Source organism: Phyllostomus discolor, chromosome 7 (assembly GCF_004126475.2).
Source record: "Phyllostomus discolor isolate MPI-MPIP mPhyDis1 chromosome 7, mPhyDis1.pri.v3, whole genome shotgun sequence".
In the NCBI taxonomy this organism is placed as follows: domain Eukaryota; kingdom Metazoa; phylum Chordata; class Mammalia; order Chiroptera; family Phyllostomidae; genus Phyllostomus; species Phyllostomus discolor.
In genome coordinates this window covers 8,532,034-8,793,389 of record NC_040909.2, presented here as the reverse complement: position 1 = coordinate 8,793,389, position 261,356 = coordinate 8,532,034, and the positions used below count along the sequence as shown (strand labels likewise).

The 261,356-nt window shown below is 54.9% G+C and overlaps 8 protein-coding genes and 2 long non-coding RNA genes across 24 annotated transcripts; 5 read left to right on the top strand and 5 right to left on the bottom strand.

Moving 5' to 3' along the window:
• The first annotated feature begins 46,808 nt into the window (after positions 1–46,808).
• VIPR1 (vasoactive intestinal peptide receptor 1) lies at positions 46,809–75,584 on the top strand. Its single transcript, XM_028518468.2, has 14 exons — positions 46,809–47,015; positions 57,515–57,623; positions 62,381–62,482; positions 65,242–65,348; positions 66,672–66,772; positions 67,206–67,338; positions 67,639–67,649; positions 69,589–69,731; positions 70,269–70,329; positions 70,537–70,606; positions 70,974–71,065; positions 73,166–73,295; positions 73,528–73,569; positions 74,201–75,584. The coding sequence occupies exons 1-14, from the start codon at positions 46,938–46,940 to the stop codon at positions 74,390–74,392; spliced, it is 1,371 nt and encodes a 456-aa protein (XP_028374269.2). The 5' UTR covers positions 46,809–46,937; the 3' UTR covers positions 74,393–75,584.
• Positions 75,585–88,820: 13,236 nt separating this feature from the next.
• Positions 88,821–111,891, bottom strand: SEC22C (SEC22 homolog C, vesicle trafficking protein). 3 transcript variants are annotated; one of them, XM_028518693.2, is made up of 7 exons: positions 111,425–111,576; positions 102,079–102,287; positions 98,791–98,954; positions 96,533–96,712; positions 94,224–94,342; positions 92,829–92,894; positions 88,821–90,779 (listed from the first exon to the last, which is right to left on the bottom strand). In XM_028518693.2, the coding sequence occupies exons 2-7, from the start codon at positions 102,258–102,260 to the stop codon at positions 90,579–90,581; spliced, it is 912 nt and encodes a 303-aa protein (XP_028374494.1). In that variant the 5' UTR covers positions 102,261–102,287; positions 111,425–111,576; the 3' UTR covers positions 88,821–90,578. The 3 variants fall into 3 exon arrangements, with proteins under 3 accessions (XP_028374494.1, XP_035886364.1, XP_035886365.1); XM_036030471.1 differs by lacking the exon at positions 111,425–111,576 and adding an exon at positions 111,758–111,891 and having other exon boundaries at positions 90,249–90,779; XM_036030472.1 differs by lacking the exon at positions 88,821–90,779 and adding an exon at positions 91,248–91,332.
• A 1,577-nt stretch (positions 111,892–113,468) lies between these two features.
• On the top strand, positions 113,469–116,061 carry SS18L2 (SS18 like 2). The gene is made up of 3 exons (XM_028518731.2): positions 113,469–113,645; positions 113,881–113,957; positions 115,769–116,061. The coding sequence occupies exons 1-3, from the start codon at positions 113,577–113,579 to the stop codon at positions 115,854–115,856; spliced, it is 234 nt and encodes a 77-aa protein (XP_028374532.1). The 5' UTR covers positions 113,469–113,576; the 3' UTR covers positions 115,857–116,061.
• An 8,674-nt stretch (positions 116,062–124,735) lies between these two features.
• Positions 124,736–169,870, top strand: NKTR (natural killer cell triggering receptor). Of its 8 annotated transcripts, none has more exons than XM_036030466.1 (17): positions 124,736–124,835; positions 125,174–125,254; positions 138,097–138,171; positions 139,715–139,822; positions 140,296–140,340; positions 142,071–142,158; positions 150,699–150,728; positions 151,254–151,399; positions 152,304–152,526; positions 152,974–153,129; positions 157,919–158,006; positions 158,508–158,653; positions 159,874–162,759; positions 165,600–165,695; positions 166,908–166,964; positions 167,448–167,552; positions 169,072–169,870. In XM_036030466.1, exons 2-17 carry the CDS (start codon positions 125,197–125,199, stop codon positions 169,157–169,159), a joined length of 4,395 nt encoding a protein of 1,464 aa, XP_035886359.1. In that variant the 5' UTR covers positions 124,736–124,835; positions 125,174–125,196; the 3' UTR covers positions 169,160–169,870. The 8 variants fall into 8 exon arrangements, with proteins under 8 accessions (XP_035886359.1, XP_028374062.1, XP_028374063.1 ...); XM_028518261.2 differs by lacking the exon at positions 124,736–124,835 and adding an exon at positions 124,846–124,989 and having other exon boundaries at positions 167,451–167,552; XM_028518262.2 differs by lacking the exon at positions 124,736–124,835 and adding an exon at positions 124,846–124,989.
• A 2,542-nt stretch (positions 169,871–172,412) lies between these two features.
• On the bottom strand, positions 172,413–189,264 carry LOC118501554. The gene is made up of 4 exons (XR_004904176.1): positions 189,139–189,264; positions 178,086–178,096; positions 174,456–174,460; positions 172,413–172,822 (listed from the first exon to the last, which is right to left on the bottom strand). It is a non-coding gene; the product is annotated as an uncharacterized LOC118501554 (long non-coding RNA).
• On the bottom strand, positions 175,303–176,358 carry LOC118501555. The gene is made up of 2 exons (XR_004904177.1): positions 176,201–176,358; positions 175,303–176,118 (listed from the first exon to the last, which is right to left on the bottom strand). It is a non-coding gene; the product is annotated as an uncharacterized LOC118501555 (long non-coding RNA).
• On the top strand, positions 175,861–189,360 carry ZBTB47 (zinc finger and BTB domain containing 47). Of its 2 annotated transcripts, none has more exons than XM_036030462.1 (6): positions 175,861–176,090; positions 180,325–181,878; positions 183,461–183,608; positions 184,783–184,898; positions 185,494–185,638; positions 185,937–189,360. In XM_036030462.1, the coding sequence occupies exons 2-6, from the start codon at positions 180,406–180,408 to the stop codon at positions 186,296–186,298; spliced, it is 2,244 nt and encodes a 747-aa protein (XP_035886355.1). In that variant the 5' UTR covers positions 175,861–176,090; positions 180,325–180,405; the 3' UTR covers positions 186,299–189,360. The 2 variants fall into 2 exon arrangements, with proteins under 2 accessions (XP_035886355.1, XP_028374637.1); XM_028518836.2 differs by lacking the exon at positions 175,861–176,090 and adding an exon at positions 176,535–176,881.
• Positions 189,361–198,104: 8,744 nt separating this feature from the next.
• KLHL40 (kelch like family member 40) lies at positions 198,105–204,367 on the top strand. The gene is made up of 6 exons (XM_028518829.2): positions 198,105–199,359; positions 200,616–200,776; positions 201,015–201,122; positions 201,295–201,480; positions 202,818–202,964; positions 203,813–204,367. Exons 1-6 carry the CDS (start codon positions 198,199–198,201, stop codon positions 203,922–203,924), a joined length of 1,875 nt encoding a protein of 624 aa, XP_028374630.1. The 5' UTR covers positions 198,105–198,198; the 3' UTR covers positions 203,925–204,367.
• Positions 204,368–204,556: 189 nt separating this feature from the next.
• On the bottom strand, positions 204,557–213,809 carry HHATL (hedgehog acyltransferase like). Of its 3 annotated transcripts, none has more exons than XM_028518714.2 (12): positions 213,524–213,809; positions 211,760–211,877; positions 211,308–211,375; positions 210,711–210,824; positions 210,384–210,578; positions 209,814–210,023; positions 209,254–209,425; positions 208,712–208,856; positions 208,567–208,602; positions 205,488–205,689; positions 204,992–205,133; positions 204,557–204,782 (listed from the first exon to the last, which is right to left on the bottom strand). In XM_028518714.2, the coding sequence occupies exons 2-12, from the start codon at positions 211,863–211,865 to the stop codon at positions 204,658–204,660; spliced, it is 1,515 nt and encodes a 504-aa protein (XP_028374515.1). In that variant the 5' UTR covers positions 211,866–211,877; positions 213,524–213,809; the 3' UTR covers positions 204,557–204,657. The 3 variants fall into 3 exon arrangements, with proteins under 3 accessions (XP_028374515.1, XP_035886356.1, XP_035886357.1); XM_036030463.1 differs by having other exon boundaries at positions 213,562–213,787; XM_036030464.1 differs by lacking the exon at positions 210,384–210,578 and having other exon boundaries at positions 213,524–213,788.
• Positions 213,810–219,237: 5,428 nt separating this feature from the next.
• CCDC13 (coiled-coil domain containing 13) lies at positions 219,238–258,349 on the bottom strand. 3 transcript variants are annotated; one of them, XM_028518828.2, is made up of 16 exons: positions 257,982–258,349; positions 249,610–249,836; positions 248,675–248,823; positions 244,815–244,957; positions 243,204–243,293; positions 239,341–239,457; positions 238,031–238,135; positions 235,756–235,917; positions 234,771–234,947; positions 233,279–233,485; positions 231,223–231,362; positions 230,696–230,779; positions 228,446–228,568; positions 221,554–221,708; positions 220,210–220,324; positions 219,238–219,658 (listed from the first exon to the last, which is right to left on the bottom strand). In XM_028518828.2, exons 2-16 carry the CDS (start codon positions 249,828–249,830, stop codon positions 219,499–219,501), a joined length of 2,148 nt encoding a protein of 715 aa, XP_028374629.1. In that variant the 5' UTR covers positions 249,831–249,836; positions 257,982–258,349; the 3' UTR covers positions 219,238–219,498. The 3 variants fall into 3 exon arrangements, with proteins under 3 accessions (XP_028374629.1, XP_035886354.1, XP_035886353.1); XM_036030461.1 differs by lacking the exons at positions 220,210–220,324; positions 257,982–258,349 and having other exon boundaries at positions 249,610–250,036; XM_036030460.1 differs by lacking the exons at positions 228,446–228,568; positions 257,982–258,349 and having other exon boundaries at positions 249,610–250,036.
• Positions 258,350–261,356: the final 3,007 nt, after the last annotated feature.

Below are 261,356 nucleotides of genomic sequence, written 5' to 3'. Positions count from 1 at the left end.
CCCTTCCTCTAGCTTCCAACCCAGCAAGAATGGGTCAAAACCCTCTCACACTTTGACTCTCTCCTGCTTCTTCTTCCATTGCCGTCTCTCGCTGACTCCCCTTCGGCCTCTTCTCCCACTTTTAAGGACTCATGAGATAAGATCGACTCCCCCTGGCAATCCAGGATGATCTCCCTGTCTCCAGGTCCCCAACCTTAATCACATCTGCCAAGTCCCTCTCGCCGTGTCAATAACATAGTCAGAGGTTCCCGGGGTGTGGCATGGACGTCTCTGTGGGTGCATTATTCTGCCTACCACAGCATTCTTCTGGGCCCCCCACAGAACTGCCTTCTACCGTGGGGCAGTCGGGGAAGCCCCTATTTGGCTCCTCTATGCACAGTGGGGTCACAGTCAAAGACATCTTCTCTTGGAGCCTAGGCGACCTCATCTGGGACCTCAGGGCATCAGAATGGATTGTCTTTAAGATCCTTTCTAGCTCCAGAAAGTTAAGAGATGTTGAGATGAATCAGGATAATGTTGGCCTTTTGAAAACACACAAGTCCTTCTGGCTGACTCAGTTATGACTGGTAATTAGCCGACTGAGAGAAAGCAATGAAGTGGAGGGGAAAAAATGCCAGGCCATAAAAACAAACTTGAATCCATAAACGGCCATTTGCACAACAGCCATTAGAGATGGCCTTTTCTCAGCGCTGAGTTACTGACTGAAGCACGAAGTTTTTTTTAGATCAATGAGGCAGCTCTCGACATACTAATATGGAAAGCCATGTATGAAATGGGGGTAAATTAGAAGAAGGAGGCTCCAATCAGTGTCTCTGTACGCTAACATTTCGCAAAACAGTAATAGGCATGTTTGCTTGTTAGGTCCTTGAAAACAATGGGCAGGAAATTTTTGACAATGCTTGAACTATTATTTCAAAACAAGAAAATAAATGACTTATTCGGACAATGAAACAAAATATCTTAAAAGGTTTTAGTGGCAAAGCAGAAAGCAGACTTGGAATAATCGCTCTCATCCCTGGAGTTTTACACACACACACACACACACACACACACCATCCAACAGTTTGGTTTGTTTTGTTTCTTCACCTGTAACATGGGGATAATAACAACACCTACCTCATAGGCTTGTTGGGCAAATTAAGTGAGATCAATGTAAGCAAAATGCTTAACACAGTGCTTGGCACACAATGCTCAATAAAAAATGCTTGTAACTTTGAAAAAAGAGGAAGAGAAGAAGAGGAAGGATGAGAGGAAGAGGAGAAACAGGAGAGGAAGAAGGAGGAAGAGGAGGAGGAGGGAGAGAAATAAATGAAGGGGAAGAAGGAGCAGAGAACAGAGGGAAGGGAGCAATGGCTTCCCTCGCCCTCTCCGGCCAGGGGTGGTCCAGCACACCGGTCCTTCTGACCCAGGTTGCTCAGGGAGACAACAGAGAAGAGGATGCTGCGAGGAGAGGAGGCCAAAGTCTCCCCCAGGCAGGACAATCTAGGTTTTGTCTCGAAGCTTTCATGATAAGTTGACTAACAGCCTGAATTATAAAGGCACAGCTTTTAACAAAGCCATAAAGAAGAGATGCTTAACCACCACCACACTGGCCTCCCAACCCCAACTCCAACCTTTCCCGGGAATAGCAGAAGACAGACTAGTGTCATCACTGGAACCACTAGCAGCTCGTCTTGCATTCCCCAGGCTTTGTGACTCAGGGAAAAACACGGCATTCACCTCCTTGGTCCCACGTCTTCCAGCAAAGCTGCTGGGATCTCTCCTCCCATAAGCAAAGAGCTCTTGAATATACATGAAGGCCACCTTCAGCTCCACAATGCAGACATGTGTGCCAAAGGGGGACCCTGCCAGCTTGGACTTTTCATAGGATCATTTGTCCACGATAATCCTACTGTTAACCATTGGTATTTAGCTAATTATTAATAAAAGAAAGGGGTGCAAAGGGACTTAGATATTAAGCTTGATAAAATGGGGAGCATGAGCCTGCTTACTTAGCCAAAACCCGAAGCTTCACGCTCCAGGGGATCACAGCGTTGCTCTGCCAAGGGGATTAACACTCCTCCCTTCCCGCACTCCGGTACCAGATTGTTGGGGAAGCACAGGGGGAGGTGCTTGACCAAATAGACCTGTCAATCTAACTAGAGGGTGGCCCTATCAGAACTCTGTGAAAACTTGAGAAATTCATTGGCCAATTTGAAAAAGTTTCTGGTCTTTTCCGAGCCCAGGATAATATAATCCCAGGGCAGGGGAGATTGTGTGCTCTCTCTCTGTCTCTTTCTTTTACCTGTGGCCTATACTCACACAGTACACTTGCCTGTTCTGCCCATGGCCGTGTGGTCTTAGCAGCCATGGTGCCCATGGCCATGGGGACCCCACCGCCAGGCTCCAGGAGGGAGCCCAGATACCACAGCACAGCAGTGGACTGCAGGTGGAAACATACATTAAACTAGCCAGATGTTGGACTAGACTTTAGTATGGGGCCTGAATTCTGGACGCTGGCTTTTGTTTTGGCTTTATTGTAGACACAGATGAATGTTTTCCAGGGCGAGACAAATGGAGATGGGAGATTAGGAAGTCATGAGGGGGACCCCCTTCGTTTTATGTCATCGATAAAATTTACCACAGAACCCCATCTTCCCATAGGAGTCTCAGGAAATTCTCTCTCTTGTGACACCACAAGTACTCTGCTTCCACTGAGAACACAACAAGGAGATGCTGTTGGCTGCTCCGAGTCCCAAGTCCCTCGTAGGAGCCAGGGACCCCAAACGGGGGCCTATCTCAGCCACTTCTGACTCAGAGAAGGGGAGCCAGCCCTGAACCCCTGAGTTTCATTGCTCTCAGTTGCCCCTCGGTTCACCCAGCCCTTGGCCCTAGCTGGACTCCTCCGGAGCCCTCCCCAGCAGCTGGGTCTCCACCTGCTCTGCAGACATGGCCAGACTGCATAGGCTGTAATGGCCTCTGTATCTGCGTCAATACCTGATCTCTGTCTGCGCGGTGTCTGCAAAAAAAAGTCCTGGACACGAGACAAGATGCTGACCAGCCAATCCCGCAGACACTCAGGCACATCCGGGTAGAAGTTCCCTTTGAAACGATCTACTTTTCCTGCATCCCAAATTGTTTCTGGCCAGGGAACCCCTGATGACAAGCAAACTCACGCAGGAGGCCTCACTGCTGGCTCACGTTCCTGGCTTCCTTTGCAAGTGGCCCATGGGGGCCATATCGGGGCTTAAGGATGAGGTGTCTGGTCCATCATGTTATTCATGCCTGAGCAAGACGGAAAAAGGACCGGGACCAGAACTCAGGGCTTCTGACGCCCACAGGAAGAGGGCTGAGCACAGATTTTTGTTCATCTGGCCAAAGTCCTCCCTAAAAGAACCCTGATAGAATGTCGGGCAAAGACCCCTGGGTTGCAAAGAAGGTGGGACCTGCTCCTGGCCTATGGGTGGTTGTAGGACCCGTTTCTGACCAGTAAGAGGGAAGGGGCAGGACACGAAGGGGGAGCAGGGGCTCCTGGGGGCGATATTCCCTGGGTCAGAGGCAAAGGACGGAGCCCCTGTTCTGCACCGCCTGCTTCCCCTTTGAGCTCAGCTGCAGGAGGCAGGATGTTTGGAGGTCGCTGCTGCCGTTTTTTGACATGAAGAGACCTAGAGAATGGCGCCGCTGTCCGCTCAGAGCCCGGCCTCGCTGATCCCTGAATCAATATCAGCAGCGGCCCCTGCCCCCAGACGTCTTAGGCGAGAAGCCCAAAGCTCCGCGGCGTGACTCGCCTTGGGTCACGGATTGCACTTGCTGCTGAGAGCCCCTCTCGTTGATTGGAGGAGGGGTTTGTGCGAACCCGCCGCACGTTTGTCGTCCGGCCCAAGCATGTTCAGCGGCAGTGCCGCTCGTCCAGCTGAAAAACACTCGGCTTCGTCTGAAGCGGCTTCTGGAAGAAAAGAGCCCCGCTCTGTGTGGTCCCCAGGAGCTCGGCGGAGGCAAAGCACACTCGCAGCCTTGAGACGGGGGCAGGGACCCAGCGGCGTTCCTTTATGAACCCTCTTCTTGTTCCCCGGGTCGGGACAAAGACTCCCTCGGCCTCCCACGGGGCATCAAACGGAAGGAGAAAGACAGCAGGCTGTGCCCACAGAAATGCTGAGCAGGGAGCAGGCAGGGGACCCGTCACGACCCACAAGTCCAGGCGTGATGGGAGGCACAACATGGTCCCAGGGTGGGGGCTTGTGAGCCCAAATCACCAAGGGGATGAGGAAAACCAACAGGTGGGGTCACCATCTGTCCCCATTTGTCTGGGACGGAGGGTTTTAAGGGCGCAGGACTTTCTGTGTTAAAACTAAGAGAGTTCTCTAAAAGTAGTTACTTTAATACGTGAGTTACACATGAGATGGGGCCACACCTCCTCACTCTCCCCTCCACCCCTCCACCCCTCCACCCCTCCACTCCTCCACCCCTCCACCCCTCCCCGAGGGAGAGAAGCAGCAGAGCCACCCTGGCTTGGGGTCCGGCAGATTCAGGACTGAGCCCCACGTCTGTCTGATCCCATCCTCTGCAGTCTGTGCTCTCTGCTGTTGTTTGTTCCAGGGACAGAGGCCCGAGTGAGGCCTGACACTGCCTTTCCAGCGGTGTGACCGAGGACAAGTTACTTCATTCTTCAAACCTCAGCTTCCCTGGCTACAGAACGGGCACAGACGCAGTGCCGACCTCGGCAGGCTGTGTGGAAAGGTCGAGCCCGTGGTAACACCTCCATGAGTATGGAGGACGAGGGGGAGGGGTCTCCAGGGGCGCAGGGGATGAGAAGGAGCAGGCGGACGGAGACTGGAGGCTGGGGTGTTCCCTGGGCTGCCCGTCAGAATCACCCAGGGAATCACGCCCCAACCAGAGGAACCCGAAATCGGAGCGTACACCCAGGCCTCAGCATCTCTGCGGCTCCCCGGGCGGCTCCGATGGGCAGCCAGGGTTGAGAGCCATTGGCCTAGCCCTTGCTTTTGTTTTTCCATTAGTTGGTTGGTAATATTTTCAATTAAACTTATTGAGGAGAGAAGACTGGTGAACAACATCATATAAATTTCAAAACAAGTTTTCAAAAAGCGAACATTATCATTCACTATCTGTATCATCTATTCATGCTCACCACCAAAATCCTACCCCATTCACCCTCCCCCCTTCCCCCTCTGGCGACCACCATTCTGTTATCTGTATCTGGGGTTTGTTTTTGCTTTTAGTTCACTTTCGGTCATTGTTTTATATCCCACGTGTGAGTAAAATCCTACAGCACGTGTGCTCTCCCTTTCGACTTATTCCACTGAACGTAATTCCACCGTGGATGGGTCTCGAGGGCATCCACCCCTTTGCATTTGGATGTGTGGACCTTGAAGGAACATCAGGGTCCCTGGGAGCTTGTGAGACACGCAGAATCTCAGGCCCCACCCCAGACCTGCTGAATCGGATTCTGCACTTGAACAGGATCCCTGGGATGGGGCGGGGGGGCGGGGGGGGGGGTTCATGTGTACGTTAACACCCGAGCACCCTGGGCTGGCCCGCGGGGGCCTACAGATGGGAAAAGATGTGAAATGCTAGGCAGGTTTTGAACCTGATTAAAATCCAGAGCGTGAGTTCGAGGGGAAATGAGGGCTGGCTGTTTACACCAATAACCTCATCTCCTGGCCAACGCAAAGGGCACGCGGGCGGCGAGGCTCTGTGTGTTTAAACCTGAGTGAGTCTGCGATTGTGGCCACTCAGGAAGTGGAGGATTCTGCCGGCAGCCTGGTGTTTGCTCATCCGCCACCGTATCAGCCAGGGGACTGACATTATCTGGTGTCAACAGGGCACACGCTGGGCCCCAGCCTGGAATTAGCAGACAAAGATCAGCCTGCGTGAGGCCCCGGCATCATCACAGGGAGATCATTCCCAAAGGCCTTTCCTCGGCCAGGATGAGCCACCCCATTTCCCAGCAAACGGGCCGCCGAGGCCGGCTGTATGGAGAGCAGGCCCTGGCTGGGGTCCTGGAAGGGGTGTGAGCTTGCCCTATGTGACAGGGCATGGGGCAACCTCTGTTGTGGCCCCAGACATAGGGTTTTCTTAGGAGGAAAAAAAGGGGGGTCTCTAGCTTCTAGAACCTGAAGGAATGATATAAACTAAATTCTAGTCGGTATTTACTACCTCTGGTAACCCCAGTGGGTTCACCATCATTGCAGAAAATGCAGCCAAAAGGCAGATGCTATGGCTCATAGTGAAACCATTCCAGCAGACAGTACAAATATGTACAAGTCTCAGTTTGTTTTTTTTTTTAAAAAGCATTCCAGCCCTGGCTGGTGTGGTTCAGTGGGTTGAGTGCTGGCTTTCGAACCAAAGGGTTGCTGGTTCAATTCCCAGTCGGGGTGCATGCCTGGGCTGCGGGCCAGGTCCCCAGTAGAGGGCGTGCAAGAGGCAACCACACATCGATGTTTCTCTCCCTTTCTTTCTCCCTCTCTTCCCCTCTCAAAAAACAAATAAATAATTTTTTTTAAAAAAAGCATTCCAGTCTGGTTCAATGCCCACCATTATTATCTCAGAATAGCCAACTCTTTAGATGGGCCCTTGGATAATCTAGCTAATCAAAATGGTGGGCTCTCTCCCTGAGAAGCAGACATAAACACAAAGGTGTCAGTACAACTTCAGGGAACGCACGGGCCCCCGAACCACTTCCCAGTGTCCTGGAATTCGGGTTTGCTTCCCATCATTCATTCACACTTCTCCTGATAATGCTATGGTTACTCTTTTTAGGACCTCCCCAGTCACTTCCAGCCCCTATGCTCACAGCTGGAGCTCATGACCCGGGCCTGAGCCAGGAAGTGCATCCGTTGCCCTGGCTACAGTGACCAGTGCAGGGATGGGCGCTGGAACCCTTTCGGGACCAGGAAGACTCAATGAAAATTAAAGACAAGCTCTTTGCCCTTCTTTCCCATTGACGTGAAACAGGGAGGCTGTGGGCACCGCAGTTACCCGTTTGGGACCACAGGGGCGAGTGTTTGTGAGGACAGACCCGGCCCAAAGTAAGTGGAGCCCAGATAGGAAGAGAGAAACCAGGTCCTGAACACAGCATTTGAGCCCCGAAGCGCTGCCACATCTGTCCCTGGGCAGGCCAGCCAATAAACCCTGCGAGCCAGGCTTAGCCCAGCGTGAGACGCAGGCGACAGAAAGGATTCTGATAGATAATCTTCATTAGCTCATGGATGGTGTGATGGTTCTTCGTGCAGCTACCAACCATGCAAACATGGCCACGGCACAGATGTTCTTTATGACCTCATGTCGACCTTCGAGTTTCAGTAAATCTCTTTATCACTACAGTTAATCTCAGTTTCTCCCAGATTCCTTTATAAATAAACCCCTTCCGATACACGGTTCCTTCACGTACGTGTACCAGTAACGTGTAGCGTGCACCACAGACTGACACATCGTGATGTTGTGTCATGTGATGTCGCAAGAAATGAATTCCATAAATCCGATTAAAGCAACCTAGCCTGAGGTCCAACTTTTGAGAAACAAATTAATGAGCATTAAAATATTCCATGCTATAGTTGTGATTAAAAGCAACCTTCATTAAGATTATTTTTAGGCCATAAGGATACACGTCATTTTTTCAGACCATAGAATGTTGACTTCTAGCGAGCCTGCCAGCTCCTCGGTGCAGGACGTAAATTCCCTGCAGCCCCAGGGACAGGGTCATGCCGTGCAATCGGTCTGGTCTTTGCAGCCAGGCCGACCGAGATCAAACCCTGCTCCTCTGCTTACTCATGCCCCCTCTGAGTCCCCATCTGCAAAAATGGGTGTATTAACCCCTGTCCTGCAAAGCTGCTGAGGGAGTTTGAGATTTGAACCCCCTCCCCTGCAGAAGTCAGGTTCCACCCCTTGTCATCCACAAAATACTAGGGCACCTACTTGTTTTGAAAATCAATCAAGGCCTGGCTGGTGTAGCTCAGTGGATTGAGCGCGGGCTGCGAACCAAGGTGTCACAGGTTGGATTCCCAGTCAGGGCCCATGCCTGGGTTGCAGACCATGGCCCCCAGCAACCGCACATTGATGTTTCTCTCTCTCTCTTTCTCCCTCCCTTCCCTCTCTAAAAATAAATAAATAAAATCTTTAAAAAAAGAAAATAATCAATGAATGAATGCATATTTTAAAAAGAAGAAAAAAAAAGAAAATCGATCAAGAATCAACTATGCATCATCCTGCTTCTCCCGTGCACACTGTAGCTCAGGGGAACAGAAAGTTGAGCGGAGAACTTGTAGGAGAAGTTTAGCTACTAAGTGAAGAAGAGCCTCACCATTTGCAACCCCTGATGAAGCCATGGATTGGGGCGTGGGTGGGTCATCAGCGGTCCTGTGTGGAGCCCTCCTGCTGAGTCACTGGCCCCTTTACCGCACCTGTGTCCCATCACCTGACCCCTGCATTCCTTTCCCCAGCCTCTTCCCTGCCCCGTTCCCGTCTATCAGCCTTTCCTACAGGAACATTTGGGTCTCACCCCAATCCTCCAGCAGGAGCCCCAACCCACAAACATCTGCTGCAGAGCGCAGAGTGCTCCAGCCCATGGCTTCTTCTCAGCCTTCGGGTCGGGGCAGGGTCAGGGTTCGCGCCGCTACTCCTCTCTTCGTGTGAAAACAGCAGTAACCCACCCCATTGCGCTGGGCTCCCCCAGCTTGGTCCACACCCGCTGGGCATCTCCTGCCCCAGGAGATTGTACTTGCGAGCTTCTGAGAGCTTCCAGACTGTGGTTCAGCCCTCTCCATGGCCCCCAGTGGCAGCTCAAGGGCTGCGTGTTGAAGACATGAACGGACAGTCACTGAACAGCGGGGATGGTAAGTAATGTTTTATCCAAAGCTCTGCGCCGTGCGCTCTGGGGTGCTCAGCGGGGTACCGTCAGCGATTTCCCCCAGCTCCCAGCCCGGGCAACATAAAGCGTTGCTGTCTCGATAGGGGAGACATCCTAGAGGAACGAGACACGTTCACGGGCTTCTCTTCGGAAACACAGGGCAGCCTCGAGGAGAACGGAGAACGCCAAGTGCAATGATACTGAGCTTCTCTTCCCTCGTAGGCAAGTATTATCAGATCAGATTACAGGAAAAACAAGAAGGTGGGGAAAGTAAAGATGAGCAAAACGACCAGGGAGCCCCAAGGGCAAGAACAAAGCGAGAACTGCTGCTTGTTGAAAACACAAGAGTTCAAACCTAGTGGGGAGGTGGGGGAGGGGGACAGAACTTTCACAGCAACTTTCAGTTTCCTCAAAAAAAAAAAGTGGATGTAGCAATTACAACAAGTCGGAGTGGGTTGAAATAACAGCCTTGACAGCTAGAACTAAAGTGGAAATAAGGAGGGAGGTGGAACAGAGAAAAGAAACCTTCTGAGTCCCAACGGATAAAATACAATGCATTTCATTCAAAAGAAGCGCGTATTTTCCAATCAGTTGGGAGGATTCTGAACTTGGCAAGGTGGGTCGGTGGGGGTTTTCAGCCTGTCCCCAACCATCCCAAACGCCCAGGTGGTGGGCTCCTCCAGGAGTCTGACGGGAGTCTGCTGTCCTGTGGAGCAAGCTAGACAGTCTCCTGATGGACGCTCAGCTGTCCTAGAAGCGGAATCTCCCTCCACCCCTGGGGGGCGGGGAGGGGGGCGGGGGGGGGGGGAGGTGCTGTTCTCCTCCCAGGCCCTTCACAGAACTCCTCCCCCTCACGACCACCCACTTGGGAGAGTGACTAAACCTTGATGCTGAAGCCCAGGCTCTTGCTGTTCGTTTCCAGCCCTCTGTTCGCTCTCCTGCATAGGAATCATGGGATGAGGACTAGGAGGCTGTGGGGAGTCCCTTGAAACCCATCTTCATTGGACACACAAACGCAGGTTCTGGGTCACAGGTCAGGAGCGGGGCCTGAAAGCCGGCGTTCTTTCTCAAGCTCCCGGGTGGCATCAATGCTGCTCCCTAGACCGCGCTTGGAGAGCGAGAACCTCGAACCTGACCGTCCGGTACCGTTAGCCCTCAGCCAGGTCCAGTACGATTCAAAACCCGTTTTCTAGCTGCACGTCCAGTGCCCTGCGACCACCGTCTCGCAAGGAGCGGAACAGAACCTTCTCATCCTCAGGAGCGCTCTACGGAGCAGCGCTGACAGGCCAGTGGCCCCCTCGGGGAGAAAGCCTTTCTCGTCCTTGCTGGTCCGAGGTACCCAGAGTTTCCCTCCGTGGAATCGAGGGTTCTCAGTTCCACAACAGGCTGCTGGCTGGGTTCAGCGGGTCCGACCTTCACACCCAGCGCATCTTTGCGCTTGGCTGCCCGCAACCTGCCTCCCCAGCTTTGGAGATACAAGGGCTCCCAGACACAACGTACCATTTAATTCTAAATAGCCACAAGCAGAAGATAAGCATCTCACGTAACACGGTCAGGGCCCAGGACTCATTTACTGCTCGAGGTGGTAGTGAGAGGCTCCGCCCCCACCATATTTGAATCACAGCTCAAAGAAAACCAAGAAATAAGGAGTTCTTATCGTAAAGACCTCTCTAGCCTTTCAAAGGGGGAAATAAAATCAGAACCACCCCTGGCTTGCACTTGACATTGGCAGTTTATAGGTGAACAGCTGTGTGGGTCCTCGTTTTATGTTCTTGTCTGTGGGGAGGGGAGATGAAGGGCTTCCCCTCTTTCTAGAAGGCACCCAGAAAACCATCAGTCTTGTCAGAGTGACACCTCGTATGGCCCTCATTCTTGAAAGCATGAAGTTCACCTGTTGGGGGCAGGAATCATGCACATTCAGGCAGCCAGACACGTCACTTTCTTCATCACTGAATGACTCTTTATAATTTCTTTTTTTAAAGATTTTATTTATTTATTTTTAGAGAGGGAAGGGAGGGAGAAAGAAAGAGAGAGAGAGAGAAACATCAATGTGCGGTTGCTGGGGGTCATGGCCTGCAACCCAGGCATGTGCCCTGACTGGGAATCGAACCTGCGATGCTTTGATTCGCAGCCCACGCTCAATCCACTGAGCTACGCCAACCAGGGCTTCATTATAATTTCTATGGTAAGTCCTATGTTGGATGCTAGGTGTGCCTTCCAGATCAGCCTTAGGAACGAAGAGAGTATTTCCCCAGTTGCTGGGAGTGTTGTCAGCAGACGGCCCTCAGCTGTCACCCCCTCTGGGGACTGGCCCAGCCAAAGGGAGCCACCTCACCCAAGGTCATGTGCCCCTTCCCTGTGGCGGCATCCAGTGCCCCATCAAGGCGGGGATGGACAGGCACAGCTCCCTGGCCCCAACTCAGAGCAACTCCGAAGGTCCACCCCAGCTGCTGAGCTGCCCGTGGACTTGGCTGAGGTCTCCAACGAGACCACATTGTAACCCCACATCTCCCTTTGCTGGGCCCTGCTTCCATCCCCTCCCCTCCCCAGGACACACCCTAATAAACATCCTGCAGGCTAATCTCCACCCAGAATCTTCGGCCTGGGGAGCTCAACCTGTGAAAGCCCGCCCCCCACCGCACTTTGCTGTCTTTGACCTGATTTCCAGAGGTCTTCAGGAACCCAAGGCAACAAGGCGAGAAAAGGGGAAGCGATGATAGAGTCTTCTGTTCACCTGTCTACACTTCACCCCTGAGGTGCCCAGCATCCCGTATGGTCCTCAGAGATCCTTCCATGCTCGTCACGGCTGAGTCCGCCCCAGTGGCCTTCCAGGCTCCTGGACACATGGGGACCACCCCTCAGCTCCCACACCGTGCTGGGACTCAGGCGACTCTGTCCGAAGCTCCATCTCTTTGTGCACACCACGCAGCCATCTCTTTAGAGTCCCGATAGTCCCCAAGCTCCACCCCAGAAGCGGTACCGATCTGCTCCCAGATCCTCCTAACTTATTTCGGGATCCCTCTGTCCTCACTGGGGAAGGGAGCAAGGCATGGAGCCCCTCGGTGGCCGATTACCGAGGGCTACAAAGTCTCTGACATTCCTCCCTTAAAAGGTAAGATTTATGTCCCCTGCTCCTGAATGTAGGTGGGCTTTACGACTGCTTTCAGAAATATGTCACGGCCAAAGCCACAACGGGGCTTTCTATCTATCGCTGGGCCCAGCCCTCAGCTAAGCTTTGTCCGTGTGACTGAGCTGGTGTTGTCTGTCCAGGGGATTTTAAAGGCTGGTGTCCATTTGTTTTTCATTTTAACAGGGGACTCAGGGTGGGTGGGCTTCTTACACGACAGCCCACAGCCCAGGCTCCTGCCCCTGGAAACATTCTTTAAGGAAGCCCTTCTTGGTACCCTCCTTACATCCTCCACCTGCGTTTCGTGGCCCCGGTGACCACATTCTCCCTGCCGCCCTCTGCTGGTCCCCATCTCAGGGGGCTGCTCCGGCTCACACCCGGGGACATGTCCACATAGGTGTTGCATCCCCTGCCCAGCACCGTGCCCAGCAAACCGTGGGGCACCGCTTGTCAGCAAAATGACCCCCAAATCGATGGACACAGCCATAGGCTTGGCAGCAGCACAGCTGTTTCACAGCGTTTTCATAAATAAAATATCCCCAGCGCGGCAAAAGATTAATCTAGAGATCGATGAAATGAAGGGTTCATAAAAATAGAAGTGCTGTGCTTGCAACCGTGTGGCCGGAACGCCTCCCCTTTCTGTGGAGACTAATTGCTCCCGATGGGCTGGCGGCAAATAATGGACAACGGAGGACGCCAGCATTATTTATAGAGATCCGGCTCCCGCGGCTCTGGTAAACTCCTCACGAAGTGTCCTGCAGAACCTCGACCCCGGGGGCAGGCCGCTCTGCTGCTGCTGCGGTCGCAACTGGAGATGTGTTTAAGGTTCTGCCTTGGGCTCGGTTTCGAAAATCAAGTGCCTGGTGTGTGTGTGTGTGTGTGTATGAAAGAGAGAGAGGGAGAGGGAAAGGGAGAGAGAGAGAAGAGGAGGGAGAGAGAGAGGGAGAGGGAGAGGGGAAAGCCATAAAGCTTGGGAAAAGAGGGGAACTGACTATCTGAAAATACATCTTACGAGAGACAGCAAGTCTCCGAGACGTGTCTTGCAAGTCCCCACTCACTGCCCTGCCTTCGGGAGAAAGCACGCTCTGTGAGCGGGCGCCACCGGGGACATTAACAATAGTGATCAAGGACGCGTCTTGCTTGGCCTCAGAGGCCTTGTCATTCATTCACTCACCGAGTGAACGCACGGGAGGGCTGCCCCGTGTCTGGCCATGCTCACGACCCAGGGGATCCAGCGGTGAGCAGGGCCGACAGCCATGCCCCTCTCCTGGGCCCCGCTCCCGGAGAGGGGAGAAATAATACAGGGACAGACAGTGCAAGCATGAGACAGGGACCGAAAGTGGCCTCCAGGCCGTCCCCTCAGGGTGCTCGCTTTCAGGCTCAGCAGGGTGGCCTTTGGCTGAGAAGTAGTTTGAACCCCAATCCTCAAAGCTCACAACCCACTCGGCTCACGTGAGCGAGGCTTCGACTCACTCCACGCGCAAGGCGCTCCGAGCTCCGTCTTGGGACAAACGTGGCGCCTCCGGCGTGGCCCTTCTTCCCAGGTCTGACGCTGATGACATGAATTAAAAGTAGGCCCGCTTCTTCCCTTCCAGCCAAATTGAATTTCCCATTATTTTCTGTGAAGGCTTTGCTTCGAAACAAATGCAATTCCAACGAGTCATCAAGCTTCGGCTGCCAGTGGGGGCTCGTGTCTTTCTGATTCAGTTTAGATCTTTCCCAAACGCCTTAATTAAATTTGGCTCTCCCGAAAATGTCAGTGGCTTTGATTCAGGAAGTGTGAATTCTCAGCAAGTTTGCCAAGGATGGGTTGCGTCTCTTTGTCACACTCTCTTTGGTGACTCAGGCCTGTGTCTTGCACGGATGGGGACTTTTTTAGCCTGGTGGCTGAGGCAGAACGCTTGCCAGAATTAAATCCCCATTTCCCTCTGTCTCGCAGGCTCACTGTGCTGCATAGCGGATGCCCTGCCTGGTCCCCTCTGTCCCCTGAACACATCTGCAGACACCAGGCTGGGCGAGTTCCAAGCTTACTCCGGAGCAGTGCTCAATGAATGATGAGGACTAGTGAACTTGGGGACATGGCAGCTGTATCTTCCAGAAGGTTCTGCCAAGCACTGCATTGTTTTCCAGTCTCTGCAGCCTCCTGTCGGTCCTGAGCACACGGCCGAGATGCGCCGGGATTCTCTGAGACGATGCATTTGGCATCGGCCGACACAACAGACGCAGCGACAGCCCCCTCTGGGAAGCACCCCAAGGAGCTGCACGCTGCCTTTTCTGGCAGGTGACAGGAAAGAGAATGTGAATGGACCAGGCACACCTGTCCCTTAATAACCTGACAGTTGTAACAACGAGCCCCCACCCTCCGTGGCCGTGGAAACAAAGAAGAGGGTTGGGACGGGAATGACAAGCAGACTGCGGGCAGGTGCCAACAGGACCCTGGGACCGAGGACAGGAGAGTTGAAACCTGGGCTGGGCTTTGAAATGTCAAAAGTCAACTTGGAGTTGTAGGAGGCTCAGGGCATGAAAGTGATAGGTAACCTAGAAGCTCTGAAGACCTGTGCTGGGTCAGAGCCCATTCCCGGCCCCGGAGGAGGAGTTCTGGGACAGACGGAGCGGGGGGGGGGGTGGACCCTGGAAGTCCCGTGGAAACTGGGCATTCTCCTCGGCCCGCCCACCCTCGGACCCTGCGGAGAGGTTATGAATGTGACGGGGCCCTCAGACAGGTGGGGGGGCCCCACATAAAATACAATAGTTGGGACATATTTATACTGAAAAAAAACACTGTTTACTGGACACTTAAATTTAACGAGGTGTCTGTATTCTTAGTTGCTAAATCTGGCAGCTCTACTTGTGTCTCACTTCCTGGGGGGACACCAGAAAGTCCCCTCCCTGGGGACACAATGGCAAGGAAGGCTGCAGGGCCCCGGGGCTGGGACAGCCCGGGCAGCATTGCCACCTCCCGACCAGGGCCAGCCCTGCCCCGCCAGCAGCAGCAGCAGGAAAAGGAAAACGGTTGCCCTGCCTCGGAGGCCGGAGCCCCTGGCTAAGGTCCCAGAAGTCACAGGAGAAGGTCACAGCTGCCACCTGCAGGGAATGTTCACCTCAGACAGCACGAGTGTGGACGGATGGTGTTACCAGACCAGGTTGCTCACACACACACACATGCACACACCCACGTGCACACAGTGCCTCCGCACAGAAACAACACGAGCTCACACTTACCGAGCACTTGCTAAGGAGCAGGGACTGCTCACAGAACTCTGTGCTTAAGACTTCCTAATGCCTTATGCTTCTCTTCGTCAGCATTTTCGATTCTCATGACCACCCCTGAGGTAGGTGCGTTTCTCTCCATTGTCCTGACGGGGGAACAGAGACAAAGAAGTTCGGGGAGTGTCCCAGAGTCACCTAGCTGGCGGCTGACAGAACTCAGGGGTGAGGCCAGCTGTTCGTTCCAGAACCCACACTCTTAACCTCCTTGCTCTAGAACCCATATTACTTAAGGTTGAGTAGAACAGGAAGTTACGGAAAATTCCAGTTAGCAGTGGCTGAAACACACAGAATTTTATTTTATCCTGTTTCAAGGGGAAACAAGTGCAGAAGTGGGCAGGCCAGGACTGGTGTGACAGGCCCCCAAAGCTCCTCCCAGACTTCCCCCCTGCCCTCACTAGGTGACTTTCAAACTTGTGGCCCAAGAAGGCTGCTGGAGCCTCAGCCATCACATCTGTGTTCCAAACAGGAGGAAGAAGAGAAAATGATAAAGCATGGGCTCCCTCCCTCCCACGCTCTTCCAGGAAGTCACACATACTACCTCTTCATTCCATGGCCTCCCCTTGTTGCAACAGGACCTGGATCAAGTAATCACCTGGCCGGCTGTCAACATCCCGGCTACCGTGAGGAATAAAAGGAGAAAATGACTGTGAGAAGCAATGGCAGGCTCTGTTACACTGTCTCTGAATTTTCAAAGCCCTGTGGCCCCATTGCGAACGGAGCCAGCACAGCAGCGAGTCTGGCTTCCCAAGGCGCCAGGAGAGCCCAGGAGGCTGGAGGCGGAGCCAGAGAAAATTCCCAGGCACTAGCCTCGCTCCCCTCCACCGCGCCCTGCAGCACCACTGACTTCCGGACCTGCAGGTCAGTCTTGCACTTCCCAGAGCTCCATGCACGTGGGATCGCAGAGCGAGAACCGGTTGTGTCTGGGTTCTCTCACCCGCATCCTGCCTGTGAGGCTCGTCCCGTCGTGCATGCGCATCAGCAGCTCGTTTCTCTCCCCGCTGCGCGGTGCTCCCTGACGTGAATAGACCACAGTTTGCTTTCCACTCACCTGAGCAGGGACATCTGGTCTGTCTCCAGTTTGGAGCTGTTCCTCATGAATAGAAGTCTCATGAATATTCATGAAGTGCACAGGCTTTTTGTGGACCTTGCCTTACATTGCTGTTGGTTAAATACACAAGCTCTGGCTGTTCGGTTCAGTTGGTTGGAGTGTTGTCCCAGGAACCAAAAGGTTGTGGGTTCAATCCCAGGGCAGGACACATGCCTCAATTACAGGTTTGATCCCCAGTCTGGGCGCATAAGGGAGGCAACTGATTGATGTTTCTCTCTCACATTGACGTTTGTCTCTCTCTCTTTCCCTTCCTCTGTAAAATCAATAAATAAGTTTTTAAAATGTTTAATTTAAACATACATATATACACATACAGAGAGGTTGACCTATCGGGCAGATAGCCTTGACTTAAAAGACAAAGAGACATTTAACTTTTTACCTTCCTGCTGAGGAATTTCCCAAGCGGCCAGGGCGTTTTAAACTGCCCCCAGCAACGTGTGAGTGTTCCAGGTACTCGTCCCTGGACAAGCACCACCTGGCGCACCACCTGGCGCATTCCCGGGAGGGGCCCCAGAGTGGCCGTCGTCCCCCCTGGACCTCCATCACCGCGTTTCACCCCTGGAGCTCCAGCCGGGGGAGCCAGGGCAGGCCTCCTTGTGCAGGGTCGGCCCAGGGAGGTTCCGGCGGAGGGACTCCGGAGCAAAGTCACCACGCAGGCCCTCCGATGGGAGGGTGGCCACGCCAGGACAGTCCCAGGACTATGAAGAGGCTCGGGGGTCCCCTGCCGTCCTCCACGTCAGCACTGGCCCGTCAGGAACGCAGGGGTCCATCAGGACGCACAGAACTAGTAGATGAGTTTCGGACGCTGGGGATGGACACCAAAGTGAATGCCGGACCCAGAAGAGAACCAGCAACACCTCCCTCGCACAATCGCCACGCGCTCTGAGAAGCCAGGATGTGGGGCCCCTCGGATCTCCGGTAGGAGGACCGTGCAGGGTGGTGGGGGCCGCTTCTCCCGGGTGTGAAAGACTCCCACAGCCGGGCCTCGGGTCCACGGGTCTCGAACGCCGGCACACTGACAAGGATTTCGGGTGACCCGGTCAAGAAGCACCTCCGCATGTCTTCGGGCTGTACCGTCTCCCCAGCCCGTGGTCTCTGCCACCAGCTGTGGCTAGCGGCAGGGATGTGGGAGCAGCTGCCCAGACGGCACAGCGCAGCCGTCAGGCAGGAGGGCCCTGAAGCCAGCTCGCCTGGGTTCGAATCCCAGCCCTGCTGGGGGGACGTCGACACATTACGGAACCGCCCTGTGGCTCAGTTTCCTCCTCCAAAACTATGAGGATAGCAATAGCATGCGCTTCACAGCGCTTTCTGGGGCGCGGTCAGTGTCTGGAGAGATCTCTGAGCACACCTGCGACATAGTAAGTTCTGGGAGATGGGGCTCGAGCTCTCAGGGAGGAAAGGAAGCACAAACCCAGCCCCTTCCCGCAGACCTGGGGCTCTAAGTGTCCAAGGAGCGATCCCCCTGTTATCTGGCTGCGTCCGAAGCTGGGACTCCGCTCCTTACACCCTCCCCCTTTCTTTCTCCCTTTTATTTCCATCGTCTAAACTGGAGGGAGGGTGTCCCGAGGCCTGCCCTTAGGAACAGGGTGCTACTGCCACCTGGTGGTGAGGCAGCCTCATGGCCCGTGGCTGGGGCTCCCACTGAAATCAACGGGAGGGAGACAGCCTCAGAGCAGAGGACCCACCTGACCCAACGGGATGCGACAGGGTCGCAAAGCCTCTCTGGAAACCTTGTCCCCAGAGCGCTCGGGGCTCAGGATTAGAACCTCTCCTATTAGAGAGGCACTCTGAGACACCTGCTCACCAGAATTTCTGTCTGTCATTCACACATCACGACTGCTGGTTGGTTGACAGATTAGCCAGCTATTGTGCAGGAGACAGAGCGTCAAGCAGATGAGACACAGGGCAGGTAATTGAGGTGGGGTAAGACACGATTCAGAAGGACCTGAAGCGTGGGCCTCGGCCCAGGAGGGCAGATGGGGTGGGAGCACTGCAGCCAGAGCCCCCTGTACCATTCTGTCCCTGTTGGTCCCCTCTTTGCCAGCTCCCCGACTTGGGTGGCAGGATGGGGGTGCGAATCCTCAGCGAGGAACACAAAGTGCTCTGTGCTCTGGATCCTGGGACGTGTCTGGCCACCTGTCCCCTGCCCCACCGCACACCTCGGACGGTTCCCCAGGACCGGTGGGTAGTAATTATCCCCCAGGCTGCTCCCCAGAAGCCTGCTTTCTGGGAAATGCCCTTCATCACTGGAGGGGAAAAAAAACCTCTTTTCTCTGCGACCCTTCTAGGTCCTTGGATGGGGCTGTGTAAAAAAAGACAGAATAACAAGAGAGAAAATGGAGAGAAGTCTACGAACCTGTGTCTCATCCATGGAGTGCATGGGAGCACCCAGAGGTAAGTAACTCGAAGGGGAGGTTAGAACTCAGGTTTGTAAACGGCCTTGGGCTAAAGGTAAAGGGGCGGGGGCTTGTGGGTGGGGAGGCCAGTTCCAGGAAGGTGACCAGGAAAAGGATGTTGACCAGGGCTGTCACACAGATTGAAGTCCTATCTTCCTCGTCAGTAAGAGTAGTGAAGAGTCCTCTCCCTGGTGCAGGAGAGAGACATCTCTGCAAATGGAAATTTCCTTTATAATAAAGATACGTTTCCATTGAGCTCGGGCTGCAAACCAAAGCATCGCAGGTTCGATTCCCAGTCAGGGTACATGCCTGGGTTGCAGGCCATGACCCCCAGCAACCGCACTTTGATGTTTCTCTCTCTTTCTCCCTCCCTTCCCTCTCTAAAAATAAGTAAATAAAATATTAAAATAATAATAATAATAATAATAAAGATACGTTTCCTTTACAAAAGGAAAACGTGGGCCCTGTTTCTAGAGCTTTTCCTGAATCTGCTGGTTCTCAGTGGCCTGTAGCTCAAAATAATCCGTATGCCAAAGAGGCATATTTTGGGGTGGCATGTTCTAGAAATCCTCAACTCCCTGGCACGAAGGCCCACGTGGTACGTACTCCACAAGTACCTTACGTGTTGCGCTCTGTGCAGGTGCCGTCTCCAGGGCACCCCTCCGTAGATTCCGTGAACGGTGCGTCTGGGGCTCGGGCCATGCACAGGGCGGACTGCCTGCCACTACCACTACTGTCCACACCAGTGCAATGGGCACAGCTGTCTTCGAGACCACGACCTGGCCTCCGAGCCGTAGCTGATTGGTCTGCTGTGGGCCCCAAAGTCAAATGGCCCCAATCAGAGAGCTCCCATTCTCCAAACATAACGTTGACAGGAGATGCCAAACCCAGTCGGTCTGGGACATCAAGAAAAGAGATGGAGGCGGCAACCCTACATAGTGTGCTCTGGAGCCCAGGCCAGACCCCCTTTACCAGGGCTGGCGACCTGTCCCCCGCTGCCGTGTCAGCCGTTAACGTTTCAAAGCTACCCCTTCTCTGAGAATCCCCTGCTGCCGTGGAGAGCCCGCCCCTCCTGCTCCTGACAGCCACAGAAACACAGAAGGCCTGGCTCAAGGTACAGGAACTCTGCAGCCGGTTTACATTCCAATGGGCCCACCCCAGTCCTGGACCAGACCACGCTCTGGCTCAGCCCTGCTCCTTCCCATCATGCACTTCTTGGTTTACAATGAGAGAATTCCTTTGGGTCTGTGTGGGAAACCCACTTGGCCAATAAAACTGAGAAATTTGAGCTTCATTGGGAAACTATGCATTGTTTACAGCACACTGGGCCCCAGTGTATCTAATGCTGATTTTATAGCAGCTCATTTGCAACTCTGCAAATCATAACTAACCGATAGCAATGCAAACTCATTCCGGCCCATAGATGTGTAAGTAAATTCTGTGCAGGGGAGGGATGCCCCACCCTCTATCGGAAAAGCTGGGTTTTGCATCCATTTGCACCTTCATTTCAATATTCTTAATCGACCTATGTAAAGGAGCCTATTTATTTGGGTTCTCCTTTGATCGAGTTGTGAAAATTTTACCCGTTTTCTCATTAATGAGCAAAATAAAATCTTCAACATGTGCTTTTTTTTTCTGTGTGACAGACATAACTTTTCCAGTTTTGGAAAATTGCCCTTTAGCAGAATATTGGGGTCTCCGGCTTTCATTCCCATGTTAACGGCGATGGGTTTCCCTCTCCCTGGCTCATGCATGGAGGACACGTCCTCAGTCCTGCTCACTATTGTACTACTCAGCCTCCAGAGCAGTCCCTGGCGTGCAGCCAGCGCTCAAACAGTTGTTTGTAACTAAATGAATAAACTTCAGCAACACCACGCAAAGCTTGTATTGTCTGCTCTGTTGTAAAGCTGAGGAACCTGAGGTGGGTGAGAGTGAGAATCCGAACGCTTTGGAGAACACCGTGTGACCTGGGCCTGGTTTTCCCGAACACTGCATGGATGTATCTGGATCTAACGCTGAATGAGAAGTCCCTGTCCTGGGGAACGGGGGACTCTGAGCTCGTTCGCCCGCGCACCGCTGAGAGCCACCAGAGTTGAGAGCGATGGGTGTTCTCCAGATTCTGCTCAAGCAATGGGGCAGTGCCTCCCAGACTGTTTTGCCAACTAGTTACTAAGTTACTTTGGAGAAGGGCGTCTGGGACGGAGCTGGTCTGCACAAACGGGGCAACTGCACAGTTTTCCGGTTTCACCAGGATGGAGTGTCCCGTTGTCCCTGGTCCTCTGTCTTCTAACTAAAACTCCAGGGACGTAATACGACAATCAAGCATAAGAAGACTCTGAGAGGTGGAAAGAACACAGACAGCCTACAGGCCTCTGGACTTGAACAATGACCTTGGTGGGTCCCCTGGGTTTCCTCCTTGCCTCCCACATAGCCTGGGCAGGGTATTCCAGAAGCTTCCAGCCCAGAATACGAACACACACAGACATAAACACTGCAAGAAAAGCCTGGCCTCTCTAGCCAAAGGGCTGAAAAGGGGGAGGTCCAATAGTAGAAAACTTGGCAATACTTGCCCTCCTCAGGCCAAATTCTAATGGAAAAAAAAAAAAAACCATACATACACCCTGCCCCTGGCAGTCAAGCAACTAAATAAAAGATCCAGCCCCCATTTAGGATAAGAATTCTCAGAAGCCCGGAATCGAGGAACTTTCTCTACTGCACAGAGAACACCTGCAGAAAGCCTAGAGCTGGCATCATGCTTCATGGCGAAGGACCGAAGGCTTTCCCGCTGAGGCCAGGAGCAAGGCGAGGGTGTCTGCTTGCTCCTCTGCCATTTAATAGAATGCCACGATGCCCAGCCACTGCAGCAAGGAGGGGAAAAGAGATAAATGCACACAGGTTGGAAAGGAAGAAATAAAACTGCCCCATGTCACATAATTATCTTTGCAGAAAATCCCAAGCACTCTGCCAAAAAGACGTCTTGAATAAGTGAATTAAGCAGGATCACAGGAGTGCAAGAGACAAACAAAAATCCATCGTATTTCTTTTTTATTTTTAATTTTTATTCTATTACAGTTGTCCCAGTTTTCCCCCCTTGTCCCCCTCCACCCAGCCCCCCTCCGCCACAGTCAGTCCCCACCCCATTGTCCGCGTCCATGGGTCCTTCATACGTGTCCTGTGTCTAGTCCCCTCCCCTTCTTTCCCTGTCAACCCCCTCCCCCCTCCCCTCTGGTCACTGTCAGTCTGTTCCGTGTTTCCATGCCCCTGGTTCTGTTTTACTTGTTAGTTTATTTTTGTTCATTAGATTCCTCTTATAGGTGAGGCCAATCGTATTTCTATATCCTGACAACAAACATGTAGAAACTGAAATTAAAATATGGCAGCAGTCATTCCAAAGAAAACAAAATACTTAAGTATAGCTCTAACAAGACATGGACAGAACATATCCTGAAAACTTTTAAACGCCAATAAAAGAAATGAATGAAGACCTAAATAAATGGAGAGACATACTATGTTCAGAAATAGAAAATCCAGCATAGTGAAGACAGGTTTAATATAGTCCCCATCAAAATTCCTAGCAAGCATCTCATAGACGCAGATGAGCTCATTCCAAAATTTGTATGGACAGGCACAGGACCTAGAATAGCTAAAATAATCTTGAAAAAGAAGAATACAGTGCGAGGCACCACACTTCCCATAGTCACAGCTGAATGCAGTAATTGGGACGGTGTGATCTGAGAGGCAGGTGGACCCATAGACCAAAGGAGCAGAACAGAGAATCCAGAAATAGACCCACACACGTACGTGTAACTGATTTTTGATGCAGGTGCAAAAGCCATGCAACAGAGAAAAGGAGCAGACCACTCTTGTCAGCAAATGAAGCTGGAGCAACTGGACAGCCACAGGCAGAAAAGGGACCGAAAGAAAACAAAATTCAAAGTGAATTAAAGACTGAAATGTTAGACTCGAAACCATACACGTTGGAGAAGAAAACATAGGCAGCAAAGTCTTGCAGCAGGGTATATCTCCCCAGGCCAGGGAAACAAAAGAAAAAATAAACAAATGGAACCACATCAAACGAAAAAGTTTTTGCACAACAAAGGACACCGTCAACAAAATAAAAGACGCCCCACAGAATGGAAGGACGTATTCTCCGATACATCGGATAAGCGGTTAATATCCAAAATTTATAAAGAATTTACCAAACTCAACACTCAAAAAACAAACAACCCAATAAAAAATGAGCAGAGAACCTGAATAGACACTTCTCCAAAGAGGACATACAGATGGCCAATAGACTTATGAAAAGATGCTCAACATCACTAGTCATCAGAGAAATGCAAACTAAAACCACAGTGAGAGACCATCTCACACCTGTCAGAAGGGCCATCCTCAGTAAATCAACAAACAACAAGCGCTGGTGACCATGTGGAGAAAGGGGAACACTTTTGCACTGTGGGTGGGAATGCAGACTGGTGCAGCCACTGTGGAAAGCAGCGTGGGAATACCTCCAAAAATTAAAAATGGATCTTCCTTTTAATCCAGTGACCCGCTTCTGGGAATATATCGAAAGGAACCCACAACATTAATTCAAAAGAACATAAGCAGCCCTGTGTTCACAGCAGCATTATTTACAATCACCAAGACGTGGAAGCAGCCCCAGTGTCCATCAGTAGATGAGTGGATAAAACAACTATGGGACATTTACACAATGGAATACTACTTGGCCATAAAAACGAAAACTTTACCCTTTGTGACAGCAGGGATGGACCTGGAGAACACTATGCTAAGTGAAATAAGCCGGTCAGAGAAAGACAAACACCACACGATTTCACCTGCATGTAGAATCTAATGAACACACTGAACTAACAAGCAAAATAGAGACCGACTCATAGACGGAGAGCAGATGACAGCTAAGGGGGCATAGAGGGTGGAGGGGTTGAGTAAAAAGGAAAATGGACTCATGGACCTGGACAACAGTGTGGTGATTGCTGCGGGGCGGGGGGGAGGGGGGAGTATAAGGGGACTAAATGGTCATGGGGAAAATACAGTAAAAAAATAAAGAGGAAAACATAGTCACAACACGAAATGCAGAGAAGCCAGATCACTCCGAGTTGCTGGCAGCGGGGGGAGGGGGTAAAAGGGTCGGCGACACTGGACAGCAGCATGGCGGCTTCCAGCCCTTCAACCACCGAAAGACCAGCAGCTGCCCATCTGCCTTCATTCACCCAGAGAAATGCGGCTCCACGCTCACAGAAGAGCCTGTGCACACACACCCCGACAGCGTCGGTCCTGCTTGCCCCGCTCCGGAAACAACCCTGATGCCCTTCGACGGGCGGACAGATCAGCAAATGGTGGGACGTAGTGCTTTCCAGTAGGCCACGGTAGTTTTTAAAAAGAATGAACTTTGACTCACCCAGCGATTTGGATGGCTCTCCAAGGAATTATTCTGAGTGGAAAAAGAAACTTCCCAAAGGTTCCACACCGAACGATTCCATTTATATAGCACTCTGGAAATGGCAAAGTTATAGAAATAGAGGACAGACTCGTGGTTGCCATGGAAAGGGATGGGGAACGGGACCGGGAGGGGGCGGGAGGCGGGTGCCGCTATGAAAGAGCAAGTTCAGAGCCTCTCACCGTGACGGAATTGCTCCGTATCCTGATCGTATCATTGTCAACACCCTGGGTGTGATGTGCTACACAGTGTTGCGACACGTGCCATTGGGAGGAACTGACTTAAGGCTACACGAAGCTCCCCCTTGTATCATGCCTCGCCACTGCACGTGACTCTATAATTATCTCTCAACAAAACACTCCATTAAAAATGTTTCCAAGTACCAAAATAATTGCTATGTAGATTCATCTTAATTTGCTTTAACTCGCAATTAAAAATAAGTCGCTTAACAATGCGTTTCTTAGCTTTCTTCCCCAGATAAAGCTCACATTCCCATCTGTACTCGAACAAAGGGTAAGTAGCTACTTTGGAGAAGAGTTCCCTGAGGCGGTGCTCGGTCCCGCCTGCTCTGCTCCTGTCCCCAGATGCACTGTGACCCCTCTGGCTTTGTCTGTGTCACAAGTCAGGGAGAGCTGAGGAAAAAGTAAGTGTCTCAGTGTCTTTGTTCACATCCGCCTGCTGTTATTCTCAAAAGTGACAATCAGTTAGGGTAGAGCACCTGAGAACTTTTTTGTTTTAACGTTGCTCCCTTCCACAAACACTGCTTACTTTCATCTGTCCCTTTAAAAAAAAATGTTCATCACGGCCGTTCAGAGCCGTTCCTTCCCAGTTCTAAGATCCAACTCAGGATCACCCCTTACTTTTGTCGGTCTGCGGCATCTGTTTCATCCCGTTTAATGTGGATCCGGCCACCTCTCTTTGTTTTTTGTGGCACTGACAATTTCAAGGGGGCAGGTGCACTGTTTTGTAGAATGTTTTCAGTTTGGATTTGTCTGGATACTTCCTCGTGGTTCGGGTGATTCATTTATTGGCAGGAGTGCTACACCAATGGCATGCCCCCGAATATCAGTCACACCAGGCGGCAAGCGGTGCCGCTTGTGCCATTGCTGGGGGTGTTAACTCGGATCACTCACTTAACTGGTGTCTGCTGGATTTTTCCACTCTGGGTTTACCTTTCTTTCCCTCTGTCATTCGTGGGGCTTTTAAAGAGTGTGTTTGGCAATCATGTCTCTGGATATTTGGAATATTCATGTTGTCAGTAGAAGGGCAAATATCTTCCTGCTTTTTTGCCTGTTGGAATGTCGGTCCCAACAGAGTGAGCCTTGCTGAGTGACCCCCTCCAGTTCTGGGAGTCGCCATCTGCGCTCTTGTGCATGGTCATCCTCTGAGCCCCGGGCAGCTGCTCCCACACAGGGCGGGACTCTGCCCAGCGCAAGGGCCGGAAGCACGAGCCTCTCCGGTGGTGAAATCCGTTTCACCCACCATGGGGCGACGGTTGCTTTTCCAAGGGAACTTCCAGCAGGGAGAGCTCACCTGTCACCTGGGCGCTCACTGCAGCCCCCACAGCTGCAGCGGTGGGGTGGGGTGGGGGGTGGGGGGCGGTGACAGCCCCAGGTAGAGAAAGAACTTTACATTTGGAATTAATTTGTGAGCGAAAACATTTCATAGGCTCACCAATAAAATATAACCAGTTTGCCGGTCCACACAAAAATCAGTCTTCAGTGTATCATTATTTGCAGCATTGCCGCTCACTCTCAGGAGCGTTGCAGTTTGCTGACATGGAGGAGCTAACCCTCTAAAACCCTTGCAGACAATGTAAGGCAAGAGCCGCACGACGGGAGATTTGGCAACGGGTTCTTGGATGGGAGACCGCAGGCGCCAGTGACAAAGGGGAAAGTCGACCAACTGGGCTTCATTGAAATGTTGAAAATTTGTGCATCAACAAATTTTCAACAAAGTAAAATTGTTGAAATTTTACTCTCCACAAAGTAAAAATACAACCCAAAGAATGGTAAAAAAAAATATATTTGCAAATCATATACTCAATAAGGGATTGATATCCAGGATATATAGAGAACGACTGAGAATCAATAGCAGCTAAACAAAAAGACAAACCACCCGATTCAAAAACAGGCGAAGGATTTAAGTGGACGTTTCTCTAAAGAGATGCACAAGCGGCCACCAAGCGCACAAAAAGATGCTCGCCGTCAGGGATCGCCAGGGAAACGCAAATCAGAACCACAGGAAGGTATCACCTCACACCCATCAGGGTGAGTACTATCAAAAATAAAATAAAATAAAATAAAATAAAATAAAATAAAATAAAATAAAATAAAATAAAATAAATGCTGGTGAAGATGTAAAGAAATTGGAAACCGTGTGCATGCTCAGTGGGAGGTAAAGCAGGCCCGCCGCTCTGCAACACAGCCTGGTGGCTGGGGTCTCAGAAAAGTGCCGTGGGACCCCGCAGCTACACGTCTGGGCACATGTGCCCACAAGCACCGGCAGCAGGGCCTGGGAGAGATGTTCGTCCCCCGTGTTCATCGCAGCGTGACCCACAGAAGCGACCCGAGTGCCCCTCCGTGGAAAACCGGACGAGCCGAGTGTGCTAGCTAGAGCCACACAATGGGACACTATACTGAGCCTTACAGAGAAAGGGCCCTCCCACACTCGCTAGGTCACGGTCGAACCTTAAAGACATTAAGCTGAGGGAGAGGCAGCCCGTCCCCCCTAGGCAGCCTCCCACTGGGGAAAACAAAGAGCCCATTGAGGAGCACCCGGGCCTGGGAAAGCGGCTGCTGGGGGGTGGGTTCCCCTTCATCCCTTCCGATGGGTCGTGGGCAGCAAGAAACAGCGCTTCACCCTGCGATGCACCTACGTCACCCCGGCATTTCATCGCCCGACTCCCTCTGGTTCCGGGGAAAGGCAGCGAAGTGGCCCTGGGTGTTGAGAGGGCGGTACTGGTCAGCACACCCCCACTTTGAGGCCAACAGGTGCTTTGTCTGCTGTGGTCCCCCTGGCACGCCCAGCACTCCGGGCCTCAGCCCCGAGGGAGGACAGGCTCAGGTCTGCCACACCTCCCCAGGGTGGGGGTTCCAGGTGAGGGGCCTGGCCGCCTCCATCCTCCAGGACGGCAAGATTTTGTGGGCTCTAAATTGCCCCGTAGTTTAAGCAACAGCTCTCCATTAACCAGAACATTCAATGACCCAGAACTCCAGCAGCCAGCAGGAAGAGCCTTCCTATGGGAGTCCAGGGCTTGTGAGTCTGTCCTTGGCCCCTATGCCTCCGGAGAGACCACCAGAAGTGAAAGAAGAACCCCAAATTCCAGCCCCACCTCATTCCCATAGTCAGGCACCTGTGGATGAGCTGGGTGTGGCTTGGGGGTCTTCCATGCCCTCTCCGGGTATCAGCTTTCTCATGGGCAGGCACACTATTTCTTGGGCTGTCCAGCTCCGATTCTAGAAGGTTTATCGTCTGTCGGTTCCCTGAGCATCTCCTGCTCTGTCCTCTGCCTTCACAGCTTGGGGACCAGGGGAGAGAGGGACCAGGTAGCTTCCTGTAATCTTTCCCACAATTGGACACCTTGCAACCTCCAGAAAGTAACTGTGCTCTTCAGGCCTGGGGCCACCTAGCTCTCTCAGGGCCATCCCACTTCCCCAGGGCCGGGCAAAAAGGCAAAGCACACAGACAGGGTCCAAGAACCAGGACCCCACAGAGCGGCAGTAAAGGCGGGTCTGTGGGAACAGCCAGCTTGCTTCCCCTTTCCCGGCCTCAACTTCCTTGTCAATATAATGGGCGCACACAGAGCCCAAGGTCTGGCCCGATCTCCCCTAACACCTATTCCCTTAATACCCGTCTCCCCTGGACACCGGCTCTGTCCACTCTACGTATTCTCATGCCACAGAGGAATCTGAGCCAGCTGTCCCCTTCGCATGGGAATTTGTGGAATCCCATCTGAAGGGTGAGGATCAAGCTGGACACAGCTGCCACCCTCAGGGCCTGGTCCAGCAGGAACCATGCACTCCTCTCCCTGAGCGAAGAGAAGGAGGTGGACCGAGCAGCCCCCAAATAACTAGCCATTCCCGGGTACACAGAGAGGCTTGGCTGAGTATGAAAAATAAGCCCCTGCTGTCAATTGCGACCTCCAGCCCTCCCCCCACCGCTGCCCGTGCCGTTGGCAACCATCTTATTTCCAGGAGCGAACCCAGAGCGTCAACAGTTTGGGACTCGCAGCTGCCTCTGGAAAGATCTGTGCTAGTTTCCGAAAGCCAATTGATCCGTTCTCATTGATCGACCTAAAAAAATAAATAAATAACCCAGTCCCTCTCTAACCCAGCCCCATGCCTCAGAGCTCTGTTCTCATTCTTGGCCTGAGACCAAGGTCTGGCTGCTGACCCAGACTCAGCCCTGACCTTGTGGAGGCCAGGACTTCAAAAGAAACCTGAACCCAGCAGGACAAGAGTGTTTACACACATGATGTGCAATTACAGCATTTCACACGGCCATGGAACACGTGTCAAGCATGTGAGCCAGCTTGCTTCCCCTTTCCCGGCCTCAACTTCCTTGTCAATATAATGGGCCACAGGTGGGGGCAGCTTCTTGGCAGGGAAGACACGATGGGCTGGACTGTCTGACCCGTTTTGGTGGCTGCGGAACCCGGCTCGGGGCCGGCGTGGAGCCGGTGCTCAGGAGACATCGGGAGGAAGGAGCAAGTTAGACCTGGAACTACAGGAGGAGAGCCTTCCAGACAGAAGGAGCAGAGCGAGCAGAGACAGAGAAGAGAGTCGGGGCCTATGGCAGAGAGGTGGCCCCCAAGGTCCCTGCCTCCGGGTGTTGACACCCATGTGAGCCCCACTCCTTGGGTGAGACCTGTGGCTTGCTTCTGACCAGGGGAGTATGGAAAAGGTGGTGATGGGATAGGTGCACTTGTGTACACATGGTTATGTGGCTGTTACACACACCAGCAGCACCTGTCTTGCTAGTCTCTTTCCCTTCTTGGTTTGGGGGTAGCAAGCAGGCACATTGGGGAACCAACCCCATGCGGCAAGGAGCCAGGCAGCTTCTAGGAGCTGAGGGCAGCCTCTAGCTAGCAGCCTGAAGGGCCCCCAGCCGTAAGCAAGAACATGAGGCCCTCAGTCCGACAACCACAAGGATCTTAACTCTGTCGATGTCAGGTTGTCCGCTACATGAACTTGGAAGCAGACCCTTCCCTACCAGAGCCTCAGATAAGACCGCAGCCTTACCTGACTCCTTAATGGTAGTTCCTTGAGACACTGAGGTAGAAGGCTCAGCCAAACCGTGCTTAGATTCCTGACCCACAGAAACTGTGAGATAACAAAGTTCATTGTTATAAGCTGCTAAGTGTGGGGTCATTTGTTATACAGTAATAAGTAACTAATAGAAGGCTATGCTGGGAAATCTTTGGGTCATTGAGATTGTTGAGAGTGGCTGTCAGGTGACAGAATGTTGAGCAACAGTGGGTGTGGGGTGGTGAAACAGGCAACGATGGGTACATTTTAGCATTTTTTTAAAGACTTTATTTATTCATTATTAGTGAGAGGGGGAGGGAGGAGAAGGAGGGGGGAGAAACATCAATGTGAGAAACACCAATCGGTCGCTTCTCGTCCACACCCCGTGGGACACCAAACACACAACCCAGGCTTGTGCCCTGACCGGGAATCAAACCAGGGACCTTCCAGTTGCAGGATGACACCCAACCCACTGAGCAAAATAGGTACTTTTTACCAAGCACTTACTACGTGCCAAACCCTAGGTTAGGTTCTTTATGTTTAACTCATGTAATCCTCACAAACCCCAGGATTTGGGGACTGTTCTCACCCCCGTTCTGCAGATGGCAAGACTGAGGTTCAGAGAGGTTCAGCACCTGGCCCGAAGTCACACAGCTACTGAGTGGCAGAGCTGGAACTCAAGCCAAGAAGCCGAACCGCGCTGCCGCCATTTAGAAGGGCTTTCCGAGCCTTCAGGAGCTTGCAAGCTGGGATGTCAGTCTGAGCACCCTCGGGTGACGGGAAGCCTTGACGGTGGGGGCCAGGGGAGCGGCACATCTATTGTGTGTAGGGTGGGGAGCCAGCCTACACACAACAGGCTGTGGGGAGCCCACGGTGGGGAGACTTGGAGGTGGGGGAGCTTGTGGAGAGAAGATGGAAGGGCCAGAGGGGACACCCATAGCCAGCCCCTGCGCATGAGCTGCGGGGCGGAGAGCCTGGGGCAGAGCGGAGATGCTGATGAAGAGCCACCTCCGCCAGTGAGCCGCCCTGGGGTCAGGGCTGGTTTAAGTGAACCCGTCCAGCCTCCGGGCCTTGCTGCCACCCGGCTTCTGCTCTGCAGTCCTGTAGCCGGTTCTGCCTCCTCCCAGGGTGCAGAGGGAGGTCGAGAGGTTGGCTGAGTCCCCGGTCCACAGCCCCAACCAGTCCCTCGCACGCTCTTCCCTGCTCCTCCAAAGGCTCCTGGGAAGGGCACTGCAGGCGGGTGGTTCTGCCCAGCACACAGGGGCCAGGCTGGTGTAGCCAAAGCCACAGGGCACAGACATCCCCGCCACACCGCAAAGTTCCATTGAGTTGTCCCTGCAGCTTCCACAGCCCCCGGTGGAAGTGAAAGAAAATCAGGCCTTGAGTGGGATCAGCCAGGCGTAGGGCGAACGCTGCAATTAGTTTTAATCTGACAATTTACAGGCCTCTAAGACTTGTAAGCCGCCAAGCCTCAAAGCCGCTGATCCCCTGCCAACGAATGAGGGCAGTGGCTTCTAGCTTGAGTGCCCGGCAGCTGGCACTTCTGGGTTGACCTGTTCCGAAGCCAAGATGTGCAGTGGTAGCTGGCCCGACTGTCCTGGTGGCCTCCCCAGGAGCTGGGGCCCAGCCACCCGCCTGCTCAGGTCTCTGCTCCTGTGCCCGGCCGTGCCTGCCTCCTTCCAGTGCAGGCCCACCTGCCCTCCAGCCACGGCCCCATTCTGCTTCCCGTGCCTCCTGCGGTGGGGGGTGGGGGGGCTCTGCTGTCCTCCACCACCCCGCAAATCCTGCCTGACTCTCACAGGCCAGCGTCCACAGGACACCTTCCCGAATCCCACCTGCGGTGCTTTCTCCCTTCTCTAAGGACCTCAGGGTGTGGTTGCCCTGACTTTGTATCTCATATACTAGTAGTATTATCCTCCCCTCCTTGGTGGAGCCGCCCACCGCGGGGGCTGAGTCTGGTTCGGCTTCACCTTGCCTGGAGGCCACGGGGGTCACGCTGTCCCGAGGCTGGAGTTCCCCTGCTGTCCCCAGGGTCTGAATGCGCACGCGCTGGCACTCCCCCGACCTCCTGGCTCCACGGCAACTAGCCCCGGCAGGGAGAGGTGCTCCAACCAGGGCCACGTGGCCCCAGATGCCGACAGATCTCCGTGAAAGCAGCCGGTAGAACGGGGCCTCTCAGCCCCGGGGGTCCACGGACCCCCAAGGGACCCATGAATAGAAATCAGAAGGTCCACGAAGCTGGGTGAGAGACAACGACACCTTTATTCCCATTAACCGGAGGTGTAGCATTTTCTTCTGCTGCGAAAGCAGGCAACGGTACACAGTGGTATCAGTGGAAGCTGCGACTCTGTCACCAATAGAAATCCTAGCTCCTTGCACCTCCCATTCCCATTGGTGCCAAGGTCTCGAAGTGTCATCTACGCTCAATCGCTACTTTAAAGTCCCGTAGTGAGTTATTCGTCCTGCCGTAGATCTGAACTGGATCCAGATACATGCTTCACTGTGACCAAATTTGTTTTTCATAGTGTGACAGCTGTTGTTTCCATTGACTTCCTTTGTCACTCTTTACATTTTTCTTATACATTTAAAAACATCATTCTAGGCAGAGTCCACAGGCTTCACCAGAAGGTCCATAGAAGTAAAAAGATCCAGACCTCTGCCAGGGAAAAGGAGAAGGGGTGGTCCCCAGTCAGGGGGGCCCTTTAGTGGCACCCAAATGCCCTTGCAGGTGGTCGCGGCTCCAGCCTGCAGGCCTGCCCTCCGCCTTCTTCTCACTTCCCTGCTGTTGGTCACACACACACACACACACACACACACACCCGTCCAAGACCTCCCCTCCCTCCCTGGCTCTCTCTGCCCTTCAGAGCACAGTTCCCACTGAGTCCCCTCTGGTCCACACCACCCAGAAGGGCCGAGACCAGCCTGCAGCCCCCACTCACTCTCACTCCCCACAACGGAATGCCAGTCCCCCCTCAACCACCCCAGAGACTCCCGGGCAGGGCCAGGTCCACCCCCCACCCCCCGTTCCAGGCAGAGGACAGGCGTGCCTACACGCCAAAGGGGAGATAAAGAATCTCAGATCTAGGCCCGCCCCCAGGCAGGAGAGCCAACGGCCAGTCCCGGTGGCCTCCCAGAGCGACAGCAGGTGTCACGGTCACTGGGGCTGCATCAGTGCCACTGTAGCCATCCAGGCACCTGCCCCCATCTTTCTGAGCCCTGTCCCATCCCAGGTCAGGAGACTCCTCAGGGCAGGAGCAGCTGGCAAGGGACGCGGGCCTGGGCAGGGTCCAGGGTAAGAAGGAAGTGAGAGAGGCTTGCATAGCTGAGGTTATTTTTACCCAGACCTGTGCAAACAGAGGTGTGGGCTGGTCTGGCCAGTTCTTTCCCTGCCCCGGTGCCTGGCCACGAAGTCTCTTGGACTGGGTTGGCAGCATCCACTGGGTTGGGAGCCAGAGGGAGGGATGGGCGGAGAAAGGGCCGGTGTGAGAGCTGCCCTCAGGTGCCCAGGAGACTCCCAGCCTTGAGGCCCCGGCTCCCCTCTAGAGACTCAGGGCCGGCCTGCAGGAGCCGCCACACGCTCTCCTCCCGCACCCCCCGCCCTCAGCAGGCAGTGTCCACCGGGGCTGGAGTCGGGGCCAGGGGTCAGGCTGGGGCCAGAAGTCAGGCTGGGCTGAAACCTGTGGTCAGAGGGAGGAATCACAGGACCTGGGGCCATGGGTCACTCTGGGCTGAGGCCCTGATGAGCACCAGAGGTTAGTCCGGATGGAGGCCATGATCAGGGTTGGGGTCAGGTGGGGGTCAGGGGTCAGTCTAGGGTAATGGGTAACCCCAGATGGAAGCCGTGGATCGTGGTTAGGGGTCAGCCCGTGGTCCAGGGTCAGACTCAGCCTAGAGTCAGAGGCAGGTCCAAGGGGGAAAGGCCTCCTGGAGGGGCCCCACCCCTCTGGCTTGTCCACCCCTCACCGGCACCCACACTGGGCCTGTCGTCCCTAGACGACACCCCCAGAAGCCTCCCCAAAGGGAACGACTGACATTGGTACAAGCCCTGAGGCAGGACAAAATCTCCCCGGAGAGCCACGGGGAGGAAGGCATCCCCGGCGGAAGGAACAGCGCAGGCAAAGGCACAGAGGCCGGAAGGGCCTGGTGTTCTGCAAGGCGGAGCCCAGGCTGGGGGTGGGGGGCGGGAAGAGCCTCCCAGGCCAGGCTAAGGAGAGGCCGGAAGGGGGTTCAGAGCCAGTGAGAGGGCAGCATTGGGAACCTGGGGGACAGAAGGAGGGAGGCATCTGCCCTGGGTTTTAGGAAGATTCGTTCATTCATTCATTCATTCATTCAGTATAAACAGAGAATTTAACTGGTGACAAGCACCGTTCTAGGGATCTGAGATACATTGGGAACAAAACACCTGAAAAGGCCTGCCCTCAAGGAGCTTCTGGTCTAGCAGCGGGAGAGAGATAAGAAATGCAATAAAGTAAATTAAAAGTATTCAAAGGACACGGTGCCTTAGAAGGTAGATGGGGGAGGAGGCGCAGGAGCTGGAGGGGAGGGAGCCGTTGGCAGTATTAAGAAGAGAGGGCAGTGTTGAGTAACGTTGAAGAGAGGGAGGTCAGGAGCCGTGGGAAGACCCTGGCAAGAGCCTTCCAAGCAGAGGGAGCGGCCAGTGCCAAGCCCTGAGAGCAATGGGGGGGTGGGGAATGGGTTCTCGGAATAGTGGGGGGGTCAGCCAGGGGAGAGGTGAAGGGGAGGGTTTGCTCAGGCACTCGGAGCTAAGGAGGCGCAGGATCTCACTTTCGATGTGTCTGCAATGTGTTTTAAAATAATTAGTCTTGGAGCAAGAGGTTTGATGATACCACAGGGAGGCAATCAGCAAACTCCAACAGTGGGAAGCTAGTGGAGAGGACCAACCCAGTTTCTTCAGAAGAGGAAAAAAAGAGGCCTGGGAAGAGAGGCAGAGGATCTTTTTATTTAATACATTTTATTGATTATGCTATTACAGTTGTCCCATTTTCCCCCCTTTTATTCCCCTCCACCCTGCACACCCTCTGCCACCCGCATTCCCCCGCTTTAGTTCATGTCCATGGGTCATACATATAGGTTCTTTGGCTTCTACATTTCCTATTCTGTTCTTACCCTCCCCCTGTCTATTTTCTACCTGCCATCTATGCTACTTATTCTCTGTACCTTTTCCCCCTCTCTCCCTCCCTGCACTGATAACCCTCCATGTGATCTCCATTCCCCTGATTCTGTTCCTGTTCTAGTTGTTGGCTTAGTTTGTTTTGTTTTTGTTTTTGCTTTAGATTCCACTGTTTGTAGTTGTGAGTTTGTTTTCATTTTACTGTTCATAGTTTTGATCTTCTTTTCCTCAAATAAGTCCCTGTAACATTTCATATGATAAGGGCTGGGTGATGATGAACTCCTTTAACTTGACCTTATCTGAGAAGCACTTTATCTGCCCTTCCATTCTAAATGATAGCTTTGCTGGATAGAGCAATCTGGGGTGTAGGTCCTTGCCTTTCATGACTTGGAATACTTCTTTCCAGCCCCTTCTTGCCTGTAAGGTTTCTTTTGGGAAATCAGCTGATAGTCTAATGGGAACTCCTTTGTAGGTTACTGTCTCCCTTTCTCTTAATGCTTTTAAGATTCTCTCCTTATCTTTAATTTTGGCTAATGTAATTATGATGTGCCTTGGTTTGTTCCTATGTGGGTCCAACTTCTTTGGGACTCTCTGAGCTTCCTAGATTTTCTGAAAGTCTATTTCCTTTGACAGATTGGGGAAGTTCTCCCTCATTATTTGTTCAAATAAGCTCTCAATTTCTTGCTCTTCCTCTTCTCCTTCTGGACTCCCTATAATTCAAATGTTGGAACATTTAAAGTTGTCCTGGAGGTTTCTAAGCCTCTCCTCATTTTTTTTTTTATTATTGTTTCTTCATTCTGTTCTGGTTGACTGTTTCTCTCTTCCTTCTGCTCTAAACCATTGATTAGAGTCCTGGTTTCCTTCCCGTCACTGTTGGTTCCCTCTACATTTCTATTTATTTCACTTTTCATAGCCTTCATTTTTTCCTATAATTTGTGACCATATTCAACCAGTTCTGTGAACATCCTGATTACCAGTGTTTTGAACTGTGCATCTGATAGTTTGGCTATCTCTTCATGGCTTAGTTGTATTTTTTTCTGAAGCTTTGATTTGTTCTTTCATTTGGGTCATTTTTTTTTGTCTCAGTGCACCTGTTACTTATAAGGGGCAGAGCCTTAGGTGTTCACCAGGGCGGGGCAACCCACCTCACTGCCTTGTGATGCTGTATGTGGGGGAGGGGTCCGAGAAGGAACAGTGCCACTTGCTATGCTCTCTGCCGGATTTCAGTCACTTCCTCCACTACCCACGATCAAATTGGGCCCTTCTGGTGCTGATTCCTGGGTGGGTGGGTTTGTGTACGTTCTAGGACCCAGTGGGTCTCTCCAATGAACTCTCCTGCGAGGCTGGGAGTTTCTCCCACTGCGTCAGCTCCCACAGGTGTTTTCAGTCAGAGGCTTTGAGGCTTTATTTCCCCTTGCCGGAACCCTGGGTTGGGGGAGGAGGGATCTTTATATTAAAGTATAATGTGTGAACCTTATTTAAACAAATGGTAAAAAAAATAAAAGCATTTATAAGGCAAAAATAAAAAATAAATAATGACTGAATATTTCATGCTATTAAGGAATTGGGGAGATATTTTTTAAAATTTTATTTATTTTTTAGAGAGGGAAGGGAGGGAGAAAGAGAGAGAGAGAGAAACATCAATGTGCAGTTGCTGGGGGCCATGGCCTGCAACCCAAGCATGTGCCCTGACTGGGAATCAAACCTGCGATGCTTTGGTTCACAGCCCACGCTCAATCCACTGACCTACACCAGCCAGGGCTTGGGGAGATATTTTAGGCATAAAAATTGTATTGTGTATTTACTGATAACAGTTTGTGGTTTGGGTTTTTTGTTTGTTTGTTTGTTGTAGTCCTTTAGAGATACATACTGATTTCTTTAGAGACAAAATGATAGATCTGTGATTTGATTTTAAAGAATCGCAGTGGGGTGGGGGCACAGAGGAAACACACTAAGTTATGGGTGCATGGGCATTCCTTCTATTATCTTATCCACTTTGTACAATATATTTTGAAGCTCTTCTTGATAAATTCAAAAACAACAATGGCATACAACCCGGCTGCTGAGATTGGAGAGTGGGGGTCCGGGAGCAGCCAGAGAGTGTGAGGAAGCTGCCCTGGGGGGTGGGGAGCAGGTGGGCTGCAAGGGAGGAGCTGGAGACCCCCTGAGACAGGAAGTGAGGGTCAGGGGGCGGCACAGGGATGAGCCTGCAGGAGAAGTGTTCCTTCTGCAAGACTCCCCCGAACTCCAGGATTTGGTTTCCTCCTCCTCCCTCCTCCTACCTTGCCTGTTTCTTTCCTCCCTCCCAACTTCCCTTCTCCCACCAATCCTGCCCACCCTCCCTTCCTTCCCCGTTCCTCCTCCTCCATCCATCTCTCCCTCCCTCCTCATCAGTTTTCCTCCCACCCCTCCTTGGAACGAGCATGGGCCTGGCCTGGAGCCCAGCCCTGCACAGGTGGTCCCACCCAGCTGCTTTTTCTCTGCAACTAGGTTGCCAGGCAGCTCAGCCTCACTCCTCTGGTTGCCACCTCCAGCCCCACCCCCAGCCTCCAGGGCCTGCTCTCTCCCGGCTGAGAACAGCACCCCGCCGCCCCCCACCACCCAGTTTCCTCCAAAGGGGAAGAAAGCATTGCAGGATCTACCTTCCCTCCTCCCAGCAGGCACTCCCTCAGCCTGAGGTAGTTCTGCCCCAGCTAGGGAGAGGTGGGGGTAGGGCGAGACCCAACCTGGCAAGGAGAGCGTGAGACAGTTTTTGCTGTTCTTCCCCCCGGAGATGATTCTTCTCTTGGGTGGGTGATCTCTCGCCATAGAGAACGGTGGAAACTGTGGAGGAAGCAGAAGTGACCCCAAGACACTGGGGCCACTTTGTCCAGGCTGTTTTTTTATTAAGTGCCAAGCCTAGGAGCTGACCCTGCAGGGGGAGGAGAAGGGGAGGATGTTCTTGGGATTCCCTGGGACAGCCTTCCTTGGGCCCTGCTGGACTCCCTCACTGCTCCCACCTCACGAAGGGGACCACAGTACACACCAAGGGGACCCCGATATGAGGCCCCCCAGCCCCACCAAGATTCTCAGGCCCCAATGCCTCCACACCACGCAGGCTGGGCCAGTGAGGGTCTTGGCACAAACTAATGTGAGCCGATGAACAAAGGAAGGATGCAGGAAGGGGATCCCTAACTCTCTCCCAGCACAACCACCTGGGAGCCCTGAAAAGGGTTGTGATTTCTGCCAATCTGCTGCAATGAGGGTGTCAAGTCAATATTAATTTTAATTCTGGAAAATAAAGACCAGCCACGTTTCTTGGAACTGAGAGTTTGTGGGCCAAGATTTCCGCCCAAGAGAAAGGAAAGGCTGGGGAGGGAACCAAGGGCTTCTGGTCCAGTGAGGCTGAGACTGGCTGCACCGGACCGCGGCTGGAGTGTGATGGCCCCTGTCCAGTGGTGGCGAGGCAGCCCACATCACAGCACGTGGGCTGCCCTCCGGGCCTGTGCCGCTGCCGTGTGGGCCTCACCCAGGCCCCTGAAATAGCCTGTCTCCACAGGGAAGGTGGACACTATCGCAGACTGATCAGAGGACAGAGACGGGGCTCCGACAGCAGTCACAGTGATGACATGACTGAGAAGCATTGAAGGAGTGTGGCCGGATGCCTGTGGGCACAATCAGCCCGGAAGGAGTGAGGGAGGCCTCTTTGATAGACATCTGTGGCTTAAAGAGGGGACAAAGGAGACACCAAAGAGTGGCTGTCCCCAGCTAGCCCAGGTCTCTTATTCTCCCTGCCCAGTCTTCAAGCCATAAGCCCAGCCCTGCATGCCACTCTTCCGTCTGGAAAACCACACAGTAGCTGCTATGAAGGCCCCGGACCAGACCTGAGGGACAGTGAAGCCATCTGGATGCTCTCAACCCTGCCCCCAAGAACCAGGGTGATGGCCGTGCCTGGAATTTCCCAGGGCCGGGCTGGGCTCCACCGTCTCTGTCCCCGGCAGCCCAGACTTAGGACCTGTCCCCTTCTAGAAACACCTGGTTTGTCCAGAGCAGCCTCCATATTACCAGCCAGGGTCCTCTCCTCCAGTCTCAACTCCCACCTGCCAGGTGAGACTCTGCAGACACACCTCCTGGGCCCTAGTGCCGCCCTCCGCTCCCCAGGCAATGGCTGGCAGGGCTCTGTCCGTGTCCCATCAGCTGACGACAGGCCTGCCCCAAGCCTTGGCCACCACCACAGCAGCCACGGTTCCTCTCGCTTGTCTCGATTTCTGCTTCTGTGTTTATGTATGATCATGAATTAAACATTAAACATTAACTTATGCACTCAATTCATTAAATTACTGATTTCTTAATATCCCTTAAATTATAAAATGTAGTTACAGTTTTCTTTCCTTGTGCTAACGCTGCCTTGTTTTAATCAGCATTATAACACCTCACAGAATATCTTGGGAGATGTTCCAGCTTCTTTGCTGGTTCTCAAGCAGTTTGATTACATAGGAATTGCCAGTTCCTTAAAGGTTGTAATTTTCTCCTATAAAACTATCTGGGCTTGGTACCTTTTTAGGGGTAAATATAATCATGTATATCTCTCTAGAAAAGCACCCATTTCACCCAGGCCTTCGAATATACGGCATAGAGACAGGGTGCCTTTAGTTTTTCACATTCTCTGCCCTTGGAACTCCGTCCCTTTCCTGCATTCCCACCTCTGTTCTTGGTCAGGCTCGCTAAACCGTGGCCTGTTTACTGCTGAAGGGGTACGTTTGTTTATTTCACTCATCAATTCAATATTTTTTTAAGATTTTATTATTTTTAGAGAGGGAAGGGAGGGAGATAGAGAGAGAGAAACATCAATGTGCGGTTGCTGGGGGTTATAGCCTGCAACCCAGGCATGTACCCTGGCTGGGAATCGAACCTGCGACACTTTGGTTCCCAGCCCGTGCTCAATCCACTGAGCTACACCAGCCAGCAATTCAATATTTTATTTCTATTTCATTACTCTCTGTTTTTACCTTTACTGACTCCTTCTTTCTTTAAACTTATTTTTGTTGTTTCTTCTCCAGGACATTGGGTTGTAAACTTATTTCATGAACCATCAGGTTTTGTTGTTCATAGTGTATGTAATTACAGCTCCCCATGTGTCACCTCGTTACTGTACTCTCTGTATCTCTCGGATTTTAGTACTCATTGTTGTTTGTGTCTAAATCATTTATCATTTCAATTGTGATGTCTTTAATACAACAGTTACTAGACAGGTGATTCCTGGTGATTTTGTTATTGTTGTTAATTGTGTATAGGTGAGAAGTACTTCCAAATATACGGGAGATAAGAATAAGAAAAGAAAACCCAAGCTATACCCATTCTATTCATCACCCCATCTGATTAGACCTGAACATAGTACCCTATTTGCTGTAGAGTTTTATATAGCAATAAAATATTCAGTGCAATTGAGGACCCCCTGGGTATCCCCCTGGGGTTGGTAGGATTCTGCAGTGGCCTCTGAGACTCCCGGCCCCCTGTGTGCACGCCCTGGATAACACCTCCCCTTGAGTGTGGGTGGGCCTGACCTAACCAGGCGAGCCCTTTGTAAAGAGGGTCTGTAGTTCAGAGACAGAAGTCAGAGACGTTCAGAGCTGTAGCAAATGCTCTTTGGCTAGCCTAGCAAAACAATCAAACACCTGCACTGTGAGCTGCCTGGGGAGAAGTTCATGTGGCTAGGACTTCAGGACAGCCTCTAGGAGCTGACTCCTCGGCCAACTGCCAGCAAAAAAAAAAAAAAAGAAAGAAAAAGAAAAAAAGAAAGAAAAGAAATAGAGAGCTCAGTCCTATAGCTGCAAAAAAAATTGAATCCTCCCAATAATTTCGATGGATTTGGAAGAGACCACAGCCCCCGCCAACACCTTGATTTCAGCAGCAGCCCAGCTAACCCGTGTCTGAACGTCTGACCTGCAGAAAGTGTGAGGTGGCCAGTGGGTGTTGCTGTGAGCGGCTAAGTTGTGCCGGTCTAAGTTCCACGGCAATAGGAAACTAGTACGCCCCCCTTATTCCACTTTCTTTGTCCCTGCAAAGGGAAAAACACGACTCGGGTGTTTATCCTCCCTAAACATTCCTTAGACGTGCCACATACTTCTGCAACCGTCAAAGGCACATAGTATTGTCTGCAGATTTTAAGTTCTGTATAAGTAACACTGTGCTGTACAAGTCATTCTGCAACCTGCTCTGGTTGCTCAACACCGTATTTTGAGATACCTACTGCTGCTGGGAGATGGAGCTGTAGCTCGTGTACTTTGATGGCTGAATACAATTCCTGAGGGAATGGTATTGACGGTAGATTGGAAAGTCCTCCTTTTTTCATGTATGTAGCTTGAGGCTTTATTATTAGATACATAGTTGCTTGGGGTTATTACATCTTCTTGATAGAGTCAATGTTCTAATAATGTTGTTGGAGGAAATCAGGCTCTTGCATGGGATTGTAAGGAAGCATTCCAAGGACCCGTGCACAGGAGGCTGTGGTGTGGCAAGGTGGTTCATCCATGTGGAGGGCTGGCTGGGTGCCCTCTGTCCCACCTCTGTCCGTCCCACCACGGGAAGAGTCCAAACGTGTCTTCAGCGAGGCCAAAACAAAAGCCAGCATCCAGAGTTTCTGCTTCGTACTAAAGCTTCATCCTTTGGAGCCCACGCGGTCTGCTATGGCCCCCGTAGCTGCTGAATCCACAAGGTCGCGTGCTCCCAGGTGAGCAGGAATGTGTGAAACCACAGGGCCAGTGCGGGTGAGAGAGAGAGAGAGAGAGAGAGACAGAGACAGAGAGAGAGACAGAGAGAGAGAGAGAGAGAGAGCGCGCATGAGCACTTCTTTGTCCCTGGGATTATATTAGCTTGGGTTTGGAATGAGTCTGATGCTTTTTCAAAATGATCAACCTCCCAAGTTTTTGTGGGCTTTTTGATGGGGCCACCCCCTAGTTAGACTGACAGGCCTCTGTGGTCAAGCACCTCCCCTTGCGCCCCCCAACAAGCCAGTGGCGGGAGCAGTGCTGTGATCCCCTGGGGTGGGAAGCTGCAGCTTCCAGGTGAAGCAAACAGGCTCACGCCCCCAGTGTATCAAGCTCAAGGTCTAGTTCCCCTTGCTCTCTTTCTTATTAATAACTAGCTCACTACCTACAGCAACACTATGAACTATTCCTCTTAAGCTTCCCACCTCAAACTGTCCTTCTTTTACACTGACCATAACGATTACTGTTCATACTTATTCCTGAAATCTGGTTTTGTTTCTCTTTATCATATCCTATATTTTTGTCTCTAATCTCCCCATACATACAATCTTTTATTAAATTCATGGTGTTTCCTTTTTCCTTCTTCTAGTGGTTAGAGAGTCGCAGAGAAACTCCCATTATTTTTTCAGTTGGTAGCCTTAACATTCCAACACAACACACTAAACTTCCACGACATTGATTATGTTACTTGAACTCCTTATCTTCCTGAGGACCCTCGTCCAAGGTCAGCTCCACACCGACGCACAGGAACCCAAGGCTGGGAGTCAGGGAGGCGAGCTTGCGGATTTGGATCCCCTGTGGAGTCCGTCTGAGCTCTCCCTGGGGTGGACAGTGTCCTGCCATCCCCAGGGCATCCACTGCCCCAGGAATGAACTCTGAGAGGTGGCCTGGTGCTGCCTGGGGTCCCTGGAACCCTCTCTGAGACTCAGCCTCTCTCTCCGGCCCTGGGTGCCCAGAAGCTGGCCCCTAACTCCACCTCCCCCAACACTCATCGGCCAAGCCCCGCTCTCAGACCCCAGCTGGGAGCAGATGTGCCTGTACTGACTCACGCCCACACACACAGACGCACACCCCCGCACACTCTCCTGCACACACACTGCAGCACGTGCTACACCGAGAGCCCGTGGCTGCTGCTGGAGCGTAAACGGGAGAGAGGCTCCTCCCAGACGCACTGCACCGTGACCCCCAAGCCTCGCTTTCCCTCTGGATTAGCCACAGGTAGGCATCGCCTGGGTCTCGCCTCAGGAAAGAGCTTGCCGCTCCACTGTGAAGGATGCAGCGAGCTGACAGCCTCCAGCGGGCGCCTTCAGGATCCGCCACAGCCTTGGAGGGAGCCGAGGCCCTGCCCTTCCCAGGCAGGGCGGCCCGGGCATCTGTGTGCCAACTTTGCTCAGGGCTCCCCGTCAGCTGGGCAGCTGGGTGGAGGCTCCGTCAGAGCCGCATCGGGTCTGAGGTTCTCCCTGCCTGACCCTGCTCTCTCCTCCTTCGCCATCCACAGGGTTCCCCGACAGGCAGTCAACCTCCACAATCCTAACTCCATTGTAGCATCTGCTCACAGGGGCAGGGGGGGTGGGGGGCCTGAACTGACACACCTCCCCCACCCCACCCTCCCTCCAGAGCGCTAAGCCCTGGCCTCAGGACCCAGGGAGGGCGTAGACCAGTTTGGAACCTGTCCTCGGCTTCCTCTCCCCTCCGTCAAGTCAGGACAGTTCTCCCTCCATCGCCTGCACGCCCACGAACTCTGTTTTCTCCCCAGGTGCACCACCAGAAGATGCCCACCCCCTCTGCCCTGTTCACCTGGCCCCAGGGCCCTGCCCCAGCAGTGCCAGAGTCCCCTGGGGGGTCAGCCCGTGACTGAGTCACCATGACGTCTCCGCTGCCCACCACGGGGCCGGGCAGGGTAGGTGAAGGCACGTGAGGAACGAAGGAGCGCTGCGAGCCGGTACAGAGCGAGGAAGGGCACTTGCCCTCTTTAAACACCTGCCTTCCGCCAGACCTTGGAGTTGAGCTCGGGTTCCGATGTGTCTCCTCACAGGAAGGACTGGCCCCCAAAAAGGGGGCAGCCTGGGGAAGTGGTGAGCAGTTCATCTCCCTGGAGCTGCCAGCCCCACTCGGTGGGTGAAGACCTGAAGGTGTGGGTCCCTTCACCACAGAGGCCCGGGGAGGCCAGAGTCTGTCTGCACCCACACAGCCACGTGGTGGCTCTGGAAGGGGTGACTCCGCACGCAGACCAGGTCCCTGCCTGGCCCCGGCCGTGCAGGCCAAGACCTGCACAGTGGCCCCCAGCTGCCCTTCCCAAGCCACGCCACGCCACGGCAGAACCCACCACCGAGTGCCCGAGCAGGGAGCCGTGAGCAGGGAGCGATGACTCAGAGAGGTGCGTGGAGGACCGGGGGTGGCCAGGGTGGCCCCCACTGCGGGGATGCGGCAGGCAGCCAGGCAGCCAGACAGGCTCCCAGTGAGTAACTACAGATCCGTTCCCGCCTTGCCTGTCGTGCCTGTCCCCAGGCACGGGGGATGGCAAGTGACTCTGCCTCTCTCTCTTTCTCTCCACCTCTGTACCCCAGTGATTCTGGAGCCTGACTCCGGAAGGAGGGTGGGGGTTGAGCCAGAGACTAAGGAAAGGTTCCAGGGACCCAGCAGGAGAGACCCCAGAACAGAATATCGGTGGGAGGAATCCATGCAAGAGGACACGGGGAAGAGAGAGCAGGGGGTGGCTGTGGCCCCCTCCGCAAGCCAGGGGGGACAGGGTGGGGGCATGTGGAACAGAGGTCCCAGTGCTGGGTAGCCTGCCTCCCCACCCCCTGCTTCCGATATCCCTCCGCCACCCAGCAGCCTCCCCTGCTCCTCCGACAGGTGAAAGACGGCTCGCCCTCATCAGATCCCTCGGGGCTCCTCGGAGTGGGCCATGGCTGACCCATCCCGGTGCCTCAGAACCCAGCACTGGGCATTCAGCAACAACTGGTTGAAACGTGATCCCTTGTAGCATCCGTTTTGTTTGCTTCTGCTGTTTTCTTTTTTCTCTAGCTTCTGGATTGTTTTGTGCTTTTTGATAGGTACGGAAGGGTGGGTCCCCCGGGAGAACAATTCTGACAGAACGGAGAAGTGATTTTCATCGCAAAGGATCTGCAAGGAAACCATTCTGCCCCCTCCCTTTCACCACTTCCTTCCGGGGAGCCCGGGGGCTGCAGGAGAGTCCAGAGGCCCTGCCAGTCCCTCTCGCTGCTGCCTGCGGCCTGCCCCAGCAGCCCTGAGCTGAGAGGGGGTTCCTTGTGGACCACCCTCCAGAAGAGGGGAGAGGCAGCCCATCCGCCGCCAGAAGCCTTAAGAATCCCCAGCCCTTCCCAGAAGGCCGTGTGCCAGATGGGGATCTGGCGCCCTGCTGTCCCCCAGTCCTCACCGCTCACCACCAAAGCACCCACAATCCCCGTCCTCAGAGCGTGCAGAACCTCAACAGCCCGGGGGGCACAAGCACTGACGGCCGGGTTTCCGCCTTCTGCAGCTGGCTAGGTTGTGTGCGTGCAGAGGAAGGGTGGGCAGGGTTTTCGAGTGCCCAAGCCCCTGGATTCCTCACTCATCTGGGACTCCCAGGACGCTGTGCCAGACTGGGGACGCCATGCCACTGTCCCGCTGGAGAACGGAGGCCTGGGAAGAGGTGCTGTTAGGGACACGTGGGGAAGCAAAGACCCCTGGCTTCCGAGCCTAACTAACCTGGTCCCCAGGAGTGGGGATGGCTGAGCACGTGGCTGGAGGTTTTTCAAACACTTCCTCCGGGGAGGGGTTGGGTCAAACCTCAGAATGGGCAGGGTGGAGGCACCTCCCAGTTTTCCCCTGTCCGGGGAAGGGCCTAAGCCAGGCTCCCTGATTCCATCTGGAAGGAGGTGGAAACTGGGATGGGGGTACCATAGCTCCCCAGGTCTTCCTCCAACAAGAGGTGCCCCCATCTTACCCACCTTCGTGCCCGGTGCACAGCAGGGTCTGCACAAAGAAGGAAGGAGGGAGGGAGGAAGGGTCGGAAGGAGGCATGGAGAGGGAGGAGGGAAGGAGGCAGGGAAAGGGGGGAGAGCAGAAAGCCCAAAATCGAGAAGGGCTGGGCCCTCATCCCTCCCCAGCTTTTCCCTGACTCCCTAACTCCATCCTGCCCCGCAAGGTCAGTGGCGGTAGTTTCCCGAGCGACGGGGAGCAAGCCTGGGTGGGTCCACAGGGAACCCCCACACACGTGCTGGTCAGCCAGTGCCTGGAGCTGAACCGCCTTCGAACAGCCGCAAATCCCTCTAAGCGCCCGGGCTGGGCGGCCCTCTCCACCTCTCCACTAACCCGGCCCTGCATGTGTCCATCATATTTACAATACACCTGTTCCCCCCACCCCCACCCCCCGCTACCGCCGTCGCCATCTCCAGCCTCGACTGCACCGTCTGGAGCCCTCAAAAAGAAGGCAAAGCAGTCCCCTGCGCTTGGTCCACAAAATGCGCTCTAGACACGAGGAATCGGAGCTCTGAGGCCGCGCGGTGGAGGCAGGGCCCCGTGTCACCCAGCGGCCGCCGCGCCGCCGAGTCTTGGAAACCAGGCACCAGAGGCAAGAGGCCCGGGTCCGCACCTTTCTCTGGACCTCAGTTTCCCGGGCTGTAAAATAGGTCAGGCCCGAGGAGGAGACGGTCTCTGGTTATAGATCCGTTGCGCAGAGTTGGGGCCAGCGGGCCGGGAGCCGACCTTCCCTCCCCACGTGGAGGCGCTGGAACTTAGGCCCAGTCTCGCTGAGGAGGTGGCCCCGCCGAACTGTGCTAGGGCGCGGACGCACTGTCTCCGCTGGAACGGGTCAGCGGGTGCGGAGTGCGCCCTTCCAGGACGCCCTGGGCCCCGGGAGGCACAGAGGAACCCAGAGTCGGGCCTCACTCGGCCCTTGCTGGCCCTCGCGGGGCCTGTCCGGCGCGAGGGATGAGTTGGGATGATTGGAAATGGAGCAAACCACGCGCCCACTTACTCCGAGTCCCTTGCAGCCCAGGACCCTACATGCAGGCCCAGCAGCCGGCAACCTGGGGGATAAGAGTCCTGTCCTGTATCGTGGTCCAGCCCGCCCGCACCAGCCCTCCGAGGCGCACAAGTGGGAAATGGGGAAACTGGCTCCAAGAGGTGGTAGTGAAGGTGGACAGGCAGAGCGCCCTGGGGCGGGGCTGGCGGGGGTTGGGGGGCGGCGAACCGGAGGGGATACCGCAGCCAGGCGCTGGGAAACCTCGTGAGCCAAACGGAGATGAATGAGGACTCTTAGGGCCCCGAGACTCCCGGGATGCAGTCGCGGAGGCGAAGGCCCGTCAATGTCCGGAGAGTCGGGACTGACGTATGGGTTAGGCGGAGGGAACCCAGGGACTCCCGACTCGCCGGGTGGCCCCAGCTCCGCCCACACCTGCGCTGAGGTCCCGCCTCTGCCGGTCCATTGGCTGGACCCGCCGCCCTTCAGACGAGCCCCCGGGTCCCGCCCCCAGCCCCGTTCGGCGTCTCTCATTGCTGGGGCCACCGCGGCAGCTCCTTCTGCCAAGCTTCCAGCCGTCGGCCGCGCGGCGCGCCGTCCGCCCGCGCACTACCGGCCTAGGGCCGCCCGGCACGGGCTCAGGGCGCACCATGCGCCCGCCCAGCCACCTGCGGGTCCGCTGGCTCTACTTGCTGGTCGGCGCCCTCGCCTGCGCCCTCCGCCCCGCGGTGAGTGCCTGCCCGGCCACCGGGAATCCCGGCAACTAGGAGTGGAGTGGGGGCGGCGGGAGACCGGCTGTCTGTGCGCACGCCTGTGGGAGAGGAATAAGGGCTCGGAAGACCGGGTCTCGCCTCTCCGCTCCGCCTCGTACCGGATCTAGACCCGAGGGGAGGGGTCTCGGTCGCGCCCGGTCTCTCCCGGCACAGTCTGGAGTCCGCTCCACGCGGCGATCTGGAACACCGGTGGCGGGGCGGGGGACGGTAGCTGCCAGCGGGCTCCACGCTTGCCTTCCGTGTGGTGGCTGCGGGAGTGCGTGGGGCTGGGAGGTCAGTCGGCGCAGGGTTAGGGCCTGGGGTTGATTGAAGTAGACGGTCTGGTAGACGGTGAGTGGGAGGCAGGCTGTGCGTGCGGGTCGTCGTTGTGTGCTGCGCCAGTTAAGAGGTGTTTGCGGGGCGCTGTGGTACATGGAGGAGTGACGTCTCAGCGGCAGATGCAGCACTGGGGACTTGGAGGATGAGGTGGGTGACAAGCAGACCCTTCCTATGCCCTCTCTCTGAGCAGAGGGGAAAGGTAGGGAGCGAAAGGTGGAAGGTGGGGGGCAGTAAGGGGGAGGGGGGTGTTTATCAGGAAGGGCCAGCCACGTGCACGGGGAAAGCTGACAAGGAGCAAACGGCCAACAAGCAGTGGCCTCCTCTCCCTCGCCCTCCTGCAGGGTGTGTGTGCGTGCCCCTGACCTGTGCCAGCGTGCCCTGAGTGTGGGTGTGCCTGCACGTGTCTGGGTAGCTGGCTCACCTGGTCTGCAAGGCAGATCCTAGTTGAAGCGGGAGACACATGGATCCCCTCCCTCTGGGATCAGGGAAGACCTCAAGACCCACTGAATCTACCCAGGAGTGAGGCCCAAAGACACTGGAGCCATCCCTGCCCCCTACCAGTCAGACCTGGACCGAGGTCGATTTTCTCCCCACCCCTGCCCCAGGACTTGAGGAGTGGGGGGTGGCAGCCCGTGCAGAGCCTAACAGCCAGGTGGGTCCCAGGCCTGGCACCAGCTCCAGGTTGGCTGGTGGGAGGGTGGGGTGTGTCCGTCTAGTCTCTTCCACCTCCCTCACGGTCGTCTCCACCAGGGGAGGAATCTCTGCTTGCATCTGCTGACGTCTCGCACACCCTGAGGGTGGGGCGCTCATTGCCTGTCTTGGGAGCAGACCTTATGACCATGGACAGAACTTTCCCCTCCTTCCATTGCGATCCCTGAGCCCCACCTCCTGAGCACTCAAAGCTCCACTAAGTTCAGGACTTGAGGCCACAGGTCGGGCACCGAGTACAGCCCCTCAGTATCACAGAGCCTCCAGCGTCACCAACAGCCCCCTGGCTCTTCCAACCCAGGTCTCCGACCACTGCAATTCTCCTTGGACGGGACAGGCATCTTGGGACCACCCTGGCACCCCGTTGCCCATCCCTAGGGGCTTCTCAGCCCAGGCGAAGAGTGCCGAGAAGGTCGCATCTGCCCCCGTCTCTTGAGACAGTCCAAGTCTGGCTCCTCCAATGCCTATCCTGCCCTGTCTCTCCACATGTTGTTCACTTTGTACACAACACCAGCTCCTCCTACAGGCAGCCTTCCCTGGTTGCTTCAGCCCACTCAGCCCTCTCCTCTCTGACCCCACCCTGCAGCCCTACTCACCTCCCAGCCTGGGCTCTTGTGATCATCTCATGGGATCAAAGGCTTAGGTCTCTCCCCACCCATGTGCCCTACAGCCCGGTGCAGGGCTGGACCCACAGTGGAAGGAGAAGGCACTCAGCCAGGACTGGGTGAGGGCAGGCTGCGGGGGGGGGGGGGGGGGGTCCCAGCTCCCTCTGCTTCTCCCCACTAGCCACTTGCTCCCACACGGAATGGACACCGGGCAATCCTGCTCCAGCTCCAGTCGGACCCGAGGTGTGGGGGTGAGGGGGGGGGGGAGCTGACGTTATCAGAGCCATAAAATGGCAGCTGCAAAGTTCAGTTTGAAGGCCCAAGGCCTTATCACTCCTGTTTATGGTGCCCTGACCTCAGCCTGGAAAGGGGAAATCTCTGAACAGGGAAGCAAAAAAAGGGAAGAAAATCTCGTGTCTCAGAAGAGGAAATCCACCCCGAGGCCACTGGTCAGGACCTTCACCCCCGACCTTCCCCTAAACCCCCTGGACAGACAGAAGGCACAGGGGCTCCTCACTGGTGGCAAGGCTGCTCTGGGCAATGCCCAGCCCAGTGGTGGGGGGGAGGGGTGTCACAGAGGAGGGGCAGACCAGGCCTTGCCCTAGGAAGATTCTCAGGCTGATAGGGAAGAGCAGGGCCAGTTGCCCAGGAAGAAGAGCCTGGGTGGATGTGGGGTGCAGCCTCCCAGAGCTAGGTCTCTGAGAGGAGCAGTCAGGGAGGGCTCCCTGGAGGTGGCAGGACAATGCTTTGAAGAGTTCCGCAAAATGGGCCAAACTTCCACTTGAACTCATAAAACAGCATCCATTGGCAGGACCAGTGGGCCTGACCTCAGATGGAGGAGGGAGCCCCCAGGTTCTCCCGGAGGTGGCATGGCCCAGGGGTTGGGGGAGGCTTGGCCCCTCTAACCCCTCTGTGAGGCAGGTGGCTGGCCACCGGTTCCTGAAGGCCTCGCCATACCGCGGGCATCCTGCCCCAGCCATCCGCTTCTTGGCTCTCCAGAGGCTGTTCACAGCTGCCCAGGCCCTCCCGGCCCCGCCATGGGCGTCAGGAAACCTGGGTGCAGCGCGGTCAGGCCTCCTTTTCAAGTGAAGTGACCGCCTCCGTGAGGCCTGCCCAGGGCTGGCGGAGTCTGTGCTGGAAGAGCCAGCTGCCGTTGGAGGGTTCCACCTTCCCACCCCGGTGGCCCGGGTCTCAGCCTTCCCTGACGCGTCTGCAGCTTCCATGAGGAGCCTGAGCCGGGGCCGGGAAACCTGGTCCTCACCCCACTCCGTGTCCATGGCCAGTGGGGCTTGAGAACTTGTGGAATCTCTGGAAGAGCCCCCAGGTCGCTCATCACAGAAGGGAGGGCGAGAACCCCTGGCCCAACATGCAGGAGAAAATGGGGAGAGGGGCCGGGCTGCAGGCCAGGCCCACCCCTGAGCGGGGCATGATCTTGCCGGTGAGCCTCACCACTCTGCAACGGATGTGGTCTTTCAGGCAGGACTCCTGTGAGACCTGAAGGGGACGGAAGCGCTGAGTGAACCATGTGACAGGTCCTTCCTCCCTCCCGATCCCCAGCTCAGGGAGCCCTGTGGATGCTTCTTCAGCCCTCTTTGCCACCACCTGCCCAGGGGTGCCCAGGGCGGGCTGGCACCCTAGAGACAGGAGCTGTACTCATGAGGTGGCCAGACAATTTTTTTGCAGGGGCGGGGGCCTGAGCTTCAGGCCCAGAGGGGTGATGGCTCTAGTCAGAGCTGACTGGGTGACAGCGATGGGCCTCCCCACACGTGAGCAGCCTCTGCGGTAACTTGACCTGGGTGGGCGGAGCCTGCGCCTGCCCCGCCCCTCACTGCGGCCCCTCTGGCTGCAGATGCAGGAGTGGGACTGGGGGAATAGACAAAATCCCATCCGTTTCTCCCTGTCCCTTTCTCAGCCTCCCAGGCTCCAGCCTCCCCAGTGTGACCTCCCAACACAAAGCAGCTGTCACTGCACCTGGCAAAATGTGCAGTATGTGGAAACCGTCACATATCTTAGACGCGCTTCCGGAAAAGAGAGTGGAACGCAGTCGGATCTCTCCGCCACGTTACAGGATTTATTTGGGAAATTTCAAACATGCCCAAAAAAGTAGAAAATAGTATAATGAATATGGAAATACCCATTCCTTTGGAGTGACATCAGAAACATGTCAGCATAGGAATTTCTGGCACCCCCTCCCTCCCGATTCCTAGTTTTGACAGTTATTAGCCTTTAAAATTTAATAGCTGCATCATTTGCTTTTTAGGGTTGAAATATTTTGAGATGCATTATAGACATCGTGACCTTTTACCCCAAATCATTTTAAGATGAATCTCTAAAACCAAAGGGCATTTTCCTATAGAACTATGAGGCCATCATCACAACGAACAACATTAACAGTGTTCCTGAATGCTCAGGTCTCCCCAGGAAGCACTGAGTCACGCCTCACAGGAGGAACGGTGACACTGTCAGGGGTTTGGGTCTCACCGCAAAGGGCTGCCCTACCTGTGTCCCGTGGGGGCTGCAGGGTGAGCTGCAGCTGTGGGTGCATGAGTCTCAAGCGGGGCTTCCCCGCCCGGCCCTCTTTTCTCTGCACCCCCCCTCTCGTGGCTTGTGATGTGATTCCGTATCTCTCAGGAAGTGCCTCTTAATCTCTCAAAAACAAGTTGTCCCTGCACAGCGGGTCCTCAGAGGAGGGCAAGAGGTCGCCCACCAACCCCTGCATCTTGAGGACCCACAGCCTGGTGGCTCCCCGTTCTGGTGCCCAGCCCTCGGCAGGTGTCCCCAGCGCCAACATCACCCGCGGACACCATGTTTGTAAGCTGAGTCCCCTTTCCCTAGGGCTACCCAAGAGGACTTTCAAGGGGCAGAGGATTTCAAACTGAGGCCCCACTGTCCCCTGCTTCGCTGGCCATCCCTCACCATAATCATCTGCAGAGAAACCCTGAGCAAACTCCACGGCCTTTCAGGGAAAGCCCTTAGATGGGACCAAGCTTAACCCTGAGCTGACCCCAGGCTTCGCTCGCCTTCTCTAGTAGCAGGAGCCCTTGTCCTGGTGCCACTCTGAGTGTGGATAGGTCTTTTTGCCCCAGCCCCACGCTGGCATGTCTGTGTCTCCTCCTCTTCCTCACCACGCCCCTCTGCACACTCACTGGTTCTCATTCCACTCTCCTACCAGCCAGGGCTCGGCCTTCCCCATGGGCAGGTGTAGGCGGCAAAATGTGGGTTTGCAGAGTGGGGAGGATTCGGACTCGGCAAAGGGATGTAAGAATACAGGACAGGGAAGAGAAATGACTACGGGGGGACAGGGGGCGGGGGTGAGGGGAACTCCCAGACTGGAGACCTCTGCTCTGGTGGGCACAGCTGCCACGTGTCAGTGGGTCGGACACTCCGACTGCCTGAGCCCATGCAGGGCGTTAAGGCCCTGGTTAGACTAGGGTCTGATGACGAAGGGGCAGCCTGGCATGGGGGCTGGGCTGGGACTTTGGCAATGACTGCTAACTTCTTAGTAGCCCCCTACTGTACTTTACATGGGACCCTTCACACGGCCCTAGAAGTAGGTGGTGCTGCCCTGGTGCCCAGTGGCAGATGACGTGGGGTAACCTGCCTGCGGTCACCCACCCGGGAAGTGGCAGGCAGTCAGTCGGGTGCCAGACCCTGTGGACTTAACGAGCGTCCGCCGTCTCGCTACGTAAGAGGAGCCGCCCTTCCAAAGCGGTGCTGGCATGCCTCGTGTGACTTTAAAGATTGTTCCTAATGAGTGAAGTGCACACATAGGAAGTGACGGCTCAGGGAATTGTCACACATGTGTGTACCTGTGCGGCCATCGCCCAGATCAAGCGCTGACAGTTCCTACGACCACCTGCCAAAGTCTCCCTTGTGCCCCTTCCCAAGAAGATGAGGTCTGATTTCAACCGCTTTGCATGACGTCTGGATTCCATCCTCTACCTCACCTTCCTGGGCCCCCACCACGCCCAGCCCACCCTCTCTCCTCCCGCTCCGTCTCTGGCCCCTGCGTCCTCCGCAGCAAACCTCCATCTCCTTACCAACCCAAACACAAAAGCCACAGTGAGTGGAGTAGTAGCCTGGGAAGCTGGCTCGAGGTCCTGTGTTCCAGTCTCCCTGGGTCCTCAGTTTCCCCCGAGACTCTTTGCTGCCTGTTACTTCCATCCGGGTGAGCTTAAATAAATCATGGGATAGGATACAGTAGTGGGGGAAAGGGGAAGGGACTCCTGAGCCCCGTAACCTCAACTTCCCAACCCCAGCCTCCCCAACCATCCCCAACAGGGAAAAGCCCTCTTTGGACCAACTCCGGAAGCACAGATCAACCACGGTGGCTCCCAGTGCTTGGTAATTTGCAGTCAGGAAGTTCTTTCTGCTGTCTCACCTAATCCAGCCTGCTGCATTTTCGACACTTCTGCGACCAGCTGCCCCTCAGAAGGACTCCCCTTACCCCGGCATGCTGCTTCTGTCTTCCCCGGCTCCTCCTGCCATGGTTCTCCAGCCCAAGGGCCTCTGGTTCCAGGCCAGTTGCCGTGGTCTCAGGCCGCCCTGGAAGGGACTGGGTACGGCCCACAGCGTGGGAGCTGGGCCCACCCTGTCTTTCTGAGCCCCTGGCATCTACGAGCTTCAACTCCCAACACCTTCAGCCTCTCCAGCCTGTGCCCCAAATCTCAGGAGCCCCACGTGGATGGGGAAGGCAGGACTTTCTTCCAAGCCCCTCACAATGGGGCTAGAGGGCGGGGGCTCAGCTTCGCTGATGGGACTAACAGACTTTGGTTAGTCCTGGACCCCAACCAGAGATTCAGACTTCCTGTCGGTCACCTCCCACATCCCGCCAACACCGTGGCAGGGGACACAGAGGACCAGGACTGAAGAGGTGCTGTGGACTCACTCACTCTTGCTGAGGTCCCTTTTGGGCTCAGGAACTCCTATCAGAGAGAAGGCACTGGGGACCCAGGATGTCCTGGAACTGTCAAGTCTCAAACCCAACGGCAAGGTCAGGCTGACTTTAAGCTCTCCTGGAGCTCAGCCCAGCACAGGAATTAGCGAGGGCTTGGGAGGAAGCCCTGCTTCCTCCTCCCCACACGGGACGTCGGGAGGCGAGCTGGGACACACAGGCACGGGTAGGATTAGGAAGGGCCTTGGATGGCGGTGTTGAAGTGTGGCCTTTGACTGCCAGGCCATGGGAACCATCAGAGGTCAGAGGCGGGAGAACGAGGATGGGGATACACGTTATGTAACGATCCCTTGGGCTGTAGGTGTCGGGGCTGAGAACGACTGTACCAGCTCAGGCAGCATCCGATGAGCCCTGGCCCTTATTTGTATCTCCCAGCTTGTCCCCTGGTGCCTCCGGGGCCCCTTCCTTGCTGCAGCCGCACCAGGCTTCTTGCAACCTTGAATGTATTAAGCATGTTCATACCTCCCTGCTACTATACACACGGCTCCTACTTTCTGGGATGTTCTTACTCTACCTCTAATTGTCCAGCTCCTGCACATCCTGAAAGGCCCTCCCATCTCTACTACCCATTCTCTATGAAGTCCACACCCCAGCTGTATCCTACCCTGGAAGCCTTCCATGGATCAGCAGGCTTGCCTGTATCCGGCTAGGAATTTTCCAGCTTGGTGTGTCTGGAGTCCAGAAGGATAATGAGGATGTTTAGAATAAGGAAATAAGTGGAAGAGGAAGTCCAAAGTTTGCCTGAATTCCTCAGTGATAAGGGCTAGAGGGAGCTGCCCTGGCCCCAAACCCCAAAGGGCAATGGTTGACCAGATGCCCCAAAACGAGGCGGTAGAGAAGGATTGACACAGCCCAGATGAGTGGTCAGAGATTTCGGCCCCTTCTGGGACTGGGCCTTTTCTGGGTGACCTCAGCCCTCTTTCGGTCTCTGTTTCCTCTCCCCTTCTCCAGATGTGGCCCAGCACTCAACGGCATTGTGGTGAGGTCAGGGCTCATCTCCCAGACCGCCCTCACTTTTTCCATAGACATCCCAGAACCCCAGGTCACTCCGGGGGCTCCTATGCCCCCCTCCAAGCTGCCCCCCAAGAAGGGCCCTGTGACTGTGCTGCTGGGGTGGGGCGAACGGAGACAGCTAGAGCAGCCAACCCGATACCCCCACCCCCTTTGCTGGAGGGCAGGGGTCGCCTGGAATCCTCTGACGCCCTCAGTGATTGGAAGAGAAACCGTTATTGGTCAAACTCTTTTGATGACAGGGACAGAAACCTCAACTGGCCTGAGTTGTAAAGAAAGGCATTGACTCACGTTGTTGGAAAAGGCCGGTTTCAGGCATGGCTGCCTTCAGGGGCTCAGACCACGTCAAGAAGACCCAAGGTTTTTCCTTCTCTCTCCTCAGACATCAGCTGTGTGGCCTTTGTCACTGTGTTCCACTTGGTGTGGCGCCACATTGTGTGGCGACAAGATGGTGGCAGTAGCTTCAGGCCCTGCATCCCTTGAGGTCTCCAGTTGGGTGGGAAAGAACAAATCCACTTGCCTAATTGCTTAATCCAAGAGTCCCAGGAATGAGCCTTCTCACTCTGAAGAGCCTGACATGGGCCCATGTGCCAGGCAACATGGACAGGAATACTCTCATGGGCTCACGTCTGGTCACGGGTTGACCCCCTAGAAGAGAGGTCTACAGAACCCGTGAACTAGGAGTGGGGAAGAAGGTGGTTTCCTAGACAGAGAGGAGGACATGGCACCAGAGGAGGGTGGAGGATGGTAGACGGCAGCAACAACAGATGCCCACTGCCATCCATGATGTGGGCGATAAGAGATGAGAACGGGCAGGAGAAGCAGGAGAGGCTGGGGAGGGACCAGGAGGCAGAATGGACCCCACTGATGGAGAACAATAGGGCTGAGCAGAGGGACTTTGGGGAGAAGCATGCTCTGAGCAGGCAAGTTGGTGGGACATACCCTGGGGTGGCCAGTCCCCATGTTCCTCTCCCAGAGGCCCCCTCCAGGATCCATCTGGCTGCCCCTCTCCCCATGCCTGAGCCGGCCACAGATCCCTTCAGGCGGGGCATCTGGAGTGTTTCAGTCTAGATAACCCTATGGGCAAAAGAGGAAGCACGTGACCCCAAAGAGGGACCACAGCTCATTTCCTTGAAGCCTCATATCCTTTCTTTTTAAACAGTTATGCAAATAACTACATGCTTTTCATAACAGATCCATGTTACTTTCAACATGCCAAGTTTTAAATGACATACCAGCTAATGTCTCTGCTCTAGTGGTCAGGTAAAGTTCATGGTCTGAGATGGGAGCCACGGTCACTGTGTGGCTTCCAGGCCCATGGCATGTGGGTGAGGAAGGTCTGGATGCTGGCAAGTTTGAAACACATCCTGGACAAGGAGGCTTTCCCCTGGACCTCAGCTCGGCCAGCTGTGGGGCTCAGCTGGGGAAGTTGGGGACCTCCATGCCAATGAAGCTCCACCAAAGCCTTCAGCAAGGGACGAGAGAGCCGTTGAGGTGGAAGGGACTCGGCTGTGTGGCCCTTGGACACTGAGTTGTCCAGCTGCAGCTTGGACCCCTCCCCCCCGCAGTAGTGGGGAGCTAGCTCCCTGGCACGTGGGCGCTTGTCCCTCAGTGGGGTCGACTCCCTTCGAGCCGTGGTCAAAGTCACACTCTTGGTGCCCACAGGCTAGACGGGGACCCCCTTAAAGGAAGGAAATACGGGGAAACCCCTCCAATCTATGTCTCCCCACAGCGCTGCTATAAGAACCCTCTGAGTCCGCAGGGCAGGTGTTTCGGGCCCATTTAGCCTGCAGGGAAACTGAGGCCCAAGGAGGTGAAGACCTTGTCCCAGGGCAGGGAGGACGAGTTGGAAGAGACGCTGAGAATCTCTGATTCTGGAGCAGTCTTGCTGGTCCTTCCCGTAGTCCCTGTTTGGGGCTGCGACCTTCTCTTCCCAGGAAGAGATGAGGAAACTGACAAGGAGTTGCCGGGGGCAACAGCCACATGAGACTCGCAGACGCTGCCAGCAGCCCAGCGGTTCCTCCGAGGAGGATTTCACCCACCCTTTGCCACCCAGCGGCCCCCAGTTTTCTGGCTGTTCCTGGGCATCCATCACCCCTACTCACGTGTCAGCTCCAGTGCCAGTGTCCCCCTGGCACGCAGGGCTGGTCCCAGCTAGGGGACGGGAGGGGAGGGGAGGAGCTTGAGTTTCCTCTTCTCTTCTCTCCGCTTCCCAGAGGCAGAGGATCCCGGCAGGATGGCGAGCCAACCTGGAAGGCCTTCTCTTAGCTCCCTAGCCCCTCGCCTTGCGTCTGATTCACTTGAATTATTCCAAAGCTAAGAAGGAGGCAGCTGAGGTCTGAGCAAAGAGGGCTAGTGTGCCCTTTCTTCCTAGCTGGTGACCCAGGGGACTGAGCACAGGCTCCCAGAATGGGGACAGGGGCTGCAAGACTCAGCCAAACCCCCGGATCCCTCCCAGGTCTGGCTCTAACTCCTGTAATGAGGTAGCACTCGCTGAGCCCCACCCGGACACAGGGACTGAGGCAGGGACAGAGGACTCCCAGCCCACCCGCCAAGCTGGACAATGGCAGAGTCCCGTGGGCCAGCTCTGGGCTCCGAGAGGAGTCCCTCCCACCTCCGTCCAGGTCGTGCTACATGCAAAGAGACAAAATTGTTATAGTCCCCACACTGTTGGGGGAGCCACCAAGAAGCCGTGACAGGGCCCTCAAAGCAGTCCATGCTGTGGGGACAATGAACACAGTTTGGGGCAGATGCAGGTCAGGGTCAGGCCTTGCTTGACCCACACTCCTGGAGCCTGTGCACAAGATGTGGGGCCACAGCCGAGGCTGATGCGTCCCCTCCCTGTCTCTGTCCCCCAGAGCGGCTGGGTGTCCAGGCCGCACTGGGAGTTGTGCGACTTCATTCAGATGATGGAGGCGGAGCACCAGCAGTGCCTGGAGGAGGCCGAGGCGGAGAATGACACAGCAGGTGAGCCCCCTCCATGCCCCCGGGGGGGAAGGGAGGCACCGCAGACCCCCACAGAGCCCTGCTCCCCCTCACCCGAGGGCCCGGGTCCAGGTCACATTCGTTGCACATGTGTTGGTGGGGGGAGCGCTGGGGAGCTGGGGAGCTGCCGGGTGGTGAGGAGAGGATGCTGGGAGAAGTCAGGGAGTCAAAGAGAAGCAAGGCACCAACAGGCCGCCGTGTTCCCAGCACCCGGCCCAGTCCTGGGGAGCTCGCAGCTGTTACCTGGGAGAGCATACAAATTGGGGTTCAGAAAAGTGAGTGCAGCCAACTGTGCCTTTGGGGGCCCCTACTCCTTTTCTCCAGGAAAAACGGGGATGATGCCCATGGCCACCAGCCTGCCCAGAACGGGAAGACCAGGGCACTGCAGGTGGGAGCCAGAGACATCGAGGACGGCTGGGTAGCTCATTGGGAGGAGCACTTCCGGGTCAGGTTCCTGGGCCTCCAGCTGAGACCGAGCTGAGACGGAGAGAACCTGGCCCCGGAATGCCATACTCCAGGACTAAACCACTGTACTCTTAGCATCTCGGCAGGAGAGCGGGGGACATTCCATGACAGTGCCTGACTGCCAGAGGGACCACATGGAAGGCCAAAGCCGTGTTGGCAGTCTAGAGCAAGAAGGGGAACCAAGCTAGCCTGCAGAGGTCTCGAATGCTCACCACAGGGCGGGGGTGGAAACTGAGGTCCTTCCTCCCAACCCTAGGCTTTGGCAGCATGACACCCAGAGGTGACACCATACCACAGGCCCCTAAACGTACACACTGACCTCCCCACCCCGGCCCACCCTCCTCGGGCCAGATGAACCATCGGTTCATTATCCTGCTGGTTAGACAAGTCAAGGTCAGACTCTGAGGCTGAGCCTGTGGGGCCCAGCCACTCCTCGATGGGAAGGGGGGTGTGCTCCAGCCTGGCGGGGTGAACAGTGGTGCCAGGGGCCCCCGCAGATCGGTGCTCCCCAGCTGCCCAGACCCAGCAGGACCATCAGACCAGATGACAGCACCCTCCCCTTTTCACCCTGCCCCCCCGGCCCTGGGTGCACCACACCCGGCCCGCAGCCCTGAGGTGGGAATGAGGAAGTACACAGGGTTCCTTTGAAAGGTGCCCACTGAGCTGGACTCACAGGGTGGGCAGGATTGGGAGATGCACGGAGGCTAGGGGGACAGGAGGCCCAGAGACAGACTGCCCCAGGGAATGGGGATGTGGGCATGGGGTCCGGGGCTCGCTGAGGGGGAGGGCTGGAGGCCGTGGGGTGGCTGGATGCTGCCCTGGGCCTCCCTCCCATGCCACCTCTCTGTGGCCCACCTTAAAGTTCCATGACCACCTTGCTCAGGAGCAGGGGACATCTTTAATGTCTCCCTGGCTCCCCAGGCCCCTGTCACCTCTGAGGCTGACAGTTATGTGACCCTCCCCTGTCCCTCCTCCCTGGCCCTGGTGCCCAGGCTTTCTGCCCCCTGCCCCCGAGGAGGGTGTGTGTGGCCTCGCCGATGGCCTTTGCCTCCCCCAGCTCTCAAGGAAGGCCGGCCTCCCGGGCCCCTGAGATGAAGGTCTGGGGGGGAGGGGCAGGGGGACCACCCACTGCCTGGGCACCTGCCAAGGAGGGGCGGCAGGCCCAGGCTGCAGCCGGGCCTCAGGGGCCCCAGCGGTGGGATCCGGGATCATGGACGCTCAGAGAAGCCCAGACCCCAGACCCCGCACATTCCTCCCAGGCCCCAGGGGCAGGCCGCCCTCGTGATCCTGATGAGGTCATGGCTGGCACAGGGTGCCTGTCAGGTGCCAACAAGCACCCTGTCACCAGGCAGCCGGCCTGGGATCCAGAGGAGGGCAGATATGGGTCAGTGGGCGGTGAGTCCGCCCATGACCTTGTGGGGCTCTGTGCGTGTTCCGGCAGGTTCCGGTGCGTGCTCCTGGCCCGAGTCTGTCCGGTTCTGCGGCTGCGCCTCTGGGGTCCGTAGCTCCGAGTCTGACTCCGGGTGTCTTTGTGTGTGTCTGTGTGGCCTGGACGCAGCCTGGTGTGCCGTGTCTCCGTGTTTTGGGTGCGTGTGCATGTGTCTCTGTGAGTTGTGTGTCTCTCTGTGCCTGCGTTTACGTGTGTCTGGTCTTTTCGAGTCCGCGGAAGCATGCGTGTGTGGGTGTTTGCATGTGCGCCTGTGGCTCTGGGTGCCTGGCGGTGCCGGTCAGTCAGCGGGTCCCCCTCTGTGCACACAGGTCTGTGTGTGACCCAGCACGGGTCCCCACTCTGCCTCGCCACCCCCCGCCCCAGGCCCCGGGTTGGGCTTTCTTTCCCGTTGAGGCGGTGGCCCTCAGTGGGTACACACAGCACAGCCAGCCTGGGCCCTGTGTCTCAGTGGGCCCGGGGACACATACGGTGGGACCTGAGGGCTCTCCGTGGGGTGGACACACAGAAAGCACTGCCAGGGCCCAGCCCAGGACAACAGGCCCTCCAGGTGCCCGGCCCTTGTGCCTGAGAGTTGTGTGTGTCGCCCTCTCCTCTGCTTCCAGACCCTGCTGCCTCCTGCAGGAAGCTTCCCGGGCCCCGTGCCCCCACCAGCCTCTCTTCCCTGGCTCCCCGCCCTGCCCACTGGTCTGTGTCCTGCACAGCTCGCAGCCCAACCTGCTGGGGCTGAGGCTCCTTGAGGCCAAGCATGACCTCCCCAAGGACAGATCCTGGTGTCCCTGTCCTCTGTGCTGCCTCTGGTGAAACCGAGCTCTGGGCCGGGCACCCAGCTCCAAATCTGTTCCCGCACCTGGAGCCCCAGAGAGCCAAAGTGTGGGGAGGAGCCTGACCCAGCTGCCAGCCTGCAAAACAGGGTGTGCCCAGCGCTGTCAGATAAAAACTCCCAGGGAATCAGCAGCGAGCGGTTCAAAACAGGAGCGTGTGCTGGAGACGAAGCACGTGAACGGGCAACACCACCACACGCCCCGGGGCTACACACCCAGTTGCCCTCTGCCTCAGTAACGCATCTGTAAACTGGGAGGGTTAACTCAGCGGCTCACTGAAAGAGGGTGGAACAGTGCCTCCCACTTCCAAAGGCTACGGAAGTGTCAGCTGATGTTATTAATGGGTTTGAACAGCCAGCAGGATTGACTGGCCTGAATGTCCCCTACGTGGCCTCCAGAGAGCCTGGCACAGGAATAAAGGAGGAGCTGGGAGCCAGTGAGGTGACAGTGGCCTCAGGACAGGGCGGGGCAGGGGTTCTGGGATCCCTAAGGAAAGCAGGCAGTGCTCTTGGCCGGCCCGGGGGGATCCAGGTGTCCTCAGCCCTCCATAGTAGGTACCACTGGGCTCCCGCGGGCCTGGACGGTGCCCCGCCCCGCTGCCGGCCCACTCGGGCACTCGGAGTTCCGAGGCTCTTCCTCAAGTGGGGACTTCCTTCCACCTTTTCTTCCCAGGCCCCCTGCTTGGGAACTGGTGAACCTTCGGACTTGGGCTGGGCTGGGCTTGGCCCAGCCTGCGTTGACTTTGGCTCAAGGGTTGGGTTTCCTGAGCAAATTCGTGGGACTGGCAGGGCTGCAAGGAGACAATTAAACCTCCCTTGGGGGAGGGGGTCCAGAGGAGTCCTAGTCCCCGAGAGGCACCCAGACCCTGAGCAGGCAAAACCATGGTGTTTGCATCTGCCTACGAAATCAGGCTCCTAGAGACCCCACTTCCCTCGCCAGCCAGGTCCTCGGACTGATAGAATGTGCTAGAGAACCCAGCCTGTGAGCAGGGTCTTCTCCAAACTCAACCCCAACTGACCACCACCCAACCCCACCACAGTCTCCAGTTCGGCCCCACTCAGGGCATCGTATTGCTTCGGGAGCTGTATGGAGACCCCTCAAGAACCACCTGAACCCCAGGATATCCAGCACCCCGTCGTCAACAAACCTCCGTTTTACAAACTATAATTTCCGATGCCTCCTTTACCATTACAAAATGAAATTCAGGGCACACATGAGCACTTTTGAAAAAAAAAAAAAACAATGTTCGAAGAAAGATCAAAGGGAAAGTCATGTATAATAAGAAGATACAATCTACATATCCGGGCCCGATCGCACTGAAAGATAAGAAGGCACGGTCTGAAGGTTGTGCCCATAAATGTAGGTTCGGGGAACGGGCGAGCCGTAGCGGTGGGCTGCTGTCAGCGGCTGCGTCGCTGGCTCAGGCGGCCTCGCTGCGGGGAACGCGATCTTCCAAAGCGCCGACCCACGCGCCAGGACCCAGTCTTCCCTCCCTCCACTCAGCGGTTGCGCGCCAGGAAAAACAGTGTGTGTTCAATGTGCCTGGAGTGCCGTGGGTTTGCGTGTGAAATGGAGTAAGAGTCCAGGCTGTGGTCATTGCCAAAGGATGTCACCAACACGAACGCCCCCCCCCCCCCCGCGCTCATTTGAAAGCCTCTCGGAAGCTCTGCATTTCCTCGCCATGCAGGGCCCTGCGGGCCCTGGGTCCTGCCCATCAAATCCAGGAGTGAGACAGCAATCCGCAAAATAGGAGTCCCCGCCCCCCACTACTGTTCAAAACACTCCCAGGGGGCGCTCTGTCCCTCACTGAGAAGCATGGAGTGTAGTCATGCCTCCTCTCCACTCCTTGTCAGGACAAGCTCATACAGCCTGGCAGGGCTGTCTGTGCCTCCCCCTCGACCACAGGCTCCTGGAGGTGGGAGCCTGGAGGAGGAGGAGGAAGAGAGGCTGGAGGCACCTGGTGGCCATGCTGACCCATGCACCCCCTGCCTTTCCCCCACCAGGCTGCAGCAAGATGTGGGACAACATCACCTGCTGGCCGGCCACCCCTCGGGGCCAGGTGGCCGTCTTGGCCTGCCCCTTCAGCTATGACTCCCCCCTTCAAGGTAAGAGCCCTGGGTTGGAGTGAAGGAGCTGGGTGGCACAAAAGGCACCAACTGGAGTGGGGTTGAGAAGGAAAGGGAACGTGTCAAAGGGACCAAAGCAATCCGGGGGGACTTCCTGGAAGAGGATGCTCTGGCATCAGGCCTTTGAAGGATTCGTGGAATTTGATTAACTATTTACATAAAGATAACCACATGGGAGGGGCTCACTGAATGTTTGCTTGGCAATTAATGACTGATTGATTGACAGGGACTTGATTAAATTATGGCTCTGTGTTCCCGTTGTCTCGGCCCGCTCCTGACTCAGTCTTTCACTGCCTGGAGCTGAGGCCCTCTCCAGCTCCATGGATCCACCACGTGGCCTTGCTTACCTACCTCTGCTGAAATGAATGCTCGTATATTGGCAGAAAAGAAACGGGGGAGCCTCTTGAAGAGATAATCAAAGAGGCTTACAACATAATGTGGTCTGCCATCCTTTCATTGACACACTGTCACGTGCTAAGTGACGGGCACTGGGCTAGACAAGCACGGGACAGTGAGGGGCGTCGAACGGCCCCACTGCCCGCCCACCGGCGGCTAGCATCCCAGCTGGAGAGACACTGGGCAAGAACACAGACACACACGTCCCAAGTGGTCAGCAGCGCTGGGAGGGGCCCGCGGGGTGGGGTGCAATGTCAGGCAGGTGTTCGGGGACGGGCGCTAGAGCCCTGGAGTCGGGAGAAAGAGCCACCATGCAAAGATCCCGTTGGGGGCAGCACGGGGAGGGAACCAGCACCGCGGGGGAGGGAAGCACTTAGGGAGGAGCTGGACCTAGAAAAGGACTCAGAGGGCGGGCAGAAAGACTCCTGGGCACCTCACCCTCCGGGTGACCTTTTCCTCTCTCTGGGCCTCAGTTTCCCTGTTTGTAGAGCAGTCATAGGAGGTAGGTCAAGTGTTTTTTGGAGGGAGGCAGGCCAGCTTGCCCCCCCCGCCCCAGTGTGGTAACCTCAGCAGTGTAGGGTAGACCCCACCCCGATGCCCTCCCTGAGGCATCTGGGAGCAGTCCCAGGCACACCCTATTCCAGGGTGGCACCCCCCCTAGCCCAGTGCTCTCCCAGGGGAGCCAAGCACGTGGGCAGGTAGGAGATGAGTTTCCAGGGCTGGCTCACAGGGCTCCCATGAGCAGAGCCTGGCAACCAGCCTTCTCCTGGATCCCAGGAAGTGCCTGCTGATTGTGTTCCTTCCTGCCACTCCGCTAATTGCATTCCTCCTGGGGGCTCTTCCTTCTGGCCCCGCTGAGAGCTCCTTCACTTGAGAACCTGGCCTGCGGTCCACCCTCTGACTAACCCCAGCCAGCGGGGGGTGGGGGGGGCCCCCCCGCACGGAGCCTTTGTGCAGAGGAGCAAAAGGTAGCCAGCCCTTCCTCGGTCTGAGTCAGCCTCTCTCCAGAACCCACCTAGTGGCCAGCTGCACCTGCAGTTACCAGCCAGCCCCTCCTCCATCGCCAGGGGCCCCCCAGCCGTGACCAGCCTGCACAGTTACAGCTGGCGGCCCCAGTCTCCCACAGGGATGGAGAGGAATAGCAGACAGGGTTAGGGGCTGAACATGTGAAGGAAATAGGGTACCTTTCCCTGGGCGACGAGAGGACAAGGTGCAAGCATCTGACCTTAAACTCCAAGGAGGCAAGCGGGTGAGCAAGGGACGTGCCGGGGTAGGGCTGAGGCCAACCCCAGCTCCTAGGCACGAAGACTGGGGAAGACACGTCCTCCCTGGAGGGGTTGGAAGGGACCTGGTTCTCCACTGAAAGCTGAAGGAGCCTTGTGGAAGGTAAAGACCGTGGAGGGTTAGAAAGAAGTCATTTACCTAGGCTGGGGACATATACCTGGGGTTGGGGGTGGGTTTGGTCCGGGTGAGGGATCACTCATAAAGTCACCAGAATGTTCCTGGGGGCCTAGGCCTTGACTGTGTGGTCTGCATGCCTTTAATCTGTGGTGGCTTTACCTGCAGACATTTGAAGGGACCTTTTTTAGGATGGCTATTTTGGTAGAGAAAACTCAGCAGTCTGTGTGAACCCAAGATCCCGCAGTGCTGTGGCCCTCACACTCGCACCTTTTTGCCTGGCCAGGCTCCCCTGCCGGGAACTCCCCGCCTCCCCATTTAGGAGGATTACAGATATGTGGCGGCGTTATGGCAGGGGGGGGGCGTCTCTCTACCCCCACCCACCCCCTGCCTCACCTTTGGTCCCCCTCCAGAAGCACAGCTGAGCCCCTCTGCGTGGGGGAGGAAACCCAGGCCAACCCCAGAGGAGGCGGCAAGCCTAGCGCCCCACCCCCCAGCTGCCCCAGCCAGAGGGCTGCTGCCTGGACCTGCAGGACAATGAAAGCATCTGCCACACCAACCTGCCCCCGTGGCCCCGTGACAAGGGTCAGGGATCATTCAGATAGCCAAGGATCCGGGCGTTCAGTCACAAGGATCAGAGTTTATGTTGCACGTAGGGGACAGGTTCAGGCACGACAGGGGCCATGGCAGGGCCCATGACTGTCCGCTCTGACTGTCGCCTGTGTCAGCGGGTGCCCTGGAATCCCAGAGGGGCTCCTCTGGGCCCTGGGTTCCCCTGGGGGGGGCCCTGGAGGTCTAGGTTGGGGCAGCCGGAGTCGGTCTGACATAGCAGAGGTCAGTAGGAGTCGGGCGGAGGGTAGAGGCAGCCGGGCCCCATGCCTACCCCAGGGACCCGCCCTGCTCCGGGCCTCAACCCGGCCCCTCTCTGCCCCTGCCCTCCACAGGCCGCAACGTGAGCCGCAGCTGCACCGACGAGGGCTGGGCACACCTGGAGCCCGGCCCCTACGACGTCGCCTGTGCCTTGGACGACAAGGAGTGGAGTTTGGACGAGGTGGGCCGATGTGCACCCCAGCGCCCAGCAGAGTGCCTCGGCCTGCCTGCGGGCTCCTTCCACTCTCTCCCGCCAAGGTTGGGGGCGGGGCGCCATCTGTGTGGAAGCCAGGATTTCTGGGGTCTTCCCTCCTCGCGCCCTCTCCCACTCCAGGCCTGAATTTCCGGGGACTCACCCCCTGGCTGCCCCTGACGTGAGTGTCCTTTCCTGAGGGTGGCTCATACCAGCAAAAGCTGAGCCTCCTCCCTTGGCCAGGCCACCCCATTGCCTGGCGGGAACCTGGCTCCAGCCCTGGCTGTGACAAGGCAGGCAGGCACCGCCTTCCCGGTCAGGTGCAGAGGGGAACCCGAGGGGCAGGTCCCGGAAGGAACCAGTCTCGGATGCCCAACAGTCAGTCGGGGACAGGGGCAGCATCGCCGGTCTCAGTCCCAGGACAGGGGTCTGCCCCAGAGCAGGTCGGGACGAGGGGCCAGGAGCCGGGCGGGGATGCTGATGGGGAGGCTGCAGTGGATTGGAGTCCTCCGCTAGGAGCCCCGGCTGCTCTGCTGCGGGAATGCACGGGTGTGTGTCTGTCTGTCTGTGGTGACATCTGTGTCACCCGCAGACACCTTCCCAGACAGGGCTTCCACTCCCCCCCGAGAGGGTGGACTGTCCTCAGGGATCCTCAAAGCAGGCAGGATCCCAGTCTCCTGCATCCCTCTTAACTTCTCGCCTCTCCTGGGGGCGGGGGTGGCCCTGTGACCGTCGCTCTGCGCTCTGCACGTGTCGCCCTGGGGAGGACGTCCGGAGAGCGCTGGCGAGAAGCCTTTGGGACCCTCTTGCCCCACCTCCCCTGAAAGGCCGACTGCCCCTCATCCTGCTGACCCAGCCCCCGAGACCCCCCGTGTGATGTGTCCCCACCCGCAGGGCCTTCTTCCCCTCCCCCACCCCTGTGTGTCCCCACGTGGGGATCCAAAGGGCGAGAGGTCCGGGTTCCCCAGGCTGCTGGGCACTGGGGGTGCCGGACGCGTGGCTGCAGCGTGCGTGGACAGGTGGACCCCGTGAGGGGTTCGCTCTTTGCCTCAGTGACTTTTCCTGTGAAGGAGGAGAGAGGGGGGTTGAATTCAGCCCCCACCCTGGGAGGCAGTCCTGTCCCCTCTGTGGAACCTGGGGAGTCAGGGGGTCGGGTCCTCAAGGGAGCCGCTCGGCTGCCCTTGGGAGCCCTGGACATCGGCCTCCTCCTCTGCCAAGGCAGGGGATGTGGGGCTCCACGCCCCTGCCAACGCCCCTAGGTGAGTTCACCCCCCACGCCCCCCAAGATCCTCACCTCGCTTCCTCCAACAGCAGCAGCTGTTCTACAGTTCCATAAAGACCGGCTACACCATCGGCCACAGCCTGTCCCTCGCCAGCCTGCTCATCGCCACCGCCATCTTGAGTCTGTTCAGGTGAGATCCGGCCCCGGCAACAAGCGCCAGAGCAAACCCAGCCGAGTCACTCGGCGCCTGAGCCCAGCCCGGCCCAGGTGTGCCTGCCCCTCCTCTGTCGTCCCCCAGGCAGCACACGGGCCTGCCCTGGACGCCCTGCCTGGCCAGCCCCACCTAGGGACGAGGCTAGGCTCACTGTCCCCCTGTCCCCCACAGGATGGCCTTGCACCCCAGCATAGGGTATCAAAGGGTGGGGCCTGTGCGCTGGACTGAGGCACCCGGAGGCCCAGCTACACACGGTGGTCGGGGAGGGAAGACCTCTGGGGCAGGGCCAGCACTCAGGGCCACATGCTCCCTCCACGCTACCCCTGCTCTGAGTACTGGACAGTGTTGGTTGGTGGGGGGGGGTGGTCTGAGGCCCCTTCAGCCCCCCCACTCTACCCGCCCCACCCAGGAAGCTCCACTGCACGCGGAACTACATCCACCTGCACCTCTTCCTGTCCTTCATCCTGAGGGCCGTCTCTGTCCTCGTCAAGGACCTGACCCTCTTCGACAGCGGCCACTCAGACAGCTGCCCTGTGGCCCCGGTGAGGACCTGCCAGGCACCCCGTCTCCCCTTCACCTCCTCTCACTGGAAAGGACCCTCCTCCTCCCCCCCTCCTTCTTCCTCTCTCTCTTTCCTTCTTCCTCTTTCTCTCTCCAAGGATGGCCAGCCCCTACCCCCACAACCCCACCTGGGAGCTCCTGGAATCCCACTCCGCTCCCCACAACAGGAGAGGGTGCTCAGCCGCCTGGGGGTTCGCCAACCTGCCCCTGCCGGGGAGAAACATCTCATGTTGGCAGGAAACGGGGCACTTCATAACCGGAGCCCGCAGTCCCCATCCCAGCTCGGTTGCAAGCTCCCCATGTGACCTTAGGAAACTCCTTGCCTCAGTTTCCCCATCTGGGCAAGGACTTCCAAGCTTGCTTTCCACCCTGCCCTCTGCCACCTGCACACCCAGGGCTCTGCTCAGCACGCCACCCTTTCCCCCCACTCCCTTGCCTTGTGGAGCCAGTTCAGATGCACGGCCCTCCTCCTCTGATCTCCCCCGCCATCAGTAAGTGCAGGGGCATCTTTGAGAACAGGAATCAAGAGAGCATCTAAGAATTCACTGCTGTCACTGAGGGGTCTGTCTCCAGGTGATTCTGAGCTCGGGACCCCCTCCCTGAGTGTCCTCCAGCCAGGATGGAGCTGGGGACCAGCCCCAGCTCCCACTCACTCCTGAACGTCAGGGGGGACCGCAGGGGCAGTGCCTGGTTTCCGGGGTCAGCAGCGCCTTCCCCCCAGAGAGTTCACCCATGATGGCGGAGTCTCAGGCATCGCACCGAGAGGAAAGGAAAGCCCAGGGGAGCCACGCTGGCTGTGCCCAGAGCTCCTCAGAGGATCTGGACACACGCAGGGTCAGCGCAGAGCCCGGGGAGCCGCGTGCAGCCTCCAGCAGGCTCGGCACGGGTCATTGCGAGACTGGCTTCCCAGTTCCATGAAGCTTTTCGAAGGCTGCGAGAAGCGCACAGAACCGTCCTGTTCAAAAGCCGAGTTATTGTTGCAAAGCAAGTGTGGGAGGCTGGGAGAAGCAGGCACGTCCGTCGCAGGAAGGACTGGCGTGAGGCCTGAAGAAGGGCTTCCCAGCCACTGGGAGAGGAAGGCAGCCTGCTCTCCGAGGATGTCTCGAAGCCAAGGGCGCAGGAAGGAAGGGTGGGACCCATGGTCTGGGAGTGCTAGAGGGCTTCCCAGAGGAGGTAGCTTTAAGCTCTGGCTCGCAGGTGTCTGGGCTTGATCTGAAATGGAAAACTGTTCCTAGGAGAGCACAGAAGACCTTCTAATCAACCCGGATTCCCCGATTGTCCTACTCCGGGGTCACCCATAACTCCTCCACTGCCCCCACCCACCTGCGGGCCTCATTCTTTCACCAGCCCCTCTGGCCCGCAGGAGGAACGGCCACCCCTCCCTTGTCCATTCTTCCCTCTTTTCTCCTTCCCTCCCCACTTCCCTCTTCTCGGTTCCCATCCCTCCTCAGCGCTTGCATCCGGACCCACTCCGCAGCCCGCAGCCCACACCCCTACACCTTCATTCACACTCTTGCAAACGCAAGCAAGGTGAATGAGTGGGGGGTGGGGTGGGGGGGTTGAGTGGTTGGGGAGGTAGGAAGAGGGATGGCTGAGTAAATAGTGCGTGGATGGCTAAGGAGGGCGGAAGGCTAGATGGATGAAGGAAGAAACACTGGATAGATGGTGGGCAGAGGGGTGGGTGGGTAGACAGGTGGATGGACGGATAGGCAGAGGGTGAGGTGTGTGAATTGGTAGTAGATATCTAGTACCTACTAGACACCTATTCACCTACCTATAGGTGGATAGGCAGGTGAATGGGGAGGCAGTCAGGTGAGTGTGTGGATGGGCGGGGGAGGGGGCGGGAAGATGAGTGGATGATGGACGGCATGTGGATGTGTACATGGGTGAGCTGGCAGCGGACGTCTGGTGGGTGAGCGGGTGAATAAATAGATAAACAGGGAGGAAGATGGATGGTTGGGTGCTTAGGTGGGCGGGCAATTACATAAATAAGAAGATGGTAAATTGATAGATGGATCGTGAAAACCACAAGCTTTTCCCAACGCATCAGATGATCTCAAATCAGGGATCATTGCAAAAGCACTGCGTGCATTTTTAGGGCATAACGAACAAAAAAATAACAAAGGTTAAGTTGGCTCTACGGCAGCTGTGTTTGTCGCCCCGGACAGAGGCGTGGGCAGGCGAGGACCCCTGCTAGCTGTCCGCTCCCTCCCCAGCAGGTGGGCTGCAAGGCGGGTCGTGGTCTTGTTCCAGTACTGTGTCATGGCCAACTACTTCTGGCTGCTGGTGGAGGGCCTCTACCTGTACACCCTGCTCGCGGTCTCCTTCTTCTCCGAGCGGAAGTACTTCTGGGGGTACATACTCATCGGCTGGGGTATGGTACTGGGGAGGGCCGCCAGGCTGGGGACAGAGGGAGCAAGGCCTGGGGCGGGGAGGGGGGCTCACCAGGGGGCGGGTGCCAGCCCAGGCCGCAGTCTTAGGTCTTGGTGGGCTGTAGGTCAGGCCTGCAATGCTCTAGCCAAGGGGCAATTAACATTCCCCAAATGTGTGTGTGTGGGGATGGGGGCAGTGAAGGCATCCTCGAGGCTGAACTGTGGGACCAGCAGGTTCTATGCATATCTTGCCACTTCCCCTACAGCCCTTGAAATACACAGAACCACTGCTGGCCTATAGAGTGCCTCTGCCAAAATTAGAAACAGACTCTCCCCTTAGGTGGGCACAGCCCCTCGGGCCACAGATTCAGCCCCTCCGTGGGGCACAGGGAACAACCTATGCCATCCCACAGGCCCGCCCTGGAAATCCACCCTGTGCTCTCTCCCTCCCTCTCTGCTTCTTCCTCCTTAACCCCTCCCTCTTGCCCCTCCCTGCCTCCCACGCCCTCTCCTCTGTCTCGCTCCTCTGGCCCTCACAGGGGTGCCCAGCGTATTCATCATGGCGTGGACCATCACCAAGATCCATTTTGAGGATTATGGGTGAGCTGTCACCCTGCCCCCTCCTCCTGGCTGCCATCGCTTGGGGCTGACTCCCTGGGTGGGCTGAGAGGGACTTGGGAGCAACAGAGTCGGGGCCCAAGGCTTCTAAAGGGGTTGGGGGCAGAGCGGGGGTCAACGGGGAGAGCTGCCGACCGTCTCTATAGCCGAGGTCCGCCTCTCTCCTCCTCCCCTCCCGCCTCTGCCCAGATGCTGGGACACCATCGACTCCTCGCTGCTGTGGTGGATCCTAAAGGCACCCATCCTCACATCCATCTTGGTAAGGCCTCCTCCCAGCACTCAGAGATGGGGAAACTGAGGCCCGGATTGGGTTGTCAGGTTGTGCGCAGGGAATTCACGTCTAGGTCAGAACTGAGATCTAGACTTTCCGGTGCCTAATGGGGGAGCATCCCTGTCCGTTCCCTGCCCCCAGTTCTTCCTCTCGAGTGGAGAAGCTGGCCTGGGAGGCCCTGGCCTCAGGATGGGAAGCAGAGTTCCCAGATAACTCTCCCAGAGGGGAAAAACTAGAAGACAGTGAAAATGGAGGGGTGGCAGGGGCCTAGGGGACAAGGCAGGCCATCAGCCCAGGGGGCTGGACACCCTGGCCTTCCCTCTCTTGCTGCTCAACCTTGCCCCCCCCCCACCAGGTAAACTTCATCATGTTTGTTCTCATCATCCGAATCCTGGTGCAGAAACTGCAGCCCCCAGACGTGAGGAAGAGTGAAAAAAGCCCCTACTCGTGAGTGTGCCCCCAGTGGCCTGGCTGTCCCGGTACCCCCATCCCTGATCCTCAAATCGTCCCGCGTGCCCTTGCCCACCGCCGCCCCATGGCCTGGCCAGTCCACGAGCGTCCCCTCCAGCAGCCCCACACGAGTCCCGCGTCTGCCTCTCCTGCAGTCACCTCTCCTAGCACGTGATCTGATCCAGGTACAAACCTGCGGCCACGCCAGGGAGCGCGAGAAGACAGTAGATAACCCGTGTCTTGTTCACACTGTGTGCCCAGGCCCTGGCATGTGCCTGGCACAGAAAAGGGACAATAAACGCAAGGGATGAATGCCCTGGGGAAGCCCCCAGCCCACCAACACGACCCCCGTATTCAGGGCTCAGCAGTCCCCAGGAAGAGTAACAGCACCTGCAGCTCACGTGCTAGGCATGTGCTGGGGTTTCCATCCACCATCCTCTCATTTCATCCCCACAGTCCCCTGAAATTGTCCTTATCTTACAGGGGAGGAAGCTGACACGCACTCCCTCCACTCAAGGGTTTGGGAGTATGTCACATGGCAGGGATGGGAGGGGACACAGTGTCCATGGGACAGCGGTCATGCTCCGGGCTTAGAAAGGTGTGAGGGTTCTTCCCCGTGCTTGGGAGGACTGGAGAAACAGGAAGGCTCTCTCGAGAACAATGGGCTCAGAGACAGAACAAAAGAAACTAGGAAAGCTGAGGGCGGTGAGCAGGAGTCTGCACGCCCACAGATGGGAGCAGGTTACCAGTGCGGCACAGACAAGACAAGCCGGGAATCCCACAAGGACCTTCTAGTCCTGGGATTCTAGAATGTTCTTCTTGGCTTGGGTTCTCTTGGGGGAGTTGTTTTAAGGTGCCTGGCTAAAATGCCAGGCGTTGCCGGAGTTAGGATGCTATTCTGGGATCCCGTGACCTCTCCGAGGAGACTAAGCCTGGCGCCCCTGGAGTGCCGGCATTCCCTCCCGCTGGGCGTGTAGGCGGGGCTTCTCTCCCAGTCTCCGCAGGGAAGGCCCTGCGGAGGTGTGCAGTGTGCCAAGGGGCAGGTAGCAGCTCGGGCCTGTGCCCTCTCGTCCTCTCCTTGGCCCGTGGGGCCTCGTTTTTCCCCTTCCACATTCAACTATTCAAAAGGGCTTGAATCTGAGGCAGAGGGAGCCAGCCGGTCATTGCCAGGTCCACGTGAGTGAGATGGCAACTGAACAGCTGTTGGTAGGTGGGGACGGGGGGAGGGGGAGACGGAGCTTCCCGAGGAGGGGCTGTCAGCTCCCACTCTCCACCTCCCCCAAGGGCTTCAATTTAAAGAAAACTTCCATCTGCCAGCCTCGGCGCGTGCGATAGGTTTGCAGCCAAGGAGGGGTGGGCGGTACTCCGGATCTTGGCGTGGCTGAGAACCAGGTCGAGGAAGGGATGAGAGAGGCAAGCAAGGCCAGTTTCCCTGCCCCAGTTTTCTGTGGGACCTCGGGCCGAGTTTCCGGGGACTGACTGGTAAGGCAGGAGACGGAAGCACAGAGGCCCCTCCTACTCACCAGGCCCCTCCCACTCATCAGGCCCCTCCCACTCATTAGGCCCCTTCTGTAGAGACTTGGTCGCTTCTGGATTCATCGTGCTTGATAGTGCCCAGAGCACTTCAGAGTTTGCAGTGGGTCCCCTTTCCGTGATGAGACCGCATAGAGTATGGGGAAACTGAGACCAGGCAAGGGGGAGCGGGATCACATGTGGCCTGAGAACATCTCCCCGTTGGCCGCCACAGAGCCGGAGACACCACGACTATGCATCATCCTCGAGGTTCAGCCCTGGCCCCTTTATGCGCTCCCTCCCAGAAGGCTGAGAGTAGAGGGCTTTCCTTCCCTCTCCTGCTTCCCTCCGGGCGGGGAGGGCTGGGCGGCATGAGGGCGTGGCCTCCGCAGGTGCGCAACAGGGATAGCTGCAGATGCACTCGACACGGGAGCCAAAAGTTCGTCCCCACACATCCTGGTCGTTGTCCCCATGTTCCGTGCTTCAGCCGCCCCCGCACCAGGCCCTATCGTGTCCACGTGTGTGGACACGCCCACCCACTGCCGCCCCCCCCCCCCCCCCCCCCCCCCCCCCCCCCGCCCCCAGGAGGCTGGCCAAGTCCACTCTCCTGCTGATCCCCCTGTTCGGAGTGCACTACACCATGTTCGCCTTCTTCCCCGACAACTTCAAGTCGGAAGTGAAACTGGTCTTCGAGCTCGTCGTGGGGTCTTTCCAGGTACGGATTGTTGGCTGAAGGCTGCGCTCTTCTCAGGGCTTTAAGGGAATTCAACCCGGGGCCTTGGCCTCCAGCCTCGGGATCGCGGTCATTGGACTGGAATGAGTATTGATGGAGCTCCTGCTGTGGACTCGGTAGCCCTGTGCTTAGCCGGGGGGACCCGGGGCTGGGGCCAGAGGTGGGGGCTCCTGCGGTGTGTCTGCCTCAACCGCCCCACCCCCTTCCTCCTCAGGGTTTCGTGGTGGCTGTCCTCTACTGCTTCCTCAATGGCGAGGTAAGCCCCTCCCGGACCCCGGGGCCCAGAGACTGATGGGATATGAGCAGAGTGAGGATCGGTTCCACCTTGCTGCTCCGCATGTGGTCCTCGGAGGAGGAAGTCAGTGGTGGCATCTGAGACCTAGTTAAGGATGTCGTTTTCTTGGCCCATGCCAGGCCTGCTGACTTAGAGTCTGCATTTTGAGTGACCCCCCACCCACCCTCCAGCAGACTGGTGTCCCCTGGGAATCTGGGAAGTGCCCGTTCAGTGGCTGTGTGCAGGGGGAGTGGGGACCAATGGGGCCAGCCAGTGAAGGCTGCGTGCCAGCGCAGCCCTGATTACGAAGCCCAGAACCCCGCTTGGATGAGCTCAGTGAGCTCCTGGGGGGCAGGGATCAGGAGAATGGGGGTGCAGCCACCCCAGGCAGCATGCCTCATTCTGCGATCTTCTCTGCCTCCCCCACCCCCCATGCTCCGAGGCCTTGATTTGACCCTGGCCCCTAGTATCCCAACTCTGCTCCCAGCCAAGGGAGCCTCCGGGTCTCTCAGTGTAGACTCCCCAAGAGCACAGGACTGGACCGCTAACTGGAAAACAGCCCAATCAGCAGTGGAAAAGCCTTTGTAGGTGTGACCACCCTCCCTTCTCCCAGGTGCAGGCAGAGCTCCGGCGGAAGTGGCGGCGCTGGAACCTACAGGGCATCTTGGGCTGGGGCCCCAAATACCAGTACCCCCCAGGAGGCAGCAGCGCGGCCACGTGCAGTACACAAGTCTCCTTGCTGACCCGCGTCAGCCCCAGCGCGCGCCGCTGCTCCAGCTTCCAGGCGGAGGACTCCCTAGTCTGACTGCCAGGCTCCCGGGGGCCCAGGGAGGCCCCACCCGCCCGCACCTACCCACCCGGGGTGGCACCCTGGGGACAGAGGCCTACCGGGGCGAAGCCAGCCCCAGCCCTGGGCTCAGAGGCTGCCCTGGCTCCCAGGTCACTGTCCAGAAGCCCCTGGAGAATGCTGCTCTTGCACCTGCGTTGGGAGACAACGGTGCTTAGACCTGGAGCCACTAAGTGAGCAAGAGCCCTGAGAGCCGTGGGGTGGAGCGCAGCCATCAGACTCCTCCCTCAAAAGCCCTCTCTGCCAATCAATGGCAAGAAATTTGCATACTCTTAAGGAACTCCACCCCTTCTCCTGACCTATGGAGAAAGGCAACCACCCACCCCCAAATAATACAGTGGGAACATGGTTGAGGAAGGTCTGGCCCTTGAATCGTGACGCAGCACCACCGCCTCAGCAGTGCCCGGAGTCCCAACCTTGCTGTCAAGTCCCTTCGGGTTGAGCATTGCCGTTGGGGCATCTCTCTGAAGATGCAGTCCCCTCCCCAGGGTCTTCCTAGCTGCCCCCCACTCCAGGTGAGTGAACCGCTCTGCCTGAGGCCAATGCTTCTGAAAAGGAGTTCTAGTTTGGGGAGCACAGCTCCCTTCAGAGTCCCTGCTGAAGTGGAGCGGTCCCAGGAAGTTCGGAACAATTCGAGGAGACTGCCACCAAAGCCACCCATGCGCTTGGCTGCCCACCCATGGTGCCCACTGTGGGAGCTAGGCTCAGAGACGCGCACTCGCAGGCCCTTCGGCGCCACGCCAGCCCAGCACGGCGGGAACTGCTGCCCCTCCTCCACAGAGCAGGAACCGGAGCCTCCCAGCCAGCAGTACCTGCTCTTGTCTCACAGCGGGGTTCGCACTCAACCCTGGCTGATGGGCAAGTGTGCGCACAGACTTTTTACTGCTGTTTTTATATCTTGTAACACGCTGGATCCCCTTGGTTATTTGTATCACCACTGGTTGTCACTACCCCCGGCCCTGCAGCCCCGTTCCCACCGACCCTCCCTGCAGTGTGGCCGGGGAGTCCTGTGGGCCATGCACCATCCAGCCAAGCGCCTGGTGGTCACGGCACCATGTGTCCGCCCTGCGCCCTGAGGTCAAGGCTTCCTGCCCACAGCCCAGCCAGAAGACACATGCTTGCGCAGCAATAAACGTTGTGTCGGATTGGCTTGGTTTGCCTGGTGGTTGATGTTCCCGCGTGGCCTACAGTGGGGACTAGCTTCCCACTTGTGACCATCCCCCCCCACTCGCAGGAGGGGTGCACTGAAGCCAGCCCTCTGGCTTTGGGCGGGAATGCATTCCAGGTGAGAAGGCAGAGTTCTAAGGGTGTCCACCTGACATCTCACTGAGGGTAGCTTCTTTCTTCTGGGTGTGAAAAAGTTACACCAGGTCCCCATTGTGTCCCCCCACCTAAATCCTGCTGACGAGAGACAGGGCTATTCTTCAGTCCATACGAAACAGCCAGCAGAGCCGCCCGAGGTCCCAGAAACGGCCACGTGTGAGCATGTCACAGGCCGCAGTCATTCCTACCGACAAGGAGCCCTTGGGCTGTGAGGGGACCATGTCGCCATTGCCAGGGTTCAGCCAAGAGGACGAGGACAGAGGACAGAACAAATGTCACCCGAATGAGTGAGCAGAGACAATACTGCTAACAGAAAGGGGTAGGCAGAGAGGCAGGAGGGACAAGTGGGTGACGTCAGCCAGCAAGAGGTGTCTCCAAAGCCATTGCCCAAGCTGACCTCCTTGGCTTCCACATCCTGCACACTTGCAAGGAGGTCGTCTTGCTGCAGGAGCAGAAGCGGGACGGCAGGCTGGTGACAAGAGGCCGGAATGGGCTGGCTGCAAGGCTCCTTCGAAGCCTTGGGCTGCGGCCCAGCGCCCTGCAGAGGCCCGAGCCAGGGGTCGCCAGGAGAACAGTGCCCATGAACCCTGAGCAGGGGCGGCCCCAGGCCTATGTGATCCGAGGTCCTGCATGCCCAGGGGTGACAACCCCTCTCCATGTAGAACCGCGCTGCACGCCTGCCCTGTGCACGTCATCAGCTGTAGGACAGAGAAGGAGGCAGTGCCCTGGCTTTGACTTAGGGGGTCACTGCCTGGCCTGCTGGAGAGAGAACGCGCAGCCCCCTCTCTCCCCTCCCCCTGCTAGGCCAACCAGTGAGGGGCAAGTTGGGGAGAGCTAGGGCATTTGGGACACCAGGAGCTCATTCCACTCTCCCCTGCGTGTCTTGAGCCTCGCCTCCCTCCCGGTCCAAGGCACGGGGGATGGGAGATGGGGAACAGTGGTGAGTCCATGTCCCCTCGCCCAGCTGAGGCATGTCGCTCAGCCTCTCTGGTTTCCTTTCTGTCCCTCCCCACTCAGGGACCCCTGAACCGGCTCCAGAAACCTTGCCCACCCTCCCCCTGCTGCTCAGTGAGGTCCAGAAGACCTAGCCCTCGTCTTTTGGTCCTGACTCCCTGTCAGACTTTCTCAAAGACAACGAGTAGGTCCCTGCCGCTCTCTGAGTAGGTCTCTCCACCTGCACAATAGGGGAGGGAACTGGATGGCTTAGCCTAGCTCCTGGCTAAGGCTTGCTTGGCCGATGAGGAGGAGGCTGCCCAGAGCCCTCTGCCACTTGCTCTGTCCTCTCTGGGCTCCTGGGAACCAGAGCAGCTGGAGGGGAACTCCAGGCACCTCGGGGCCAAAGGCGCACAGGAGATGGAGGGCGTGCTGAGAGGAAGGTCAGAGAACTGAGGGGTGAGCTCAGGCTGGTAGATGACAGGGAGGGGAAGGGGAGGGGAAGGGGAGGGGAAGGGGAGAAATGGGAGCAGCCAACAGGGCCCAGAAGCAAAGTATCCGCAGAGGAAAGGTCAGCACCCCACCTTCCAGATCAGGAATTGCTCGGGCTGCCCGAGGGCCGTAAAGATTCGGAGGGGCCCCCAGACTAAGCTGGACCCAGCCTATCCAGGGCTTGAAATCCCACCTTAGTGAGTCAGGGCTTTAGGGTGAGGAGAGAGCCCTGGGGAGAGGTGCAGAGTTATCAGCCAGGAAGATGGACAGCGAATGAAACACAGAGAAACCCAAGACAGGGGCAAACAATGGGGCATGCGTGGGGCCCCACCCTGAGAGGTGGCAGGTGTGAACCGTCCAGGAGTGGGCATTCAGGAATAGGGAGACGCTGAAACACCACCGTGGGCCAGCAGAGGCCCAGACAGCTATCCCAGCTGCCTGTGAAGTCAGTGGGCAGGGCTGGGGGGACCACAGAATGAATTTCACCTGCACCCCCTCTTCCCCCCAGCGCCAGCTGCCTCGCAGGGCAAGACCAGCTCATCTCTATCGCCACCTGGCGGGTACCTGAAGGGCTTCACCAAGGCTGGCCTCAGGGCCCCAAACGCTCTCCTCCGCCCCATTTCAGAGTGAGACAGAAGAGGGGGCAGGTGGTGAGGCCGCAGGACTGGTGGCCCCTGGGATTAAGGAGACTCAGAGCTGGGCCTTCAGGCCCAGGCCCGGGACCACTGTGGCACAGAGTGACCCCCGCCCCAGACCCGGCTGGGGCCCCAGGTAGAGCCAGGTCTCTGTGGTCGGTCATGGTTTAGGCCCTCGCCCTTGGCCAAGCCCTGACCCCAGTTCTTAAAGGCAAAGACCAGTTAACTCAGGTGGTCACTTCCTGGGAAGACAACGCCAAGGAGCCCTCCTGCAGCATCCAGGCGCAGAGGGCCACCATCGCCTTGGTGGCAGGGGCTGACACGTGGACAGCTCCCGCCACCCCAGAGCAGGGGCTGCCCAGGGCTGGGGTGCGTCCAGTCTGCCAGCACAGTGTCCTGGGAGCAGCGTCCAGGTGAGGCGACATCAGGGTGGTCTCTGGGTCCCAAGGGAGCTTACGGGTACCAGGGCCACCTGAATCCAGGTAAGCAGGTGCCGGGGGCCCTTTGCAGCAGGAACCCAGTGGAGGTGTCTCCCATGAGGCCAAGAGGATGAGGGTGGGCTTGGGGCAGGCTCCTCTGGCGGCTGAGAAGGGCCCCAGGTGGGGAGACCAAGCAGCCCTGTGGGGGAGGGGTGCACAGGGAGTCCATCCCCAGGCACCGCCATCTAGTGTGCTGGACCAGGATGTGATGAGGACAGTCAAGTGTCAGTCCCCCCATTCCCACCACTCACCCAGAGCCTGTTTGAATGAGCAATGACCCTGCCTCCCTCCCCGCTCCCCCCCGCCATGTGGGAACGGGAACTGCTCTTATCTCCCCGGGGGGAGAGGGCCAGAGACACAGCTGGCAGTCATTAAGCGCCCCGATCGGGCCAGGGATGGCCGAGATATTAATAGCCAGGAGTCAGCGGCCCTGGAAACACAGCCTCCCAGGAGCAGGGGCAGGAACCTCAGAAGGCCGTGGGGATGAGGAGGAGGGGCCACCCTGGCCACGCCCCCAACCCTGTGCAGGACAGGGTAACCCAGGTCCAGAGAGAAGGGAAGGGGCTTGCTGGAGATCCCCAGCAAGTCACTGGTGGCCCCTGGCCTTGACCCCAGTCCTCAGAACCCCAGAGCCCTGCTTCAGGAGGCGGACCATCACCAGGGGGAGTCGCTGGGTGTGCCCTGCCTGTGTGGACACACTAGTAGGACAGACCCAGGTGGGAACACTGATTCTTTAGTCTCTTTATTTTAAAAATCTGGATACTTTGTTAATTGTGTATTTTTGTATTTGTTTTGATTTTTTTAACACAATTTATCCTGATGGCCGAGTATGGGCCACCTCCCTAACTTTCACACCCAAGCCCCACCCCTAACTTTCACACCCAAGGCCCCCCTTGCTCAGCTGCACAGGGCCCGGCCCCCGGGCCCCAGCACATGGGCCCGCAGAGGACTCGGAAGCACTGGGAACTGGCCTCCCCGTGGCTCAGAGGGACGGGGTCTGGTGGGGGCGACGCCCACCTGAAGCAGGCAGCTCCAGGGTTAACTCAGCAGCTCAACAACGTCCCCAGAGACCCAGGCGTTTTCCCTGTGTCCACTCTGCCCTCTTCTGTACGTTGGTTCTCGTCCCCAGACTTCTCACCTTATGACTTCGAGGTGGCCATCGCTGCCCCCCGCCCCAAGCATCATGTCTCACAGAATCCCGTCCCCTGCAGGGAGGAGAACGTTTCCTGTGTGTCTCCTTTTATCGGGAGGACAGGCTGTATCCCGGGGGCCACCTTCTGCACACTCTCTTCAGGGGCCAGGGCCAGACGTGGGCACGTTCCCCAGCAAGACCGACCCGGATTCCAGAAGGGAAGCCCATCTGCTGCGGAAGAAGGCTGCTGAGTAGGCGACCAGCAGTCAGACCCCGGTCTTTTCTCGGGTGCCTTTTTGGGTGGCTGGGTGGGTGGCCTTTCCGATCCCCTCCCCCAGAGCCTGGGGGTGTGGTGCGTGGCAGAGGGGAAGACTCCGCACCCACCATGGGTCAGCACGGGAGGGAGAGAGGACACGCTAGGGACTCTGTGCAGAAGGAAGTTTCGAGTCGGGACCTGAGTGTGGGAGGATCTGGGGGGGTGGGAGGCAGGGCGCACGTCTGCACTTCGTGGTCTCACCCCCCCCCCCCCCGCCAGCCACCACCTGGCGGGGAGCTCGTGTCAGCGTCCCAGTGGCCCATCCACTGAGCTGGTGACAGGGACGTGGAAGGAGCACGGTGTCCACCGCTGCAAAAACCTGTGTGTGCCAGGCCCCACCCGCCGGCCGCCAGCCACGCTGCAGGAAGGAGGGCCCCCACCTCCCTGCGCCTCTCACCCCTGTCCTGAAGGATCTGGCTGAGCCAATGCTGTGCCCAGATCCCCAGCAGCAAGGGCATCTGGGAACGGCAGGCTTTGGTCTTCCAGCCCATGCAACACCGGGGGCTGCGGAGGGGGCCAGAGAGGGGTGCTGACCCCCGCAGACGGCTTCTAGCCCAGAGGCTCAGGTGGCCTGGTAACCTGAGTCCCCAGAAAGTGGAGCCCGAGTCAAGGGCCCTTGACCAGCAAACACGGATGGGGAACAGGACAGTGGGGATGGCCAAAATCAAGGAGGGTTACTGAGCTGGTCACTGCTGTGGCCAGGGGACCTCATGTCCACTGGGACCATCCGAGCTGAGGGCAGAATGCACCCCAGAATCGTCCTCCCGAGGGGCAGGAGCACCTTAACCGCTGGCTTCCACCATCCATGGCTCAAGGTCTGCCCAGGCCAGCGCCTCCTCTGCCGGGGCCTGGCATGTGCGTGAGCGGCAGGCCAGCTCCTCCAGGCATCCTGCTGCGGGGCCCCAGAGGAACTCCGGGGCCGACTGTGCAGTGCAGCTGGGGCGAGGGGTTGTCCGGTCACTCCCGGAGGAACTGGTCAAGGCAGGTCGATAGGATACAAGGCGGAGGGTCCAACACGGGTGGCTTCTGGGTGGCAGAGAAAAGGGGCCTCACACAAAGGTCCTGGGGCTACCCCTTGCCCCAGAGTTTCCATGGACACTTGCTGGCCCATAGCTGGAGTCTGCGGCTGGGGCACTTAGAGCCCGTCCTCATGGCTGAGGCTCCAGGGCCTGCCCTGGCTGCCCCAACCCCACGTTGGCTCACACTGGCCCCTCAGGCCCATCCAGTTTTGCCACGCCTCCACCCAGTCCTGCGTGCCAGCTGCCCTTGCCGTGGCCTTTGTGGCCGGCTCACCTCCTGCCGGCCCTGGCAGGGCCATGGCGGGCCCACCGGCTGCACCTCAGCCACCTTCCCCGTGCCCTGTGGGGCACAAAGGGCCCCTGGGTCCCTCCCAGGCTTCTGGGAGCTTGGGGAGGCTCAGGGGTGCCCGCTCAACCCTTCTGGCCATCAAATGGGTGCCTCCACCTCGTTTATCCGATGGGGCTGCCGAAGGGGCACAGGCTTCCGAGTGCAGAGTGGAACACACGCCCCTCTGTTTTCAACTTTCAGTGTTTCCCCTCAAGACTTCATCCCGGAGGGTGAGACCAGGACACAGGCCTGGAACGGCCATCCCCTTCTTTTTCCCACCACCCATCAGCTGGCGGTGGCCTGCCTTCCTCTGCCCGAGATGGCATTCACCCGCCCCCTACCCTTCCCCAGGGTCATCGTGGCGGAGTGGCTTCCGAGGAAGACCATTTCAAGGGCTAGGGGAAGAGAATTACATCCGTTTGATACTTTCCAAGTATTCCCATCATTACATCCATTCGGCAGAAAGTTACCGGGCACTTCACCGTGGGCCGGGTCCCAGGCACCGAGGACACAGCAGCGACCCAGGTGGGGGGCCCTGCCCTTGTGGAGGTGGCCCTGCCATGCAGGAGTCAGATAACCAGTGGGAAGTCACAGGAGCAGGCAGGCAGGATAAGGGGCCAGATGAAGGGGGTGGGCACAGGAGGCCTCCCCAAAGCGGGGACAGTGGAGCCGGGGCATGTCGTCCCCTCTTCCTGGGAATCAGAGGATTTCAAACCACATAGGTCGGAGCTGGGGCCCAGAGACCTGCAGGGCCAGCTCGGCACGTGCGGTCCCTGCCCCTGCAGCAGCCGCCTGTACAGCCCATGAGCAGAGCCGCAACCCACACTAGGGGCTGGGGGCTCGGGGTGTCCGAATCTCCCCCGGGAAGGGACTCCAGAGCTCGGGTGACTGCCTGCCTGGACATGGCAGCAGTGACCTGGGCCCACAGCCTCCATCTGGGTGTGGGGACCAAAGGGTCCCCCACCCCCCACCCCTGCTCAGTGTCCTCGGTGCCGAGTGATAGGGAACAGGCAGCTCTTGAAAAGACTAATATTTACTCTTCAAACGGGAGCTGGCACGGGCTGCTTCCTGCGCTGGCGTCGGGCCCGCCCCGTGGGGTGGACACACAGGGGGCCCTTGGCAAGACAGGCAGATGTCCCCACGGACAGCCGCATCCAGGACGAGACAATGTCTTCAAGATGGGGACCGCGTGTTCCGAGGGCCCAGCCCCCGCATGTCCGAGCTCTGTTTGCACACCTTCGGGGCAGGGGGCCAGCCGCCTCCGCGTCTTGCCGAACAGCCCTGTGGGAACGTCCACCCCAAAGCTGGCCCCGTGTCCCTGGCCCCTGCTCCGATCTCCGGGGCCTCGGAAAATGCGCCTGGACCAACCCCTCAGGGCAGCTGTAGTCCTGCTCCCCTGCCCCCTCCCGAAAACCCACCTCCGCCGGCTTCCACTCCCCAGGCTCACACTCCTGGTTCCGGGGCCAGAGCAGGCCTTTCTGGGGAGGGAGGGAGGGAGGCCTTGCGGCCAGAGCAGGCCTTTCTGGGGAGGGAGGGAGGGAGGCCTTGCGCCTCTGTCCCCCGGCAGCTGTGAGAGCCGTCAGCTCAGGGCCTCACATGGGAAAATGTCTCCGCCAGGAAACTGCTGGTCGGACAGCCTGCGTCTTGGAACGAGAGAGTCCCCTGTGACCAGGGGGAGCTCGCACCCACCTGCTCTCCCCTCCGGAGTCCCCTCCTCTCTGCTCTCCCCGCCCCATGGCCCCACCGGCTCCAGAAGCCCTCCCTGGCCATTACAGCCCCTGCCCCCCGCCTTGGCTGCGGTTCCCACCCCACCGGCCCGCTGCAGAAGCCCCGGAGGGACAGACACTCTGGTGGCATGGGAGAGTAGGGCCCCCCAACAGCAGGCCCTTCCGGCCTCATCAAGCCCAGCCAGGCCTGAGCACACCCAGGGCAGGCTCTCCAGGGGCAAAGCAGGCGCCTGGTTCTCCCGGGGCCTCAGGAGCTGGCCGCTGACCCTCTTTTATTATTATTATTTTTCAAAGATTTTATTTATTTATTTTTAGAGAGGGAAGGCAGGGATAGACAGATAGAGAGAGAGAGAGAGAGAGAAAGAGAGAGAGAGAAACATCAATGTACGGTTGCTGGGGGTCATGGCCTGCAACCCAGGCATGTACCCTGACTGGGAATCGAACCTGCGACACTTTGGTTTGTAGCCCGAGCTCAATCCTCTGAGCTATGCCAGCCAGGGCTATTATTATTTTTAATTCCTTATTACCTCCATACCTAACTCCCACGCTCCTGGCCCCTGGTAGGCAACCATTCAAATGCATTGAACATGTATCTCTTTAAATAGACGAGTACTCTTACAACATCTTTTACCATTTTGTGCGCATTTATTTCTAATCACACGAATGTCATTTCCCACTCAGTTCTACATTGAGAAGCTCCACCCACTCCACTGGGTTACCTCTAAATTTGCTATTTCCTCCTGCTGCATGGTGCACTGGGCTGACTGTCCGTGAGGGGCACGCGGGAGCTTCCTCCCAACACAAATGACGCCTCAGCAAACACCTGCCTTCATACATGGCCCCTCAGGGACCTGTGAGGAATGCCCCAGGGACGTAACTCCAGGGGCGAAGTCTCCACATCACGAGGCGTGCGCACACTCCATTTGGGGAGGTAGCCGCATCCGTCACCTGGAGCCGCCATCCCAAAGGACGGCAGACTGGGTGGCCAGAAACACAGAAATGTATTTCCGCACAGTTCTGGAGGCTGAAAGTCAGAGACCACGGTGTCGGCAGGGCCGGTTCCTTCTGAGGCCTCTCTGCGAGGCTCACAGGCGGCCACCTTCTCCACGCTTTGCCATGGGCATCTCTCCGTGTCCGTCACAATGTCTTTTTTTTTAAGATTTTTTAAAAAGATTTTATTTATTTATTTTTAGAGAGGGAGGGGAGGGAGAAAGAGAGAGAGAGAAACATCAATGTGCGGTTGCTGGGGGCTGTGGCCTGCAACCCAGGTATGTGGCGTGACTGGGAATTGAACCTGCGACATTTTGGTTCGCAGCCCGTGCTCAGTCTACTGAGCTACGCCAGCCAGGGCTTTAATCTCTTCTTATAAGAACAGCAGTCACACTGGGCTCGGGCCCACCCACTGGACCTCAACTTACCTTGACTGCCTTTTAAAGAGTCTGTCTCCAAATACAGCCCCACTCTAAGGGGGTAGGGGGAGTGAGGCCTTCAACATACAGGTGGGGGTGGCACATTCAGCCCCGAACAGTAAGTAGCCTGGCTCTTCAGATGGCTGCGCATGAAGTCGCCCGTCCCCATAGGCCCTCTGGCACTCGGTGCCACCCAGCTTCCTCATTTCTTTCCGAACTAACGGGCTTAAGGTGATACCTTCCTGTTATCCTACGTATTTCTTCGTATTTCTAATGATTTCGAGTATCTTTGTATGCGTGTTAGCTTTGGGGGTTTTCTCTCCTCCAGTGGTCTGCTCGTTTCTCTGTGGAGGGTGCTGTCTTTCTGGCTGCCTTACAGGAACTGCTCGTGTGTCAGTCCCTTGTGGGGAGTCACTGGAATTATCTTCTATTACTTAACGTCGCCCACGGAATCTTTATTTGGACGCGGTCGAATTCGTCAGTCACTCTGTTGTAAGGGCCACGCCTGTGACGTTTGCTCAGCAGGCCCTTGTGCTTCCCAGGTCCCACACTCTCCTTCGTGTTCTTCGACGAGCTTTTGTGGGTGGCACCTCGCACCTTGTCTGGTCCAGCAGTGTCCCAGGGCTGACACAGCAGGGCCAGGCAGCGCCCATGGCCAGGTGTGCAGGCGGGCCCCTTCCTCTCTGGGCCTCACTCCTCCACTGTCATGGCCACGGCTGTTTGGGAGCTAGCTGTCAGGCAGGACTTCTGCTACCTGGCCCCGTTGGGTAGGGGGTGGGTGGGGGGAAGCCCAAGACAAAGGAATTCCATCAGTTTGAACTGGCACCCAGCCCCCCGGCCCAGAAAGAGGGGCCCAGATCCCCTCTTACTCTTTGTGGGCGCTGCCCAGTGGCAGAGAGCCCCTCACTCCCAGCCCAGGGGAAGGCGCTCCAGGCCACACCACACCGGGCTCCCTGGCCTGGGCCTCAACTTCCCCGACCCCAGCAACGAAGGGGCTGAATACCAGATGGTATCTTAAGGACTCTGCCAACCGCCGCAGCCCAGAGCTCAGTCACTCAGATGTTTATTTTGGAAGTCTCTGCCCTCCTCCAGGAGATTTCGTGCAGGACAGATGGCGGAGAGAGGCTCGGGGCGTGCATTTGCCGATGTGTGTGCAGCACGATCAGGAGAGGCTGGTGCACTGGCTTCCTTTCTGGGAATTTGATCAGCTGCCGCGGCACCGACCTCTGCAAAAGGGCTCCCTGGTCCGGATGCTGTGGCGCTGGCAGCTGCGCCTCCTGGTGGCCGTCTCGGGATGGGGCTCCTGGGAGAAAACCCTTGTCATCCTCCAAGTGGACGGGAGCCCGGAGCCCTGAGCAGGGACAGCGCCTGCCCTGGGGCACCCAGGGGCACGGGGACAGGGCACAGGGATGGAGCCTGCAGGGAAGGCAGGCCTCCCAGCCGCCAGGGCAGCGTAGCAGCTGCTCTTTTGGTTTCTCCAAGGTCTTCCCTGGACCTGTGACTGCATTTCAGAGTCTGGGGCTTAGTGCCAAAGACCCCTGGAGCCCTCGCACGGGTCTAGGGCCCACTGCACAGGACGACCTGAATTCTACTCCCCACAGCACACTGCCCTCCACTGCGCCAGGCCCAGGACAGCGGACCCACCGCTCCGAGTGTTCCACACAGACACGAACACACAAGTTCATCAGCACCTTAGATTTATTTATTCTACCGCCTCTGAAGCCACCTTGCTTAACATCCATATACACAGTATATAAACGGCCACACAACATTCTTCGCACACATGAACATATAACTGTAGGCGTCACCGCTGTGTGGAAGTTTGTTCAGAGGGACCCATCGTTTCCTCAAAATAGATCTTCGCTGCGGCACGAAAACAGCAGGACGCATGGGTAACACGGACAGCGAGCATTCAAAAAGGGGTTCGGGAAGTGGTTGCGCTGGCTGAATCAGCCTCAATCTTTTATGCTCCTAGTAGAAAAGTCCATTAAACAAAACAGAACCCCGGGTGTCATATGAGTAGCTCCTTAACTACCAAAGCGAGCCCCGGATCACACAGGCACAGAGGTCAAGGAAGGTCCCCTGTACCCAGCACGGGTTCGAGGAGCGGAATGGATTTGGTAAACTCTCCCGACATACAAGGCGCTTGTGGGTGACAGCTCCGTCATCGGTACACACGACCAGATGTTTCCGCATCCGGCCGTTCCCAGATGGTACTGACAAGCCGGTTTCCACGGGTTCCCTGCCAATGACGTTGCCCCAGCAACGGAAGTCTGACATCACTGCCCCCAACGGGGAGAACCAGAACTCTCCTCCTTTGGGGACAGACCTTGAGGTGTGGTCCCCGGCTCCCTAGGACAGGCCGAGACCACAACCAGCAGAACCGGCCTCCCTGGACCCTGGGGGACTCAGTGCCAAGGGAACCGGGGGCTCTGTGCCTGGAAGGCAGGTCTGGGGGGCAGGTTCTGGGGGACAGAACGAGGCCATTCACACCGCAGCACCATAAAATGCCCGTTTTGGAAGGACCGGAAGACTCGGCCGGCCATGCTATGCTGCCAGAGGCAGGCAGAACCTCTGCGTAGCTGGTGCGTAGCTGGTGGACTCAAAGCCTTCCTCCCGCACACACCCAGTGGGTTCACCCGGCACTCCCCTTCACGAGCTGTCTGTCCTCAGGATGGCGTGACGGGGCGGCAGGCTGGTGTTGACACCGTTTCCCTGATGAGGACACTGGGGCCGACGGACCAGGCCTTGTCCACTGTGGTGCAGGGCTGGGCATCGGAGCCAAGCCAGACCCTCTGGCCGGCTGACCGGCCTGCTCCTTCCCCAGCCTCCTCTCTCGAGGGCACATCTGCTCTCTCTCCCTCCACCGCCAGCAACGCTCCCCATGCACAGGCGCAGCTTCCCCGCACCAGGGCGGGGCTCGTGCAGGAACGCTGGGCGGAAAGCACCAGAGCAGGGGCGCACACCGGACGCCGGTCCTCGGGCCTCGCCTGGGGAGCCGAGCAAGCAGCAGGCTCTCAGGGGGCCACTTGTCCTGCGTGTCACAACGCGTGGCTGACTCCTTCACAGCCCTGAATGGAGGGACTGCCTGCAGTCCCCACTTGCCAAGGGGCAGCTGCTAGCTGCTGTCTTCCAGCAGACAAGAGAGCCCCCAGCTCGGCTCCCCCACATCCCTGCCTCCCACACCCCCAAACAACCGGCCTGGCTGCCTGTCGTCTGACTGAGAAGCACTGCCCACCAGAGTGCTGCTCCCCTCCGAGACCCAACCCCGGGAGTGTGCTGAGGCTCCTTGGGGCTCACAGGGAGAGAGCTCGGCCCCCGGGCAAGCTGCCGCCTCTCTGGAGCTCCTGTACCCACCCGATCTATATAATTAAAGGTGGCTTTCCCGCCCCTGCAGGGCCCAGTGGCAGCCTCTGCGGCCAGGGCTGCAGCATGGGGGGCAGAGGCGGGGGAGACTTAGAGAATGGCGTCTAGGTGAAGAGCAGGGAGTTTAAGGTGAGGTCGACAGAAATGGGGATTACATGTTTTCACCTGAGCACTCCTCCAAACACCCTTTCCCCACCTCTCAGAGATCTTTCAACTGTTGGCCTCGATTCACAACACCTGTCAACAGCGTTCCCAGTCACGGAAGTGTGGGGGCGTGGGGAGCCAGACCAGGGGCGACAGCCACGCCCCTCCTGCCGCAGGCCGTGGGGCCTCTGGGACCGGAGGGACGACCACCCCACACATACCCGACTCTGTCCACCCAGGAGAAAGACACCCAGGCACGGTCCTCTGCACTGTTGGGCTGGCCTGGGGAGAAGGAGGCCAGACGCCCCGGGCTTCCTTCCAGGCCTGTGTGGGTGGAGGGTGGGGGGAAGCCCTGCTCCGGAGCACTGAGCCACGTTCCTGCCTGATCCCGTCCGTGGAGCACCACACACTCCAATGCTCTGGAACTTGGCACTTCTAGCCGAAGAAGGCACTTCTGAGGTTTTGTTTCCAACATTATTTCCTCTGTTCCCAGGTCTCGTCCTGTGAGGCAGGGTGGGCGGGCGGCACTGGACCACCGGGAAAACAGCGGCGCGGGCACAGCACTGAGTCGGCGGTGGAGTGAGAACAGCCAGGGCCACGTGCGGCCAGCTTCCTGGCATCAAGCATGACCCAGGGGGCCTCAGAACCCCAGGCCTGGACTGGGCAGACCCTGGGCCTGGGTTTCCCTCGGATGAAATCTCCAGACCTTCTTTACTGGTAGTTTCTTCCTCCAATGTACCGAGCCTAAACAGTGCTTATGCGGCTGCTATTCCGGACTGCTTGTCTGCTCTCTCTCCTTTAACTGGCAGGAGTAAGTCTCAGCGCCCAAGCAGAAGTCAACGGATGAAGCCCACATCCCCCCCAGACTGCAGATACTGGGGCCACTGGAGCAGGCAGCCTTGCCGGGAGGGGGTGCGCCGCGAGCACTGCCCGGACTGCCTGCTGCACGGGGGGCACAGCCCAGACGCCCACAGCAGCTAGGGTCTGGGCCACCGGGCAACACCGCCGGCACGCGGGCTGGAGGAGCAGGAAGCAAGTCATTCGTGTGCTGTCCCGACCAACTTTTACAGCTTTTTTTGTGTGTGTGCTTCTACCATAAAAGGACTTGTCTCGCCTCCCTGGCTTCCCACTCTGTTCCACCATCTCTTCAGAGTTACCTCCCAGAAGGCCTGAGGGTTTCCCTCGCAGGCTATGCAGAAGACCATGCAGACCCACACTCAGTGGAGGGACAGCTGTGGAGCTTCCGTCTGAGGGTGTTGCCAACAGGACTTTCATATCCAGATGTTTCATGTGGTTAAAAATAAAAAAAATCATAGGAAAATAAAATGACTCTGGCAACATTTCCCCAACAGTCACGCCAACTGGTCTTTCTTAAAGGGACAGCAAGGCAGCTCGGCCACCATGACCGCCGGCGGTAACCAAGTGCAACGGCACTCCCCGGAACAGCAGTCTTGCGCTCCCCGTGTGCTCAGTATCTTGTGCAATGGCCTCCAACCTTTAAACACCATCAAAACAGCACTCTTTCATTTACCGAGACGACACAGTTCAACTCGAAGCACTCCACGCCGCTGCGGCTGGGCCACTCAGATCCCAGACTTCCACCGAGCGCGAGCCGAGGGCAAGAACCCGGACCGGGCCCCAGATGGGACTGGACGCCTAAGGGGTCTGGTTCAGAGCCCCGTTCTGGACGACGACGGTCAATCGATATTTTGACGATGCGAGGAAGAAAAGTAACTTCTCAGAGCACGGGGTTGATTCTGTATTTATAAAGCCTTTAAAAAGTTAACACCTCCTTAACTCTTGTTGTTCACAAAAACTGAGGCCCTTGTTCTAATTCAGAGCACTGGGAAAAGGGCAGAGGGGTCACTCAGTTGGGAGGTCTTCTGGGGACAGGTGCACAGGGTCCAGCATGCCTCATCGCTGAACGGACGGGCACTTGGCTGCCACGTGCAAGGCTGAGGACGCCACCCTCTGCCACCTGCATCTGTAAACTGCCCCTGTGTGAGGCTGTGTGACTCACTATTCCAGTTTGTGACCCACTGCAAGGAGTCCCAAAATGCTCAATTCTGCTCATGCTTACAAGTTTACAATCCAGTAGTAAACTGGCTGCTCAATCAATTCGTAAAAGATTCAGTTATACCCTGTAAATAAATACAAAACATTTCCATACCCACACAGTCCCACCGCTATAAAAAGTCACATATAAATTACATAAATTGAGCTTCCTTAACCATTTTCTCAGCTTATGTCCATCCTTACCCTAGATGAAGACAAGTCAAGTTATACCTAAAATATATCGAACTATCCTAAAGGTATCATATTGGACCGAAGTTATCAAAAAGCTGTAAACAAAATTTTTCTTGCTGATATCCACGAACCATATTTTTAAGTTTTTAAGTCACCCTGGATCGACCCTCTGAAAAACAAACCAGGCAAACCACATTTCGACTGGTATGGATTTCCAAGGGGTTCCGCAGAGAGGACTGCCAATTACTAACGCTAGTATCGTTGAATCTAGTGGTTTATTGCATCATTCAGTTTAAAAGACCAAAATAATCCCATTCTGATCTTCCAATAACGCTCTCCGAATTGAGCCCCTGGCACCCATGGTCTGAGTAAGCGTGCCGGACCGGAGAGCCTGCGGGGGCTTGCGGCATGACGCCCGGCCTGGGCACCGCACGGCCTCACGCCTCCAGCCGCACCTGCAGGCAGATGCCCCAAGTCTCGCCGTCAGTCCGGTTTGGTCCAAATGAACGCCAAGGACGGAAACCTGAGGCCGAGCGGAGAAGCCGAGAGGGAAACCACAGACGACCCTCGTGTGAACGTCGAAGGGTCCCTGCCTCACACTCCACAGTCCAACTGCTTCTCCCGCAGCTGCCTCGTCAGTATCTGGTGTGACGACAGAAAAGCCACCCCTATGTGGAAGAGGATCTGCCAGACGTTCCGCAGCCCGTGCAGGTACACGTTGCCCAGGCAGATGAAGAGCAGCATCAGCGCCACCTTCGCCCTCCTGGCCGGGCTGTAGAACAGGTACAGATAGCACTGCAATGACAGCAGGAGGGAAGTCCCGTCAGGGGCGGCAGACCCGCCACAGGTCAGACCCAAGACGCGCTTGCACCAGCTTACTGCGCCCGGTGTGCTGCCATGAGGCTGGGGCTCTCCGGGTACGTTCCCGTTAACCCCTGGACGGAAGGGAAGGCTCGGAAGAGAGAGGAAGTGGGGAACAGATCTCACAGGAGGAGTTAGAGCACTGCACTCCTGAAGGAAGTCTAGGAAACAGACGGCAGTGCCCAGGCTGAGGTCTCTGCACTGCAGAGAGGGGAGAGAGGGGTGTAGGGGGCAGACAGCCAGTCCAGGACACCCCGGCAAGGCCCACTGGCCTCCGGGTAAGTCAGGGGTCAGGACAGGGGAGACGGCCAGAGGGAGGAGCCGAGCTCTCACTCCTTCGGCTTTTCCTGAGCGACAGTCACACAGGGGACTACGGTTCCTGGGTCGTCCCCCTGTGCACTCTTCCGAAGCACCGCTGAGACAGAGCAAGGGACGGCGACTGATGTTTCCTGTAGGGCTACCACATGGAAAAGAGGCCATTCTTGTTCTGCGAAAGCTGAAAGTAGCTTTTGGCTCTCTGCTTTTGCTTTTGTTTTTAGAAAAGTACATTCTCAAAAGAGAGCAACCTGACAGAGGCTCTGCGACACTGGGAGGGAGTGCGGTCCCCATCGAAAGAGCTAACAAGCAGGCACAAAGCTGACGAGATGCCGCCACCGGAGACTCCCGCTGGCAACACCCAAGGCCCCAGAGACAGGCTTCTAAAACGTGAGTGCATTTTCAATTTTGGGGTCAAAATGTCTTTTTTGCACAATCATCTAATTCTTAAAAACAGAATGTTTTAGGACGTATGTGTGAGAGGAAGTGCCTTAAGAACAAAAATGTTAATTAAAAAGAATTTTTTAAAAGCTTAAGCATGAAGAGGAAGAGCTAAAATCCTAGCCCAGTGGAGGACAAGGAAAGAGAGTTATAGTCAGGCTTTTCCTAGAATTCACTCTGCCTACAGGAGATTCTAAACTCCTTTTAACTCCACCCGTCACGTATGCAGCTCATCCCAAAACAACTAAATATTCGAAGCTCTCTGGTCCGTGTTATAACTTGTGTTTCATGTCCCGAGGACAGATCTGAGTCAGGTAGTGTTACCATTCCGAACGGGCCCTGACCAATGTAGTTCAGCGGGTTGGGCATCACCCTGCCTTGCGGGTTCGGTCCCCAGTTGGGGCGTGTGCAAGCGGCAACTGATCAGTGTTTCTCTCCCTCTCTTTCCCTCTCCCTTTCTCTGTCTCTAAGAATAAATAAAACAGAAAAAAATTTTTTTACCTAGCCCTGTGTTTTAAAAACACATACTCATACAAAGATATGAATTCTGCAGAAGAACATTTTTTTTTACCCTCACCCAAGGACAGTTTTCATCATGTTTAGAGAGAGAGAAAAGGAGGCAGAGGAGGAAGAGAGACAGAAAGAAAAAGAAACATCGCTGTGAGAGAGAGAAACATTGATTGGTTGCCTTGTTATACGTGTCCTGACTGGGAATCGAACCTGCAAACTGAGTACATGCCCTGACCAGGGATCAAACCCGCCAGCTTTCAGTCTGTGGGATAAGGCTCCAACCAACGGAGCCATGGCAGCCGGGGCTGCAGAAGGACATTCCTGTACTTGGATTGTCCACCAAAAAGCAAGAGGCAAGACCCAGCCTCATCTAGTCAGACCCAATCCAATCGCCACTGCTCTCTCATCCCTCCCTTTCTGGGGGCCAAGTCCAAATTCCTGGGTTCTGTCTGCCACTCCGAAAGGCCCTGGGGCCCAGAGCAGCTGGCTTTCCCTTGCCGAGCCCAGAGTTCCTTCTCTGTTAGACAAGAGGACTGGGCAGGACTGGGCAGGGTGGGCCTAGGGTCCTTCCACTGAGAGCCCGGCACTGTCCGTGATTTGACCCAAGGCCTTGGTGGAATGAAAACGGAACCTAGGAGACGTGTTGATGGTTTTCCTGCAGAAGAACTAAGTGAGGCCACGGGTTTACCCCACGCACCCAGATCCCGTTTCACCCACCTGGAAAATGCAGGCCACGAAAGGAATAAGGAAAGCCAGAATGTTTCCAATCTCCTCGTGAGCGACCTGCAACAAACAGGGACACAGAAGAGGAACATTTAGATGAGAGGAGCCACTGTGACGTGAAGCACGCTACTCCCCTCCCGGGCCAGTGCGGCCGACAGCACCAAGTCCTGGCCGGGAGAGACGCACGTCCCTGGTGAGGTCACGGAACAGGGGCTGACAGGCAGCTGCTCTCGGTGACCTGGATGCACCATGTGCCCTTCTGTCCCCACACGTCTGTGCTCAGCCCTTGGCCTGAAACACCCCCCAAAACCCTACCGCCTCTCAAAACCTTACTCATCTGTCAACACTCGGCTTTCCTTAATTCCTCCCATCCCCGGGTACGGCCAGCTCCTTAGCTGTGTCACCACACTCTGCTTCGTGTCCCCAAGGCAGGAGGGTTCTAGTGTGTGAGACATCGGTAACGAACAGGGTGTGAGTCATCACAGACAACAGGAGTGGAACCGCGCCACACGAGGGCAAGGACGGGGAGTGGTGACAGGCAGCTACCGCTCCTACCGCCCGGGCCGGCTGCCAGCCCCCCGACACCAATACCGCCACACTTTGGACTCGAGCCACCAGGGACGTGGGTGAGCACTACGGCTCTGCCTCTATTCATTTACTTTTGAGATTTTATTTTATTTATTTTATTTTAGAGACAGGAAGGGAGGGAGATAGAGAGGGAGAGAAACATCGATGTGTGGATGCCTCTCAAGCACCCCCTTCTGGGGACCTGGCCGGCAACCCAGGCACGTGCCCTGACTGGGGATCGAACCAGCGACCCTTTGGTTCGCAGGCTGGCACTCAAGCCACTGTATGGCTCTATCTTTAAAAGTAATCTATCTGTTAAGGTTCATGATGGTTCTACACTTTTTAAAAGTGTTTGAAACACATCAAAATTCACAACCAGTATTTCAAAAATGATGCCACAGAGAGGTGGTTTGAGAGGAGGAGGCCGGAAAGACAACTGCCTAGTAATGTTTTTGACAAGCACACACAGAATCGGCATCTGCGTGATATAAATCGGACCCTGAGACAACTTTTTACCAGGGACGAAGAGCCCAAACTTTTGCCCTGGGTGAACGACCCAGCTCCTGCAGTGACCCCTGGGGTCCCACGGGCTGCCGCGTGGCCAGGCTTCCTTGTCCCGAGCTGTCCGTCTCTCACCCATATCCCGGAGGCCCCCCTGACTTCTTAGAAAAGCAGACACAATAGAGCACGTTTCACATTTGCTCAACTTACTACAAAGAATAAAATTAGAAATGAAAATTGTATTTGAATGTTTAAACCTTCGTGCGTAATAGCCTTATGAATACCACGCCCCCCCCCTTTGAACCGCGAAGGGAAGGCTACCTGCAAAGAGTGTTCCGCCAGGTGGACGCCACGGACGAGGTTCAGAGCGGCGCACATGATGTTGAGGACGAGGGAGAGCACGCCCAGGGCCGTCACCGGCTCCATTCGGACATTCGGAGCTTCACAATGAAAAAAAAAAAAAAGGTGTCCAGTGAAAATGATTTCTATGTGAAAGAAACATAAACCAAGACATTAACTAGACCTGCGCTAATGACAGGTTTTGCTAAACGCGCGTATTAATTTAAAAACAGCTGCAGCTCCAGGGGGGAAAGGCAAGAAATGAAGGACAGGATGGATCTGGGAATCCGAGGTGAGTTCCTTCCAGAAAGAGGTCCTTCCTTCTCTGAGCAAGCACAGGTCTTCAAGTGTTTCATTTCCCTTCTGTTTAAAGCAGTGGTTCTCAGCCAGGGGCAATATAGCCCCTCCATGGCCATGTGGCACTGTCTCCAGACATGCTGGGTTGTCACACCTGGGGACAAGGCGTGACTGCCATCTGCTGGGTGAGAGGCCATGAATGCTTCTAAACATCCTACACTGCACAAGACAGCCCCCACAACAAAAAGTTATCCAGTGCAAAATGCTACTAGGCTCGAGAAATCCTGATTTAAAGCAATTGGTGGCTTCCTGTGTACATCAGTTGTCAATTTCCAAAAGCATTTCCGTCACACACACCAACCCTCGGCTTGTACAACACTCCCCTCTTTCTGTGACCAGGACGATACCCAGGGTCATCGTGCTTTCACAGTGACCCCAGCAAGCGGAATTTTAAGACTCCTGACTCAGCTGGGAAGAGGAGGGCAACAGTGATGATTTGAGCCGGAAGCTGCTTCTGGAGCCCTAAACGGAACAAGTGATCGTTCTCTCCTCCAAGGTCACTGCTGGAGCCGAGGCTGGCTCACAGAATCAAAGGGTGTCCCACCCATTCTTGCGCTCTGCTCTTTCTAAACCATCCTTTCTTGTCCTCACCTTTCACACACACACACGCACACAAACACGCACACACACACGTACATGCAAATATCCAGCCACCACCCCACTGGTGCCACTGTTCGTGTGTTAGAGTTTCCACTGAACAAGTTCAAGTTTCTGTTGGAAAGAACGTGCTACCCGTACAGACTCGAGCCTTGGGACAATGGGGCGAGTCAAACCAGAGGAAAATGTCCTAGGAAAGCAGGCAAGCTGCCACTTTCTGGACCTGCCCCTCTTGTCTGGGTGGTTAAACACAGAACACGCATACAAAGTTGCCCCGTCTTCAGATCTGGCAAAGGAGACGCACGGGGTCCAACCACCCAGCCCTGCCCTCCCGCAGAAGTCAGGTTCGCTCCCAACACAAACTACAACGTGCTGGCTGGCATGAGAGCCGATCCAGGAGTTTATTGGTTGAAACATTAAATTAAAACACAAAGTTAAGCCAAAAGCATGACCTATAGAATTTTTAACATTTAAGCAATCAGTTAGTATAAGAGTTCAAATAGTTAAATAGTTATAGTATACACCTCTTTCTTTCAGAGCAAAATTCAGCTCTACACCATTACAAAATTCTTACAATATAAATACCCACTTCAATTAAAATTGGGTTGATGGTCATTGTAAACCAGGAATGCCAACACCCATGCTTTGTCACACGCTGGGCTGGGCGGCCAATGCCAGATGAAGGCACAGAATGCCGGGGCACTGCGGTCACACTCAGGAACACCTCACTCTCCAGGTAAGGACTCAGCTGCCGGCTGGGGCCGAGGGATGTCCCCAGGCCTCACGGAGAGCCAGACGGTGACAGTGACAGCACCCGGAAGCCCTGGCTCTGGCCCCTACCCACACTCACCCCCATGGCTCTCCCCTCCCTCCCTCCATCAAGGAGGGCAGGGGCTCTCAGTGGAGACCTGCAGTGTTTCAGTAAGTGATGAGATAAGGGTTCATTGTCAAAGGAAAAGAGACAGATAGAAAACAGATAGGTAGATAAAGCCAGATGTACAAATCTGTGTAAGTGGCTTCCAGCAAAAGAGAAAGACTCTCCTTTATAACATATAACAAACCTCTAGACGTCCCCCTGCTTAAGAAACCAATCTGCCACATCACTCTTCTCCTGAATTTCATTATAAGAGTCACCTCCCCGCAGACCAACTCACTGTCATAATGGTCAAGTTTTTTATCGCAGCTGCCTGGAAACAACATCGGTCCATATTTCTCCCCACATATTTTATATCCCCCCCCCAAAAAAAACACCCTCCTAATAAATGAAACCAATGTCCCTTTGAGATACGTAACATCCACTCATCCTCATCGGCGTCAGAGAACAGCAGGCCCCTTACCAGGCTCCGAGTACACCCTCGCATGACCGTTCATCACCCCGTTGGCCGCGTCCATGTCCTCCAGGGTGAGGACCGCCGGCGGCTGCAGCTCCAGCTCCTCCTGGACCTTTTCTAAGCTGCTCTTCATCTGAGCGGGACTCACACAGTTAAAATGCCACTTCACTTTCTGAATGACGCTGTCTGCAAAGAGAGAGAGCAACCCAAGTGGGCATTTTATCCCAATGGATGTTATAAGACGGTAGGTACAAAATGAACTTGACACTTCCAAGCTAAGTCAGGAGTGTCAAGCTACATACATAAAGGTCAAATGGTGACTACACGTCGTTACTGGTCTTGCCAATCTGTCCGAGGCAGAGCAGGCACAACGCGGCGGGCCATCTACAGAGAAGGCAACAACCTGTCCCTGGACCTCAGTGACAAGGGAGTCAGGGGACAGCGACTCCATTCTCAGCTCAGCGGCCTGCGAGAGTATCATCCCAAGCAACTCACAGAATATTTCTAAGCTTAAAAAATGGGGACAGTTATTCTTGACCGGATTTTCTCAAGAAAAGGAGTGTAAAATTATCCATAAACATGAATACGTTGTGCAAACTGGGAGTATACAGTTGGAAAGTATTAGTATTAATTCTCTTATTCATGCTAGTATTAATTTACTGCCAAGGACTAATAAGTGTCTGAAGCAAAGTTTCATACCTAATTCTAATATCACTGTATATTTCCTCATATTCCACTCTTTATTTCAAAAAAATATTTTATTTATTTATTTTTAGAGAGGGGAGGGGAAAAAAGAGAGGGAGAGAAACATCAATGTGTGGGTGCCTCTCCAGAGCACCCCACTGGGGACCTGGCCCACAACCCAGGCACATGCCCTGACCGAGAATCCAACCCGGGACCCTTTGGTTCGCAGGCCGGCGCTCAGTCCACTGGGCCACACCAGCCAGGGCTCACATTCCACTCTTAGCCAATCACGCGCAAACATGATGCGGGAAGGGCCTCCTATCGGATCGAGCACATGGCTTCAGAAGGAAGGCACGTGCAGATGAGTTGAGAGAAGAACACAGGCCACCAGTTACCTATCAAATGACAGCCAAGCGACACTGCAGCCGTCACCTGTTTGGGGAGAGCATGTCCTCTTCGCAGGAGGAAGGTGGGCCGCAAGCAGCTGTCTGAGTAGCGCTCACGGGGAGACTCGGGGGCAGAACCGTCCATGTCACAGGTCGACCAGGCTGGGGCCTGCATACCAGGGAGTTCCCCAGCACCTTCGGGCGACACCAGAAGAGGGTGCTGGCCGGTTCCCTGACAGGCTGGCAGCAGGCCACACAAGGGACTGAGGGCTATGCAAGGCCATGAGGGCCATGGCTGCAGCCTGAGGCATCGGTGGAAATATTTCTCCTTGGCGCCTGCCCTGCCCTGACCCCCAGCACCGAGTGCCACCAGCTGCTCCCTCAGCAGCACCGGGGAGACCACAGAGGTCCTCCAACTCCGGCCGTCCCCTCCTCCCAAGGGCTCAGGGTGACTAGGCTCGCACTTGGGAATGGTGCTTCTGCTCTAATTGTCACGCTGTGTTCCAAAGCCCCCTCGCGCCCCTCCGCCCCAGGCCTCTGGCATCACCTAGAGAGCAGCATCCTCTTCCAGAGCGGTGCTTCTCAGACCTCCAGGCTTCTCCTTATTTCTAAACGCTTGCAGACTGACACATTGACATAGAGTGTAGGAATGTCAAATTACTATAAGAACTTCTAAGTACTTATTCTCACTTTCTATATTTACCTAATGATTAAAGAACAAGTCCACACACACCTTCTGAGTCACACAGCTCTAGAGCAGCATTGACGAAATTTTCTTAAAGGGCCAGAGAATAAAACTTTTAGGTTTATAGGTTACACTGCTGCGCAGCTCTGCTGGTGACGGGCCACAGCAGCCGCGGGCGACGCGGGAAGGACTGAATGTGGCCGTGTTCCACTCCATCTACAAAGCAGGTTCTGGCCCCCGCGCCGCAGTCTGCTGGCCCCTGCTCCCGAGGGCTGTGGCGCACGGGCTCCCCGTGCCTCCGCCCTGCCCCCAGGTCTGGAGGGACAACAGGCCGGGGTGTTAGACCTTGAGGGTCCCAGGCTTCTTCCATCGCTGTGAAATCTCAGGACACGCAGCTGCTCCCCAGGCGTATCCTACTGCCCCTCCAATGACTTCCCTTGACGGTCAAGGTAAAAGCTAAGCTACGAAGCTACACGTGCCAACAGCAAATGCAAAAGAGGGCCACCAACCGAATTCGAGGAAGGCGTACGGCCTGGAGGCAAGGCCGACGCGCGTGGCGTCGAAGGAAGCCGTGAACTCCCACCACACGGTCTCCAGGAAGCAGAAGGCCATGGCCGCGGGACACCGGTGGGAGCAGATCGCCATGCAGGCCACATCCCCCGACGAAGAAAAGCTGAAACGAGAGGGCCACACCTACATCACGAGGGACAGACCCACGGGTTCCCAGCCCACACCCAGACACAACGCTGCCTCGGCTCTCAAGACCTGCTCGGCCTGGAACGGCCCTGGAGCTGTCTGTTGTGCACCGGCTGCATCCCCAGCTAGACCTGCCCGGGACTGTGCCTGCCTCAAACGTCCTCTAAAACGCACAGCATGTCGGCCATCAGCCATGTGTGATCACTCTGACTTCTTCATACAAGAGGACGCGCGTTCCGTGAGAGGGAAGCGGCCTCAGACCTCTCTGCCTCCTAAAAGAAAATGTTTTTCTTTCTCCACCTATGTCAAAAGATCCGCTAACGTTAAATCATCCCGGCATCCTGAAGTCAAGCCTAGTCCTTTCAGGCTGTCGTGCCACCACTTCAAGTTCTGGGGACTCTAGTCTCCCTACCTGTGGTGCCTGCTGACTGCCACTCGCTGTGGACTGTCCCCTCCAGGGTCCCGTCACCTGTACCGAGGGTTCCTCCCTGTGCTGCCTAGGCTCTCCCTGGAGGCCTGACGTGAGGCACACTTCGTGCAGAGGCTTCTGCACGGGCCTGGGCCCGCGGCCCCACGGGCACCATCAGTGTGGCGCCGACGCTGATGTGTGAGCCTTGGCCTGGGGATTCCCAGGCCGCGGGGAGTGTGGAGCATACACTCAAACTCCAGCCCGACACAAGGCATAGCAGCTGGGTTTCCATTTCTTAGGTGAGACTTTCTTTTCCCTTCCCATTCAAAGCCAGACAGAGATGGGATCCCCCGGTGCTGGCAGGCTGGCTGTTTCTCACCTACCACGGCACCGGGGCTGTAGCCCAACGAGAGTCCCGCCTCGCCACAGGGGTCCTGCTGCGACACCTCGCTCCACACAAGCTCAAAGGTCTCGCCCTTCACGGGTGCTGAGGCTCAAACCCTGGGTTCACTGTGACACGTACCACTCTGGACATTCTGTTCCCCCTTTGATTTGGTACTTTGGGATGTCTTTCTTTCAAGCTCAGCTACACATTTTTTTTAAACTTTTGTAAATATTTACACACATTTCTGGGTATTTCTGGCAGGAGGGATTTCAGGTTCTATGGATCTACCACCTCCTTGTACTTGGAAGTCTTTACACAAAACATGTTTTCGATTTTTAAAAAGGATGACCTCCTCCTTCCACAAGGAATTTCCCAGCAGGGCCCAAGTCTCTACAGGAGGGAGGTGTTTTGTTGGAAAGATGACCCCTACGTGTGGGCTCAACTGTGTCCCCCCAAAACATACGCTGAAGCCCCAACCCCTAGCACCAGTGAACATGACCTTCTCTGGAAACAGTCTTGGCGGATGGGATCGGGATACAATGAGGCCACAGCGCATCGGGGCGGGCCTCCGTCCTGTGACTGGTGTGGATGTTGGCCACCGAGGCAGAAGGAAGCAGCCCAGTAACCGAGGGGGCAGAGGCTGGAGTGACGCTTCTGGGCGACCCAGAATGACAAGGACTGCTGGCAGCCGCCAGAGGGGGGCAGAGAGAGCACGGCCCTGCTGGCCCGCTGCTGTCAGACTTCTGGCCTCCAGGATGTGAGAATAAAGTTCTGCTGTTTCAAGGCAGTTTATGGTAACCTGTCATGGCAACCCTTGGAAAACAATTCAACTCCTTAAACCACAAAATAAGCTCATGGTACAGTTCACCTGTAAGGGAAAATGTCTCAGTTTTCCTCTGCGAAAATGACGAATACTAAATTCAAACTACAAGTGAGTAGAACATTTTATACTCCATTGTGCAAAAAGCCTGAAGTACCCGGAACTTCACTTGAAGTCACAGGCTTTTCTTCCTTAGCTGAGAAGGGGTGTCCTTCCCACTTGAGGTTCGGCACGCAGTTCCCAGGGATGTCGGGTTATGGCCGCATCGTGAGGAACACGGCTTCAGGCACCCGGAGAAAGGGGTTACCAACACCGGCAACGCAGCCCTGTGTTCGCTCCCAAGCACCCCAGCCCACACCGCGGGGGGCAGCTGCACGAGCCTGCTGTCTGGCCCCCACTTCGGGGGCGGTCCCTTCTCACCTGACTCAGCCAGGAGCCTGGAGCCGGGCCTGGACTTCCCCTTTTGTGTTTCTGATTACAGGACTGAGTTGCCCTAAAAGGGCCCTACCTTATCAGGTAAACTAAACGCTTACTGTTTGAGGGGAGCAAAAGGGACTTAGAAAGTGAAGGCTACGTGCTAGAAAACAATGATGTAAAATCTGTAGCAAGCCCTTTTGATATTTCCAAGCCTGCCTTGCCCTGATGCCCCCGTAGAGTGCCTCCTGCTCCGAGCCCTAGAATAAGAAACGGCAACACACACGAGAGTGGATCGGGCCTTGGTGCCCAGTTGCCGGCCCGCAAACCCTGGCGCTGCCACTTCCTAACGGTACAACCCTTCGGCGAGCCACTCCACCTCCGTTTCCTCCTCCGCAAACAGCTGTGACTCTGCCGGCTACCTCGTAAGCCCCGGAAAGCACTTGTAATACCAGTGCCTGGCCCAGAGAAAACACTCAGGGAGGCTGGCGGTTATTACCGCGATGCCTGTAACCACCTGATTCCTGCCTCCACTGGGGCGCGTCCCCACTCCATCATATTTAGCTGTATGTCTCTTGTTCCTTCCCTCGGCTTTAAGTTCCTTGAGAAGGGGAACCTATGTGTGCTCGTGTTTCAGGGCCCTGCTCCTGGCATGCAATTAAAATTTTGTAATATAATTTATTTAAGTGAAAAAATTTTAAAAGCAAAACCCGAAGGCAAGAACAATAAGTCTTTTTTTCTTATTTTTGTGGTCTTCTCCATCTCCTTTTCCTTCCCTCCCCGCCTTTTTTCCACCGCTGCACCTAGTGCAGAAAAACCAAAGGCACGCAAGCCGGCCAAAGCTGGGACTCCCGGTGCGACGCCCACGGGCGCGCCACCCACACAGGCAGCAGCAGAGTGGCCGAGCTGGGAGTCCTCTCGACCCTGCGGTAAAGACACACGACCTCCGACCACGGTCTGATGGCAGGTCTATTCTCAACGCACCACGTGGTGAGCGTAACGTTACCTCAATGTAGGGTTAACAGTACCCCGAACGCGGCTGATGTTCTGGAAAAGTGAGCGTGTGTGCTTACTGTATGCTGAAGTCACGTCCTCGTGCAGAGCCTCGGCCCGGGTGCTGGGCCAGCCGCAAGGCTAAAGTCTTGAGCCGTCTCCTGGACTCCAGGAACTCCTGGCTGTGGTAGAAGTCAGTGGAGGCCGAGAGGGGCAGTCCATCCCTCACCCTTACCACGCAGGCAAAGAGGATCAGGGACATGGTCCGCAAGAGGAGTCATGAGGACACCTGAGGGAAGCAAGGTCACCTTGTTACTGAGGACCGGGCGACGGTGCCAGAGACACCCTGCCCTCGAAACGTGCGCTGTTTCGCTCTCGCCCCCGCTACAACTGCAAATGCTGCTTCTATTATCATGTCCCTGCCCTCTGTGGCTACGCCACTCCCAATCTCCCCCCTGCATTAACCCTCCTGTCTCTCCTGTACTTGCAATCCTCCTTTCCAGAGTTAAACCAGCCAGGGTAAGGGAGAAAGGGAGAAGCCAGAAAGCAAGGCCGGAGGGCTCAGGAGCAACAGCCGTCACAGTGGGCAGCAGGTCACAGGCAGCAAGATGACCCCAAAGGGCCAGGACATAGCTGACGATGCAGCAGCAGGAATGGGGTCTGGTGACCTGTGCGTTTCAGGCCACCCAGGGAGGCAGGGGCTGAGCAGTTTAGCTGCCACACCCTCACCCCGGAGCAGGGGCTCTGAGCATCCAACCTAAAGCAGGCAGGTAGTAAGGGCGGCAGAGGGCAAAAATGGAACTGAGAGAGTAGAGTGTGTCCTCGTGAATTTTTGCAAATTTCTGATACAGAGCCAGTCTTCAAAATGATGACTGAGCTCCTACAGATGGTTAAAGGAAGCCATTTAGCAGATGATATTACAGTAAGATACTAAATATTTGGCCCTAATATGTGGGCACCATTAAGAAACAAAGGGAAACAGACTCAGAGCCCTCATGGTGCCTTTGGCAAATCAGAACGAGGTACTCCTCTGTGTAGAAGCAGCCTGGACCAGTTCTGCCGGCAGAGCCCGGCTGGGCTGTAGCCCCATCTGGTGACTCTGCAGGTGCCTGCACGGGGCGTGACACGCACGTGTGCACGTGGCCGCCCTGCAAGTGGGGATTAGTGAGCTGGCCATCGCGGCTTTGACGGGTCTGTCCATGCACCGCACATCCCGCCTCGCAGGTCCTGTTCACCAGCTCCTCTACCGGAGAGGATGCTGGGTACCCACGCTGGTTAATGGGTTCCCACACTGGTGGGCTTTCCTTCCAAAGGACTCTGTGGGTTTAAGCTCAGTTGGCATCTCAGTTCCCGTGAGCCGGAGGAAAGGGGAGCCCCCAGGATGCACCCTGCTCTCGTCACCTCTGTGTATTCTTCGCCTATAACCTGCCACTCTTCTAATCTCTCCACATCCAAATCCTGTCTCCAATCCCCCCTTTCCGTGAGGCCATCCCGGACCCACCCAGCTAGAAGGACTTCTCCCTCCTCTTGTTCTCTAGTTTACTGATTGGTCACTTCCACCACCACCTAAGTGTAAGTTCTAACAATAAAGACCATATCGAGAATGGATGAATGAATGATTATTCCCATTTTACACATGTAGAAGCTGCCTTGGTATAAATATACAGAGGGGGGAAAGATAAATTACTTAGTTTACCAGCCAACAGACCCTACACAGTCCATTTGTCTTATCCCCCAACACCTTCCAACACTGAGGAGGAAACACGTGACACTCCCCAGGAGGATACACCCACACCATCATCCCCGCACCATCGGCAGGGCCAGCCCATTGCCAGACGAGCCTGTGGGCTATCCCCCTGCTGCCAGGCAGCCTGTGGTCGCTGCCTGGCCAGTGCTGAAACCTCTACGATCAGAAAGAGCATCAGGGGATGGATGGATGGAGGTTAGTAACATTATCTTCAATACTTTTGTGAATGTTTGAAATATTTCATTTAGAAAAAAATGTTTAAAAAAGTTATAATGCACAACACCCTGAAGGAGATGGGGGAGACTACAAGGTCAGCCTGAGACTAGGGTTTAGGGTCTAAACTAGAGCTTCTCTCGCTTACTTCCTTGAGAACAGTGTTAATCAGTTAGAGCCATTCTGCAACGCAAGCAGGGAAATGTTTAAGAACACTTGTAATACAGATGTGTCTAAGGAGAGTGCTTGCTTTAAAAACAAATACAGCGGGTGATGAGATACCAGGACGAGGGACAAGACAGAAACACATCCAAGGCAAAATAAGAAAGACACTGTTTTGGAAGCTGAGTAGATTGTAAGTTCTTCCAAGGGAAAGCGGTATGCATTTACTCCAACTGTTGGCCCCAGAATATCCCCTCCGGTGCTATCTTTATGGAGCACCGACCACACGCCAGGTATCATGTTGAGCCAATGAAAAGGAAAGTTTCCTTCCCAAGGGACAGTAATCACAAGAACCAGTTCTACCACTTGCCATCCAGCCTCTGCTTCTTCCATTTTAACCTTTTGGTGATCGAACCTGCTTCTCCTCAAACAACAGTGTTTGAGATGAATAAAAACTGTCTTTCAGCCCTGACCGGCATGGCTCAACTGGTTGGGCATCGTCTCACACAGCAAAAGGTCACTGGTTTGATCCCTGGTCAGGGCACATGCCCGGGGGCTGTGGGTTCAGTCCCCAGTCAGGGTGTATACAAGAGGCAACCCTACTGCCCTGGCTGCTGTGGCTCAGTGGATTGAGTACTGGCCTGCAAAGCAAAGGGTCGCTGGTTCAATTCCCAGCCAGAGCACACGCCTGGGTTGCAGGATGGGTCCCCAGATGGGGACATTCGAGAAGCAACCACACATCAATGTTTCTTTCCCTTTCTTTCTCCCTCCCCTCCCCTCTCTCTAAAAATAAATGCATAAAATCTTTAAAAAAATAATAGAAGATTTAATAAGGTTGAGAGCCTCATAACATAATGCCCCAAATGCCCACATTTCAATAGGAAATCTCAGCTTGAATTAGAAGAGACAAACAACGATGCCAACACCAACGTGACCCAGATGACAGAGTTATCTGGGACTTTGAAGCAGCCATCATAAAAATCCTTCAATAAACACACTCGAAACCAATAAAAAATAAAAAGAAACAGAACGTATAAAGAACCAAACAGAAGTTTTAGAATTTAAAAAACACGCTGCCATTTCGTGGGGGTTTTGTCGCAGCGGTCAGAGAGAGCGGACAGAGGTCTGGCTTCATTTCTGGGTCAAAGGTGGCCCTCTGCCCCTGCAGAGGTGTGGCAAGAGAAGTCACCACCCCAATTGGGGTGGCAGAGGAAGCTGGGGACGTGACAACTACAGGCGAACACACAAACGGAAGAGGAGATCCCACAGCAGTACACAAGAGAACAGACATTGTGAGCCATGTCACCAGTTTAAAGAACCTGATTGGTACACGGAACTAGTAGCATTTTAATACGAATAGTTTTAATTATCCATTATTAGCTTATGTAGTTTTCAGCTGTCGAATTATTTTATAATTCAGTGAATACTCAGAAATTACTGAGTGACTGTTATAGGCTGGACACTACAGAAGTGCTGAGGCTGCCGCTGTGAATGAGACGGAGTTCCCGCGTGTGTGTCTCTGGGGGTGGCGGGAACAGTTAGGTCCTGGCTGCCGGCAACGGAGGGAGATAAGACACAGACATCGACAGTGATGAGAGGACGCTGATGCGTTGAACTTGTATGGAGGAGGGAGATACGTGTGTTAGGGTGCTCCCCTGGAGTCCCATGAACGGGAGATAAGGGGAGGGGGGCAGGGAGGGAGAACCGCAGACGGGGAAAAGAGCGTGCACTACCCCGGTATGTCACAGCGCCCTGGGGCTCGTCACTCACACTGCGTTCTGCAGGTTATTTTTGTAGATGAGCCAGTGGATACCTGGGGAGTTTTAGAAGCACCGTTATTATGAAAACCATTCCTTTGCACAGGTGGTAGCCAGTAATTTAGGAAAGGCCCTCAGTAGAAGTTTCCAATAACACCAACACCAAAGAAGTGAATTAAGAAAAACACTCGGAGCCCTGGCTGGCGTAGCTCAGTGGATTGAGCGCGGGCTGCGAACCAAAGTGTCGCAGGTTCGATTCCCAGTCAGGGCACATGCCTGGGTTGCAGGCCATGACCCCCAGCAACCGCACATTGATGTCTCTCTCTCTCTCTTCTCTCTCTCCCTCCATTCCCTCTCTAAAATAAATAAATAAAATCTTTAAAAAAAAAGAAAAGAAAAACACTCGGTGAACGAGCTCAACAGCGTAAGGGAGGGGACAGAAGAACGAATCCGTAAACGTGAGTACAGAACACAGAAATCGCCTAATGTGAACAATCCGAGAGAAACTAGATTTTGAAATACCATAGAGAGCTTCGGGGTCCGTGGGACTAGAACCAGTCATCTGACATTCATTTCACGGGATTCCCGCAGCAGAGGGGAAAGTGGGCAGGACGGAAAAAGTCTTCAAAGAAGCAATGTCTGGAAACTCCCCAAATCTGGCAAACGACATAAACCCCCAAAATCAAAAAGTAGAATAAATCCCAGGAAGGAGAAACCCAAAGGAACCCATGCCCACACCCATGGTGGTCAAACTCGGGGAAACCAGACACTGAAAACCCCGTGAGAGACAAGAAGCAACACTTTACCTTTGGGGGAAAGCCGGTCCCAGGACGGCAAATTGCTCACAGAAATTATGGAAGCCAAAAGGACGCACATTTTTCCGCTGCTGAAAGAAAAGAACTGCCGGCCCAGAACTCTGTATTTTCAGCAAAAATGTCTTCCAAGAGTGAAGGGAAAATGGAAAGATACTCTGATGAAAGGACACTAAAGGAAGGTGTTTCCAGTGTATCTGCTCTAAGAGAAGGACGAAAAGGCGTTCTCTAAACTAAGGAGTTCTGCAAGACTGGACATACAATCAACAATCGACATACAAAAAGCAACTGCATTTTTACATACTAGCAATGAACATGTAGAAACAAAAATGAAATACCATTTACAATCACTCAAAAAATGATCTCCGTAAAGCTGTAACTTTTTAGATTTAATACTTAGGTGTGAATCTAACACAACCTCTACAGGCCTTGCATGCTGAAAACTACAAAACATTGCTGCAAGAAATCAGAGAAGTCCTAAATAAAGAGATATACCATGCTCATGGATTGGAAAACTCAGCAGAGCAAAGAGGTTAGTTCTCCTGCAAATTGATATATAGGTTTAATGCAATTCTTATAAAAAATATCAACAAGAGAGTTTGTAGATATAGATAAATTATTATATAGCTACAGTAATCAAGATTGTGTAGTGCTGGCAGAGGAAAGGACACATAGGTCATCGGAACAGAACAGAAGACACAGCAGTGCATGTACCTACATGTACAGCCAGATGATTTTTGATGAAGGTGCAAAAGCAATTCATTAGAGGAAGGACAGCCTTTTCAACAAATGGTGCTGGAGCAATGGATATCTACAGCAAAAAAAAAAAAAAAAAGGAGCCTTGATCTAACCTCACACATTACATAAAAATGAACTCAAAATGTATCATAAATTTAAATGTTAAAAAGTAAAACTATAAAAGTGGAAGACAGTGTGAGAGAAGACCTTCAGAACCTGGGGAAGACTCCTTAGATACAACACCAAAAGCTCACTCCATAAAAGAAAAACCAGCGAACTGCATCGCACCGAAATCCAGAATTTGGCTTTGCAGAAGCCAATGTGAAAAGGGTGAGAAGACAAGCTAGAGCCTGGGAGAAAAATATTTGTAAACCATACATCCGATCATGTGCGCTAGACAGTATCTGGAATTTATGAAGAACTCTCAAAACTCAACACCAAAGAAACAATCCAGCCAGAAATGCACAAAGCGCATGAAGGGCTGTTTCGCCAAAGAGGATGTGCAGGTGGCAAATGAGCACATGGAAAGATGTTCAGCACCACTAGCTAGTAACGGGAACGCAACTTAAGATTACAATGAGATAATGCTACCCATCTATCAGAACAGCTAAAATTTTTAAAAGTGACAACATCAAATGCTGACAAGCATGCAGAAACTGGATCTCTCACACATTTCTAGTAGGACTGGAAAATGGTACAGTCACTCTGGAAAAGTTTGACGGTTTCTTGTGAAACGAAACACACAATTACCAAACAATCTATTAATCACACTCCTGGAAACTTGCCCCAGAGAAACAGAAACTTATGTCCACACAAAGACCTGTGTACAATTATTCATAACAGCCAAAAACTGGAAACAACTAACATGTCCTACAAATAATGAATGGTTTTAAACAAAACACAGTACATTCATACCATGTAATACTACTTAGCCGCATAAAGGAATCAACTGTTGGAACACAGAACAACTTGGATGGATCTCAAGAACATTGAGTTGAGTCAAAAAAAAGAAGTCAATCTCAAAGGTCACATATATATGGATTCTTTTATGTAACATTCTCAAAATGGGAAAATTACAGTGACTGGTGGTTGCCAAGGGCGGGGAGGTGGGGTGTGGGTGTGTGGCCATAAAGGGACAGCGAGGGAAAAACTGCTGAGGTGACAGAATAGTTCTGTGTCTTGACTGTGATGGTGGTCACAGGCATCTGGACCTGAGGGAGCTATGCACACTCTGGCCCTGGCCGGGTGACTCATCTGGTTAGAGTGTCATTCTGATACACCAAGGTTGCTGGTTAGGTCCTCGGGCAGGGCACGCACAACAAGCAACCAATGAGTGCACAGATGAAAGACACAACAAACCCACGTTTCTTGCTCACACTTGCTATCTCTAAAAACCAATAGAAAAGAACTATGCACACCTTATATTAATGTTCATTTCCTGGGCCTGATATTATACTACAGTTATGTAAAATGTTCTATCTTTGCAACTTCTTGTGACTATAATGACTTGCATTTTAAACGCTGATAAAAAGAATATTGTCTTTATACCACTTACATTATGCTCAGACTTTTTATGTTCAAATGTCATTTTTCAATACCTCTACTAGAAGAATAACCTTTCCTTCCAATTAACTGTAGTTCTGATGATTTATGCACGAACACTGGAGGGTGTGTTTTATAGTGAGCGGCTGCATAACTACATAACATTCTCAGTCGGGAAGGTACCATCAGCTCGGGGCTCATTAACATAAAGCCGCTTGCAGGTAACTAGCCTTTGGTTTTAAACAGGAAAACAGCCTAATGTATCTGGGAAATCATGCCACAGTTACAGAAAATTATATTATCAATTACACAAGGACAAAGGCAGCCTCAGAGTGCTCACACAGAAACACGAGTCTGTCTTCTAGGTCTTAACGGCTCCTTTGATAGGCCAGGGGACCTTGAACCTGGCACCATGCTTACGACATATTAGGGAGCCCTCAATAAAAACTGCTAAGCAAATGAATGGATGACCTAAGAGGCTGCCTTATTTCTGCTCACTGAAACAAGAAATGTGGTTTGCAGACCTTACCATATTCTGACCTATTCAGGGTGGGGCAAGTAGGTTTACAGTTGTTCATATGGAAAATGACACAATAATAAATAATAATAATCCAAGAATAAACTCTATGTTTCGAGTAGTCACAACTGTAAATCTACTTTTGCCCACCCTGCACTTTGAACATTTTCCCACAGTTAATCTCTAATTGGAGAGAAAAATAGAAAGGGGTGTACATACACGGAATTTCTTAAAAGCAGAAAGTGGGGTTGTAATCAAATATACAGCACCCGAAGTATTACTAGGTGTGATTAAAATATTAATCTGCCTCTCCATTTCCTAAATCCTCTTCTCAGCTCTATTTATAAGCTGCTCATGAAATAGATGACCCCTATTCTACCAGCAAAGACTTTGTGCCTAGCTGGAGGCCATCCTTCTTCCCACTGTTTTTTCCTCTCTCCTTTACTCTTAAAACTCCTCCCAAATCCTTGCCCCATACACTCCTCCCCCCTCCCTCCAAGAGAGAAAGAAAAGGGGAGACAAACACAATATTAAATGACCAGGCCTTGCAAAACAGTAATTTAAACAAGCAAAACAAGTTCCATTTGGCACACAAATATTCAAACACAAGTTTTCACCATAAGGTGTACTGCCCACTCCTCATAAATGTAATACAGAAGAAAAATGTGAACTCTGATCAGATTCACCGTCAGCTACAGGGCTTTAAGGTCTGCAGACCACACAAGCTCCTCCCTTCCCTTTGCTTGGGGATGGTTGGGGGGGAGGGTAGAAGTCAACTGTCATTTGTTAAGAGCTAAGATTAAGAGACTGAACTTGATAGCAACTAATATCATATGCCAGGCATTGTGCTAGGAACTTTTACACTGATAATGTTATTCAATGCTTCTCAAATCCAGCATTCGGTATTACAGCCACTCTATTTCTCTAAAACAATGCCTTCTCTTAGGGTGCTGATACGGAACACTAATTAGAGACCTGTTAATAGGAGCCAAGGCCTAGGGTTTCACTTGTTACAACTGCTCTTTACTCATTGTGTTCCTTTGAAAAAGCCAGTTTTCCTCTGTCAGTCCCCTTTCAGATGCAGTTGACCTCTGAAGCTCTTTGAAGAATAAAAAACTTTGGGACCCCAAAATGTCCTCTGTGTGTAAACATACACATTATAACATCATCATCTAAGATGTGCTTTCCAGAGCAAATGCTATTAGGTCCATTTTAATCCTGTTTAGCAATATTAAATCATTTTCAAATACTTACATTTTCATTTCGCTAAAATTATCTTTGTCAGGATTAATTCCTTTCTGTATCAAATTTAAGAACACTTATCCTACCCAAAGGTCTGACCATGTCACAGACTTCACCAACTACTTTTTGTCACGGGTAATATCTTTTGTGACTTTGATTTATTCCATCCTAATTTCTCCCCGGAGTGCTTTATCCTCCTGGCTCTGGAGATCTAGATGTAAGCTTACAATGGACCCAAAGTACACACCCCTTCCTACACCCGGTGTTCAGAAAAGCTGATGTAGCGCATCCAGTATGTAGTAAACCAAGTCTTACAATACCGGCACGCTAAGGGAAGTTTGCTATTAAGACTAAACAATACTCTGACTTGAGCTTCGTGGATAACTAAGGAAATAATCGCCCGCTCTCTCTTTTGGACACACCCCGTCTCCTCCCACAGGAAGCAGCGCTCCACGCGCATCCATCAGCTGAGGGTTCCCGCAAGTGCGCGCCTGGGATCGTCCCGGAGTCCGGGGTGCAGCGCGCAGAACAAATCGAAACAGGTGATTCCGGGAAGCCCCTGGAAGCCCGAGGGGGCTAGGCTGGGCCAGAGAGAGGGGCGGGCCCGGAACCGCCTCCACCTCCAGGCCCGCCCTGCGCCACACCCGACCCCGCCTGCTCTCAGCTAACGGGACGCCCCCGCCCGCCAGCCCTCACCTGGCCCCGACGGCGGCCTCCGGCAATCAGCGGCCTCCCTCGGCGCCGCCGAGCCACCTGCCGCCCCCTCCGCAATCTAAGCTCACAGGGAGCACCCGGCCCGGGTCGGGGGCCGCCCAGGCGCAGGTAGGCGGCGGTGCGCGTGCGCGAGTTTTCAACCTCCATTCGCTGCTGCTAAGTAACACCCGCACCCGAAGCCACCAATCCTGGCGCGCCTCCGCGGCCCGGCCCGGCAGCGTCTGGAATGAAGGGCTTCTTAAAGGGCTGCGACCCTAAAGCTGAGGGGGCGTGACTGGACTCGCACCTCCCACCTTCCCGTCTCCCGGCTCTCACCCACGTGGGTTTGAGGTCCAAGCCTGTAATTCCCACGTCGCGACGTGCGAGGAGGCTTCGCGGTCTAAACTCGATTCCTGCAGGAGTAACAGACAGGACTGACGCACGGAGGCAAGGAGGTTCAGCGTGAAGGCGCGACACGCCCCGGGCGTGGGTTCCGACGTCCGTGCCACTGGTTGGGAGGCTCGAGATAGGCAAACCAAAGAGCACAGCCTCCTGCCAGCCTGGATGAGGTGCCAAAGTCTAGGGACACACCCCAGTCTGGGTAGGAGACACTCACAGAGGGATGGCCAGCTGAGGGGAGATTAGGAAGCAGAGTTCATCCATTTATGCTTTCAACAAATTTTGAGCACCTGCTACGTACCAGGTTCTATGCCAGCCAGGGACGGTGGACATAGCGAGGAACTTCTGACACTAACAACTATGTTACGAGAGGTCGGCAGACTGAGAGCACCCATCAATTACACATCCCGTGTTTAATTAAATACGCACTGAGATATGTGCACTCCAGAGAGGAGCTTCTGTCCTGCACTTTGCTCCTGATGGTTCCTCCTCTATTCACTGTTTTCTGTAGAAGCTCTTGGAGCTTTCCATGGAAATGGAGCCTGTTTGGGGGGTAACAGTACAGAACTGGGAACCAGGAAATCCTGAGTCCTGGACCAGCTTACACATGTTGCCCCACTTCTCTCACTGGGTTTACCCCTCTGTGGAATGGGATGAAAGCTGCTTCCTGGCAAGGTTGAATAAAAGGATTGTGGAGGGAACTCCCAGGAAAAGCAGACGAGCCTGCTTTGGATCTGGGCCTTCACTCAGGAAAATGAAGCTCTAGGAGGCAGAACTGTCCCCAGACCTCTTTGAGGAGTAAAGGCTTCCAAGATCTCGCACCTAAATGATGTGACTGCTGCTCACTCCGTGCTGCAGGGAAAGCCAACCTAGTTCCTCTGCCCACTGTAGATGAGCTGGACAAACTAGAAGATGGCCATTTCAGAGCTTTACTTTTTGCCAACGGTAACTACGTGGCTCGGGAGCGTAGGCCAGCTTTCTCCCTGTATCTTGCAGCAAACCACTTTTACAGAATAGTGCATAGGCAATGTAGGATAGTGGTAGAGTGTGAGGATTCTGAAGCTAGATTGCCTACGTTTACTTACTAGCTTTGCCCTTAGTAGCTATGAGAACTTCAGTAGGTTAGTTGTGGTTTCTCATCTGTAAAACGGAGGAAATAATGGTGCTTTTTAGGGTTGTGAGCCTAATAAGGCATTATCATTGCGCAAAGGAAAAACAGGCATAGAGGTGAGTTTCTCCCTCAGGAAAGAATAAAGCTCACACTAGTGTTTTGCCCTGCGGATCTTGGCTTGGCCCAATGAAATGCCCAGGGTTCACGCTCCAGACGCAAGCCTGGAGGCACAGGAATTATGTCGAAAGAGGAGAGGACTTGGAACCAGACATCTGGGTTCCAGCCAGGATTCTCTAGTGACCCCGGGACCGATACTCCCGCATACAGCCTGCACAGTGTGATTAAAACAAGGAGCTAATGTCTGGCCCCGCCCCCAAGTTAGCTTTCCAGACTGCGCAAACGCAAAGGGCCCAGGGGCGGGGCCCGAGAGGGGCGCTGGGCGTCCTTCTTGCGCGCCCAATCACAAACGACGTTCCGCCGGTTCCCGCCTCCTAAGTGGGGTGGATCCAATCAACGTGGAATGCGTAAGCCCGCACTTATTGTGGCTTCTGCTGCTTTTAAGGTGTCTGGACCTGCTGGGTGGTTGTGGTCTAGCTGTGCGGGGTTCCCCGGGCCTGAGCCCTGGTTCCAGCCTAGCTTCCCGCAATGTCTGTGGCCTTCGTACCAGACTGGCTGAGAGGCAAGGCACAAGTCAACCAGGAGACGATCCAGCGGGTGAGCGCTAACGCCAAGAGGAGGGCTTTCGTAGTGGTGAACCGTAGGGCTGCGGGCCCTGGAAGCTTCCTGGAGTGGGCGGTGCCCCAGCTGAGACTGGTGCCTAGGGCTTTGACTGTTAGGGGTAGGAGTAAGCGAACGCGCCGGGTCTGGACAGTATTGGGCCGTGAGACCTTGGACAGGTTATTTAACGTCTTGATGTCATGTGGCACTGATCGTTTGCCTGATGTTCCAGCTCCTGGAGGAGAATGACCAGCTGATCCGCTGTATCGTGGAGTATCAGAACAAAGGCCGGGCGAATGAGTGCGTCCAGTAAGTACCCAACTCCATCCCCTTACTTCTGAGTGGAGGAGAAGCCACTGTGGAGATACAGGGGCTGTCCTGAACTAGTAGTTTGGGCAGATTGTTTGCAGATGAGGATCCGAGACGTTGCTCACCTGCCCAAGACCATGGGGCGGTACATTAAGAAGCCTGGAGTCAGTTGTGGCACCTTCTTCAAAACTTGAATTGTGCTCATTGCAAAGCCTTCCTCACGTGAAGCCACGTCAGCTGATGACAACGGGGATCAGGAGGGAGGCCCGCGGAAAACTAGTCTAAGGAGATGAGCGTGGTGGCTGCTTTCTTGCGGGCCCTTTTCCCCTGGCCCATCCTTTTTCCAAGTTGCGGGAGTCAGACCGTTTAGTTCCTAAGTTCCCTCCCTTTGTGTATGTTCCTTTGTAACACAAAGACCAGTGAAAGATTTCCAAGTTAAGCCAGAGGTAAATTCTGCACAGTAATTTAATGTGCCTTCTAGTTGTATATCAAAATGAAAGAAAGTAGGCTGTTTTCTAAATGTCACCCAGGAATTATGTCCCATTTGTTACAGAGAAATACATTATTTCATCGTTACTAAAGTCATGTTTAAGAAAGCCATGCTTTTCCCACCCCCTAAAGATCACCTACAGTCCCTCACTGAACAGCTTGGTGAAAATATTAGAGATAACCACTTTGGGGAAGTTTTTACATTCAACTCTGGCATTTGGTAAATTGAGTTTTTACGATTTATAGTAAACACTCACTTTTCTGTATGGAAATAGTTGCAAAGCATTTCGTCTGGTGCAGCGATTCTCAACTTATGGGTACGAGTGTTACCAGAATCTCCTAGTGGGCTTTTTCTCATTGTACAAGCAAATGATTCCTGCCCTCTGATCTGACTTTTCTTCTTGGGAAGGGGGCTCTACTCCCTGATTGAGAATCGCTGCTATAGGAAGTTCACGTGGAAGTATTTCATCCCTGCTTTAAGCTCAGATGTTTTTAACTACTACTGAGTACTAGGCACTGTTTCAGCTACTGAGGAATCACTACCCAAACAGCAGCTCTGGTGGTATGGAGCTTACCTTCCAGACACTGGAATCTAGAGGAAGGAAATCATGTAATTAGGCAAATGCTGTTAACTCTTTGAATAAGCATAAAACAGGATAAGTGGGCAGAAGGGTCCTGTTTTATACAGGGTACCTCTGATGTGGCATTTGAGTAGAGATACTGAGGTAAGGGAGCCAGCTATCAGGTTTGTGAGGCAGAGCATGAGGTGGAAAAGCCCCCAGATGGGAGCGTGCTGGATATCTTGAAGCGCCAACAAGGACGCTACCGTGGCCAGAAATCAGTCACCAAAGGGAAAGTGGCAGGAGATGAGATCTGAGAGGTAACTAGAGGCTCCAATCCTGTAGGGCCTTGTAGGTGATGAAAAGGGCTCAGCTTTACTTACAATGAGATGGGAGGCTTTGGAAGGTATTAAACAGGCATAACACATGATTTTAATTTAAACTGTACAGTGATCACTCAGGCTGCTGATGTGCAGAACAGAGGTACAGAGGTAGTGCAGAAGGACCCGCCAGGAGGCTGGTCCAGTACCATAGTTTAAGCAAGAAGTGATAGAGCCTTGGTCTAGGGAGGTAGCGATGGGAATAAGTGAGAAAAGGTAAGATTCTGGACATACTTTCCTTGAATGTGTTAAACGAGAAGGTTGACAGCACTGACTCATCCAGTAGGCGGGTGAGCCGTTCCACTAGAGCAGGTAAATTCTTGCATTTGTTTGTTCATATTCAGAAAACAAAAGTGTAATTTTTGCTGTTTTTCACCCATAGGTACCAGCATGTGTTACACAGAAATCTCATTTATTTGGCTACCATTGCAGATGCCAACCCAACCAGTCCTTCAAAAGTAATGGAGTGATCGCCCAGCCGACTGTCGTGAGGAGTAATTGAATGTAATCCATTTCCTGTGAAACGGGGACGGGATCTTGAGCAATGCAGCTGCTGAAAACATGAAGGAAACCCTTGTGGCTCCTTTCAAAGTGGGAAAATGTAAAGGAAGCTACTAAATTAACTGTATTTCAATGTAAATATTTATTTTTCATAATGAAGCAGATTCCCCCAATCAAGTTGCCTCCAGGTGTTTTCTTTCCTGAAATAGGTGGGTTTGGCTAACAGAGGTACCAATCACATCTTCAGGTCTGCGTTCTTAGTTTCAGCCTGAAGAGGAAACTGAGCGGTGCTTGGCGACCAGCAGGGACTGGTGTGACCCCTGACCGAGACCCTGCCAGCTGAACACGTAACTGCATTCTCCTTTCTCCCAGTTTCTAGCCGTGGGCCCCTTGACTGCACAGTTTGGGTTGCTTGGAAGCACAGCTTGCCTTTCCACAAAAGATGGATGGTGAGGTCTAGAAATTTTCATGTATTAAGTATTCCGTTCGAAACTTAAAAATGTACGTAACAACACCATTATCATTGCTAAGAAAATTCATAGTAATCCCTAACTATTTAATATCATCTAACAGTAGATGATGTTATTATAGGGGAGGACAAGTGCCTTTTTTCTTCTATTCTTTTAATGCTCTTGGCTGGGCCTCCATAGCAGATGACAAATTAACAAAAGAAAAGCATACCGGCCCTGAGTGATGTGGCAGTGTGGCTTGGTTGAGTGTCATCCCACAAAAGTGAAAGGTCCTGGTTCTGTTCCTGGTCAGGACACAGGTCTGGGTTGCAGGCTCCGCCCCCAGTTGGGGCCATGTGAAAGGCAACCAATAGGTGTTCTCTCCCTCTCTTCTGCCTTGCCCTCTCTCTAGAGATAAAATCTTTAAAAAGAAAAAGCATTCAAATGTATTTAATAAACATGTTACATGACATGGGAGAGACTTCATAAGGAAATGAAGACCCAAAGAAGCAGTTAAACCTGAGCCTTTTTACTAGGTCTGATAAAAGAGTAGAAAGTCTAGGACAAAGGGGTATGAGCTAAGTGTAGTGAGCTGGGGTAAACTTAGGTTTGTTTGTTCAGATTCTCTGTGACCCTCAGTTTTCAGAGAGAAAAATGCTCCTTTGGGTATATGGAGGGCTTTAGGGGATGTCAGGGAATCCTTCCAGCACCTGCCATTTCTCAAGTTCCCTCAGCTTAAAATATCCAATATGCCAAGGTGTGCCCTATTTTGTAGTAGTGTATCTTGGACCCTGTCAATGTTCAGTTTTCTTTGATTATCAGAAAATGTCTTTGTTGATTTGTTTGAATCAGGATCCAAACAAGATCCACACGTTGATCGGGGAGCGGGGTGGGGCTGTTCTGACAGAATGGGGGAGGGAGCAAAGAACAAGCTGCCTCCCAGACCTGAGAAGACCTAGAAAGGGTCAGAGCCCTCAGATGACACACAGCGCTAACACAACAATGCCTGGCTGTCAACTGCATTGTCTCAGCAGGGCTCATTTCTGTTGGGACCTCAGTTAAGCATGCAGGACGTCCCAAAGGGACCACCTGAGAGACACTGGTTGGGGGGAGAGACACCGCCTGCAGGGGAGTTGGCTCCTCCTACTCTAACAAGCCACCTTTGTGGCCAAGAAGGACCCAGATGTCAGAGGAGACAGAAGAAAGTAGAAAGCAACCCTGGCCAGGTAGCACGGAATGTCATCCGGATATGCCAAGATTGCAGGTTCGATCCCCAGTTGGGGGACAGTCAGTAATCAACCAGTGAGTACATGGATGAGTGGAACAGGAGGTCGATGTCTCTGTCTCCCCTCCCCTCCACTCCCCCCCCACCCCCCCCCCCACCCCGACCCCATAAGTTAAACAAGGAACTGTCCGCTACTGGCAAGCTGGGCGAGGGTCTGTGACAGACAGCACCAGAGGCTCCAGTGGTGCAGAGCATGGGCTCTGAGCAAGCCAGGGTGGCCTACAGCAGTCAAGTGCAGCTTCTGCGTGGCAGAGGGAATATATATCCTTGACATCGAAGCCCAGCTCTCCCTCAGAGGGAAGCAGTTCATGACCTGCTGTGTTCCCCTCCCTTTGTCTCAGGTATTTCAGTCTGTGTGCAGAGAACCTAATCCAGGCACATGAGTTCCCTCGACACAGAGAGCCTGCTTTAGCCGCTCCAGAGGGCCCTGTTCTGGGGACACCCTTTGGAGAAGCCGGCATGGGCTTACTAGCTGTGGCCGTGTATGCCCCAGCCCATCTCTGCCTGTCAGCTTCAGAGAGAGTCCGAAGCACAAGCATCTGCCCTCCCTTTGGAAGAACAGAGAGCTCAGTGTAGCAGCGAAAGAGGATTCGGAAGGCGCAGACCAAACCCGCCCAGACAATGTAAGCTGTCTTCTCAGGCCACCTGCTCCCAGCGTACTTTTTTACTCCACCCAGCTGTCCTTTTCCAACGCTCGGGGTCAGGCTGCTCCCCGAACAGCAGAGCCTGTTGTCCTGGACATCCGAGCCTGGATTTGTAACTGGTGACTTTTGTCATCATTACACTCTCCTGGGATGAGGATGTGGTAAATAAGACAAAGGAAGCAGATAATATGAGGTCAGGTTTATTTCATGAAATGTTGAGCTATTTTTCCACTTTCTCAGGAGGCTTCTTAAATCCCAGTGTGAAGTTTGGGGACTCCAAGTAACAACTTGCCTAGGGAGGAAGTGATGTGCAGCGCTCCCTCACGTGTCCTCGAGCCTTTGGGATGAGCTTCCACCAGTGAGGCGAGTCTGTGTACATCTTCATTTTATTGCTACTAAACCTCACACATATGTCGTTTTGATTCCATTTTAATAAAAGCAATTTTTAGTGAATCTGCTCTCAGCGGAAATCCCACAGAATCCCCTAGAATCTAGATGTTCTCTTCAATCACTGGGACATTCTCTTCCCAAATCTCAATAACAGTCTAGGACCCAAGGGGGTTTTCATTTCTGTCATCATTCACTCATTCATTCAACCATATTTACTGATTAACTACTATGTGCTGAGGGTGTTACAGGGTGCAGCCAAGAGGGGGGCCCCAAATAGGCATTTTAAAATGGGGTCTGGAACTTAAGGTGTCCAGGAGATTTTAAGATGTCTCCATCCTCCCCGCCCAGGGTGTGGGTTGGGGAAGGGACAAGTGGAGCGGGGCCATTGAGAGCTGTTTTGCATAGCAACAGCCTTGCAGCTAACCTCTGGGTTGGTCATTTAACATATCTATAGCCTTTGGCTGGTTGCATAGATATGTTAAATAGCTGTGATCAGCTCTAAGACAGGGGAACAGAAGTAACTTCCCCACCCAGAAGTAACTTCCCCACCTGGATGTAAATGGGGGGGTGGATCCCCTGAGTTACAGCGCCAGCGTGGGAGCCTGGAGAGGACAGAACCATGCGGCCGTGGAGGTGCAGAGAGGATCACGGCCATTGGAGGAGAACCACGCGGCAGCCCTGAGAGAAGGAGAATCATGCTGCTTTAGGAGAGAGAACCATGCGGACTTGACGGAGTGGAGACTCCTGCAGCCCTGAGGAGGAGAGCCATGCACAGCCCTGAGAGGAGAACCACGCGTCTTTAGCAGAGTGGAGACTCCCACATCCCAGAGAGAGGGAACCACACGGCAGCCCTGGAGGAGAGAACCACGTGGCCTGGCAGAGTGGGGACCCCCGCAGCTTTAGAAGGGGGAACCACCACCTGGTTTTAGCAGAGATCCCGGCGACTCAGCCGAGGGTGCCGGGAACCCAGGGAGGTCTCCCAGTCGAGAGGGAGTACTAACTGGAAAGAACCAGAAGACTACCTGAGCCATGGACTTCTATTTCCTTTCCTGAGATACGGTACTCTGGACTGGGCAAAGGGGGGAAGGAAGGAAGGACTGTGTGTTTGTGGGTGTTTTTAGGGACTTTAGGATTTTTTTTTTTGATAAAGACATTAGGTCACTACTTTAAGTTAGTATAGCATTAAATAAACATTTTCTTTCCTTTTCACGAATCTCTGGCATTGAGAGACGTCTTTCCTCTAGCGGCAGACATAACGGACCGGGGCCTTCTTTTAATAATAGTATATCGTCCCAGGCCCCCCCCTTGTGTGTTCTGTAACAAGGGTACAGCATGAGGAAGCCATACATTGTCCCTGTTCTCCTGGAAACTATTCTAGTATAAAGAAGACGATACAGTATAAGTAATCTATTTATGGGGGAGACACACAATAAACTATAAGTAATCAAGGAAAGCTTCACATGGTAGTAAGTGCTCTGCAGAGAATTACAACAGGGAATGTTCTGGAGAGTGGGGAGCTACTTTAAACTACGGAGTCAGGGACAGCCTGAGTAATACTGCAGCTGAGATATGAATAACCAGGAACCTGATACGAGATCATTAGTGCAGGCAGACGCAACAGCTATGCAAAGGCCCTTCATTCCAACTGATTTTTTTTTTTGTCCTCTCTTGAGTCCATTTATAGAGCAGTGCGCACCTATGTAGTCATCCTTTCCATTATAACGTGAGTCCTCATTTGACCAGGGCTGCACGGGGCTCTACAGTGAGGAAAAGACAGGAGGAGAGGCACCAGGCCCTGCTTTCAGGGGCTCCGAGTAAGCCCAGCAAGATGGGGGAGACTCATGCCCCGGCACAGACTAGGGCACCACTGTGTGGGACAAGATATTGCGGCTGCCCGAACTCCGCGTGGAAATTATCAAGTGCTTCTACATCATAGAAAAAGTACGCTTTTTAATTCCTGAACACCCCCTTTGTCTTCAAACAAAATTGGCCAGTGGTAGCAAAGCCTATCAGCATCCCACTCTCATTTCTTGAACTTGACTCCAACTTCGCTGAACTTTGTCTTTTGGGGTCCAACTGGCTCCCAACAGTCCATATCGGTATCTCTATTCTGAGGACTTCCTCCTAAAACTGGAAGTCTGCTCCCCACAGGTGTAGCAGGCCAGAAGAGCCTGGGCATTGTATCACCCCAGGGAGCAGCTCTCCATGAATGACCCCCAGAAGGTGGAGTATCTGTCTCCCCGCCCCCACTGTAAGAACAGTTCTGAGGTGTCCTTCTACCATGGTGGTGGCCCGAGCTCCCCAGCAGGATTAAACTCTCCTCACGCGCTCTGGTGACTGGCTCAACAGCACCTACTTTCTTGGCTCCGTCCCTGCTTCACGTTGCCACTCCCGGAATAGTTTCCTGGGGTCACTTCCTAAGTAAGAAACTTGCCCTCACACCACTGTGTCTCAGAGTCTTCCGAGAAAACAATCAAGACACCAGCTGTCTAGGGCCTTATCCCTGGTGGGCAGACCCAGACAGACTGGCTCAGCAAATACAGCTTCTGTCAGCCCCAGGGCAGATGAATTTTTTTAAAAAAACCAAAACCCAATCTATTTGCAAAAGCTAGTGTCAGAGCCAAGGATGCAAAACAGAATTTAGAGAATGAAACAAATGAGTAGGATCGATGGAAAACGAGTCAGGACCCTATCTGACAGGAAGTGTTTGTTGTGGAGGGGTTTTCAGATGACTTTGATGGGGTCCAAACTACCCCCTAAAGAGAATGAAGCAGCAGACATTTATGAAGATGTAGCCATGCTTTAAAACAAGTTAGTGGCAAAAAAAGACACTTACCTAAAAGGCCAAAGATGGGTGTAGCACCCAGGATGAACGTGATTTCGTAGTTTGAAGCCATTGCCTGGGTGGCCATCTCTGTCACCACATCCCCATGCCTTTCTCCTGGTGACTGGCTCCACCCCACGCTGATCGATCATAATATCTGCCCATTGCCATGGCCATCAGAGATGGGCATATGCACTTCAAGCCAATAAGAATCTCTCCCCAGGATTTTGCTCACTGGGTGCTAGCAGGGGAAAAGCTTTCCTTTCAGGTTGCTGGGCTATAGAGATATAAGCTTACAGATGCCATGGCCAAGTTCCCTGCCCCACCTGGAGAAAGCCAATCCGATCTTGACTACCATGAGGACATTATTCTAGCAAAAGACACATTTTCATTTACCGCATAAAATGGTCTGCTCATTTTTACACACACACACACACACACACACACACACACAAACAGAATCTCAAAATATGTGTTCCCAAATATTCAATATGGATAGATTTTGTTATTAAATTCTGGTAATAATTGTTTCTGTGCCATGGATCCCAAGATTCCCTCCAGGTTTGATGGTTGGCTAGAAAGACTCACAGGACTCCACACATAGTTGTACTCTGACTTCTTATTAGCAAAAGAACTCAAAGTGAAATCAGCAAAGGGAAAAGACACGTGGGGCAAAGCCCACAGGAAATTAGGTTCAAACTTCCTTCTCCCAGTGGAGTCCCACAGGGCAAGCTTCATTCAGCCAGGGATGCACCGTGACAACCTGTGAGACAGGTTGTCCCGGGAAGTTCATTACGGACTCAGTGCCCAGAGTTTTTGTTACAAGCTGGGAATATATGCATCTTCTGCCTAGCACATACCCAAATCCCAGAGTCCCAAAAGGAGAGCAGGTGTTCAGCATAAACACCTTTGTTTACACAAACAGTTTAGGCATAGTGAGGGACTCTTATCATACAATGAAAATAGTCTATAAGTGCAGGAAACCAATTACCATTCAAGTTCCCAGATTCCACTTAAGGGCCAACCTTGTAAGCAGGCCTTTCTAAAGACAGCAGCCTCAGGACAATAATATTAACTCATTTCTGCACAATTTCCCATTTAAGATCTAGAATATCATTTTATTTTTTTCAAAACAGTATCAGCAAACGCGGTAGAGTTGTTTGTGTACCTTCTCACTGGACTCCTTTTCTCTCGTTTGGTTCCCCTCTTTTCTCCCTTCTCTGAGTCACAAGAGTGTAAAAGTTACTTTGGGAAGAGGTTGGAGCAGGAATCTCTGCTTGAAGCTGAATTGTGTATTACAGAGGATACACGGAAGGATCTGAGAGGCAACAGCCTGATAACCAATACATCATTGAGAAAATAATGTGTTCTTCCTTTAATCTGTTCCATATGGAAAATTATAGGAATAGGTTTTCTGATGTTGAGCCATCTTTGCATTCCTGAGTTAAAGCCAATTAGGTCGTGAGCATTTTGGAGTTTAAAAACTGATAAATTACATTTCCTAAGATTTTATTTGGATTTTAAATTAATGTTTATAATGAGATTGGTCTATGACTATCTTGTCCTGTCTTTGCCTGGTCTTGGTATCACAAAATAATTTAGGTAGCTCTCTCTCTTTTTCTATTTTCTGAAATATTCTGGTTGAGAAAGGGATTGGTGATCCTTGAGGGTCTGGCAAAATCTGCCCATGAAACAATTGGAGCTTGTGTTTTTTGGAAGGGAAGACTGTGGTTCCTAATGGTTTTATTATGAATAATCTCAAAGATATACAAAAGCAGAGAACGTAATTCAAAAATCACCCTGTACCTGTCACCCGGAGGCAACAATTATCAAAAATTTTCCAAATTTGTTTCACTCATGATCTACTTTAAAATGCATTCTCTTTTTTCTTTGATGAAGTATTTTAAAGCAAATCACAGACAGATATCATGCGTTCTCATCCTTACGCACTTCAGGATGCATTTCTAAATAAACCAAAGACATTTCCTTATATAACCGAAATCTCATGATCACATCTAGCAAAATTAAGTATATTTCCTTGGTTTCATCTAAAATCTAGACCATAATCAAGTTCCCCATGTGGCTGTGTCAGAACGTCCTACACAGCTGTTTGCAGGGAGACTTGGGATTACTACTTTAATTTCTTCAGTGGTTACTGTTCTATTCAATCCTGCCATTTATTTTGAGTCAAAGTGGCGATTTCTATTTTCTAGAAAATTATCTGTTTCATCGAAGTTTCCCCACTAGCACTCCTGATTAGTTTTGTCAACGTCCCAGCCATGGAAGTTCCAGCAGCTGGTGGGATCCCTCTCTGAGGCTTAAAGACCCAGAATTATTACCAGAAAATTCCTACCAAGGATTCCCCTTCCTGGTAATCACAGGCAAACCAAGCCTGAGTTTGTCAACTCCTTGGATACCCATTTTCCACCGCTCCTGAGGATGGAGGAGGAGCCATCAGTCCTAGTGGTGGACGCTAAGGGCTGCCTCGTCCCAGCAGTTGACTCGCCTTGACCACGGACCAAACAGCATGCCTTCCCTTCAAACCATCTGAAATATAACTCCAACTCACACGACGGAATAAATTTGATCAATTTTGATCAAGGAGGGGGGCACTTAGCAGGTATTTCAGCCTGCTTATCTTACAGCTGGAGAAACTGAGCTCCAGAGACATCGAAGGGGAAAAATCGATCAAAGGACTTCCCATTAAAAACTGCTCTGCACAGCCACCATCAAAACAACGAAGAGACAAGGCTCCGACTGGGAGCAAATATTCGCAATCGTATACCAGCAAAAGATCTGGGTTCAGAACATACACATACCATCTATGTAACAAACATTTGCACCCAGAGCTCTCGTATTCATCCAGACGGAGAACCCGGTTTAAAAATGGGCAAAGGACTTGAACGGGCTCAATGCAAAACTGCCACGAACAGAAACCATCCCAGGGACGCTGGCGCCCCAGCGGAACGAGCACACACCTCAGCCTAAAAGTTCCATGAGGTGAATTCTTGAGAAAAGAAAAGAGGCCGAAACATATGTGGGCTTACTTAAACTTCAACGACTTAATTCACACAAGTGGCTCGCAGCTGTCAACGGCGAAGCCTCGCGATATCAGGAGATGCGCGGAAGCTCACGGCCCTTGAAAGTAAGGGGGACGAGAGAAAGTAGAGAGCGCAGGCGCGTCCAGGGCTCTTAGATTGGGCAACTGCCTCTCTCGGTGAAGGGGAAATGGGCGGGACAATAAAGAACCAGCTCAGTTATAGGAGCGCCAAATTGGAGGCTTCGCTGGAGCTCTCAGCCACGCCCACGTGCGCTTCATTTCGGTTAAAGAGCCCCTAGGAGATTGTGTTCTCGCGGTATGTGCCCTGATTCTCGCGGGGTTTAGCGTGGCACCGGGAGGCCGGGCCCTGAGAAGGGGGTGGGGGTTCGTTATCGGCGTTGGGCTCCGGCCGGTGTGGCGGCGCTTTCTCCTCTGTGCACGGGGAGCTGCTCAGGCTGGAGGCCAGCCAGGTGAAGAGCTCGCCCGTTTGTGTGTGTGTGCAGTAAGGGAGCCGGTGGGCCCGGGGCGGGAGAGGGCCCCGTCTCACCCTCCCGCGCTGTCGCGACAGGGAGGCGCGAGGCGACCGGGGCTCGGGTTCCGCCCCGCCCTCGCCCTGGCCTCAGGCCTTACCGCTTTCCTCCCCCTTTCTCCTAGCTCTTGCCGCCGCCTCGGTAGCGATGGGGGCGCAGGACCGGCCGCAGTGCCACTTCGACATCGAGATCAACCGCGAGCCGGGTGAGCCGGAGACTGGGGAGCCCTGCTGGGGCCCGGGCTTACCTTGGGGAAGGGGAGGGGTCTACCCCTCTTCAACTCTCCCCAAGCCTTTTTGGCTGCGGGTAGGCACGGTCAACACCCCGTTTCTCCTGAAGCGAAATCCGTCCCTAGGAGGGTGGCTCGGGCACACCACTCCCCCTAAACTCGGAAGTCCGGGCCTCGTTCTCCCAAACTCCATGCCCCCTTGCACCCCCAGACTGAGTGTTCATACCATCCCTGGAGCCAAGAAAAGGGGTGCGATCCATTTAAGATTTTTTTCTCTCTCAGTGTCTCTACGTGGCAGACGCTTCCAATATTCTGCATTTCCTAATACTTGAATATCATCAATAGGTCAACTTGGCCTCTGTTATTCCTTAAGTATCTTCAGCTAGAATTTATAATTTCTGGTTCATGGGCAAATGACCTGGGGGAGTCTTCCGTGATAAACCAAAGCATTCTGTACCGATGGGCCTGCGGCGTGCATGCGCTTAACATTAATGTTTTGTCTGCATGTCTTGTTGAAAAATAAAATATTTTCTTCTAAAGGGTTGTTGTTTCATTCTGAGTAGCAGAGCGCGCAGGGTTTCAAACTGGTTTCTTAGCTTTTTGTAGTATCTGTAACAGAACTTTTCATTGAAGTCGTATATAAAGTCTTTGTGCACTCTGTCGTTCAGCAGATTCTTATTCAGAGCCTCCTGCTAGTTCTAGATGGTTGGGGATGTAGCAATGAATAAAACAAAGGTTTCTCTTTTATATTCTATTGGGGGAAGACAGGCAGTAAATGGGGAGGGGGGAATACAGTGGCTTGTAGTGGGAGTACTGTTTTCAAAAGTTGGTCAGAAAAGGTCATTTTGAGGAGATGACATTTAAGCAGGCATCTGAGGGAGATGAGGTGAGCCGTGTGGAATTCTTTGAGAAGAGCGTTCTTGGTAGAGGGAACAGTTAATACAGGGGTCTTGGAGTGTGTGTCCTTACCTGTTTAAGGAGCCTCAAAAAGCCTAGGGTGGCTGGGGAGCGGAGGGGAGAGAGTAGCAGGAAATGGCTATAGGCCGGAGTATTTATAGTGAATCACAGCATCAGATAGCAGGGCTTAGGTTTTTTCTAACAATTAAAAATAGCAGACTCTCAAAAAGTAGAACTAAACCAAAAGTTCTGTAGCCATGTAAATTACCCCTTTACTGGCAGGTGTCCATATCCTAGATTTGTAAATAACCTTTGTGGTGAAAAATCTCTGGAGTATTTGTTTAGTCAATGTTGAATGAACTTCAGTCTCCAACATCCAAGATAACTCATTATAACACCATCCTGGTAGAAGGGAGTCGCACTCTTGAGAAGGCTGAATCGCATGGGAAGCAGGAAACACCTTGTTCCCCGTTGAATCGGCGGGTAAAATGGGCGGTTTCATATGGTTCAATCTCATGTAATACTTCTCTAGCACTTTTCAGTCAATTATCTAAATAGTAGATGATTTGATTTTTGTACAGCTTTTAAGGATCACTTCAGTGGTTTGAAGGATCTTGTTTTGTGGGATTTAACCGTTAGTATGTTTGTCTTTGAGTATTTATTCAAGTAATACTCTTGACCTCTTGTATAGTTAATAGTTAATACTTTACCTGATAGGAGTACAAAGTAGTATCTTTGATTTACTTTGATAAGCAAAGGTCCTTTAAGAATGGCTGTACAATCCACATTAATGGAATCAAGAAATTAGAGATAAAAATTGAGTTGAGTAGTACACAGTATGGCTTTTTGTTGCAATCAGTGGAAATGTGTACATTTCATATCAATCAAGTTAGACTTTTAAATCATGAAGTCATCAAATGAATGCAAGTATGTATCAAAAGAGGAAAAATCTTTATATGATTTTTTTCTCTGTGAACCCAATAAGATGGTTCCTTTTAGAAATAATTCCAGGACTGTTCCTTAGAAATGTTTTTGAGAAGGTTTTAAACTAAGATTTTCATTTCTTTACTAGTTAAAGAACTCTTCATGTTTCTTCTTCTTGAGTGACTTTTGGTATTTTGTGTTTTTTAAGAAGTTGGTCCATTTTATCTAGTTTCAACGTTATGGCATAGAGTTGTTTGACGTAGTTCCTTGATTGAATGGAATCTGTAGTGATCGCTGCTCCTTCATTCCTGATACTGATAATTTGTGCCTTTTGCCTTCTCCTTGATCAGTTTGGTTAGAGGTTTATCAATTTTGTTATCATTTCATAGAACCAGATTTGGGTTTCTTTTTTTTTTTCCTATTTTCTGTTTTCAATTTAATTGATTTCTGCTCATGGCTTGTGATTTAGAAGTGATTTAAAATATCCAGGTACTTGAATAATTTACAGTTGTCTTTATTAATGATTTCTAGGTTAATTCCTTTGTAGTCAGAGACAACTAGCATGATTTCAGTTTTTTAAAATTTATTGTGGTTTTTGATGTTCTCGTTTGGTGAAATTCCTATTTGCACTTGAAAAGAATGTACAGTCTGCTGGCTTTGTGTAGAGTGGTCTATAAATATCAATTAAATCCATTGGCTAAGAGCCTTGTTCAATTCTTCTGTATCCTAGCAGATTTTTTTTGTCTACTTGTTCTACTTATAGCATTGTATTTAAAGTGGGTTCCTTGTAGATAAGCAAATAGGGCTTGTTTTTACTCTATTCTCACAATCTCTGCCTTTTAATCGGTATTTTTAGAGTTCAAATTTAATATAATTATGATATTAAATTTGAATTCATCTATTCAATATTTGTTTTTGCTTCCTTTTTTATTCTGTTTTCTTGTACGGCCTTTTGGATTATTTGAACTTTTTTTAGTGTTTTTAATTTTTTACTGAGTTTTTGATGCTACCTCTATAGTATTTTAGTATTTACTCTAGAGCAGATATGTCCATCCTGCAGCCGGCAGGTCACATGTGGTTCAGGATGGCTATGAATGCGGCCCGACACAAAATCATAAATTTACTTAAAACATTATGAGATGTTTTTAAGGATTTTATTTATTTATTTTTAGAGAGAGGGGAAGAAAAGGAGAAAGAGGAGAGAAACATCGATGTGCAAGAGATACATCAATCAGTTGCCTGTTGCACGCCCCCAACTGGGGAGCTGGCCTGCAACCCAGGCATGTCCCCTGACTGGGAGTTGAACTGGTGACCTTTCAGTTCACAGGCAGGAACTCAGTCCACTGAGCCACCCCAGCCAGGGCATATTATGAGGTTTTTTCAGTGATTACATGTCGCAGTGTATTTAATGTGTGGCCCAAGACAACTCTTCTTCCAGTGTAGTGTGTGGCCCAGAGATGCCAAAACATTGGACACCCCTGCTCTAGAGATACCGTACATATACACACATGGCTTTTTATACTGTACTTAGAATTAATATTTATTTTACCACTTTAAGTGAAATGTTGAAAACATCCCACCATATAACATTCCTTTACTTTTCACCTTGTGCTGTATTTGTCATATGTATTACATCTACAAATGTTGAAAACTTTTGCTTTCAAACATCACACATATTTGAAAGAGCTTAAAAGGAAAAAAAGACTTATATTTACCCACATACTGTATCTACCATTTCTGTTGCTATTTGTTCATTCTTATAATTCCAAGTTCCCTCTGGTATCATTTCCCTTCTACCTGAAGAATGTTTTTGTTTGTTTTGTTTGTTTGTTTGTTTGTGAGAGAGAAACTTGATTAGTTACCTCCTATGTGCACCCCAACCAAGGATCAAACCTGCCACCTACTTATGTACCCTGACTGGGAATCGAACCTACAACCTTTTGGTGTACAGGAGGATGCTCTAACCAACTGAGCCACTTGGCCAGGGCTAAAGAATTTTTTTAGAGATCTTCTGGCAGCACATTCTTTCTTTTCTTTTTCTTTTTTTTTTTTTTTCTTTTTTTTTTTAGAAACATTCTCTTTTTCTTTCACCTGAATGTTTTGTTTTGCCTTTTTTCTTGAAAGATATTTTCACTAGATATAGAATTTAGGTTGGTACTTATTTTCTTTTGCACTTGAAAAATGTTCTATTGCCTTCTGGTCTGCATCATTTCTGATAGGAAATCTGTAGTCACTCGAGTTGTTACTCTGTATGTAATGTGTTCTTGTCTGGCTTTCAAGATTTGGTCCTTTGTCCCTAGACTTAAGCAGTGCAATGTGCTGTGTCTAGATGTGAATTTCTTTTCCTTTGTTCTCTTTGGGATTTGCCGATCTTCTTGAGTCTGCATCTATCTTTTGCCGAATTTAGGAAGTTTTCAGCTTTTATTTCTTCAAATATGTTTTTTCTCCACTACTCTTATCCTTTCTCAGACTTTAGTGACACAGATTTCAGGTCTTTTGATAGTACCCTACGGGTCCCTTGGGCTCTTTATTTTTTCAATCTCTTTTCTTCCTGTTTTTCATATTGGATAATTTCTATTAATTGGTCTTCAAGTTCACTGGCTTTTTCTTCTGTCATCTTTATTCTGCTGGTGAGCCCGCCCAGTGAATTTTTACTTTTCATTATTGTGTTTTTCCATTAAATTTTTTTTTGTTTTGCTTGAAGCTTTCTGCTTTGCATTCATTTTCACTTGTGTTTATCCTTACTTTTTTCAAACACTTTTAAGTTATTTTTTAAGATCTTATTTATTTATTTTTAGATAGAGGGGAAGCGTGGGGGAAAGAGAGGGAGAGAAACATCAGTGTGTGGTTGCTGCTCACTTACCCCCTAATGGGGACCTGGCCTGCCACCCAGGCATGTGCTGTGATTGGGAATCCAGTCAGTGATCCCCTGGTTCACCAGCCAGTGCTCAATCCACTAAACTACACCAGCCAGGGCAGTGTTTGTCCTTACTTGGTGGGGTATGGTTGTAATACCTGTTTTAAAGTCTTTAATAATTCCAACATCTGTATCATCATGGAGTTGCTATCTTTGATTGTCTTTTTTTCCTTATGAGATTTTCCTGGTTCTGAGATCAAAAAGTTTGAGAACATTATTCATTTTTTAATTGTCAGAGACTTACAGTTGATTTTGAAAGTGATAACCAGGGTGAATGCTTGGCTTTGGGATTTTTCTTTATGTGGGCCTCAGAGCAGTGTCATAAAACCCTGGCACTGTATCAAACTAGATAAAAATGGGGATCTAGTTGAAATGGGTATTTTTACTTTACTACTTAAGATTCATGTGGACCCAAAACACTGAATTAAAAATGTATCCTTACTAAGCATTGTAAAGTATTTGGAAATAATAGCAAAAACTTTGTTTTAAGTAGAGGCAGACAAATGTAACCTTGGGCAGGCCACTTGTCCTCTTTGTAAATGTGGTTCTGAAGATAGCAGTGTGGTAAAGTTTGCTTATATTCAAAACTACCCTGTGAACTTTAGACTCACACCCAAGGTAGCTCATAGTTCGGAAGAGTGAGGGATTGGTTCGTACTGAGGGGGCAGGAGAAATCTGTGTCCCGTCCCAAGCTCGCCCTGGACCATAAACTCGGGCGTGAGCAGAGCGGCTGGGTGCAGCGGTCTGCGCTGCTGAGTGATGTCTCCCCTTTTTGTGTCCTCATGAGTTCTGTAGGGCTGCAGTGTGCTAGTGCTTACATAATAAGGTGGCTGGGAAGAGTAAATACTACACCTACCTGTCTCACAGATTGTGTTTTTTAATGTGAATTTACTCTAGTGGGATGGATTAATTAAGAAGCACAGTTTTATTTTTTATTTTTTTTTTAATTTTTTTTTTTTTTTCAATCATTGTTCAAGTACAGTTTTCTGCCCCCTACTCCCGTTTCAGCCCCTCCACCCAACCCTCCCCCCTTCCCCCCATTACCCCCCACCCTTAGTTTTTGTCCATGTGTCCTCCAAATTTGTTCCTGTAATCCCTACCCATTCCCCCCTGAAATTCCCTCTTCTCTCCCCTCTGGCCACTGTCAGACTATCCCCTATTTCAGTGTCTTTGGTTATATTTTGCTAGTTTTTTGTTTTGTTTTGTTTTGTTGTTTAGATTCCTGTTAAAGGTGATATCATGTGGTATTTGTCTTTCACTGCCTGGCTTGTTTCACTTAGCATAATGCTTTCCAGCTCCATCCATGCTGTTGCAAAGGGTATGAGCTCCTTCTTTCTTTCTGCTGTATAGAATTCCATTGTGTAAATGTACCATAGTTTTTTGATCCATTCATTTACTGATGGGCATCTAGGTTGCTTCCAGCACCTAGCTATTGTAAATTGTGCTGCTATGAACATCGGGGTGCAAAGGTTCTTTTGTATTGGTGTTTTAGTGTTCTTAGGATAGAGTCCCAGCAATGGAATTGCTGGGTCAAAAGGCAGATCCATTTTTAGTTTTCTGAGGAAGTTCCAAACTGCTTTCCATAATGGTTGTACCAGTCTGCAGTCCCACCAACAGTGCACTAGGGACCCCGTTTCTCCACATCCTCTCCAACACTTGTTATTTGTTGCTTTGTTTATGATGGCCATTCTGACTGGTGTGAAGTGGTATCTCATTGTGGTTTTAATTTGCATCTCTCTGATGGCTAGCGATATTGAACATCGCTTCATGTGTCTTTGGATTTTCTGTATGTCCTCCTTGGAGAATTGTCTGTTCAAGTCCTTTGCCCATTTTTTAATTGGGTTACTTGTCTTTTTAGAGTGGAGTCGCGTAAGTTCTTTATATATTTTGGAGATTAAACCCTTGTCTGAGGTATCATTAGCAAATATGTTTTCCCATACAGTTGGTTCTCTTTTTATTTTGATACTGTTTTCCTTAGCTGTGCAAAAGCTTTTAATTTTGATGAGGTCCCATTTGTTTATTCTTTCCTTTATGTCCCTTGCTCTAGGAGACAAGTCAGTAAAAAAGTTTCTGCGTGAAATATCTGAGATTTTCCTACCTACGTTCTCTTCTAGGACTTTAATGGTGTCACGCTTTATATTTAAGTCTTTTATCCACCTTGAATCTATTTTTGTATAAGGTGTAAGTTGGTGCTCGAGTTTCATTTTTTTGCACGTAGCTGTCCAGTTCTCCCAACACCATTTGTTGAAGAGGCTATTTTTATTCCATTTTATGTTGCTGCTTCCTTTGTCAAATATTAATTGACCGTAGAGGCTTGGGTTTATTTCTGGGCTCTCTGTTCTGTTCCATTGGTCCATGTGCCTGTTTTTATGCCAGTACCAGGCTGTTTTGATTACAGTGGCCTTGTAGTATAGTTTAATGTCAGGTATTGTGATTCCTCCTACTTTACTCTTCTTTCTCAAAATTGCAGCAGCTATTCGGGGTCGTTTATGGTTCCATATAAATTGTTGAAGTGTTTGTTCTATGTCTGTGAAATATGCCATTGGTACTTTAATCGGTATTGCATTGAATGTGTAGATTGCTTTTGGTAGTATGGACATTTTAATGATATTAATTCTTCCAATCCAAGGAAGCACAGTTTTAATTAGGCAGACTACTGTTTGTGTTACAACACAATCGGACGGCAAGGTAGGGGCTAGTGGTGTGGGCGGGGAGGACCCTCATCAATCAGCACTGCTACTCCGAGTCGTTCTTGTCTGTCCTGACGGGAATTGGAAAGAACTGTGCCGGCGACAGTGCTGGTGACAGTGCCGGGAAAGGAGGCCGAGGGGAGGTGTCATCAGTTGTAGGCTTTCGCAGAGATGTTTAGGTTTTATAACACACCTTACAGCTAACAGTGTGCCTTTACTACTAATACGCTAAAAGAAAAATCATTCTTACTGCAACCTGAAATTCCCTTGCCCCCAACTCCTATTTCTGTATGGAAACAGTTGTTTTTATATGAGATTTTGAAATGCGGTATTTCTTTAAAGTCTGTCATGTTATGGTAGAGTAGACTGTATTTGTAAAAAGCATAGTATTTGATATTTATTTCTTTATTTTTACTTTATTGTTTACACTGTTACAGATGTCCCGTTTTTCCCTCTCTGCCCACCTCCCCCCAGTGCTCGCCCCCCACCCCAGGCCGTCACCACACTGTTGTCTATGTCTGTGGGTTAAGCATGTATGTTAACGTGTTTTGTTTTTTTTTTAATTGTTGTCTGAACAAGTACAGTTTTCTGCCTTTTACTCCCAGCCCAGCCCACCCCTCTCCCCCCACCATGTGTTTTTAAAGTTGCTTAAATTATTGCACCAGCACAAGCACCGAATCAATATGAGGGGCTTTCGTATAAGGGTGTTATGCAGGCAGGCCTCTGTGGATGAAGCTTTTTTGTTCACATTTTAGGAACGAGTCTTGTTTCAGGTTTCTGTAAGTGAGAGGGCTTGGGATTTCTGCCCCTCTCCCCTCCCCCTTAACTTTTTTAGAAATTTGGCCTGGAGAATTCCATTAATAACACCAGTCTCAATTGGACGGTCTTGAAGGCAAACTCTTATGGATTTTTACAGGGATTTATCAAGAAAAAGTTTACCTCTTAGTGCCTCCCTTTCTTTCCACCTGCTCTGCTTCAAAGCTCAAGTTAAATACACAAAGGGTTTTCTCCTTTTCTGTCTTTAACATTAAATGGCTGCTGTTTGTCCGGTTCTGTCTGCCAACCCGTGTGAGTCCCTGTGCTTTTCTGTCATTTTCACACCTCTGTCGGTGTTGCAAAGGGAGTTAGGACATTGGTGGTACAACCTAGCTATCCGGTATGATTCCTTTCCGCTGTGATTTGTGCATGATTTATTTCATCTCTGGGTCTGGAGAGTCTTAAAGCTTTCCAGGGTGTGTGTGGTTTAGCCTGAATTCTTGGTAGACAGAGCACTTTCTTACACAGATGGTCAGGTATTTAACAAACACGCATCTTACTGGGAGTAAAAAGCAGATGGGAACTAAAAAGTTTTCTTTAGATAGGCAGAAGAAAGCTCAGACTGGAAAGGGTAAAACTTGACTAACTGACAGTTATCTAAAACTAAGTAATGGTTTCCAGATTACCTCAAAAATTGCATTCGAAACCCCTGGCTGTGATTGCCTTACTATGGTAGTGCTTGATTTTAGTCCTGTTGTGTTTCAAGAGACTGTGTCTTAAATAGATTGTCACACAGTGAAATCCTGATTCCTGTTCTCACCCTTACAACTTGCACAAGCCACCGATGCCTGATTCTTAATTAGGTAATGTGTGAGTACCCAATATGAAGGGGAAACGGAAGGACTTACGTCCCTAAATTAAGCTGCAGGAAGGGGCCCTTTTAGGTAAAATAGTTAATGCAAAGGCCTTGACACTTTCTGGGTGAAAAAAGTTAAGGGATTAAGAAGTACAGATCGTTAGTTACAAAACAGTCCCAGGGAGGTCAAGCACAGCATAGGGAATGTGGTCACTAATGTAACAGCTCTGTATGGTATCAGGTGGGCACTAGAAGTATCGGAGGGAACGCTTGGTAAAGGGTGTGATTGTCTAGCCCCTATGTGGTACACCTGCAACTAATACAAAATAATGCTGAATGTAAACTAATTGAAAAATAAAATTAAGTGACAGGAAAAAAAAGACCCTGACATTTTCATCAGAGAACCGCAGTGACACTAGCAGATGGGACACGGCCCAGACAGACAGACCAAGCACGTAGTGCAGAGCGCTGCCCCTGCTCTGTGTCCGCCTTCCTGGTCCTGCGCGCCTGTAACCACTGCCGGGAAAACGTGGTGCCTGCTTAGAAATGCGATTCCAGGAGTAGAAGGAGACTGAAAAGCAGGAATAATCTCGGGGTAGCTGGCTTCTGCCCCCAGATAATTATCTTTCCTGAGAGCCTGAAAGTTTCCATTTTACTGTTACATACTAATGTGCAGTTGGGTTGCATTGAAGTAAATATCCTTTTTTCTTTTAAGAATGCTGTCACCTTTGGGAAGGTTCATTTTCACCCGTGACCTGAAATCATGCAGCAAGGCTGCTTCCTTCTTAATAGCTTGATGAGAGAGCCCCTCCGGGCGGCACGTCTGGGGCCAGGGGGAGTCCCTCACGTTAGAGCCTGGGAAGGCAGCCGGGTGTATCCGAAGCGGCGCTGGACGAGGGCCCGGAAGTCGGGCTGCGGCTCTGCCTCTGCTCCTTTTCACAGAGGCGGCCTTTGATGAGCCACGCTGTTAGCAGCAGAAAGTGTTGGAAACCGGGGTAATGGTCTTGGCTCTGACAACATACTCTATGCTTGCAGGGTGCCTTAACCCACACAACACTGTGATATAAGATTTAACCCATTTAACAGAAGAGGAGACTCTTGGAGTGGCTATTGACTGGTCCAGGATCACATAGCTAGCTAGCAGTTTGCCAAGGCCAGAACTCTAGGCCACACTTGCTCTCTTATCCGTTGTACCATGGCAACTTGGGGATGTATTTATCAAGTCTAAAGTCTTTCTGTTTTTTAATTTGTTTCTGCTTTTGTCTTCTTTATATTGTCCTTAGGTTTATTGCTTATTTGTCATCCTGAGTTGTTATTCATTTATCTTTGTAATTAATGCATAGTGTATGTATTAATGAAAGTAAGGACTGGATGCACTGACTGGGACAAAGAAGGATGATAGTCAGTACTTTCTGCCTGGTGAGCCTTGGCAGCTCTAAGATCTGGCCTCATTCCCCAGCATCCTGGTTCTTAGAGCCTTTCAGTTCTCCCATCTGTGCCAACATCCTTGTCAACTAACTACATGAGCCAATAAGTAAATGCTCTTTTGAGTTGTTACTTGTACTGTCTTCAGGATACCTTTAGTTGGGCATTGAGTGACATGAAACACACTTTAGGTGCCTAAGTAACTACAGAGCTGTTTTCTGTTCCCCTGTCTCGCGTCTTCCCTTATGTCCTCCTCCTACTTCCATTTACGAGAGTTGCTCCACCACAGTAATTTGAAAGGCGTTTAATACATTTTTAATTGTACAGGTGGTTACATGTTTACATATTCCTAAACCCATATTTCCTTTTTCACCTATTTTAAGCAAAGTCTGAAATATCAGGAAATGTACCTTTTCTTACCAGCTCAACTCTCTCTTGTTGATTTTATGTATACTGTAATTTCTTTTTTTCTGTGGGTAACATAATTCTGCTGCCTGAATGCTTGAAGGATTCTTTTCCTTTATATCTCTGAAAGTAAAGAGATTTTATTAAGCAATGTCTTGATGTTTTTCCACTTATAATAACTTTTTCTGGTACATAATGAATGCTTTTGATCTGGAAATTAGGTATTCCTTCATTTATATTTTGTTAACCTCTATCTTTGAATAATTTTGTTTCACGTGTTTTGATCACTATTATTATTCAGATGTTTATTCTGTACCAGGCACTGTGCAGATCCGTGGGGACAGAGGTGAGCGAAGCAGACACGGTCCCTGTCGCCCTGTCCTTACACACGTCAGCCGGGCCCTGGGTGGGTGTGAGTGTTCTCCGGTCACAGCACTGGCGGCTCGTCACGTTGCGCAGCATGTTGTGTCTGTCGTTCCAGCTGAGACGTGGGCTCCCCAGAGGAGCACTGTGTCTTCATGCCGTCGGACAGCCTGATTTACGGGGGGGGGGGGGGGGCGGGGGAATCAGTAAATAATGTTTGAGTAAATGGCTTGATATTACCTACATCATTTTTCCAACTAGTGCTCAGTTTTAAAACTACCATATGTTTTATGTCCATGATGTACATCTCCTTTCTCACCATTGCACCTGCAATTCCAGCACAGTTGTTTCTGAGAAATAGGAACAGTGGTATTATTGAAAGGTGATGTTGATTTTATCCAGATTCTGGGGACTTGCAAGTTTTGTTCCTGCCACCTGCTGGCCACACCGGGATCACAGCACAACACAGTCCTGGCTTTTCCTTCCTGTAGCCAGTGTTTAAAATGTGCTCATAGCGACTGATTAATCTTAGTTTGTTCCCCCTCTTAGTTACTTTTAAGGATCTGCATGGTATGTTGGGATTAAGGCCAGAAGCCATTCTTGCTCTGTGTTATTTTTGTCCTTAGCCGTGTATTTTTTACCTTAAGAACACCATACTAATGCTTACACTAACCCATTTCAGATTTTAGTCTTATCCTTACAGAGCAGTGTACTTATTGGCATAGCAGTGATTCTGTGGAAGAAATCTTACTATATATAAAAGATAATATTGACGGTAATGATTGATTCTAAAAGACTATTAAATCCCACTAAATTGTAAGAAGTGTTGAGTAACAGATGTACCTGAGATCTTACCCATTTGTTCAAAGGAGCATTAGTTTCCAAAGAGGCATCAGCCGAGTTTATTAACTTGGGAGGCGACTTTAAGAGTATATACGAGTCCGGAGACCAAAAGGTTTGTGAAGGACTTCTCTAAGGCATGATTAATTGAACCTGCAGGCTGGCTTCTTCCATTCCTTGTTTATCATAGAGCTGTTTTGGTTTTTAAGGAATGATGACCTGTTTTCTGCTCGTGCAGGGAATAGAATGTGAGTTTTGGTTGTGGGTGGCAGTTCAGGAAGTTGTCTCTCGTGGTTCTTGAGTAACAGTAGAACGCTGGCCGTGGAGGGGAGCACTTTCCTCTGGCAGAGCTGCCGCGTGGCTGCCCTAGGGTGTGACGTGTCCCATCACGGCAGAGTCCGGGCGTAGATCAGACAAATTGAGAGGGTGTTTGAGGAAAACAAATAGTTCGGGTAAGGGTCTGCACACAGGGGATCTAATGATGTAAGGCCCCTCTAAAAGACACCTGAAGTCCTGCACTTTTAGGGCTGAAACCACTTTGGCTGCATGTGAATTCTAACCCTAACAAACAGAGTAGAGTTCTTGTTAAGTTCTTTCCTGTTGAATCTTTTTAAAAATTTAAAATGAGTGACAGAAATGGACTTTATAGTTTTCCAGATCTATGTATCTCATTTTTCTTCCTTTCATATAAAATGTGGTATATTTAATCAACCTGATTACCTTTTTTTCTTGTGTTTTATTTCAGTTGGTCGCATTATGTTTCAGCTCTTCTCAGACATATGTCCAAAAACATGCAAAAACTTCCTTTGCCTATGCTCAGGTAAATGAATCATTAAATTATTTCCAATGAGAGCCCTGGCTGGTGTGGCTCAGTGGATTGCGAGCACACCTGCGAACCAAAGGGTCACTGGTTTGATTCCCACTCAGGGCGCATGCTTGGGTTGCGGGCCAGGTCCTCAGTGGGGGGTGCATGAAAGACAACCACACATTAATGTTTCTCTCCCTCTCTTTCTCCTTCCCTCCCCCTCTCTGAAAATAAGTAAATAAAATATTTTTTAAAAAATATTTCCAATGAGAAGTCATGGCTTACAGTTTTTCCTTGCTTAACAAAGTAGATATTTTCCTTAAAAAGTAATGAGCTGATAGCCCTGACTGATGTGATTCAGTGGGTTGGGCATCATCCCACAAAGCCAAGGGTCACCGGTTCGTTTCCCTGTTAGGACACAGGCTTGGGTTGCGGGTTTGGGCCTCCTGGCACGGAAGAAAGGCAACCGATCAATGTGTTTCTCTCTGATTGATGTTCTCCTTCCCTCTCTCTTCCTCCCTCCCACCTGTCTCTAAAAATAAATAAATAAATAAAATTGCTGAAGCATAGTGATTGTTTGGCTGTGAGATGAGTTGAGCAAATAAATATTGTTTTCACCTATGTGAAATCAGGGAAGCATTTTGTTTTTCAAAGGGAAGAGAGAAGAAAGAAATGGTCTTTTAAAATGAGAAATAAAGTACTACTGTGTGTAATGATATCTCTCTACGTTGTAGTTTATAAAATAATAGCGTTTTCAAAACTGATTTGGTACAGTTTCAAAAGGTTCAGTACTCTGTACAAATTTAGCAATCCAGATTTCACAAGAAATTTTAGAAGATAGAGGGGCAAAAGATAATGAAGTTATTCTTTGTTACATACTATTGGATTGATGTTGTGTAAAGGCACGAGAGTGGAGAGGGAAACATCTGTAATGCCACCTTAGAAATAGCAAATTAAAATTTTCTAATCTGTGTTTGGGTATCCGCACATGCGTGTACAGTCTTTGCACCAACTCCCTGACCACACTTTTTCTGGAATGACAACAGTTTCTCATCTGTTTTTTCTCCTGTAGCATGTTGAGTCTGCACCACACAATTTAACCTTTTTTTAAAGATTTTCTCCTTGGGTTTTTTTTAAGATTTTATTTATTACATTTTTTTTAGAGAGAGGGGAAGAAAGGGAGGGAAACATTAATGTGCAAGAGAGATATGGATCGTTTGCCTCTCACATGCTCCCCACTGGACACCTGGCCCGTAACCCAGGCATGTGCCCTGACAGGGAGTCAAACCGGTGACCTTTCTGTTCACAGGCCAGCGCTCAATCCACTGAGCCACACCAGCCAGGCCTCAATTTAACATTTATATGCTGCTTTGTGTTATTTATTGGGGTGGGAGGTGTTTTAATTTGTCACACTGTGTGCCTCGTGTATCTTGTACAGTGCCTAGCACACAGCAGTGATTTGACAAAGGAGTAATTGGATGGTACTTTCCATGGAAGGATGTTTTTGTAGCTAAACTTCCTTTTTTTCTTTCTTTTTTTTTTTTCCTCTTTTTTCCAGGGGAGAAAGGCCTTGGGAAAACAACTGGGAAGAAGTTATGTTACAAAGGTTCTACATTCCATCGTGTGGTTAAAAACTTTATGATTCAGGGTGGGGACTTCAGTGAAGGTAGAGCTAAAAGTTATGCTCCTAATAACTTCATCTGTCAGTTTCTATAGCAGCCATTTTTTACTGTAAATATTGTCGCTTACAGTATAATGTAAATATTAGGTGGCCATTGAGTAGTTGGGTGAATAAATGTTGTAGACCAAGAATGTATGAAAAACAAAAAACTAAGATATTTTTAGTTGTTTTTATGCTATTTTAATAATATAAGTACTTGGTGAATTACCTGATGATGAATGCCAAAGCAGTATTTAATTGTATTTATTCTTCTGGTGTGATTACTATTTGAAATAGATTATGGAGATAATTATTTTAATAGTGCTTATTGTAATGGAATGAGGTTTGTTGGGATTTGGATTATTGAAGCAATTACAAGGTATTATTTCCTTCATCAAATTGAAACCATGAAAAGTAATTTATATATACCAGTATGTATCTAATTTTCATTATAGTTTAATGTAGCTTGTTATTTGCAGGTAATGGAAAAGGTGGAGAATCAATTTATGGTGGATATTTTAAAGGTAAGCCTTAAAATTTTATGGTCTCTTGTTTCAGTTCTGATATTAAAGCAAGTTTGATCATGTACTTTTAATGAGGACAGGTTTACTTATAGTTCACTTTTTGCATGAAACTAATGCTGCATGAAAATACTTTATTTGCATGAACTTGGGGATAAATCATATTGTAATATATAACTTAATTGACAAGATTAATTAAGGCTAACGTTATGGTTAAACATGACTTTCAGCATGGAGGTTAGGCAACTATATACATGAAAACTCCTATCTTCCTGCCTAAAACTGTCAACATATTCTTTTGTTTATAGAGAATGTGGTCTTTTGCAAAATGAAAAGGTAAGAGAACGAAGCTCAGTAACACGAACTCCAATTCTGTTCCCTTGCACCCTTCCTAATAAATTCGTGGACAGTCTGGGTCAGGTTGTGGCTGGATTTCAGTATTGCTTGAAGACGTGGAAAATTCTTTATACTATTTTATACATCTGTATCTGTTTTCCTTTTCCTGATGGGTTATTAGTTCCACATCAGGGAAAAGAACCTAGTTGTGTCTTTTTTCTCCCTAAACCAAGCAATGTCTTGAATAAAAGTTGGTATTTCTTTCTTCTCCGAGGTTTGTATATTTTCTTTTTACACTAGAACTCTGATTGTGTATTATTCCTATAGTAGTAGCATTTGCATAAATCTAACTATTGCACTCGCCCCAAAAAGCCTTAGAAAAGTCAGTTGCAGAGATTTATGATGGGACCCAGTAGTGCTCGGTTTTAATGCCATGATAGCCTCAGTGTTATAATAGTCTTTTATATTTCTTTTGGGGGAAATGGATTACTACTCTTTTTCAGAAGCCTGTTCCCAAGGTAACCATTTTTAAAAGTTTTCTATGTTTCTGTTTGTTCTAAAGAAAGACTTGTTTGTATGGATGTTAAAAGCAAATTTAAATTCTCAAGGTATTTCTGCTGGCATTAAAATAATGTCTAAGTGATCTGTGACAGTGTTTTGGTCAGAGTGGTGGGAAGCAGCTCCTCAGCCGGTCCTGTTAGCGCGGAGCTTTGAAATGAAAGCCGGTGGGCCACCTCGATGTGGCGGCTCCGCGTGGCAGATACCTGTGTAGTTTAAAATTGTATTTTGCCATTTAAGTTGTTTTTACAGGACTTTCTTCCTTAGATAATTTTGTGATCCTATTGACTAGAAGGAATCCACATAATTTAATTCAGGCATGTCTCTACAACTTAACTTACGTAATTTTTTGACTGTTGCTCTCATAGTCTAGCTTCAGTTCAGCCAAGTACTGAATTCACCATATAGAAATTAAGCACGTAAGAGGATTATTAAATTTCTCCCATGTATAGTACATTAGGCAGAATAATTTGGAGGAAATGAGCTTTACTAAATAGAGATTTTTTTCCCCCTAAAATTCCTTTGTTAGTCTTCCCTGTGAAAGTTAGAGTTTAAATATTTAGCCAAAGTATGTTACTACTAAAAGTGACTGTTCTAAGGCTGTTTGTATAAAGTATTAAATACTTGTTCTTTTCCTCAAGGCTTTAAGTAGTATTTTTTGGTCTTTTTATGCTTTTGTTAATTGATTAGTTAAAACTTTTTTTCTGAATATTCAGTCAAGTATCTGTACTGACCAGAAGAGGAATTTCATCCTTTGCTTTCTATTTATTTCTGTGAACATTACACTTGAGAAGTGGTTTATAATTGGAGACTGACGAATTTGTGTTTTCTTCAAACAGATGAAAACTTTATTCTCAAACATGACAGAGCGTTCCTTTTGTCAATGGCAAATCGAGGGAAACATACCAATGGTTCCCAGTTTTTCATGTGAGTAGGCATAATTCGGAGATGAGCTTTTACACAGAGAAGCGCTGTTCATGAGAAAGATGGTATAGTTAAACCAAATTTAATGTAAGAACTTGGGTTTTATTTTTAATTTCTGATGTCACAGTAACTTGTATGGTCAGGAACCAGTTCTGTGTTCAGCATATATCCTGGATTTGAACAACGATGCTTAAAACACATAAATTGAAGACGTACATTATTTTCAAAATAGGTTGTCATCTTACAAAAAGACATTGGCTTTGACTCTTAACCAGTTTGGGGGCTGAGTTTACCAAAGCTAGATTGGAACAGCAACTACTGGTGAACATTCAGGGGTACTAGATGTGCCCTTGTATCGTTGCCTTTTCTCCTGCTGTGTCTCTTTGAGCCAGTGTGAGAGAGATGCCATTCTTTTCTGATTTTGTGTGGAAATAAGTGATTTGCTGTAAAGCCAGTATTTTAAAAAACTCAAACCTTGTGAGACCTCTGTGCATAATTTAATTAACCCAATGTTATTGTCATTTCCACCAAAATTTATGAGATTATCACTCAGGAAACTTCAGCATGCTAAATTTGCTCTTTAAAAAACAAACACCTTTATATATATGTGCATGCACAACCTGAACCTCACTACTTATTTCTTGTCTGAAAGACCTTTGGAATACTTTTAATTTTGTTATTAACTACTGCTACTCCAAAGCCTGTTTTAATAGAATCTCCTGATGTTAAATATGAAAGGTAACTGTTCAGCTTGAAGTTCCATGCTTTAGATTGTGAGTAATCTCTATAGTTGTGCTACGTATGCTGGAGAAATATTTTATTCTTGATTTATCAAAGTTTTATTGGGGGGTCATCTTTCTAAATGGATGAGTATGAATGGCGCTTCCCTGTCTTTAAAGGATTTCGCATATAATAAATCTCACATTTTTAATGTGTCTGAAAAATAGATGTCCAGTATGACCTGATAAAGTTCAGATAAGGGGCATTCTGTTCCTAAGAATGTCCTAAAAATGGAAAGCTGAGAGAAGATGGTAACACTTGGAGTCATGCAGGGAAAAAGGAAGACCTTAAACAAAGAGTATTGGTTATTACACTTCTTTTATATTAACCTTCTTCGGGGCCAAAAAAAAGTAGTGGGAAATATTTTGAAAAACTTCTTATATGGTAGCTAATTATGGAAGCTGTTTGCTCTTTGAGTTTTCCCATTTCCATTTTTAAGCTTATCTGAACTGCGCGTGATAAACTAATGATTCATTGGTCAAGAAGCTACCATCTGAGGGCTCTAAAGTTTCTTTTAGATTTTTTTTTATATCAGTACATGTAGAATTTGATTTATCGGGTAGCAGCAGCTTCTTCCTGTTGTTACTTACTGATTAGCTTGTTTGTAAAATGTTAGAGTTAAAACTTGTACACCTCCACACGTTAATTAAAATCCAGTATGTGAGATTCTCCCTTCAAAAAATTCAGAGTGTCTTGTTTCTATGTTAATTAGTACTTGCTTAAGTCTTTCCTAGGAATGTTCAGTGTCAAAACAAAATTAAGGCCATTGCTTAGTTTTACATCAGACTGCTATTTTCGACAAGGAATGCCAAATGAAAATTTTAACTTTAGGGAATGAAGATTAAATGTTTTAAACTTGTTTTCATAATTAACTGTAGATGGCATTAAAGTCACTATGAACCTGTAATTGGAAGAAAATTTTTACTTGTAGTTTGAAATTTAATTCCAGAAATGAGTTTCCAAGTTAAAAGCAATCTTGGAAATAATAGAGTGCTTTTGCACGCTCAAAAAAATCCTAATCTCTTTTTTTTTTTTTTTTTTATGAATGTGCTTTTTAATGCTGGCTAAAAGTACTGGTTCCCCCTAGGTTGTAGAGTAAAAATCTAACCAGCAGGTCACATTTCTAAACAAAACATCTCCTTGCTTTTTTATAGAAAAGATAGTAAAATGGAGATCTTTTACACAAAAGAAAAATCTTTGAAAATCATGTTTTTCAGATCCTTTAGGAGTTGGAAATAGTAAAAAAGTAAAACATACTGTCTTCAGTTCGTGCATGTGATCGCAGATAATAGGTCTGAAAGTTGAGTTTGGGGTTGACGGTCGCCGAGCGGCCTGACCATGCCCCTGCCCTTCACCTTCTCACCCAACTCCGTCCGTGGCATCTTGAGCAGTCGCTCTGGAAGGAGGAAGGGCGGCGGAAGGCTGGGTGGTGAAATGCCAAGAGCTGCCTTTATAGTCCTGTTTACAGGCTTACCACGGACTTTTAATCTGGTCCTGCAAAGCTGCACTTGTAGTTTATGTTCTAAACCTGTTACTGCGCAGTTCCAGGAGTAAATTGAACACAATTAGTGGGGGCGTTTTCGAAGTGTCCCTCAAGGGTTCTTGTGCTCTGTGCTGTGGCTGTTGTCTTCGTCACTCGCACGTTGAAAACTTGCCCTGTGTTACAGCATTGCTGTTGCACATCATTTTGCATGTACTTCTTTCTCTGGGCAGAACAGTTATGTACATGATGGAAATCAGGTTTTCTTCTATGAAGCTGTTTGTAATTCTTGCAGTAACTGCTTATCTCTAGTTCTGTGTTATCCCATGATTTTGTGTTAGGGGCCTAAATAGAGGAAAACTGATTCTCTGTGGAACAGTGCTGCTCAAGAAACACGAGAGGAGTGACACAGGGCGCTGTCCCCACAAATTGCTGAGGAGGTGGTGGCTCCTGTTGAGGCATTTCGGAAGGAATTCAGAGAATAGGGACCAAAGCCATAACCAAGTTAACTTGGCATTCAGTCATTTTGTCCATTTTGTTACTTAAGTTTTAAGCCAAAGATTAGGAAGAGCCGCAATAAAAGCTATAGAATTACAAAACCTTAGAGAGGAAAGGACTTAGAGATATAGTCCATTCTTTTCATTCTGTAGATAATGCTAAATGAAGAAGAAAACTCACATCAAGTCCAGGTTATGTAGAAATTTTATTCATAGTCTAGGGAAAAATGGTAGCTAGAAGAAAATGCTACGCAGTGTAAACTATGAAATCTTCTTGACCACTCTGAATTTATTTGAGTCAGGTATTAGAAGTTTCAAGCATTACTGGAAAACAAAATGACACGTTATAAAGTGCCTACCTCACTTTCAAAGATAAAGTAAATATGTTAGGGTGAAAATGTGGACATAAAAAGAAGAAAGCTTTGTAGGTTGATGCTAAGTTTCTGAACACGTGGAGTGGTTTGTATGCAAACATCACCTTGCTGGGAGGAAATCATCGCCATCGCTGCGTTTTCCTCGGTCCGGAGGGTGCAGGGTGCGGCAGGGGAGCTTTGGGCTGTGGTGCCTAGAGGTGCCTGGAGCAGGGGCAGCTGCGGCGGGCTCCTGTCCGTTGCTGCCAGGACTCAGGCTCGTGGCTCTGGCCCTTGTCCCCTTTGTCCTTAGTCTGTGAGGGCCATAAATCACAGCCACAGAGTAGACCCCAGAGCTCTAGAGAAGTCTGTCAGCGGTCATGCTAAGTATAAAAGATAAGAAAACAAGATAATACAGAAAAGTCAAAGTCGGCTTTACTCAAAAAGGTTTTGCGTTGGAACAGCCCTCAGTAGGCCTACGGGAGGAAAGCAGAGGAAGTTCTAGGGTGTGTTCTGCCGTTTAAGAATCTGACTCACAGGTGCCCCCCACCCGAGTGGGGGAGAAGCGCTGACCATTTCCAGGTAGTGGAGTGAGGGGCTGGGGGTTGGTTTTAAGGGCTTCGTAAAGCCTCGTTGACCTTTCAGGCGGCAAAAGTAGCTTTGAGAAGAAATGCTAGTAAGTGGTAATAACCTGAGAAGTTCCAGCCTTTTCCTTGCATTTTTTTGGCTAATACCTTCATTTCAAAATTTTTCATGAACAAAGATGTTTAGTAAACTTAACCATAAGCCAAATTCTCTGAGTATCAAGTGCCATCCCTAATTCAGTCTTAGTATTATTTAGTACTTACGTGACACGTGCACCAGTGGGTATTGTGTTAATGTGAGCACTGAGTTTCGAAAGCTCCTCTATCTTGGTGACATTTGGGACACATAAGCAGAGCACTCTAACGTGGCTTGGTTAGCCTCTGTTGCCCTTACACAGCTCTGTCACTGTGCAGCTTGTTGGTGCCTCCTCCGTGATGGTGTGATAGTTCCAGGAGCTGGGGGAAACATGCATGTTAAAGGGTCCGCTAGGCAGAAGTAGGTTGTCTTTGTTTCCTCCTCCCATACCGCTTTACACCTAAAGTCACTTTTTTTACACTCATTGGAATTTCACATCATTTGAAACTATTTTTGACAGTAATTCATGTATCAATGCCCTTATAAGAAAATTAAAGCTTGTTTTTAAGTATTTTAATATTTAATATGTTCAAAACCTCCATAAATAATTCTGTCTACTGTATATAATAAGGTTTTTGATCTGAGTAGTAATTGATATGTTTAAAGTTCAAGTTAAAATTGGTCAGGCAGTGCATATTCTTTGAAAAATACATACATAATGGGGAAAAGCAGAGATTAGACAGGAAAAGAAAGTACTGTCTGTGGCCAGGATTTGATACCATACTCTCGTACATTCATCTCTCTTGCCCTTTTCTCTTTTGAGAAGATTCTTAAAATTCTAGTTCTGGCGCTTTATTATTTTATGATGACTGTTTTCAGTGACTTCACAACTACAGCACGTATATGTCAGTGAACAGGAACTAGAGTAGAGACAGTTGCCTATGGACTTCTGATAGCGGTCTGCCGCGGCGCGGACGGCGGAGTGGTTTCAAACGTGTGGGCACCCCAGGTCTTCAGCGGAAGTGGAGCAGTGCAAAAGTTCCCTGAGATTTGGTTGTTCTGTATTCTCACTCCGTTTTTTCCATTGGCATCTGTGCCTCCCGCTGGGACGGCCGGCTTCCTGGCGTCCAGGGCCAGCGTTCACGTGGCCCCAGGACACGCCGGTCTCTTCATGAGAGAGGTGGTGGCGCCTTAGCCAGCGGTGAGGGGAAGGGAACGCTGTGTGCGCAGGCACGAACACTGCAGTGCCACAGTGTTGAGGGTCGGGGCAGGTGCCCGCTTCAGCTACAGTGCTCTCCTCAAGTGTAACAGCCCATCTCCACGTACATACCTGTGTGAAAGAAAATTTAGAGCCCTCCATTTTAAAAAGCTTTCTTGCTTTGCATAAAACTTGAAAATATTTAATTTCAAAGTTGTATTGATAATTTAAACATAGATTCAGTCTTGTCTTAAAAGTGTATTACAATTTATTTCTTGCCATTTTTGTGTAAAATTTACAGAAAGAGTGTTACACCGTGCGCTCCAAAGGTAATGTCTCATTACTCTAAGGCTCTCTCTTTTTCTTTCTTTGCCTTTATCTCTTTAATCCTATTGTTATGTGCATTGAACAATTTTAAGAAAAAAAAAAACTCTGCTTAATCTGTATGGCAGCAACACATGCAACACAAGCGTGTGTTACTGTCCGTGGTTAACCCGGGGGAGAGTATGTTTTAACTTCAGTGGCTCGTTTCTGCTAAGTGTCCACGCATCTTTGGGGCGGGAGTGCTACGTTGCATAAATGGGTTTAGATGTCATTTTAGTACGGAGCTGTTAAATTCTGTGTAAGGCCAAAAGCTTCTTTGATAGTGGTGTAAAAATGTAGATTGTGGGGGTAACAGTGACACTTTTCAATTTCCAGCATTTACGAGGTTTAAATGAACTCTTGCATATATGCTGCGGTGGGCAGAAGTAGGTTTACCGCTGTGAGCACATGAAACGCAGAGTTTATTCTTATATTATTATGTATGAATAATTGGGGCATTTATTAGTATTACTAACCTACTTTTGCCCACCCCTGTAACTTTAAAGCAGATTCAAAGGTTGGGGGAATCTAGAAAAGCAATGTCTTAAGTGTCAGGAGAATATGAAATTATTGAAAGCTTTTGTCATTTGAAATGTTCTTTGTGGTTGTTTCTCCTTCAGATATATTTTCACAAGTACGAACAAATGATAGTCTCTGGCCTTGGGTCCTAACTCACTGAGCATAGGCCATCACTGCATGGGACTCCCAACCGCACATACTGAAAGATCAGTGCAAGAAGGGCTGGTGGAATGAGATCTCGTTGTCCGTTTTAATAGAACAGAACAGCTCGGACTGAGCATATCATTTCCCCTGCCCTTTCCTTACCCCGTTCGGCACCGCCCTCCGTTCGTTCATGTCCGAGTGCCAGCCCCGTGCCAGCGAGCCTGCTTTACGCGGGGTTTCTGCTTCTGGGATGGAGGCTCGGGATCCCAGGGCGCTTTCTTTCACCAAGGTCCTTTCAGCGTTCTTTCAGTCCCACCCAGTGAGGTCTAAGCTTGTGTGCTGCATCCTGAATTGCAGATGTGAGTCGTGGGCTTAATTATTACACCAGTTCGGGCACAGCGGGCCGCCTGAAACTTGCCCTTGAAAGCGTGGTTCCTGTCTTCATTTGTTTTCCTCACTATCACAGGAAAGAACCAAGCTCATTTGTCTTCAGGTTTCATTTGAATTAAAAACAGAAGTTCAGTCTGCCATAAAGGCACCTTCAAACTGAGTCTCAAGTAGTATGTTCCTACATCATGCAGTTAGCTAGGATATTTCATCCTACCATTGGCTCCAAAGGTTTACCATAAGGTGTTTTTACAGCACTTTTATTAGCCAGGGTGGCAAATTGAATTGGTTCTCTGTGTTAGAGAAGTCTGTAGGCTTTCCCCAACACCAGAAGATGGAGAGTCGTGAGAGGAAGGATCAAGGAAGGAAGGGGAATGAATCTGACCACAGACCATCCTCTGTTTGCACTGCTACACACTTGAGACTGAGCCTTGAGACTGAGCCTTGACACTGCAGAACATTTTTACCTTTACAATTTTTTTTTTTACCTCTTGCAGCTTTCACACAATGGAGTCGCTCTCTAGAGTACGGACTGGTTTCTGCCTGTCTTTAGAGTGCCTTGGTTAAGTTTTATAATTGTGGGAAGCACACTTCTACCTTAACGATACTGACCGAGGTAGTTTCTGGATGCTAGTTTAGTGATTGAAGCACGCTAGCATCTCACCAGTTTGCTAGCTTTTCTTTTTTCTTTTTTTTTTTTCAAATTTTTATTTATTGATTTTAGAGAAAGAGAGGGAAGTAGAAAGAGAGAGAGAAACATCAATTTGTTGTTCCACTTACCTGTGCATTCATTGGTTGATTTCTGTATGTGCCCTGACCAGGACCGAACCTGCAACCTTGGTGTATTGGGACAATGCTCTAACCAACTGAGCCACCTGGCCAGGGCTCCCTCCCTCCCTCCGACCGCCTTTCCTTCTGTCCTCCCTCCCTTGCTGCCTCCCTCCCTCCCTCCCTTCTTTCCTTCCTTCCTTCTTTCCAACTCTTTTTATTCATTTTTATTATTGCATTAGCTTTAATTACCACTTCTCAGTCTTCTGAGGAAAATTTGAGATTAGTGGTTTAAAACTCAAGATTTCCTTTAAAATTCTGGAACTAATGTAGTAGTCTTACAGAACTAAATTTTCTTAATATAAATGCTACAGTTCCTTGTAGAAGAAAGATTTTTAGCATTGTTGTGATGAAGGCTAAATTGTATTTGGGAGCTTCTAGTACAATTTGACTGTTCTAACAAAGTTAAAGTAGGTTTGTGGTATATACTTCTGAGACTAGCTATATCTGCTTTTGATTTTTTTTTCTTACTGCAATTCACAAGTGTGTGGAAATGCTTGGGTTCAAAATACCTTAACCAGATGTGCCCCCTAGGCTCCTCCAGAGTGACTGTCTTCCAGTTTATGACTGTGGGAGAAGCCGGCTGAGTGTTTTCTGGGCCGTGGAAGTTCCAAATGTCTGTTGATGTTACCCACCATTATTTACTGTGCTGTCAGAAGTGCTGGCAGGCGGAAGGTGTGCTCCCTACTGCATTTCCAGAGTTGCTGTGAGCGTTAGCAGAGCTTCACCTTAGGGGAAGGAGGAGAGGCGGGAAGGTCTGGAAACAGAATTCCTGTGCCCTGACTGCCGTCTGCCCCCCTAGAAGACGCACACGGACTGGGTGTGAGGAACTGGGGGAGGAGAGCGCCTGCTCGCTGCAGCGGTGGCGGCACACGTGCAATAGAAGAACACAGTTAAGCGTGTGGAGCACATGCCGGTCACACGTTTCTTTCCATAGGGTGAAGGATAGGTACTTTTTATCTGTTTTACCTTAGCAGATTTTGAGTTTGTTTCTTTTTGTTGTTATTTTGGAATTGAGAGGAATTTTAACTTTAATGTCTATGCTGTATATTTCAAACCTATTCATATGTATGAATACATACATAACACTCATTGGAGAAACAGATAATGGTTTTATAATGCATTATGATTTTGAGGGTTTGTCAGTAAAAATGGCTACTACTGCTGTTTTTAAGGTTTTCGTGTAAACATGTACGTGTATATCGTGTTTAACTTTTTCCCCTGTCTTTTTATCTTCACCTCTCTGTTTTCTACATGCTCTGTGTTAAACCCTTCTGCTCTGTTCTCCCGAACGCCTGGTTTTTGCCGCCGTCTTTGTGTCGGTGTTTATTACACAGCACCACAAAACCTGCTCCACACCTGGATGGGTAAGAGTTACGTTCTTACTCCCTTGGGGAGGTGTTGGGAGGTTTGGGTGGCTGGTCCCAGACACAGTGGACCTGGGTAACCCCTCAAGGGGGCGCTCTTGATCTCTGGATGAACCTCACAGCCAGACTCTTCCTTAGGGATCACTTGGTGCCATAGTCTTGAGACTCCGCCGCTTTCATGCCCCTGCAGGGGTCCTACCCGGGGCCCGTGGACGGGCCTTTCAGCGTTGAAGGGCCCGTGTAAGGACGGTTTGTGAGCAGCAAGTGCGTTCTGACTGTCAGAGGACTCTTTACCATAAAGTAGTTAAGAGCCATTGTTTTAAAGGCAGAAAACTAAGGCCCAGTGTGAGTAGTTGGTTTTTCCCCCTTTTATGAAGCACATCTCAGGTTCTAGTTCCCTTCATGCATCAAACACTGCTTTTATTTTCAGGCCTGTGGACATGTCATTTATAATAATTGTCTTGATTACTGCTTGTGGCTTACTTATCAGCAAACCAGCTTTTTCTTGAATTTGTATCGTGACAGGGTTCATGTTGTCTTTGGACTAGTTATTTCCGGTTTTGAAGTAATCGAGCAAATCGAAAATCTGAAAACCGATGCTGCGAGCAGACCTTACGCAGACGTGCGAGTTATCGACTGTGGGGTGCTTGCCACGAAGTCAGCCAAAGATGGTGAGAGTTTGGGAGGGAAAGGGAGCTCGGATACAGGCAACTGGTATTGAGGGCTGCAACTTAAAGATGCCTCCTGGATTTCAGTGGTGCAAAAACCTCATACGCGTGATATGGCAGTAGCCCTGATGCCTCGGTGTCACGCCCTGTATCTGGTCCATCAGCAGGTCTTACCAGATGTTACCTCTTCCCTGGCTTACGGCGATAGCTTCCTGAGTGTTCTTTTTGCCCGGTCTTTACTCCTCTACCATCTTCTCTCGGCAGCAGCAGCCTCCTAATCGGTCTCCTTACTTACACTCTTGGCCATCTGCAGTCGGCCCTTAACAGCCACCAGAGTGATCTTCTCCTGGGGCTCCCCTCCCAGTCAGCCAAAGCTCAAGTCTCTGCAGTGACCTGTAAGGCTGCCTGGGGCTCTGCCGTTTCTGACTTGTTCCCCATCATTCCTCGTCTTCCAGCCGTGTTGGCCTCGACTGCTCAGACATGCCAAGGACTCGGGGACTCTGTGCCCCTTTGCCCTCTGCCTGGAGCGTTCTTCATTCAGAAATCTGTCTGACCCCTCCCTCACCCCTTCATGTCTCTGCTCAAATGTTGCCTTAATTACTCCTGACTCTCCCTGTTCTTTTTACACTGCTTGTTTGTTTGTTTGTTTGTTTTTTTATAGCACTTATTATTTGTCATATTATGGGGGTATTTTCTTACACAACCCCACTAGACTTCACGAAGGCAAGGGCTTTGGTGCCTTACAGTCTCATCAGCAGATTGTATTATCAGCTTGAAAAAAAGTTTATTTAAATTTCATTGTCAGTATGCTATGCATAAAGGATGCTTTATAATATTTAGTAATGACATTTTTACTCTGAAAGGTAAACACACCCATACTAATATTTTTGTTAATGTTTCTTAAAAGTATTTGAGAAAAAAAGGAAGAAACCAACTCATTCAGAAGAATCGGATTCCTCTTCGAATTCCTCTTCCTCTTCAGAATCATCTTCAGAAAGTGAGGTTGAACAGGAGCGAATCAGAAGAAGGAAACATAAGAGGAGGCCAAAAGTTAAACATTCTAAGAAGAGACGAAAGGAAGCAAGCAGTTCCGAAGAGCCAAGGAATAAACACACAGTGAGCCCAAAAGGGTAGGTGTGAGACTCCGGGACAGTCTTTCCAAAAAAACAACACAAAACAAAACCTCTCTGGAATGGGGGAAGCACGTATAATTCTGCAAACTTAGTGTTGCTCCCTATTGTAAAAAGGATCGCATGTTTTATGTAAATCAAAATCTGGCAGATCTAAGTAGCATAGACATTTCCTATCAAAGATTTAGTTGTTTAGTTGAAAATAATCCCTGAAACTCTTAAAAGAAAAAAGTTAGGACTCATTTGACAATTTTCAGAATTTTAGTATTGTGGGCTTTCACCTGGGTTGATATTTTACATGTTCTCTTGGGGAAAACTGTATAAATCTTTTGAGTGAGACTTGTAAAGTATCAGTAGTTTTGCTATTTATCATCTAATTTTATGTGCTTTTACTATGAAATGCAAACACTGCACATCTTAATTGGTGATTTGGTACGTCTCTCGCAGTCACTCTGAGAGGAGTGATACCAATGGGAAAAGGTCCGTGGATTCGAATGCTAAGAGGGAAAAGCCGGTGGTCCGCCCAGAAGAGATACCGCCAGTGCCTGAGAACCGGTTTTTACTCAGAAGAGATATGCCTCTTGTCACAGTCGAACCTGAACTGTAAGTGGGGTGTTACCCTATGTTTTCATTTCCGATCGATGATTTCATCAGCTCGTCGCAGTTCCACACTCACAACTGAGCATGGCCCATAATCTGAGCGCTTTGAAAGGTAACTGGGAGATACCAGACTGCAGAAGGACCTGCACCCTGCCTTTCAGGATCCAGGTTCTACGTGTAGGAAAGGGGACCGGGCACGTCAGTCAGCGGGGAGGTTCTTGCAGGACACCTGGAAAAGACTGCATGACTAATCTTACCTGGCTTTCCATTAGAGGTGAAATTTTAGATGTTAGAGCAAAGTTAGGATCCAACTCTTTTGATCCAACAGAGTAATAAACCGTGTTCCAATTAGAATAGTATAAAATCAATTGCATGGCAGTTGGTGATAGAATTTAGTATCATAAATGTGTTACTGTCATTAATATCCCTGGTGATAATTTCTCTGCTTTGGTAAAGCTAATGTATAGCTTTAGATTTGGTCTCAAAAGTTAGTATTTAAAGTATTTTGTGTATTAGATTCAAGTTTAGAATTATTTAAAGAAGTATTATGTGAACAGTGAACAGAAATACAATAATAATATTGCTGGTGTAATTGATAAATTCCTGGTGAAGAATCAGTTAGATTAAAGGCTGAGAAGTCATACAAATGTTCCTGTCCACAACCAGGTGCCTACATGAGGTTATTATGTAGTTTATTAAATATTTTTTAGCCTGAATCATCTCATTTTATAAAGGTATTACAAAATAGGGTGCATCTTTGAGTTAATAGCTTTAGATGCTGGTGTTTTCATTTTAAAAAATGCTGGCTTGTGAATGAATTTTAGTGAGACCCTTCTCTTTTTTTTTAACGATTTTATTTATTTATTTTTAGAGAAAGGAGCGGGGGGGGAGAGAGAGAAACATCAGTGTGCGGTTGCTGGGGGTCATGGCCTGCAACCCAGGCATGTACCCTGACTGGGAATCGAACCTGCGACACTTTGGTTCGCAGCCCGCACACAATCCACTGAGCTACACCAGCCAGGGCGAGACCCTTTTTTAAAAGACAAGATATCAAGTTCATTGATCCAATCCATTGGCTTTTGGAAGCTAGGAGACTTGAACCGTCAGTTTCCGGGTCCTGTGATGGGTTGGCAGACTGCGGTCTGTGGGTCAGATTTGGCCTACTGCCTGCCTGGTTTTTTGTGAAGGCTGTGAGCTGAAAATGGGGTTTATGTTTTCAAATGTTTGTGGAAAAAATCAAAGAATAATAATATTTTGTGATACTGGAAATGATATGACGTTCAGTGTTCATAAATAAAGTTTTACTGGAACACGCCCAAGTCACTTGTTCATACTTTTCTTGGCCCACTTGTGCGCAGCGGCAGAACTGAGTGGCGGGCGGCAGCAGAGTCGGTGCGCGGGCTGTCACTGCCTCTCACTCTGCCCAGAACGCCGTGCCGCACCGGGATGCAGTGGTGAGGTTACAGCTCTCCAGCCTTGCAGGTGCTGCACGTAGAAACCATGAGGGGGAAAGATGTTTTCAAAAACGAAATATCTAAAATTTCATTACAGAACAGCATTCCCAGACAAACAGCGTTAACGTCATCTGTTTTAATAGGGAATACTGCGAACCCTAATCGAGTGAAATGTTACCACCCCAAAAGAGAATTTCAGTCTCCTCATGAATAGATGTGTATTACAGAAAATGAAACTCAGTTATGTTTTAAATTTCATTAATAAATATTTGTAAAAATTGGGGGGGGGGGGGGGGTTGTCCTGTTATATAAGTGCCTACATAATAGCCCTAATTTAATGACCTCTGTTTTCTGGCATTGTTTAAAGTCGTTTATACCAGTGTCTTGCATTTGGATTGAATGTTGCTGATAAGTTTATTTGGTCATTACTCTTCTTTGGTCACATCTCAGGAAGTTATTTTGTGCAGAATTATTTTAAATCACAACTGGCCAATAGTTGTGTCATATAAAATTAGCAGATTGATCTAGGTGACTCAGATCTTTGAGATTTTGATGAGTTGTTCGGGAGCTAGAATTCAGTGTGCTTCAAGCACGCAGCACACGCCAGGGGTAGAAACGGGTGGGCAGCCAGAGCGAGCTTGCTGCCTTACTGACTTACCTGCAGTTAAGCTCATTATCACTTACAATTCGCTGAGCAGAAGCTGAGTTCCACACTTGCTGTAGTTCATTTATTCTATTCTTAACCCCGGCTGCACTTGACAATAGTTTAGCAAGCTTTAAAAATACCAATTTCTGGGCCATACAGCAAGTCAAATCAAAAGGTGGAGGAGACGTGGAGGGTGAGGGCAGCACAGGGCCAGTATCTAAAAAGTTCCACGTGGCCCTGGCTGGTGTGGCCCAGTGGATTGAGCGCCAGCCTGCAAACCAAAGGGTCGCTGGTTTGATTCCCAGTCAGGGCAAATGCCTGGATTGCAGGCCAGGTCCTTGGTGGGGCTGTGCTAGAGGCAACCACACATTGCTGTTTCTCTCCCTCTTTCTCCTTCTCTCCCTTTCTATCTAAAAATAAATAAATAAAATCTTTACAAAATAATAAAAATAAAATAAAGGGTTCTATGTGGACATCATTGCTGAACACCTGTAGGTAAGTCATTGGTGTTGAGTGCTTTTTCCCTTCACGAGGAAAAGGGGGCCAACAGCTGCCTACCAGCACTACCTAGTGATCTCTCTCGTGTGAGAACCAAGTAACGTCATGAGGATGAAATGACTGGTGAAACCACAATGTAGTTTATAGTTAGAATGATCTGGGTCCAGATTCCTAGAACCCTAGAAAACCCAGAGTCAAGTTTCATTTGTTTCTGTGGCCGTGGGCAAGATTTTTAACCACTGCATTGTAAAATTCTCCAAAATGGAGATGTAATAGTATCTACCTATAGTGTTGTTATGAGAATTAAGTGAACTAATGCCTATAAAATGCTTACTAACAACAGCAACAAACAATCTGAAAAGGAAATTAAGAAAGCAGTTCCATTTAAAATGTCTAAAAGAATAAAATACTTAGGAATAAATTTAATCAAAGAGGTGAAAGACTTGGACAGTGAAACTACAGAATATTGCTGAAAGAAATTAAGGAAGGCCCTAAATAAATGGAAAGACATTTCATGTTCGTGGACTGGACCAGCCTAAAGATGTCAAAGTGAGCTATGGATTAGTACAGTCCCTGTAAAATGCCAACAGCCTTTCTGTAGAAAGGGAAAAGTCAAAACCCAAATTCAAATGGGACTGCAGGGGGTCCTTAAATAGCCAAAATAATCTTGAAAAAGAAGGACAAAGTTGGGGGCCCATACTTCCTGATTTCAGAGCTTGCTACAAAGCTACAGTCATCAGAATAGTGTGCTGTGGTATGGCATTAAGAAGAGACAGAGAGACCAGTGGAACGCCCATACGTCTGTGGCTGTTTGATTATTAGACAGGGGGGCCAGTCCATTCAGTGGAGAAAGAACGGTCTTTTCAGTAAGTGGCACTGGGACAGCTGGACTTACACATGCAAAAGAATGAGGTTGGACTGCTGCCTCACATCCTGTATATAAATTAACTCAAAATGGGTGAGCAGCCTAAATGTAAGGACTAAAACCATAAAACTCCTAGAAAAAGAGAGCTAAATCTTCATGACCTTGGATTTGGCAATGAATTCTTATATTGAAGATATACACATGGCCAGTAAGCACATGGAAAGATGCTTCATATCATTAGTTGTTAGGGAAATAACAAACACACAATGAGATAACCACTCCTCACGAAAATGGCTCTAATTAAAAAAAAACAAACAAAGTAGGAATCCTCATTCGTTGCTGGTAGGAATGTAAAATGATGCAGTTGCTGTGGGGAAACAGTTTGGTGCTTCCTCAAAAAATTAAACATAGATTTACTATGTGACCCAGCAATTTCACCAAGTGTCCACCAGTAGATGAATGGATAGACAAAAGTGTGTGCACACACACACACACGATGGAATGTCATTTGGCCGTGGAGGTTACCAGAGGCTGAGGGAATGGTGGCAATGGAGAATTCGTGCCTGACTGGGAGACTTTTGACTTGGGATGATGAAAAAGTTTCGGAAAGATAGCAGTGATGGTTGCCCACATTGTGAATGTAATTAATGCCACTGAGTTGTACACTTAAAATGACCAATTCTATTATATACATACTTTATATATGAAATACAAAGTAAAAAAAACATTTAAACATGCTCATTAACATAATGCCTGACACATAGTAAGTACTCAGTAAAAGCTAGCCATTCTATTAATAAGAACATACAAAGCAGGCAGGTATGAATAAACTTCTCATGCAGGGAACTGTAGCCACCACGAAGTCCGTCCTCTTAAAAGCTGCCTGTAAGGCGAGGCCACAGATTCGGAGCATTGAAGCGGGGGCAGTTAATAGTAGAGAGATGGAGGCAAATGAACTATAAAAAATATCAAGTAAAAGAAAAGCCAGCTAAAAAGGCACAATTAAGCATGAGTCAGAGAGAACTCAGGATTCCCTTAGAACATTACTGTTTTGACAAGAGACTTCTAAAAGAGGATTTTGTTTAAAAATAGTAATTGTGCTTAAAAGACAAATACTAGTATCATGTATTTCATCCCGGTTGGGTTATTCCCCCCCCCAGTTTTGGCATTTGAAGGGTTAGAAAATTAGGTCACGTGGAGTACCTTATTCTACGTAAGTGTTGGATCTAAATGAAGTGTTTTTGTGTTATAGGAGCATAAATTCTGCATGTAAACATTGAGAAAACTGCCTGCATTTGCTTATTTTTAATCTTCAATCACCTTTTCCAGGAAGATTCCTGATGCTACACCCACTGTAAGTGATCAGAAACCATCTGTGTCAAAGTCTGGACGGAAGATTAAAGGAAGGGGCACAATTGTATGTTTGCTAAGACTTTCCTTTTTTCAAATTATCTAAGCAGTACACTGTTTTTACCTGTAGGCAAAATGCTAGCTTTGATTTTAGGTGTGACCCGAAACCTGTGCAAGGATCTAGTTGTGTTCTCCGTAAGCATGGGGGGGTTGTGTTAGATCAGAATTTCCTGCCGTGTGTGAATAGGTTGAAAGTAGGAAATGAGCACGTGAAACGGTCAGTGAGTATGCTGAGAAATCCTAGTATGCTGACTACTCTAGGCTAATGAATGTAACCATGTGGGCTTCGAAGAGGAAGTTTTCACGTGTGACTGCAGGTACATCTCAGCCCTTCCCCATTTCTTTCAGTTGCTTATGTTTGACGTAACTTCACATCATCCTTTCGGTACTTCAGTCATTACTGCCTTTGAACGGGGTCTGAAACTGGGTCTCACACCTAACTCTGTTCTAGAGCAGTCTGTACCTGAGAGGCATTTAAAGACCGTGATTCCCGTCTTTGTTTTGAAAGCGCTATCACACACCGCCGAGATCCAGGTCGTGTTCGGAGTCGGATGACGACGACAGCAGCGAGACGCCCCCTCACTGGAAGGAGGAGATGCAGAGACTGAGGGCCTACAGGCCGCCCAGTGGGGAGAAGTGGAGTAAAGGAGACAAGTAAGAACTTTCAGTCTCCGCACACTCCGATGTCCGCCACGTTTTAAGTGTTAAGTGTTTAAGTGTATAGAGACCTGCTTTTGGAGTTTGCACTGAATCTTTAAATTTAAAACGAGTGTGTGACCTGAGGACACATTTGGGAACACTTGGGGAGAGCGGTGCTGTTCTCAGGAGGCGTTCTGTTTTCCCCTCATAAGACTGTCAGCCTGCTGAACCTCTTAAAGACTTCCTGTTCAATTGTAGGGAATTGAACAGGAAGTCTGGCACAGCCAGGTGTCGCGGTTACCGATGAATGGACCGGTAGATGGGAAATCTGTGCCCAGTGTGTGCATGAACTTCCGGCCCCAGGGGCTGCTGCTTCTTCAGAAGCGCACCCATCTCTTACCCTCAGTGACGCCCCACAGTGGAACATTTATTTTGGAAATGGGGCTGTCCTTGGAATAGCTAGTGAAAATATACTAAAAAGTGAAACTACGCCAATGGGACCCTCTGTGGTTGTTCGCGTGAAAATTGTCTTTGTCCGCGTGGGCGTCCTGTAGCAAGTTTGGGATTGGAAGGGGGAGGGAAGAGTGTGCACCTGCTGTGCGGAAGCGGCTCGGGCGCAGCGGGCCTGAGGACTCGCGGTCTTGAGCCCGGCCATGACCAGTGAGACTGAAGCCTGCTTCTGTTTCACGTACTGTTTCTTCAGTTCCCATAGTAAGTAGTTTAAAGCTTAGGGGAAGGTCTCGATTGCCTTTGTGGGGCTGAGATAAAACTATAGCTTCTGGAGCAAAAGGGGTCTCTCTTAGAGTCCAGGCAGTTCCCCTGTATCTGCAGAGCCCGCAGCGTCATCCGGGAGCGTGGCTGGACGGTGCTCCTGCAGGCAGAGGGTGAGGGGCCGGTCACGGCCGGGAGCTGTGTATCAGCAGTGCTCTTGCGGTTAGTTGGTTTGGTTCTCAAAACCATTTTCCTATCAAATTTGAAATTATTTGCTTAGCTTTGGGAAAGTCCTTTTATAAGTGGCTCTGTGAGCAGTTGTCCAATGTCTGCAGCAGTAAGCTCCAGACCAGAACGACACTCCTTGCTGTATCCTTCCCCCGTGTGCACACGGAGGCAGCGCTCTGTTGTTAAGTAGGCCTTCGTCAGTGCACGTGCATTGACAACGAACGGACGTTGTGTTCATTCTAAAGCATAGAAGGTGTGCTTGCAAATAATGCGTGCATATTATGTTCTCTCTGTAGGTTAAGTGACCCCTGTTCAAGCCGATGGGATGAAAGAAGCTTGTCCCAGAGATCGAGATCATGGTCTTACAATGGGTATTATTCAGACCTTAGTACAAGACACTCCGATGGTCACCATAAAAAACACAGAAAAGAGAAGAAGGTTAAACATAAAAAGAAAGCTAAAAAGCAGAAACATTGCAGGAGACACAAACAGACTAAGAAGAGAAGGATGATTGTGCCATCTGACATAGAATCCTCAAAGTCTTCCACCCGGCGGATGAAGCCCTCTGGTGACAGAGAAGGGAGGTCGCGGTCTTCCTCATCCACCTCTCATCACTCGTCAAAGCGGGACTGGTCTAAATCGGACAAGGATGACCAGAGCTCTTCAACTCATTCCAGCAGAGACTCCTACAGATCAAAGTCTCACTCGCAGTCTTACTCTAGAGGAAGCTCAAGATCAAGGACGCCGTCAAAATCCTCATCACATTCTCGAAGTCGATCCAAGTCCAGGTCCAGTTCCAAGTCAGCGCACCAGCGGACGGCATCAGAGTCGCCGAGAAGAACAGCCTCTCAGCTGAGTGAGAACAAACCCGTTAAAGCAGAGCCTTTGAGAGCAGTAGTGCCACAAAATGAGAGCATCATAGTACCACCACCAGTGGTGGCAGAAAATATTCCCGTAATTCCGCTGAGTGACAGTCCCCCTCCTTCGAGGTGGAAGCCTGGGCAGAAGCCCTGGAAGCCCTCTTATGAGCGAATTCAGGAAATGAAAGAGAAAACAACCCATTTGCTGCCCATCCAAAGCACTTACAGTTTAGCAAGTATTAAAGACACTGGTGGCTCATCATCCTACCACAAAAGAGAAAAGAATTCGGAAAGTGACCAGAGTGCTTATTCAAAATACAGTGACAGAAGTTCAGAAAGTTCACCAAGGTCAAGAAGCAGATCCTCCAGGAGCAGATCTTACTCCAGATCGTACTCCAGGTCACGAAGCGTAGCTAGTTCGCGTTCGAGGTCTAGGTCTCCCTCCTCTAGATCTCGTTCGCGGAACAAGTACAGTGACCGTTCCCAGTACAGTCGGTCATCGTCGTACTCTTCTGTCAGCAGTGACGCCGGCAGGCGAGCCAAGAGGAAACTGAGGTCCCGTGGGAAAAAAAGTAGCGCTTCAAATAAAAGGCGCAGCAGCAGTTCTGAAAAGACACTTCGCAATAAATATGTGAAGGGCAGAGACAAGCCGTCGTGTCAGAGAAAGTACAGCGAAAGCAGGTCATCTTTGGATTATTCTTCGGACAGCGATCGGTCAAGTGTTCAGGCTGCACAGTCCGCCCAGGGAAGAGGGAAGCAAGTCCAGACGGAAATGAATAATAAACAAGAGAAAAACAGAGATGGGGGAAAATCCAAGCCTGAACGGGAACGCCCTCGTTCAAAAAGAACTCTGAAAGGGGATCTCTCTGATCACTTTAGAAATGGCGGTAAGCCTAAAAGGAAGAATTACGCCGGGAGCAAATGGGACTCAGAGTCCAATTCGGAACGAGATGTAACCAAAAACAGTAAAAGTAACTCCCGGCCGTCCTCCGATAAGGAGGAAGGGGAGGCCACGTCAGATTCCGAATCAGAGTTGGGTGAAACTCACACCAAAGCCAAACCCACAGCAAAGGCTTCGGCAGGCCCTTCGCCGGGTGACGGCAGCGGTGCTCGGAGGCCGGGCAGACAGCGGCCCTCGGCCTCGGACTCGGAGGGGTCCTGTCTCGACTCGGAGCACCCTCGGGGGAAGCTGCGGAAGCGCAAACACGGGTCAAAGGAGAACCTCAAGAGGGAACACGCCAAAAAAGTGAAAGAGAAAACAAAGGGCAAGAAAGATAAAAAGCACAAGGCTCCAAAACGAAAACAGGCCTTCCACTGGCAGCCTCCGCTGGAATTTGGGGAAGAGGAGGAGGAGGAGGTTAGTGAAAAGCAAGTGACTCAGGAGGCACAGGAGAAAAAACAAGTGTCTGAAAACAGCGAAACCACAAAGGAAAACACCCCCCAACCTGAGAAGCCCCGTGAGGATGGCAGCCTCTCAGGTAAACAGAATGCGGCGGCGACCCCCTCGGATGCCGAGCAGCCGGCCGACGACGACGGTAAGCTCAGCGCCTCCCCCGCACCTTCACGTGCAGAGGAGAAGGTGGCCGGTTCACCCCCACGCGCTCAGCCTGTCGAAGACAGTGTGCCCAGCGGAGTGGAGGACGTGTTCCAGGCCGATGACAACATGGAGATTTGCACCCCGGATAGGAGTTCCCCAGCAAAGGTGGAGGGGGCGTCCCCTCTGGGAGGTGTGCAGCAGGATGTGCCCGAGGTAGACCTCGTGAAGGAGGAAGTGCAGGCGGAGCACCCCGAGGCAGAGGCGCGCACGCAGGACAGCAGCGTGACCGAAGGCCCCGCGGTGGGCGAGGCGGGGAAAGTGGACGGCGGGCCTGCGGGCCCGGCCGGCGCCGTGGAAAGCACGGTGAGGAAGGAGGTGGCCGACAGGGGCCAGCTCGGCCTCCTGGACAATAAGTGGAAGCCCCTACAAGGGGCGGGCCACCTGGCAGCACCGGCGGCTGTCACATCCAGTGCCCTGGAAGGCAAGGCACTGACCGCTCTGCCTGAAGTGAAGCCGCAAGGCTTGAGGATTGAAATTAAGAGCAAAAATAAAGTGCGGCCTGGGTCTCTCTTTGATGAAGTAAGAAAGACTGCACGCTTGAACCGGAGGCCGAGAAATCAGGAGAGCTCAAGTGATGAGCAGACGCCTAGTCGGGACGGCGACAGCCAGTCCCGGAGTCCCAGTCGGTCTCGCAGTAAATCCGAAACCAAGTCGAGGCACAGAACACGGTCTGTCTCCTACAGTCATTCGAGAAGTCGGTCGCGAAGTTCCACGTCATCTTATCGGTGAGCCGTATTCCCTTTCCTTTCTTCCTCCCAAAGAGAGTCTGTTACTGCTTAGCTTGGAAGAACCCCAGAATTAGGGACAAGATTGCTGTTTCCAAATACCTGGAAGGTGGGTACGGAGAAGTCTTGTGCCGGTGACTCAGAGCAGATTGAGGACACGGAGCGGGCTCCAGGGAAGCAGCCGGGGCGCGGCGTAGAAAGCCGCCGCCTCCTGTCGGAGCCCTCTGGCAGCGGGGCCAGTTGCCGCGGTAGGTGGCAGCTCCCCGCTCACTGGCAGGGCGGAGACCCTCCGCCTGACCCTCCCCTTCACACATGAGGGAGCGGAGGACCACGGAGACCAAGCTGCCTGCTCAAGGCAAGCATCTGGATGAGCTCTTTCTAATTTTATTTTTCAATTATGGCTTACATTCAGTGTTATTTTGTATGAGTGTCAGGTGGACAGCATAGTGGTTAGACAATCGTAGGCTTTACAAAATGCTCCCCTGGTATTTCCAGCCCCCACCTGGCCCCATACACGGTTATTAGAATGTTACTGACTGTATTCCCTGTGCTGTGCTGTACATCCTCGTGACTGTTTTTTAACGACCAAATTGTGCCTCTTAATCCCTTTACCTTTTTTTGCCGAATTCGGTGATCTTTATTCAAGGCTGGGACAGGGTTGGAGGGACGGTATAAACCATCCCCTTTAGATACATTTATTTATTTTCAGTTCAAGTTGCAGCCAACTTTTGTCAGCATAGACTGAGAGTTTTTTTAAACTAAAAAAGAGGTGGTGGTGATAGAAATAAGTAGTTCACACTCTTTGTGTTGTAAAGATCTTTTGGTTTCACCTCCCTATCTCTTATTACTCATATGTCTTACTATCTTACGCTTGATTCCATGACTTGAACCTAAAATACAGTAATAGTCTTTGAGCGTTTTTGTGTCCCTTTCTAGTTATTTGTCGGTCTTTCTCTCCCTTCACCCCGATTTCTTTAAAACTAGGAAACAGCACTTGCACCTGCATAACTGTCTCCCATTTACCCCTCAGTTGCTTGTAGTCTGTCTTCTGTGCCTCGCCTCCCCCATCTCGCTAGACCGAGTGAGGTTTTCACGTTCTCCCATTCGGCCGGTTTTCGGTCCTCGCCTTCTGGAAGCCCTCTGCTGACGCTCCTCACCCCTCTCACACCACCCCGTGTTTGTGCTGTGGGCCCCCTCCCTCTTCCTGCCCTGACTCCCAGCAGGCCCAGGCAGCTGGCGAACCCTGGCGTTTCCTGCTCCTGGGTGCAGTTACCTGTCTCCTGCCTCCTGTCTGCTCAGCATCCGCCTTCCCGTGTACTCGCTGGTAGCTCTGAGCTGTTGGCGACACTGGCCACTCTCATTTAGTGCCTTCCCACGAGTGCCTCTGGGGTGGGTGGTGCTTCATCGAACGAAGGCAGGCACAGCGAGGCTGAGCAGGGAGCTCTAAGCTGTTCAGCCGAGGCAGCAGGCTGAGATAGCTGAACTCTGCCTCCCCGATTTGGTTACCCACCTGGGTCTGACTCCCCTGCTGGGCTGTGGACTTGCCCAAGTGAGGGACTGCCTTGCAGAGAACACCCTGACTCTGCCCAAAACACCCACCAAGACTGATGCATTGCCGACCCCTCTCCCTGCCTGGCCCCAGGTGCCGTCACCACTGGATGACAGGGCGAGAGCGGGTTGTCGTTGGCAATACAGCTACACCACAGTTATCGGAGCACTGAAACGTGCTGGATGTTTTGTGTATTAAATCAAAAATGAAAGTGAGTGAGTTCTCTGTACCCAGGGATGTTTTTTTAAGCGTGGACGTTTCTGACAGGACCGAAGACCAAGGGCCACTTGGCATCAGCTGAAGATGCTCGTGGACATTCTGAGTGGACTGAACGTCTGCTGATGCACAGACTGTCCCCGCTGGTCTCTCAGCCCCTCCCGGCCCGCTTTAGGGTTGTTGCTGAGCAAACAGACGACTAGAGTCTTGCTGGAAGGCAGTGCGGTGGAGGCTGCGTACACCCTGGGAAGGGGTTCCGGAAGTGGCCTGAACGCAGGGTTACAGTCCCGACCCTGAGCGACGGGCACCAAGCAGGGCGGGCGGGGCGGGGGGCCGAGTGCGTGCAGAGGGCAGGGCTGCCTTCCTTACGTTTCTGTTTGATTAACGGTTAAATAGGTGCAATCATAAAATACATGACTAAGATATAAAACGTAACGTAAGATGTCATCAAACCTTAGTAGGGCTTCGATGTGCCTGACGGAGCCCTGTGTGGTGCTACCCACTGTCTCTCTCCTCCCCTGGACGGTATTCTAAACCGTCGGCACGGTTCTGGTGCTTTCCTGTGTGGTCTTTCCTCCAATGTTTCTGTCCTTACACAGGGTTGCTTCTGCTTGTTTTCAAACAAAATCCTTTTATATGTAGATGTTCTGTGTTTACCTTTTCCACTCACCATTATGTTCCAAAGGGATGTCTCAGTTGTTACATGAGGCTTTATTTAGCTCATTCATTTTCCTGCTTTAGAATATTCCAGTATAGATCTCTGAGTTAATTTTTTTAACCCATTCTGCCGTTAATGGAGATTAGATAACTTCCTCTTCTGATATTACTAATAGGGCTTCTGGTATTTCCTCTTCTGCTACACATACCTGTAGCAGCATTTCCTGGCTTTTCTTTGTGTCACTCTGTGCCATCCAAACCCTTTTTAACTGTCACCGTCACACCCACACTGCGAGGAGTTCACGAGCGACCTTTCCCATGGCCTGTCCTCTTACTGTGGTTTCCCTCCCTGCCCTGTAAGTAGTTTAATTTTAACGTGGGGGTTTATACAATGATAGTTTTACACTCCTAATTGTAGGTCAAGAAGCTATTCTCGAAGTCGGAGCAGAGGGTGGTACAGCAGGGGCCGCACGAGAAGCCGGAGCAGTTCCTCCCGCAGTTACAAAAGTCACAGGTGAGCTCGTGAGTCGCGGCCTCCATCCTGGCTGCCATCCGGGCCTGTCACTGCTCAGTGCCAGTCAGTTCTCTCTCAGAGAGCAGTCAGGTACTCACTGGCTGTTCTCGGGACGGGATCCTCCCAGAATGAGGAAAGACAAGCAGTAGACATATGTAAGAGAGGCCCTGACCACCGTATCTCTACCTCCTCCTGACCCCAGTGTGCATCTTCCTTACCCTGAGTCCACACCTGCACTCGCCTCTTGACTTGAGTTAGAGGTTGGGATAGGAGAAGTTGGAGTTTGTTTTTTTGTTTTGTTTTGTTTTTTAAAGATTTTATTTATTTTTAGAGAGGGAAGGGAGGGAGAAAGAGAGAGAAACATCAATGTGCGGTTGCTGGGGGTCATGGCCTGCAACCCAGGCATGTACCCTGACTGGGAATCGAACCTGCGACACTTTGGTTCGGAGCCTGAGCTCAATCCACTGAGCTACACCAGCCAGGGCCAGAGTTTGATTTTTTCAAAGTAGGTTTACAGTTCTGAGTACAGGCAGCACCTTATTCTTGTATTATTATTTACTAATTTTTTTATTATTTGTATTATAACTGTAAACCTCCTTTAAAAAAAAAAGATTTTATAGAGAGAAGGGAAGGGAGGGAGAGAGGGAAACATCAATGTGTGGTTGCCTCTCACATGCCCCCAATTGGGGACCTGGCCCACAACCCAGGCATGTACCCTGACTGGGAATCGAACCTGAGACCCTTTGGTTCACAGGCCGGTGCTCAGTCCACTGAGCCACACCAGCCAGGGCAGGGTAGGAGGAGTTTTAAAGAGGGACCAAATGAAGAAGTGTGGTGAGGGTAATCCCAGATTTCTGGCTCTCACAGATTCTTCAAACCCTCGTTTGCCTTTCAGGCATTTCCCACAACTACAGCTTCACGTTACTCACCAGGTGGTGTCCCGCCTGGGCAGACCTGTCGTCCCCTCCGCCCGCACACAGTTAGAGCCTCCCCAGTGACTTCTCTGGGCACACCTCCGAGAAGAGTAGCCTAAAACTCAATCTGCCTCATGCAATCCAACATGCTTTTTAAAAAATCCAGTGTACTTTTGATACAGAGACTAACAGCTGCTGGGTTTCACTGTGTTTTCTTGACGGGTAAATAAATGTCTAGATTTTTTATGTAGCCTGTCCCGCTGCACACGGTGACGGTCCCTCATGTGATTCCTACTAGGACGTCCAGCAGGAGCAGATCCAGGAGCAGCTCGTATGACCCCCACAGCCGGTCCAGGTACGGGCGGGGGTGGGGACCCCCGCAGGGGCAGAACCGAGAGGCCTAGTTTTGTGGAACCCTCATGCCCTTTAAGTGTGTTGGGTTTTGTTGAGAAACTTAAACACGCGTTTGTCTCGTGAAACCACACCCTTTCTAAACGGGGTCTTTTTGACAGTTCTTCCTGTTGGCCCGGTCTGCTCCGGGGTCAGAAGGCACAGTCGCTGTCAGGCTGCAGGGGCAGGGGTCGCTGAGCGCAATGCGCCATGTCCGCCAGACTCGACCCGCCTCGCTCAGTGTTAGTTCTGTGACGTTTGTCCATTCGGTGCGGCACGTCCGGTCTGGGGCGGCTGTGCAGCGTTTCCGGCGCTTGTCGTGCGAGCGTGTCTCACTGTCGCACACGCCCACGGTCTCAGAGACCGACCTCTCTTAAGCCCCTGAAGGGGAGTGGGAACAGGTGAGCGTTTGAGTAGAAAACCTGAGTGTTCACTGTCGCTGTCGAAGCAGGTCCTACACGTACGACAGCTACGACAGCAGGAGTCGGAGTCGCAGCAGAAGCCAGAGGAGCGACAGTTACCACCGAGGCAGGAGCTACAACAGGCGGTCCAGGTGGGTCTCCCCCCGAAGGCCTGCGCAGACGGTCCTGTGGGCGCTCGGCCTGCGAGGCCGTAGACTCGGAAGAGAAAACGTGATGGTCTTAGGACAGAAACTCCCTCCCCTCTTCTTGAACTTCAGCGACCCCCAGGCAGCTGCAGGCGCGGCCTTCGTGTTAAAGGCGCTGGGTAACGTTTGCTGGTGGTTGTTGACGTTGGAACCTAAGGCGGGTTTTTAGATTCTCACATGTCCTTGGACAGACGTTTTTCTCGGAAGGAGTGAAGAGAGAAGTCCGCCCAAACCGAGGCCCACTTTTTAAAATGGGGCTCATTGCTAGAAATAGCAGAGCGAGTTTGTTAATTTTTTAAATTTAAAAAAAAAGTATATAATAAGATGCTATAGTCATTCGCTTCAGCAGCAGGATTAAGTTTCATATCTCGACATTTATTTGGGGGAAATGTGCTTTTTATTTATTTATAAATACTATGTTTTATGTAACATTTTGCCCAGTACTGTAAGTTTTTCTGGGACTTTGTTGTGTCCCTTTCCTGGTGGCCTTCAGCCTTACCCTCCCCTCATCCACTGCAGGGACAACCCGTGATCCTTCTGGAAGGTGATTGCTATCTGGACACTTCCTTGTCCTAAACTCGTCAAGGGCTCTGTCCACACTGCCCTCCAGGGCAGGGCCAGGCTCCTTAGCGTTGCACCTCAGGCCTTGCCGCCTGCAGCTCCAGCCCTGGCTTTTCTGCCCTCTCCCTTTAATGTGCGGGACCTTTGCTTCTGCTGAGAGACGCCCCCCTGCCTCTTGAAATGGCCAGTTCCCACCCACGCTGCAGGTCTGCGCCGCAACCCTCTGCCCCGGGAAGCCCTCCAGGCCTCTAACCCCGATGTGTGCCGCCCCACCCCCGTGCGCGGTTCCCCTCTTCTGTATTATCCTCGAGCTGCAGGGAACATTTGGTCACTGTGTGTGTGCGTGTGTGTGTGTGTGTGTATTCCTAGTGTCTAGCAAAGTGACTGGCTCTCAGTGAACATTTCCCAGTCTAACTGGATGGTGACCGTCACCCTGTCCTCTTGACCCCCTGTCCCTGTGCTCCCTCCTTCTGTGCCCGCCCCCTCGCCCCCCCATTGGGCACCATTTTGATTTCCATATCTGGAATGAAACACTCTCCATGCACCTTCTCCCCTTACTTCCTCAGTCTAATTAAGTAAGTATTGATGCTCGTTTGGGTAACATGGAAAATTATTCTGTTTGTTTGCACAAGTGGATTTCAGGTAACTTTCCACGATGCCATGTTTCCTTATTTTGTCTTAACCTTGCTGTTACTACTCTCTGCCATTTGAAGCATCTCTGAAACGTCCTCAGTGTTACCGCCCACCCCCAGCCAGCAGTCTCCCCACCCCCGTCCCCCATGGTGCTGGGTGCCACTGCGGGGGAGGGCTTTCAGCCAGTCTGGTGGAAGAAGAAGCCGCCAGAGGAACTCAGAGGGCTGACAGCTAAAACGTGTTTGTGTGTCTGTTCTGTTCTGTTGCACAGGAGCTGTAGGTCTTACGGCTCTGACAGCGAAAGTGACCGAAGTTACTCTCATCGCCGGAGTCCCAGTGAAAGCAGCAGATATAGTTGAAAACGCCCCCTTTTTTGATACAGATTATATCTTATTTGTAAATATCTGGTAACTTAAAAGTGTAAGAAACGTAATGGCAGTCTGTTGTTCTGTTTCAATATTAGAGATGAATTTCAAAAGTAGACACTTATTAATTGTTATTCATTCCTTGTGTGCAGAATTTAAAGTACAGATATGTCTCCTAAAAATATTTTTATGCCACATTTTACAGTAGCCAGCTACGGAAGTGAAATTTCATTTTCTTGAATCAAGAAACCATGAACTCTTCGTATAATTTGCAATATTATTTTGGATAGACTATTTCTCTCCATTCACGTATTCCTTAGAGTACGGATTCTTTCTGCCCGTTGTCAGGTTCTGGTATGTGTGCTGCCGAGCACAGGCCCGTGGAGAACTGTGGAAGGCGGCCAGGTGTCCGCACACCCGGTCCAGAGCCCAGTGCGCCCGTGCTCTTGGAGACACACCACCTGGCTGCACACCGCCGGCAGCCAGGATAGGGTGGTGGCGCTGGGGCTCTCCGCTCCTTCATTCCTCCTCTGTCGTCTCCGAGGACCAGGAGAGTGGTCGTCGAACAGCCTGCTGCCTGTACTACTTCTGGCTAGCAGGCGAGGGTAAGAGGAATAAACCAGCCTTAACTCTCAGTACCTACACTGTCTCCAAGGGCCCACCGTTCACATGCTTTCTAATCAGTAAGATCAGAAGTTCAGACTGGAAAAGACAGTTCGTTCCAGTCCACCCTCTGGTGCTTGGTGCTTTTCGGTGCCCCTTTAAGCATCGTTCTTCTCTACTATACATTACAGTCTCATGAGAGAGAGAGATTAATTTTTTATTCGCCGGCACCAAACATGGTTCCTTCTGAGCTGTATTCACTTCGACTGTTTGGAGGGGTTCTCTCAAGCCACAGGTGTGGGCTGGGGGCCTTCCGGACCAGGCAGGGTTGGCAGAGGGGGCTGTGTGGCCACTCAGGCCTCTGGGAGAGCGGGTCGAAGACTGGACTTCAAAAGTGACAGCGGAGCCGACCTGCCACCGTCCTGGACGCTTTGCAGGGCCTTTGGGTCAAGCGGTTGACCCCAGGAGCGGCTGAGCAACGCTCAGCACCAGCCGCGCTCCCCCTCTGCTCCGTGACCCGCGCTGACACGGTGGGGCCTTGCGTGACCAGCGTGCCCAGGGCAGAGGGAAAGAGGGGCGTACGGGATGGCGTACGCCGCACGTTTTCACAGTTCTGGGTGGTTCCTCCAAAAATGTGTGGTTGGTGAAAGCCGGTGTGATTTTTTTTTTAATCTAGTTGGCGTTCCCCCAAGTGTACTTATCACCTTAGTGCCAGTTGAGTCCAGTCACGCAGGAGAAATTCACACTGGGTGTTCGGGCAGGACGCGGTGCCACCCTACCCAGGCCGCGCCCGGTGTGCTTGGGAAGGGGGGGCGCCTCAGGAGGGGGATCTGGTAGCCCTTGGTGGATGGAGGGGTGGCCTCGGATGTGTTCAAACCGTTACCCGGAAACGGTTCCTAAACAGGGTCAAGAGGTCAGTCATTTGCCAGGTCGATAGAGGAGAGTGCGTCAGGAAACCAGACCCAAGTCGAACAGACATACCGTCTGACATAGTGAATACAAAACGTTGTGACTCATATGAAGGGTTTTCAAAAGTTGCCTGCAGTGGAGACTATTGCTTTAATAATACTCTGGGAGAAGTCAGTATTCAGAGCCCAAACAAAAACTGCCAAATCTCATTATGTTGAGGAAAGTTACTGCTGGGCAGTGGATAGATAGGTTTGCCTCGTCAAGAACGACTCCAGACTCAGCAGCTGAAACAGCACCCACTTCTTAGCTGCCGGTTCTGTAGCTCGTGCGTCCGGCTCGGCAGGGCTGGGCTCGGCTCAGGGCCTCACAGGCAGAAACCGGGGGTCGGCAGGGCAGCGTTCCCCCTACCGGGGGCTCCAGGGAAGGCGCTGCCCCCAGCCTGTGCAGGGGCTGGCAGTACTCCGTTCCTGGGTGGGGGCCTTTCTCTCAGCGCCTCCTCCAGGCTGCCCCAGGTCCCAGTTCCCAGTTCCCCTTCTTACGCTCCTTCCTCCCCGTCTGCAGGCCAGCAAGGGCCCGGCGAGCCCTCCTCCTCTGATCTCCCTCCTCCTCTGTGTTAAGGTTCGTGCGACTCCCTCCCTCGAGCCCACTGAGGCAGTCCCCCTATTTCAAGGTCACAGAACGGATCACCACGGGAGCGGTCCCCTAGGCACAGGTTCCTGGGTGGGGCACGGAACGGGGCAGGGCCTTGGAGAAGCCAGCCTCCCGCGGCAGTCCCTTTGCCCGCCGGCCGGCAGCTGGGCCCCGAAGCCTCGTCGGTTCTGTCTGTGGAAAAGAGCGGCGCTCGGCTGCCCCGCTCAGCGTGCGTGTTTGCCGAGTGAGCTGCAGAGACCTGTTTGTTCTTCCTGAGGGGATTGTTCTGTGTTTTAAGGTGATTTTTAATGAAATTGAATTATGTTGCGTACCGTGCTTCTTAATAGAAAATGCATTATCGGGCTGTTTTTGTAACGTCCTGTTTACTGCAAATGCAACATGATATAGCTGGTGTTTAAAAACTAGAAGAACTTTTGTACATATCAGCAGCGTCTAATTTGTATACACTTCATTTAAATCCCCCTAAAACTTGAAAGGGGTGCCTTGTAGAAATTAAAACGTATACTTACTTAGTTTACGTCTGCGCCTGTGTGTGCTTCATCTTTCGCCGCACAGACCGAACTGGTCCTTCTTGGGGCGGGGGGACACTGTGGGCCCCTCTGCCGGCCGCCTCTGGGGCTCCTTTTCCTCCGTAGCCAGGAACTTGCAGCGACTGCCCCGAGAAGTTCCAGTGGTACCTGGTGCCCCACTCCCCCAGGAGCTCCAGAGTGGCCCTGGGCTTTGCTGCGGTCACCCGGCTGCGACCACATGCCGACGTGTGTGCCGGGGAAGGAGCGCGTCCCATTCCATCTGCGAGTGACTGCCTGGGGATGGCAGCTCACCTGCGAACCCGCCTATGCAGCCTGCACACCTGCGTCCCCACGGCTCGCCAGCCAGGCACACGGCACGCGCTCCTGGAGGGAACGTTCGTGGGGTTATTTTTAGCAGCCACAGGAGAATCTGCAGAGCAAGTACAATTAACTTTTTTCTCCTTGGGCCCCCAAGGAATTGGTGTTTGCTTGGCGAATACAACATAACCTCTTGCAGCGAGGCTTGCAGAGATTGTTTTCAAAATTCTGTCAACAGTAGACCCCGCCCCACCCCACCCCCCTCAAGTCAGGCAGCTCCTGACAGCAGTCCAGTCTGGATATGTTGCTTTAAACTTTTAAGAAAATTTGCAAGTCTGCCATGGAAAATCCCCAAGCAAGTTTCCTCGGGGTCTCGTTTTCTAGGGAGCGCTGGGATCTTGACCCTCGTTCCGGTGGTGGCCATGTTCATCCTCATTCGGACTGTGGGCATCTTCATCAGGGGGGTGGGATGGGGGGAACGGTGTGGGGAGCTTTGGTCTCAACCCTTCTGAATCAGCTGGGTCTTGAACAGGAGCCAAAAGAATCCAAAGAACATGCCCCTCGTGGGCCACCGTGCCACCAGAAGGGAAAAGAGTCCCCGCTCGGTGCGGTGGGGAGCCTGCAGGTTAGCCCCGGACCAGGAGAGGGGCCGGGGCGAGGGCACCTGCTCTGCAGCTGCCGCCCCGCGGTGACGGCCAGAGCCTGAGGTCCCCTGAGGAACTTGGGGTGGGAGGAGCTGGGAGGGGTGCTGGAGGGCTCCTGCTCAGCGGGGAGCCTTCCCCTGGTGCTGTGAAGGCAGCAGCCTCACAGGGGACAGTAGCTGTTGGCCCCAGGCTGGGCAGTTCAGGTCAGCGCCCGGTGAGGGCGAGGCAAGGAGCCCACGCCAAGGGGCGGGGGGCCTGAAAGGTCCAGTTTTTTTTTAAGGTTCCGGTAGAAAAAGGCAATGCTCCCTTGCCCCTGCCTCCTCCTCCCTGTTGGTGGGTGGCTAGGGCAACCCCAGCTGACCCAGGGCCCTGCAGGGCTCTGGGTGGGGGGCTGGAGGGGCGTTGCTGAGGTTCTGCCTCCTCCAAGCCCGGCACTAACAGGCTACAGCTGCTGGCGGGTGGGGACCTAATTCAAACCAGCAGGTTGCCTGTTCCCTCCCGCAGCACAGGCGTCATGGCCTTGGCATCCGAGGCCTCCCTCGCTGCACTTGGGGTTCTCTCCACCCTGTGGGGCCAGGGACCCCATGCCTCTCATTAGCGACTGAGCCTGGCCTTCCTTGTGGAGCCTCGGTCTTCCCCTCCTCCTGGAGGCAGGCCCCGGGGCCAGCGTCCTGAACCGCTTGGCTGTGGGCCTGGCTCTAAGCGTTTAATCCCGTTCTAGGAGGGAGGAGGCCTCCATCCCTGTTCTTCAGAGGAGGAGCTGAATTCTAAAAATCCAAGCAATTTCTCTGAAGTTCCCCGACTTTAGGAAATGCCAGAGCAGAACTTGAACCCAGGCAGTCTGGCTCTGGCCCCAAACCCTTAAGGGCTGTGCCACAGAATAGTTGCTCATAGGGATACTTTGTATCTTCAAAGTGAAATGAAATGAAGCCAGAGGCATGCAGGCCAGCCTGCTCCCTTCTCAGAGGGTCTGGCCTGGTGGCAGATTTTAAGCTGTGGGAGGAGGCCCTGGATGGCCCAGGGCTGAAGTGGCAGCCCCAGTGGCTGCTCTGCTCTCCCTCCCTCCCCCATCTCAGCTGCAGCAGGTGCACAGCTCCAAGGTGCCCAGGGAGGCTGAGCCTGTGCAGCCACACACATGCACACACATGCCAGGTTCCGTAGGGGCAAGTCTGGTTTCCCCAGCCAAGCCTGGGGCTGCTAGTTTGGTCCCCAACACGGCAGGGCCACTCGGGGCTGGATGCTTGCGGAAGTTGTGAGAAAACCCGCAGGCTGGCCTCTGGGGGCAGGGGCTGGCTGGGCTGCTGATCTGGCCAACCCAGCTCCAGGTGTCTAAAGGCTCCTCAAGCCCGCCCTTGTCTCCACAGACTCCTGGCTTCCCGCCAGGGCATGCCATTCTGGCCCTGGATCCCCGTCCCCAGGAACCCAGTCCCACCCTGCCCCCTCCAGAAAGCCCGCCTTGGCCTTGACCAGGCCTACGGCGAAGCTCCTGCGCAGGGCCCCCGCCAAGGCCCAGGGAGCAATCCATGCAGCCGGCACTCCTGCCCAACTAGAATCTGACGTCACATCGCCTCCAGCTCCTGCAGATGCTCCACTGCCTCCTGCCTCCTGGTGCTCTCCCTGCCTGGGGCGCCCTTCCCTCCCTCCGCTCTGGCTGACGTTCACTCAACTTGCAGGCCTCGGCTCCCAGCGGCCCCTTGGGCCCACCAGACCACGCTCCTCCAACCACAGCCCCTTCCTGCCAGTTCTAGGGTGACCCAAGAGCCGGCAGCTTCGCAGAGAGCCCAGGCTCTGCCCGGGGCTCCCGCAGATGGGTGGTAGGCCAGAGAAGCAAGAAGAACAGCTGGGGTCTTTGTGGAGATCCTCCATGCCCTCCCTTCTCACCCAGCCTCCAGCCCCTCCTTGGGTGTGACTGCTGCAATCCCAAGGCCTGTCCCAAAGCCCTACCTTGGTGCCGCTGGCCCGCCAAGCCATGGCTGGGCAGTGGGCCCAGGAGTGGCCCGGCCGTCCTGTCTGCCAGGCTCCCCCCCGCCCCCGGCCTTGGGGGAGGCCTCCCCTTCCCCTGGCTCCCGATGCTGGTGCCGGGCTGTGTGATTTGTCCTGCTCTGGGTCTCACTGTCCTTATCCAACCAAAGGCCGCACAACCCCTCCCTTGCCAGCTCCCAGGCTGGTGCGGGGACCCACGGAGTCAGACGAGGAGGTGGGTCATTGGGAGGAAGAGGCAGAGGCAGCCCTGAGGTGATGGGCCAGTGTGGCATGTAAGCCGCCCTGGCCTGGCCGCAGCCCAAGGCCTGTGGGAGCTGAGCCAGCTGTCGCGCACCTACCGTGGCCACAGAGAGCAAAATGTCTGTCTGCAGTGGCTGCCTCTGGGGACGTGTCCGCATCGGTGCTCCTTCCTCTCTCCCCATCTCTGTGTCCACCAGGGTCTCTCCTGACCCTCCGTCCAGCTGGGTGCATTTCTTCCCTTCCTCCTGGCGCCCGTCTTTGCCCCTGAGGTGTTTTCTCCCCCCAGCTCTGGGACAGCCAGGTCATAACGGCCTCCCCATTCTGGCCTTAGGGGAGGCCCATTCAGTCTTGCAGGACAGACCACCAGACGGTAGGTGGGTGCCCCCCCAGGATCGTGGCCCCTGCCTCATTTTCCCCTGGCACTCAGAACCGAGTCACTCCAAACAGGCCCCCGAGTCCCTGCCCATGCGTGGGTCAGGTGGCACACTCAGGGGCTACTCCTATGGCCCGTGTGTAAGCACCAGTGGGTGTGAGGATGGAGGGGGAGGGGCTGAGTGGCACTGCCAGGACAGGGCAGTGGGATGGTGACAGGACATGGGGCCGCAGGCAACTTGGGGTGGGGTGGGGGTGGTGCATCTGAATGATGACATGGCCACCGGAGAGGCCCACAGAGGCCCCCTCTTTACAACAGTGGCCCAGCCACCCCCTGGGCCCTGCCAGGCCCAGCGCCCGGTGGTCCCCACCCTGCTGCCGGCTCAGCCTGGCAGCCTTCCTTTGTAGCCTCCCGCCAGCACAGCCAGCCCCCTGCCCCCACTGGTGTCCGTGCCAGAGCAGCATTCCGCAGGCCTGGCTTCATCTCCCCAGCAGAGACTGAGCGAGGAGGCTGAGCAGCCGTCAGGTCGCAGGGCCGCCGGCACCGTGGGGCCTGGGCCTCTGGCCCCCACTCCTCCCGTCGCTCCTTCTCCTGGGCCAGTCACCTTAAAAGATTTGGCCACTACAGCCGTGGTGCCGTTCTTGTTATCCCCTGCCCTAGGTGGACGGACCTGGGCAGCCAGAGGAGGCCACCAGGTAGGTGCCGGCCAACCAGAACCGCATCCTGGAAACAGAAAGCAAAACGAGCCCTGGGCTGCCCTGGAGCAGCGGTGAGGGGCCCGGCTGGTTGGAGATCCCGGACTCACCCTCCGAGCAGCCCAGGACAGAGGGTGGGAGTGGTGAGCGCGGCTAAGGTGCCGGTTCTGGTCCTCGGCGTGGGATCGCTCGGGGGAGCAGGTGGAAGCTTTTCTGCAGCTGGTTGGGGGGCGGGTGCGCCCAGCCTCTAGATCTCAGGGCCGCCTCCTACTCCGACCCCGCCTCTGTGGCGCAGCTGGAGGGCACCGAGGTTAGACTCCGGGACTAACAGCCCGGCGGCGGACAGGGGGCTCAGCGCGGGAGAGTGAGGCCGGGGTCCATCCGCTAGGATGGGAGGCACGGGGCCTGGCTGCGGGCCCCCGCGGCCCGAGGCAGGGCGGGAAGCTCCGGGACGGAGCACACCACGCGTGTCCATGCCCCGCGCCGGCACGCAGGGCTGCCTGGCCCTTTAAGCGTCCAGACGGCGGCCCCAGCTGACGCGCGGGCTCCAATCGGCGCCCCGCGCCCCCCGCCCGACGCGCCCGAGGCTCTGGGGCCGCAGCTGCTCGGCTGCTGGACTCGCTGCGGCCCTGCGCCTCAGCCCGCCCGGCCGCGCCCCCGGGGGCCATGGTCGCGGGGCCCTGCGCGGGGGCGGCCCCCAGCGCGGCGCTTCATGGAGCGGCCCCGGCCCGGCCGCCGGGGGCAGCGCGATCCCGCGGGGCCCTGTGAGCCCCCAGCGCCACGGCACCATGGTACGCAAGGCCCTGCCTGTCCCCCCGCTTATCCGCCCACCTGCCCGCTCTGCCCTCCCGAGCGCACGGCCGGCTGACTCGGGGTGGAAGGGTTGGAGGGATCTTCCCCCTCGCTGGGTCTCCAGACCCCCTTCTGGGGCCCCGTGGGCCCGGCGTGCTGCACTCCGGTGCGGCCCTCGGCGGGGAGGGGGTTAAATTCCTGGGGTGGGGGCCTTGGGCGCGAGAGGCTGAGGTCTCACTGGGCACTGGTGGAGGGGGGCGCTCCCCTGAGCTTTGACGGCGCCGCCCTCGGACTGGGTGACGGGGGAAGGGGGAGGTCGGATTCCCGCCTGGGCCTTGGGCCACGTGGGCGCTGGAGCCGCCCTGCCTGGGGATACGGGGCGCCTGGGCCAAGCCGGGTGTTGCGGGGGGGAGCATCGCAGCTCCAGTCAAACTCCTGTGTGACCTTGGGCCGGTCCCCCGCCCTCTCTGGGCCGGTTTCCCGGGAAGGAGAGGGGCATAAGCACCGAGGAGACTGGACTAGACACCCCAGTCCCCAAAAGGAGGAGCCTGGAAGTCATGAGCATGTGCCCCTTGCTCAGACCCGGCCCACCCCTGCAGCCTGGTGATGGACGATTGTTGTGGGAGGTGGAGGTGCAGATGGGGCGCAGGTTTCGTCCTGGGGCCTCCAGGGAGGCGCTGGGCAGGTTAGGGAGGCAACGGCTTCTTGGCCATGAGGCAGGGTACCCCTCAGGTGTGGAAGCTCTGACCTGGATGAGCACCTGGGGCAGGTGTCCTGGCACCTGGCTTTCCCCCAGCCTGGCTTGGGGGCCGGGGTGTGAGGGCATGAAACGCCCTGGCAGCCGGACTGCCTGACCACTCCCCTGGCCCTGCATCTTAGCCAGACTGGCCTGGCCTTCGGGGTGGGGTGTGCGGCTCCAGCTGGCACAGCCACCTGGGGAGGGGCATCTGCAGCCTCAGGGAACTGGCACATCTGGCCGGGGAGGCGGGCACAGCTGGTGGGCCCTGCGCGGAAGGCGCCCGGCTCGGGGGCAGCTGTGCCCTGCTGAAGGGCTGCCAGCTCCGCACTCAGGCGGCATCTGCGTGCCTTCTCAAAGAAGTCCAGTCACGGCACCCGGTCCCGGGGTTCTTGGCCCCTCAGGAGACGAGGGTGGTTCTGGCCTGGCTGGGGGACTGCCTTGTGCACGGGTCTCTGGGGCAGCACGGCCCCACAGGCTAACCGCTCCTCCTCGGCTGGAGCCAGAGGGCCTTGGCCGGGCCTCTCCCGGGCCCTGGGTCCACACCTGCACACGGAAAGCTTGGGCACTGGAGGGCATTCTGTGAAGGGGAGCAGGCTGGACCATAGCCCAGGGGCCTGGGGTGGGCTCTCCCCAGCAGGCCTGGCTTCGACGAGCCCTTATCCAAGTCGCTTCTTCCGCCACTATCTGGCCACCAGCGCCCCTGAGTAGCCCCTGTTACTGTCCAGGTTGCACCCTGAGCCCTCACTGACCTATAGGTAGCAGCAGCTCTGGGGGGGAGGTTGAGAAGGGAGAGTCTGAGGAGGGTCCCCAGATGCCTCTTCCTGCTTTTTAAGTTATTAAAGGTCAAGAAATCCGTCTACGAAGAGTAGTTAGTGTCCAGCCCAGCAGGGAAGGGTGGCCTCAGAAAAGCCGGAATGCCAGGCGCTCTGCCACTGCTCACTTCGGGACTCTCCCAGGCTGAGCCTCAGTTTCCCCATCTGTACAACAGCAATGGGTCCCAGAAGATGAATCAGACTGAGTCAGGGAAGGGAAACGGGAGGGACTTGGCACTCAGTCCCAGTTGGACCGGCCAGGCCTGGACTGGCCAGCAGCCCCGACACGGAGGGGCAGATGGGTGGCGTCTTGGCTGGGGGGCAGGAGGTGTGGGGGGAGAACTCGGGGAAGAAAGTGTCCACGGCCAAGGGCCTGGCCAGAGTGGGGCCCGAGTGGGAGTGGGGTGGGTGCTGCCCTGGGCCCCTGTTGTCCCTGGGAGCTCCCTGAGGCCCGTTCCGAGGCCCAGGGTGGACTTCCATGCAAGTGACCGAAGTTGAGAATAGACACCCCCACTCACCCCCCTGCCCAGTCTGGGCTCACCTACTGCTGTCCCCGCCAGGGAAGGACTGGCATGGGGGGTCAGGGTGAGGCGAGGATGGAGGGGACCCAGGTATCATCCCAGGGCCTCCAGGGAGTTGTCTCGGGGAGGGGAGGTGGTGGCTTTGTGGCAGTGGAGCAAGGCCCTCAAATACAGGATGCTCTGACCCAGCTGGATAGGGTCCGAGGAGGGTAGAACCAGGAACCTGGGGGGCTGGGCCAGCCGGGCAGGTCGTTGGCACATACGTGAGCAGATGCCGTGTGCTGGACCCATGCAAGGGACCGGGCAGCCGGCCTGTCTGTGCTGCCCACCTTGTGGGGAGGCCCCTGTGGGGCAGCCAGGAGAGGTTAAGCCAGTGCCTACTGCCTACAGTTCACAGGGGCTAGATAACCTGACCCGCCTGACTTCCAGGGCCTGCCGGTGGCTGCAGAAGCCCCGGATGGGGTGGCCTTCCAAGATGTGGCCACCTCAGAGCCCCGGGGGCAGGCCTTGGGGCCGACACGGGCTGGGTGTCCTCCTGCCCCGCAGAACCCCTGTGTGAGGGGGTGTTGCTGGGGGCCAGGCCTGAGGCCCTGGTGAGCCCAAGCTCTGGCAAGTGATGAGGGCTGGCTGGGTCTCAGCAGCCTCCTCCAGCGGGGCAGCAGCACCAGGTTGGCAGAAGCCATAGGCCCTGGGCAGAGAATGCTTTGCAGAAGTTTTTACCTCTGCCGCGCTCAGGCCGGGCGAGGCCCGCCGTTGGTGTGGTGAGGGCCTCCCTGGGGTGCCGCTCCCAGGGGTGCAGTAGCCAGAGGCTGGGCAGTGAGCGAGGGAGCCTGGCTTCTGTTCTCGAGGGGTCTGGGGCTGGGCGGGTGTGGTTTTATTTGCGTGAGTGAGTGTGGGAGAGAGAATTCCTGGAGCTCCAAAAATGCCCGTGTCCCTGCCGGGGTAACCAGCCAGTCCCCGTTCGCCCACAATGGTCCTGGTTTTAGCAGCGAAAGCCCTGCATCCTGGGAAACCCCTGGGTTGCCGGCACACCTGGACTCGGGTGAGTCACCTGAGTCCCTTTTCCCTTCCCCGGATGACTTCCTGTTTTGCAGCGGAAGAGCTGGAGGCCCAGGAAAGTTAACTGGTCTGTGGCCTCAGAAAGTCACGATTGGAGTTTGAGCTCTGAGGGGCGGCTGCTTGGAGCTCCAATCCTGGTTCTTCCTTCTCCTTCTCCTCCTCCTCCTCCTCCTCCTTCTCCTCCTCCTCCTCACTGATGTGCTGGCTCCTTTCTGTAACACGGAACCAGGACTGACGGGTGGGCGGCCTGCGGGAGGGTGGGCCGGGGCCCCGCCGGCTGGATCCTGACCTGTGTGCCCTCTGCCCTGCAGTTGCTGGTTGAGAAGACGACCGACTCTCCGGCGGCCGAGTTCTCGCTGGTGGAGGACGTGGCGCTGCACTTCGCCTGCTTGATGGGCCGCCTGAACGAGCAGCGCCTCTTCCAGCCTGACCTCTGCGACGTGGACCTGGTGCTGGTGCCCCAGCGTAGCGTCTTCCCGGCGCACAAGGGTGTGCTGGCAGCCTACAGCCAGTTCTTCCACTCGCTCTTCACCCAGAACAAGCAGCTGCAGCGGGTGGAGCTTTCCCTGGAGGCGCTGGCCCCCGGCGGCCTGCAGCAGATCCTCAACTTCATCTACACGTCTAAGCTGCTGGTCAACGCGGCCAACGTGCACGAGGTGCTCAGCGCCGCCTCCTTGCTGCAGATGGCTGACATCGCGGCGTCCTGCCAGGAGCTGCTGGACGCCCGCTCCCTGGGCCCCTCGGGCCCCAGCGCCGTGGCTCTAGCCCAGCCGGCGGCCAGCTGCACCCCCGCCGCGCCACCCTACTACTGCGACATCAAGCAGGAGGCCGACACCCCAGGCCTGCCCAAGATCTACGCCCGCGAGGGGCCTGACCCCTACTCCGTGCGTGTTGAGGACGGGGCAGGGACTGCAGGGGGCACGGTGCCTGCCACCCTCGGGCCAGCCCAGCCCTTCTTCAAGGAGGAGAAGGGAGGTGGCGTGGAGGAGGCTGGCGGGCCCCCTGCCAGCTTGTGCAAGCTGGAGGGTGGGGAGGAGTTAGAGGAGGAGCTTGCGGGCGCTGGCACCTACAGCCGCCAGGAGCAGTCCCAGATCATCGTGGAGGTCAACCTCAACAACCAGACTCTGCACGTGTCCACGACGCCCGAGGGGAAGCCGGGCGCCGCCGCGAGCCCAGCCACCATGGTGCTGGGCCGGGAGGACGGGCTGCAGAGACACTCGGAGGACGAGGAGGACGACGAGGAAGAGGAGGAGGAGGAGGAGGAAGAAGAGGAGGGCGGTGGCAGTGGAGGGGAGGAGGAGGAGGAAGAGGAAGGTGGCAGTCAGGGAGAGGAGGATGAGGAGGAGGAAGGGCACAGTGAACAGGAGGAGGACGAGGAGGAGGAAGAGGAAGGACACAGTGACCAGGATCAGGAGAGCTCAGAGGATGAGGAGGAGGAAGAGGAGGAGGGGGAGGCGGGGGCCAGGCAGGGCCCAGCAGGGCGCAGGGGCAGCCGGGCAGAGCCCCCTCCCCACAGTCGCATGGCCACTCGGTCCCGGGAGAACGCCCGGCGGCAGGCGCCCCCTGAGCCCGAGGAGGCCGGGCAGCGTGGAGGGAAGCGGTCAAAGCAGCCCCCTGGAGCGACCCCTGCGCCGGCTCGAGGGCCGCAGGCCCCCGACGGGTTGGGGGCCAAGGTGAAGCTGGAGGAGAAGCAGCACCACCCGTGCCAGAAGTGCCCACGAGTCTTCAACAACCGCTGGTACCTGGAGAAGCACATGAACGTGACCCACAGCCGCATGCAGATCTGCGACCAGTGCGGCAAGCGCTTCCTGCTGGAGAGCGAGCTGCTGCTGCACCGGCAGACGGACTGTGAGCGCAACATCCAGGTGGGCCTCCGGGCGGCTCCATGGGCAGGGCGGGTGGGCGGGGCAGAAGGCCAGCTGAGGCCTCACTGGCCACCCAGGCTGGGCCAGGCCAACCCGGGTGCCCAGGGTCCTGCTGCCTGCGTGCATGGTCTGGGGAGACTAGACTCAGCCTCCCCTGACAGACAGCGGGGCCAGCCCAGGCCCAGGTTGGTGAGAATGTCAAGGAGAGCTTTCTGGAGGAAGTGGATAGTGCTGGGCTTTGACACTTGGGAAGAAGTACAGATAGGATTGGAACAAACAGTGCCCTTGGCCATAAGGGCAAGGGAGCATGGACTTGGGAGCATGAGAGAGTGGCCGGAGCACACGGGACTGGGGGACAGCCAGCTGTGAGGGGGATGAGCCAGCAGGGCCACTGTGTGGAGTGTCACAGACTGTTCGGTGCACAGCAGCACAGACGAAGCGAGGCAGGGCTTGCCCAGAGGGGGGCGCCATTTTCCACTTGCCACCAAGGCTGAGTAGTAGAGCAAGAGGCCTACTGGCAGGAAGGAGCCCTTGCTTTCAGCTCTTGGAGATGCCAGCTGGCCTGGGCCTGGGGAAGAGGGACTGGATGAGAAATTTAGGAGAAGCAGGGAAGCTGGGCTGGCAGCCAGGCCTCGGGCCAGCCTGGCCTCTCAGGGTGTGGGCAGCACAGGTTTTTACCTCTGGCTGAGAGGTGTGGTAAGGACAGGTAGGCGGGCGCTAATTGCCTGAACTAATTGCTAACTGTGGTGCCCCTGGAGGAAGTGTTACCTGGGGGGTGCCTGGTCTCTGCCCCACCCTCGTGGACCTGTTCCCACTTGCCTGTCTGCCGGGCTGCTCTGTGGCGCTCCACCTGCCGCACACCTGAGCTTCCCTCCTGAAGGGGAAGGACCCTTGCTCCCTTTCCGACCTGGGCAGCCTGACCAACCTGACCAGGTTTCTGCTTGAGCCCGGTCTGGCCTCCGGGTCTCTGGGGGTGTCCAGCAGGGATGGGCCCGACAGGGGCCCAGGGCAAGAGGAGGGAGCAAGTGGAGCCCTAAGGTCCCCCCCCCCCCCCCCCCCGCGCTGCCCAATGGGACCTGGTCCTCCCTGCGGCACCCCCATCCCCCCACTTCCTGCAGCTGGCCCTCTGAGACCTGTCTCCGTGGCCGGCGATCGCCACAGTGTCAGGGCCTGGGTCCCAGCAGGGAGGTGGGGGAGCTCGTGTCTGGGCCTGAGAGGGGCTTCTCCTTACCCACAGGGGCCTGTCAGCCAGTCCTGTGTCCCCCTTCTGTAGAGAGATGCCTTGTTGAAATGAGCACAGAGGAGGGGCCTGCTGGGAGAGGCGACCCCTGGCCCTGGTTAAGTTCGAGGATGAAGGAGGATGAAGGAGGGCCCGGGCTGTGGCCCTGGGCGGTGGGTGGGTGTTTAGGGAGGTGCCACCCCCAGCCCCCAGAACAGCAGATCCGGCGGCTCTTGGACGCAAGGGCTTGCTCTCCAGTGCCACTGCAGGGGCGGAAAGTGAGGCCAGAGAGCCGCGGAGACCTGCCCTCCGTCCAGGGTCCCGCCCCGGGGCCCAGGGCCTGAGGTCCTCTCGCCCCTGCAGTGCGTGACCTGCGGCAAGGCCTTTAAGAAGCTGTGGTCCCTCCACGAGCACAACAAGATCGTGCACGGCTATGCAGAGAAGAAGTTCTCGTGCGAGATCTGCGAGAAGAAGTTCTACACCATGGCCCACGTGCGCAAGCACATGGTGGGTAAGTCCAGGCCCCTTGGGCGTGGGTGGAGCCTGAGGACGGAGCCGGCCAGCCGGTGCGTGTGCGGGGACGGACTCCACGTCCGAGGGCGCCGTGGAGGGGCGAGAAGGCCCCTCTCGGCGAGGAGGCCTGGGGTCGCTGGGGGCAGCGGCAGGTGGACAGGCGCTGGGGCCGGGGCTGCCATGTCCAGTCAGGCGTGTGGCGCACTGCACACAGGCTCCTGGACACCCTGGCGGGTGGGGTCCGGAGCCCAGCCGGCACAGGCCCTGTCTGTTGAGGACAGCTGTGCCTCTGGTTCCCTCTCAGCCTGTGGCCATCACAGGGCCTCCAGCTCTTCTGAAGGCAGCCCTCCCTGCAGGGTTACACCTGGACCCAGTAAGGCGGTGCCCCGAGGGTGTGTTGGGCCACCTCTCTGCCTTGGGCGTGGCTGTCCCTCCGCTCCAGGTGGGCCTGGCTGGGAGTCTGTGTCCCTGCAGCCCTGCCAGCCTTGCCTGCTCTTGGACTTGGGCTCAAGGGAAAGGTGGCCATGGTGGGCCTTACCCCCTTTCTCCACCAGACAGTGCTGGGGGCCTCCAGCGTGAGCTGCCTGAAGCTGGGACACCCGGGGCTAGGTCTCAGCCAGGAGATGCTGGGTAACCCGGGACCGGTGGTCCTTCCTGGGCTCAGGTTCACCAGCCGTGAGCTCTGAGGGGCCCTCCCTGCCTCCAGACATGCCTCCCAGACCTTCTCCCTCGTCTCTCTGTGGGTTCGGGGGCGGGGGGTGCTGCCAACCTTTAGAAGGGTCACACGCTGTAATGCCAGCCGTCGCTACAACACAGTACCACTCCCAGCCTCCTTGTATAGAAGATCCTGAGGCCCATGGAGGCCGAGCAGGGAGCCGTGGCTGGGCCGGGGGTGGAGCTGCGTCGGTCCTGTTGGGGCTCTTCCGTCTCTCCCCGGAACTTTAGCGGGTGAGGCGGCCTGGGCTATTTCTCTAGGCCAGAGGCTAAGGAACCAGAAGGTCCTCCACACTGGTCTGAGCAGACTTCAGAGCAGGCGGACACCTAGCCCGCAGGGCAGCGGGGGCCTTCCTGGGAGGCAGCCCCAGGTCCCGAGACAGAGATGGTGAGGTGGGCCCCAGCGCAGGTGGGGTCCCCCAGAGCCGTGACGGCCATGCCGCACGCCCCGCCCACAGCTCACACCAAGGACATGCCCTTCACCTGCGAGACGTGCGGCAAGTCCTTCAAGCGCAGCATGTCCCTCAAGGTTCACTCGCTGCAGCACTCCGGGGAGAAGCCCTTCCGGTGCGAGGTGAGCGCCCTTCTCCCCCCGCCCCAGGCGCCCCTCCCCCCCGCCCCCAGGGGCCGGGACCGAGGTCAGGGACAGCAGCTGTGGAAAAGCCAGGGGTCAGGGCAGCGGGGTGCAGGGTTCCGAGAGGGGCCCTCCGTCTGATGTCTGTGGCTGTCACTTCCCATTCCATCCTGACCGGGTCACCCACCGGCCTGCCCCTGCCGCCACCCGCCTTCTGCCACTCCACCCCTAACCCAGGTGCACACATTCAGGGTGGGAAGTCTGCCTGGGCTGGAACAATAGGGGGGCTTGGGGGAGAGGCGGCGGGAGGAGCATCTCAGGTGGACAGAGGGAGCTGCAGGGGCAGGGGAGAGGGTCTGCTGACAAAGAAGGATGCAGGGGGGGGGGGGGGGGGAGGGTTCAGCTTTAAGCCCAAGGCCTGCCTCCACTCTGCGGCCTTTCCCGCTTCCTGTCCCTGTTCCCACGGGGCCCTGCGCCCCATGGCCCCGTCATCTCTGCCCTGCACTGCTCTGCCCCAGGAGCCAGGGCGAGTGCCCCGCTCCCTGAAAGCTGCGCCCCTCTCCGCCCCTGGCCTCACGCCCCACCCCGCCCTCAGAACTGCAACGAGCGCTTCCAGTACAAGTACCAGCTGCGCTCCCACATGAGCATCCACATTGGCCACAAGCAGTTCATGTGCCAGTGGTGCGGCAAGGACTTCAACATGAAGCAGTACTTCGACGAGCACATGAAGACCCACACAGGTACCGCGGCCCCGGGAGTGCCGGCCCCACCCACTGGTCTCAGCCCTGCGGAGGGTGCCCGGGCCGGCCCCGCCCTTCCCCACCTGGGACCTGAGTTCGCCCTTCTGAGGCTGGGGGCCATGTGCCCCATCTCCCAGGGGCAGTGAGGCTGGTACGACGTGGCCCAGGGTGGGGAGGACCCTGGCATGCCAGGGCTGAGCCCCACTGTGGTTCCACGGGTGCAGGGAGGCCGGCCCTGGGCTGGGGCGTAGCAGCCCCGCCCCCCGGTGACGCCCCGCGGTCCACCGCCGCCCTGCAGGGGAGAAGCCGTACATCTGTGAGATCTGCGGCAAGAGCTTCACCAGCCGGCCCAACATGAAGCGGCACCGGCGCACCCACACGGGCGAGAAGCCCTACCCCTGCGACGTCTGCGGCCAGCGCTTCCGCTTCTCCAACATGCTCAAGGCCCACAAGGAGAAGTGCTTCCGCGTCAGCCACCCCCTGGCCGGCGACGGCCCCCCCTCTGCGCCGGGCCTGCCCCCCACCCAGCCTCAGGCTCCCGCCCTGCCCCTGCTCCCCGGGCTGCCCCAGACCCTGCCGCCCCCGCCCCACCTGCCCACCCCTCCCCCACTCTTCCCTACCACTGCCAACAGCGGCGGGCGGATGAGCGCCAACAACTAACCCCGCCCTAGGCGTCGTGCAGCACCTGCAGCCCAGGGGCGGCTGGGAGCACCCCTGGCCCTCCCCGCCTTGTGGGAGGGCCCACCTGCCTGGCACCGCTGCGCCCCCATCCCCAGAGGTGGCTGGACACGCTCTGCTTGAGGCCCCTGCCCCTAGCGGGGGTGCAGGCTGGAGGCGCCCCAGATCTGGTGGAGGACACCTCACTCCCAAGTGCTCCCTTTCAGCGACTCCTTGAAGCCTTTCCTGTTTTTTTGTTTTTTTGTGGGTTTTTTTTTGAAATCGAAGGAAAAAGACAGGAAACTATTTGCAGTCCCCCCCTCCAGGTGAGGGGGCGCTAGAGGCAGCAGGTACAGTGGAAGGCGGGCTTGGAGAGCAGGTGTGACCCGTCACTCTGCAGAGGGCCTGAGCCCAGGGGTTGTCCAGGTGTAGCCCTGGCCAGCCTCAGCAGCTCCTCCCTGCCTCCCCTGTGCCCCCTGACTGGCCCCCTTGCCCTGGAGGGTTTGGGGAGACAGGGGGTGCCAGCCCCCTTGGAGCAGCTGAGGACTCAGTCTGAGCCTATGCACACGGAGCAGGGGCTTGAGACTGAACGCCCGTGAGCGTGGGGGGTGGGGAGCGGCGAGGCATGGAGACTTCGGACCCAGCTCCGCACCGTGTGGAGTGGGGCAGGCAGGGGCTGGACCCCGGGCATTTGCTTTCCCCACCCATCCCCCGACCCGCACCCGGCCGCACTGCGAGCCCTGCGCCTCAGGGTGCTGTGGGCAGGCCCTGGGCGGGCAGAGGGGCCGGCTCCCACGGCACCAGCGTCCAGGGGCTGCAGTCAAGGAGCCCTGCAAACGAGTGGACCCCGGGGGAAGGTCCCCAGGGGGCGGCGCGGGCACATGTGTCGAGGTTTCAAGGTGCTACCAGTGGGGCAGCAGGCAGGGGCTTCTGTTCACGGGCACCCGCCCTCACCAGCTGCCTGGCCACGCCTCCCACACTGGAGGAGATGCATGTGTGTGCATCCGCCCCTGCCCCTGCTCCCCGGGGGCAACGCCAGGCCTCGTCCCCCCGCCCCCCGGGCCCCGCCACAGCCCGCCCCTGGCTGGTGTCCGGCATTGTCGTCCCTGCTGGGCCCCGGAGCTGGTGGTGGGGTGCCTGTGACATTGTTGGTGAAAGGACCCCATGGTCAGGCCCTGAGGTCAGGGTCGGGTCCAGGGGGTGGGGGAGCCCCTCCCTGTGCCCAGCGCTTGCCCCCCGAGAGGCCAGCACTAATAGGTCACCCTTTTTCGTTGTCATTTAACACCTTTATTCCTGCCTTTCAAATGAGGAGGAAGGTTCCATAAGCTACATGTTTCCTAGTTAAGCTCTCTCCCATTGTGTTTATATGGTTTTGTTTGTTATACTCTTTGCACCTTAAACCCCCACGACTACCCCCCACCACCTCCTTCCCAGCACAGCTGGCGTGGGAAGAGGCCTGAGCCCAAGGGGGGCCAGGGGCGGCTGGGCCCCATCAGCCTGCGGGCTGAGGGGGTCGGAACCCCTCTGACCTCCTTGAGAGGCCATGGCGCCGGGGCAGGGAACTGGGCACATTTTAATCATCAATAAACGAAGCACTTTATTCTGTACAGATGTGGGCAGGCCCAAGGAGCCCGAGTGATTTGAGGGTCTGTAACCCAAGCCGTACAGCCTGCTAGCTCTCTGGGCGTGGAGGGGGCAGTGCCCTGGCCTGGCTGAGTTCGGGCCGCCTCTGCCCCAGGAGCAGGGCGGGCCAGAGCCTGCAGACACACCCTTGGGGGGGCCCCTGGCATCCCCTGGGGATCGAAAGGGGGGCCCTCCCCGAGAGAGAGGAAGACTTCTGGTCTGGCTCCCCGTCCCCAGCCTGGGCCTCCTCGGCCCCTGCTTTACTGAAGCTCTTCCCCTCTCTCTCCTTCCCATTATCTCTGGGCTTCCATGATGTCCTCAGGGTCCCCCCTCCCCACTCCCCAATGCTTGCTATTTCTAACCTCTGGTCCCAGTGCCTGGCAGCTCTCCAGAGCTGGCTCCCGTTCCCCCTGCCCCCCAAAAGCTGATCTTCCCCAATGGGCTCTAGGCCGGGACCCCCATGGGTCCCCAACCCCTTGTCACTGACACCAGGCTCTACCATAGGGGCTGGTGGCCTTGTCACCTGCTAGCCCCACTGCGGCCTTAGCAAGCCTGGGGCCCTGGCCAGGCCAGACTTGGACAGGCAGAGGCCAGACATGGGTGTGGGGGAGCTGATCATGAAACCCTGTCCCAAGACCGAGGTTTCCTGTCCTTCCATCCCTTCCCTCTAAGGGCGGGACAGGGGTCTAGACCGCAGACTGGGCTCTGATCAAAACGGTCTTGCAGCTGTATAGGTGGGCACAGCCATGCCCTTTCCTGGGAGGCCACATCCCCGTGGGGACAGGAGCTCCGTGTCCCTGGTGCTAAATGCTCTCCCCCTCAGGCCACGGTGGGAGGGAGCTCCTTTCCAGCCAGACCACGAGGGTCTGAAGCAATAACGGAACCTCGGCAGCGCCAGTGTGGACGGGGTTCCTGTTCTACCAGCTTTTCCATTTCCTCTTTGTTTTAACAACAGATGAATAATAAGCACCTGGATGTTGGACTGAAGGGACTGGGGCTGCATGCCCACCCCCCAGGGCTGGCGGCAGTGGTGGGGAGGGGGGTTTAGGTCCAGCCTGTCCCCCTGGAGTTTGGGCGGTGAGGAGGGTCCTGTCTCCAGCTGGACTTGTCCGCCCACCTGGCCAGACCTTGGGCCTGGAACGTGGGCCTGTCCCTGCCCGGCTCCTCTGGGGCCCCCTGGTCTCGGGCCAGGTGGGGTGAATAGCCAGAGAGGCGATGACCCCAGTTCCGGGAGCCGGGCTGGTCTCAGAGCCTGAGCCTCTGACACTGGCACGTGCTGCCACAGTGCCCCTCACAGCGGGGGCAGCACAGCTGTGCCCAGGCCTGTGGACCCCCGATGCCTGGTCGTATGCCTCCCACCCCCCCACTGTGAAGTGTGTGGGGAACAGCAGGCGGAGGAGTGAGAAGAGTGGAGTGAGGGGAATAAAGTCAGTACAACTGTTCCTTGGCCCAGCCTCTTTTTCCTTAAAAAATAAAACAAATCTTTTTGTCCTCATCCAAGGATACACTTACTGATTTGAGAGAGAGAGGCAGGGAGAGAGCAACATCACTCAGTTGCCTCCCGAGCACGCCCCTGGGTTGTGGGGATCGAACCCACAACCTAGGTATGGGTCCGGACTGGGAATCGAGCTGGCAGACTTTTTGGTTTGTGGGACGGTGCTCCAACCAACTGAGCCACCGGCCAGCACTGCCCAGCCTCTTCTGTATGTGCTGTCCGCCCTGACTGTCGCTGAGAAAGATTGGACCAGGGCAACGAACCGACAGCTCAGCTGCAGGCCGCGCGGACATCATGCCCCTGACCCCATTTCCCTCCCACCATGTGGGCTGCACCACGGGCAGCACCCTGAGTCAGGAGCTGAGGCGAGAGCAGAGGTGCACCCCTAGACTCATGCTGGGGCTAGGGGGGATGCAGAACGTGCTTGAAAGAGGAGAGGTCCCGGGGCCAGGGCCCCTGCAGGTGTGGTTCCCCTGCAGGTGTGGTTGCCGGAGCCCCAGGTGCGTGGGCTCGGGAGCCCGGAGCATTCTCGCTCAGCGCCAGGGGCACTGTGACTGCCAGCATGGACTCATCCCTCCCTTCATGGGCAGGTGAGTCTGAAGGGGGCAGGTATCGGAGATGCTGTCATGAGCACTGGCAGGACAGCAGCCCATGTGGAAGACAGGTAGTGACCTCTGAGGGGGGAGCATGTGGCTTCCCCTGGGACCTCTGGAGCCCTGGCTGCGTACCAGATGGTTTCTAGGCCCGGGAGAAACGAGGTGAATGAGGCCCCCATGTTTGTGCCACTTAGTCTGGGCCCAGGGGGCGGGTCAGGCGGGAGGGAGGACAGAGGGCTGGAGGGTGGATTCATTACTCAGCCAGGGAGGCGCGGGTCCCCAGGGTGTGGACAGTCTTCCCGCAGTCCCACTTCCCTAGTGGGAAAGGAGTGGGGCTCACTCAGGCCACCCTGCAGAAAGGCTTGCGGAGGGACACCAGGGCCTGGCCACGCCCCCATCCAGGTCTCTGGTTGGGGCGGGAGCGGGGTTACAGGGGGGTGGTGTCGGTCTGCCTCTTTCTGTTTCTGCTCCCTTCCCTCTTGCTGCCCATCCGTTTGCGGGTCAGGTCTCTACACCTTCTTTCCCTTCTGCCCCGCCTTGCCACCCCTGTCGTCAGAGTGCTGTTGAGCCTTGAACAACCGGGGGTCAGGGACACCGAACGCAAGGCAGTCAAAATTCACATATAACTTTTTTTAAAGATTTTATTCATTCATCTCTAGAGAGGGAAGGGAGGAAGAGAGAGAGAGAGAGAGAGAAACAACGGTTGCTGGGAGTTGTGGCCTGCAACCCAGGCATGTGCCCTGACTGGGAAGCAAACCCACAACACTTTGGTTCACAGCCCTGCGCTCAATCCACTGAGCTACGCCAGCCAGGGCTCACATAGAACTTTTGATTCTCCCCAAACTTAACTACTATCAGCCTGCTGTTGACAGGAAGCCTTGCCACTAATAATCAATACATATTTTGTATATTATATGTATTATACACTGAATTCTTACAGTAAAATACGGTAGAAAAAAGAAAATTATAAAATACATTTATAGAACGGTATGTATTTACTGACAAAAATCTGTGTATAAGTGGACCCATGCAGTTCAAACCCAAGTTGTTCAAGGACCAGCTGTAGTTCCCAGTTCCCCTCCGCAGAGCCTTGGGCACGTGCCATGTGAGGCCGGGAGGCAGAGGCCCGTGGGTGGCTCTGGCCGTGAGTGGCGGGCACCACGGAAGGCGTCACCTCACTCTCTTCAGCCTCGCTCTTTGGGACGGAGCAGCTCACTAACACCCCGAGACCTGGAGCGCAGGGCCGAGCCGTGCTGGCCTGCTGGAGAAAGCTGGGTCTCCTTCCGCCTCGGGCACAGTAGGGCTCAGGGAGTTAGGAAGCCAGGTGCCCCTGGCTTGGCGGTGTCCTTGGACCCCCCCCCCAACCCCTCCCCCGGTTATGTGGCCTTCGGAGTCGTGGCTAGGAAGTCAGCCAGGACAGGCCGCACACAGGCAGTGCGTGAAGCACATTCGCATTGTGGTGCAACCATCACGTTGTGGTTTCATCAGGTTGTGGTGAAACTGAACCCCTGCTCCCCCTACGTGTTCCCAGCCCCCGACAACCACCACCCCGCTTTCTGCATCTGTGATTTGATGACTCTGGATACCTCACGTAGGTGGGATCACACATTCTTTGTCCTTTTGTGGTGGCCTCATTTCAACTCCCACACTGTCCCCAAGGTTTATTCCGTGGTACAGCGTGTGTGAGAATCTCTGTCCTTTTTGAAGGCTGAATAGTATTCCATTGCACATGTGTGGGTCCCACATTTTACTTATCCACTCATCTGTCTGTTGTCTGTTGACATTTGGGTTACTTCCACCTCTTGGTTATCGTGAATAATGCTGCAACAAACGCAGGTGTACACGTCTCTCTGAGACCCTGCTTGCAGTACCTTTGGGTGTGTAACCAGAAGGGGATTCCTGGTAATTCTATTTTCAATTTTATGACGAGTGGCCATCCTGGTTTTCATGGTGGCTCTACCACTTGCTCACAGTCCCACCGACAGCGCACAAGGCTTTCGACTTCTGCACACCTTCGCCGGCACCTGCTGTTTCACCGTGCCTCCACAGCGGACTTCCCAGCGGGCGTGTGAGGTGGTCGCCTGGGGTTTGGGCTCACACTCTCCCAGTGACGGGTAACACTGAACATCTTCTCATGTGCTTATCGGCCACTGGGCAATCTTCTTCGGAAAAATGTCTATGCAATTCTCTTGCCCATTCTTAAATCAGGTGGTTCGAGGTTGTTGAGTTTCAGGAGTTCTTTTTATGTTTTAGATGTTAACCCCTCATCAGATGTATAATTTGCAAATGTTTTCTACTATTCCATGGGTTGCCTTTTCTGTCCGCTCTGCCCTAGACGTAAAAACGTTTTCAGTTGAGACGTAGCCCAATCTGTTTTTTGTCGTTGCCTGTGTGTCTGGTGTCATATCCAGGAAATCGTCAGGTCTGATATCATGAAGCTTTCTTCCTTTGTTTTCTTTTCTCTTTTTTATTTTTAAGAGAGTTTTTAAAAGATTTTATTTATTTCTTTTTAGAGAGGGAAGGGAGGGAGAAAGAGAGAGAGAGAGAGACATCAATGTGCGGTTGCTGGGGGCCGTGGCCTGCAACCCAGGCATGTGCCCTGGCTGGGAATCGAACCTGCGATGCTTTGTTTCGCAGCCCGAGCTCAATCCACTGAGCTACGCCAGCCAGGCCCTTCCTCTGTTTTCTAAAAGTTTTGTAGTTTTAGCTCTTTGAGTTAGTTTTTGCAATGATGGAAGACAACTTTATTCTTTTACACACGGATATCTAGTTTCCCAAACACTCCTGGAGACACTGCCCTTCCTCAGCGAATGGTGTTGGCACACTTGCCCCACATCCTCGGACGATACACGTGAGAGGTGATTTCTGGGCTCTCTGTTCTACTCCAGCGGTCTGTGGGCCTGTCTGCAGGCCAGCACCACGCAGCTTTGATTTCTGTAGTGTTGCAGTAAGTTTTGAAATCAGGAAGTGCGAGATCTCCAGCTCTGTTCCTCTTTTTCAACATTGTTTCAGATGGTTTTCATTTTAAGTCCACCATCCATTTTGAGTTAATTTTTGGATGAACTGTGAGATTTAGGTCGAGGATTTTTTTCCCCCTCTATGCTCCAGTACTATTTATTGAAAAGTGTATCCTGGCCCTGGCTGGCGTAGCTCAGTGGATTGAGTGCGGGCTGGGAACCAAAGTGTCCCAGGTTCGATTCCCAGCCAGGGTACATTCATGGGTTGCAGGCCATAACCCCCAGCAACCGCACATTGATGTCTCTCTCTCTCTCTCTCTCTCTCTCTCTCTCCCTCTCCCTCCTTCCTTTCCCTCCCTAAAAAGTAAATAAATAAATAAATAAAATCTTAAAAAAAAGAAGCATGTATGACACTACATTACAGTTGCATTCTTTAAAAAAAAAAAAGAAAAGTCTATCCTTCCTCCACTGAATTGCTTTGGACCTTTGTCGAAAATCAGTTGGGCACGTTTAGATCTATTTCTGGGTCCTCTGGTCTGTCCCACTGATCTGTGTGTCTGTCCTGAGCCAGCGCCACGCAGTCCTGGGTGCTGTGACTACACAGGAGGACTTGCGATCAGGCCGAGCGATCGTTCCCGCTTTGCTCTTCTTTGCTGAGATTGTTTTGACTATTCTGCAGCCGTTGCCTTTCCATATGGATTTTATAATAAGCTTGTCTGTGCCTATTAAAGGCTTTTCTAGGATTTTGCTAAGACACTGAATTAAACCTGTAGTTCCATTTGGGGAGAATGGACATCTTGACTGTGTTGAATCTCCCAGCCCACAAACACAATACGTGTCTCCCTTTATTTAGGTCTCCTGTGATTTTCTTTCACTGGCATTTTGTGATTTTCAGGACACAGAGCCTGTATGCATTTTGTTAAGCGTATTCATAAATGTTGCGCTTTCCTTGGAGGGGTTATAAATGCTGGTAAGTTTTACATTGTGGTTTCTACATGTCCATTATGAATGAGTAGAAATGCAGCTGATGTTTGTGTATTCTTCTTGCACCTTCCAAACTCATGTGTTAGTTTCTAGACGTTTCTTGTTTATTTGTTCTTTTTGTTTTGTTTTGTTTTGTTTTGTTCTGGGATTATTTCCCCTTCATTCCTAAAAGACGGCTTCATCACATACAGAATTCACCATTTTCAGTTCTTTCAGCTCTTAAGCCACGTTACGCCACTTTCTTTGGCTTCCGTGGTTTCTGGTGAGAAAGCCACCATCATTTGCATCGGTGTTCCCCTATCGGGGTTGTGTGGTTTTTATCTGGCTGCTTTCACGTTTTTTTCTCTTTGTCTTCAGTTTCTGGAAGTTTAATTTATGTGTCTTGGCGTGGATCCCGTGTGGGGTTTGCTCAGCTCTTTGAAGTTGCGTGTTTGTGTCTTTCACCAGATTTTGGACGTTTTCAGCCTCTCCTCTCCTTCTGGGGCCTTGTGATGCCAACGTGGGAGCCTTTGTTCTTGTCTCGAGGGCCCACGGTGCCGTTCAGGTTCTGTGTTTCACTCCACGCTCCCTCTGTGCTTCAGAGCGGGGACGCCCTGTTCATCTGTCCTTACCGGCACTGCCTTTGCCCTCTGCCGCCCCCCACCACCCCGTCCTACTGAGCCCACCCAGCACGTTTCTACCGCTGTTATTCCATTCTTCGGTTCTATAATTCCACTTGGTTCTTCTGCGTAACTCCCGCGTCTTTGCTGAGATTTTCCATCTCTACAAACTTGTTTCGAGAGGCCGTGTGACTCATGGTGGAAGCACTGTCACCGCGGCCACATTACAACCCCCGGCAGATGGTCCCAAAGTCAGACTCGCCTCAGTGTTGCTGTCCGTTGATTCTTCCCACATTGGAGTTATGACTTTTCTGGTTTTTATCATGACGGGTGATTTTTTATTGCATCCTGGATATCTTGGCTATTATGTTAGAAAACTCTGGGTTCTTTTTTTTTTTTTTTAAACAAGCAGTTGCCTTGCTTAGGTTTAGCCAGCAGGCCCAGGTCGACTTCTGTGGGCTGAGGTTCCAATGACAACTTCATTTGCCACTTGTTTCTGTTTCTGCTGCCTGAGAGAACAGAGGGGGTCCCCCAGGCCAGGTGCCCAGTGTCACCAGCCCCATGAGGCGACATGTAGGTGATGGATATGTCCTCTCCCTTGATTGTGGTGGCGGTTTCACAGGTGTATATACACACGTCAAAACCTATCAAATCGTATATTTTCCATATGCACAGTTTATTATTTAAACACAACGTAGGACTGATCCCTATTTGCTGGCTATCTAAATGTCCATGTCTAATACCCACCTCATGATTTGGGTGTGAAGATCAAACGAGTGAAAATTAAAAGGATGAAGCGAGACAGCATTGTCCTTTGATTCAACGGAAAGTGGTGGAGGGACGAGGTCTCCCTCTGTCTTCTACGCCCACACCCAGCCCTCGGAGTCTCCCTGGTTGCTCACAGAGTGCGTGTGGCAGAGGTGACACAGGACTGGCCATGACTTGGCAGTTGTTGAAGTGCCTGATGTGTACACAGCAGGTCAGTCTACGGGTCTCTCTACTCTTGTGTGTGTTCGCATTTGCCCTAATTAGAATGAAAACATAAACAGCGGCTCCCCATGTCACGGAGGGGGAAACGGCCCGTGGTCCTGCACGGCCCCCTCACCCTTTCCTCCCTGCCCTCATCTTCCCAGCCTCACCTCTCCATTCGCTGCTCCAGCCCCACCAGCCTCCTGCTGTTCCTGGGAGGAGCCAGGCAGCTTCCTGCGTGAGGCCGTTTGCTCCAGCGGTGCCCTGGCCGGGAATCCCCCTTTCCCACGGCTCAAATGTCGTGTCCATCCTGCCCACTCCACCTGACATCGTTACCACCTCCATCTGTCACTCCCCACACTCTGTTTCTTGCTCTTTGTCACCGGAGCAGTTATCACCAGCGGACAAGCTGTATAACTATTTATTCCTTGCTGTCTTTCTCCCCACCCCCCACTGAATGGAAGCTCCATGAAGACAGGAAGTCTTGCCTGATGCGCTCACTGCTGAATTCCCAGTAGATGCTCCGTGAATGAATGAACCGTGTGTATATATATATATTCTAGTGGAATGCCTGGTAGGGAGGGAGCACTATGGGATTCATCATAATCTAAAAATACATCGTGGAGTCACTTGGTAAATATAAGTTCATTGTTCACTCAGTACCTTCTGTACTGGTCTTCGGAAAGTGAGACTGTGATTAATGGACCTTTTTGATGTTGGTCTTGCTGTTGCTAATTTGCGGGGAGCCGTAAGCCCTCGGAGGTAGGCAGGTCCCCTTTGCATCCTGACCGGGCTACTTGTCAGCTGTGTGACTTGGCCAAGTCGCGGAGCCTCTCCGAGCCTTGTGTCCCGATGGGACTTGCTGGAAGGGCCCTGTGCTCCAGGGCTGGGTTGGAGGCCCACCGCTTGCCCTCCTTGTCCTTTCTGCACGACGGACAGGACCGCCTCCAGGACCTTCCCAGGTGCTGTGTCCTCTGGGACCTGCTGGTGGGGTGACCGAACAACAGTCAAAAGCACTGCTCAGGAGGGACAGGCAGTGACACCACTGAGCTCACAAAAGGGGAGGTGGTGACTCAGTCCTGGCCCAGCCTGAGGTCCCCTCTCCAATCCCTCCACCCCCAGAGCCCGAGATTATAAACAAGTGACTCAGAGGAACGATGGGAGAATGCCCCGTAACAGTTCTCGCCAGTGTCCAGGGGGCTAAATTTAACCCACAGCTGCAGCCTCCGGCACGCTGGGAACAAGTTAATCTCGGTGGCAGAGGCTGCCGTGTGTGCGAAGGGGGGCTGGACAGGAGTCCAGAGCAGTGCGGGCGTAGGGCCTGGCTGCCCTGGGTCTCCACCCTGGTCCCCTAGACTGTAGACAGGGGACAGGGGCCCCAGGGCCAGGCGGGCCAAGCCAAGCAGGCTCAGGCCAAGCCAAGAACGGACTAAGACCAACGAGCATAGACAGCGAAGTCCTGGAATATTAAACTCTTGGGGTGTCACTGTTTGAACACTGAAGTCCAGAATGTCACTCCCCTGGTATGTTAAAACCTGGGGGCGGGGGGGTTGAACACTTAGAACAGTGGAACTCTAGGAAATCCATCTTCCAGCATGTCCGATACCTCCCAGTGTTTAAACCCTGTGGCTGTGTGCTCCTAGGAACACAGAACCTCAGTGGCTCCGAACCTCAGCAGAACAGGCTGCGGCCCTCCGAGTCTCAGCCCTCCACCTCCTCACTGGGTAGAAAGGGAAACTGAGGCTCAACGGAGGGACCTGCCCTGCCCCAGGCTCCACAGAAAAGCGGTCACCTAGTCCACCTAAGGCACGTTCTTGCACAGTGGTGGGAGGGTATCTGAGCTGGGGCAGAAGTTGGGAAAGACCTTTTCTTTTCTTTTTAAAAGATTTTATTTATTTATTTTTAGAGAGGGAAGCGGGGAGGGAGGGAGGGAGAAAGAGAGAGGGGAGAGAGAGAGAAAGAAACATCAATGTGCGGTTGCTGGGGGCTGTGGCCTGCAACCCAGGCATGTGCCCTGACTGGGAATCGAACCTGCGACACTTTGGTTCACAGCCCGCGCTCAATCCACTGAGCTAAGCCAGCCAGGACAGACCTTTTCATTTTAAAGGTGGGACAACAAGGTCCCCCATGAGTGGATGCCACGCTCAAGTTCACTGAGCACGGAGCCCAAGCACACTGCATCCAGAGGTGGCTGGAGTGAGGTGTACTCTGGAGAGGAAGATAGAGGCACCTGGTGGAAAGACCCAGAAGGCGTGAAGTCAGGGAGACAGGGGAAGTGGGACTCCCATTCTTGCCCCTCCCTGATGTCAGGGGCGGAGGCTGGGTCAACCCCTCCACCGAGGAGCATTGCCCAACCAAGGAACGCAGTCAAAGCCGTCCTGTGCCCCATTTAGAAATGAGGCAGCGAAGCCCTCATCTTTCCAGGAAGGCCCAGAAACCCCACTCCCATCCCATGAGCCCCAGGGGCTGAGTCAAGGCTGCTCTGGGAGGGGGCCTCTGCCCAGTTGTCCCCTCTGCGTCATGTGCAGGAGGTCAGGCAGCTCTCCTTACAGGGCGGGGCCCACCTCTATATATAGCCCCAAGAAGACAGCTGCGGAGACCGAGCACGACCCAGCAGGAAAGCAGGGAGTGGAGAGGAGGCCTCTGGCACCCTCGGTCGCTGCACCCTAGGCCACCCGCCATGGCACTGGGCTTGGAGCAGGCGGAGGAGCAGCGGTTGTACCAGCAGACGCTCCTGCAGGACGGGCTCAAGGACATGCTGGACCACGGCAAGTTCCTCGACTGTGTGGTGCGGGTGGGTGAGCGCGAGTTCCCGTGCCACCGCCTGGTGCTGGCCGCCTGCAGCCCCTACTTCCGGGCGCGCTTCCTGGCAGAGCCGGAGCAGGCGGGCGAGCTGCGCCTGGAGGAGGTGTCCCCCGACGTGGTGGCCCAGGTGTTGCACTACTTGTACACGTCAGAGATCTCGCTGGATGAGGCCAGCGTGCAGGAGTTGTTCGCTGCGGCGCACCGCTTCCAGATCCCGTCCATCTTCACCATCTGCGTGTCGTTCCTGCAGAAGCGCCTGTGTCTCTCCAACTGCCTGGCGGTCTTCCGTCTGGGACTCCTGCTCGACTGTGCGCGCTTGGCCGTGGCCGCCCGGGACTTCATCTGCGCGCGTTTCTCGCTCGTGTCGCGCGACAATGACTTCCTCGGGCTCTCGGCAGATGAGCTCATTGCCATCATTTCCAGCGACGGTCTCAACGTGGAGAAGGAGGAGGCTGTGTTTGAGGCGGTGATGCGGTGGGCGGCCAGCGGCGACGCCGAGGCCAAGGCCGAGCGCCAGCGTGCGCTGCCCACCGTCTTCGAGAGCGTGCGCTTTCGCCTGCTGCCGCGAGCCTTCCTGGAGAGCCGCGTGGAGCGCCACCCTCTCGTGCGGGCCCAGCCCGAGCTGCTGCGAAAGGTGCAGATGGTGAAGGATGCCCACGAGGGCCGCATCACCATGCTGCGCAAGAAGAAGAAGGAGAAGGGGAAGGAGGCAGCGGGGGCCAAGGCGACTGACAAGGGCGCGGGTGAAGCCAAGGCGGAGGAGAACGAGGAGGAGGAGGAGCGTATCCTTCCCGGCATCCTCAACGACACTCTGCGCTTTGGCATGTTCCTGCAGGACCTCATCTTCATGATCAGTGAGGAGGGCGCCGTGGCCTACGATCCGGCGGCCAACGAGTGTTACTGCGCCTCCCTCTCCGCCCAGATCCCCAAGAACCACGTCAGCCTGGTGACGAAGGAGAACCAGGTCTTTGTGGCCGGGGGCCTCTTCTACAATGAGGACAACAAAGAGGACCCCATGAGTGCTTACTTCTTGCAGGTGCCTGGCCAGCCCTGGGAGGGGGGTGGCCAGCGCTGGGTGCTGGGCACTGGGGTCAGCTCTGAGGCCCAGGAGAGACCTGTGTCTACTCATTGGTCAATGTCATTGGTCTAGGGTGAGCTGTAGACCAGGGAGGTTCAACAACAGGCCCTTGCCTCAAAGCTCAAGATAGTCACAGGCAGTGGACAACGAGCCACCTAACTTTGGTGTCTCAGTTTGGGGGAAGGACAGCCCCAAGATGGTCTGATGTGTTGGGGGCTCTAGCCCTGCACAGGGGGCGGGGTCAGGCACTGCGTGGAGGAGGAGCCAGGTCAGAGCCGGTTCTGGGCAGGGCCTTAGCGGAGGCGGGCACTGGAGTGTGGAAGACAGTGTCCCAAAGGACCATCCTACCTAGTCCTCCCATTACACAGATGAGGAAACTGAGGCCCCGGAAGGTCCAGTAGAGCAGGGTGCCCAGTCCAAGTTGTAGTGTGACAGTGGGATCTCAGAGGGCAGAAATGGTTTCCTAGTGACTGACCATGTAGGTGTGAGCCAGGTGGGTGGAATGTGGAAACCTGGAGGGGAGTGGGGTGGGGAAGGAGCCCAGGGAGTGTTGCACTCCGGGAGGCCAGGGGCGAGAGGGGTGAGGAGGAGCCTGGTGCCGGGATGAGGCTGGGAGGTGGGGGCAGCTCCACCAGTTACCAGCACAAGTGGGCACATGGTTGATTCTCTCTGGGCATCCGTTTGTAAATGGGGGCGTTATTCTTCCTGCTTGATGAGGTCGTTTCAAGGTTAAATGGTGGGTGTAATGAGGTGTTCATCCATGCGGGGCTCAGCCCTCAGGAAACTTTTCAGAAACATCAGCCACTAGTGTTGTTGTTATAGGACCATCCAGGTGGGCAGGGCGGCAGACGTACACTCTAGGTTTTAAGGGGCGAGTGGCAGGACTGGCTGCATTTGGGCTGGTCGTGCAGGGGGACGGGGTGGGTCTCAGAGGCCCTGGCAGAGCTGGCCCGTCCTGGTGCTGTAATGGTGACCTACGGCACCTGTGTATTCCGAAGCCAGGAGGCGTGGGGGGGGCGGGGGTTGCCGGGCTAGGTTGTTCTCAGCCTGAAAGGAGGAGGGGCGCTGTCTCCAGACACCACCTCCGGGCCCTGCCGGCCCTACCTGGAGGCTTGGAATTCTCTGTGACCCAGGGTGGCGGGGAGGGGCTGCGCCGGGGCTGGAGCTGCGGGCATGGGGGCGGCAGCTGACTGCACCACCCTCCCGGCCCGCAGTTTGACCACCTGGACCCAGATTGGCTGGGGATGCCGCCGCTGCCCTCGCCGCGCTGCCTCTTCGGCCTGGGAGAGGCTCTCAACTCCATCTACGTGGTCGGCGGCCGGGAGCTCAAGGACGGGGAACGCAGCCTGGACTCGGTCATGTGCTACGACAGGCTGTGAGCGCGGGCAGGGGGCGGGGCCGCCCCGTGTGGGCGGGAGCCTGGAGGCCCAGACCCGGGAGGGGAGGGAGGAGAGGGGAGCACGATTGGCAGGTGGGACGAGAGCGAAGAAATGAGAGGCCTGGGGAGTTCCGGTAATCTACCGAGTGCACCCCGAATATGGGATACGTATTGGGGGAGGGGTGGATGCAGGGACAGGGGCTGAGTGCGCTCACCCTCTTCCTCCCCCCTCCAGGTCGTTCAAATGGGGTGAATCGGACCCGCTGCCCTACACGGTGTACGGCCACGCGGTGCTCTCGCACATGGACCTTGTCTACGTCATCGGCGGCAAAGGCAGCAACAGGTGAGGCTCAGGCCTGGAGTGAGCGCAGCAGCAGGGCGGCAGGTTAGACCGGAGCGGTGTTGCCCCGGCTGCCCAGGGAGGCGGGGCATGCAGCCTCAGGGGCGGGGCCAAGGGAGGAGGGGGGGCTCTGCTCCTGCTTCCTCCCTCTCACTGACCGCCCCCCACCCCTCAGGAAGTGCCTGAATAAGATGTGCGTCTACGACCCTAAGAAGTTCGAGTGGAAGGAGCTGGCTCCCATGCAGACTGCTCGGTCACTCTTCGGGGCCACCATCCACGATGGCCGCATTTTTGTGGCTGCTGGGGTCACAGACACGGGGCTGACCAGCTCAGTGGAGGTGTACAGCATCCCAGACAACAAGTACGGCCCCTTGACTCCTGTCTCCCCTCCCTGCCCCAGGCAGGACAGCCAGGGACGGAGGGTGTCACTGTAACCCCTGGCTGTGTGGCTGTGCTGGCCCTGTCTGGGTCAGCCCCAGAGGGAAGCATAGCCCCTGCCTTGGGTTTTCACAGTTCAGCCTGGACATCAGCACAGAAATAGCCCCTTGCCCCTGATCAGCAGTGAGGTGGGCTTCCCCCCAAGGCCGGCCAAGGGTTCTGGCCAGCCTGGCCTGCAGCAGAGAGCTCTGGGGGGTGGGGTGCAAGATGCCAGGTTTCTCACGCAGAGACTCACGCCAGGCGCTGGCCTGGGACTGGGGCTGCAGCGGGGACCCAGCTGCCTGGCCCTGGGGGGTCAGGAAGAAAACCGCTGGGGTGGGAGAAGGATGCCCAGGCAAAGGAAGGTAGGCGCTGAGGCAGTTAGGACCAAACGGCCAAGGCCATTGCTCTGGCTGGAGGGAGTGTGGAGGGTGGAAGGAGGTGGGGAGGCGGGTACTGGGGCTGCAGAGGCCACAGCGGAGAACTTTAGCCCGAGGGCAATGCAATGCTTCTTTCTGGTGGGTTTTACTAAGAGGCCTCCTGACGGCTGATGCAGAGATGACGTCAGGAATTTCCCAGGAGGCAGGGGTGCTGCTTCATAGCAAGACGTGCTGGTGGCCCAGAGATGGGGTTGCAGAGGGGAAGGGGCAGAGGGGGTGCCCTGCAGAAAGCTGTAGGCCAGGGCTTCTCACACTGTCACGTGCCCACGGATCTCTGGGGATCATGTTAAAATGCAAGGGGCGTGTGTGCTGGGCCTGGACTGCCAAGCCCTGTGGTGGTGGGGGACGGGCCAGCCCTTTGCGATGGTGGAGGGGAGGTTTCAACAGGAGCCGGGAGGGGACTGATTGGACGGAGGGAGAAGGGGGCCGGGCAGGAGTCCAAGGGGTCGGGAGCTCGATGGCCTCTGAGCTAGCCAGTGGGAGCTGGGTCAGGAGTGAGAGGGACACCGGGGAGATAGATCCACCATGGATCTTGGGGCAGGCTGGATGGCATGCCAAAGGGCCAGTGGAGGGAAGTGGGAGGGGCGGAGAGGATGGGGAAGGAAGCGAAGACCAGCGGGAAGGGGGAGGGGAAGAGCGTTGGGACACCTTGAGGCCCTGGCAGGGGCCCCAGGTGGACATTCCTGAGCAGGTCCCAAACAGGAGGTTGTGCTGAGATCCCGCAAGCCTGGGGGGCAGTTGATTTCAAGGGGGTGCAGCTGAGGCTGTGGGTGCAGGGTGGGCCTGGCTCTGGGCTTGCTGAAGCCCCCCTGATGATTCACCTCCTCACCCCACCCCCCAGGTGGGCGTCCTTTGAGGCCTTCCCGCAGGAGCGCAGCTCCATCAGCCTGGTCAGCCTGGCGGGCACCCTGTACGCCATCGGTGGCTTCGCCACTCTGGAGACTGAGTCCGGGGAGCTGGTCCCCACAGAGCTCACTGACATCTGGAGGTGAGCCGGGCCCCAGGGAGGCAGGGCGGAGTCAGGAGCAAGGCTGGTGGCCCACAGCACCTGTGGCTGCAAGGGAGGACCCCCGGCAGACTGGGTCATCTGGGGCCAGAGCCTGTGGCTCTTCCGCAAGTCCCAGGAGACAGGGAGCAGCAGCCCCTCTTCAGCCCTGGTCCTCTCGTGTGGTTGGGAAGGTCCTGAGCTTGCACACAGGACACCATGCCCCACTGTGGGACCCCAACAGTGTCACAGTCGGGAGCTGACCCCAAGCTTAGGGCGCAGACCCACAGGAAACAGGTCCCAAAGCAGAGGGGCCCTGGAGAGGCGGCCAGACCTTCCCTCTCCCTTCCCTCCTGGATGCTCAGGGGTGGGGGAGCGCCGGGCCAGGATTGAGAAGTTGCTGGACCCCAGCCTTGGAGAGCCATTGCTTTCCATGGCTGGTCCTTCCTGGGGGTGGAGGGCAGAGGTTTCGGCCACTTGGGGCAGCTTCCGAACCTTCCTGTATCCCCACTGCCGCAGACAGACAGCCCCCAGGGGCAGTGCTGCCGGGAGAGTGGAGGTGGGGGCGGCACTTCTTGGAGGGCTGGGTGGGGAAATTCTACGCCTCCAGGGAAGAGGTAGAGTAGACTTTGCTGGAGGGAGGTGGCCCTTCCTGGACTGTGCGGTGGCTGTTCTTTGGGGGTGGGCCTTGTGGGGACCCCCTCCAGGAGTGGACCATTCTCCAGAGCTGGGGCCAGGAGGACTCCTCAAGGGTGGGCCTACTGCTCCCAGCCACCTCTCCCTGCTGGGCCTCCCTCTGAACTCTGCTGACCAAGCTCCATGTCCCTGCCCGCGGCCCCCCCCCCCCCCAGATATAATGAGGACGAGAAGAAGTGGGAAGGTGTTTTGCGGGAGATCGCCTACGCCAACGGCGCCACCTTCGTACCTGTGCGGCTCAACGTGCTGCGCCTAACCAAGATGTGACCGGCCCCGGAGGGCCTGTACCCCACCGCCCTCCTGGGCCAGGCCTTCTGGGGGCTCCAGGGAGGAGGCTGGGAGGGGCCCGAGCCCCCCTGGATCTTCTTCAGTCACGGAAGGTAACGCTGCCGGCCCTGGCCTCGGAGCAGGGACGAAGAACTCCTCCAGTGTCTCCACGGCGCCCGCCCGTGTTCTTGGTCCTCGAGCCAGACACACAAGGACGCATCCCAGGCTGCATCCTGGCCCTGCCCCACCCCCAGGCGGCCTGGCCGCGTGTGCCAGCCACTTCCCCACAGGGGCCGGTCCTCGCCTGTCACAGGGGGAGTGCCCCACCAAGAGCTCCCTGCAGCACAGATAAGTCTTCTTTCATGAGAAGAATAAAGTGCCTTCTGATCGGCCGCTCAGGGTCTGGAAGCAGGTGCTTCAAGAGAGTGATCAGCTAGTTTGAAGATTTGGGGTTCAGCTTTTGGGGTACCCAGGTTGGTGGTCTCGGCCCTCCACGTGGGTGTCTCCTCCACACGCTGCAGGCACCTGAGGGCTTGACCCCCTCCCTGAGGCCCAGAACTCCCGGCTCCCCACCCGGCACAGACGAGGAGCCAGGGGATGCTGGGGAAAGGGCAGGGAGGGAGCAGCCAGACTGTGGTAGAAAAGTCTTTTATTCTTTCGCTCAGGCCCCATCTGGCCCGGCCTGGCCTGGGCCCCGGAGCAGCTGAGCAGAGCTGCCCCCGCCCCCTCCCACCTACTCGGGCTTCAGTTTGTCCTCTTTCTGCTCCTCCTCCAGCGCCAGGGCCCGCTCTCGCTCCTTCACCAGCTGAACACCACAGTAGGTGACAAACAGGACGGCCAGCGTGGTCTGGGGAAACCCTGGGTAGGAGGAGGTCGTTGAAGCCTGAGGCAGACCACCCCCCATGCCACCCCCCCATCAGTGACTCTTCCCTTGCCGTGCCTATCCCACTGGACCAGCCCTCCCTACTGAGTTCCTGGGGAGTTGGGGGCTGTGGGGACATTTCAAAAGGTCAGCCCTCCTGGATGCTGCCTGGCTCGTTCTGTATCCCCTCCCCTCTGGCCCTCACCTGTGAGTAGCAAGCGCCGGGCAACCAGCTCTGTGAATTCCAGGCTGTTCAGGCTTACGAGGTTGTACATGATGATAGCCCAGAAGTTCATGGCCCCAAAGACGGCCCGGACCCTGCGGGACATCTGCTCCGACAGAGAGGCCTGCCCGGTCCAGAAATGCATGGTCCGTGCGGCAAGAGGCCCAGGGGAAAGAGGACACGGGTGGTCAGAGGTCTTGCCCACGTGGTCCCTGAGGTCTCAGAGAGTCCCGGGTCAGCTCTCCATCATTGTTAAAGGTGGGGAAACTGAGGTCTGGAGAGAGGGCAGTGCCTGACCAACATAGCCAGGCCTGGGTGTGCCACGCCCCACAGACGGTACGGAGGGCCGGATGACCACAGGGTGAGCCATTGTCCTGACAGCCAGGAGGGCGGGCGGTGGTGAGAGAGTTCTGAACTGGGGACCAAGCGTGGCTGGAAGCCCTCCGAGAGCAACAGCGCCCAGCCCCTCTCTGCTCACCTCGATGCATGCCAGGGGCTCCCGCTCCGCCAGCTTCTGCACCCAGAGCTCAAAGTTGAGGCCAAAGCAGTTAAGGATTGACCACAGGTAGACAATCTCACAAGGCCCAAGCCACAGAGTGGTGACGGCAAAGGTGGCCACTGTGGCCACCAGCTCCGGGATCACGGCAGAGTGGTCCCCACCAATGTGGTCGTACACGTACCTGCGGGAGAGGTGGGAGAAGGGGCCGGTGGCAGTGGGGGGGGGGGTGGGCGGGGCACAGGCAAAGGACGCACAACAGGGACAGCCTCCCCCCACGCAGTCACCCAGGCACGTTCAACATCCCCACCCACGGGTGGCGTCTCGCCCTCTTCCCAGCATCAGAATGCAAGGCGCTCTGCCTGGAGCTCCAGCTGCCCTCCAGCTGTGTCCATGCAGTCCCCCAGTGATCTCCCGCAGACCCACAGCTCCGACAATGGTCTCTGTGCTGAGCCCGGCATCGGCGTCTGTAACCCAGTCTCTTCAGGGCTCGTCTACCCAACTGTCCCCAGACTCTTCCCTTGAACGACAGATTCCCCGGTCCCTGCCCAAGCCCACTTCGTCCCCGTCTCGGTCAGTGACAGCACCATCCATTGGGCCTCAGTGCCATCTTGGATTCCCAGTTCCCATCTCCAGCCGCATCCCCGCCAGTGAAGCCTGAGGGCCCCACCCAGCCCTGACCGCGGCTCACCGCCTCCACATGGCCACGCTCGTCCAGGCAACCTCTCCTCGCACAGAGATTGTCCCAGGTCTCTTCACTCGTCCCCCTGCCTCTGCCTTCGCCCCCTGCCCTCTGTTCCCCACACAGCGGCTAGAGGCATCTTCTAAGAGGGTGCCTGGGGTCACATCACTTCCACCATCAAACCCTCTCCCGGTACCTCCCTGCACTGTAATTACAATAAACTTGACCTCCGTGCCGTGGCTAGGAGATTCCGTGTCCTCTGGCGTCTGCTGCCCCCTGGACGCCATCACCCGCCATTCTGACCCTCATAGATGCAGCAGGTTCCTGCCTCGAGACCTGTGCATTTTTTTCCCCTCTATCTTGAATTATGTTCGCCAGATCCCCTTAGCCCATGTCTCCATTCAAATAGTGTCTCCTGGAGTTCTGCCCAGACCCTGCGGCCGGCTTCTACCCATGATGCTGTTCTGTTTTTCTCATAACGCTGGCCACTCTCTAAAGTCGTGCATGTGCTTGTTTGCCTGTGTGTGGTGTGTTTCTCCCCACTCGACTGAAAGCCCCATGAGTTCGGGGACTTTGCCGTGTTCACGACTGTATCCCCAGTGCCCAGAACAGTGCCTGGCACATAGTAGGTGCTTCAAAAACATTGGTTAGATAAATTCAGTAGGAGACCCACTGGGTAACGCCCGTGAGCCCCTCGTTGCCAACGGTTTCTTTCCCACTCCACCTCAGCCACCCACTCCCGTGGCCACACCCCAACTTGGTCGCCATCTGAAATTTCACTCGTTCCAGTGCTCTGCCCAGCCGCTCCTGGCTTGGCCCCCCAGTTCCAGCGCTCCCATCTCATGAACACCCACCCTTCCTCATCTCCTGACCCCTGAGTCACTGTTACAGCGAACCTAAAACCCTGTATTTCTCACCCATCTGGGAGAGGCCAGCCCCCCACTTCCTCCTCACCTGCACCCAGGAAGCTGAGCGCTGATGGGGAAACCCGCACCTCCACACAAATCCACTACCTCCAACCCGTGTGGGCTCTGAATGCCCGGTTTTCTCCAGGCAGCTTCTCCGTGCTCTGCAGAGGACCCTCATCTCTCGGTGCCCAGTATGAGTGGGTGTCGGGGGGGGGGGGGGTGTCTAAGCAGGAGGGCGGAGGACACACAGATGCCACCGCCCTCCAGGCCCCCAACCCTGCGTCTCTCAGCGGATGACCTTGACTCTCACTTCATGGGGCACGCCAGAGCCTTCAGGTGGGACCCCTCGCCCTCCCCCCCGAGCCAGCCCCGCGTCCGCAGCACGCCGGCTTCTCTTCCTCCTCCTCCCCGGCTCCGGCTCCTTCTGCCTCCTCAGGGACCTCACTCTGTGCAGCAGCCCTCGGTCCTGCGTCCCAGCCTCTTCCTCTCTGTGTAGTAACTCCGCCCACCCCGCACCGAAGCCGGACCGCTGTTTCTTGTCTGTCCCCTTCAGCCACCCCTCCGTCTTCCCCTTCAGCACCAGGCTCCCTCCAGGAGCCGTCCGCTGCAGAACCCCCCGCAGTTCCTCAGTTTCTCCCCACTCCTCGCCTGCCGCCGCTCTCCGGGAAAGGCTGAATAACCGCCACCAACACTAACGCCCGGTCTCTAGCTTCCTTGACCCTGGCAGCCCCTGACCCTGTGGCCCCCACCAGACCTGGGTGGGCTTCTCTTAGTCCCGGGATGTCACACTGGCCTTGCCTTGTCCCCTGCCCCACGACCACTCCATTCAGTCCTTTCTACCTGTTCTTCTGTTCCCCCTGCCCCAACCCCACACCACGTCCAGAGTTCTTCCAGGCCCACTCCCGGCTGCCCCTGCGTTTCTCTTCTCTATCCTCTCTCCTTGGGACTCGTCTCTCCTTGGGGCACTTAGGGCCCAAGGGCCGCCCACCCCTGTAAGCTCGGAGTTCCATCTGCCCCCCAGACTTCGCCGAACCGCCTCCCAGAGCCTGCTGCCAGGCTCCAACCAGACACGGCTCACACAGAGCCCCCTTTCTGGAAAGCGCCCGTCCGTCCTCCCAGGCTGTAGGCAGGAACCCGGGAGCCATCTCCCTCTCCCTCCGGATACCTGCGATGCTGCGCCAGGTCCCGCCCGGGCTGCCTGCTGTGTCACTCTGCTCGACTGTTCCTCTCATGCCCAGGGCCCCGCCCAACCCCAACCCTCTCTTTCACCTAGACCTGGGCCAGGACCGCCTCACCCCGCTCCCTGCTTCCTCTGGTGGAGCGGTGGCGGGGCGGGGGGGGGGGGGGCGGTCTTTCAAAACGTGGACCAACCTCGGCACCGCCCAAGCAAACACGTGCCCCAGGGCTATTCCCCCCGCCCCTCCACCCTCACCCCGCCCCCTCGCCTCCGCGCCTGCCCGCCCCAACTCACTTGCAAAGCCAGTCGTTGATGCCTCGGTCAAAGTGCCTGCAGGAGGAGGGCGGCGGCGTGTGAGCCAACCAGGAGCCGGGCTCCCGGGGACGCAGGGGGAGGGCCCCCGGGTGGGGCGGGGCGGGGCCCCGCTGCCCGCACTCACGTTTCCGCGAAGACGTAGAGCGCTGTGATGCACTTGGGCGGCTGGGGCGGGTCCAGGTGGTCCAGGCGCGCCACCGTGTTGACGACACCGAAGAGGACAGCCGCCTTCACCCAGTCGTACACCAGGTTTGAGTAGGCGAGGCCAGCTGGGGACAGCGTGTTGTCACGGCCCCGGGGGCGTTGCGGCGGCCTCCCCACCGCAGACACCCAGACCTAGGTGGGCTGCCCCCCACTTCCGACAGGACCTTCCCAGGTCCAGGGAAGGTCCCGCTGCCCAGACCTCCCCCTACTTCCTGGGCCCCGGCCATCCCAGGGAGACCCCGTCCCGCTGTGGAGATTAGCCCGAGGCCCCAGTGAGGCGGCAAGGGCTCCGTCCCTTGTGTGTGGCCTCGAGGGACAGATAGAAGAAGACCCACACATTTCAAAGAAGTCCCTGCTCCTGCTCTCAGGTAGGGGCTGTGCCCCTTGAGGGGTCAGTGTCCCCAGCAGTGACACCGTGGTGGCATGGAGCCCCACCCCTTGCCGGGGCCCCTGGGCACCCACCGAGGGCACTGTCCGGCAGGCGGCTGGCGAACTTGAGGTCGCTGGGGATGGTGAGGATGTAGAAGAAGTGGAAGAAGATGTCCACAGCCAGGATGGCCACCACGCTGAGGCCCGCCTGCGCCCGGATGTGCCACAGCTCGCCCTCGCGCCTCACCGGCTCCACCTGGCTCACCTGGGGGAGGCCAAGTGTCCCCGCGGGGAGTCACCGACCGCTTGGGAGTCTGGGGGTGAGGGCGACGTGGCTCCGCCCTGGCAGCCCTGCCTGAGGGTGGGAGCACTCCAGGGGGGTCCCTGCCTTGGGGGGAAGACCCAGTCCTGTCCCGGGAGCCCCATTGAGCAGGAGGTGGGCCCCGTCTGAGGGAGGAGATAGGTCTCCACCCTGTGATCCCCGACCCCGGGGGAAATGCGTGTGGCCCAGTCCTGGGGTCTGAGGAGGGGAGCCATGCCTGAGGATGGGGACATGGCCTGCCCTGGGCATCCTACCAGCGGCCGGGAGCCGCTGATAGGTCTGAAGAGGGAGAGCCAGCCCCGCTCCGGGAGCCCACGGAGTGTCCCCTCACCTGGGCGTGGAAGCGATCAAAGGTCATGATGGGCCCGAAGAAGAAGAAGGGCAGGTAGAAGTTGTACTTGAGCAGGTCGGCGAGGGAGTAGCGGCGGTCAGGGTGGGCACAGCTCTCCAGCGCGAAGCTGGTGCAACGCAGCACCGTGAAACCGCTGCCCCCTTGGAACAGCACCTCTTGAAGATCAAAAGTGCCCGTTACAAACCCGTTCTGGATGGGAGAGAACAGGCCGCCGGCTCACCAGGTGCCCCTTGTCTGTGGGAAGCCCACCCAGCTTGCCCCTGGGGCCCCGCCTGGTGCTGTCCCTTCTCCCTGCAGGTCAACACGGGCCGCTCAGGGCCAGTTTATGTTACGTGCTGGGGATAGAGCAGGGAATGAGCTAGACACGCCCCTGCCTTGGTGGAGGTGATCTCCTTGCAGGCAAGGCATACTCCAAACTCAGAGGCTTGGAGACAGCTGGGAAAGTGGAGGGACAGCTTGGGAAGACTTGGGAGGTAAGGGCTTTGGATGAGGGAAAGGTTTGGGGTCCTGTCCCTGCACCCGCCACTCCTGGCTCTCCCTGCTGCGCACCTGCCAGGAGATGAGGGGGTCCAGCTTGAAGGAGGCAAGGCTGACCATGCCGAGACCCAGGCAGAGCCAGGGCTGACCCAGGAGCGAGGCCACATAGAGGCTGACGCAGTGGCCGAGCAGCAGCAGCAGGTACCAAGGGCCCATGGTGCCCGCCACAGCCAGGGCCCCGTACACGGCGTACATCCAGGAGCGGAGCTGTGGGCAGGGAGAAGGCTGCGTCGCCCTGGCCATACCCCTGGGGCTGGGACCCTAGCATGGGTTTCCCACCACCCCTGTGGCCGAGGAGGGGCTGGTGGGGGAGGCTGGGGAGGCTCAGGTCATGCTCACCTGGGGGGCCACCATGGTGCAGAGTTTAGCGAACAGCACGTGTCCGGAGAGGGCGAAGAGGATGACGTTGCGGAAGGAGGTGAACCACATCACCCACTCGAAGTCAGCCACGTCCTGGGGCGGGCCGGGCAGGTTAGGGTGGGGCAGAGGGGCGGGGCGGGCCGGCCCCGGGCAGGTCAGAGTCCCAGCACTGTCCCAGCCCCCGTGTTCTTCTCACACATTAGAGCAGAGCCAAGGCTGGAGGGCCCTGCCTTGCCCCCTGAGGGGAGTACCAGGCAGGGAGACAGAGAGGAGTGAGGGGCACCGTGTGGGCTGCCCGGCCCCTCAAAGCTCCCCTCTCCCCGCACGTTGCCTGACACCCCAGCGTGATCGCATTGTTCCTGGGAAGGACGGTGCTGGAGGCCGCTGCTAAGGCACGTCCTGATTTATTTCCTAAATGGGCAGGGGCTGGGCAGGAGGGGCTCAAGGCAGAGACCCTCCCCATTGGGAGCCCTCTGAACATCTGGAATGCGGGGGAGTCAGGAAGGGTTTGGGGCCAGAGAAATGTGCCAGGGGTCAGGCACCCTAGTCAGGGGCCCCGGGGCGTAGAGGACCTACCATCTTCCGACCAATGTACTCCCAGCCCGGCCGCACAGACTCCCGGAAGGCCTTCCTGTGGGCCCCATCTGGAACAGAGCGTGCGGGCCTCAGGGGAAGGACCTCCTCCCCGCGGCCATGCCTGCCCCTGCAAGGGCTGCCCCTTCCCTGGGAAGCCTGAGCCTCCCTCTGCCCCTGCTTCCCTCTGGGTCTCCCTGTGTGTCTGGGCCTGGGTCTCCCTGAGTGTCTGAGTCTGTCTCTCTGTCTCTCTCTCTCTCTGGCTCTGTGTCCAGGTCCCTGTCAAGCCTCTGCAGGTGCCTCCCTGTGCCTGTACCTGGCTCAGCCCAGCCCCCAGGGCCGAGGGCGTACCCTGGGCCTGGAACCTCTAAGTCTCTGGCCTTGCTGGCTGTTGGGACCCCGAGGGCCCAGGAGGAGAAGAGGCCCGCTCCCTTGCCCTGGGCCCCAGCTGTTACCTTGCGAAGCCTCGAGCAGACCCTGGCCAGCGTAGGCCAGGGCGCCGCTCAGCACCAGAGAGTACAGGCCCAGCTCCGCCGCCGGCAGTGCCGTCTTGACGCCCATCGCCTGGAAGGGCTGGGGGAGACGGACTGGGTGAGGGCACCGCTGACCCCCAGCCCTGCCTAGCCCCCTACCTTAGGGTCCCCACTGAGGTGGGGAGGACCCCATTCTTGAGACTGCCCCCTTGCCCCTTGGGGGTCTCATGCCGTCATCCTCCTGCCCCTGCCCCGACTCCTCTCAGGCCTCCGGTCATCCCGGCCGCTGCCCTGGCTCCCGCCTGTCCCGCTGACACCCGGAAAGCAAAGCCTCCACCCTCAGCCTGCCTTCCTCACCTGCGGTTACTCCCCACACCTGGCAGGTGGCTGGTCCCCACCCTGTGCTCAAACCGCCCCTGCCAAGGCCTCGGACGCCCTTCACGTGGAGGATCCCCATCGGCATCACCGCACTTTGTTTCTGGCCCCCCGGATCCCCTGGGTGCCGAACGAAGCCCCGCCCCCTCCTCTGACTTCCGTACCCTCCTGAGCTACCCTTTCTGTGACCTCCCCAGGGCCGGCCCCCAGCACCAAGCCTCCAGCCTCTCACTGACCCCCGTAGCCCCAACCAGCCCTTGAGCCCCAGCCTGCCCTGCCCCTGGGCCCTGCCTGTGTCGGTGGCCGCCCCAGGCCACTCTCTCTCAGCGCTCTGTGTGTGTGCAGGCCCTGGATGCCGGCTGGGGGCTGTGCTATTTGAAGAGCTGCCCTGGGGAAGCGGGAGTGGGGCCAGGCAGGCACCAGGCGGGTGCTGGCCGCTGTCCAAGGTGCTGACCGGTCTCGGGCCCAGGGTGAGTCCAGCCACTCCCTTCCAGCAGAGCCTCCGTAGTCCCCAGGAGTTCTGCGGGGCCATCTCAGCTAGCACCGATTCCCTTCCTGTCTGACTCCAGCTTGACCTTCCCAGGGGTCCCTTGGGTGACGGGCTTAGCACCCAAATCGAAGGCAGGAACGTGTCTTGGCACCCTCTGAGGCTGGGCTGAGCCAAAAGGTAGCAGGCACTGCTCTGTCGCCCCCTCCCCAGACCCCTCCCAAATGTCCCTCACCTAGCCGGAAAACAGCTGCAGGTAGGTCGGCACTGTCCCTCTCACGCAGATGGAGGGGCCAGGGACCTGAGAGACGCAGGGACCTGTCAAGGTCACACAGTCAAACCGGGACCCGGGACAGGACGGAGTGTTCTCAGGGATCCCCTCCGGAGTCACAGATAAGAGACGACCAACCACTGCTGCCCCTTCCCACGCCGGGGGCCGCGGGCCTGGCTTCTGCAGGGCCGGCCGGAGGGCCGGGCCGCCGGCTTGTCGGCGGTGGGGGTAGGGAGGCCCCGAGGATCAGGTTAATGGAGCAGGAGCTTGAAACCGGAGCACGGTGAAGAGCCCGCGAAATAGCTTTGTCAGCTGCCTCCCACTCGCCACTTTCCAATTTTAGCTCCCCATGGCCCGAGCGTGGTGTCCACACTGAGGCCTCCTCCGTGAGCGGGGCCAGGGCTGGTCCCCAGCCTGGGACCTCCCCCAGTAGACCCCCAGCCCTGGGCCAGCTGGTGGACACACAGGTCCCCCCCATCCCCTGACCCTGCCTGCCTTAGGTACACCTGGGGCAGAGCCCACTTTGGGACCTGAGGTCTGAGACGAGGAGCCTGGGGTGGGCTCTGAAGGTCTCAAGGACCCCACAGTGGCTGCACCCCCGCCTGGCACTGACCTTGAGGAGGCTGTGAGGGACCCTGGCACACCGCCCACCTCAGGGCTCCGGGGTCCTGCGTCCGACCGTCTGTCCGTCCGACCAGCCAGACTCTGGGGCCAGGGTGGAGTGGGTCCAGCCCTGGGGTCCCCACCCCCTCAAGGCTGTGAGAGGTGAGTGGTGACAGCGGGAGATGGGGAGGAGGAGGGCAGGGAGGAGGTGGCCTTCCTGGAGCGCAGCTGAGCGGAGTGGAGCGTGGAGCGGAGCCGAGTGCTGCAGAGCTGCCGGCCACGGGGAGCCAGCCGCAGGGAGGATCTCAGCGGGGGGAGGGGGGAGGAGGGAGGAGGGGAGGGGGTGGCCGGTGGCTCGGACAGCGACACCGGGCCTCACTTCAGCCTGCCTCCCCTGTGCCTCCCTCTCACTGCTAGCCTGGACTCCCCTCCTCCAGGAAGCCTTCCAGGTGGCCCCTGCTAGTCTCTCCGGGCTTGTGATGCCTGCCCGCACCACATACACACTCTCTCTCTCTCTCTCTCTCTCACACACACACACACACACACACTTTCACGCTCAGCCCCGTGAACCCCAGCCCGCACCTTTACAAGGGCACTCCCAAGGGCTGACCCAGGGCAGACCATCTTGCCCTGCCCTGGTCCATTTCATCAGGCCGAGAGTCCTGGCTGGCCAGGTGTCAGGCCCGGGGGAGGACTACCTTGCCTAGTGGGATTCAAACTGGCACGAGACAGGTGGTCAAGGGACCCCCGTGCTCCAGCCCTGTCCCGTGGGGAGCTGCCCGGATGGAGGGGTGCTAGCAGAGCCACCTGGCCAGGCTTGAGTGGGTGTTTGGGGTGGCTGGCATCCTCTCGATGGCAGGGTGGAGGCAGATAGCAATGTCCCTAAGCAGCTGGGACTCCTCAGAGGCAGGAGTGAGGTGGGGGCCAGGGCCCTCACTCTGGGCAGGGGCAGCCGAAGCCTCAGCGCAGCCCACTGATGGGGCTGCCCCAAGGACAGGAACTTCTGATTATCCCCCGTGGGGATGAGAGCCTCAGAGCCCACGGGGGAAGTGCTCACGCGTGTGTGTGCCAGGCCAAGCTCTGGGGTCCGGGGCTGGAAGCGTGACTGCAGTCACAGGGCAGGTGCCGGAGCTGCTGCTGCTGCTGGTCCCAGCCAGGCCACGGGCTCAGAGGGGCTGCCCCCACCCCCAGCCCCAGCAGGGGCACTCAGAGGACCTGAGCAAGGCGTGGGAAGGGGAGAGAGGCCCAGACCCACCCGCTGCACCTTTAGGCAGGGAGCTTCCCTGCAAGCACGCAGACACGCTGGCCCAGAGCAAGAAGCCAAGAGACCCCAGTGCACAGTCCCTGCAGCGACAGGAGGCCAGCCCCATAGTCCCCGATCCAGAGAGGGGTGAACTCGGAGCGGTCATTGCACAGCTCGGGGGTCGGCAGAGGCCTGCGGCCGGGGTCCTGGGCACTAGAGGAGGCCAGCACCTGGGAGGGGTGCTATGGGAATTAGGGAGGGTTCCTGGACGGGGGTGGGGAACCACCGGAGCAGCGTCCTGAGAGCGTCAGCGGTGGTTGGGAGCCAGTTCATCCCGGTAGCTCGGTGCTGTTCTGAGCCCGTCCACGGACCAACGCTTCAAGTTCACCACAACCCGTGGGGAAGGCGTTGCCTTCAGCCCCAGTGGAGAGAGAAGGAAACGGACGTGGCAGCGGCTGCGTGGGGAGCCGGCCCGCCAGCAGCCCGACCTGGCGTCCTGTGAGAGGGTGGCTCAGGGAAGCAGGTGGGCAGTTTGGCTCCCCAGGGAAGCACGTGGGTCCAGCCTGTTCCCTTGGACCCAAGCTGCACCTCGCTGGTGTGAGCACTTTCCGGAGCTTCAGCTCCTCACCTGTAAACGGGCGGACTTCTGGCCCTGACCATACTGGGCTCCTGAGGGGCTCGATGGCTCCCTCCAGGACAGGGGCTTGGCTCACTGAACTGCTCACAGGGAGGGCAGCCCTGGCAGGTGTGGCTCAGTGGGTTGGGCAGCATCCTGCAAAGTGAAAGGTCGCTGGTTCGATTCCCCATCAGGGCACATGCCTGGGTTGAGGGTTCAGTACCTGGTCAGGGCACTTACAGGAGGCAACTGATCAATGGTTCTCTCTTACACTGATGCTTCTCTCCCTTTTTCTCCCTCCCTTCCCCTCTCTCTAAAAATAAATAAATAAAATCTTTAAAAAAGAGAGAGGCAGGACTCACACACAGTACGTGCTCACCGGAGACCCCCCTCACAGCGGGGTCTGCAGGGAGCTAGGCACGTGGGGGATGGCAGGCAGGTGGAGGGCTGGGGGGCCCAGGCCGGCTGCCCCCCGAGTGAGGGGTGGTGGGAGGAGAGTGCCCACTGTGGCCAGACCACGAAGTGAGGGGCAGGAAGCTGGCCGGGGTGAGACCACACCAGCACCTGCAGCCACCAGAGCTGCTGGGCAGGACGCGGTGGGCTGAGCTCCTTGTCACCCTCAGGGTTATTGTTGTTGCTACAGAGGGAAGCAACAACAGGGGAAGTATGTTGGCTGTGTTTTTGTTGGCGCATGGGTCTGTGTGCATGTGTTGTGTTGTATGTTGCCTACAGCATGTGGTGGGTGTGTACAGCATGTGTAATGTGTGTTCTAGGTGTGTACCCATGAGGCTCAGGGCCTGAGACGGCCTGTGTGAAGAGGGGCTGGGCGGGCAGAGGAGAGGACAGGTTGGGCGGGCAGAGGCGGGCTGGCTGGGGGAAGGGATGGAGGGGATAGGCCGGCCCAGGCGTGGAGCCCAGAGGAGAGACCTGGGGGCAGTGGGATGTTCGGGGCTTGAATCAGCCTGAGCCCCACCGCGGTCTCGTCTAGCTCAGCTGTGGTGCCCTGGAGGCCCCCGTGGGGACAGTAGGCCAAGCCACACCCGTGGCTCAGCCAGGTCTCACCTGTCGGTGCAGGAACCTGAGCACCCAGGCCCTGGGCCCCGGCCTGGGGTGCAGCCAAGGAGCGCCCTCACGTGAGGCCTCTTTGATTGTCCTCGCCCCTCCCCCTGCCGCCCAGTGGTTCTGGGCGGGGTGCTCCCCCCTGGGAAAGGCCAAGTCCAGGCTGCTGCCCACTTGCTGGAGGCCTCAGGGTCCTAGGGACAGGTGGCATTAACCTGGACAGACCAGGCTGCCCCACTCCCCACCTGGCCCACCTGGGTCAAATCCTTCAGGGTCCCAGTCCTTGGCCCCTTTGACAACCCCTCCTTCCCTTAAACATCCAGCTCCCTTCCCCCCTCCCCCTCTCACACCTCAAGGAGCTATGGAGAGCCCCACCCCCAATCTAGCGCTGGGCTGAGCACAGGAGGGAGCGGGGCAGGTGGGGCCTCTGAGGGGCAGAGTCCTGGCTTTGCACTTCCCTCCCTCCCTCCCTCCCCCACCTGTGTCCTCCGGCTCCCGGCCCCACCAGGGCCCTGGGCTCCCCAGGCTCTCTGACTGCAGCAGGGGCTCCTGGAGAGCGGCAGCAAGTCTGGTCACCGAGAGGCTGGTGTGTGGCCGGCCGGCACGCACTGGCCCTGCGGCCTGGCCGTCTCAGGGTGTGGTGGCCTGGGTCTTCACGGAGCTCAGGGACCGAGTCTGCCTCCCCCAGACCCCCGTGCCTGGTGCAGAGGAGCTGCTGGATTTGTTGAACTGACAGAGGCTCGTGTGCATCAAGTATGAGCACGTCCTGTGTGCCAGCTGCCCTTCCAGCACTTGACCCTTTCTGACTCAGTGGCTCCTGAGGAGACAGCGTGATGGGACCTGGCACAGGCCTGGTGTCACTAGCCTGGGGTGCTGATGGCAGGTGCCAGCAGGCGCCACAGGGACCCCTGGCCCACAGCTTCCTGGCCACACCTCCAAGGCCGCTCTTAGGACCTCGAGATGGAAGCAATTGTCTTTCCACACGCCTCTGGCCCAAGCAAGGACTGAACGCCCGGTCGGAGCTCTGCAAGATGCCGGGGAATTGGTGTCCCACCGGATGTGCGAACTAGACTCATTCGCCATGCCTGGCTGCAAGCTCCCCCTTTCTCCCTCCTGTACATCCTGTTTTATCTCTGCGGACCGGAATCCATTTACTGATGCCTGTCCCTCGTACACAGGTAAACCGCAGGCCAACAGTCCGTGGAACGTCTCTGAGTTATTCCCACACAGCAGCCCCGGGACAGGGCTCCGTCACTGGCCCCCCTCCCCCCACTTTACAGAGGACTTGGAGGCTCAGGGAGGCAAGGCCACAAAGTCGGTGAGTGGGGAGAGACTCGCCCCACGCACCTCTACCTGTTCAGGCCCCAGGACCGGATGCCCCCTCCTTGCTCAGACCCAGACCGGAGCCAGGAAGGGCAGCAGAACCACCCTTGAGTGGCCAGGGTGTGAGGCCTGCCACCCCGCGCCCCCCTGAGTTGGCCCTGCCGCTCCGTCCATCCCCGAGGAAGGACGGCTGGTCCCATGCCTGCTTCTCCCTCCCAGGAGTCTGCACCCCACACACTCAGATGTCCCTCTGGGGTCCCCCTTCACCTGCAGGTGAAGGTCCCAGCCCCCCAGCCTGGCGTTCTGGCTCTGCATGTGGCCCTTGGCTGGTGTCACACTGCCCGTCCCGGGACTAGGCCTCCCACTGCCTACCCTGTCCCACCATCCCCCCTCACAAGGGATCAGGGAAAGGCTTCTCCCCTCCAGGGACCCTCAGGGCCCAGCAGAATCGCCTCTTCGTCCTGACACCCTGTGTCACCCCGTGCTAGGTCGGGGCTCCCGGACTGGGGGGGCAGCACAGACTCTCTCCACAGCTGTGTCCCTGAGGAGGGACCCGAGCAGATAGGGTCCCAGGAGTCCCTAGGGGCCTGCCCCCAGGGACGGGTGCTTTCAGAGTCTGTGCCCCCAAGTTTGAGAGTCACAGCCGAGTGACACGGGGCCTAGTCTCTGAGTGTGGGAATGGGCGTCCGCACCCACACCACGCCGGCGGGCACACAGGCCCACGTGGAGGGGCCACAGCCCGTCTGTGGGTCTGCGTGTGCACGCGGGCAGCCGGTGCTCCCAAGCCTGGGCCTGTCTGCATGTCTGCATCCCTGCGTGGGCATAGGTGGGGCTGCGATGTCTGGGCTGGGCTGGGGGCTCCCCCGAGGCAGTGCCCACCCCCCGCCCGACCATGCTGCGGCGAGGGAGGGGCACCGTGCCTTCACCTGGGCTCCTGCCCAAAGGTCCAGCCCAGCCCCACCTCCAGCCTCTGCCACCAGCAGCCTCCCGCTGCAGCCTTTGGAAGCAAGTGGAGGGGCCTCTTGGAGCCGCTGTTGGGGGTGGACCTGCCCAGCCGCCCCAGTGACTCTGCTCCACGGGAGGACCCTGCTTTGGGGTCGGGCAGGCTCTGCTTCTTCCCGTGAGCCTCAGTTTCCCCACGTGTAAAATATGGTGATGATCCCCTGGGTCACGAGAGGACTAGATGGGCTCAGATTCGATGCTCACTCACTGGGAGCTGCGGCGATTATGAAAATAATCGTTATTATTACAAGTTCAAGGGTTTGCACCTGAGGCAGAGTCCTGAGGAGTGGGCCGCAAGGCAGCTGGGAGTGCTGTGCCCCCTGGGTTGGCAGAGGGCGTGAATGGCCTCAGATGGAGCCGTGGGGCTTCAGGCGTGCCCGGGGGAGGGGTGTGCGGGGCTGAGTGGTCCGGGGGATGTCCCCAGCCCGGAGCAGGACGGCTCTCCTGGGCAGAGGAAGTCATGTGGGCACGCAGTGGCGCCACATGAGCCCTGCCCGAGAGACAGCACCCGTCCGCGGCCAGCTTGCTGTCGCAGACGTGAGCTGCTGCTGCTGCTGAGCAGCTTCAGGGGGCGTCTCCCTGCCGCAGCCTCATCCGCCCAGGGGCTCCCCCAGGGCTCCACCGGGGCTTCTGCTTTGCGCCCCTGGCCTGTGGGTCGGCTCTGTCACCTTGGAGAGCCTGTTCCAGGAGCAGGGGCCGAGGTGGCCGCCCCCTCTGGCCAGGGTGACACTGGGCCGCTGTCCTAGTGTTTGTCCGCCTTCTGCTGCCGCAGGGCCTGCAGGAAGATGCTTTTCACCTGGGCCAGGGTCTCGTGGTACATCCGGAAGTCCTCCTCCTTTCCCCGCAGGGCGCTGCCCAGGGCGGCCCTCAGCGTTTCGTTCTCCTCCGCCTGGATGGCCAGCCTGCACCGCACGGGGAGAGGGCTCGGTGAGCCCGAGCTGGCGTGCGTGCGTGCCCGGGACCCCGGGGTGGGGCTGCCAGCACGGCTGCTCCTCGGGTGCAGGTTCTCTCTGCCCCGTCCCCTCCTCCCCAAGGACCCTCGGGAGAATTCCACGTGAGGCTCCTCTCTGCGCCCACCCGCAGCCCTGGGCCTGGTACCAGGTAGCTCCCCAAAATGTTGGCTGCCCCAAGGATAGTATTCATTTGGAAAGGTTTCCCCTCCTTCCTCTCCCATCATTGCATTTGACCTTGAAAGGTTTAGCGGAGTGAAAAGGCGGGTTTGGCAACCCATGCGTAGTAAAACTTCTTCTAGGACTGCGGGGTTATCGGGGTCATGGCTGAGTCTGTCTGCCTCCTGAGGGCCAGTCGCTGAGTTACAGGGCTCCCAGCCACGGCCCAGCGGGGCCAGCCTTCTGGGCAGAGGGAAGTCAACGGGGAGGGCCTGGGTCCTTCTGCCCGTCGAAGCACCTCCCCCCAGACCACGCCACCCGCAGGGGGACAGGACAGGGAGCACCTGGTGGTCAGCTCCTCCATCTGGGACTCCACGGGCATGCTGGAGAGCTGGCTGGAAGAGGGGTCTTTCCTCTCGCTCCCGTTCGGGTTGTGCCTGGTGTTGGCGCCGGGCAGACCTGTGGGGCAGCGGCATCATTGTCTGGGACCCCTGTCTCTCCTGCCAGGGGTCGGCTCTCCCGGGTCGGGGGGCCTGGCTGCTCGGCAGGGGGTGAGCCTAAGGCCTGGAGGCCCCCCCACCCCTGGGGACGTGTTCCTGAGGGCCCAGGAGGGCCAACAGGGCTAAGCCCCAGGACCTCCCTCGGCCTGGATTCGCAGCAGCCCCCGGAAGGCCCCCGTGAGCCCTGGGCCTGCTGGTGAGAGAAGGGAGAAGGGGACCACACCCCCCCTTGTCTCACGGTGTGATGTGATCTGGGCCGGGAACAAAGGCCTGAGTGTCCCTGAGTGGGGCAGGGAGGGGAAGTCCTGGGGTGCTGGGAGGCAGGGCAGCACCCCCACAGGAGAGCCTGGAGGGTGGCAGGCCCCGCCCCTCCACACTGGAGATCCCCCTCCCTGGGGGTCAGCCGCCCCAGAACGGCTTCTGGCTCCGGCATCCCACGCCCCAGCCCCACGAGACGCTAATGCTGCTGGCCCGGCGACTGTCCTTTGAGGACCACTGTGTCCGAGCAACAGACCATTTCATTTAGGACAACGAGCCCCACTCCGCAGCTGGGTGTGGTCGTGGGCCTGGGACCTGGCCGAGGCGCGGAGGGCAGAGGCGACACAGGCCACCTTAGGGGTCCTGCCTTAACAGGCAGGGAGTGGGTCGTCCCCTTCCAGCTGCCGGCGGGGTAGCTGAAGCAGCCACCGTAGACCATGAGACGGAAGCTGAATGTCGAGGACAGTGGTGCACACGACAGAGCAGCCCAGGTCCCCAGGCCTGTGGAGAGGCCCCTCCAGCACCGCTTACGATGACGATGGCAGCGGCCGTGGGAGGCAGCAAGGGATTGCCCTGCCGGTAGCTGCTGCAGCCTCCCCAGCGACCTGCTTTGCCCCACGACCAAAGTCAGCTGGGGCAGAGGGTTGAGGGCCGGGATGGGGGCGGGGGGTGGTAGCTGAGGACATTCAGTGAGGGCCCTGCCACCTTATGCTAAGGGCTCGCAGGTGAGCTGGGCTAGGGACACCTGGGGCCGTGGCGCCCTGGGGCTCCTGGATCTGGGAGGCTGGGAGGCGGGAGGAGGGGTGGTGGGGGGGAGGACACACAGCAGCAGGGGCAGGCAGAGCCCCACCCTGACGGAGGCCCCTGCTTCCCACGCCCTCCTACAGGGAGCTTCCCGCCACTGCCCCTGGGGCCCCTGGCCAGCCCCACCTGCTTTGCTGCGGGAAGTGGCTCTCTGAGAGCCCGCCGCCCGCCCGGGCTCCAGGCGCATCTTCTCCACGTGCTGCTCCAGCACCACGGCGCGCTGCCGCTCCTCCTGCAGCTTCCGCTCTGACGCCAGAAGCTTGCCGTCGCTCTCCTCCACCCTGGGGACCGGAGGACATGCGAGGGGCTGCCACAGGTGCCGGCAGGCTGTGCAGCCCCCCCCCCATCCCGCCCACCCGCTCCGGCTCTCAAAGGGGTGCACGTCTCACACGGTGGCGGTGGCAGCTGCTCTTCTCCACGTCTGTCGCAGTGACGTATCCCCACAGGAACGCGCATTTAAAAATCCCACCACTCTCCGGGGCTTAAGATGAGAACACCTGCCCGGCCCCCTCTCCTCCTCACTCCCAGTTCCTGCTCGCCAGAGGCAACCACTTCCAGCACTTTCGGCTGCCGCCGGGGCTGTGCTCTGCCTCGCTTCCACGGATGCTGTGCTGCTACTCTGAAGGCTTACAGAACCCTCTGACCTCCCGCCGTGCAACAGGAATGCTCGCCCCTTACCCAACGGAACCACCTCTCCACCCCACAGTGTGGTTACATGACCGTTTTGGGGGGGCTGAATTCACAGGAGGTGGAGTATTGGTTTCTGCTGCTGCCGTGACAGATGACCGCAAACAACACAACAGCTTACGGTGGCACAGATTTATGGTCATTCAGGCCTCTCAGTCGGAGGGTCCAGCTGGTCCTGGTGGGGTCTCTGCCCCAGGCTCCTCAAGCCATGTCCAGATGCTCGCTGACCTGGGCTCCCACCTGGAGTTTCCAGGGCAGAACCCACTTCCAGGCCCATCCGGTCGTTGGCGGAATTCGGCTCCGGTCGGAGGATGGAGTTCCCCATTTCCTGCTGCTTGTTGGCAGGGTCACTGTCACCTTTCAGAGGCTGCTCGGTCCCTCGGTGGTCCCAGCCAGGCAGGGGCCCTTCTCGTGCTGCGAATCTCTCTGGCTTCCCAGCATCTCCCTGACAGAGCCCCACGGGAGAAATGTCTTTCTTTGCTTTTAAGGGCTCAAGCGATTACACTGGGCCCACCCAGTAATCTGAGATAATCCTCCTATGTTAGGGTCCATAACGATAATTACACCTGCAGAGCCCCTTTTGCCGTATAATAATATGAAGAGTTTGCAGGCACGGCCGCAGGGTATGAGCGGCACCGGGGCCACGCCCCCCACACGGGGCTACGGTGGACATGGAATGGCTACATTTTCTCTCTTCATTGTTGCTTCTCTTGGAGCTAGGGATTGCTTTCTGTTTACTGTTGTCTACGGTTATTCTTATTGTTCTCTTCTGTACACCCGTCATGAATTCAGGGGCCTTGGAGACCTGGCTGTTTGGTTATTTCGCAGGAAGGACTTGTTTCATCTTCTCACGACTGGGGCTACTACGGTCTTTCCCGAGGCCAGGCGTGGCATTTGGTGATGTTAAAGGGTTGGCCAGAAGGCCAAGACTCCCTGAGATGTAGCCCAGGCAAAGGTTACGTGCACACGCAGATCAGCGTGGCCGCCGGGACATTTACAGCGTTGGGGGGACATGGTCTCGGCACCGTGGGGAGGCGTGGAGAAGGAACTGAATGGTGGCGATTGTGGAAAGCATGCAATTGCTCAAACACAACACGATGGGAGCACACTGTGCAGCCTCTCACACGAAGAACCCAAACAACCTAAAGACCCATCGGCAGGGAAGGGAGGGTGAGAGGTAACACGCCCGTACCGTGGAGCGTGACAGAATGGGGGAGGGGCGGGCTGTGCAGTGCAGCACCATGGCGGCCGCGTGAGGCCCGCGTGCAGCCATTTAAGTGAAAATTAGTGAGCACGGAAGGGAATTAAAAATTCAGCTCCTCAGTCACACCAGCCTCATTTAAATGCTCAGGAGCCACGTGCAGCTAACGAGGACCCTGAGGGCCAGAGCAGACACAGCACATTTCCGCAGAACAACGGAAAGTCTGCTGACCAGCGCCGCTCCCGCGACGCGAGGGGACACGTGGAGGAACTCCGAGTGTGCGGACGAAATAGACCCATGAGTCACGGGCGGGAGAAGAAAAGCAAGCGCCTCGAGAATCCGTATAAACCCCTGACGTAAATAAATGCTACATAAATCGTCGTGGGTTAACGCAATACAACACTCTGCAACCGTAAAAAGCACCTGTACTGACTCGAGGAATGCCTGCCATGTATCACCTAGCGGGATAAGCGGCAGAAGACTGTGCATAATATATGAACTAACTTTAAAATGTGTGATATGGGAAACTTACAAACGAGTCCATACTAACGCTAACGCAGTTCAGCCCGTGTCCTGAAGCGGGAATCTTTGGCAGTGACTGACCCGTTATCTGTGGGAAAGGGGCTCTCATTTTTCTGTTACATTTTTCACTGATGTTTGCATATAGAGAGCTGTTCTGTGTGGCATGGAATTGTACTCAGCACCTGCGTGGAAAACCAGTAGGGAGCGAGTCGGCATGCAGGGGCCACACCCACGGAGAGGTTTTCCTGTGGGGAATCAGGCCTGCATTGTACCTAGGCCGGTATAAGCTTTGCTTTTGCTAAAACTCCCTCACCCTGAATTGAGGCAGCAAGGGCTTACTGCAGCTTCCTAAAGTCTGAGCTAAACCTCCCAAGTATGGAGCGTGACCCGTTCCACCACTTTTCCCCTTGGTCTGCAACATCCTTCTCTTTGAAGTAATTAGCAGCATTTCTTTCCTTTGGCATCTGTAAAAGGTGATCACCTGCAGCGAACCTGTGCACAGTAAATGAGGATCATCCTCAATGTAATGTACCCAGAAAAGCAATAAAAGCCTGTCCAGGCAGTGGCCGGGCTTTCTCTCTCACTTAGAGATCAGCCATGCCGTCCCTTTTTCTCCACAGGACTTCTGCGGTCCGCGTGAATCTGTCTCTCGTGGCCACAATACACGGATCCTGCCGGCCAGGATCCGCATCACTTGCATTTTGTTTAAGTTGGTATCCCATTTGTGATGGGGGAATAGCAAAAGAAACCAACGGGCAAACACCACAGTAAATGCTGAAGCACTCTGTGAGTTCCCACAACGTTTAGACACATTTGGAAACAAGACCAGCACTCCTGCGCTCAGGAAATCCTAAACCCATCAATTAGCATAAATGACCAGTCGGTGACCACTACAACCCCAAAGCTCCACAGCAACAAAGGCAGAACCACTCTGGGGAAGCCCTTTCGTGACCCGAGAACTCCCACAAGAAAAAATACACAGGAGGTGAGCTCACAGAAACAACACAAAAATACAAACCACGCAGGAGACAGCTCACAATGAGGGGCAGTCCGTGGGTGTTACTTAGCCCCCTAAGTAGGGAAGATGACAGAGAGACTTTAAAGGGACTGAGTGAGTTGAAAAGCGTGAAAAGAGAAAAAGGCAAGACATCTTCATGAAAGAGCAAGTGCTATAAGAAAGTGAACGGGGGGGGGTTTTACACACACACACAAAAATGGCTAGACATGGAAAACACAGTTATTAAACTGGGTTTCATGGCAGATGAATTACAGCTGAAGGGAAGGAGTGAGCCAGAGACAGATCTGAAGAAACCACCGTGGAATTAGCCCAAATATTCAGAATGTTTAAGAGTGGGAGAAAAGATAAGAAGATCTAACACATATTGACTAGAATAGGGACCATGGGGGAGAGGCAATATATAGATGGAAGTCCTTGGAATGAAAAGCACACTAATTCCTAAGGGCAGACACATCTATAAAGTAACAACGTCAAGCCCATAACACATTTCTTTGTAGCAACAGCAGATGCTTAAAGACAGCGGACTATCACAGCCTCCAGGGGCTGAGGAAAAACACCCACGGGTCTACCTGGAATTCTATGCCGAGTATATTCTCATTGTCGAGAAGGCATAGCAAAGACACAGAGTTGCAAAAATAAGCAAGGACTCAGAGTTGGCCCTTCCTGTGGCCTCTCCCAACTAAATAAAGGATGCACATCAGTCAAGAAAACTGAGTAGAAGGAAAAAAAGAAAAGATTGAGATGCAAGAGGGAAGAATGAGTGGGAAGACACGTTAAGCATGTTGGGAGAAGTAAGTGAATGCTGATTGTTTTTTAACCTGACAAATATGGAGGGTTTCTTTCAGAGGGTTTAAAAACAGATTGTGGAGGAGGACTATTAGAAAATAGTAACGTGAAGCCCTGGCTGGTGAGCGCGGGCTGTGAACCAAAGCGTCGCAGGTTCAATTCCCAGTCAGGGCACATGCCTGGGTTGCAGGCCACAGCCCCCAGCAACGGCACATTGATGTTCCTCTCTCTCTCTTTCTTCCTCCCTTCCCTCTCTAAAAGTAATAAATAAATAAAATCTTTTTTTAAATAATAAAAAATTATTGAATTAAAAGAATAGTAACATGAAAGATGCACATGGGGAAACCCCAGTTAACATAGTCTAAATTTGTTCCATTGCTCAAAGTGACAATAAAACTCACTGACCTTAGACTGTCTGAGTTTCACGTTATAACGTGAAGGGTTAGCGCTAAAAGAATAGAACGTATAACTTCCAAACTGGTATACAAGATGGGGAAATAAAACGTGGTCCATCCAAAACCGTAAGGGAGAAGAATGAAGAGAAAGAGTAAAGAAAAATCATGCCAAGTGGAAAATATAGAGATGACTGAGCTATTTCCAAATATTACAAAAATGAGAATGCATTGGCCTGTGCTGTTCAGACACAAATTCTCAGATGGAAGTTACAAACACAGCAAACTATATATGAGATCTGTCTGGGAAAAGCCCAGCCATTGTTACTATAATGAGAACGGTTTGTGCAACATCGATGTAACCTGGCAGCCAAGCAGAGTGGACTGGAATGCGCATGTGTGAACAATGATGACTCCACTGTACTAGTCAGTGGGGGCGGTAGACGCTGTTGAGGGAGCATGTGTGCTGTGTGGCCGTCACATTCAAAATGACTGAGTGAGTAGAGCAAGGAATCTGCATCGAGTTGTGTGTTAAGCTTGAACATTCCTCCACAGAAACTATTTGGATGATTCAGAAGGAATCATGTAGTTGCCCGAAGCTATGGGCAACTGGTGACCAGCAGCTTCATCATGACAACGCGCCTGCTTGTGCATCCCGTCTCTGCAGAGTGTTTTGGTGAACCATCAAATCGCCCAGGTGACTCAGCCCCCCTACAGCCCAGATTTGGGACCCTGTGACTTCTGGCTTTTCCCAAAACTAAAATCACCTTTGAAAGGGAAGAGATTTCAGACCCTCAGGAAGATTCAGGAAAATATGCCTGGGCAGCTGATGGCACCTGGGAGAACTGTGTGAGGTCCCAAGGTGCCTACTTTGAAAGTGGCTGAAGTACCACTGTCCTGTGGACGTTTCTTGTATCGTCTTCCATAAATGTCTCTCTTGTTCACAGTGCGTGGCTGGGTACTTCCTGGACAGACCTTGTGCATGCTTTGGAAAGAGAGACCCGCTCAGTGAAGAGTGAACCGTTGTGCCTGCAGCCGCTGTGCCAGGGGCGGTCTCCCCCATAGAGGTAGATCCCTTCCACTGAGTCATCCTGGCTCCTGGAGCCCACACGACCCAGGCGCAGCTCAAAGGAAAAATGGGACAGAAGCCCGAACGGACTGCGTGTCTTCCACCTGGTGGACTGCAGGCTTGCACCGTCCATCACCTGTCCATCATCAGCAGAGCACTGCCCTTTCCTCTCTGCTGGACCTGAGCGGGCTGGAACTCAGGTCCTCCCCCCACGTGCAATGGAGAGGACAACAGGTAACGCCGACCACGCATCCCTGCTGAGGTGGCAGCCATCTGGCCACCACTTGCTGGCATCCCCGACTGCTCAGGTAAAGGTACGCCTCGCTTCTCATTGGCAAACTGTCCCTCTCCCATCCGTGAGCTCCCGGAGGTACTTCTGGTCCAGGGGCCCAGCCTGTGTCCAGGGAGGGACACATGAGCGACCCCGGCCAGCTGGACCTTCTCTCCCGGGGCCCTCGGGCACTCAACCTAGAAGCCTCTGGGCCTTTGCCGTGTGAGGGGCCTAGGGGAGACCGCCCACGGTTCCTGCTGCCACGGTCCCTGGGCCTTCGTGAGCTTCTCTCCTGCTCCGTGCCTCGGAGCCTGCCGGCACCTTCCAAACATCTGCCCTCCCCTTCGCTTTGCCTGAGTTGGCTTCTCTGGCCTGTCACTGAGGAGCCCTGACTGATGTGCGAGGTGGCCCAGGAGGGCAGAAGCTCAGCGGTGTCCTTGATCCCGTCACGGTGCAGGTCGAGTGGTTAGGCCATGTGTTGGACCGGGCACCTGCCTTTCTTGCCAAAAGGGTCACTCGAGTGAGGAGCACTGATTTATCTGAATGGAAGCCTGTCAACAGCCCCTGGAGGAGGTGGGGGGGAGCCGTACTGCTGGGCGGCAGCCTGGGGCCGCGCGCCTGCCTCGCCCTCCCCAGAGGGGCCCCAGCGCCCAGCTCTCGCCTGCTCTCTCCCTCTTGGTCATGTCAGGTGCCAGTCTAGCCGCCAGTGGTGCCCAGGACGGTGCCACGCTCACCGTGGACTTTCAGTGTCGGGGGAAACTTGGCTGGTTTAACCACTCCGGAGAGTCTCTGCCCTGGGAGGCCCCCCTCCCGTCCCCCTGACTGCCACAGCCCCATCGGGAGCACGCCGGACAGGGCAAGCCACAGAGTGACCGCAGGGCCCCCAGGCTATGGGGCACTTGGGTGGGGACATGAGCTGTGTCTGGGAATGTCCCGGGCCAACACCACAGGAGCCACACTCTCCATAGGTGGGCCCAGTCCTGGACGGGGTGGACCTTGTCCCAGAGGTCCGGCCGGCCACCCCCTGGCCCACGTAGGCCCAGAAAAGGGCGCCCCTGAGCCCAGGTGTTACCGTTTCTGCAGGACGGAGACAAACTCGGTGAGCCGGTCGCGTTCCACCTCGGTGGCCTGCCAGAGGGCCTTGAACTCTGTCACCTGAGCCTGCCAGCCTTTCTGTTCGGGGGAGTCCGAGAACCTGGGAACCAGGGCGGGGGGATGGGGTCATATGAAGGGCCACCTGAAGACGCACTTACCCCGGTGGTGGTGGGACAGGGCTGAGGACAGTCAGGGACAGGCAGAAGGAAGCCAACCCAGCCCCCGCCAGCCCTCCTGGCCCTCCTGCCCTGGCCACCTCCTCAGCACACCAGCGCTGGCTGGCCCTGCTGACCAAGCCTCCAGCCCTCCTGTGGCTGGCTCCAAGCCCAGTCTCCCCCAGGGCTAGGGCTGCATCAGCACCTCTCTCTGCCCAGCCCACTCCTGCAGGGGCCTGGAGTTAGTCTGGCTGCTGTGGAGGCTGGCTTCTGGGGACCTGGGGTGCCCTGCAGCTGTGTGACCTGGGGCCTGGCTTCCCTGCCCTGGGCCAGCCCACCCCAGCCCTCCTGCAGGCCCCGGGTCGGCCCCAGCCCAGCCCACGCCCTGTGAGCCCGGACACTTGGCTCTGTGACTTGGCCTGATTTGCCTCCCTCCTGACCATGGGGCCTGCCCCGCAGCCCCTCACCTTGGGGGGCTGAGGTCAGGACAGAAGGTGATCTCTGTCCTCACCCCACCCCCTAGAGCTGCTCTCTGCTCTGCCTTCGCCTTTCCCAGTGAGACCCTGGTCACCCTGGCTTGGCTGTCCCAGCGTCACAGGACACAGGCATGCGGGCCCAGAGGCTGACGTGCTCTGTGGTCTTGGGCAGCTCCTTCCCCTCCCTGGGCCCGGCCATCCCTCCGCACCGCCACGGGGTGGGCTGCGCTGGACTATGAGGGCGCAGGCTCCCGCGTGTTCTGGCTCCTAAACACGCTCAAAGGCCTTCCTGCTCGGAGGGTGGTCTCTGAGTCGGCGGCGGGGGGCATCACCTGGGAGCCTGGCAGAAATGTGGGATCCCCATCTCCAGCCCAGACCTGCGCTGACTTGGAACCCACCCCTAGCCTGGCGGGACCCCGTGGACCTGGGCGCGCAGTGTGGGGGAGGAGCGGCAGGAGGAAGGAGCTGATTCCCTCCCCGCACCCCGCTCCCAGGCACCCCACTGGTCTCCACGCCATCCCTGACAGACACATTCTCTGGGGTCACTCCTGCCCCTGCATGCTGGCTGTCACTGATGGGACGGGACTGTAAGCTCCACGGAGGCAGGGCCTGCGCGTGGCCAGGTGCACTGAATATTGTGGGAGAAACCAGCTGGGGAACCAGCAGGCTGGGCAGCCGGGGCGTGCTGGCTCCTCCCTTCCCGTGGGTGCAAGGGTCCTGGCCACACGGGGTGGAAGGAACCTCGAGGGGCCATCTGGCCCATCCCCACGCTGCTACTGCTGTGCTGAAACCTCAGCGAGACAGCACCTGTCCCTTCTCTCCGTGGCCTGAGCCCTGGGGCTCAGAGGTGGCCCCCCTGCCCCCAGGGGCCCTCTGAGGAGAGGGGCAGTTGCAGGGCTGGCCTCCGCCCCTGGTGCCTGTCTGCCGAATGCCAGGCCAGGGCTGCCTCAGGTACTCGTTTCCTTTGCACAGAGCCACGGGCAGGTCCAAGAAGGAGCTGGTCCCACTCAGGGGCTCTGACCCAGAACCGGAGCCGGCCTGCCTGCGGGCAGGGGAGGGAGGGGCTGAGGGCAGGGCTGGGTCCTGCTGATGCTGACGGAGGGGTGGCACAGGGTTCAGGATGGGGCCCAGAGGCAGGACAAAGCTTCCCTTCATCTGTACGCCGGCAGGGCGAACAAAGGGCCCCTTTTAGCCCCAAGTCTCGATTCCACAGCAAAGACGGGGCCCGAGACCTGGGGGACATCAGAGCCTCGCAGTAGGAGCGCACGTGACGCAAAGCTCTCCCCGAGAGACTGGTTCTCAGCGCACAGGAGAAGCCAAGGGGAGGTGCTGGGTCCCAGGCCCTGGAGGACCCCCGCTGGCTCCGGGGCAGCAGGGACACGAGACTGCACACCAGCCGCCCAAGGCTAGCGCTGAAGCCGGACCGCGTGGACGAGGCGCTGGCCCTCCCTGGCCCTTGACGCCCTGGGGTGACCTTGGAAGGACTGCTGGCCTTGGTGCGGCCTCCGTTTCCCTCCTCGGGAAGGGATGGCCGTCGTGGCTGGGCGATCAAGGATGGGGAGGACCGAGAGGGCCCCGGGGCACCGGGGTTCTTACCTGGGCGAGGCCCCGTGGGGACTAGGCAGGGAAGGCCACGTGAGAGAGGATTCCACGAGCATGTGGCCCAGGCTGGTCACGGAGCTGTGTGGAGGCGAAGGGGCCTGTCACCATGGGGAGGCAGGCTGGGCAGGGCGCAGGGCCAGCTGGGATCTGGTAGGGGGGCCCCCCGAGGCACTGGCCGGTGCCGGCCCTCACAGCAGCCCTGTGGGTTTGCTGCTCTTCCCTCCAGAGCTCTTGCTCAAAACAAGAGAGCCAGGGGACATCAGAGCCTCCGGCAGCCCAGCCCAGGCCTGCGTTGCGGATCCTAGAAGCCAGTGACTTCCGAGAGGATGTCACCGGGAGCGGCAACCAGACGCTGGTGCAGTGGCACCGCGGAGAGGCCCGAGAATTGGAAGGACGAGGCCACAGCCACGTTAGAAGCGCAGCCGCATCTTCCCAGCAGAGGCAGCGGGAAACGTCCTGTGTTCCGAATAGTGAATCTCCACTTCCCAACCTGCCCCCACCCCAGCCCACTCGTTACTCACCGGGACGACCCAAGCCTGCTGACGCAGTCGCCTGCTGAGGCCGGGGGCTTGGCCTGGCCCGGGTCCTCCGGGAACGTGGCGCACGTGGGGTTGACCTTGGGCCCACTGGACCCCTCGCCCCCTCCTTTATTCTGCTGATACTGCAGGGAACAGACACGGGGGCGATTCTCAGGGTTTGGCTCAGAGGCCTGGATAAGCAGGAGGGGGCCTTGGCTTGATTTTGGGGCTTTCAGGGGACATGAAAGCTGCCTCTCTTCAGGAGTGAAAGGCGAGGCCTGTGTGGCGGAGGGCCCCCTTGCATGGTAATGACAGCTAACAATGCCTCCCTTCAGAGAGGAGCCGCCCGGTGTGAGGACAGTCGGGTCTCCAGGGGAAGTGCGTCGTGGCCTTCGGGCAGATCAGAGCCTGACCTCCCGTCCCGAGTGGGCCCGTCTCCCCCGGCAGCAGCCCCACCCGCACGGCCAGGTGTGACTGAGGCCAGCTGCCTTTGTCAGCGGGGGACGCTCAGGTGTTCCAGGCACCTAGAGCCAGAGGGCCAGCAGGGCCTCAGCCACAAAGGCAAAGGCTGGCAGCCAATGTGGGGGGGGGGCTGGGCTTCCCGGCCTGGCTGGAGTGGGACCACTGGAGGACCCGGCAGGAGGTCAGCAGGGAGTGGACAGTTGGTACGAGCCCCAACACCTGCCGGGCCCCCGTCCCACCCATCCTGAGTGAACCTGGGGCTCGCGCCAACTTGTCTGGTGGGTCATGCTCGGCCCCCCCCCCAGCAGGCTGGTGATCTGCGAGGGGAGGATGGGTCCTCCTTTGCATGCTTGGAGCCCGGAGGTGGTGAGGTGAAGGTGCTGGAATGTGCTGGGTGCCCCCCTTCAGACTCCCCCCACCTCTTGGTGAGCCAGGGGGCCGGGAGGAGACGCCCCGCTCACTGCCGCACCTGCTCTGTCCCCAGGCCTGGCTCTTGCCCCGGCTCTCCCTCAGCCTCGGCTTCCTCAGACTGGGACTCGGCCAGTCCTGTGGCTGCAGGGCAAACCACCAATGGCAGCGGGCACCAGCCTGGGGCCGAGGGCCTCCTGGGCTCCCATCCTCCCACTGGACTGCGGAGCCCTGGGACAGGGGCTGGGACACTCTGAGACACACCCGAGGCCGTACCAGCCAGCCTGGCTGTGAGCGCCTCTGTGACAGGGAAACCTGTGGGTGTGGAGGGATCCTTCTCCCCAGAGGCCACCAAACCCCTCCCCCACCCCGCACCGCAGCGCCTGACCCCCAGCTGCTCCCTTGAGGCCGCAGCCGGGGCACAGTGTCTTCAGGAGCTCGTGCACTCGGCATGCACGTCCCTCGAGTCTGCTGTGGTTTGTGTCCCCTCCAGGGGCACTTGGGGGAGACACCTGGGAAGCCTTCCCACGGTGTGACAGAAGCTCAGCTCAGGGGCGCACAGACAGGGAGTCCACAGGGTGCCCGGGAGGGGGGCTATCACAGAGGGGGTGGCCCTGGGGCTTCCCAGAGGCGCTCAGACCGAGTAAGTGAGACCTAAGGTGGGGGGCTGGAAAGGGAAGGTGAGCACACAGGCCCGGAGTGGGGACAGAGCAGGGCTGAGCCAGGAGCTGAATGACATCCCCATGGCCAGAGAGTGGCGGAAAGGGAGGGGTGGAGGGAATAGCTGGTCGCGTGGTGCCCTGCACACTGGATGAGGACGTGTGACTTCCCCCTGCTGCCTGGGATGTGAGTGTGAGGGCTGGCACTCCAGCCACCATACTGGATCAGGAGGATGCGGGCCACAGCTGGGGAGCGAGGGGTGAGCTGGAAGGAGCTCGGGCCCTTGAGGCCTGCGTGAGGACAAGGGTGATGGGCAGTCAGCGACAGATTTTGTGCAGAGCAGGGAGACCATCGGGTTTGCACCTTAGAGAGGAAAGGTGTGTGCGGAACGGGCTGGGGAGCCAGACGGAAGCAGGGAGCCAAAGTGGGACCAGGTAGGACAAGGCTCAGCCTGAATGAAGGCAGGTGGGAAGAGGCGGGAGTGGCCGAGGTGTCTCTGGATGCCGGGCGGAGCCAGCGCCCTGCTCACCTGCGCGCTGAGCTGCCCGATCTCCAGCTCCAGCTGCCGCACCTTGGCCTCCCGCTCAGCCACCATGGCGCGCAGCTGGGCCACGAGGCTGCTGCTCTGCTGAGCCTCGTTGTTGAGCTGCTGGCCCAGGCGGTGCTGGGAGGCACGTGTCTTCTCCTCCTGCAGGCTCAGGCTCCCCAGGACCTCCTGGAGCTGCTTCAGCTGCTCCTGGGCCGGGGGCAAGCAGGAGGGCAGGGAGGTCAGCCAGGGCCCCTGGTAAGGAGGGACAAGGGGAGACCACCCCCGCCGCCACCACCAGCACCCCACCATTCCCCGGGCCTGCAAGAGCCTCACGGTGGGGCCCTGGTGTTCCCCCACAAAGCAGGAGGAACTCCCTCTTGCCTGCCTGCTGGGGGGTTCTCCAGGGAGGTGATGGCCATGCCCTAATCCTGCCCTCATCTTTCTTCTCCTTGAGATCGGGGCCAAGGAGGACATCCAAGGGGCCCTTGGGACGACAGACGGCAGCTCAGATGGTGGCCCCTCAGCCAGTGGGGGCAACATTTGGGTGAAAAGAAGCCTTATCCCATGCTTCTGGGAGACCCAGACTGGCTGTCACCTTCAGTGACAAAGAAAGGTGGCACACCGGGACCTCGGGGGACCCCCAGCCCCGCACCTTGTTTTCAAACTGGGAGCTGAGGCTCAGAGAGGGGGCGCAGCTGGCCTGGGGGCACACAGCGAGGTGTCAACAGAGGCAGGCCCAGCTTGCTGGTGTCCTGTGCCCCGCCCACCGCCCCACGGGGGAAATGATGGTGGACTAAGCGGGGGGGACCTAAGCCAGCATCAGTTCCCCTGCGGACCCTGGTCAACCAGGCGAGGCCACCCCAAGCACAACCTGTGATTCAGAGGTAAGACCCTGGGGTGCCGCAGGCCCCAGAAAGGACGGGCCGGGCCGGGCCAGGCTCAGGGCAGCGGCGCGGCGCTGCTCCTCAGAGAAGGTTTCACGGCCAGGTACACCTGGTTTGGACTCGGCTGTATGGTTTTGTATGGCTTTTCTAACCAGTTACTTTCCCCATCTGTGAAATGGGATTGTAACGTATGACCCTAGTGGTTCTGTTGGCCAACGGCCATTATAAACTGGTCCCTGGGGGGCCCAGAAGGGGAGGGGCCCTGGGTCACCGCAGTGACAAGGACTCCTACGGGCCCCTCAGCTGTCCCTTCCATTCCTTGCTGAAAGGTAACCCGGGTGCAACCCTGGTTGCCCCCTCACCATTTCTTTCTCCTTCGGGGGCCACAGGCCCAGTGGCTTGAGCCCGACACGGCCTCACACCGCATGCCCTCTGTGCAGCCGTGGGCAGCCGCGGGCAGCCTTGGAGCTCCTCCGCCCCTGGGGCGGGGCTTTGGGGCTGGGGTGCATCTGGAGGCAATGGCGCCTGGGTTATGCAGGCGGCGTTTGGGGGCAAGCGAGGGCTCCCCGGGGCCGGGCCCAGCTCCCCGCCCGCGCGCTGGGCCGCACCATGAGGGCGTCGATGAGCTCGTCGTCATGCCGGCCCTTCTCCACGAGGGTCCCCATCTGATTCCGGAGGGTCTTCACTTCGCTGGCCAGCACCTTGTTCCGGGCCCTCAGGCCCTCGTACTTCCTTCTCAGCTCCTCCAGCTCTCTCTGCAGGGCGTCCCGCTCACCGGCAAGTTTCTGGAAGCAGAAGAGTGCGGCCCTGGGCAGTGGGGCTCAGTGGGCCCTGGAGCACAGCTAGGCCCTCGCTCCCGCTCACGGGGAGGCCCAGCGCGGAGAGGGGGCTTGTCGAGGGGCCGTGGGGCAAGTCGGCAGAGCCGGGCCCCGACCCCAGGTCTTGCCCGAGCACACAGCGGGCATCCCTAGGGGATGACGACACTCTTCCCCTCCGCTTAAGCGTGCAGGCGGCTGCCCTGCTCTGCCGGAGTCAGACATGAGAGGGAGCCTACTGGCCACCTCCGGGCCTGACCTCCAGGGGCAGTCCCCACCCCTCCACCCCTGCCTGGGTCCATCTGTGCCTGCAGCGAGGCCACCCCTCCACCTTTCGGCTACAAGGGCTGATGCATCCCCTTCCTGGATCAGCCTGGGGGCGTTTGGCTCTGCCAGTCTGTGCAGCCGGGAGATGCAGGCCCTGGAGCTGGTCCCAGCCTGCCAGCTCTTGCCTCAGCCCGGAGCGCTCCTCCTTCAAGGCCGTCTAACCCTAGCGCACACCCGGGATCGGGGGCTTTCCCTGTCCTTTCACAGTGGAAGTGTCGGGTTCAGCATCTCCAGCCCAGCCAGGATGGGACCACCCAAAGTTCACGAGCCCACCGGGAGGCTCAAGCTGGATGGACAGGATGTGAGGAACACACAGAGGGAGGTGACCCAGCTCCCCCGGGTGCTTCCTGCTCTCGGGGGCGTCTCCGAGTCCTGGCCAGGGTGGCTGCGATCTCTGGGTCCCACTTGCCCCGCTGACCGACGTGGCCCCACCCGGGCACACAGGCGTTACCTCCCAGCCTTCCTGCTTCTCCCTCTCCAAGAGGCGGATCCTCAGCAGGTTCCTCTCCTGTGCCGTCAGCTTCCTTGGGTCTGGACAGACAGACAGCTCGTCACTGGCTGTTCCCACAGCCCGGCTCTGGGGCTGTCCCAACTGTTTCTCAAGCTCCCGAACCTGAGGGCGGTGAGACGTGTTGTTCCACCGGCCGTCTGCGGTCAGACTCGACCACTCGGGGGGTGGGGGGGCGCCCTGGGGCGTGCCGGGAAACCCCGCCGGACAGACGGACGTGGGAGCCCCTCGTGAGAGGGATCGGGGCGGGGCGGGATCTCACCCCGGGGTGGCACCCTGAGTAAAGCTAGAAAGGTTTAGCTTGGAAGAGAGAAACTTCAAAGTAAATGGGGGAATCACCCCCACCTCTGAGGGGTTTGAGGCTGAGCAGCAGATGTGAGGCCCCAGGAAGCTGGGAGGGAGAGGAAGGAAGGTCTCAGGACCAGCAAGGGCTCTCACAGGCAGACCACCCACGAGGTGGTGTGCTCCCCGGGAGGCCCCGGTGCCTGGCCGCTGACGGGAGATGCTGCACAGGGCAGGGTGGGCGAGGACCGTGAGCCCAGTGTAAAGCCTCACCGGCTGTGTGACCCCGCACAGATTACTTGACTTCTCTGAGTCTTGGGCCTCTCACCTGTGAAATGGCCCTGAGGGTCCACCCTGATAATGCTGCTAGGAGCATTCGGTGCCCTGACCTTGTCTGAGCCTGGGAAGCCCTGAGATGCTTCTTGAAACGACCGAGCTTAGATCAACAAGCCAGAGCTGCAGGGGAAGGACCTGGGGACTTGCGTTTTGCACCAGTGCTACGGGGGATACTTATGGCGAGGCAGCTTTGAGACACCCGGAGATGGCCCCGGTGACGCCCTGGGTGCCAAGTCCGGCTCCCAAAGGCTCTTGTCTCTGCAAGGGGCTGGGAGATGTCACCCCATGAAACGATGGCTTTATCACGCTGGGGTTCAAGTGGAAAACTCCTAGGGTCCTTGTAACCCTGGTCCCCATGTCTGCACAACATGCACGATGGAACCAAGCTGGGGAAACCTGGGCCGGGGCAAAACTCACCAGGCCCACCACTGGCAAGGGGCCGCGTGTGGAAACGCACCACAGCGCCCTCGTGTGGCCTTGTGTGGTCATTCCATCAAGCATCAAAAAACACAGGATTACTTCTAACAATGTATTTACACTATTTAACAACAGAGATAATTAATGGGTGGACTGCTTATTGTGCCCAAGCACTGTGCTCTACAAGGGTTATTTCACTGAACCCTCAAAAGCCCACAAGAAAAATACAGTGGGATCATCTCCATGTAACAGGGGAGGAGCCTGAGGCACCGAGCAGGCAACTGCCTGACACTCGGTCTCTGGAACCCCGAGGCCACACGCTGAGACCTTTGCCCCTCCGTGGTGGCTTCAAGGTCATGCCCAGGAAACCCTGAGGGCAAAAGCCACCGGTCCAGGGGCCGGGACCCTGAACTCCCTGGGGTGAAGGCACAGTGCCCGGCAACTGGGGAGTTAACACACCTGCTGCTGTTCCCTGGTTTGAAGGCGAAAACGAGGAAAATAACCACAGCTACCCTCAATGTGGCGCTCCCTCCGCGCGTGGCCCTGCGCTGGGCATTTCTCTCTCTCTCTCACACACACACACACACACACACACACACACGGCCTCATCCCACTGCACCCAGAGGCGGCAGAGGCACGGAGAGAGGAAGGCCCCTGCCCGAGGCCACACAGCTGGTGAGGGGGGGTGGAGGGGGGGGGCAGGGGTCAGAGTCCCGGTGTCTGGGCTCTGCCTGGGGCCCCTGCTCTCAGCCTCGGCCTCCGCCTCGAAGGAGGCTTCAAATGTTCAGAACAGAAAGAGGGAGACAAAGCGAAGTTTTTATTGGGTAATTAAGACTTTTAAAAGCCTACAAGCATCTGGACAAAACTGGAAAAAGCCTACAAGGCACACTAGTCACGCAAATTTACATAAACTCGGGGGAGAAAAAAACTACGCCCGGAGTCAAATAAATCAAAGGCCTCGGCATTCGGCATTCGCTGAGCGCCAGAGCCTGGCACATGGTAACTGTTATGTAAATGCTTGTTCATTAAGTAACAAATTAAAGTCAGGCCGGGTGGGGAGAATGTGGGACAACGGCCTTGCAGGGGGCCTTTCAGGGCTCTGGGCTCCGCTGGGGGCCGGGGTGGGTCTTTCGAGGGCATTTCAAGCCCCAGAGTTCTGGGCCGAGTGTGGCGACTCACTCACCTTGCTCTGCAAAACGAGAATTTGTTGGGCCCGGCCCCTCCAAGTCCCCGGTGAGGACAGAAGCTGCTGGACGCTCACATCTTCCCCGACCTCGCTGGCCAACACCTGAAGGGGCGGGGCCTTCAGTGAGGCCGGGAGAGAGGGGCCCGGGTAGGGCCCCAGTAGGGCCCCGGGGCCCTGTCCAGAGGCCTCCAGGAAGCCCAGACCCTGCTTGGCCAACCTTCTTCCCGCCCCAAAGGCCAGCTGACCGGGCATCTAGCACAGCCGGCCCTGGGGAAGCCGTAGACCCCTCATCCCCAGCACTTCTTGGCGATGCTCAGAGTGGATAAGGAATTGCCGACAAGGCCTAGGCAGGGCCGCTTGCCCTTGACATGCTCTGGAATGAGTGAACCACTTGAATTTGTTCAGGGTCACCTAGAACTGGGCCCATTCCGGACGGCTCCAGGAAGTGCATTGCCACAGGGCCTCGCCCTCTGAGAAGAGCCACGGACAAGGGGCTGCGCCTGAGGGCAGCAAGGGAGAGGGCCTCTGAATGTCACCCAGGGGGTGCTCGGTTCCAGAGGGGCCCGGGGCTGTGGCTGTCGGCCAGGGGTGTTCAGGCCCCGCCTCCGGGCTTGGAGGTGGAAACAGCACGCTCAGCGGGGGCCCTGGGCCCCTCCGAAGCCCGGCGGAAACCTGAGCCCGCCCGCCCGAGTCTCTGGGGCTTGTCTCTACAATAGAGCTCTGTTTTGGAAATCTTGGCCGGTCTGAGTGGTTCCAGCCGGAAAGACAAACGCCAGAGAATTCACTGTGTAAATACAAATAAATAATGAACCAGCTGGGCCTGCATCCCAAGTCTGACGATTTTCCTTTGAGAGGGGCCTTTGGTACACAAACCACCTATTCATTTTCTGATATTACGGACGGCAGAGGGCAGGAGGCAGGTCCGGCCGGGCTTCCAAGTCCAAGGCGGCTTACGACCGAGAGGCCCGGGATCTGCCGGGGTGCACGCCACACGGCACGAGGAAGATTTTAAGGACTCCGCCTGGCTGGGCAGCACTGTCCTCCTCGGTCCACAGCTGGACGGGCGTGGCGAGGGCGTGAACGTGGGGCCCCTCGGGCAGCCAGCAACCCCGCTCGCCCAGAAGGTCTGTTCCCAGGGCGGGGGGAAGGGTGTCACTGGCCCTGGAGCTCAACCCAGAGCGAGCAGGGTGATGCTCACGGGGCCGAGCCTTGTCTAGTGCCTGAATGGGGCCCATTGTCCCCGTCATGCCCGTCCCGAGCCCGGCCCGGCCCCGGCCAAGGAGACCTGACGTCTGGCCCTGGAATACCTTCTGGGCCATCCGGAGCTCCTGCCTCAGAGACTGGACCTGGTTGCGCAGGTCACTCATCTTCAGGTTGGCGGCCGCCAGCCTGTCCTGCGCGACCTTCACCTCGGGGGCCTCGGGCTGGTTGGGGAAGATGGGGGAGCAGTCACTTGTTGCCTCCGCAGTAATAACGACTGAGGCCCCGTTTCCCCCCCCCCCCCCCAGCGGGCGCTGGGTGCCACACTAAGTGCTCGACAAGGGGCAGCCCACTCAGCCCTCGTGCACCCCTGGGAGGTAGGTTATCCCGGCGGCCCCTTGGAGATGCAACGCAGAGGCTGCTGGAGGCCGAGTTCCCGTGGCGTGGGGTGCCTGGTTGGGGCCTGACGGGTGTGGGTCCTGGCAGCCCCGACTCTGGGGGCCGAGCCCTTGGTTCTGAGTGTCACGCAGACACCCGACACTGGCGGCGGCCACAGAGGAGACCCGCAGGCTCCGCACCTCCCAGACACGCCCTGGGTGTGGACGCCCTGCCGTGCCGGAGACCGGCGACCGCACCACAGGGCATCCGTCTTTATTCGGGGTAAAGAGGGACCTAGTTCCTTTGCAGACGGCAGCCTCGGCTTGGCAGGAGGCCCTCGACCCCCCAGACTCGGGGCCTCCCTCTCCTGGAATCCACAGCCCAGGCCTGGGGCTCCCTGTCCTGGCAGTGAGCTCACGGGACAGAAATAAGGACCCTGTTTACTTCCCAGATGCCCCATCTGTGGCCGGCAGAGCTGCGGCCACCACGAAAACTCTGCCTGCTGAAACTCAGAAATTAAAAAAATGTGATGTCTGATTGAAACTATTTGAATGCTGCCCATTTTCCTGTCTTCAACAGAAGGTCTGGTGGGAAAGGCATGCCGAGGTCAGCCGTTCAAACCCCTTCCTTTAGTGCTGAAAATAAGATTCAGAGACGGGAAGCAACTTGCCCTGGGCACACAGCTGGCTGGGTGGGGGCGGCAGCAGCGGGCTCAGGAGCCTGCCCCTCCCCCACACCGGCTGACTCTCCCAGCCACGCCTGTGAGCTGCTGCTGACGCCCAGGCACCGTGGCAGCGGGAATGGTGGTTGGTGGGCTGAGCGTCCCATCCAGCAGTAACACTGAGACCGTCTGCTCCTGTCCCAACACACCAGGTGGGCTGGACTTCTGGGGGCCAGGGCAGGGACCGCTGAGGCTCTCTGAGAACTGCAGCCAGTGAGACAGGCAGGTCTGAGTCGCTGGGGTCTGGGACGCCCCGTGGGCCCCGAAGGCTCTGGGCAGCCCTGCCGAAAACCACGGCCAGGGAGACAAGACCCAGACACGCGGCCGGAAAGCCTGGCCGCGTCGGGTTTCCTGGTCTATCAAACAGCACCAAACGCCTCCCTGTCCGGCTTCCACAGCGCCACCATGCGGCTGCAGAGAACCTCCAGTGTGAGCAGAATCTGCACGCTGGGAACTTACACCACACCTAAGTGCACCCTTTTTAAGACACATTTTGCCTGTCCCCCGTCTGGCTGTCTGCCGTCCCTCCTCACTGCTGTGGGGCTCTGTCTCCTGCCTGCTTGGGCGCTGCTTTGAGCCCGCCCTGCAGTGGGTGGCAATGCCCTGCCTGCCGGACCTCGGTGCCCTGAGCCCCACCAGCCCTGTGGGGTGGGGACGGCTGGGGGGGGGGTGGCTGTGAGGGTGCATGAGCCCCCCGAGTGCCTGCTGTCGGCCTGCTCGGAGCACGGGACAAGCAAGCAGAGAAGACCTGCATCAAGAACCCCATTTCCTCATCTGTAAAGTGGGGGTGCAAACCCAGCGTCCGGGTCCCGTGCGTGTTGATGGGATAACACGTGAAAGGCGCTGCGCGGCAGATTCCGACAGAGGGCAGTGCCAGGGCCCTAACCTGACTCGGGCGGGCGGGCAGCTGGTGGAGGGGCTGAGGGCCCAGTGGTGCTCGGTCGGGGCTGGGCCCGCTGGCATGCTCAGCTCTACCCTTCTGCCACCCACCCGGTCCTCCTCCTGGGCAGTGGGGCCAACGCTTCCTCCAGCGCCCTCCCCACCCTGCTCCACCCCCCGGCCCCGCCTGCTGAGCTGTCTCTGCCCAGAGCGAAATTCCACAGGCTTTGTCAGGGGCTTGGGTACGGCTCGGTTCTTTGAGGACATAACCGGAACCCAGCCCGTGGGGAGCAGACAGTGCCAGCGCCGCTCACGCCCCGGGCCCTGCAGCCCCAGCGGGGGAGGGCTGCCCGTTCCCCTGGGAATGAGGGGAATGAGCTCGCAGCTCTGGGGCCGGAGGAATGTGGGGCGAGGCTGCAGGCCTTGGCGGTGTGGCTTGGGCCGTCTGCACCGTCTGCGGAGGGGGGAGCGTTGCTTTTGCTCTCTCTCGGATCAGAGGAGGCCCAGAGAAAACGCACGGCACCGATGCATTGAGACCGGTGGCCCACCGCCCACTCTGCTGGTTCCACCGCCCACTCTGCTGGCGGAAACTGGCCGGGCTCCCTGCAGCCGCGGGAGAAGCTGGAAGGGCCCCTCCAGCTGCCGCCCAAGGCTGCCACTCTCTCTGCCTCCTGTTCCCCTTTCCCTCTCCCCGGCCTGGGCCGCACGCAGGCAGGCCTCACCCAGCTGACGCCCAGCTAGCGGACAAGATTCAAGTGCTGATGGCTTCCCTGGTGGGAGACCCTCCCCTACACCCCATCCCCAGCAAGGCCCCCATGTGGAACCCCCTCCCAGCCCCCTGAGGCAAGGGGCCTGCTCCCTCCGTGACCTCGGAGCCCGGGCCTCACTCGGAAGGCCCTGTCCACCTCCTTCCTTCAACATGGCCACTCGTCTCCCCTCTGGGGCTCCCCGCTGGACAGTGGCCCTGTCTGATTCTCGGGGTCACAGGGCTCCACAAGCGCTTGGACAAGCACTTTCCCATCCGGGGCGGCTCTCGCCGGGGTCAGGCACATGGCCGTGCTCAGCGCTCTGGACAAACCAGGGGGTGCCCAGCACACACCCCGGGGCCAGCAAAGGCCCGGACCACTCCGGCCAGCCCCTGCTGAGCGTGGAGCCCCTCTTCTGCCTCCCCAGCATGGAGCGGGTTTACACGAGGGCGGCCCTCGGGAGGCGTCCCGTCACTGCACATGAGGATGGAACTCTCCTCCGTACAGGCACGAAGGGACACGGTCCCGAGCTGCAGGCAGCGGGAGGAGGGGCTGGGAGAGGAGCCGTGAGGCTTGGATCCCTGGGTCACCCACTGGTCTGGCTTCCCAGGGAACCCCCCGGGGAGGCCTCCTGGGGTGTTCTGGAGACTCTGGGGCTATCCCCTCTCTGGCCTGAGCTTCGTGCCCCTCCCTGCAGCCCACGGGGCCAGCCTGCCTGCTTCCACAGAGCTGCCATTCACACCTCCGGGGTTCACCGCTGCTGAGTAAAGCGGCATCGTGGGAACGAGCCCCCATTCCCAGCAGTCACTTCCCTCTGTGGCCTTGGGGGGCCACAACATAAACTGCCCCCCAAAGCAGGGCTCCACGGGGCAGCAGTGAGCCCCCAGTCCCTGGGGTAAGGTAGAGGTCGGGTCTCTCCCCAGTGGGCTGAGAGCGGGCAGCCGGCTGAACCGGGCCCTCCCTCCTGGGCCTGAAATTCTAGGGCCCCAGGGTCCTCAGGCCTTTCCCGACCCCCCTTCTCTGGGGACTGAATTAGAGGGAGACTCTCCCGGGCCTTGGCCTGGGTGGTCCTGGCTGGGTGTCCGCTCCCCGACAGCTCTCCTGTGGATCCTGTGACTGGCTCCCCAATGCGGTAGTGGGGGACGGGGGGCAGACCCCAGACAGAGGCCCCTACACGCCGTGGAAGCGGGAGACTTGGGCCAGCGGCTGCCACACAGACCCCCCCAGCACAGAGGAGAATTCATACCAAGGCTCTGTCTCCCGCCTGGGCCCTCGGCGTCCTGGCTCCTGCGTCGGCGGCCCCCTTGGCTGGCAGCCTGGCCAGGGCCGTCTGCAGCTGAAAAAGCAAACCTTACACTTAGTATTTAATTCTGCCCAGCGATGGCGGTGCCCAGGTGAGGGGCTCTGGTGCCACCCTTGGGTGCATGGTCACCTTTCCGCACACGTTAGGATCACCAGTGGAAGAACCTCCTTTGCTAACCATGCGGTGGGAGAGGGTGTGGTGGGCTGTCTGCCCGCCTCCTGGCTGCATGGCGGAGCAGCCCTGGGGCTCACCCACGACCTCATCGACAGCGTCCCGGAGTTCCAATGGCGGTCTGGGGGTGGCGGGCGAAGGAGTCAGAGGCCTCAGGTTCCGGATGAGGAGACCCTGAGGAAGCCGCTGCTTGGACCCAGGCCTGGGGGCCGAGACCGCCACCACACACAGACAGCCAACAGACCCTTCCTGGTGTCCCCACTGCCCTTCACACAAAGGCCACGCCCCCGGCTCTGAACGAGGCTGGGTGTGCCCCCTCCCCCCAGCTCGGTGACCTCCTCTTGTTCCACTCCAGCCACGCTGGTCTCCTTTCCGGAGGTCTTCCCCACTCACGGCCTTCACACCTGCTGGGGTGGACCCCTCCCCTCCTTCTCCTCCTGTTGGGACCCCCGTGCAGGCTCCTCCTCTGAGAGGCCCTGGGTGCTGGTCTGTCTCCCAGGAGGGCGAGGGCCAGGACCGTTTCGTCCCCCACAGTCTCCCCAGGGCCTGGCGTGCAGCCCGAGATGTTCTCACCAAACACGTTAGAGAAAATGCAGCCCCAGCTCCGTGCCAAGCACAGCGACCGAGGTGGGGTTCGGAGAGAGCGGCAGAGCTGGACCCGGAATCCGGCACCCCCACCCACGGTGCGGCTTAGACGCCTCTCAACCTCTTCCAGCCTCGGCTCCTTCAGCCACACAAGGAGAGGCAGCGTAGGTCCTGTCTGGCCGTGGGTCCCATTCTCGCCGCTAAGGGACCAGGAACCGCTTGGGCCGCGCCCTTGCCGGACTGGAGGGCTTAGGGATTGGCCGTGGGAGGGCAGGGGGTCGGCAGAAAGGGGAGACAGACAGAAATGAGACCCCCAGCTCCCGATTAGCAAGGACCCCTGTTTGTGCATTTGACAAACATGTATCCAGTGCTCATTGCAGGCTGGGCCCCGTTCTACGTGTTGTGCAAGGTGACACCGTTTAGTCCTCAGAAGACCCCAGGGTGAGCGCTCTGTGTGCTGCCATGCGACAGACGGGGGAGACGAAGGCACGGAGCATTTACAACTTGCTCGAAGTCCCCAGGCAGGTCAGGGATGGAGCTGAGACCCGCACCCAGGCAGCTGGGCTCCGGCTCTGTGTCCTAACCGCTGTGCCGGGCTGCCTCTCCATGATCTGGGTCCCCTCACTTCCCAACACACTTTCCCCTCTCGGGATGTGACAAGGACTGAGAACCTGGTTGCAAACGCTGGCCCACAAGCCCTTCAGAAGGACCCAAAGCACCCAGGTGTGGCTCCCCCTTCTGCAGGGGTGGCCCGGGTGCCGAGTCCCCTTCAGCGGCGGGAAGGACCGGGCTGCTCACCTCCTGCTCCAGCTCCTGGACGCGCTTGCTCAGCTGCTTCACTCTGGTTTTCGCACCCTCTGACTCTGCCGTCAGCACCCGGTTCTTCTTGGACAGCTCGACGATTTTGGTGGCGATCACATCCCCCGCCACCCCGGCTGTCCCTGACATGAAGGAGAATGGCAAGGTCAATGAAAAACGCAGGCAGCACAGCCAACTTGTGCCACGCCACCGACGGCCAGGGTGATCAAAGCTCAGGCTGCGTGGTGGAGTGTTCTCGGAGGGGCAGGGGCTCGGGAGAGTCACCCCACACCGAGGCACCCTGAGACCCGACTCCGGTGAGCGGAACGCAGCCACTCGGGGACTCGGCATGTTCCGGGGGAATGATAAAATCGGGAAGCTGAGTTTTAATTCTATGGGAGATAAGTGTGTTGTGCCAGTTCTGCCTGCCCTCCGCAGCGACAGGGTCACGTGCCCACACCTCGTGCCCTGCAGCTTTGCTGTGTCCTCTGGTGAGAAGGGAACGCCCCCCCGGGCCCTCAAGCCTGCCTGACTCTGGACGCAGCCAAGGACTTGCTTGGCCAATGGGACGTTAGCAGACCAGGTGGAGGGGGAGGCTCGAAAGCGCAGGTAAACTTGCCCTTTTTGCGCATGCTCCTGGCACAGGGACAGCACATGCAGGCCCGCTGGCTGGTCCCAGGAAGAGGAGGAGAGGCACTGGGACAGAGCCGGCCCACCCTGGCCAGGCCCCGCCTAGGTCAGCAGACCCCCAGCAGACCCCCAGGTGTGGGAGCCACATTGACGCTCATGGCTGAATGCCTCTGAGATTGCACGGTCACCTCTTCACGGAATTCCGTGGCGATGCCTAATGATACAAACGCATGTGTTCTCGGAGTTTCTACCGAGTGCTGAACACTCTCGGTGTCAGGGATTCCGCAGTGAGTAGAAAAGACCGACAGAGAATAAAAAGCAAACATAAACACGTACTTGGCAACACCTGGGAGGAGGGAGTGCTGTGGAACAGGCCGACGCTGGGCCAGGGGACGAGCGCGAGGGGGTGGTGCTACGTCAGGAGGGGTCGGGACAGGCTCTCTGAGGCGGTGACCTGTGGACAGGGACCTGGCCCAACCACGCGAGGGACCTGCCCTGAAGAAGAGCATTCTCAGTGGAGGAGAGAGCAGGTGCAGGGCCGGGAGGCAGGGAAGTGCCAAGGAAGCACCTGGAAGGCCATGGCCAGGGCACAGGCTGTGGAAGGGGGGCTGGAGGGATGGAAACGGGGTGGCATGGGGTGCTACAGAGGGCAGGCAGTGGGGGCTGGCCCCACGGGGCCACCGGGTGGCTTTGCAGTCTGGAGGGCAGCTTCCCATCTGCACAGAGGCAGTTTCGCTGGATGGTCTGCAAGCTCCCTGAGCGTTTCTGACGCTCCAGCACTGGGTCCTTGGCGGAGACAGCTTCTTAAGACTACTTTTAAGAGTGCCCTGCGCCTCAGAGCCAGACTGAGGTAGGCCATGAACAAAGGTACTTGAAGGTCTGCAGGTCAGCTCAGCCCGGGCTTGTGCTGCTGGCCCAGGCCAGGCAGCGAGTAAGGCAACGAGGAGCGGCTGCCTCCGGCAACCTCACGTCCCATCCGCTGAACAGAATGAGGACCGGCAGGAGGAAGGGCTCAGGACGAGGGCGGGGGTGTGGAGCCAGGCCCAGGGGTACGCGTGGTCCAGCGCTGAGTCCTCTGGGCTGTGTCTTCCTCCCGGGACTCGGACCCAGTACAAATCCCGGAACCCGACATCAGAAAGGGGTCTAAGAGAGCCCTCTCTGATCCTGAGGGCGGGAAGGGGAGCTCAGGGACAGTGGGAAACATGCTTTGGGTACTTGTTCCGATTCTCGCCCAACCCTGTCTCCAGACAAGCCCCGCCCTTGAGCTGCCACCTGCGACCGCGGGCCAGCGGTGAGAGGACAGCTCAGAAATGCTCAGTGTCTGGGTAAGTACGGCGGATTGTTTCGGCTTCCTTATGTTCTTTACAATACGTCTCAAGGTTGAAAGCGAATTTGGTAAGACTGTCCGATGGGATAGTCAATGTATAGAAATAATAAATACAGAAGCTGCAGCAGAATGGGGAGGATGAAGTTTCTTCATTCCACTTGCAGTGACAGAATAGGAATTCTAAGTAGGCTGTGAAAGTGATGTAACCACTAGAGCAATCACTAATAAATAGTACAAAGACATATTGTTTAAAAAACTAAACTATTTATTACCCTGGCTGGTGTGGCTCAGTGGATTGAGTGCTGGCCTGTGAATCGAAGGGTCTCAGGTTCGATTCCCAGTCAGGGCACATGCCTGGGGTGCTGGCCAGGTCCCCAGCAGGGGGCACTCGAGAGACAACCGCACATTGATGTTTCTCTCCCTCTCTTTCTCCCTCCCTTCCCCTCTCTCCAAAAGCAAATACATAAAAATCTTTTTTAAAAAACCCCCCAAACTAAACTAATGCCCACTAAAAATCCCGCCAAAGGAAAATCAGTCTCTCAGCTGCAGCTGCCAGCACTCTGGCACTTGTGGCCTCGTTTAAAAACATGAACTGGGCCAGTCAGACGTTTCTCTTCCAAACGTGGAGCTGGAAATCAGAAATGGTGACTTCAGAGTATGAACCGGATTTAAGAGGGGAGATTTGAGGGAGAGTGGGTGGGGAGGGGGGCAGCCAGGTGAGGCCAGGAGTGGGCAGGGACCGGCAGAGAGAGGGGACATGGGGCAGGCTGGGGAGAGGGGGTGGCACACGTCCTGTCTCCCGGGTCTCCTGGGCGCGGAGGGCCTCCTGCTCTCCCTGGAGCCGGGGCAGCCTCTCCGCAGCCTGGCCAGAGGGCAAGCTGCCCCTTCCATCCGAACCCTGGGTGTGTTCCTGTCCTCACCACACAGAGCGTGGGCTTCAGTGTTTTGTTATAGACAGAAAAGGCCAAAGCCTAGAGGGAAGCACAGTAGACCACGAGGGGATGCCAAAGCCCCTTGCTGTTTAATCTGGCACGGGTCCCTGGAGTGGGCGTGCCCACTCTTAAAGGCATTTAAGACCACAGGCAGGGAGGGGCACGCCGGCAGATGCTGGGTGAGGCCGCTGCTCTCTGGGACTGGTGAGCTGGCTTTGTGGTTTACTAGTCAGCCACCCGGGAATTGCTCAATGGGCATACCTGGAGCAGAGGCCAAGGTCCCCACCAGATCCACAGGGCCAAGGTCTAGCTCATAACCACGGTGCCAACGTCCAGCCCACACCCCCAGGGCCAAGGTCAACCTTAAACCCACAAAGCCACGGTCCCCACCAGGCCCATGGTGTCAAGGTCTCCACCAGCAGAGCCAAGGTCCAGCCCAGCCTTGAAGGGCCAAGGTCCATTCTAGACTGTGCTGGGTCCTAGGAAATCCCCGGGAACAGCTAGCTTCCCTGTCCCACCCACCTTTCTGGAGCAGCAATGCAAGCAGAGTAAATGCCTATCACCACTACGGGGGATTTGCACGCCCACCATTCAATGCCGGAGCCAGAGCACCAGCCCAGAATGGACCCTGCTGGCCCCCTGAACATGCAGCCAACACTATGCGGGACCTTGTCTGGAGACCTAAGTCACCAACACCGCCCAGAAGCCCGCTGCTGGCATTCTATCCCAGCTGCTGTCCCATTCCCATGTCCCAGCGTGCGGGCCTCCTTGGCCCACTCTCTCCCTCCACCCAGTCCCTCATTCCCAGGACACATCAATGCCACAGTCAGCCCCTGGCACTCTCACTTGGGCACCTGCTCTGCGGAGCCTGCTGCTTGCCCTGCCGGGCCTGGGCTTCAGGGCAACTGGAATTCAGGGCAGGGACTGTCGCAACCACGGAGCAGGGACTGTCGCAACCACGGGGGAGCTACCTGTGAAGGCAAATCTGTCCTCTTCGATTTTCTTTTTGAGGTGTTTGATTTCGAAGTCCCTCTCCTTCAGCAGCTTGTACAGCCGCCCGTTCTCATCCGCGGTTTCCCGGAGCTGGGCGCGCAGCTGCTGCACCTCGTCTTCAAGCGCCCTGCAAGGCAAAGGCCGATGACTGCCTCCCCTCCCCACGGGGCCGGGGCCCGGGGTCAGGCCTCCCCAGGGGGTCCGGGTGTGCTGCACCCCGTGGGGCCCTGGGTGGTGATAAGAACTGGTCTGTATGACATAGGAATGAGGAATTGGGGAAACCTCAATGAGCAGATGCTGACACCCTGGCCTACAAAACCTTCTGTGTCAGTGCGGACTCCTGCTTCTAACAACCGGTGCAGGTCAATATGCATCTGTGTGACGTCAAATTTAGAGCAAACCGAAAAGGTTCTGGACTCTTGACAACCTTCCCGCCAACTGCAAAACAGCAAGGACCCCCCAAGGGCTCCTTCAGGACAGACAGGTGTATGTGCCGTGTCAGGGAAGGGCCGTTGCCACGGGAGAGCGGGCCCAGGCGAGACTGGGGCAATGAATTCCGACGGCCATCAAAGGTGGCCAATTAGCTTCTCAGAAACCCAAACACAGTTTCCATGAGAAACTACATAAGAAAATCCAAGCGAATCACCTTACACCCTGATGAGTTTCCCAGCTTCGAGGGGACTTTACATGGTTTTTAAGTACGTTTCACGTGGAATTTCACGTGGAATTTTGTCCGCAGGAGCACCGACCTTCTATCAGGTGCAGGAGTCTTCAGTAGCAGCCTCTGTGGCAACCCCTGTGTCTCTCCTGATACACGTGCACCTGGTCCACCTGACTGACTGTCAGCAGCCGTGTCCCCCCCACCTGCTGACCTCCCTGTGGTGCTCCTGGCAGAGGTCAAACCTGCCTTTACCTCTGCTCGAAGCCATCTTTCTCGTCCTGCTCCCCGGCTTGCAGAGGGCTGAGGCCATCGGAGGTCTCTGAGGGCCCTTGGGGGTCGTCGGCTCTGCTGCTGAGGCTCAGCTCCTTTTCCTTCTGTTTCTCCATCCGCTTCTGTAACCGTTTAAGCTGCATCTCCTGCATGGCCTTGAACTGGAGCCGCAAGGTGTCCTGCGAGCCTTCATCCGCGGCCATCTTGCTCTGGGAGTGGGGAAAAAGCCCGAGCTGAAGCAGACCCCACACAGGGCACGTTCTCCAAGAGCGCTCAGTGCGTAGTCGGCCCCGGGTACAGACAGCCCCCAGCCCTGGAGTTTCCTGCTCAGCTCTGCGTGTGGCTGCGTGGAAGCTCGGGGGACCCAGCCCCACCTCAAACGCCCTGAAGGCCAAAGCTGAGCAGAGCGCCCTCCGGTGCCACTGGACTGCGCAGGGCATTGGAACACACCCCCATCGCTCAGACTCAGAACCGCACCCCTCCGGTGGTGCTGACTCAGGCTGAACATTAGAATCTCCTAAAATACAGCAATGCTGGGGCACACGCCTGGACCTATTAAACCCCAAGTCCTAGGAATGGGACTCAGTCACTACTTTTAAAATTGAGGTAGGGTTTACATGCAGGAAAGGGCATAAGTCCCGAGTACACAGTCAGTGAATCTTTACATAAATATATACTCGGCCTCCAGGACAAGGTGTAGGGTACCACCTGTCCCTGCGCAGACTACCTGGCACCCCTCCAATCCATTGTTCCCCCCCAAGGTAACCACTCTTCTGACCTCTGCCACTGAGGATGAGAGTTCTGTCTGTTTTCTTTTTAATCACACTGCTCCATTGCAGTGTCATTTGCACGCAATGACGTACACCAATTTTGGGTGTGCAAATGAGTGTTGACAGGTATATGCACCTGTGTAAACCACCGGCACCACGATAGGACATTTCTGTCACACCAGAAAGTTCCTCGGGGCCCCTTTGCAACCAGTTCCCCTGCCCGCTGCTCGCCCAGGCAAACCCTGGTCTCTCCACCACCACACTTGCACCTTTTCTAGAGTTTCCTACGTCTTGAGCCAGACAGTAGGCAGTCTTCAGTGTTTTTGTTTTGTTTCGCTTAGCACTGCCTTTTGGAAATGTATCCGTGCCGTTGCATGCATCACTAGTTCATTCCTTTTTATTGCTGGGTAGTATCCATTGTATAGACACACCCTAGTGTATCCATCTCTTCACCTGTTTTTGGAGACCTGGGCCGTTTCCACTTTGGGCTACCATGAACAACGCTGCTACCAACATTCATGTATGAGACAGCCTTTGCACGAAGGTATGCTTTCATTTCTCTTAGGTAAATACTTAGCTGGTTGGAAATGCCTGGTCACGTGGTACTTTTATGACAGTTTTATAAGAAACCACTCAATTGCTTTCCAGAGTTACTGTCCCGTTTACGTCCCCACCGCCAGCGCACGAGCGTTCCAGCTGCTCCACATTCTCGCCAACACCTCGTAGGGTCCCTGCGAATCTCACTCAGTCTTTCTAGCGGGCGTGCAGCGCCGTCTCGGTGCGGTTTTATTTGCATTTTCCTGGCGGCAAACTGTGCTGAGCCTCTTCTCACGTGCTCGCTGGCCATCTGCACGTCTTTCGTGATGTGTTTGTGCACATTTAAAAATGTTGTTGTCTTTTTGCTGAGTTCCTTTTTAAAAAGAGATTTTATTTGTTCATTTTTAGAGAAAGGGGAAGTGGGAGAGAAAGAGAGAGAGAGAGAAACATCAATGTGCGGTTGCTGGGGGCCACGGCCTATAACCCAGGCATGTGCCCTGACTGGGAATCGAACCTGCAATGCTTTGGTTTGCAGCCCACGCTCAATCCACTGAGCTATACCAGCCAGGGTGAGTTCCTTTTTTAGAAAGAGATTTTATTTGTTCATTTTTAGAGAAAGGGGAAGCGGGGAAGAAAGAGAGGGAGAGAAACATGGATCTCATCCGTGCCCGGACCAGGGACTGAATCCACAATGCAGGTGTGTGCCCTGACCGGGAACCGAACCGGCGACCTTTGGTTTGCAGGATGATGCCCAACCAACTGAGCCACACTGGTCAGTGCTTACTGAGTTCCTTATATGTTCTGGATGTTTGTCTACTTCAGAATTTCATGTAAATAGCATGATAGAGCACCAAAAATGGAATTTTAAAAACTCTCCCTAGATGCTTTTCGAGTGTAGCCAGTGTTAAGCATCCCTGGCTTAAACCAAACTCAAGTCACACCATCCACCCGCCATCCAATCACTCATAAATCATGTTGATTCTCCATAAATGTCTACAAATCCAACCCCGTACTTCCTTCCCCACCGACACCACTCTCATCAGCGTTCTCCCGGCCACCTCAGGCCATTTGCACGTGCCGTTCCCCTTCCCTGGAAGGTTCTTTCCTCAGATGCCCACCTTGCTCAGCGCGTCAGAGAGGCCTTCCTCGCCGCTCTGTCGCAGAAAGCATTTGTACCCTCACCCCATGCCCCTTGCCCGGCTTTATCTTTCTCCATCGCGCTCAGCTTCACCCGACACAGCATATGTTTGTCGGTTGGTCGCCTCTCCTCCTTCCCGCCAGCCCCACAACGGCAGGCACCCTGAGATGTTCCCTGCTGGCGTGTCGCAGGCATGGAATCCACACGTGGTAAACGAATGATGGACGGACCGGCCCCAGGACTGCGGAACAGGTCCCTGCCGCCCCACTGCCCCCTCCCTCTTCCCGCCTCTCTTGCAGTCTAGCCCGCCTTCATTGAGGAACTACTTTCTTCAAAGCACAGCTCTGACACTGATGTGCCCCTACGCCGAAAGCTTCAGTGGATGCTTGTTAGCCCCGAATCGAGTCCAAAGGCATTAAAAGCTCTGGGAGGTTTGGCCTCGGTCTCTCCCTCCAGCCTGTTTTCCCCTTAATAGTGCCGGTTCCATCCAGTGTCACTTTGCTCCTCCACCTCCCAGAGAAAAAGCTGATTAGCTTCAATTTCCATCGAGTCCTACTGAAACTTTCTGCAAAGGGCCAGACAGTATACATCTTCAGCTTTATGGGCCACACGGTCTCTGCGGCACCACCGCCCTCTGCCACCGCAGACAGGGCGTAAAGGAGTGGGCGTGGCTGCGGCCCAATGAAACTGGATTGCAAAAATGGGCAGGGGGCTGGGTTTGGACTGTGAGCCTTAGTGTGCCGACCCGATGAGAGGAATTTCACCTGGAAAGGACTCTAGAGACGGAAGAAAACCTCACTGAGTCCATGATTTGAAAATGTACCTAATAGAGGTTAAAAATAAATCCATCCTGCGAGCCCCTATTTTTGTGGATTATAAGAAGGGACCACCACATACTTCATTCTCCAAATTGGGTCACCTTGGAGGGTGCAAGCGAGAGCTATTAATAACCCTCCTGGGTCACCAGCCAGTCGGGAAAGCAACTTAGGGGCTGTGACCAGCATGCACAGCGGCGGTTCCCGCCTGGACTGCCCACGGCAACGACTTGAGGCGCTTTAAAGATACTGACGCAGGGTCCTGCGCCCAGGGATTCTGCTCAGGGAATCGGTCCAGTCATGGGTCAGGGCGCAGCCTGGGTGCTGGGTGCTGCGGCCTGGGCTGCTGTAGGAGAGGCCTGGTGCACGGTGAGACAGCAGCTGGAGATCAGGGTGAACTTGGCTTTGCAGTGTCCATGGGGATCTAAAGCACCTCCATACCCCAGCCCCCCAGGCTCCAGGCCCTTGTTCAGCAAGCAGGAGAGGACGGCGCTGAGGCCACAGATGTGCCGTGAGAGGGCAAATGCGAAGGGCCGTGTGGAAACGCTCCGTCAGCTGTGCCACTGGGGGAAACAAACTATTACGATCTTCTCCCTTCCTGGTGGTCTCTGGGGAGGACTCCCTTCCTCCTCCTCCTGCCCCACGTGCAGACCCTTGTCCCTCACAGTGGTCCCTGTGACCCTTCAGCAGAAAACCTGGCCTGGCTGCTGGGCCCACACAGGGTCCAAGTCCCGTGACAGCTGCCTCCAGCCTCTGCAGCTGCTGCCTTGCACTGCAAGGCCGCCTCCTCTGTGCCCCGTCTCCTGCCTGCTCCACCGGCCGGGTGGCACCGGGCTCCCCCTGACCCCGCCTCCCCCCCATGTCTCCCTATCTCCCCGGCTGCCTGCTTCCTACCTTAGCTGCCTGGGTCTTGTCTTGTCCCTTTAATCCCTACTGCGTACCACCCTCTGGGACCTTTGCAAAACCAGATGTAAGTGGCTTCTGCCTCTGCAAGGCTCACCAGGACTCAGAGCGCACCCTGCCCGCCGAGGGCCCGGCACTCACAGATGTGCCCTGGCTGCCCGGGGGCTGCATCCACCCAGACATTTTTGTCTGACTCGCACAGGATGCTATGTTAGGATTTGACTTTGCTGCCAACATTCAAACATTTGTAGATTTCGATGAGATCCAGATTTCCAGCTTCTTTTGTACAAGTTTACAGACCTGGCCATGCTGAGCGCACGGTCCCGCATGGGCAGCAGCTGCTGGGCCGAGGGAGCTCTCTCTGGGCGGGCGTGTCCTTCCCACTCAGCCAGGGTCCCTGCCACTCCTGGAGGCTGCCTCGGGCACAGCAGCCACCCACTGTCCTCGCAATAAATGCTGTCCTCTCTCTTACACCTGCTGGGTTCACCCCTGTCTCTTCCCATCAGCCCCTGCGGATATTTGGGTTTATGACCCCTGCTGAGGCTCTTGCTGGAGGCACCTTGAACGCTTGCTTCAGCCGCTGCACCGGCCTGGGTTGTCTTCCTCCCCAGGCCCCTTCTCCTCCCCACAAACGCCCGTTCAGCCTTTAGGGCTCCCCTGGGGGCGCTCTGGGGGCTCCTAGGATCCCCCCAGATGTTCCTTGATCACTACACTTACCTCAAAGTATTATAATCCTCAATGACTATTTCTATTCTTCTCCTTTGCTAAGAGGCCTCTTAAAGGCAGGGGGCTTACGTCTTATTTCTTTTTTAACACTTGGCATCGTGCCCAGAACGAGCCTTCAATTAATATTTGTAGAGTTGTCATTGAACAAAGGTAGCAGGTGCTCTAGGATGCGAGAAGGAATAAATGCATGAATAAACACAGTAACTCTTAAAGCTTCTTTCCTTTTCTGTTCCCAGCATGCACGTGCACAGGTCGGTGGGAGACAGGTTCTCCTAGGATGCACACTGTCTCCTGGGCAAGTCACTTCATCCCTCTGTGGTTCAGTTTACTCCTCTGTAAGATGGGGCGGTAGCCATGAAATGCGTGACAGGGTGGTTGTGAGGATTCAGGGAGAGAAGGAACAGAGAGTGTGTAACACAGTGCCTGGCACGCAAGCGCTCCTGCAAATTTACTGGTTATGATCTTTCTCATCATATGAAATGTGGTACCATTGGCCCAACCAGCTTCTGGAAGACAGACCGGCCAGTGCGATCCCCCTCGGCCCCCAGGGCATCAGCCTCTGCTCTGTGATAGGCTTGTGGCCAGGGGAGGTTTGAATTTCATTGGTCTGGGTTGGGGCCCAGGTGTCTGTCTGTTTTTCAAACCTCCCACAAGAGTCCAAAGAGGAGTCAAGACTGAGGGTGAGAGGTGTGAGTGCCCTGAGGGACAGGCCTGGGGGCCTGCAGCCGAGGCAGGCACCTTGGTCAGCCTCAAGTGGAGAGATGAGCAACTGGAAGTCCGAATTTAAAATGCGATACCACTTACATTTGCATAAAGATGGACATACTTAGGTATACATATATAACAATATGTACAAGATTCGTATGTGGAAAACCATGAAACTTGATGGCAGGAATCAAATGATTAAATAGATATTCCGTGTGCGTGGATAGGGAGACTCAGTCCTGTTAGCATGTCAGTTCTTCCCAAACTGAGCCACGGATTCAACACCATTGTAAGAAAACCCCAGCAGGGTACTGTGTGGATACTGACAAGTTGATTCTAAAATTTATGTGAAAAGGCTTCACTCAGAGAAGCCAATGCCATAGGAAGGAAAAGAGCGAAGTTGCGAGATGATGCTTGGATGTCAAGACTTCCTGGAACGCTACAGTAACCACAACAGTGTGGCACTTGTGACGGAACAGACACATAGGTCAAGGGAAAAGAACAGAGAGCCCAGGAACAGACCCACACAAAGAGAATCAACAAAAAGAAGCGACGGCACCCCAATGAAGAAAAATACTCTTTTCATCAAATGGCGCGGGAACAACTGGCCATCCACAAGCAACAGAATGAATCTAGACACAGACCTTACACCCTTCACCAGAATGGACTCAAATGGCTCGCAGACCTAAGTCTAAAATGCTAAACTATAAAACTCCTAGGAGATAATATAGGAGAAACTCTAGGTGACCTTGCGTTGGGCAGTGAGTTTTTAGATGCAACACCAAAAGCATGATCCATGAAAGAAAAATTTGGCAAGTTTGGATTTCATCAAAATTAAAAACGTCTGCTCTGCAAAAGGCCCGGTTCAGAGGCTGAAAAGACAGGCCACGGCCTGGAAGAAGATCTGTAAAATGCACATCTGATAAAGGTCTGTATCCAAAATACACAAAGCATTCTTAAAACGTAACAATATGGAAGCAATCCAACTAGAAAGTGAGCAAAAGATCTGAACACACATCTCAGCAAAGAAGATCTACAGATGGCAGATAAGCACAGGCAAAGGTCAAAATACCATGTCATTAGAAATTACAAATTAAATCAGCAATGAGGTACCACTGCACCCTTGTTGGAATGGCTAAAATCCAGAACACTGACAACACCAAATGCTGGCGAGGATGTGGAGCGACAGAAACACTCACTCATTGCTGGCACAGCCACTTTGGAAGACAGTTGGGCAGTTTCTTTCAAAGCCAAATAGTCTTACCACGTGATCCAGCCATCGTATTTGCCCCAATGAGTTGAAAACCTGTCTCCATATAACACTGTGAGCAAAAGTTTACGGGAACTGTATTCGTAACCATCAAAAAGCAAAAGCAATCAAGATGTCCCTGAACAGGTGAATGGACCAACAAATCGGCACACCCATACAATGGTGCATTGTCTCTTGACGAAAAGAAATGAGCTTCAAGCCACAAAAAGACATAAAGGAAACTGAGACGCGAATTGCTAAGTGAAGAAACCAGTCTGAAAGGGCTGCACACTGTGTGATCGAAACTATATGATACCCTGGAAGAGGGAAACCGAGAGGGGGGGGAGAGGGAGAGAGACATCAATCAGTGTTTGCAGGGGTTGTGCAGAGGGGAAGAGGGACGAGCAGTAGAGCACAGGGAGCTTCTAAGGCAGCGAATTATTCTGAATGATGCCATAATGGTGAATACATGGCATTATGCATTTGGCAAAACTCATAGGATTGTACAGTACAAAGAGTGAACGTTAATACTGTTATTGTTGCAAAGTTAACAATAACAACATAGGATCATCAATGGTAACAGGTATGCCTTATCAATGCAAGATGTTAATAATGGGGGGAAGGGGAGAGGAATAAATGGGGTCTTTCTGAGTTTTCTGTCCAGTGTTTCTGTAAATCTAAAATTGTTCTACAGAATAAGGCATATGCATATTGAGCCATGGGACAGGGAGAGTGGCACTTCCTGTGACAAGGATCCCAGAGGCAGTCGAGGGCACAGGGGACTTGGACCAGTGAGGAGGAGTCTGAGGCCCCATCCAGACACGGGCCTCCCTTGTCCCCTCCAGCCTGCCACTTTCTCTCTTGCCTCCCTCTCACCCCGCCCCCCCCCCCCCCCAGGAGCCTCCTGGGGGTGGAGAGGAGTTGGCCTGAGAAGCCTAGTTGGGCGTCCTGGAGGACCAGGCTCTCGGACCGCCTGCCAGGCCAGCATCAATGCACGGATGGGTTTGGGTTGGGGGTGGGTTGAAGATGACTGGGTCGCGGGCTGGAGCCCCGTGCCGAGGGGTGCTCTCCGACGAGTCCCGGGTCCTGTGGGGGCTGGCCCTGGGGTGGGAGGACGCGGGTAGTGGATGCTACCAGGTCGTGTAGTTCCCGCTCCACCCCTGTGTGGTGCGAGAGGCCTCCGCAGCGGAGACCAGAAGAGGGCGCCGGAGGTCTAGCGGACCCGAGTTGAAGTTCTGGCTCGGCCACCACCTACCCTGTGGCTTTGGGCAGGCGATTCCCCTTTTGCGCCTCACTAACCCTTGTACCGCACGGAAAATAAGTGCCTAGAGAGGGAGGAGGCGGTGCGTGCAGGTTCAAAGAAGCAAGGGAGGAGAGTCCTCGCTCTGCGTCCCGCGTGCAGTGAGCACCCGGCCAGGGGCAGAGAGCGCTCGGGAGAGCGTGTGCGCTCCGGCTCCGGACCAGGCCCCCAGAGGCTGCGGGCTCCCAGGGCTCCACTCCCCAGCACTTACTGCGCTCTCGCAGATCCTGCCTTTAGGGCCACTGCCGCTGAGTCACCTCTTTCGGACGCTTCTCGCGTTGCCCTGGCAACTGTCACCAGGGAAACCACCTATGCCACCCGTGTTACGTCACCTCGAGTCTACGGTGCCCGAGAGGGAGTTCAGAAAGTGACCGAGGTTCGGGTGGTCCTGGGTGCGGCGGTATGGCACGGGAACAGGCGCGGCGGGCTGGAAGGGGGCGTCGTGTGCCTGGAGACTTTAAAGTGGGGCCAGTGGTCCTCTTCTGCAACATACGTTTTGAAAGGTTTGTAGACTAAAACTTTCTGCACAGAGGTGCACATTCCGCATTCCCGCCGAGGCGATGAAAAGGGAACGATCCCACCGTGAATGTCTTTGAAAAATGTTTTTTGTTTTTGTTTTTTTTTAAGTGGGGGAAAAGTCACGTTGTGATGGTGAGTGACAAAAAACAGGACACGAAATAGTTATTGCTACATAAAGTGATGTTTTTGAAGATGGCGCAGAAACAAAACTGGGAGAGATGCGTGGAAATAGTGAAATAGTGGAAGATATTGGATTTGGGTGCTGGAACGAAATACGCTGTTTTTATGTTTGCACTTTAGAGGGTTTTAAATATAATGAACGTGGTTTATTTTCGTAGTGGAAAACACTTCCGAATTGAAGCCACTACTATATCCAGGGCTATTTGGGGGTGGGAGACAAATTTCTGGGAAAGGAGATGCGAGGAAACTTCCCAAATATTTATGCAGGTCTTTGTAATTTGAAAACCTTCAGATATCTCAGAGTTGTCTTTCTTTCTTTCTTTTTTTTTTTTAAGATCTCATTCATTTTATTTTTAGAGAGGGAAGGGAGGGAGATATAGAGAGAGAAACATCAATGTGCAGTTGCTGGGGGTCATGGCCTGCAACCCAGGCGTGTACCCTGGCTGGGAATCGAACCTGCGACACTTTGGTTCGCAGCCCGCGCTCAATCCACTGAGCTACGCCAGCCAGGGCTTCTTTCTTTCTTTTTAACCTCATAAGGCACCCACTCATAGACGTGCATGGAGATGCGGCACCAGACCGCATTTTGCAGAATTTTAGCACAATATCTCAACCAGGATATTGACATTGACACAATCCATCTGTCTTATCCAGAGTTCCCATGTTGATGGGTATTCGTGTATGTATTTAGGTCGATTCAATTTTATCACATGTGTAAGTTTGATCTCTGAAGTCAAGACACCTACCCCTTAAACCACAAGAATCCTCCCTCGTTGGGCTTTTATAACCACACCCACTTCCTTCTTGCCCCGCCCCCCTCCCAGGTTCCTCACCACCTTGGCGACCACTAATCTGTTCTCCATTTCTAAAACTTTGTCATTCCAAAAATGTTAGGTAAATGGGATAATACAGTATGTAACCGATTGGAATTGACTTTTTGTCCTCAGAGTAATTCTCTGGAGGTTCACCTACGTTGTATCAATAATTTCTTTGTGTTGCTCTGGGTTTTCCATGGTGTGTTTAACCATTCACCGGCCGAAGCACTTCTGCGCTGTTTCCAGTTTAGGACTATCACCAATTAGACCGATACGAACGTTCCTCTATAGGTTTTCATGTGAATCTAAGGTTTCATTTTTCTGGAATGCCCCAAAGTACGGCTGTATGGTAATCACATGTTTAGTTTCGTATGCAAGAAACAGCCAACCTGTTCTGTAGCGTGTCTGTGCATTTTACATGCCCCCCCCCCAATGTCTGAGCGACCCCGTTTCTCCACATCTTTGCCAGCGTTTGTTTTTATTTTAGCCATTCTAATACGTGTGGGGTGGCATCGCACTGTGGTTCTAATGTGCACCATGGATACTTACACTGCACATTTTTCTCATTGTGCACACGTGCTCTCTCTCTTCGGTGTAGTGTCTGTTCACGTCTTTTTGCCCAGTTTCTAATGGTTCAGTTTTGAGAATTCTTTATATAGGTTAGATACTAGCCCTTTGTTGGGTATGTAGCTTGCAAATATTTTCTCCCATTCTGTAGCTTGTCTTTTAATTCTCTTTACATGGACTTCACAGAACAAAAGTTTGTATTTTGATTAGGTCCAATGTATCGATTTCTTTCTCTTTTTTTGGATAGTGCTTTTAGTGTCAAGTGCAAGAATTTCCTGTCTAGCCTTGGATCCCAACGACTTTCCCTTATGATCTTCTTGAAGTGTTAGAGTTTTATGTTCATGATTTATTTTTAGGTAATTTTTGCATAAGGTCATTTGCTTTGTTTTTTGCCTATGCATGACCAGCACCATTTGCTGAAAGGTGTCCTTCCTCCATTGAATTGCTTTTGATTCTTTGTCAAAATCAGTTGAGCAAACTCAACAATAACAGAAAATCCAGCTGGACAATGGGCAAAGGACTTGAATAAACATCTCTCCAAAGGAGATACACAAGTGGCCAATGAGCACATGAAAAGATGCTCGATATCACTCACCACTAAAATGCAATGAAAGTCACAATGAAATACCACTTCATGCCCATCAGGATGGTTGTTATCAAAAAGTGGAAACTAGCAAGTATTGGCCAGGATGCATGAAAATTGGTAGTTCTTCAAATTGCTAAATGGAATTACCATATGTCCAGCGATTTCCCCTCTGGGTATGTGCCAAAAGCGTGAAAGCAGGGACTCAAACACTTCTACACCAATGTTCACAGCAGCACTATTCACAATGGAGAAGAGGGGGAAACAACCCAAGTGTCCATCAATAGATGAATGGATAAACAAAATGTGGTCTATCCACATGGGGGAATATTATTTGGCCATAAATTCGGAGACAGGCTACAGCATGGATAAACCTTGAAAACATTATGCTAAGTGAAATATCCCAAACACAGAAGGACAAATATTGTATTATTCCACTTGTTAGGTCCATAGAACAGGAACATTCAGAGACAGAAAGTAGAATAGAGGTTGCCAGGGGCGAAGGAAACGGAAAACGGGAGTTACTGCTGAGGTCATGAGATCTCTGTTTGGGATGACGGGAAGGTTCTGGAGGCAGATGGTGACAATGGTTGTACAGCACGGTAAGTGTACTTAGTGCCACCAATTATACACTTAAAAAGGGCTAAGTGGTACATTTTGTTGTGCATATTTTATAATAAAATTTTAATGATTTTTAAAAAATATATTTTATTGATTATGCTATTACAGTTGTCCCATTTTCTCCCCTTCATTCCCCTCCACCCTACACACCCCCTCCTGCCCACATTCCCCCCCTTTAGTTCATGTCCATGGGTCGTACATATAAGCTCTTTAGCTTCTACATTTCCCATACTATTCTTACCCTCCCCCTGTCTATTTTCTACCTACCATCTATGCTACTTATTCTCTGTACCTTTTCCCG

Coding starts and splice junctions, on each gene's coding strand:
- VIPR1 (XM_028518468.2), top strand. CDS start 46,938: ATGCGCCCGCCCAGCCACCTGCGGGTCCGCTGGCTCTACTTGCTGGTC. Junction 47,016..57,514: donor CCTGCGCCCTCCGCCCCGCG/GTGAGTGCCTGC, acceptor TCTGTCCCCCAG/AGCGGCTGGGTGTCCAGGCC. Junction 65,349..66,671: donor AGGAGTGGAGTTTGGACGAG/GTGGGCCGATGT, acceptor TTCCTCCAACAG/CAGCAGCTGTTCTACAGTTC.
- SEC22C (XM_036030471.1), bottom strand. CDS start 102,260: ATGTCCCTGATCCTCTTTGCCTGCGTGGTAAGGGTGAGGGATGGACTG. Junction 94,343..96,532: donor GAGGGTGTACTCGGAGCCTG/GTAAGGGGCCTG, acceptor TTCATTGTGAAG/CTCCGAATGTCCGAATGGAG. Junction 92,895..94,223: donor TGGCGGAACACTCTTTGCAG/GTAGCCTTCCCT, acceptor TGTTTGTTGCAG/GTCGCTCACGAGGAGATTGG.
- SS18L2 (XM_028518731.2), top strand. CDS start 113,577: ATGTCTGTGGCCTTCGTACCAGACTGGCTGAGAGGCAAGGCACAAGTC. Junction 113,646..113,880: donor ACCAGGAGACGATCCAGCGG/GTGAGCGCTAAC, acceptor CTGATGTTCCAG/CTCCTGGAGGAGAATGACCA. Junction 113,958..115,768: donor CGGGCGAATGAGTGCGTCCA/GTAAGTACCCAA, acceptor TTTCACCCATAG/GTACCAGCATGTGTTACACA.
- NKTR (XM_036030466.1), top strand. CDS start 125,197: ATGGGGGCGCAGGACCGGCCGCAGTGCCACTTCGACATCGAGATCAAC. Junction 125,255..138,096: donor CGAGATCAACCGCGAGCCGG/GTGAGCCGGAGA, acceptor GTTTTATTTCAG/TTGGTCGCATTATGTTTCAG. Junction 139,823..140,295: donor GGGTGGGGACTTCAGTGAAG/GTAGAGCTAAAA, acceptor TGTTATTTGCAG/GTAATGGAAAAGGTGGAGAA.
- ZBTB47 (XM_028518836.2), top strand. Junction 181,879..183,460: donor ACTGTGAGCGCAACATCCAG/GTGGGCCTCCGG, acceptor TCGCCCCTGCAG/TGCGTGACCTGCGGCAAGGC. Junction 185,639..185,936: donor GCACATGAAGACCCACACAG/GTACCGCGGCCC, acceptor GCCGCCCTGCAG/GGGAGAAGCCGTACATCTGT.
- KLHL40 (XM_028518829.2), top strand. CDS start 198,199: ATGGCACTGGGCTTGGAGCAGGCGGAGGAGCAGCGGTTGTACCAGCAG. Junction 201,123..201,294: donor GGCGGCAAAGGCAGCAACAG/GTGAGGCTCAGG, acceptor CCCACCCCTCAG/GAAGTGCCTGAATAAGATGT. Junction 201,481..202,817: donor TACAGCATCCCAGACAACAA/GTACGGCCCCTT, acceptor CCCACCCCCCAG/GTGGGCGTCCTTTGAGGCCT.
- HHATL (XM_028518714.2), bottom strand. CDS start 211,865: ATGGGCGTCAAGACGGCACTGCCGGCGGCGGAGCTGGGCCTGTACTCT. Junction 208,603..208,711: donor CTCTACGTCTTCGCGGAAAC/GTGAGTGCGGGC, acceptor CTCCTCCTGCAG/GCACTTTGACCGAGGCATCA. Junction 205,134..205,487: donor AGCCCCTGGCATGCATCGAG/GTGAGCAGAGAG, acceptor TGGACCGGGCAG/GCCTCTCTGTCGGAGCAGAT.
- CCDC13 (XM_028518828.2), bottom strand. CDS start 249,830: ATGGCCGCGGATGAAGGCTCGCAGGACACCTTGCGGCTCCAGTTCAAG. Junction 235,918..238,030: donor TTCTCGTTTTGCAGAGCAAG/GTGAGTGAGTCG, acceptor CACCGCCCTCAG/GTTCGGGAGCTTGAGAAACA. Junction 219,659..220,209: donor ATGGAGGAGCTGACCACCAG/GTGCTCCCTGTC, acceptor CGTGCGGTGCAG/GCTGGCCATCCAGGCGGAGG.